At 46.2% G+C, this 246,076-nt stretch overlaps 4 protein-coding genes and 1 long non-coding RNA gene across 10 annotated transcripts; 1 reads left to right on the top strand and 4 right to left on the bottom strand.

The window, feature by feature from the left end:
* Positions 1–5,744: 5,744 nt before the first annotated feature.
* On the bottom strand, positions 5,745–23,597 carry MAP1A (microtubule associated protein 1A). The gene is made up of 3 exons (XM_044979195.1): positions 14,657–23,597; positions 10,483–10,715; positions 5,745–9,351 (listed from the first exon to the last, which is right to left on the bottom strand). The coding sequence occupies exons 1-3, from the start codon at positions 23,520–23,522 to the stop codon at positions 9,196–9,198; spliced, it is 9,255 nt and encodes a 3,084-aa protein (XP_044835130.1). The 5' UTR covers positions 23,523–23,597; the 3' UTR covers positions 5,745–9,195.
* Positions 23,598–26,016: 2,419 nt separating this feature from the next.
* Positions 26,017–108,577, bottom strand: LOC123344037 (electromotor neuron-associated protein 1-like). The gene is made up of 5 exons (XM_044979763.1): positions 108,412–108,577; positions 95,129–95,230; positions 50,985–51,038; positions 27,049–27,131; positions 26,017–26,187 (listed from the first exon to the last, which is right to left on the bottom strand). Exons 1-5 carry the CDS (start codon positions 108,569–108,571, stop codon positions 26,017–26,019), a joined length of 570 nt encoding a protein of 189 aa, XP_044835698.1. The 5' UTR covers positions 108,572–108,577.
* Positions 108,578–126,992: 18,415 nt separating this feature from the next.
* On the top strand, positions 126,993–203,550 carry TP53BP1 (tumor protein p53 binding protein 1). 5 transcript variants are annotated; one of them, XM_044979088.1, is made up of 28 exons: positions 126,993–127,135; positions 127,619–127,794; positions 127,926–128,061; positions 128,389–128,476; positions 128,853–128,935; positions 129,750–129,911; positions 130,513–130,594; positions 138,211–138,395; positions 140,425–140,551; positions 144,137–144,231; positions 149,317–149,519; positions 150,748–152,050; positions 168,961–169,080; positions 169,761–169,997; positions 170,606–170,663; positions 172,009–172,101; positions 173,390–173,882; positions 179,507–179,659; positions 193,049–193,338; positions 193,865–194,041; positions 194,317–194,747; positions 195,196–195,387; positions 195,984–196,187; positions 196,835–197,050; positions 197,896–197,984; positions 200,392–200,591; positions 202,426–202,571; positions 203,203–203,550. In XM_044979088.1, the coding sequence occupies exons 2-28, from the start codon at positions 127,627–127,629 to the stop codon at positions 203,388–203,390; spliced, it is 5,919 nt and encodes a 1,972-aa protein (XP_044835023.1). In that variant the 5' UTR covers positions 126,993–127,135; positions 127,619–127,626; the 3' UTR covers positions 203,391–203,550. The 5 variants fall into 5 exon arrangements, 4 of the variants coding, with proteins under 4 accessions (XP_044835023.1, XP_044835024.1, XP_044835025.1 ...); XM_044979089.1 differs by lacking the exon at positions 126,993–127,135 and having other exon boundaries at positions 127,977–128,061; XM_044979090.1 differs by lacking the exons at positions 126,993–127,135; positions 129,750–129,911.
* On the bottom strand, positions 127,964–133,383 carry LOC123343756. The gene is made up of 3 exons (XR_006572345.1): positions 132,968–133,383; positions 131,681–131,835; positions 127,964–129,050 (listed from the first exon to the last, which is right to left on the bottom strand). It is a non-coding gene; the product is annotated as an uncharacterized LOC123343756 (long non-coding RNA).
* Positions 203,551–206,945: 3,395 nt separating the features above from the next.
* On the bottom strand, positions 206,946–245,571 carry TUBGCP4 (tubulin gamma complex associated protein 4). Of its 2 annotated transcripts, none has more exons than XM_044981141.1 (18): positions 245,348–245,571; positions 245,149–245,277; positions 241,680–241,802; positions 241,017–241,070; positions 240,028–240,084; positions 235,919–235,998; positions 234,490–234,691; positions 225,531–225,696; positions 223,296–223,420; positions 222,076–222,126; positions 219,687–219,792; positions 218,825–218,932; positions 218,388–218,526; positions 215,954–216,131; positions 214,355–214,489; positions 209,444–209,554; positions 208,311–208,450; positions 206,946–207,914 (listed from the first exon to the last, which is right to left on the bottom strand). In XM_044981141.1, the coding sequence occupies exons 1-18, from the start codon at positions 245,423–245,425 to the stop codon at positions 207,902–207,904; spliced, it is 1,995 nt and encodes a 664-aa protein (XP_044837076.1). In that variant the 5' UTR covers positions 245,426–245,571; the 3' UTR covers positions 206,946–207,901. The 2 variants fall into 2 exon arrangements, with proteins under 2 accessions (XP_044837076.1, XP_044837075.1); XM_044981140.1 differs by having other exon boundaries at positions 209,438–209,554; positions 245,348–245,560.
* Between the last annotated feature and the right edge of the window lie 505 nt (positions 245,572–246,076).

Below are 246,076 nucleotides of genomic sequence, written 5' to 3'. Positions count from 1 at the left end.
CCGTCTGGGCTGTGCTCCAAATGGGGTGGTGGGAGCTGATCCCCACCCCTGCCAGGAATCAGCACTTCTGACCATTAGGCAGACTCTTCTGTGACCCTTTCTCCCAGATCAGCCCTTTCAGAAGCTGCTGCCTCAAGCAAAATATCCAGCTGACTGGTGAGGGTAGTCAGGGCCTCTTCCTATCGATCAGCTTTTGGACCTATAGGACCCACCGTGGCTGTCTGAACTGAGGCAGAATTAGAACCAGACTGCAACTGAGTTTGTAACTGATGCAGAGGACCTACGTCTGTTTGTTTGCCCGTGCTTATTGTTTTTCACAGATATAAAAGCAAGTGGATCCAAGGAGATCTGTAATTCCTAGAGAACCTGAATGCTCTACTCATATGCAATGGTCCGCTCTCGGGGTGAATGAAATAGCTGCTGCAGCTAGATTCAGACCAGAAGGGCATCTCAGCACCCTGTGATTGGATCCGTCTATGAGGGATCAGAGAACTCCTCCCTGGGGAAAAAACCCAGGGCCACCCTCTGGCACCACCTTTTTGGTCATGCAGATGTCAGGGTAAGAAATTCTGCACCTTGACTTTTTTTCCCCATTAGCCATTGCAGAGGAAGCCAAAGGATCTGGAGAAATGCTTTAAAGCAGAGGTCGGCAACCTACGGCACGCGTGCCAAACACGGCACGCAAGCCGAGTGGCACGCTGCTGCCTGCCGCGGTCCCGGCCCCCCGCCCCACTCAGCCCCCCCCCCGCTCTCTCCTGCGGGGGCAGGAGGCAGAAGCTTGGTCCTGCGGCAGCCAAGCTTCCCCCCTCCCCCGCTTCTTCCCCCAGCGTGGTGCTTTCCTGCCCCTCCCCCTCTCCTTCCCTGCCCCGATGGCCCTAGCGAGGGGGGTGGGGAAGAGAGGCAGCGTGCTCGCTGCTCCGTAGAGGAGGCAGAGAAGAGGCAGGGACAGGGCCTTGGGGAAGGGGGTAGAACAGGGCATATCCCTTCTAGACCCCTGCCATGAGCCGCTCAGGGCAGGGGGCTGGGAGCACCCCCCATGAGCTGAGCACCCCAGCCCTCTGCCCTGAACCCCCCCCACACACAGCCATCTGCCCTGCATCCCCACACTTCCCAGCCCTCTGCCCTGACCCTTGAACCCCCCACACCCAGCCTTCTGCCCTGCACCCCCCCACACGCCTAGCCCTCTGCCCTGACCTCCCCCACGCACCCAGCCCTCTGCCCTGACTCCTGAACCCCCCCCACACCCAGCCTTCTGCCCTGCACCCTCTACACACCCAGCCTTTGGGCCTGAACCCCACCCCCACCCCTCTGCCCTGACCCTTGAACACCCCCCCCACCAGGTCTGGGGTCCCGGCTGCCAGCCCCTTGCAAGCCGGCATCCCGGCCGCAGGCCCCACTCAGCCTGCTGCTGGCCTAGGTGAACAGAACCCTAGGCTGGCAGCGGGCTGAGCAGGCTGGCAGCATAAGATCAGCATTTTAATTTAATTTTAAATGAAGCTTCTTAAATATTTATAAAACCTTGTTTACTTTACATACAATAATAGTTTAGTTATATTATATAGACTTATAGAAAGAGACCTTCTAAAAATGTTAAAATGTATTACTGACATGCAAAACCTTAAATTAGAGTGACTAAATGACGACTCGGCACACCACTTCTGAAAGGTTACTGACCCCTGCTTTAAAGAATGCCAGCTTGCCAACTCTTCTAGCCCTGAACCCACCAGAGGGGAGAAATGGGTTTGGCAGGAAGAGGGGAAACTGATGGGCAGTTGGGGGTGAGCCTTTTATTGCTGGGAGTTTAGGATGGTTGAAGAGTGGGGCATTTGTAAAGCCCCCATTGGTAACTGATGGGGTCTGTTGCTGCAGGGCAGCTGTTAAGAAGGTGAGTAACAATTATTTAGTATGACAGACATGCAGAACCAGAGGCCAGACTGACAAAAGGCAAACAGGACTTCTGGGAAAGGACAGTGCTAGCTGTAATTCAGTACGAGTCTGTAGGCCCTGCCCTCACCTAGCAAAGCCACAATTGTATTTTGAACTAACAGACTCCCTGAGAGAGGTGAAAATGTCATTGCTCAAGGAACAGAGCAGCCACGTCAGAGCCAGCAGGTAGCCAAAGTCATCAAGGACAGAGCCTTAAAGATTAGTTAGGCCTCTCGTCCATTGACTTCAGTGTGGGTCAGACATACAAAGACCTTTTGAGGCTCTGGGCCCAAGTCCATGTAGTACCTGGTTGAGGCACAACATATTTGGCCTGGAGCCAGTCACATTAATGGACAGGTGCTAAGAGAGCCAGTCAGCTACAGATGGGACCTCAAAATATTTCAGGTGCCAGTTCTCTACTACATACATTTTTAAATTAAAAGTGGAATTAAATTAGCCAGAAAGGTGTTATGGGGAAGGGTAGCTAGTGACTGTGAATGGGGGACTGGTTATGTTAATTCCTTTATTAAGCCTGTGCACATGCACAGCATCAGTTAGCTGTTTCCAGAAGCCTGAGCAGACTCAGAGCAGCGTTCTCATGCAGGTAACTTAAATGCTGGGGCTTCCCTCTGGCCAGACATGACTCCCAAGTTCTAACTGACAGTAACTGGGATCGTCTTCTGGGGGGGGGGTGCTCCTCCTTTGCCTTCCACAAGCTGCTATTTCTTGATCACCCCATAGTTCTTCGAGCATTGGTCCCTCTATGTATTCCACATGTGGGCACGCATGAAGTTTGGACATTTTTCCCTGATTAGGCACCCTATGCTGTAAATCACCCTAGGGACCAAGAAGAAACCTGAGGAGGAAGTCAAGGCTCAGGAGGAAGAGGACTATTTCAACAAAATCCACAAAAGATCGCTCTTAACCCCTTCCAGCCATCTATGCATAAGGATCTATTGTCCTCATCGCATGACTTCTGCTGCAGTACCCTATCCTGATGACTTAAGTTCTGTCAGGAGTTGCTGGGAAGGACAGCGGACACTCTGGAATTACCTGTAGTGCAGGAGAAGCAGATATATTATTTAACATTTTTCATTCTGACCCTAGGCAGGTTGGCTATGCCAAGAATGGAAGACTCCCAAGGCAGATTGCAGCATCTCTAGCTCCAGTAAGCAAATGAGCAAAGCTGAAATACCAAGACCCTCAAAAATGATTTGAGTATTTTTCCTTGCTTCCTATTGCTATCTGTAGTACAGCGGAAATGCAAATATACAGAATAAAGAGCCTAAAAGACTTGATCTCTTAGGCAGAAAGACCTACTCCTCTGCCTCTCTACAACAATCAATTCCTATTCACTAAATATGTCAACCTGATCCACTCTCTTCCCTTCCTTCAGGTATCAGGGCCCACTCAGCTAGAGCCCATGAAATGTCTTCATCGTGGTTAAGAAACATTCCTGCATCAGACAGCTGCAGAGCAGCTCCACCCATACCACTCTAGATTTGGCAACTAGGTCAGGTGACAAGTTCTGCGATCCCTGTTTAGCCATTCAGATCTTTCTTCTACTAATTTGGGAATTATGAGGGGAGGGTGAGCGCCACACAAAGACTTGAAGACGAAAGGTTACCTTGCAGTAACTATGGTTCTTCTAGATGTTCTGTCCGTGTGGATCCCACAACTCACCAGCCATCCCTGCTCCTTTGAAGGCCATTGCTGCTGGGATTCTGAAGCAGCAAGGGAACCAGGCACAATGACATGCAGGGCACAAGTGTGGCCTCACAATGGACACTGAAGTGCACGCATGAAGCTCACAAGGCATGGAGGTCCACATAGACAAAACATCCTAACTACAGTTACTGTAAAGTAAATAATTTACTTCCTGGGCATAGGCAGCCCAGCGCTGGGAGAAGACAGTCCTGGCTTCCTGTGCTCTGATTACAAATTGGGCCTGGAAAGCTCTACCTGAAGGGCTAAAATACAGTTAAAAAGCTTTGCTTAAAAACCCTCTCTGCGACTTAATGGCGAGCAAGCAAAGGGCTCCAGGGGAGATGGGAGGCTGCCATAGTACATGGCCTTCCCTTTGGCTGCACACAGCTGCTATAAGCAATTTGCTGCCTGAAGGAGCTCCTGAATGGACCCACCTGCAGTTGCTTTCACACCCTGATTCGAGAACCAAGTCGCTTCCTCATTCTCTGCTAGTTTTTGTGCTTCCCATAGTATTCGGAAATGCCACCAGTTAGCCAAGGAATTTGAGTGATAAACTTCACATCTGACATTGGAGAGACAACATGTGTGTCTGGGTCTCCTGAGGCATGTGTGAACACGCTCTCCACAGAGGAGCACTGGGGAAGGTTGGGCTCATACAGCACTAGAATCTGTAGAGTCTTGTGTTGATGTGGGCAAGGAAGCGCCACAAACAGTGCAGTACCTGGGGGGAGAGTCTGGACACTCAGCTGGAGTGTCTGTCATCTGTGTTTGTGTGTGTGTGGGGGGGTGTCACTCGGCTTGTCACTGGAGGGAGGGAGGGGGAAGGTTTCAGCAGCTGGTACCATGAAGAATGTCTCCCAGAGGGGGAGGGCTGGGTCTGCAAAACTCATTTTTCATAGTGGGAAAGAGTTATAGATTCCAAAGCCAGCAGGGACCATTGTGATGTCTGCGCTCCTATCTAACACAGGCCAATAGACATCCCTAAAATCATCCCCAGCGCAGCGCTTTTAGAAAAACATCCAGCCTTGCTTTAAAAAAGGCCAATGATGAAGAATCCACCACAACCTTGGTAAATTGTTCCAACGGTTAATTACCCTCCCTGTTAAAAATGTATGTTTTATTTCCAGTCTGAATTTGTCTAGCTTCAATTTCCAGCCATTGGATCTTGTTATACCTTTCTCTGCTAGATGGATGAGCCCATTATCAAATCTTTGTTCCCCAGGTCGGTATGTATAAATTATTGTCAAGTTACCCCCTTAGCCGTCTCCTCTTTGTTATACTGAATGGATTGAGCTCCTTGAGTCCATGTCTATAGGGCACTTTTCTGATGCTTTAATCATTCTCATGGCTCGTCTCTGAACTCTAATTTATCAACATCCTTCCTGTCCTCTGGATACCAGAACTGAACACAGGATTCCTGCAACAGCCACACCAGTGCCAAATACAGAGGTAAAATAACCACTCTGCCCCTATTCATGATTCCCCTAGTTATGCATCCAGGGATCATATTAGCCCTTTTGGCCAGTGTCGCTCTGGGAATTCATGGTCCGCTTCTTAGCAACCATGACCCCATAGTCTTTTGTAGAACTACTGCTTCCAAGGATAGAGTCCCTCTGAGTATGGCCTACATTCTTTGTTTCATAGGAATGCTAGCTGTATTAAAACACATATTGTTTGCTTCTACCTAGCTTACCAAGTGAGCCAGATCACTCTGTATCAGTGATCTGGCTTCATCATTATTTACCCCAATTTTTGTGTCATCTGCAAACTTTGTCAGGGATGATTTCATGTTTTCTTCCTTATCGAAATGTTAAATAGCATAGGGCCAAGAACAATCCCTGCAGGACGCCACTAAAAAACACACCAGGTCCATAACTTCCTATTTACAATTACACTGTGAGACCTATAATTTAGCTAGTTTTAAATCCATTTAATGTGTGCTGAGTATATTTTCTGTAGGGGGCCAATGGTCAGGGAGGTCATGGGTGTATAATGGGAGGGAGGGGGCAGAACTTCACACAAGTTATGTCCCCCGTCTCCTGGTGCCCATATGCTTGAGATGTATGGAACTGCCCAGTTGGACAAACTCAAATGGAACAGTTTACAAAAGCCCAAGACATTATTTTTTGCATCTAATGTGGCTTTATTATTGTGTCAAGCTCCTCCCTTTACAGCAGTTAGTTACAGAGTGTTGCACATGAATGTGGGGAAAAGGAACTAAAATCAAGGAACTAAGGTCAAATAGTAACATGAGGCAGAAGGAAAGAACCTGGGCGCTCTGTTTTTACAACATTCAGCATAGAGAGAAGCTAGGAGCACAAACTGCCAGCTCAATGCAGTTAAAACATTCACTGTTTTATTATAATTTTAAAATAATATTTTGTACCTATTACATACGGGAATATTACACATTGTCGTCCACATGCAGAAACAAGCGAAAGCGGAGTTTAAATGTTTCTCTACTGTAGTGTCGTGGTACCTCTGGGTTGGCTAGTGTCCCATAGGCTAACAGCCTCAGGCCTGCAGCCATTTGCTGGGGAAGGCAGGGCTTGGCCCTGTTATAAAGATGGTGAGTTTTTTAAAAGGTGTTTTCCCATAAATTTTGAGAAAGGCGAGAGAAGCTGAAGACAGCGCACACTGCTACAAAACTCTTCAAAAAGGTGTGAAAGAGGCTCAGGGCAGGGAAGAGAGTGAGCACTGGGGTAAAGCTGCTGGAGGGCACAGCTGCAGCAACCAGGACTGTGGCCTGGGGTGGGCAGATATGTTCAACTGGAACATACTCTCCCAGCTGCTCTTCCTTCCTGGTGAATGCAGGCGCCCCTAAAGCCCCACTGTCTCTCTTATTAGTCAGAATTGCTTCAAGTTTAAGAATGAGACACATTCATATGCGGGTCTATCTAAAGTTAGTGCATTAACTTTTTCTGCCTAGACACTCTGCTGAGGAAATGGACTCAGTAGCTGAGCATGCATGAGTTGTTCCCTCTTAAAACCCAGCGCTGAGTGCGCTAGGCTTCCAGGCACCAGGAGTTGGCTGACAGCCAAGCACAGGTAAACTGGACTAACTGACTTCTTGAATGACCTAAAGTGAAAAGCCCAAAGAGAGAAAAGAGGCCAATGGAAAAACAGGTTGGATCCGTATCACTGCCTGCCTGTGATTGGCTGTCATAGCTGACATTCATACATAGTGACTCGATCAGTTTACAGAGAACAACAGTTATTCTCCTGGCAGGCACACTTTGGACCAACTAGTTTAAAAAAACCACAAGAAAATACAATGCAGGAATTTAATAAATCCCCAAACAAGAATCTAACACGCAAAACAAGGGCTGTAGCTAAAGGGCCAGCTGTGCCATTCGGCCTCAGCTCCTTTTCCCTGCAGGTGCTGGGCTTTAGAGACACCGACCCTGCTTTGCATCCTGGCTGGAGACCCCTGTGGCTGCCAGTGATACTTTGTTCATTTCTCTAAGGTCTTTCTGTTCTTTTAATTGTAACATCTGAGTATTCACAGTGAGATCCCAGAAAAGCACATGGCGCCATGATAACATGTATAAATTAAAATATTAACTCCATACAAAATGCAGCTTAACACCAAAAATAAATATATAAATTAGATGGCAAAATAAATCATTTCCATAGAAATCCCATTTTAGTCCTCTAGCAGCAGGTTTTTCAGACAGCATTTTCTCTACACCAGCTGCCCGGGAACTGCTAGTTAGCTAGTGGCACAGATTAGTGTGTCCCAGCCAAGCACAGCATACGGACCTGACCCCTCCCTCCCCCTCCGGGCTGGGCCCAATGCCAAGTACCGGCACCGACACTGACACGTGTTTTGGGCTGTAGGCCAAGATTTTCATCGCAGCCTTTTTATTTTATAGCCTCCCAACTGCCTCGTGTCTCTGTCTTGCTAAAAAAAAATCCTTCCTTGTGCCATGAGCAGCCTGCCTCCGCTCTGCAAAGACCGATCCGTGACACAGCAGCTGAGCACTAGTGCTTGAGCAGCCACTTCCACTGCCTCACGTTTATGGCCCTTCATGATCACAAACTGAGCCTGGAGCCTGAAAGGGCTTCTCCACCACTAGCTTATATAATGCTCTGATTTATTACTCAGCAGCAATGGGCATAAATCTGTTACGATGCTATGAGAGCACAAGAATGAGAGAGCAAGACCTGGACAATTGCTCGTCGTGGTGGCCCATTCTGTGCTCGAAAGGGCACGCTCATGTTCCTTTCACAGCAGCGGGGAAGTAACACTGGAGAAACCATTAAGATAATATTTCAAAAGGGTTTCTGGAGGGGTCGCTAACCCCCCCACCCCACCCCCTCAAGCAGTCTCCCCATTTCCCCAGCTTCTTGACACCCTCACTTGTGAGCAGCAAGCTGCCTGACTGTACCACTGAGGAGTCAGGGCTCCAACATGTAGGCAGGGAGATTACCATCCTGTCAGGCCACTGATAAGCTGTACAGTGATCAGACCAATGGCAACAAATTGCCTCTCCACTGCTGGCAGAACTGTCTACAATGTGCTTCCTTGCCTGCATCTCTGCTGCCTCAGGTCCATATCCTTCCTCTTCCCCCTCAAGAAAGCCTTTGGTTCATACGCAAATCCTGGACCAGCAGCGGCCAGCGTTATCTTGAGCCCGTCTGTTCAGGTGAGTTGGGGGTTGTGCGTTTGGATACCCTTCTGACTGGGGCTGTTCACGTGACAGTCCCTTGATGACGCCTGCAGTCACACTGCTGATGCTTATAAGTACAATGTTAATCACTTTACAAGTGCGAAGCTGAGGTTAGTAGATTAGGAATGTGCTCTTTGTAGCTAAGAATGACAAGCCAACGCTCCACCAAGCCAAATTATTCTTCATCACAGCTCCTCAACCATGGCAAAAAATATGAATGGGTAACCTAGCAATGGGTGTCCAACAACTCAGGGCAGAAGCCTCTGGAATTAGACAAACACAGCAATGCGTAGTTGGAGTCCAGCTCTCTTTTCCTAGCAAGCCTCATGTTCTGAGAGCTGGAGGAATGGCCTTCTCTTTTTGTCAGGTTTTTTCAGAATACTGACACCAGAATCCCTTCGCTCCTCTTTCACTCCCCGTTTCCTCTATTTCACAGTCCCTCTCCCACATCTGTGACAATCACGACTATCTTCATGCAGCAGCAGAGCTACAGGCCAAAGGAAACATTTCATGGTGCTACAAGCCAAGTGGCAGTGCAACCAGGGCAAGGGTAGGAGAGCAAGTGCTCGCAGCATCAAGGCAGCCAAATTATTCTACAGCGACTATACAGGCAGCAAAATAAACCAGGAAAAGAGAAGCTGGCCCTGGCCTGGTACTGCTCCTTGCATGACTTCTCAGTTCCGCACAGAATCTTAGAGACCCCCCCAGGCTCCTCTTTCAAAGCATCCAGTGTTGAGCTGGATGGGTCCTAGATCTCCTGGCAAATGGGAACGACATATAGACTAAACCAGAAGAGAAGAACTGGACTGTGATGAGATGGTATCTCTGTCTGAGTGCTGCATGGTGGTGGACAGCATCGAGGGATGAGAGCCAGGTGTGGCTGGGAGATTCAGAACTCAATTTTGCAGGCTGGGAAGGATTCATCCTGCATCACTACAGTGCTGCTGCTTGCTAGCACCATGATGTTCAGCTCCTGCTGTTTCTCATGGGTTTGTTGGTACCATTCTCGTGTCACCTCAGTGTCATGTGTTGGAATCAGTGTCACCTGGAAAAGACAAAAGAGAAAACTGACAGCACTGCTACTCTCTGGTTTAGTGCACCAACAAATCGTGCCCATACAAGCCTATAACCGTTACTCTGTCCTCATGGCCTCGCCTGCTTGTTTTTCCATCCACCTGTTACATAATTGTCTTTTAAATTATAATGGCCTCTGTACCATCTCTCTGTGCAGCATCCAGCCCAAGGGGGTCCCGGCCTTTTGAGGCATAGGCACTACCACAACATAAATAATATTAAGACAAAGGAGAATAGAAAGGTAAATGAAGGTGGAGAGAAGCTGTGCTGGAGAATGAGTTGGGCAATAGCAGCGAAAGTAGCAGCAAATCTGTGTTCGCAAGGGCTCCAGTAATGGTCGTGGAATGACCGGAAAGTGCCACATAGCCTTTGTGTCACCCTACCCAGGTGCAGAACATGTCCGCTCAAAAGCCCTGGCATTTGAGGACGCGGTATCTAGCAAAGCAGTTTGGACAAATGCATGCTCTGCTCTAGCCCTGCCTGTAGGAACAGGCACTACCCAGGCTCTCACTGAAACCTTGTAGGGAAAGGTGGGTATTATAAGGAATAGTAGTTGATGGTTTAAAGGAGCTAATAGGAAGTTATTATTGGAACAGCTTTAGAATTGTGATTTCAACACTGTCCCCACTGCCAGGGAGGGAAGTGGGGTGGGTGACCCTGTCCCTGATAGCAGAGTAGCCCACTAACTTGGTGTCTTAGGATTTACTTTCCAGCTGGTTTCTGCCAGAGGACAATTTCTGTTTCCTGCTGCAGAGGCAGGAGGAGTGAGTGATCTTTAAGTGCATGAATGTCATGATAGGGAAAGAGACTGTATCCCCCCCCCCCCCTTTTCTCCTCATTCCTCAGGCTACTTCGTCCTCCTGTCCCTAGGCTACTGACAAACAGGACCACAAATGGCAGGGAGAGAAGAGAGGCTCCTAAGATGTCAGTGACTGGCACCTAACACTGTACAGTGAGAAAGTCCCAGTCCCATTTGCTTCCCTCTAGTGCACATAATGTGAGATTTTTTCCACTGTGGATCAATATTGTAATAGGCTGAATTCTCCCTAGAATTCCATGATAGAGTGAACATCACACAATCCTGCAGATTTAAGTCACTTACCTGCAAGTTCTCACCCCACTGGGACTTTCCTTCCAGAAGTGCATCCAGTACCGCATGGCTGGGCTCCCCGTTGACTGGATCATTGCCACTCACAACATAGTATGAAGCTCGGACCCGCTTGAAGAACTCCAGGTCTGTGTTCTTCCCACTGCAGTGGTTGGGGATGTAGGCCAGGTCCACATAGACAGGGGGTCCATGGAGCACAGAGAGACTGCTTTTGGGGCTACTGGAAACTTTGGAAAAGAGAAATCAGGGGCTAACAAAATCCTGAAGCATCTGGAATGCAGGAAGATTTCCTGCAGCTGCAGAGACTAAGTTAAAGGGTCTAGGTTGGCTCCTTCTCTCTGCTACCGAGAGGAAACAAGAGTGAATGGTCTGTCCCAGCAGTAGCACAGAAACCGGGTGGGAAAGGGAAAGGTCTGCAATTCTTTAGTGCCTGACTGAGCAGCTTTGGGATCAGGTCCAGAATGGCCTTTGCTGCAGAAGGGAACCAAATTCCCCTTTATTAGCTTTGGCAGAGTCATTAGCCCAGTCACTATCTGGTTAAATAGCCCGTTTTGGTTTCTTAACCTATCTTGGCTATAGCAATATGTCCTGATGTCCTTTATCTGACAGCCTTTGGAATCTACAGTAACATCTCCAGGAACTCCTGCCTGGCTCTTAATGAGGCCTAGCAGTTCTTTCTGATGACTGTCTCACGTTCCTCATCAATATTTCTGCTCTTTCAGCATTTCCTGTCATCATTTCTGCATCCTTCAGTCATTGGGTAAGAGATGATCCCAAGCGCAGAGGCATAGAGTCATACACACATTTAGACAAGGACCTGAACATGGAGATATGTGAATACATGCATTCACACAGCCATGCCCATACTAGTACAGACACATAGCCAAATGCACATTGCCAATCATGTGCAAACACACATTGTAGACATATACACAGGCAGTATAATCTATGCAGACACTAGGAAATATGTGAGTACACACAAGTATGTGAATACAGCATGTCCATGTATTTACACCACCCCCTAAACATATTTTTTTGTCCAGATGTCTCTTAGGCCTTTAACTCTAAAGTTCCCGTGGTGTTTGGGCTGATACATGAACTGTTCTGTCAATTAAAAAAAAAGTCCAAAAGGGAAGAAAGAAATGAAGAGGCACAATAATAATAATAAAAAAAGCTCTGCCCCCATTTGCCCTCCTCACATACAGTATAATCTGTATGCCTCGTTTTCTTTCCATAGCCAATTCATGGCAGCAGCCAGGCTAAACACCAGCATTAACAAGAGACAAATAGCTCAGGGAATGTACAGTGGGTACAGAATCTGTCCCTTCTAGCCTGCACATGTGACGCTGGCTGACATCACTCTTCGATGGCCTGGTGGCGTATTACACTTTCTAGTGGGCAAGTGTCCATATCTCTAAAGCCACCTAATGACATAACCTTATCCCCTCCCCTTCGTTTGCCTTACCTTCCCCCGCCCCTCCTACAAGTCTTTCCTCCTTCTCCCCATCATGTTTCTCTCTTGTTCTCCTTGTCTAACCTCATTTGCCCCAGTGATTCCAGCCCATCTTAGCTCCTGATCCCCACACACCTTCCTCCCTTACGCGCTCCTCCTTAACTCTCCCCTGGCTCTTTTCCCCTCACAATACAAACATGCGTTCGTCTCTCCCACCTTGAAAAACAAAAACCCTAATCCTGACCCAACTGGCCTCTCTAGCTGGCACCCTATCTCCCTGCCCACCCCACCCTTCAGCTCATTGAACCTCTGACTGCCAGAAGCTGGGACTGGACGACAGGGAAGGATCACTCAATAAATTGCCCTGTTCTGTTTATTCTCATTGAAGCATTTGGCACTGGTCACTGTTGGAAGACAGGATATGGGGCTAGATGGACCATTGGGCTGACCCAAGATGGCTGTTTTTGTATTCTTACAAATGCACTGGTTATAGCGCCTCCCCTCCAATTCCAGCTCATGACGCTCTCCAATCCAGTTTCCACTCCCTGCACGCCACTAAAACACTTTTGGCAAAGTCTCTAATGCTCTCTGCCCAGTCACAGCTCAGAACCAGTTCTCTATCCTCATCCACCGTCATCTGTCAGCTGCCGTCAACACCACAACCAGGCTCTTCTTGACAGCCTGTCCTCCCTTGGCTTCTGTGACTCTGGCCTCTCCAAGTTCTCTAACTGCTCCTTGACCATGTCCTTCTGAGGCGCCACCTCAGCCCCCTCTCCAGTTTTCCATTGGTGTTCCACAGGGCTCTATGCTTGGTGCCCTTCCCTTCTCCCCCTATGCCTTAGCTCTGGATAATCTCATCTGCTTACAACTTCAACTCCGAGCCCTGTGTGGATGACTCAGAGCCAGCTCTACTGCTGACCTGTCTCTATTTGCCCACTCAAATCTTAGCCTGTCACCTGACATCTCTTGGGGATGTCTAGCCGTCAGTTCAAGCACAACATGGCTAAAACAGAGCTCCCAATCGTCCACCCCAAACCCTGCCTGCCACCTCCTCTCTCGATCACTGAGGACACCACCATGATCCTGCCTGTCACACATGTTCATAACCTGGGCAGCATGTTTGGATGTCATTGCTCCAGGACCTGACATTCAGGCTAGGTTTCAATTTTGCGGAGTCTTTCTCTATAACATCCCTGAGCTACAGCCTTATCTAGTCACACAGCTAACAACTGTCGTCCAGATGCTTATCTTCTGTTGCGATTACTGCACCCGCCCTCTCACTGGCGATGATTAAATAACTCTTGCCCCACTCACAGCCATTCAGGGTGCCACTGCAGAGACCTCTTCCTTAGTCTGTCACTTTGCCCGTGTCACCTCTCTCTTTGGATTCCTTCCATTGGCTTCCCTTCTCTACTGCATCCAATATAAGCTACTTATCTTCACTTTCAAGGCCCTTTATGGCATAGCCCCACCCTACCTAGCAGCGCTTATTTGCTAGCAAGATGTTGGCTCCTGCCTCCAACAGGCCCAGGCTGCCAGCCGCCATCATCCACTTGTTAAATTGTCAAGCATCTTTATGCTTCCTCCCATGCTGCCCCTCCTGCTTGGGAGGCACTAGCCATGAACAGCCATAAAATTACCCCATGAGCCACCTTCAAATGCCCCCTCAAAAACTCTCCTGTGCCAGGATTTCTACAAAAATCTAGACAGTGGTTTGGTCGCTGGTGTACTGAGACCACTGCCCATCATGGTGACCAATAATGTTTGTTTCACTGGCCCCTCCCCCCATCTGTTTGTATCCAGCTGATGTTGCTTGTTTTATAGTTAAATTATAAGTGCTTTGGGGCAGGGATCATCTACATGTTCTGTATTTGTACAGCGCCTAGTGTGCTGGGATCCTGGTCCATGATGGGGGCTCCTGGGCACTACCCTAATACAACGAACAACAACAGTTGGCCTCCATGATGGCACTCGTAGCAGAGTGCCCAAGGGCTGCATGGACCATGGAGACTGAACTTCCCTCTCAACTGGTTCCTCTGAGCAGGACTGAGACACTGTGGGGGGGGGAAGCTGGCCTCTACACTGCACCTCTTCTGGGGATACAGAGAGGATTTCAGTCTCCAAGACTATCAGTCAATCTGGCATCTTCCACTGTGGGAGGAGACGCCAGGATGACCAAGGTTCTATGCTACTCAGCTCCCCCCTGTGATTTCAGGAATTAATTGTGGAGGATACTCCAATCTAGTCTCTGTTCATAGTTACAGAGGGAAGGCAACATCTCTGCACCCAAATGAACTCCTAGTGTCATGATCAGTTCAACCCTGGAGAATGAAGCAACAGCCACCATAGTTAGGTGTCTTATCCCATGTTACTACAATATTAAGGTGGGTTCTGCTAGTCCCTCTGAGACCAGAGAATTCTAACTACTGATCACCCTGTGGGGAACATACTCCCTGTGTGTATAACAGAATCTAAACATAAAGGGTTTAAATTACCAGATGTTTGGCTTCATTGCTACTGACTTTCTCTGCATTTTTTTTAAATCACTGCCTATCACAATCCCTCAGCACTTGCAAACTCACTCTGACATGCTAGGAAGTGCCCATTAACTGCCACTCAGTGCCCTAAATAGTGCAGCAAATGCTTACATTTTAGTTAGTGCTTTGCTTATTGTTTAAGCAAAAGAGAATGCTCCTCTGGGGAGGGATTTCTTACCAGGGTTTGTTTTGATGCCATTAACAAGGGTCTTGCCCGGGTTGCTGTGACTGCTCCGGGATAACTCATCCTTCTCTTCTATGTGAGAGGGCTGCACTAATTGGGTACGTGGTTTTGACTGCTTCTCTCCTCCATCTCGCTCTTTTTTTGCAGTGGTAGATTTTGGAGACCTGTCTAATGGCTGTTTCAAAGGCGTGGGAGACCGCTTCCCTTTGACATCTAGTTTCCGGGCAGGTGATGATGATTTGGGTTTACTCAAAGGCTTCCTCATTCCTTTGCTCTTTTCTTTCAGATCCTTTTTGGATATTTTATCAGTTCTGCTCACATTTTGCTCATTTACCAGCATTTCAGGGTCCACCATGCAGACATCTGGATGAGGGGGATGAGGATGGGGATCGATCATTGGAACAGGTTGTGGATCATGGCTAGACCTTGTGCTGCCATGATGCGAAGTACCCACAGCTTTGTCTACTGGGAGGAAATCTGCATCTTCATCTGAGTCCATGGCAGCATCAGCTGTGATGGATGGACATTCCTCTGTCTCTGGAGGGACATCAGAGTCGGATTGGGAGGTTCCAGAGTCACTCACTGATGTGGGAGGGGTTTCCTCTATCATCGTGGCTTGTACATCACTACCAGTAGTGTGGTGTGGCCTCCCCTTCACTGAAGGATGACCTTCATCCTGAGAGAGGTCACTATCTTCAGAGAGGTCATGAGGACTTGGGTTGATGAATGATGGAGACAACTCACCCTTCCTCTGTTTATATTCGCAGGAAGAGAACTTCTGCCTATTGTCAGAGCTGGCTCCTAAACATGGCTCTCCCTCATGGGAAGCATCTCCATGGTCCTCAGTTCTTCCTCCCCTTTGTGCCTCTGGAAAAAAGGGCTGGAAGGTATGCTCAGGGGACATCAGTGAAGAAGGCCGGCTCTGCCTAGCCATATCCTCTCCCCCCAAGGATGGTGACACAGTCCAGTCAGAATCAGGAAGTGCTTTCTCATCTTTCACCTCTGCTGCACTCTGCACACTTCGGAAAGCTTGCGGACTTGTGCTCACTTCTGTTGGGCCATTGGCTGTGGCTGCTGCTTCTTGCTGATGAGGAGGAAATGATGTCAGTATATCAGGAAATGAGGTCATTGCCATAAGCGTTTCAGTGACAGATGAGTGTTGTTCTGGGCTGGATGCACAACTTTGCTTTTGTTTTTCTGTGGACAGTAGTGACATCAGTGTACTTTGGCACTCAATTCTGCATGGCAGTGTGTTATCCACATCACATGTGAATGCAGAACCACAGTTCTCAGCAGACACAAACCCTTCGGTTTCAGCTGGATATGTTTTGACAGAATCAGCTGGAATCAATGGAGACACATCCCACAGGCTCCTGGTGTCTGGCTCTGCTCCTGTGTATGCAGAAAGCATGTGGGAGTAGAAGCTTTCTGCTGTAGTGTGTATCACAGGGGTAGTGGCTTCAGGTGAGGCATCCTCTGAGAGTCTGGGACAATCATCTTTTGCCCGCTGTTGGGATGCAACTTCTCTTTCCACAGCCCCAGAGAACAACTTGTCTTCTTTATATGGGCTCAGTGGTGAAAAGCTAAGGGAAGATGAATCTACACTGGTATCTTTTTTAGAAACCTCCAGGTACTCATCTTTCTTCCCCTGGTCTGAGAGCAAGGCATCAGGAAATTTTAAAATAAGAGATTTGTCCCCTAAGTGGCCTGATGAGGATGTCTCATGTCTAAACACAATGGATGGTTCATGTTTTCCTAGAGAGGAAAATTCAAACCCAGTTGAAGATAAATCCATTTCTTTACTTTGCAGTGCCAGACCCTTTTGATGTTCCTCTTTCACATACTTAGCAGTAGACTTTAAGCAAATATCTTTGTCTTTGTCATAGCCCTCAGAAGCAATCTCTGCATGGTGATAATCTGTTACTAGAAAGTGTGCTTCCTTTGGGGACTTTTCAGCATCTTTTCCCTGTTGCAAAGAAATTTGGCTTGAATAGGACATTTCTGATGCCCAAACGTCTCTGCATGTATCTGTCAGGGTACTGTAGCCAGCAGTACCTGCCTCTATAACTGTTGCTGTTTCAGTTTTCTCAACTCCACGTTCCTCTTTCTGCACTGGATCACAAGGGGAGGAGGCAACTGATGTTGACAAATGAGACTCTTGGTGCTCGTCCTGGTGAAGCAGCTCTGATACCTGGGCCATCTCCATTACTGAAATGTCTGCATACACTTCCTCCTCACTGACTTTTTCTGGTGCTTGGGGAGGGCTGGGCAATTTGGACTCCTTTTCAGATTTCTCCTTTGCACCTTTTTCTAACTCTGAGTCACTGGTACTCTCTTCTCCTCGTCCTGCTTTTTCGTAGTATAACTCTTTGGGCTGAGGCTCCATTGGTGACAGAGATCTCTGCTCCTGGCTGATAGAAATTATGTTTTCATCTGGATGAGCAGCTTCAATGTAAGGAGCTCTTTTTTCTTGATAAAATGCATCTATGGTGTGTGTAGGAGGAGTGCACTCACTGCTTCCAGGAGAGGAAGGAGGCAGGGTCAAGTATGGTTCTTTTGGTGCGGCAGTTGATGAGCTCAGCCCATTCTGTCCTTCCTGCATTTCCTTGAATCTCAAGTCACTGGGAATCCCATGCTTATCTGACTCTGCCAGGGGTGAATATCTTTCATGGATGTCTGTGTACGCAAAGGAAGAATCCACTTTATCTTTGGGGGAAGTTGGGGATGACAGCTCCTTTTCAGCAGAGGTGTAGAGGCAAGACTCTTCTTCTTTTGCAGAGATGTGATAAAGTAGCTGTTTCTGAGACACAGATACTTTCTCTGTCCTAGAGGCCACAAATGTAGGCTCCAGCTTTTCCTTATCAGGGTGACCTAGGTTGTCCACATCCTTCAGGATAAGGCTTGGAAGCCCAACTCCAGACACAACTACCTGGTCATAGATGTCAGCATACTGGAAAGTCCTCTCATCAGGGTAGGGAGTTGGTTCCCTTTCTTCCTGCTCTAGCTGTTTAGCATGGTCATCTCCTTTGGATGCACAGACCTCTTTCTCAGAAGGACTGGAAGAGGTCCGAGTGCAAGACTCTGAATGATGTTCCACTTGGCTGAAAGAACCCATGTCCTCAGAATGGCCTATGATGTCACTGCTGCTTTTGGGATGATATGGTCCTGAAAAAGAGTGCATGCTGTTCTTTGACACTGCATCACTGTCTTTTTGGGAAGCTGCTACATATTCATATTCTGCTGGGCTTGTAGAGTACAGAAGATCAAATGCTGCTGAACTCTGCTCTTTGCTTCCTCTAGGTTCATCAGGAGCCTCAGTGGATTTGCTTTCAGCATTCTGCTCTATGTCTAGCATGTATTTAGAGTCTGATGTTTCTTGGTTCAAAGCATCAGCATCTGATATCTGCACTGTGGCCCCCTGCAGAACTTCAGCCTGCAAAACTGGTTTGCTTTGGTCTGTCATGAAATGTTTTTCTAGTTCTTGTGTACTTGTGTCCACCTCCTTTTCTAGAGCACTAGATGATGCAGGCAGAGGAGATACTGTCAGTGCTCGGTCTAATGATTTAGCATATAGATCCAGGACTGCTTTCTCCTCATGATCCAAGTAGGAGTAATCTTGTTTAGATGGGAACAATGACTCCTCCCTTCCTTTTGCTGCACTTGATGGTTTGACCTGTTTTTCTTCTATACAGACATGGTGAGAAGATGGGGTTGCTCTAACTACTTCTGATTTTTCAGAAGAGGTGATCTCAGTAGGGGCTATTTCCATTTTATTTGTTTCCAGTGAAAGTCCTTTGTCCTCCCACCATGCAAATTCTTGTGCTTCTGCTGAATCTACTTTGAAATGTCCAGCTTCTGTTTCTTGAGGTACAGGCTTGTCTTCGCCATAACAAAGATAATCTTCCTTCTTAGGCAGATAGCCTGCCTGCCTGGGGGCATCTTCTTCCTGGAAATATCCATATTCTGAGTCTGAAGTTTTCTTCTCTACTGTTTCCAAGGCATAACCTTCATATGCCATAGAATATATAATCTTTTCCTCTTCTGTTACGGTAAGAGAAGATTTTTTTTCATATTCCTGAACCTCATCCAAAAAAGTGCTCTCTCTTTCCTTATCATACTTCTGTTGGCTTTCCTTACTTCTTCTCTCTTCCATCTCCTCTGGAAACCACACTTTCTTCTCATAATTTAGATTTTTCATATAAATGTCTTCCATTTCTGGAGATTTTTCTTCTTTAGTTTGTGTCTCTTCCATGAAATCACAAGATTTGACATCTTCAGAGCAAACGTCTGAGGACTCTTTATCCTGAATTCGTCTGGATTCTGTGAAGTGTAAGAACTTCATATCTGGAATAGTTTCTTGAGAGCACATTTCTAAAGCTTTTCCCCTGGCCAGGCTCATTTCGGTTAAAGAAAACACTCTGGTATCTTCTGGAGATATTTCCGCAGAAGAAATTTCTGTGGGTAGCATATCTTTAATTGGGCTGTGTTCTGGGCAAAGAGGGGATTTTGGTTTTTCTTTAATGATATCTTTGGCAGCAGTTTCCTGTGATTTTTCACTTGTAGCTGGGCTCTGCTGCATGAAATGCAGGGGTATGACAGCTTCTGGGGAGAATTCATTAGTGGATGTGGCTAGAAATGTTTCTTTAGCAGGGCTCTTTTCTGTAAAAAGAAGAGACTTAGTGTCTTCTGGAGAAGTTCCTTTCATGAAAATGTCTGGAGATGTTTCCTTACCAGGACTCTCTTCAGTGAGAGAAATTGATTTGGTGTCTTCGGGAGAAATGTCTTTAATGAAAATGTGAGTAGATTTTTCTTTTTCTAAGGTATGGCCTGTGAAATATAATAGTGGTTTCGCTTCTTCTGGAGAAGCTTCTCTAATGGAAATATCTGAAGATTTTTCTTTACAAAGACTTTCTTCTCCAAAAGAAAGTGATTTGGAATCATCTGGAGATATTTCTTTAATGGAAATTTGTGAAGATTTATCACTTTCAAGTTGGCTTTGTTGTGGAACCTCAGCATTTTTGGGAGATATTTCTTTGGTAGAAACTGGCTCTTTAGCTGTGTATTTTGCAAATTCTAGTGAAACGTCTTGCATCATTTCAGTTTCTTTAAACTCCGCCTCCTTTTCTGGCTTTGAAATAATGTCTGTGCTGGGAATGTACAGTTCGGAATCATCCTTTTCACTAATTTCAATGGTTTCCTGTTTGTGATAAGAAATGTGTAGCAGCTGTTCCTTTCCAATGGGCAGTTCCTGCTTTTCATTTCTGGGAAACATGGACTCCATAGGCCGTAGCACTTTGCTAGCTAAGCCAGGCTTCTCCTGTATAACAGAAGGCAACTCTTTTTCAGGGATATCATTAGCCGCAGGTGCTTCAGCTTTTTTAAGTGGTTCAAATTCACTCTCAGCTCCTTTTTCTACACCAGAAGTTTGTCCTTCGCCTTTCTTTACAGAAGCATCTCTGTCATTTTCAAATAACTCCGCTTCCACAGTTTCCAGTTTCTCCTCCACAGGGGACTGATGGAAAGGTGTGTGTCCAGCACTAGTGGGGCCAGATTGTGTTGGAGATGCCATCTTGACTGTGCTATCATCAGGACTTATGCATCGTTCCTCAGCTTCTCCAGAACTGGAGTCTACCTGGGAAAGTTGTGTTTCCTCTGTGGATAATAGCAACATGGACGCTTCTGTGCAGGATTCAATTAAAACATCAGCCAGGTGCCCTTGCTGAGTAAACAGCTGGGCACCGTAATGCCCTCTGAGTTTCTCAGGCATCTCAATATTTGGAGTCTCATCTTCTTCTTCCTCTTCTTCCTCCTCTTCTTGCAGGCCCTTCTTCTGAGCTTTGAATTTTCTCTCTCCTTCTGCTAACGCCTGGAAGTCTTCAGAAGGTGGAGATTTAAAGCATTTGTCCTCCTCTAAGGAGGATGTTGGAGAGATTGTGCCAGCAGAGGGCACATAGTCTAGGCCTTGGGTGGCTTCAGTCCGAGAGGAGGGTATGCTGTTTACTGTGTCCAGAAGTAACGAGCTTTTTCCAGTCTCTTCTGTTTGTGGAGCTGTTATGGATGCAACAGACTGATCTTCTGCAACTGAAGTGGCAAAAGAGGAAAGCTTGTCACATTCTGTAACAGACGTGGCAGAGGACACGTGTTCCTCTTCAGCCAGTGGGGCTGCTACAATGCTTGTAGGATACACAAGGATTTCAGATTCTTGGCTGATGTAGCCCTTGGCAGCAATATCAGTAGTGGAGGTGGCTTGGATACCATGTACTGCCTCAAAAGAGCCTGGGTGATCAGGCACAGAAATATCATATGCACTAACATCATACTTCAAGTGTGGGATCCTCTCTTCCTGTTCGTCATGTATTTCCTCATCAGAAATGGTCTGTTCAGTCTCCGAGTAGCCAGGGATGGTTTCATCCTGGATGTATGAAATGTGTTCTGCTGTGGCTCCTGGGGGGACAGGTGCACTTCTCAGGTAGTACTCCTCCTTAGTTACCTCCTTTTCAAGTAACTTACTTTTCTCACCGATTTCCTCACTGAACTCTCTTTTCTTTTCTTTAGCAGTGAATTTTGTGCCCTTCTCTTCATCCTGGTGTAGCTGATAGAACTCTTTAGTCTTCACGTCCTTTTCCTCTGTGTATTGTTCTTCTGTTTCTTCCAGTTCTGCCTTTTCTATCACATCCTCTCTCTTTTCCTTCTCACCTTCCTCACCTGTATCCATCCCCTCAATGTACTTTTCACAAGTCTTAATTTCTCCTTCCCTCTGCTTTCTGTCCAAAGATATTTTCTGCTCTTCTTCCTTCTCTTTGAGTTCTGGGGTCTGAGCTTCTCTTGCTGCTGCTTCTGTGTGTGTTGGTACCTGCCCTCTCTTATCTTTGTGAACCTCTGGTAGTAGCTTGGCTTCCTCCTTTCTTTCAGCTTTTTCGGCAAACTCTCCCATCTCAAGAGGTTCCTCCAGGGCTGCTCTTTCATCCTCAGATGTTTCAGCCTGTCCTGCTCTCACCTCCAGCTGATGGACTGGCTTTTCCTCACATGGCAACTCTCTTTCCCTATCAAAGGAGATGATTCCCTCATCTGGGGAATCTAGAGGAGTCACCTTCATTATGATGTTCTCTTCCAAAATTAGAGCTTCATCAAGGTGACCCTGAGCAGTCATCTCAGGGACCCTCTTTCCTTCAGTTTCAGGTCCTCTCATGACTGCATCACTCGCTTCAATATCAGTCATTTCCTGAGCCACCTGCAGCTCCACCTTCTCTTCATGATTCAGCTCCTCAAAGTCCTTGGTCAGGTCCTCTGGTGAAGACAGGACTAATCTCTGCTCAGCCATGTCAGCCATTCCTGGCTTCTGCTGTACAGGTCTCTTCTGTGCTGGTGACATCTTCTGTTCCAAAGGTGCTTCCTTTTCAGCTTTGACTCGGGTTTTCTCAGTTTTGATTCTACCTGGAACTTTTGCCTTGTATAATGTTTTCCTCACTTCTGGGGTAAACGGTTTTAAGTCTGGTTTAGAAATTTTTTTCAGCTCTGGTTTGGCTTCTTTCTTTGAATCTTTTTTTTCTTCTTTCTTTCCATCATCTTTTTTAAAGTCCTTTCTCTCTTTCTTAATCTCTTTCTTTTCTTTGTCCTTCTTTTCATCCAGTTTAGACACTTTCTCTTTGAGGTGCTTCTTGCCAATCTTGTCTTTGGTTAGTTTCCTTTTCTCAGCTTTGAGGGCATCACTTGATTCTGTCTTTATCTTTTCAGGTTTTGCAGGTTTCTCAGGAATTTTCTCAGTATGTTCTTTCACTTTTTTCTCAGTTCTGGCCTCCTTTACTATCTCTGGTTTTATCTCCTTAGCCCCATCGTCACTTGCCTCTTCTTTTCTGGCCTGCTTTGTTGCAACTGGCTTGGGAGAAGATTTCAGACTCTCTTTGCTGTCAGTTCGCTGTTTAATCTTGGTCTGCTTCAGAGAAGGTGGAGGTAGGCCAGAAGACATATCCTTCTGAGTAGCTACTGGGTACCTCAGAAAATCCAGATGCTTGAGCTTCTCAAGACCTTCCAATATTTTATTTTGTGGAGCATTTCCAGGAAACAAAACTCTTACTATTTTTTCTGTTGGGCTTGCTGGCAGCCAAACCACCAGGGCTGTGATGGAGGTCAGATAGGGGACAGAAATCTCACCTTCTTTCCCATTTGCTAGAATGATGCCAGTCTTTGCTTTGCTATTCCCAGCCCATTTCTGCATTAGAAACTGCATCTCCTTACTGTCCTTGACAGGATTCAGGATGTACATGTCCAACTTACCAACCCCCATCTTGTGGAACAGAGTAATGGGCTCAATGGTGTTACTCACCACCCTGTAGAGGGGTTCTGATTTAATGCCGAGTTTATTCAGATACTGCAATGTCAGGCAAGCCTCTTCAATGCTTCTCTTGACTTTCATGGATGATTCAGGCATCTTAAGCTTTTCAGGAACATTAAAAAAAACAACCCCAAGTTCTGGAGAGATAAGGTTCTTCATCCAGTCACTGTAGTTGGTGGAGCCTTGAGATTGCTCCTCATCCTGCTCAGCAATCTTCCTCTGCAGAAGCCCATTAATGCCAGGTAGGTTGTCTGCCCCAATGTGGGTAAGGAGAATGGAGTCAATTCTGTCCAGATGCCTGACCAGCTTCCAAAAGCAGGATTTCCTCTCAGAGCCACCATCCACTAGGATGTTAAATCCATTGACAGCAAACAGAGCAGAGTCCCCTCTCCCACCGGGGAATATGTAGCAGCAGGGCTTGGACAGTTTCAGAAAGCCTCCAGAAGTGGGAGGTTCCAGAAGATCAAATGGAGTTGGCACATCCACAGTCTCAGAGACATACTCTGCAAACTCAGAGACCCCATCCATCTCAGGCAGAACTGGGTCAGGGTTCAGTTTCAGATTAATAAGCTGCTGGAACTGGGGATGTCCAAGGTTGCTCCAGTCTCCCTCTCCCAAACACGACACAGTGAGGGAGGCCTTGTTATCTGGATCAGTGTTGCTGAGAAGCTGGGCAACCTATTGAGACAGACAAGGACAATCACAGTCAGACACAGTAGTGAGACATTGCAGCATTTAATTTTTTTAAAGCAACAATTAATGTGGGACCATTAAGGACTCCAGTGACATATTACAAAAGAGGCCATGACAGAGGGCAATGCCAAGCTGCATCACTCCTTCAGACAGGCTCAATGCCTCTAGCAGGCCCCTGACAATGCAGCTGTTAGGCCAACGTGAGGTATGGGCCAGAGCCTGGCCTTGCTTTCTCTTTCAAAGCCTAATGCTACTGAGAGGGGGCCTAGCCAGGATGAGATCTTTTGCTTCCTTAATACCAGGACTGCAAGTGTGACTGGCTCTCATGCAGAAACTTTAGTTCCTTGACTCTGGGATTTTCTTTTCTACTCAGATTCATTGTCTCTTCTGACCCAGATTTTAAAAGTCTGGGACCGCATTGCTGATTTGGCAAGTGTGGGGATCTATCATCTGATTAAAAATATAGAGACGAGAGTTAATATCTGTTTCAGGAGTCCTTAGAACTATGCAGATATGCAAATATATTGACTAAAGTCATATTAAAAATTAAACAGCTTATATTTTATGAATGTTAGTGATAATATTTTGCATGGGGTGCTTTTGCCTAAAGAGACCCTACTAAGCTGATGTCTTGACAATCTGGCCCCATGAAGAAATGGAAGCAAATAGTCAAGTTGAGAAAACCCAGAGAATATATTGAGAAAAATAAACTCTGAAATCCAGATTTCCAGGCCTATATGTGCAGTTACAGTGATTGTGTCCAGGCGGTCACCCTACTCTCCTAGCCAGTTAGCTGAATGTCTCACTACCACAAATGCACATTCAAATCGTGTACATACAATTTTGAAAATGTGGGCCCTAGTGCTTAGTGAATATTGCAACCAGACCAGAGACAGCTGGAGCAGGGCTTGAAACCGTCAAAGACACAAGATAGTGTTTCTGAGTGGCAATGAGAATAAATAATAATACAGCTTTTTATAGAGAGGAACTAGAATACAGCTAAATAAATACTACATTGCATTTCTAATTATCCAAAGATCTCAAAGCTGTATACACACACTACTTAACTCTCCCAAACTGTAGAGTGAGTGTGTGTATATATATTACATTCACTGGATAAACAGTAAAACTAAGGAAGAGGGTGTGACGAGGTGGGAATGTTCTTGCTGTGTTCTGTGAATGCTGAGTGGGGAGCACTGACCTGGGAAGCTTGCAGGGGAGTTGTGCTGGGACGGCTGCCTTGGGGAAGGGAGCGTACCTGAGCATGTCACCTGAGAACCAAGATGGGGGTTGGAGGCCAGGTAACACCTCTGCCCGGGACACTGGACAAAGGACACAAAGGCTTGGGGAGAAGCCGGGGGGAGGCGGAGTGAGAGGCTGGGGGGGAGTTTTCAGTTTGGAGCTGGCTGGGGAATGGAGAGGGGCGCCCCGACGGGGCTTGGGCTTCCCAACGGGTCTGTGGCCTCCCTGGGGGCCCCAGATGGACCTAAGTAAAGGGGGTCCTGTCGTCTGTACTGGCAAGACCTGTTTTATCCGTGTTCCTGTCGTCTAAATAAACCTCTGTGTTACTGGCTGGCTGAGAGTCACATTTGACTGCGGAGTGTGTGGGGGGGCAGGACCCTCTGGCTTCCCCAGGACCCCGCCTGGGCGGACTCGCTGGGGGAAGCGCACGGAGGGGCATATGCTGAATGCTCCAAGGAGAGACCCAGGAGCTGAAGCCATGTGAGCTTCTTGCCCTGAAGACAGGCTGCTCCGAGGGAGAGAAGGCTCCCCAAAGTCCTGACTGGCTTTGTGTGGAGCAGTTCCAGAGCATCGCCTGGGGACTCCGTGTCAGAGGGCCACATTTTCCAAGGTGGCATATGATTGTGGTGGCTTCAATATTTGGGTGCCCAAGCTGAGATACCTTAAAGGGACCTGATTTTCAGAAAAGCCAGATCACCTGACTTCTGGAAATCTGGCAACCCTAAGCTGTCGCAAACTGGGCACCTAAAAATTAAAGCATCCCCAAATCACTAGTCACTTTGGAGAATTTTGACCAGTGACTTGCCCAAGGCCCTATAGTAATTTAGTTCAAGAACTAGGAGAATCGAGAGCCAGGCTTCTGACCAGCATGCCAGGGCATCTGTGCACTGGAAATGGAGCCCAGGCCCCCTGGTCTCTGCCAGCTGGAGGTGAATCCAGATTGTCATATCATAGAATATCAGGGTTGGAAGGGACCTCAGGAGGTGTCTAGTCCAACCCCCTGCTCAGAGCAGGACCAATCCCCAGACAGATTTTTGCCACAGATCCCTAAATGCCCCACTCAAGGACTGAACTCACAACCATGGGTTTAGCAGGCTAATGCCCTTTTCATACTCACCTCTGGATCTGCAATTATCTCAGCAAATTTCTGATAACTGAAGGTCCCAGTTTGCAGGATCAGGTCTCCTTCTTGGTCTGAGCTCTGACCACACAGGAGCAGTAGTTTGTGGGCAGATAAATCACACACCAGCGATCGGACCTGTTACCGTAAGACAGAAAGTTGTCAATGCTCAGGTTTGAGTTCTATGGTTCTCTGGGTTTCTCATGAGTTCCACAGTCTCAACCAGTGACAGGATCCAGATCATGAAAGTCTAGTCCCTGGTCTAGAGCAGTAAGATGGCTAAGTCATGCTAAGAGTTCAGGCCCAAGTAGCTGGTCAAAGCCGGGCTTTTCTACATAAAGGCTGGTTGCTTGTAGAGACAGAAGCACTCAAAGATGCCTCTGCTGCCTGCCTCACCCAGCTCCAAGCCAGACTGGGCTTTTCAAAAAAGCACAGGGAAGTACACAAGTTCCTGAAGCCCTTTTGCAAACCCCACCTCCAGAGCAGCTGCATACCCTCGCTCCCAATCCTCAGCCTCTCTTTGGGACAAGAATCAACAGAGGCCAGGGATAAGGAGAAGTTTCCAGCAGCAGGGTGTTGACAAAGCTTGCTCCATTCAGGAATCCCATCCAGCTCCGCCATCTCTCACAGGCTGAAGCCCTCCCTCCTTCCTGGTAGAAGAGCTTCACAAATGCTCTAGAAATTAGGCAGTTCCCAGGAATTACCATTCTCCCAGTGTTAATGTGTGACATGGCACTGGCATGTGTTCCTTTATCTAGAAATAACCTGGAACATATGGCAATGGGTGCAGCATGGATCTTCCTGCTGGGTAAGCACACCAGGCACACAGCCTGGAAATAATTCTGCTGGCTGCACATCAGGTCTGGGAAAACTGCTCATGAATGGTGCTCTATTAATGAGCTAATGCTTTGGCTGCGCTTGGGTCAGCATAGGCAGAACAGCTGATGTGGAGAAAATGCCGGTGTTGTCCCATTGCAAGAGGCCGTTCTTGGTCCTTACCTCAGAAACAATGCTGTCCACATTGGGATTTACCAGGATCACTGTCTCCAGAGTCTCACTCCGGTGATGAAGGGTCCTTTGGCCTAGGGAGAGACAAGGGGAATAGAAGGGAGGAAAAAGCCTGATGGGGTTTTGCCAACAGTTCTGCCCCCAGTGCTTCACTTTGCTGCAGACTTTCCCCTTCCCCTTGGTTCCAAGGCTTCATGTCATGTTCAAGGGTGTGGTTTAACTCTCGGCTTCTAACAGGCCAGGGTCATGCCCTTTCCACACAAAAACAAACCAGCCTTGGTCTGGCCCAGCACAGGTTGCCACCCCAGATCTCAACACTGTAGCCCGTGTGGGCTCTCCCCTATGCTCATAAAATGCCAGCAGGCACTGGGGCCTCACCTGCCCACTCATGTTGTTATCTCGTTTCAGTGCAGTTTCCAGGGAGATGTAGCTTGGGAAGGTAGCCAAGTTGTGGTTGCTATGGGGCTCTGAGAGCTAACTAATGGGAACTGACTCAACTCTGCTTGCCCTTCACTGGGGACAATGCAGTCCTGGAGGGGAATTTTTTGTCATTCTCGGGAAGTTTTCTGACTCACAGTCTGACTTAGAATCATAGAATGTAAGACGAGAAGGGAGCTTGATAGAGCAGTTAGTCCTGACCTACCACACTGAGGCAGGACTAAGTATTATCTAGCCCATCTCTGACAGGTATTTGTCTAACCTGCTCTTAACAACCTCCAATGACAGAGAACCCACAACCTCCCTAGCCAATTTGTTCCAGAGTGGGGCAGAGCACATGCTGAAGTTAGCAGGTGGGATTAATTTCCCTCATCCTCTGTAGCTCAGTGTGATTTACCAAGGTTAAATTAGGCATTATCTGGAGTTCTTTGAGATGTGTAGTCTCTAGCTACATGTGCTCCATCCACCTAAGACTGGAAGACTCTTGTTAGCAGTTCCATTGGTCTGTACTTGCACCCTACTACTCCTTGTGCTCCAAACCCAGGGCATAAGGGTCAGCATGGACCATACACCCCTCCAGTATCTTTAGACTGCTAATAACCCTTGGAAAGCCAGCAAAGGGGAAGGAGAGCAGGCACCCCCTCTGGCAGGCTGCGAAGGACACAAAATTTCAGAAAGGGCCCTTTGCAGGTAAAATACCAATCCTTGCACATCTAGAGAGAACAGCTTGCTATCCTCAGCAGAGGCATGCAGCTTTGTGAAGAAGACAAGTAAGCAAATAGTCTAATTTAGATGGAATTCCAAGATCACTGTGAGTGTGAATTTCAGGTATAATCACTAGGAATCCCTACGGAAGATCATATAAAGTAGATTAGTCATAAGAGCCTCCAAACTCACCTACTCTTCTGGCTGAAGTGATGGCCACTCCAAAGGGAAACTTCCAACTCCATGGGGAGTGCTGTTGGTACCCAGGATCTCGTGAGTGACTCTCCCTTCCCCCCATGTGCTGGACGGATGGTGTGGAGATCTCCCATGAGAGAATCAGGGATTCCAGGCCTGAGAAGCTAGCAGTGCCCTCAGAAGCAGTGTATCTATCCCCAGACGCAAGGGGAGGGCATGAACTTTTTTTTTTGGCAGCACCAATGACGATGGTCTTTGGTACCAACAACTCCTTACCATGGTGTGATGGTGCCATCAGTGTGGGAACTTCCACTTTCATTTCTCTCTCACTTGGGATAATCCCGCTCCTGCAGATAACACTGGTTTTGGGATGCCGTTGCTCTTCAGAGCCAGGAGATTAGTACCACGTTCTTTGTGAGCTCCTGACATGCGCTGTCTCACCTGACTTGGAAGGTGTCGGCAAAGAGGTCTTCTTCTTGGATGAGGACATGGAGAGGGATTTCTCTCACTTCTTGGAAGAGTGCTTCCTATCCACCTCTTGCCCCTTTTTTGAAGAAGTTCTTAGTTCTACTCCTATCAGCCCTGGAGCCAGAGATCACTATGCTTGGAGGGGTGCTACTCAGTTTCTCTGCAGAATGTACTGGGTGGGGGGAGGGTGGGTCTGATGGACCAGGGTCAGACTGGGGCCTCATAGCATGAGCTATTAAGAATTTCTGAAGCCTGTACTCACAGGCTTGACAGGTTTTGCTTGGGAAAGGACAGCAAATGCTGCACTTTGAGGGGCTGTGAGCTTCCCTGAGGCAGTAGAGGCATTTGACATGGTCTTCGTTGACTGGGAAGAGCCCAGGAAATTCAGCTCTTGAATCCTGGAATCTTGGCCCCCACTGCTAAAAACTATCTAAAACGATTATCTAAGAGCTATTTGTAGATATTTACAGTTTGACGCAGCGGAAGCAAGCAAACACTACAGACACTGAAGCGGTGCTGTCTCAGACCACGGCTGGCAGAAAGGAATGGGAGAGGCAGTCGGTACATGCTCTTGGTTTGGAACATGAGGAGGAGTGGGGCACAAGTATGGACCAGTGGACACTGCTAGCAAAAGTCTTCTGGACTCAGGCTGTCATAGGTTTGTTCCCCACTTTGAACTTTAACGTCCAAAAGATGGGGACCTGCATGGATCCTTCTAAGCTAAAATTCTAGCTTAGATCTGATAGCGCTGCCACCAACCAAAAATATAGTGTTTTGGTCACTTTCCATTCCCCCCAAACCTTTCCTGGGAAATCCAAGACCCAAACCCCTTGGGTCTTAACCCAAAGGAAAATAAACCATTCCCCCACCTTCCCCCTCCCTTAGTCGTCGGGAGAGATTACCTTGATTCAAACTCCTTGAATCAAAACAAAGAGGGATTCACCTTCCCCCCTCCTCTCTTCCCCCCACCTATCCCTGGTGAGTCAGACTAATCCCCTGGGGTTTCAAACAAGGGAAAAAAATCAACCAGGTTCTTAAAAAGAAAAACTTTTATTAAAAGAAAGAAAAGAAAGTAAACTCTATCTCTGTAACACCAGGATGAAAAATATTACAGGGTCTAGCTTAATAAAAACTCAAAGGGACTAGCCTAAAAACTAGAGGGACTCCCCCCCCCCTTCTAGTATGAACACAAGTAACAGCAAACAGAAATAAAATATTTCTCCAGCAAACACACATTTGCAAATACAGAAATCAATCAAAAGACTAATCCGCCTTTTCTAATACTCACTATATTGAATAGAAGAGAATATTTCAGGAAGCTTGGAGAGCCTGGATATATGTCTGGCCTCTCTTAATCCCAAGAGAAAACCACCCCCAAAACAAAGAACACAAAACAAAGACTTCCCTCCACCGAGATTTGAAAGTATCTTGTCCCCTTATTGGTCCTCTGGTCAGGTGTCAGACAGGTCTACTGAGCTTGTTAACCCTTTACAGGTAAAAGAGACATTAACCCTTAACTATCTGTTTATGACACAGGCCCATGGAGCGCATGCGCACCAAGTAGAATACACATAGGGACCATTACACGAAGAACACAGGGATTCTCAGATTGCATCAAACCAGTGGACTATCTAACCACATGTCCTGTTGCTGACTTTAGCCAAGCTCAGCTGCTTCAGAGGAAGAAATCCTGCAGCAGGCAGTTCTGGGATAGTCTGCCCTAGGGACAGTTTACTCCTACTGCTATTAGTTAGGTCAGCCTGTGGCCCAGAAGCAGGAGTAGTTACATCCCTTCCAAAGCTTTTTTAAAATCATTACTATTATAACTCTGATTATCCTTGTTATTCATATAACTGACCGAGCCTTCTTGGAGTCTTGTTAAGTTCTTGCCCTCAACAGCAGATTGACTCAAAAGGATAAGAATTGAGGGAACCAAGATTTCCATCTCATGGATTCATGGGTCATGATGTTGAATAAACACATTCACTGCCCCTTTAATATACTGTCTTGGAAAGGATGACAAGAGACAGACCCTCTGCACAGGCACATGGAAGCAAAGATGGCAGACAAGCGAATTTCCAATCCATCTAGGAGAAAGCAAATTTTAAAATGACTGGTAAAGGCACAAGAGACTGGAATAGTCTCTAGAGGCTCTTGAATGCTTACATCATTTCTATTTCACAGACACGATTCTACCAGTACAGAAGAGTCTTTCCCAGAGAAATACAAGGATCCCCTTTTAACAGCCCTGTCACCATGCTCTCAGATGAAGAGCTTTCTGCTCTGAGTGCAGAGGCAAGAGATCCAGGCTCAGGAGAAGCACCAAGTGCAAATGGGGCTAATAGAATTGCACCTGGTCAGCAACTGGAGCAACCAGAATCACTCTGCTGAGTTCCTGCCAAAAGTTCTGGAGAACTAGCAATAAGAAAGAGAGACATGGGGAATGACAGACATTATTCAAAAAAGAACTAGATAAGTTCATGGAGGACAGGTCCATCAATGGCTATTAGCTAGGATGGGCAGGGATGGTGTCCCTAGCCTCTGTTTGCCAGAAGCTGGGAATGGGCGACGGGTTGGATCACTAGATGATTACTTGGTCTGTTCATTCCCTCTGGGGCACCTGGCATTGGCCACGGTCTGAAGACAGGATACTGGGCTGGATGGACCTTTGATCTGATCTACTATGGCCATTGTTATGTTCTTATTCATATCCCCAGTGCAATATACTCACTTAACATCAAACTGGGAACCTAGAGTACAACATAGGAAATGTATTCTGACTCAGATCAAAGAGATCCAAGTCACTCCATTTGACCCAATAAACTAAAAATCCTTACAGGGTCCTTGTAGCCCGCTCATGTTGATTGCATCTTGTACTTCATATCTGCTGGGGTGTTATTCCCTCCAGCCAAAATGCAAGTTGAAAGCATTACCCTGTTATGGATGCACTAGTCCCAGAGATATGTTGCTTGTTGACAGAGAGAAGACTACGATCTCCCATTCTTTTCAGAGAAATCATCATCACAGAATGTTGTCCTATGAGAACTTCCACTGCCTTCCTTCGGATCAGAGGAAGAAGAGTATGAAACCAACCCAGACACCCCTCAGTCCCAATCAGTTCACAAATAGTGCAAGCTCCCTGTGCAATACAAGGTGAGCCTCTGCCTTGAGACATGGCCTTGGAGAGACTATCTGTTAGAATTCTAAACCACTTCTTCCAAGGGCAGGGTTGCCAGGCGTCCGGTTTTCATTAAAAGTCCGGTCGGCAGCACAGCAAGGGCCCGGGGCTAAGGCAGGCTCCCTGCCTGCCCTAGCTCCACGTGGCTCCTGGAAGCGGCCGCCAGGTCCCTGCGGCCCCCTAGACGCATAGGCAGCCATGGAGGCTCCGTGTGCTGCCCCCACCCGGAGGGCCAGCTCCATAGCTCCTATTGGACAGGAACCGCAACCAATGGGATCTGTGGGGGCAGCACCTGCAGGTGCGAGGGCAGCATGTGGAGCCTCCCTGGCCACCCATGCGTCTAGGGGCTGCAGGGATCTGGCAGCCGCTTCCTGGGAGCTGCGGTAAGCACTTCTAAGACACTGTACCCCAACCCCCTGTCCCAGCCTGGAGCCCTCTCCTGCACGCTAAACCCCTCATCCCTAGCCCCACCCCAAAGCCCGCACCCCCAGCCAGAGCCCTCACCCCCCCACACACACACACTCCAACCCTGCCCCAGCCCAGTGAAAGTGAGAGTGAGGGAGAGCAAGCAGGGGGCCTCAGAGAAGGAGGCCCTTCTATAGGCACTAAGATAAATTTTCCTACACTCACTCTAACCTAAGTGTGCTGAACAGAGAACAAATGATCTTTAGAACATGAATCATGTCCTGATACATTCAGGATCTTAGAAGCCAGTCGTCAAATACAATTACATCTGCAGGCCCTGATGATGAAGGTTGGTAGCTGCTACAGCCAGCTGTTCAGCAAATATGCCTGTGGCTGCTGCTAGCCTTAAGCACTGACTGAGAGAGTCCCCTCCATTCTTCCTGTGCTTCTGCCTCATGGAGATACGGAAGTATACATCCTGACAGGTGATAATCCTGACCCAATAATGAGAATTTAAGAGTGGACTACACTGCTCTGAGAGGCAGTAGGCTTCTAGCACCAGCACCAATTATATAGTCTCCATTTCCCAAAGAGATCGGACCTCTACCAATCTGTTATGAGAAGGATTCCTGTAGAGAAATAGAACCAGGTCAGTTTCAGCACTACCTCAAACTGAAGGGCAAACCTCAGTCAACTTCAGGAACAACGGTTCTAAAAGAAAAAATGTAGATAACACAAAACTAAAATTAAAACTGGGTCTAGATCCTCCAGCAAAACTGTGACATCACAGGACCAAGAGAAGAAACCTGTGTGTTTCAGGTCCTGAGGAAGACCTCGCTGTGGCTTGAAAGCTTGTCTCTCTGACCAACAGAAGAAGGCCCAACAAAATCTATTACCTCACCCACCTTGCATCCCTAACAGTGTCAAGAAACTCTGACTTCTCACCTTTGGGGTTATACTGTGACCAGGAGTTTGCTGTAGTCCAAGCAGAGCAGAAACCCACAACTGCCTGTAATTAGGAATTCTGCAAATAAAGGCCACAGAAGAGTATGTCATCGTCCCATGTTGGCCCTCTCAGAGGCTGCAGATCCTACCAAAATATCCAAGCCAGATGCTGACTGGTGAAGAAAGTCAGTCTGCCTGTTCTCTGAAGGCCCAGAGCCCAGGAGGTGATGGATCAAAACACCAAGGAGAGCAATATCCAAAGGGGGGAGCCTGGCCTAGAAAAGTGACACCCATATTGAGCAGCCATTGTAGAAAATGAGCCTCAGAAGCTGTAGACTGACGATACCTACTAAGATCCATAGCCTTTCCCTCTTGGTCTTTCCTGCGATCTACATCCCTGGTGGGTCCAAGGCCAAGGCAGCTCAGGGAAATATAGGTTACCCCAAAGACTCTTTGTGTGTCGGTCTGATCTCTGAAGAGCCCACTACAGAGAGCTCCCTCTGTAGAGTCTGTTCAGAAGAAGCCACTTCCACAGGCCTCTTCTGCACAGGCAAAGGGTTCAAATGCACAGGTGGGGGGTGGAGTTCTTTACTCTTACGGTCGGAAATTATTTAAATCAGAAATAGAGAATCGAGTAACTGAGGTTACAAAAAGAGTCATTTATACTAATGGAATGAATCCCACAGTACTTTGTCCCACAGGCATGCTCTGGTGAAGGGGAGAGACGCCTGAAAGATCGCACTGTGACTGCACTTGGCCCTTACTCTGCCTGGCTCCCACTGTCAAGAGTTTACAGTACACAGAACAACAGTCTCAGTCTGGTGAGAGCCATAACCTCAGTCACCCGGAGAATATTATTAATGAACCGATTATTAGAGTAGCATCACCATCGTGGCTTTGTGCTCTTTAAGCCCTGTCAAACGATACTCACAAACACTATAGATTAGATGCAAACCTCTCCCGTATTATGAAACATTAAGGTTAAAATTCCAATTGCATATGAGTCTTAATCTTAACTTTGCACCTTCCATGTATGTTCTGTATTACCATAATCATCACAGGATCTGTGCAGTCATACATAGGAATTGCCACACTGGGTTAGACCTTTGGTCCACCAAGTCCAATATCCTATCTCGGGCATCAGCCAGCACCACCAAGTGCCTCAAAGCAAGGTGCAAGAACCCTACAATAGCAGATATGGGACAGTCTACTTTCTGAAGGTCTCATTCTAAACCCTCATAGTGGAGACTGACTTTAGCCCTGAAACAGGAGGTTTCTCTCCTTCTCAATACTCTTGTTCTTTGCATTTATGACAACTCTGGACTGTCTTGTTATTAATAGAAATAATAATAATATCGCCTGGCTCTTATATAGCACTTTCCATCAATATATGTCAAAGCGTTTTACAAAGCAGATCAGTATCACTGTCCCTATTTCACAGATGGGAAAAGTCAGTCTCAGAGGTGAAGTGATTTGCCCATCACCCCGCAGGGGTGGAAGAGTTAGGAATAGACTGCAGGTCTCCTAAATCCCAGTCCAGCACTCTATTCCATAGGCTACACTGCCTAATTCATCCCCTCCTCGACTCTTGCTAAATTTTTGTCCTCAACAATGTCATGTGGCAGTGAGGTCCAATGTCTAATTAAACATTGTATGAAACTGCATTTCCTTTTAGTGGTTTTAAATTTCCCACCTTTCAATGTCAATGAGTGTCCCCTTGTCCTTGTGTTATGAGATCAGGAGGTGAGAAGCTCCTGATCTCCTTTCTCTAAACCATTCTTTATTTTAGATTTTTATCATGTCCCTTTTATTGGTGTCCTTGACAAAGTAAACAAATCCCAATCTTTTTAACCTCTCTTCATAAGTTTCTCCAGGCCCGTTATCATTCTTGTAGCCATTTTCTGAACCTCCTCAAATTCTGTTACATCCTTTTTGAGATGGTGTGACCAGAACTGAACTCAGTATCCAGGTGAGGCCAGTCCATAAAGGTACATAAGGGCATTATAAGATTCTCTGCATTATTCGCCATCTTGTTTCTTATGCATCCTAACATCTTGTTTGCTCTTCTGACTGCAGCTGCACACTTGGCAGGTCTTCATAGAGCTGTCTGCAGTGATGCCCAGGTCCCTCTCTTGAACTGCTACAGTAAATATAAAACTCTGTAAGGTGCGTGAGAAGTTCTTTTTCCCCCACCTCCCAATGTGAATTACTTCACATTTATTGATTTTTAACTTCATCTGTCACCATACTGCCCATTCCCCCGACTTGGCTAGGTCTCTCCGAAGTTCCTCACACCCTTCTCTGGATCTAAATAACATTGTGTCACCTGTAAATTTTGATAGCTCACTGTGCATGCCCTTTGCCAGAGCATTAATATATTAAACAACACTGTACCTAATGTTGAATCTTGAAGTCCCCACTGGTCATCTTTTGCCATGATGAAATTTGACCATTTATTTCTATTCTCCTTCCTATCTCTTAGATAGTTTTTGATTCATGACAACACTTTGCCTCCCACCCTATATAAAGGGCTATATATAATATGTGCAGACAAAGGTTTATGTATACAGGTACACAATTCTTCTGATTTAGTTTTGTTGGAGGAGCAGCACCAGAGAAGGGCAGTTTCTTTCCAGGAATTATGTGCTGAGTCACTCAGCTTTGAGTGACTGTACCAGAAGGTAATTCTAGTTGTAGCTTCAATCCTAAAGGGTCTCAAGGAGTTTTACAGATTCTCTGTAAAGGGATCCTTTCCCCTATAGTGCAGCAGCCTCTTGGGTTGAATTCAGCAGCCACTGGCACTACAAAACAGTGTATAGGCGGTAAAGTGAAGATGAACTTCTCCAGCTGACACTGCAGGGGAAAATTTGCTGCAGTTACTGCCATACCATGACCTCAATATCCTGACTCTCACAAAAGTGACACTGGATCTTTAATGACCACAAATGATGAGGATCTCAGCTTTGTTTTAGCTAAAACCCAGCAACTTCCAGCAGCACACCATCACCCAGCACCAGACTGGGGACCAGGGGTGAATACTGATTCAGAGGTGAACTCACCTCTACTAAATGACTCACACTGTTCCTGGCGCCACAAACTTCCCCGGTGCTGCACTGGAGACGGCAGCAACTCCATGGAAAGCGTGCCCCTACTGACATATCCATATCCCTTCCTGGAGCAGGGTACCCCTGGCACCAGGCTGGGTCACTGGGGTCAGCACTGACTGAGGGGAAAGCACCCCTTACTGAGTTATCACCACTCCCTGCAGCACAGGGTTCCCTAGTACCACACCAGAGAATAGTGCTGCATCAGAAGGGAGGGACCACCTTGTGAGTCACCCACACCACTCACTATAGTCTGGTGCCCCCTAGCATTGTGCTAGGGCATTAGGGTCAGTGCTGACTCAAATGGGAGAGTGCCTTCTACTGAGTCACCCACCTGCTCCCTGCAGCACAGCACCTTTTCACATGGCACTGGGCAAGCCAGAGACCACACGGCAGACTTGCTATAAGTATGATTTTATTTTGTCCCTGAAGGAAGAAAAGACAGTTAAGGTTTCCTAGTTACTTACTGGAGATTTTTCTTGCTCCCCTCACGCTGCCGGTTCAGTCCCCCCCATAGCACTTGAACGCTGCTGTTGTCTGCTGCTAGAAGGATTGTATTTATACCTTAGAAGCATCTGATCTTCTGTCTGCACCAAGCAAGTTCTTAGCATACGTGAAGACATAGCAGAGCTGAATTTTTAACGCCTGCTGCACAAAGCAGTTTAGGATGTAAGTAATGCTGGGACTGTCTGCTGTACACAAGCATGTAGTACATATATTTTTTATGGATGGTTAGATTTGAACTATTCTCCTCCTGCATGGTCAGAACCCATTCCTCTCCTTCTCAGCGCTAACACCCCCCTCCCCCCCACACACACACCTTGCTGTCACCCTACAGATATTTGGTCTCATTAGAACAGACTATCTCTTTAAAATTTAAAAACAAAAAAAACTTCTGTGACATACTGACTTGAGATTACAAAACATTTACATGCAGGTCACGTGACACCATGGGGACCTCCCAGACACACGATGCAAGGAAATGCAAATACACTCTTCCGCTGACTCCCCGATCTCTCACAAGATGGAGCCGCTGTGATAGCCTTCCCCACATCTGCTTCTTTCCTAGAGTTTTTCCTCAAGAAGCTCTTCCTGCAGTGAGGCCCTGAACCTCTGCGGCTGCTCAGCCTTCTCCCACACTTCAGCATGGATCTGAGCCACACATTACAGGACTCAAGGCCTTTCTGAATTTGTATAAACAAAAGGCCACCTTTGAAGACAGCCCCGGCTTTGCATGAGTGATCACTGGGTGCATATATTTGCATAATTTAGCATGGTCTTCTGCAAAATGAAAGGCTTCCATCTACTTCATTCTTAAATGACATCATCACTCCGAGATGGTAACTGGCTCTTTCATAAGGATGCTGAGAAATCTCCAACTAGTTTCTCAGTGCCAGAGAAAAAAAGATTTCAGTCCCAAAATGGGTCTGTTCAGAGAAAGAACAACATATTCATTCCCACTCTGGCACTGTAATGCAAACAGAAGGAAGCATCCCCGGGGGAGAGTCATTATAAAGGCCAAGAAAAAGGTTTTGCACAGAATATTGAGGAAGGCTCCTGTTTTTATCCCATATGTTACACATACCTTCTCCTCTCTTAATGCAAGGTGGATTCACTACTGGGAGCGTTAAAGAAAGCCCAAGGATCAGCTGTCAGCCACAGATGGGGTAGTACTGCCAGAAGGGATGTTGCAAACCTAGTATCAGGACAAGCTGTTCCCTAGCCCATTAGGGTGGCACTGTGCTGATGGAAATGGTTGCTCCACACTGGTGGCAGAGGACCCCACCCATGCTGGAGAGGTTGCTCCCTAACCTGGTATTATTTGGGACTCTGAATTTCTAGAGCTAAGAGGGAGGATGGCCTAGTGGCTAGGATACTAGCCTGATACTTGGGAGATCCAGGTTCAGTTGCCACGGACTGCCTATGTGACTTGGGCAAGTCACTCAGCTTGTCTGTGTTGGTTCCCATCTGTTCAATGGAGGAAGAGCCCTGCACTTCAGCAGAGGGGAAACTACATTAACAATTGTGGAGTGCTCAGATGATGCAGTAACGGGGGCCAGTCATGCACTCATGACAGAGCCATACTGCCAGGCATTAGGGGTGCTCAAAGTCACAAGTGAGGGGCATCAGCAGGCCTGTGAAAGGAACCCAGACAGGCGGGCCTACTCTGGGGGTTGTAATGGGTCTGAGAGAGGAGGTGCTGAGCACTGGGCCGGCTGTGGGGTTGTAGTGGGTCTGAAGGGAGGAGGTGCTGTGCCTCAGGCCTGATGTGGGGTTGTAGTGGGTCTGCGGGACAGAGGTGCTGGCCCTGAGGCCTGCTGGGGTGGTTGTAATGGGTCTGAGGGGAGGAGGGGCTGTGCCACAGGCCTGCTGTGGGCTTGTTGTGAGTCTGAGGGGAGGAAGGGCTGTGCCACAGGCCTGCTGAGGGGTTGTAGTGGAGTCCAGAAAGTAAAGCTCCTTGGCAGGCAAATTCAATTTTAAACAGAACTGTGCTATCTGTTTTTTGGCAGCGGGAGCTAGCTGGAGAGTGGCATGTCTGTGCGAGGCAGCCTGGCCCTGTGCAAGCAGCATAACTCTGCCACTGCTCAGACATCAGAGAGAAAACAAACAGTAACATCTGACTGCCATTTGACCTTTTGAAGAAAAATGGGAGTCTGCACAGTGCTGGCTTGAGCCCCAGCATTGGCTGCTATTCCATTCTCCAAATCCATCTCCTCGTGTGGAGATGGCTTATGCCCATATCCCAAGCTCTTGTCCCCACTCCCAAACTGGAAATCAGGCCAGTTTCCCAGTTTCTAGTTCCCTTAACTCTAGGAGATGGCGACCCACACTCCCCAAGGATACCAGCAACATAATGAATTCAGATTCCACGACAATGTAATGCCCGTATTGGCTGCACCATCAGCATTGGAGATAAATGTTCTAGCTCACTGACACTGGTGAAAGGCATGGTATAGATATAAGCAGTCATCAGGAAGAATCCCATATCATTCAGACCCCCACTGAGCTGCAGCTACTTCTCGGGGAGGGCACAGCAGCTGTTAAACAACCCCATCACAACACAACAAATTTTGGAACAGAAAGTGAAGAGGAACATGTGTGGTGGTTGCTCTCTTGCGCAGTATTCAGAACCTGTTGCTTTCTTCACCCTGTGGCTCTTGGAGAGGTTTGGAACAGCCTCCCCCATCTTTTCTCTTGAAGATGCTCAGTGCTCAGAGCCCACACAGGTTGAGGGATGAGAGAGAGGTGGAAGAGCACTATAAGGATACATCTAGCTCAACTCCTACTGGTGCAGGGCAGGATTGTTCACTACAGTTTGTTCTCCAAGCTTCAGTCCCAGTTTTTCAAGTGATGGGACTCTGTACTCTTCCCTGGGGACACGGACACAGGCACACCCTGCCCCAAATTGCTCACAGTCTAAATAGACAAAACAGACCAAGGGTGAGAGAAAGGAAGGGGTCTCTCATTTTTATACATAGGGAAATGTAAAATTTAATGGTCCTCCATCTGGATCCCTTTCACTGTCAGATGTATTTCTGGAAACCCTAAAGTTTCCTTTGATTAATTTCAACCCATTCCCAGAGTTTACATGTCTTGGACCGCCCCGAACAATTCTTCTTCCTGCTTGGGTTTCCCCTCCTCTCTAAACTTGAACATGTTTTTCACACTCTTCTCAGTGTCTGGCCAGATGCTGCATATCAGGAACTCTTTTAATCTTCCCTTTCAGTTTTGTTGCTGTTCTGGGATTGAGGTGGCTAGACCTACAGAGAAAGCGGCACATCACCTTTGTCCCAGGACTTTGTGCCCCAGCACGAGGCCCAAATGTACTGGGTTTTTTGGCAGCTGCAAGCAGTGGATGTGTTATTCCTTGACTTTAGCACAGCTTTTGATACTGTCTCCCACAGTATTCTTGACAGCAAGTTAAAGAAGTATGGTCTGGATGAATGGACTATAAGGTGATGCTGTTGCAAAAAAAGCAAACGTGATTCTGGGATGCATTAACAGGTGTGTTGTGAGCAAGACACGAGAAGTCATTCTTCCGCTCTGCTCTGCGCTGGTTAGGCCTCAACTGGAGTATTGTGTCCAGTTCTGGGCACCGCATTTCAAGAAAGATGTGGAGAAATTGGAGAGGGTGCAGAGAAGAGCAACAAGAATGATTAAAGGTCTTGAGAACATGACCTACGAAGGAAGGCTGAAAGAATTGGGTTTGTTTAGTTTGGAAAAAAGAAGACTGAGAGGGGACATGATAGCAGTTTTCAGGTATCTAAAAGGGTGTCATCAGGAGGAGGGAGAAAACTTGTTCACCTTAGCCTCTAATGATAGAACAAGAAGCAATGGGCTTAAACTGCAGCAAGGGAGGTTTAGGTTGGACATTAGGAAAAAGTTCCTAACTGTCAGGGTAGTTAAACACTGGAATAAACTGCCTAGGGAGGTTGTGGAATCTCCATCTCTGGAGATATTTAAGAGTAGGTTAGATAAATGTCTATCAGGGATGGTCTAGACAGTTTGGCCCTGCCATGAGGGCAGGGGACTGGACTCGATGACCTCTCGAGATCCCTTCCAGTCCTAGAGTCTATGAATCTATGAATAGAAAGCTGGCTAGATCATCGGGCTCAACAGGTAGTGATCAATGGCTCCATGTCTAGTTGGCAGCCGGTATCAAGTGGAGTGCCCCAAGGGTCAGTCCTGGGGCCGGTTTTGTTCAATATCTTCATTAATGATCTGGAGGATGGCGTGAACTGCACCCTCAGCAAGTTTGCAGATGACACTAAACTGGGAGGAGTGGTAGATATGCTGGAGGGTGGGGACAGGATACAGAGGAACCTAGACAAATTAGAGGATTGGGCCAAAAGAAATCTGAGGAGGTTCAACAAGGACAAGTGCAGAGTCCTGCACTTAGGATGGAAGAATCCCATGCACTGCTACAGACTAGGGACCGAGTGGCTAGGCAGCAGTTCTGCAGAAAAGGACCTAGGAGTTACAGTAGACAAGAAGCTGGATATGACTCAACAGTGTTCCCTTGTTGTCAAGAAGGCTAACATCATTTTGGGCTGTATAAGTAGGGGCATTGTCAGCAGATCGAGGGACGTGATCATTCCCCTCTATTCGGCAATGGTGAGGCCTCATCTGGAGTACTGTGCCCACTTTTGGGCCTCACACTATTAGAAGGTTATGGAAAAATTGAAAAGAGTCCAGCAGAGGGCAACAAAAATGGTTAGGGGGCTGGAGCACATGACTTATGAGGAGAGGCTGAGGGAACTGGGATTGTTTAGTCTGCAGAACAGACCTGAAAGGAGGTTCCAAAGAGGATGGATCTAGACTGTTCTCAGTGGTACCAGATGACAGAACAAGGAGTAATGGTCTCAAGTTGCAGTGGGGGAGGTTTAGCTTGGATATTAGGAAAAACTTTTTCACTAGGAGGGTGGTGAAGCACTGGAATGGGTTACCTAGGGAGGTGGTGGACTTTCCTTCCTTAGAGCTTTTTAAGGTCAGGCTTGACAACGCCCTGGTTGGGATGATTTAGTTGGGGATTGGTCCTGCCTTGAGCAGCGGGTTGGACTAGATGACCTCCTGAGGTCCCTTCCAACCCTGATATTCTATGATTCTATGATAAGAGTCAATGGGCAGGGCTCTCTAGAAAGGCTGTCATACTAACAGTGGCAGTATAGGCCAGAGGTCAATAACAACGTAAGAACAGCCATACTGGGTCAGACCAAAGGTCCATCTAGCCCAGTATCCTGTTTTCTGACAGTGGCCAATGCCAGGTGCCCCAGATGGAATGAACAGAACAGGGAATCATCAAGTGATCCATCCCCTGCCGCCCATTCCTAGCTTCTGGCAAACAGAGGCTAAGGACACCATCCCTGCCCATCCTGGCTGGTAGCCCTGATGGACCTAGCCTCCATGAATTTATCTAGTTCTTTTTTGAACTGTGTTATAGTCTTGGCCTTCACAACATACTCTGGCAAGGAGTTCCACAGGTGGACTGTGCATGGTGTGGAAAAAATACTTTCTTTTGTTTGTTTTAAACCTGCTGCCTATTCATTTCATTTGGTGATCCCTAGTTCTTGTGTTATGAGGAGTAAATAACACTTCCTAATTCACTTTCTCTACACCAGTCATGATTTTATAGAGCTCTATCATATCCCCCCTTAGTCATCTCTTTTCCAAGCTGAAAATTCCCAGTCTTATTAATCTCTCTAAAAATGGAAGTCGTTCCATACCCCTAGTCATTTTTGTTGCCCTTTTCTGAACCTTTTCCAATTCCAATACATCTTTCTTGAGATGGGGCGACCACATCTGCGTGCAGTATTCAAGATGTGGGTGTACCATGGATTTCTATAGAGGCAATATGATATTTTCTGTCTTATTACCGTATCTATCCATTTCCTAATGACTCCCAACCTTCTGTTCGCTTTTTTTGACAGACTGCACATTGAGTGGATATTTTCAGAACGATCCACAATGACTCCAAGATCTCTTTCTTGAGTGGTAACAGCTAATTTAGACCCCATCATTTTATATGTATAACTGGGATTATGTTTTCCAATGTGCATTACTTTGCATTTATCAACATTGAATTTCATCTGCCATTTTGTTGCCCAGTCACCCAGTTTTGTGAGATCCTTTTGTAACTCTTTGCAGTCTGCCTGGGACTTAATGCTAAATGAGGAACCGCAGCCAATGGGAGCTGCTGGGGGCGGTGCCTGAAGTAACATCAACACACACACACCCCTGTACCCCTCCTCCCCTAGGTTCCGGCCGCTTCCCGGAGCAGCGTGGGGCAGGGCAGGCAAGCAGGGACCCTGCCCTGCCCTCAGTGCATGTCGGGCCGGAGCCGGTCTAGGTAAACGCTGGGGGAGGGCAGGGAGGCCGCAAGGAACTCGTGGGCCACAGAAAATAACCTCACGGGCCGCATGCAGCCCATGGGCAGCGTGTTTGAGACCCCTGGTCTAGCCTGAACAAAACAACTTTGGTATATTCCCTTGTTTACACATAAACAAATCTAGTGTTCTCCCTTGAAGCATTGTTATTTCTCTACTAAAACTCCTACCTATGCTCAGGTAAGTGCTCTGATGTCTGGATCCAAAATCTGCATCAGTTCCACTGGGACTTCATCTTCTGACTGATCATGCTGGGAGCTCTGCTTGACTCCAGTACTCTGGACCCTTAGCTACCATCACCACCTGGGACCCCGGATTGATTCAAGCTTCATGGAGTGGTGAGACCCCATCTCTCTCTCTCTCTCTCTCTCTCTCTCTCAGCTCATGCTGTTTGACTAGTCTGTCTCACGTTTTTGTTACAGACCATTTTTAAAAAGCAATTCAGTGACTCAGCCATTTGAGAACAACTGTTTTAATCTCCCTTTTATTAATGAGCCAGCCTTTTGGCCTCATTCTCCACCCTTCTGGCGCTTGTTAAAACCCTCTCACACCCTTCCTCCCTGTGGTGTCATTAGCTGTGTCTGTTGCAACCTTCATCTTTTCCATGAGACTCTGCCTTGTCTGATTGCCTCCTACTCCTCCAGTCCCATGATAGGTGTTTACTGACCTTGAGGGGATCATGCTGGCCATTGCTAGCTCCTTATATTGTTCCTTTTCAGTGGAATTGTATCTATGATGTGTTGCCAATATCTTAACAAGGGGATCCCACAAAAATATCCCTCTTAATCCTGAGATAGACTCCATGTGCCAGGTTACAGTAGGCAAATGAAATAACTCATTGTTTTTGCATTTAAGCAATGACATTTTCTTATCAGCAGAACCAAGAAATGCTGCAACACAACTGTGCAACATTTCTTGATAAAGATGTACTTGGCTGGGAATATTACATTTTGCTCCTGAGTGTTTTGATGGTACAACCCAGGATCCATCTTGTTTCATCTGAAGTGTAAGGTGGGGTGAGAAGCTTGTAGAATGACCAATAAGTGTCCCTCCCCTAGGGATCTCTTTTTTAAAAAACAGGTACCTGTCACCTGATGAAATCTGATGCTTTACTGTGCTCTTCAACAGTATGTTTATGAGCCTCACATATAAGCTCTCTCTTACAGGAAGGATTTAGCTGTATCAATGGAGGGGATGATTATCAGAATCATAGAATCATAGAATCTCAGGGTTGGAAGGGGCCTCAGGAGGTCATCTAGTCCAACCCCCTGCTCAAAGCAGGACCAAACCCAACTAAATCATCCCAGCCAGGGCTTTGTCAAGCCTGACCTTAAAAACCTCTAAGGAAGGAGATTCCACTACCTCCCTAGGTAACCCATTCCAGTTCTTCACCACCCTACTAGTGAAAAAGTTTTTCCTAATGTCCAACCTAAACCTCCCCCTCTGCAACTTGAGACCATTACTCCTTGTTCTGTCGTCTTCTACCACTGAGAACAGTCTAGATCCATCCTCTTTGGAACCCCCTTTCAGGTAGTTGAAAGCAGCTATCAAATCCCCCCTCATTCTTCTCTTCTGCAGGCTAAACAATCCCAGTTCCCTCAGCCTCTCCTCATAAGTCATGTGCTCCAGCCCCCTAATCATTTTTGTTGCCCTCCGCTGGACTCTCTCCAATTTATCCACATCCTTCTTGAAGCAAGGAAATCACCCCAAGTTTCCCTCCAGTTTGTAAATTTCAGGTGGCATATCTTTGGCAAAGGCTCCCTAGGAACCCTCTCGTTGCTCACTGCATTTTGGAGTCTGTTCAGATCCCCAGGACTCATTCCCACTCATGGATGTTAATACTTCCTCATACTGCTCCCTCCACACTAGCTTTTCTTATCTCCAAGCCTCTCATCCTGTTGCATTCTGGGAACCCCCAATGCCTCACTATGCAGAATGTCCTCCACATCTAAAATGAAGCCAATAAACTAACCATGGCAGAAGGAAGCTGGGGAGAGTCACTGCTTTAGATAGCGGTACAGTATCATACTGCAGCCATACACTGTGACCTGAACTCCCAAACCTCATGGAATTGCTCCACCATCACCCTCCTCTTCTCTGAATGAAGATTCTGCCATCTAGGTGAATTTCCCTGGATACCTAACTCCATATTTCCTGACCCCAAAGTCATAATCCATTTGTGTGCACCCATTTCCCCAAACCTCTCCAAATCTTCATGCATGTGGTGAAGTCTCCATCTGAACTCTGTATTGCTTGTAAATATCCAGACCTCACAACTAGTTCTACTTTCAACGGCTCTTATATGTGTTATAAATTGCACATAGGTCCCAGACTTGGGCAAGGGGTCCCCACTTATTACTCCTCTGCATGAGGACTCACTGCCATTAGATTGTACTCTGCACTTCCTGCCTATCAACTCTCCAGCCATCTCATTGTCTTACTGCTTATGCCTATAGCTGTAATCTCATTTGATAGCCACCTATGTGTATCTTGCAAAGGGCTCCAGATGAACATAAGCCACTGATCCAGCTATCACCTATATTCTGTGTTCTTCCTCCAAAGAATGCAATCAGCTTTGTTTGAACTGATCTCTTTCTCATAAGCTCTGGGCAGAACTCCCATTTCTATCCAAAAGAATTTCTTATCCATAAGAAGCCATTTCAGGAGGCCTCCAGGAACACAGCTGACCAGGCTGTAATTATTGGCTTCTCTCCTGCTTCTCCTTTTAGAGATTGGTATCACAAGTGTCTTCTGAAAGGCTCAGACACCAGTCAAGCAACATACAAAAATAAAGATGCTAAGGGATAGTCTGTTCTAATTTTTAATCATCTAAGATTCTGTGTTGGATCCCATCTGATACAGGCAGGGATGAGGCACTTGGATCAAGCTGCATGAAAGAAAGTTCAGAAAGGGCAGGTGAAAAGGGAATTTAGGCAAAATCTTCTTAGGAATTATCAAGATCACTAGAAGAAGAAAATGACCTGGACTTGCCAAAATGCAAGGCAATATCTAATTGGTATGATCTATTTGTATGTATGGTACATTATGAAAAACAGGTATAAGCCTCCACAGACTGGATCTCCGCCTCGAAAAGAATAGCAAAAACTTCCCTGGGGGCACTAGTGCCTAGATACAGGAACCGGCTGCTCAAGGAAACGTACTAGAAACTGCAAACTCATTGTGCATCACTAATGGCAGCTTCGGAGAAACCTTACTGTCCTGAGATCAGAATTCAGCTTGTGAAGTGTGTGTTACTGCATGGGGTGAGGTGTCTCTTTATTTAACACTGTTAATGTTCACCCTAATGATGAACTGGAGCCCTCTCCTTCTCAGAAGAAAAGTGGTCATAAGACAGACTAGTTGTGCTAGATGAATATCTTCAATAAAAACAATTTGTTAAACCAAGACCTTGAAGCATTTAACTAACAAGAGCCCACATCTCAGGTAACTGGAGTTAGCAGACAGACTCAGGCTTCCCAAAAGCCCTTTACACTGGCTCGTCTTCTCCTCCAGCACTGGGCTTTATTCTGTACTCCAGTTAGTGCTGACAGAAAACAGCAGAAATGCCTCACGCTTTAGTAACAATAATCATCCCAGGACCTTCTCCAGCACCGTCCCTCAGAGGCACTCAAAGGCCAGAGACAGGCCTCTGATGTTAGTGGGTCACCAAAGTGAGCTAGGAGCACATGGCCCATTGAAAGTCAGAGGGACTTGTGCTCCCCTAAGTCACTTAGATGCTTTGGAAAATCCCCATTTGAGAGATGGGCCCAGCAAGATTTAAAGGCCAGTTTCAGAGGTACTAAGCATCTGCAGCTCCCACTCACTACAGAGGAGTTGGGGTACTCAGGCCCAGGATATACACAAAGGTTGTTGAAGAGCTGGGCTCAGAGAGCAAACGTTCTGACTTTAGTCTGGAGCCACAAGACACTTTGGGGGGAAATGAGGCATTCCCAGCAGGAGCACAGCCACTGTACATTAATGAGTTAAAGAAGGGGTATGTTTGAGAGGTTGTAGACTCCACTCAGAAGGAAAGCATGTGTGTTTGTGGGAGGAATCCCGAGAATTCAATCAGCAGCTCAAATGGGATGCAGAGAGAAACTGGACACAAACTGGGAATTAGAATAAAAATATCTTGGTCCCCTCCTTCCCCCCGCCCAGGGTTTCCTCCCAACAGCCACACAGCCTGTGCCGGAATTCAGGGCATGACAGAGGAAACAATTCAACTGCACATTTTTGTCTAATGAATTTTGAAACTATCTGTGGAAGAGAAAATAACCCTCCTTTCCGATCCCAACAAACCCTCCCCAGAAACACTTGCAGTGATTCAACTCGCTCTTTTCTCTCCCTCATCTGCTGAGTCCACACAAACTGCCCAGTGGCCACGGGGGTTCCCAACTGCTGCCCCACAGGCCATATTCCCCACAGACCATCCCCTGGCTCACAGGCCATCACACAACAGGTCCAATCCCCATGAGCATCCCCAGGCAGCCTCTCACCTTGCTACTCAGTCCTTATGAAATACCCACTGGCAGAGGAGGCCCCACAGACACGTCCCCACACTAATAACCCTATGGACCATTCAAAGGCAGGCACAGAGTAACACAGACTATCCACCAGCCAAGGGATGCAGGCAGATTCCCCTGTTGTTTTCATAATCTGTTTCCAGACAGACACATCACTTTTTTCTTTACTCAACAGTTTCCCCTTCCTTTTGTGAGGCACAGCGACCCTGGGCGGCCCACTAAGAGGAAGACTGTGCGCAAAGAACACAAGACTAACTCCTGTAGGAGACTATGTGCCTGAAAAACCCCTCAGCTGAATTCTGCATATGCCTCCCATGCACCCCCACTGTCCAGAGCCCTTAGGCCAATATCCACCATGCCCACTCCAACCCCACTAGACCAGCCACAGCTGCAGTCCTGGTGCACATCCCCTCCCTTGCTTTTACCTGCCTGTACTGGCCATTCACCACCCATAGCCCCTGTGCTTGAATTGTTATACATCCCCCATTCCCCCACACCTGCTAGGGATACATCTTCCTGGTCAGTGCTGTGCTCATGGCACTGACATGGGGAGGAGCAGCAAATGGGGCTGTGCTCTGCATGCTTCACCTCAGGAAATTCTTCTCATGGATGCTTTGGCCTGGGAAGGAACAACTCCAAACCCGTGGATCTTTCTGTACCCACACAGACTAAATGGGGCACAGGAGTGCCTACTCATCTCCCAAGGGGCAGCTGAAAGGACCTCTGCCTATCTGTAATAACGTCTATGTGAGAGGAGGAACATTCAGCTGAACTGCAACCATGGGGCAGTGGGGGGGGGGAAGGGGGCCAGCACCAGTCTCCTTGCAGCAAGAGGGACCCCCCCTAACCCATCAGCCCCTGCGGACAGAAGATGGGACCCTGGTCTGCCTGGAATGATGCCTGGCCTGGGGGGGCTCTTCCCAGTGGGATCAATGCTGTTTGGGAGTGGGATAAAGCCTGTCCCTGAGATCAGAGTGTTTGAACCAGAAAGCCTGTCTTTTCTGCAGTCAGAAGCCAGCAGGCACCAGCTGCAGAATTTGCCGCAGTATACGTGTGTATGCGTGTGAGTGAGTGTGCAGCAGCCAAGCTCCTCCCCTCCAGCCTCCTCGCTGTGTGATAAATGTGTCTAACTCCCTCCCTTCTTCCCCGCTCCACTCCCACTCCAAGTCCCAGCCCGATCAACCCCAGCCCCTCGCCCTGGCTCCCCTCCCCCACCTAATTAAGAAGTCTTTTGTTGGCTTCACCAGACTTTCAATTGCTCTATCACAGTTCAGCAGGGTTTGCATCTCCCTCTTTACACTAACCCCACAGCAGCAGCCTCTGGCCAGTGCTCATGGGGCCATGCCTGCCCCTGCCCTCTGGTTCTGTCTAGACTAGGGGGAACGCTTGTATTTAAAAATATTTTAACTGACACATTCTTAACAGTAGCGTTCACAGGGTTTAACACCTTAATAATATATTAGCTGGTGGTGGTCAGTCAGCTCTGGACGTGCCTTGTGAAACTAGAGCCCTCCACTTTGCTGATGGGACAGCGGGTCGCCCCCGCCCTGTAACCTTGGGAATCCAGGACAGGAGCTGCATGCAAAGGGAGGGGCTCACCCAGTGCAGGGTTTGTGCTAAAGGGAAGGCACAGCAGGGGCAGGGGACTAACAAGGACAAAGTCTGGGAGGACACAACTGCTTCACTCTCTTCTCATGTCCAAGGAACTGAAAATCTGAACACTGTCATTAGCCTGGATACAGAGCTGGCAGGACACGCATCCCCAGGACAGGAATGTCAACTCCACACGCCCAACCACTTCATTCCTCTCTCTGGTGCCCTGGAAAGGCTGCATCACTCATACGTTTCACAGGCAGCTTCCCCTTTGCCTCCCCCACAAACTGGAAGAGTTTGATGCTTTCTGGCTTCCTGTAGTGGAAGAATGAAGTGTTGAATAGCTCCAAGCCAGACTTTAGTTAATGCTGGGATACTGGGGTGTGTGTGTGTGTGTGTGTGTGTGTGTGTGTGTGTGTGTGTGTGTGTGTGTGTGTGTGTGTGTGTGTGTGTGTGTGTGTGTGTGAGAGAGAGAGAGAGAGAGAGAGAGAGAGAGAGAGAGAGAGAGAGAGAGAGAGTGTGTGTGTGCGGGCGAAGGGGGTCCAGTACCCCTTTCCAATCTATTAACAGCATTGCATTCCACCTTAACACCCCACCCCCTTCCTGATTAGCATTAGCCTCATTCCAGCATCAGCACCATACAGACACCTCAGTCACCAACTCTTGCCCAAGGGAGTGCCTGAGACGCCATGCCGCCCCCAGGCAGAGGGACCAGCACACTACCATCAGGCAAGGCAGTGCCAGCACAAGTTCTGATGCTGCAGCACACTCCAGGTTCCTGGCACTCAGTATTTTTCCCTGGCTCCTACCCTGTATTATCCATCCTGAGATATGTCTGAGCCAGAGAGACAAGTGCAGAGAACAGCTGAGCAGCCAGAGAATCCAGAGTCTCTCTGTCCCTGGGGCACTTGGGACAAGAGCAGCTGGCAAGGGGTGGGGTCCTCTTATAAAAACGAGCTCTGCCTGCAGCCACCTTACCCTCTTGTCACTGTCCTTTTCTGCCCAGACTCCATGCAGCATCCCCTGCCCTATTTCAGCAGATCGACTAGAGAAATTGTATTTGCCAGGAATCACTGCAAAGGTCCCCAGGAAGGGTGATGGCAGATCTCCCAATCACTCCTTAGCCACAGCAGGGTGAAACCCAGCCAATCCCATCCCTTTGAGATCAGACACAGCAGAGCTGGGGCAGCAGACAGGGGGGATCTCCATGTGCCACATATTATCCAGATTTCCTGTGAGCACCTCCAGATGGAAGGAACCCCTACCCCAAACTGATGAGTTGTTTTGGTACCTCCAACCCTTAAGCAATCCAGCTGGGAGATAAGCGGTGTCACCCCAAGAATGAGGCCAATTCTGTCTGTCTCGATCCTGCATGCCCACCCCCTCCCCACCCCACTGGCTGGAGGTCTCCATTAACTCTCAGTCGCCCTCGAACACCCATTCACACCAGGCTGAGGGCACAGGATGGGAAAGAGGAGTCTGCACGTACCATAGGGTCCTGGGATGAGCAGCCCTTGGAAGTAGCAGCCGCTGCTCAGGATGCCTGCAGAGTCACAGACACAAATGAGATGCAGAAGGCAGCTGCTATGTCAATGCAAATCTGGGGGAGGAGTTGGCCAGCCTCTCTCCGACACCCATTCAACAATGCGCCAGACAGACTTAACCCTCTCTGGGCCTGTCTTCTCCTGGAGAACACCCGGGACCAGAGCCTAGCCCTAGCCACACACCCCCCCCCCCACTGCTCCCAGATCATTAACCCTCAGGGCAGGCGCCAGAGCCCAGCCACCGCACGAGCTCCCTGTTAACCCCATGGGCGTCAGTGCCCAGCACCAGGCACCTCCATGTCTTCCACCTGAGCCCTCTGGGTACCAGAGCCTGGCCCCAGGCACCTCCACACCATCCTGTTAACCCCTTGGGTACCAGAGCCTGGCCCCAGGCACCTCCACACCATCCTGTTAACCCCTTGGGTACCAGAGCCTGGCCCCAGGCACCTCCACACCATCCTGTTAACCCCTTGGGTACCAGAGCCTGGCCCCAGGCACCTCCACACCATCCTGTTAACCCCTTGGGTACCAGAGCCTGGCCCCAGGCACCTCTACACCATCCTGATAACCCCTTGGGTACCAGAGCCTGGCCCCAGGCACCTCCACACCATCCTGTTAACCCCTTGGGTACCAGAATGTGGCCCCAGGCACCCCTACACCATCCTGTTAACCCCTTGGGTACCAGAACGTGGCCCCAGGCACCTCCACACCATCCTGTTAACCCCTTGGGTACCAGAACGTGGCCCCAGGCACCTCTACACCATCCTGTTAATTGCTTGGGTACCAAGCCTGGTCCCAGGCACCTCCACACCATCCTGTTAACCCCTTGGGTACCAGAACATGGCCCCAGGCACCTCCACACCATCCTGTTAACCCCTTGGGTACCAGAACGTGGCCCCAGGCACCTCCACACCATCCTGTTAACCCCTTGGGTACCAGAACGTGGCCCCAGGCACCTCTACACCATCCTGTTAACCCCTTGGGTACCAAGCCTGGCCCCAGGCACCTCCACACCATCCTGTTAACCCCCTGGGAACCAGAGCCTGGCCCCAGGCACCTCCACACCATCCTGTTAACTCCTTAGGTGACAAAGCCTGGAATCAGGCTCTAAATCCATTAACCCCTTGCGTGCTGGAGCCCAGCTCTACAAATGGCCACATATTCCTCGTTCATTAATGCCCTGGGTGCACCAACTCTCTGTGGCCCAAGAGAAGAGCTCTGATACTTCATTAGCAACATGCCTTGAAATCCATGCAATTGGGTAAGGCTCCTTGCCCAGACGCTTTCCCAGTTTATTGTTATAAACATGTTTCTGGCCCCCCTGCAGGCAAGTTGCTACCTTGTTCAATGGAGGAAAGTACCTGCCCCATGCTTGGAGGAGAGCCTGTATTTCAGTTTGATATGTATTTCAATTATTCCCAAGTTGGGCCGGGCCCTCATGTCATGCCCAAACTATACAGAAATCTCCTTAATTAGCATTTGAAATATTGGCCAATATTTTGGCCGCCAGGCACAATATCATCCATCCCAGTCAGATGGGGTTTATTAAAGTCCGACATGGTTCAGATAACTAAAGATAGTGAGTAGCTCTAATAATCGCACAGTATGAGGACCCTGACCCCTAAGAACTTCTGCCTTGGATGCAGAAGAGGCCTTTGATCACGTGAATGGGGAGTACATGCTATAGACCCTCCAGAGCCTGGTTTCAGGCCTGTTTTTAGATGATGGATTAAACTTCTATATAAGGACCCCACATCTCTAATCTTAACCAATGGCATAATTTCACGCTCATTTAACCTTCTCTGAGGTACCATATAGGGTTGTCCCTTCTTCTGTTTGATCTGGCCCTAGAGCCCAGGAAGATCACTACAGGCTCTCACCCAAACATTTGGGTATTAAGATTGGCCCACTGCAGTACCATTAGATGGTATATGCTGATTCTCTTCTGTTTATAATGAACCTTGAAATCACAATCCCTGCCCTTCTTGCGTTAATCTAATACTTTGGCTCACTTTCAGGCTGTAGCATTAACTGGGAAAAGTCAGAACTACTTTAGATTGCCTGGCTACCTTTTAGCAGGGCTTTCTCCCAGTGGAATTTTCATAGGCAGTCAGAGGCAGTTAAATACTTGGGGATACAAATAGCAAGAAACCTTAAAAAAACTGAAAAAATGAATTTAGACTCTAACCTTCTGCAGCTGGCAGAAAACACCAATCAATGGCAGGCACCTTCACTGAGCCCAGGGGTGGGGAAGGGGGATTAATCCAGTTCAGATTAATGTTTTACCTAGATCTTTATACATTTTGAGTGGGCTTCCTGTCATCATCTCACCATTCTATTTTTAAAGATTTAATAGGATTATCGAGACTTGTTTACAGGGCCTAGCACAACACCCCAGACTATCTTGGAGGAAGCTTCAGCTCCTTCCCATTGGCAGTAGCTTCAGACTCCCAGACCTTCATAACTATTACATTGTCTGTCTCATGTCCAGGTCTCTCACTATTTGCAACACATAAACAACAACATCCCTTATGGATGGGGATTAAAAGAAAATGAATTAAATCAATCCTCCTGTTGGAATCCTTATCCGACCCTACAGAGAAAAAGAAAATGGCCTCTGTAGTGGCGACCAGAAGAGTATGGACCATTTTGACCAACAGATTCCACTTTCACTCTTCACACCATATAAAAGCCACTACATGGGGTAATAGTGATTTACAGACTGGCAACCCACCAAACATATGGAGGGAATGAACAGAAAGAGTTAGAGTCCTCTCTCAATTGGTTGGTGATGGGGGAATGGTTCATTCGAGGTGTTACAGCAGTATAAGCTACTAGCTACAGCAATATGGCAATATATACTGCTAAAACCTTTCCTGACCTATCACGTTGGCCCAACACCCTGAGACTACCTGACAGCCCTGAAGTACAGAACAGTAAAGAAACTCCACACACTTCCCAGACCCATATATCTACATATATGTTTTTCTGATGGAAAAGGTCTCTGATTCCTGAAGTGATCACTAAATCCTCAGATCAGAGTCATAGAGTTTAAGGCCACCAGATCATCCTGTCTGACCTCCTGTATATCACAAACCATCAACACCACCCAGCACCCACACACTAAACTCAACACCTGAAATCAGACCAAAGCATTATAACCCCCAGGAGACTAGGCTGTTATCAGCCACAGGCAGAGAATCGGAGAGACTGAGGTGCACCAATGTTAAGAGTCCCCACAAAGACAGGGAGATGATTGAGATATACCAGATGATCTTGGCAAGTGACCCACAACCATACACTTCAGAGGAAGGTGGAAATCTCCCAAGGTCACTACCTATCTGATCCGAGATAAAATTCCTGCCTAGTCCAACTTATGGTGATCAGTTAGACCCTGAGCATACGAGAAAGAGCCAGCCAGCCAAGCACCTAAGAGAGAGACAATGCTTGGTACCACCTCAGAGCCCTGACCCTCCTTGACCAATGTCCCATCTTAGCCATGTTTATCCCTGATGCTTCAGAGGAATGAGATAAAAAAAGAGAGATAAAGTGCTAGATTGTCTTCTAAAAAGCTCCACAATGGTCAATTGTATTGCACAATGCAAAACTTGCTTCTATAGACGTATGTTAACATTTAATTCAACAACAACAGAAAGTATTTAGAATGTACTAGACACTGCAAAGGCTACATAAAATTAAAGCTCTTAACATAAGACCATAAGCTCTTCCTTCAGATAGAAGCTGACACTGTGGCAAAGATAAGGACACACTCCTGCAAATGTTGTAGAAATATCCTCCAGTTAAACAGCTGTGGAAAGCAGTTGACACTAGAATTAAAATGATTTGGGGCTTAGCAATCAAACATCAGTAGAGAACAACATTAGGATATTTACCTATGAAACGGGGCCTCTCATCAGCATAGTGTTAATGGTTCCTGAGAGAAGCCGTGATCATGAAGTGAATGATTTTACAGAGTTGGGAAAGTAAATCAATGCACAAAATAGAACAATGGTGTTCTGATCTCCCTGGCGTCGCAGCCAGCCATCGGAAGGGTCATTGTTCTCTCCAGGGATTAACTATGTGAGTTTAAAGATATCCAGGCTGCATTTTTACAAACATTAGACTAAGGAGTTCCAAAGGCCCACTGACAGGTCTAGATCTCCTACTGCTTCCCCTTCTCCCTCCTTGAATCTTCACCCGCTTCTTTTTCCTCCTGCTTTCACTCTTCCCTGCCCTGCCATGTCTGTGTTGTCCCCCCATTAATTGTAAAGTTTTGATTTATCTGATTTTATAGTTTAATATTATGATTGTTAAAAAGTTTTTTGCACATGTATGCTAACACTATGCTGTACGTCACAGATGGTCATTGTCATGGGGCAAGTACATCCCGGCCCCCTTTGGGGCGGGGGAAGGAGTGTTATAGCACCAAGGCTGAGTCCACCTGCACATCCTTGGCCTTGGGGTGGTACGGCCTAGTGGCCCGACTCAATACGGCTGCCCTCCTTAGCAGGACTGCGCAGCCCAACAGCTAGAGTCAATACGGCTGCCCTCATTAGTGGGGCGGTGTGGCCTAGTGGCCCATGTCAATGTCGCTGCCCTCTCTTGCAGGGCTGAGCAGTTTGATGATCAGAGGGTGGTGGCGACCAGGGTAGGGGGACCGGGCACTCTCTATTCCGCAGGGTCACAGCCTTAGCAGTGGTGAGTGTACTTGTCGCTAGATCAGCAGGGATCCAACCGAAACATGTTGACTTAGTTCCTGATCCAATGGTTAGTCCCCCAGGCAACTTCCTACTGTGTCTTCCAGGGGCATGGTCCAGAGGTCGTCCATGAAGCTCCAGGTGGTTCTGAGGTCTCCTGGGTATCTGTAGGAAGCTGACTATCTGCCTGGGTCTTCGAGGACTTGGCCTCCATGATCTTGGGCTTCAGCAGCTCCCAGGCAGGAACCTGCAATGTTTGTTCTCTCTTCGGCGGTCGGCCCTGACTGAGCTGGGCTATTCCCTTTTATACTGATGATCCAGTTGGAGCATGCCCAGCAGGGGTGAGGGGGCATCGCTTCCTCTGCCCAGAATACAGGGTTAATCCCTCCTTGTCCAGTGCGGGGCAAGTACACCTCATCACAGTCATTTTAAGTTAACAAGTTTCATTTTTTGTTTTCTTTTTGTATTGTGATGTTTGCATTGAAAAGTAAAAAATAATAAAACCTTAATAAAATACTAAACAAACCCTGGATGCCAGAGCTCAACCCCAGCACCTCCGCATGTTCCTCATTCGTTAACCCCGAGGGTGCCAGAGCTTGCCCCCAGCACCTCCACATGGTCCTCATTTGTTAACCCCCTGGGTGCCAGAACCCAACCCCAGCACCTCCACATGGTCCTCATTCGTTAATTCGCTCAGTGCCAGAGCCCGACCCCATCACCACCACATGTTCCTCATTCATTAACCCCCTAGGTGCCACAGTCCAACCCCAGCATCTCAACATGTTCCTCATTCACTAACCCCCTCAGAGCCAGAGCCCAATCCCAGCAGCACAACATGTTCCTCATTCGTTAGCCCCCTCGGTGCCAGAGCCCGATCCCAGAACCTCCACATGTTCTTCATTCAATAACTCACTCAGTGCCAGAGCCTGACCCCAGCAACACCACATGTTCCTCATTCATCAAACCCCAGGGTGCCACAGTCCAACCCCAGCATCTCCACTGGCTCCTCATTCGTTAACCCCCCAGGTACCAAAGCCCAAGGACATAGTGAGCTCATTCATTAACCTTCTTGGAGCCAGAGCCCAACCTTGAGTGCTTCTAAATGCTCCCTATTAACTCTGTTGGTGCCAAAGCCCAGTCTGAGAAACCTCCCATATGCTCCCTCTTACTCCCTGGGTGACGGACTATGGCTTCATGAGCCTCCTTGTACTCTCAACATCCTTCCCCACCAAGTGCCTCTGCACCCATTAACCTTGGTACTGTACCATTACCAGTACTGCCACCCCCAGGAAGCAAAAATCATTAGTCACACCCCCAAAATCATGAGATTGGACTGGAAAATCATGAGATTCATTCAAAGAATATATTGTGGGGTTTTTTATTTTTGAACTCCCCCTTACCAATTGTGTGAGTGTCAGTGTTCCCTCTAAATTTTAACATCCATGTGTGGAATGGATTTTATGTGCACCAATATGGATGTGATGTGTGACACATTACCTTCATATTGATGCACATAACAAAATTCATATGGCAGGGATGGGGTCAAGGGGTTCTCAGTGCGGGAGGAGGCTCAGGGCTGGGGCAGAGGGTATGGCAGGGATGAAGGCTCTAGCTGGGGTTGTGGGCTCTGGGATGGGGGTGGGGCTGGGGATGAGGGCTAATGGCTGAGGGAGGGGGCTCAAGACTGGGACAAAAGGTTGGATGCAGGGATGAGGGCTACGACTAGGGATGAGGGTTCTGGGGTGGGGTCAGGGATGAGAGGATTGGGGTGCAGGATGGGGCTCAGGGCTGGGGAAGAGGGTTGGGGTGCAGGGGTCTGCAGGATGAAGGGTTTGGGATGCAGGCTGCCCCCAGCTCTGTCTCGTCGCAGTAGCTCGGGGCTGGGGGACAGGCGCCTCCCCCCGGCCATGGCAGCTCCAGTGGGGCTATGCTGGATCAAGGGAGGGGCTCCTGTCACTGGCAGGTCCGGCAGACCTGGGCCGGGGTCCTCTCCCCCATCCACAGCAAGTCTGGGGTGGATCTGCGCTGGTGCGAGTGGGGAGGGGCGCCTCTCCTGGCCACAGCAGGTCCGTGCTGGGGCCGGCGGTTTTGGTCCCTGTTGCAGGAGCTCTCACCCTCACATCTGCCAGCCCCCTGCCCAGCAATTAATTCTGCCCCCCATCCACGGCCCCCCAACAACTGTTCAACCCTTACCCCCATCAATTCAGTAACCCTCAACTCGGTCCCCAGCCCCCCATCAGTTCAGCCCTCCCTCAGCGCACACCTCTGCTCTTACTGAGGTTCTTCACCCGCCTCTCCAAGGCTGGAGTGGGCAGCCCTTCCCCCTTCACCTGCCTCTCGCCAGGCCAAGTGCTGCAAGGAGAGGGGAGAAGCACTGTCCTAGCCTCATTGCTCCCCTCCATAGGGGAGGGGAGAATGGGGCAGAGCCCACCTGAGCTGCTAGGCTCTTTGCTCCCTCCTCCACTCCCCCCCCCACCCCGTGAGAATGGCTTTAGGTTGCTATGGGAAGGGGGAAGGCAACTCTGCCTGCCATAGTTCTGATTGGTGATTCTGCACAAAGAGGCAGGCAAGTGGGGTGGGAACTCAATCAGAGGGCTCGAATTTGCCAGAGGACTGGAGCTTCTTGTGTCAGTGGTCACCGCCAGAATGGCTTCAGCCCTGGCCAAAATCCCACCATCGCAAAAACATCATGAGAGCTGGCAGCATTGCATCACTCTGCCCCCGTACATTTCACCACAGCTGCCAAGTTTTGTTAAGCTCTATGTGAGATTTTATGCATGTTATATAATGACCCCATATTTGGCAAAGCTAAGTGAAGCCCTACACTCCATTTGATGGCATTTCTCTGACTGTCTGTCTGCCTGTTGGTCTGGATGTAACATAGTAACTTTGAACACAGCAGCCAATCACTTTCAAAACTTCAGGGAAAGTTCTAGGCATCAGTGGGCACAATTCTATTGATTTTGTTGAAAATTAGAAAATTGGAGAAGCCATTCGAGGGACCTTCAAAGACAGGCAGACAGACAAACAGTCAGAGAAATGCCATCAAATGGAGTGTAGGGCACACTCCTCTTTGAGTTTTGGCTTTCACCTTCCACTGCTCCCCACCCTCCATTCTGAGTACCTGGTTCCCCCCTTTCACTGCTCTCCCTCCTCCACTCCCTCCCTCCCTGCTCTGGGGTGCTGCTGCTGCTTATCCCATCCACATTCTCCCACACTCCTCTCTCGGGTCCCCACTTTCTCCCCTTGGTCCCTGCTTCCCCTCTAAAAACCTTCTTTCTAATGCTCTCTTAGTTGTGGGGGGAGGGGGAGAACCAGGGACCCAGAGCGGGGAGTGTGTGGGTGGAGAAGCAGGGACCTGGATGGGGGATGAGAGTGGAGTAGGAAGAAAGCAGGACCCCAGAGGGATGTGGGAGAGAAAAAGGGGATGGTGGTGGGGGTGTGGAAGCGGTGACCTAGGGAACTACAGCTCATCTTATATAAGCAACGAAGTGTGCGACCCTTTAGATTGTACAAAAAAGAGAGATACAGAACCTCTGGCATGGGGGAGGGGGAAATGGGAGGCTACACAGAGCTCTAGCATGCGGGAGGTGGTGGGGGGCTGCAGGGATTCCCTAAAATGAAGAGAGGGTAGCACACAGGGAGCTTGGGGGAGAATGGAGAGATTGGAGGTGCCCCAGTGTAAGCAATGAGCATAGCCTATAGAGCAACAAACCAAGTGATTCTCTAGTCATATTGGCAAATTATTTGTATATGACCCTAAACTTCAGCTTACCCTCAACACACCCTGCCCCAAGCAACGGCAGGGGCAGGATACAGAGCTGCACAGTTCATGGCAGGTGTGGTGGGGCCAGTAGGATGGAGTCCTGGGGAGATGCCAGGCTACATGTGTAGGTAAGTTCCAGAGGGCATCGGAAGTTGCGGTCGGGTGGGTGCTGGATGCTGTGAGGGGGTCTGGAGGTGGATGAGAGAGTCCTAGAAGGTATCTGAGGATGACAGAGACTGGAACTGCTGAAGTGTGCAGTGCTAGATTAGGTGGGTGCTGTTTGCGGGTAGCTGGGTGCAGAGGAAGCTGAGAGCTGGTGGCTGGTAGTTAGCTGTGGACGGAAGGCTGTCTGGGGGTAAGCTGGGGCTGGAAGGCTGTCTGGGAGGAAGGGAGGGTGCTAGGGAGACTGGCACCAGTACTGGACCCCTCACCTTTTCCCTTGTGGCTGTTGCCACTGCTACCATCTGGTCCTTCCTGCTGTGATCCGGGGAGGAGAGAAGTGAGGCCACATGGCTGCCTGGCAGAGCAGCTGCCACAACAACCTCTGGTGGTCCATAACAGCAACTGCAGCTGTCCCTGCAGCCCAGCTGGATGTGTGACAATGCATCTGGGCTGTGGAAACACAGGCAGGGCTGCCAGGTGCATACCTGGCAAGATGCATTACACAGGGAAGCCGTTTCACCATACGCAGATACTGCACAGGTCCCTTCTTTTCTTCCAGTAGGCTCTAGTCTCATACACTCCCTCCGTCTCTTATACTGAAAGAATTTCTTACTTGTTTTTATGTATTAGGCTCTTACAATCCCTCTTAGCTCCCCTAATCTCCATCTTACATTTTACCTTCTGTCATTTTTGCTCCATTTTATTGGCTTTATTCGGGTTTTCTGAAGGATACCTGTTTGTCTTGAATAACTTCCTGAACCTTTCCATTTAACCATTTTATTCCCCTCCACCATCACCCCCTTCTGTTCCCTTTCTTCTTTAGGGATACATACCCATATCTTCTGAGATCTTGTATGGTTGCTTAGGCATTCTCCATGTGGTCTAAGGATTTTAATTCCTTCACTTTTGAGGAGGTTCCCTGTTTTTTAAAACTTCTATCTAAAGTGTTGTGGCACTGTGCAAATTTTTGGGACATTTCTACCTCAAAGAACTGTTGAACTTAATCATATCATGCCATCTATTTCTTTGTGGCTCAGCTATAGTTAGGTGTTGAACCAGCTGTGACACAGAGGTCCATGGGTGTTTCACTACTCTGTCAGAAACTCTTGTCAGGCCTGACATACTACACTTAACACACTGATGTCATCATATATACCCAAATGGTGGAATGTAACATATCATTGGAAAACTAACTCACTGATCATTAATATTCTTGTGTGATGTATGCACGGGATGTGTACAGAGAGATAAAGTGGGTGAGGTAATATCTTTTATTGGACCAACTTCTGCTGGTGAGAGAGACAAGCTTTCAAGCTTACCCAAAGCTCTTTTTCAGGTCATGTGTACAGTTATGGATACGTGCTAGAATTATGTTCTGAAAATGTGTTTGGTAAGCAATCCATAGGTCCAGTTTGCCTTAAATACACATTTCTTAATCTGATTGTCTGACCAGCCTGGTCATCAGGAAGAGACAATGAAGGCATATTTGCATAAAAAGTAAACAAAGCCATCAACCTAGTGAGTGGGAGAGACAGCCTCTTGCAGTGGTCTGAACCTTAAATGATATGCAACTGAATCACCTGATTGTATATTATATTACTGCATTATAAATGTGTATCAATAACATCTTTTATGAAAGTCTGTGACACACTAATAATTAGTATCATTGTGAAAAGCATGCATTAACACTATCTGAGAAATTATGGATACTTATTGATATTATGCTTTCCTCTACGAAGGAAGAAACAGATTTTCTCCCAGATAAGAGAGAAAGGAGCATTGTTGAATCAAAATGATGGAAGCTTCATTTACATACAAATCAGCATGAGAGGAACAGCCCAAGGTCATACTGCCCCTTGAAACAAGGTCCACGAACCCTGAGAAATATAAGGGGAAACAGAGAGCCATTTTGGCATCTTTCACCTAGGAAGACAAGGGAAATCAGCACCTTGTAAATCTGTGGAAGGTCCTGACTGAGGGAAAGTCAGCCATAGCTGGAAAGACTGATAAGAAAGCTACCTTGAGCCAAGGCTGTAACTCGTTAAGCCTTAGCCATTAGAAAGCATATTTTTACTTTTATTTGCTTGAAACCATTTTTGTCTTTATCACCTGTAGCTGAACTCACTTAACACCTCACTCTTGTTGATTAAACTTGTTTTACTTTTAATCTAAACCAACCCAGTGCTGTGTTTGAATTGAAGTGATTGTTAACTCCAGATTAATTAATTAATTGTGCTTTTCTCTCTTTAAAGGAGCAATGCACCGTATTACTTCTCTGAGTTTCCAGGAGAGGCAGGACACTTCTCACAGCGGATGACTTTAGGGAAATTTGGGAGTGCGTATTGGAGTTAGCTTGCAAGCAGTAACCAAGAGTGATGGAGACCAGGATGGGGCTGTTATATTATAGGCAGGCTGTTGGAGTCAGAGAGTGGAACAAGCACTGCACAGCATACAGATGCTCGGGGAACTGCATGTTTGTCTGCTGGCTGTTGGTGTCCGGGCTGTGAGCCACAGCAGCAGAGCATTTAAGACATCCAGGGTTGTACAGCGCAGGGTGACACAACTTCTCTCACTGGACAGGGTTGAACCCCAAAATGTCATATGAATTCCTCTTACTTAGACTTAAACTGAGACTAGCCTCTCTTCATGGTTGCTCTGACACTAGCTGTCCCCAAGAAGCAACTGTTTAAACTGTTGAGAAATTGCTTGTAAACTTGGTCTCATTGTGACATCTGAGCCGTTTATATGTGGATAGCTGAAGTCATCCATTAGTATAATTATTTCAGACTTCGTTGTCTCTTTGACCTGCCTATCATCTGTCCTCTACAACCTATTCTGTCTTCTCCAAATAGTGCTCAGCCAGCTATTACAGTGTCCCACTGATTTGCCGTCCCATCACACCAAGCTCCTCCTTATAGCCAGGCATTCCAGTTTACCTATTTTGGCTTTTAAACTTCTCACATCAGTATGAAGATTCATAACATTTTAACTTTTAGCTATGTACCTACTTTTAAACTCCATAAATTGATACCCTCTTACTTTCTCCAGATTTACCAATGTGATCTCAAGTGGGCCCTACTCCAGCTGTAATTTCTGTTCTTATCTTTTCCCAGATAAAGAGTTACTAGAAGTGTCTTTGTCTGACCCATGTGATCATCAGCACCTGTCATTAACTTCCCTTCAGCTTCTATCTTAAATAATCCCCCAAACCCAATTTTCTGTGCCAATATGCTGGTCCAACTTTTGTCCCAGAACAGAAGGTTTTAAAAATGGTGATCCTAATTTAACTAAGGCCTGGTCTACACTGGGTGGGGGTGTCGATGTAAGATACGCAACTTCAGCTACGGGAATACCGTAGCTGAAGTCGACGTATCTTATTCCGACATACTTCCCATCCTCACAGTGTGCGATCGACGGCCATGGCTCCCCCGTCAACTCCACTACTGCCGCTTGCTCCGGTGGAGTTCCAGAGTCGACGGGGAGCATGTTTGGGGATCGATACATTGCGTCTCAACAAAATGCGATATATCGATCCCCGATAAATCAATTGCTACCCGCCAATATGGCGGGTAGTCTGGACGTACCCAAAGCAACTCATAAAAGCATAAAAACTCATAAAAACATGCGTCTGACGAAGTGGGTATTCACCCACGAAAGCTTAGGCTCCAATACTTCTGTTAGTGTATAAGGTGCCACAGGACTCTTTGTTGCTTTTTAGGGAAAATGAAGACAGATGATTCAAAGAAGTCTCAATGGAAGGGGATAAAGAGGATTATGAAGCAAAGCTGGAAAAGTGCAGCAAATATTAGCAATGAATGAAGAACAGGAAGGAACAAGAAAAGGGAAATTAAAGGAAAGCACCACATGGTGAGAATAGCAATAGGAACTTCACACCAGACAGCAGTACAGAACTCCATGGCATTATGGAGGGAAGTGATGCAGCAGAGAGATGGATGATGCAACACAAAGTGGGGAGGGATTAGTGATCACAGTGATTAGCGATCACCTGAGGCTTTTTAGTATCACTAAACCTTAAGAACCCTTTCTTCAAAATCCTGTTTGGAAGAGACACTCAACTACCACTGAAGAGAGACAGTGTGATCCCCGCAAGGATGTCCTTCCTGGTTCTGCTGCTTTGTCTGCTTCTGTCAGCATTAGTTACTCATGCACACAGGGACATCCTTCAGGAAGAGGAATATTAGATCTTTTATGTATCTCAGACAGACAGAGAGAAAGAGAGAAGAGGAAAAGCAGAAAGAGGGCCCAAGACAGACTAGAAATAGAAATAATAAAGAAATGGGACTGAGTCAGACAAAGTGAGCGACCCCGTGAAAACTGAAAGATGAGGTGTTATAATTCTGCCCCAACACAGAACAGCTCTCTTTTTCTTAGAAATGGTTTAACCTTCTCAGATGTCATCTCTTGCTCTGAAACCAGCTGGCCAAACTCTTGTAATAGTCATCAGCTGCCTTGGGAAGGATCAGATTCCTGGGACATGGTGCTTTCAGCTCTTTATATCCCCAGGGCTTGAACAACAGAGTCAAAAGGGCTGCTGACATCCTTATGAAGAGGAGTTTCATTCCAGTGCCCCTGATTTGAAAGACGCCATGTTATTTATTCAGATAACAAATGCCATGCTGCTCTTCAGGGAGACCACGAGGACAGTGCTGACAAAACCCCAACAGGGGACTATCAGACAGACAGACTGATAATAGGAAGCTAGCTAGGCAGAGTAAAGCTTGAAGAATGGTCTAAGGAACATTAACAATACTCTGAAGATACTGCTCTTTCTGCAGCTGAGTGGTCTAGGCAAATCATTTATATAAGGAGCAGGGTTTCACTTGTGTACAAAATGATCTGATTTTGACCAATATTTTGCTGTCTTTCTCCCATCCTCTCCTCAGTATAACAGTGCTTGAAACGGCCATGTCTGCAATGCCTGTGAGTTTCAGTCACTGTGGACACTTTCTCTTGTATTCTCAGAGTTGAATAGTTTATTGATGTCCTCTCAAACTGCAGAGCTCACATCACTGAACTTATCACACACAGTTTTCACATGGATCCTAGCAGCACCCTGCATTTTGTGAACACTGCTCTCAGAACAGACAGAAGTTTGAAGGTGATTAAAAGAACCTGTGAAAAAGAGAGTAACTACAGAGACCATTTGCAATAACTTCTATAGAAGTTATCAGCAGTCTCAGCCACATAAAGTGGCTGCAGGGAGGCAACCATAGCTCCCAGAGTGCTGTTCTTTCCAGGTACATTTCCATTATGGAAGGATAAAGTACAGGTCCCACAAATATGGGTCAGATAAATTGTAAATCATCTTAGTCAGTTACAGATCCATTCTCCCTAGCAGTGCCTACTGAGCTAGAACTGGCAAAGACATGAGTTCAACATAGATACATACATACATTTTCTGGATGCCAATGTTCATTGTCAGGGAGCCTGTTCCCTTCCCTAATTGTGCCCTGCAGTAACATTAGATCACTGCTGCAGCTCACACTTTCCTTGCAAAGATGGAGCTCAGATGAAATCAGGAACTAAGAACAAATGGACATAAAATCGATAACTTGTGCTGAATTATTTATCTCCATGAACTATGAATAAAACTGCAAGTAAACCTGAGTCCCATCTTTAGAACAGTCTTCTCAGGAGACTTCCCTGGATGGGAGTCGAACTGTCTGCTGCAGATTTACCTGCAGATTCTCATTAATACCAACATGAATCTCAGATGCTGAAATCAGATCTGCATATCTAGGCCATTCCCCCACCCACAGGCCAGTGAAAGCTCATTTTATGACTAGCAGCAACCAACTCTTACATCCCACTGCCCCATCTACAGGAGGCAACCAAAAACCAGAGATGAGGTCAGATTAGAACAATATAAGTGTGGCAGAGGGTAGGGCAGCTGGGAAGAGGCCATCTGAAGGGGGAGAAAAACTGGGTTTATGCCCTTTTTCCCTTCTTTATTACAGATACACTAGGCCTGAAAGGTATAAGACTTTTTTCCACTTTTATTTTTTAACATAAGAAATTCAGGGCTCATCTACTGTGTTTTTTCCTGGAAGAGTCTATTGACGACTGAAGCACAAGTAGGTTTATAACATCAGGGAAACCACTGAGGAGAAAAGCAGTGTGTTTTAGATTCAGAACACTCTGCCTCTTTAATAAAGAGCTGAGAAAGTTCTCAGTCAAAATCTCTGTGTCATCCAAAAGATCTTACATCAAGAAAAGGGCACATTAAACTTGATATTCCTGATAACTCCCAGGTAAAAAAAGCCCTGGTTTCTCAAACTCATGGTTCATTGACTTGAGTCCCACTGACTTGGGACTTACATTGCAGTGTAGACATACCCCAAGAGCACTTAGAATTGGATTCTGAAGCCTGGAGTCCTGTGGCTCTACGTTTATTGGACGTTAGCATTTGAATACATTTGTTTATAGTTAAAAAAAATACAAAGTGGGGAAAAAAGGTTTTGCCTGCTGCATTCTCCTTGACATCCCAGGAAGGATTCAAAGGCTGTTCTAGGTTGTTATTTAGTGCAAATCCACTTTGCCTTTGGATCCACAAATTTGTACTTCAAGATTCTGGGTCCCATAAACAGCCAGCAAAATGCAACCACATTTTGGTTTTAAAAATCCGAGTAATGGCTTTGCAGGGCAAAATTCTGACTGTAGCAATGCTACTGGTGAATTTACAGACGGCAATGATCACAAAGCAGGGAAGAACCTAATGGATTGGAGAGAAGCATGAATTTAGGATTCTCCAGGAAACTGCCAAACATGGAAAGCTACACTTGTCAGTGGAGTGGAAGCAAAAAGGCAACAAACTGATTAAGGACTAATTTATGCTGCACTTGGCTAAGACCTGGGCTACAGGAGGAAGTTTACCAACAAAACTATACTGGCATAACCCCCTATGTGGATTATTCCAAACTATGTATCCCCAAGGGGAGCTATACCAATATAATTATACTGGTGTAAGCAGAGTCAGGATGAGCTCTACCCTGACATCTGGTGGTGAAGTATGGGGAGTGTGGAAAGGAATTTCAGGTATTTGCATTGGCACACCCACCCCACCTAGCATTGTTCATGGCAGCCTGGGATGGTTATTTTGACAGCTCTGGGATCCCCAATTTCTTTGATTATTGGGGCAGGAGAAATAAAGTGTTGTCACCCTGATTATGTGAATGAGGAACTATGAGACTGCGTTATGACAGAGATGTCTCACTATCCATTAAGTAGCACTTGCTGGACAAGGGACATGGGTGCTAAAACCCAGTGAATTGAGAGAGGTTGGGGACTGGTGTGTATATTTGATGGTATGGGACTGGAACACCAACTGCACATGCTCCTCTCTCCACCGTTGAAGAGCAGAGCTAATTTTGAATCCTTTAGGAGTCTATCAAGAGGCTGCTGACCTGAATTCACGTTGGGCCAATGGTGCACCAGCACCGGGGCTCCCCTACTACAAACTGAAATCACTAAGAGCTGAAGTCACTAAAAGAGCTAAGCTTACTGAGCTGAGATCACTGAGTGCTGTGTTAACTAGTGGGGGAGCCTGAAGATCTATCGCTAAGCGGCTGGCAGAGCGGAGCAGTCTGCAGCATGTTGGAGCAGCCCATGGAACAGTGAGTGGAGCGGTTTGTGGGGATGGCTGAAGCGGTTCACGGGTCGGCTGGAGGGGCGGCACAGCTGGTGGAGTGGAGCCAGTCGTGGTGAAGGCTGCAGCAGAACTCCACGGAGAGGTGGAGCCGTTGGCCCCAGCCCAGGTAAGGTGCGCCTTAACACCCTGTGTGCGCCCCCCCCCATTTCCACACAGGCTGGGGGGGTAAAACTCTGCAGATAAACTTTTGAACTCTGGGGTGGCACTGACCAGAGACAGAGACTTTTGGGTTGTTGGACTTTGGGGTGATTGGACTTAAGACCCTAAGGGGGAAAGGACATTGCCAAACGTACTTGGAGGTGGGTTTTTTTTGCTTATGGTTTGTGTATAATCCTGTTTGTGGTGTCTCTCCAACGTGATGCCGCATTGTTTCCCGCCTTTATTAAAAGGATTTTGCTACACTCTGACTCTGTGCTTGCGAGTGGGGAAGTATTGCCTCCTAGAGGCACCCGGGGGGGTGGTATGTAATTGTCCCAGGTCACTGAGTGGGGGCTCGAGCCGGTTTTGCATTGTGTTATTGAAACGGAACCCCTGGATACTGAACCCGGCCCTTGTTGCTGCCAACTCAGAGGGGCAGAAGGGTTACACTGGTACAGTTCTGCTGGTAAATTTCCCCATGTTGACAAGCCCTAAGCACTGCCTAAGGAAAAGAGGGGGCTAGGACATGCTAATTATCAATAAGTATGTATTTCTAGAACAGGGGTTGGCAACCTTTGGCACACGGCTCGCCAGGGTAAGCACCCTGGCGGGCCAGGCCAGTTTGTTTACCTGCCGCATCCGCACGTTCAGCCAATTGCAGCTCCCACTGTCCACGGTTCGCTGCTCCAGGCCAATGGGGGCGGCGGGAAGTGGCACAGGCCGAGGGATGTGCTGGCTGCCGCTTCCCGCTGCCCCCATTGGCCCAAAGCGGCAAACCGCGGCCAGTGGGAGCCGCGATCAGCCAAACCTGAGGACGCGGCAGGTAAACAAACAGGCCCGGCCCGCCAGGGTGCTTACCCTGGCGAGCCGCGTGCCAAAGGTTGCCGACCCGTTCTAGAATATGCCAGACAGATATTTATACCACATTCCTCACAGTAGTATAAGTACCTTCCAGGAATGCACGAAACAACATGACTAGCACTTGTCCTGTACAGTTAATTCTCTCTCTCACCCTCTCCCCAGGAGGAAAGCTGTGTATACAATAAAATCTTTTGTTCATGTATTTTTTCTTTTCTTTTTTTTTTTTTTTTTTTTTGTAAATTATATGTCCATGCTGCTCTGTGTTTATATGACAGAAGACAGCTCAAAGAAATGCACTTGGACTTGGGATAAAAGGACTGAGGTTTCCGGTGATCCTTCGTTCCTGTAGGAGCTCATTCCACAGTCTTGGACAGGCCTCTGAGAAAGCTGTCTCCTCCATGGATTAGTTTATGCTTGTAGTGAGGGCTCTATTAGGCCAGAAGATCAGAATGTTGATCTCTGTCTTCATCCTGGAGCTTCAGGCTCTTTTACGTATGTTGAGTGCCTTTATGATAACAAGCAAGATTTCGACCATAACTCACTATTCTTTGGGAAGCTAATGCAGAGAGAGGACAGGTCTGATGCACTTGTGGTAGCCAGTGTTGCTGAGGAGATGTGCTGCAGAGTTCTGTACTAGAAGAAGTTTCACAAGGAGATGGCTTCATGTCCAGGTATATCACATTCTTGTAGTCCAGATGAGAGGGGATGAATGTGTGTATAAATCAGGCCAGGTCATTGTTCACCAGGATGGGACAGAGTGCCCTAGCCAACTAGAGACAGACAGTACAGAATGCTGCTGGCAGATGTTACTATGTAAGAGCTCAGCATTCTCTTAAATTACGGACTGAATTTACCAATTGTGGGTGTGTGCCTTCAACCAGAGGAGACTGCACTGCAGCAGCAAACTCCACACAGGGCTTTTCTCTGTAACCAGCATCACCCCCATCTGGCTCCATTTCAGCTTCAGCCAGCTGTTCTTCATCCATCGGCTGATCTTATCCAAGCAATGTAATATCCTGGACAAACCTTACGGAATTAAGATAAACTTTACTGAATAAAGGTTAATACTTTTGGGGTACATTGTATTGAAAATGCAATTGTTTAATGTTATTGTAGGACTGTACGTAACTTTTCTAGGAACTTCAAAGGACTTTGGGGACAGTGCATGTAAAGTCAATTTCCTTGGGGGTGAAGGGAATACAAATGACCCATTTCTGCTCCTGGAAACTCCAGATCAAAGACCCCTCAACTGTATAAAGGGTGGACTAAACATTGGTATGAGTGTTCTTTTCTGAGCTGAAGTTGTGATGAATTGTGACCACAAAGGAAACCCATTAGATGGGCTGCTGAATGACTGCTCCTGTCAGAGCCCATGTTAGGGTTGTGGGATTCTCTGGTAAGCTTATTAGCATGTGTATAGGTTCTTTTATTGTTTGAAGGTATTTTTTTCAGTAGTACTTTTACCTTAAGAATAAAATAGGCTTGCATAGGAAGTGCTGTGTGGCACCTAACAGCTGTAGCTATTACACTGTTAACTGTCTCTAAAGAAAAAGCAAGAAGGTATCCTTGGGCAACCTGCCTGTGGGGAATAACATTGTGACAGCAGGGAACTGTGCAGCCTGGAAATACCCCAATCAAAAGGAAGAGACACACAGATCTCCCATCCAGGAAAGGCAACAGCTGGGGAGTTGGAAGCCTGAGAGTGGGTGCCCTTTTTGATCCACACTGGGGAAATACAGGTGCAGTTGCCCTGAACTGACATCTTCAACCAGAGGAGACTGCACCACAGCTGCAAACTCCTCCCAGTGTTTTCCTCTGCCACCAGCATCACAAACTTGTGGCAAGGTTTCAGCTTCATCTGGCTGTTCTTCAGCCATGAGCTGATCTCATCCAAGCACTGGGCCATCTTGGTGATAGTGAACCATTTGCATGTAGTGAAGGATAAATAGAGCCATGTGGCATCTGCATATTGTTGGCTCTTTATTGCACAGCCTCTCACCAGTTTATCTGGTGGCTCCATGTGGATGCTGAATAAGACAGGAGAGAGAATGGCCCTTTTGGCTACATCCCTCCATGAATTAAAATGGTTTTAGTATGTTCCCCTGGACTCTGCCACCTCTCTCAGGCAAGACAGCAGTACCTCATAGTCAACAGCATTGCATACTGCAGAGCAGTCCATGAGAATGATAATAGATATCTGCCCTTCAGACACCAAGGAGGGAGACAAATTATTTAGGGAGGCACAAGAGAATAGAAGATAGGCATAAGGGTACGAAGTTCAGCAAAGCGCTAACTAGCTGTTTTAGACTTTGGTGCTTAGTTTCCCCTAGGGAAGTGGTGAAAGCTTTGTCATTTCAAAAACTCAGCACTGGACTGGACACAGCACTAGTGAATACCCTAAGGAGAATTCGGCCCAGCTAGAGTAGTAGGGATGGACAAGCGGCTGACCTAAATAATAAAGCTTTTCTGTCTCTAACGTCTATGAAACTGTCTGTGTCAGATTCCAGAAGTGTGCTGGGAGCTTTAATGAACGAACAGGCTCCCCTGAACTGCCGCAGGCTCCTCTGTCTTGTGCTGGTTAGCAGGGTTCCAGCCAGCAGGGAGGACGGCTCACCAGAGGCATGGAGGCCCCACTCACCAGGACCTCTGTGCTCCTCCAAACAGCTATAGCCATCTTTCCTCTCATAAACCCTACTCCAGATTGCTCATGATGGGCCAAGGAGGGAAGTGATGCAAAAGGGAAAGAGTTACAGCAATATAACCACAGAGTCAACTTAGCCATGAGCACAGCATTGTGTTTCTATTAAGAATTTTACTTTTCTTAAAAAATAAAGAAAAAATAATTAATTTTTGCTTCATCTCTGGCAGAACTGAGGAGGGATCTGACTGAGATGGAGGGTGGTGGTCTAGCAGATCAAATCTGGGAGAGCATTCACATGTAGGGGCAGTGTGACAAAAGACAATGTTATGGCAGAAGACAATAGACAGGGTATCAAAGCTTGCATCTTAATTAAAGATGACCGTAAAGGACAAAGAGGTTACGTAGTAGAAGCAGTGCTTGTTTTCTGCATGTCTTCCTTTCGCAGACCTCTACTGTAGGAGTTATCCAAGGTAGTGGTTCTCAAAGCTGGTCCGCCACTTGTTCAGGGAAAGCCCCTGGTGGACCAGGCCGGTTTGTTTACCTGCTGCGTCTGCAGGTTCAGCCAATCGCGGCTCTCACTGACTGCGGTTCACCGCTCCAGGCCAATGGGGGCTGTGGGAAGCGGCGCGGGCCGAGGGATGTGCTGGCCACCCTTCCCACAGTCCCCATTACCACAGTATTCAACCACCTCAATCTCAAATGTATTTGTGAAGGACGTGGAAGCTGCCTGTAATATTTTATGAATAACATATGTCCAGCATAATGTTGTAATCATGTGGGGAGTTAATTCCAACAGGAGCTAACTGCATGTAAGCCAGAAAGCTGACAATCTCAGATGACCCAATCAAATGCAGGCACAGACGCTGACTTTTCTTTTGCCCAGTGAGTGCTCCACCTCTTCCCACTCCTGCTCCAGCCCTCCTCCGAGGCCCTCCCCGCCCACTGCTCGCTTCTCTCCGACCCCCACCCCAAGAACCTCCCACCAGCCGTTCGCTGATTGGTGGCCAGCCCCAGAGCCCCATCGAACAGCTGATTGGTGGCCAGCCCCAGGGCCATAGAATCATAGACTATCAGGGTTGGAAGGGACCTAGTCCAACCCCCTGCTCAAAGCAGGACCAATCCCCAACTAAATCATCCCAGCCAGGGCTTTCTCAAGCCTGACCTTAAAAACCTCTAAGGAAGGAGATTCCACCACCTCCCTAGGTAACCCATTCCAGTACTTCACCACCCTCCTAGTGAAAAAGGTTTTTCCTAATATCCAACCTAAACCTCCCCCACTGCAACTTGAGACCATTACTCCTTTTTCTGTCATCTGGTACCACAGAGAGCAGTCTAGATCCATCCTCTTTGGAACCCCCTTTCAGGTAGTTGAAAGCAGCTATCAAATCCCCCTTCACTCTTCTCTTCTGCAGACTAAGCAATCCCAGTTCCCTCAGCCTCTCCTCATAAGTCATGTGCTCCAGCCCCCTAATCATTTTTGTGGCCCTCCATTGGACTCTTTCCAGTTTTTCCACATCCTCCTTGTAGTGTGGGGCCCAAAAGTGGACACAGTACTCCAGATGAGGTCTCACCAAAGCGAAATAGAGGGGAATGATCACGTCCCTCGATCTGCTGGCAATGCCCCTACTTATAGAGCCCAAAATACCGTTAGCCTCCTTGGTAACAAGGGCACAACTGTTGACTCATATCCAGCTTCTCGTCCACTGTCACCCCTAGGTCTTTTTCTGCAGAACTGCTCCCTAGCCACTTGGTCCCTAGTCTGTAGCAGTGCATGGGATTCTTCCATCCTAAGTGCAGGACTCTGAACTTGTCCTTGCTGAACCTCATCAGGTTTCTTTTGGCCCAATCCTCTAATTTGTCTAGGTCCCTCTGTATCCTATCCCTACCCTCCAGCATATCTACCACTCCTCTCAGTTTAGTGTCACCAGGCAATGCTCTGGAACTACTCCATTTGAAGCCAGTCAGGACTCTGGGGGAGCATGCCTCCTCTCTGTGAGCATACTCTCTCCAGGGCAAGAAGCTTACACAGCTTCAACCTTCCTGGGTGTGACCTCGGAGCATTCAGCATCCCCTTCCACACCATGCACTTCCTGCAGCGAGTCCGCACAGGTGGGGCTCCCGGGGAAGCCAGAAGGGCCTGCACCCCAACTCTGCAGTCAGATGTGACTATCAGCCAGGCAGTAAAACAGAAGGTTTATTAGATGACAGGAACAGGGTCTAAAACAGAGTTTGTTGGTACAGAGACCAGGACCCCTCAGCCAGATACATCTTGGGGGTAGGGAACCCAGACCCCAGTTCTGGGTCTCCCTCCATTTCCCCAGCCATCTCTAAACTGAGACTCCCTCCAGCCCCTTCTCGGGCCAGAGGCCACCTGATCTTTGTTCTCCAACACCTTCAACTTGCACCTTGCAGGGGGAGGGGCCCAGGCCATCAGTTGCCAAGAGACAGGGTGTCGGCCATTCTCTGTGCAGACAGAGCGCATTTCTCTCTCCCTGTCATGAAAGGAAGGACTCACATGGAGTCTGGCCTGTCAGCTTACTTTCTGTGAAAGGAAGCTATATATATTGACACAAGGAAAAATTATACATCTCTGGACTGTTTGGATTCTAACAGGGCAAAATAGCCAAACAAGAAGATGGAAATCCCCCAAGTTACTCTAGGTAGCCCACGAAGACTTTTGGGAAAACTGGCAGATTACTACATTTCTGCTACCTTTTGAAATTATAGACACTGACTAAACTGTACATATATACCGTATTTTACCAGCTTTAACCTCTCAATAACTCTCATTCCTTTTTCTTAGCTAATTAACCTTTTTTTAGTTTACTATAGAATTGGCTACCAGCATTATCTTGGTGTGAGATCTAGGATGCAAAACAACCTGGGTGAGTAACGGGGTGTAACCAGAATATTTCGTAATTTTTGGTATAAGTGACCATTTATCACATACTCCAGCTTGCCTGAGTGGCAAGATAGACTGAAGTGTCTAAGGCAGGCGTCTCAAAGTCCCGTCCCGTGGGCCATCTGTGGCACAAGAACCTCCTCACTGCAGCCCGCGGAGGAGAGATGCATGCAGACACGCTGCCGGCAATGTCTGCTGCAGGCGCCGCCCCCTGCAGCTCCCATGGCTGGGGGAGAGGGACAGAGATACCATCACTAGTAGCCAGGCAGAGTCAGCCATGGAGGCAGTGTCACTTTTTTTCCCCACAATGAATATAAACAAATCAAAATACCTAACAACTATCTGGTGCAATCCTGAAGGTTTCAACTGCTCAGTCACTGAGGACAAACATCAACAAACTGACAAAACTAAAACATTGCCAAATGTCTGGCAAACACTAAAAACTCTCTGGCAGGCGAAAAATTGTATAAAGTTGTATGACAGTTTTATTATTTCTAAGAAATTCAAAATAAAAAATACAATTTAAACATTTTCTTTTCTGAACATCATCTTCAGTGACATTATTGGCCTGCTGGAGGATTTGAGGACTGGCACTGGCCCTAAGGTAAACTGAGTTTGAGACCCCTGTGTAGTAAGAGGAGGCCCTGAGATATAAATCTTGGTATCAGAGGCCCGGTATGAGGCCTAAGGCCTGAACTAAAGGAATGGTCAAGACTTTGCTAATATAAAGCAAAGTGAAGCTGTGAGCCAGAGGCAGGCCCTGCTCACAGAAGCTGGCAAGGAAAGGGCTGATGCTGCAAAAAGAGACATATCTAAAAGGTACTGGACACCAGATATCAGAACATTCGCATACTTGTACACTCCACACAGGTAACAAGGAACAGGCTGACTCATCCCAATGACAGGTAGAAAAGGGTAATACGATGGATACGGTTGTTTTGTTCAAACCAACATGTACAAGGTGAGAGGTGGCACCTTACTACGTAGAGGGGTTGTACCTTGCTACGTAGAAGGGTTGCACCTCAATACGTCAGGAGTGATGTGTAACTTGTTTATACCTGTGTATAAGAATACATCCCTGGGGTGGTGTCTTTGTCCAGCCTAGGGGGCAGTGGAAATCCCGCCACTGACTGAGCTGAGTCCATTGTCAGGGAGCACATATGTACTAGCTAGACGCACCTTGGACTTCTATGCCAGGGAGCTGGAGACTGTGTTTCTCTTCAACAATAAACCTGGCCCAGGTGCCTTCGTACCTTACTAGAGTCTGTGGTCATTGGGGGTTCTCTTGGGGTCTGCTGTGTCAGCTATCTGCGCAGAGCTGGGGCAGCACACAGAGGGAACACGCATGCAGCTGACTGATATCAACATTGAACAGAGCAGAGCACCACACCGGGAGCGTCTGACGACACCCTGGTCTAAGGGAACTGTCTGAGACTACTGAAGTACTTTGGGAGTTCACATTTGTTACTGGGTTGGTGAAATCTAACTATAGAACATACCACCAATTGCAGTGTCTGTGCTGCTTTTTGACAGTGTGCCTTGAGATTGGCACTCTCAGTCATGAGCCACTCCAGTCAGCATGACAATATAGAGAGTTTTGGTTTTGTGGAACATTGGTCCACCTTCTGTGGAGAGTAGGCAGGGCCGGCTCCAGACCCCAGCGCGCCAAGCGTGCGCTTGGGGCGGCATTTTACCAGGAGGGCGGCAGGCGGCTCCGGCGGACCTTCCGCAGTCATGCCTGCGGGAGGTCCACCAGAGCCGCGGGACCAGCGGACCTCCCGCAGGCATGACTGCGGAGGGTTCGCTGAATCTGCGGCTCGGGTGGACCTCCCGCAGGCATGACTGCGGAGGGTTCGCTGATCCTGCGGCTCGGGTGGACCTCCCGCAGGCATGACTGCGGAAGGTCCGCCGGAGCCGCCTGCCGCCCTCCCAGCGCACCCTCCGATGGCACGTCTGCAAGAGGTCCACCGGAGCCGCGGGACCGGCAGCGCGCCCCCTGCGGCATGCCGCCGTGCTTGGGGCAGCCAAATTCCTAGAGCCGCCCCTGAGAGTAGGGGACTGTATAGTTTGGATGGCCTCCACCTCAGTAGAAAAGGGACTAATCTCCTCAGGGATTGGCTTGCTAGAGTAGTCAGGAGATGACTAAACTAACAGCAAAAGGGGAGAATAAAAAAAGAAGGAAGATATGAAAACTCAGCACAAAATCAAGATGTTGAGAACAAAGTTAACTAAAGAAACAAAGGACATCAGGAGAAGCAATTCCTGAATTGCCTACACACCAACGTAGGAGCCTGGGTAACCAACAAGGAACTGGAATTGCTAATTAATGAGCATAAACTCACTCTAGTTGGTATTACTGGAACCTGATGGGATGATTCACATAATTGGAATGTTAAAAATCAATTATTATAATCTATTTATGAAGGCTTGAGTAGGGAAAATTTAGATTTAGTTAGGGATTGCTTTGAGCAGGGGGTTGGACTAGATGACCTCCTGAGGTCCCTTCTAACCCTGATATTCTATGATTCTATTAAAAGGGGAGGGGAGTGGCACTCTATGTCAAAAGTGGAATTACCTGTTTCTGAGTCACTGATAGCTAAAAGAAAATGATCTTGAATGCTTACGGATCAATATCCTAACAGAAAAGGTACAAAATGGGGCGTTAGTTGGTTTCTGCAACATGCCACCAAATCACGATAGGGAACAGGATAGCTGTCTTTTATGCACATATTGATAATGTGTAGGGGCAAAAAACCTATATGATTATAGGGGACTTCAATCTGAGTGACATATACTAGAGGTCTTATGCTGCCAGTACTAAAACATCCTTGGAATTTCTAAACATTATTGATGACAATTTCCTAACTCTGTTGGTATGCATACTTCCACTTTTTCATGTTCTCTGTATGTATAAATATCTCCTGTCTGTGTGTTCCATTCTATGCATCCGAAGAAGTGAGCTGTAGCCCACGAAAGCTTATGCTGAAATAAATTTGTTAGTCTCTAAGGTGCCACAAGTACTCCTGTTCTTTTTGTGGATACAGACTAACACAGCTGCTACTCTGAAACCTGTCAAAAAGTATTGCAGCCAACACAGGGGAATTCTTTATTAGAGCTTGTCCTAACAGATAAAGAGGAACTGATTACAGAACTAAAATATCACCTGGTCACTGGTTCCCAGATAACACAATGTTAGAGTATGCTAAGTAGAACTTTGCCACTGACCCAATGACATTTGGATTCCATTGCAGCCCTACAGAAATGCTACTGATGAACAGGTCAGCAAGAAAGGGGTTCCTTGCTCAACATGCTGTGGAAATACAGTGACCACTAACCCTGATTTTCAAGTTACAGTCCCAAAATTGCAGACACTATCTTGTATCAGAGGGGTAGCCGTGTTAGTCTGGTTCTGTAGAAGCAGCAAAGAATCCTGTGGCACCTTATAGACTAACAGACGTTTTGCAGCATGAGCTTTCGTGGGTGAATACCCACTTCTTCAGATGCAAGACACTATCTTGCGTGCTGCAGGGTTGCAATGGAATCCAAATGTCATTGGGTCAGTGGCAAAGTTCTATTTAGCTGAGGTGAGATGAGGGGTCAGGCAGCTGTTGAGTGCTTGAGAGATGATGTGCCTGGGTGGTCCCATCTCCTCCCTGCTAAGACTGCAACTTTAGCACTGGCAGCCAGGGGTGGCTCTAGACGTTTCGCCGCACCAAGCACGGCGGCATGCCGCAGGGGGCACTCTGCCGGTCGCCGGTCCCGCGGCTCCGGTGGACCTCCTGCAGGTGTGCCTCCCGGCGACTGGCAGAGCGCCCCCCGCGGCATGCCGCCGCAAGCATGCGTTTGGCGTGCTGGGGCCTGGAGCCGCCCCTGCTGGCAGCTGCCCTTGGCCCATGGGTGAGAGAGGTTTGGGAGCCCTGGGCCAGATGGTTCTTCCACTTCTGACCCCAACTCCCATATAGCACCAGAGCCATCAGTTTGCACTGTTGTATGTGTCTGCCATAGCATATCTTCTCCTCGATGCAACCTGGCTGCCTGGGCCCAGTAGAGCAGAGCTGCAAGGATCTTCTCTGCATTTATACCTGGCTGCTGCTCCCCATCTCTCTTCTCCCTTCCCTTCTGCCGTTTCCAGACTCTTGTACCAGTGGCATTTCTCCAGAGGCCAGGAGGAAGGGAGATGGGAATAGAAGGAATAGAAAGATTGAGGAGGAAAAAATGGGGGGGGCAAGGGAAAGAGACTTTATTCATAAGGGCTGTTAAGACAATGCCTTCACCCGCACCATATCCACATACTTTAACTTGAAGTTTATTGATATATGCAAATTATTTGCTAATATACAAATTAGTTATTTTGCATGTTCATGCAGCAGTATGAAAGTGTCCCTAATTCCATCCTCCCTACCAAATGGTGGAAACCCTATTTGGGAGTGCCCAGACAGTGATGGGCTCTGAGATGGTGTGTGGGCTAAAATTAACCCTACTCTTTAGGATAAATAAAAAATTCAAAACGGAAAGCAAAGATAAGAAAATAAGAATAGCCAGTCAATGAAAGGAAGGGAAGAGCTATTCTGGGAAAGACTGAATGAAAAAATTAATAAAATAGGTTACATGCTAAAGGAAAGATGACAGGTGCCTGTCTGAAAACAGAAAATCTTATGTAAGGTGCTAAAACAGTGCCTGGAGTCCTTAAAACATGTGTGAAAGTAGAATGAATTATATTGTAAAAATAAGAATGGATTAAAGAAATGTTGTATGTACCTTTAAGCAGAAATAAGAAATGTTAAAATACAGGTGCCAGGAAAAGAAACATTAGGCAGAAACAAGGGTGCTAATGACGAAACAGTAACAGAAGATCGGTAATAGTTAGTAAGGAAATAAGATATGCATGTCTAGCCCAGGTAAACTTATCAGATTCTGCTTCCTTTGTTATCTTGTTATGTGCTCGCCCTTTTATCTGTATAAATAAGAGTTTGTGTCTTGCATGGTGCTCACATTATCTGGGTGTTATTAGCAGAGCGCTGTGCTAATAAAACAGAGTGGTCTGACAAACTGTGAGTCCTGAGTCTAACTTTGACACATGGCACCTGTGAGAATACTACAGCAGGTTATTTGCTAAGGTCAGAAAAGAGACACCCAGTGCAAGACTGCTGGGTGAGGAAAGCCAACTTAGCTTTCCAATGAATGGTCCTAGTTCCAAGGCCTCAAATCAGTAGTGCATTGACCCATTGACCTCACACCTACACTAAGACAACCAGTCAAAATCCAGAGGCTTCTGGAGCTCAAGAGTTCAGATAGGGCTATTTCCTATTGGGGTCACCTAAACCATACCTTGAGGATGCAAACTGGAACCATAGAATTCATTTCTGGATATTCAATGAGGTCAAAGAAGAATGGTATCCTAAGTAGTCCCCATACCTGCAGGAAGGTAAGTGTCATCAAATTCCAGAATATGTGCTTTTTCATCAGAGATGTAGAAACCGTCCCTTTCACCATCAGAAAGTGTCCTTCAGAACAAGAAAGACAAAGTGGGTGAAGTAATATCTTTTATTGGACCAACTTCTGTTGGTGAAAGACAAGCTTTCGAGCTACTCAAGTCAGAACGAAGAAGAGAAAAGAGACCGTCAAACAGTCTGCCAAATCACTGGGAACTCTGCTAACCCTGGCAATTGCTTTGCCTGTACAGTATCTCTGGTTCATAAGTGACAGACCTACTGGCCTGTCAGCTCCTTAAACAAAAGGGCACCTTTCAATTACATACTCTGTAAGGCAGCCATTGCATGGGCTTGCATGTTGTCTTTTTAAGGGAGGCCCTCGAACCCAGTCCTGAAGTGTCCACTTCCAGATAGTAAAAAGGAAGTCATGGTCAGATCAAAAAATGGATGTATGTGTGATGCCTAAGGCTGGTTTCTTGGTCATGACAAAAAAATATGTGAAATCATCATATCTTTGTCATATCAAAAAACTAAAAAATGCAAAGTCACACAGCATTAGCTATCAAAGTTAGAAGTGTCTCTGCACAGTTTTTCCAAATGCATGAAGTGGCTTTTATTTTAAGAATGCACTAAAACATTACATTAATTCAAATAGGATAAATCGAAAATGCTGATAAAAATGCTTATAAGATGATAGAAAGTCTTATTCTGATAAGAATGTAAAAACATGTCTTAAGTTACACAATTTTATAGCTCCCCTGCCATCTCTAAATACATTTTTATAAGGAACAAGGGAGGCTCTGACAAAGTACTATTGTTTAGCCAATCGCTAAGACAAACAAGTTTGCTTACATTTACAGGAGATAATGCTGCCCGCTTCTTATTTATGTCACCTGAAAGTGAGAACAGGCATTCACATGGCACTTTTGTAGCTGGCGTTGCAAGATATTTATGTGCCAGAGATGCTAAACATTTGTATGCCCCTTCATGCTTCAGCCACCATTCCAGAAGACATGCTTCCAGGCTGATGATGGGTTCTGCTCAATAAATAAGAAGCGGGCAGCATTATCTCCCGTCTATGTAAACAAACTTGTTTGTCTTAGGGCTAGTCCACACTTACCGTCCGGGTCGACGCGGTGAGTTCGACTTCTCGGAGTTCGAACTATCGCGTCTGATCTAGACGCGATAGTTCGAACTCCGGAAGCGCCGCGGTCGACTCCGGTACTCCACCACTGCAAACGGCGGTGGTGGAGTCGACGGGGGAGCCGCGGAGTTCGACCCCGCCGCGTCTGGACGGGTAAGTAGTGCGAATTAGGGTACTTCGAATTCAGCTACGCTATTCCCGTAGCTGAATTTGCGTACCCTAATTCGAACCCCCTTTTTAGTGTAGACCAGGCCTTAGAGATTGGCTAAACAAGAAGTAGGACTGAGTAGATTTGTAGGCTCTAAATCTACTCACTCTTTTGTTTTTTAATGCAGTTATAAAACAAAAAAAAAATCTACATTTGTAAGTTACACTTTGACGATAGAGATTGCACTACGGTACTTGTATGAAGTGAATTGAAAAATACTTTCTTTCATTTTTCATTTTTACAGTGCAAATATTTGTAATAAAAAATAATATAAAGTGAGCACTGTACCCTTTGCACTCTGTTGTAATTAAAATCAGTATTTTTGAAAATGTAGAAAAATATCCAAAATATTTACAATAAATTTCAATTGGTAGTCTATTATTGTTTAACAATGTAATTAATTTTTTTGAGTTAACTGTGATTAACTGGCAGCCCTAATGAAAACCTAACTGCAGTCTAAAGGGTAGACAATAAAATGATTTAATGTTTTCTAGTCTCATCTTCTATGATGACTGCACACCTCAGAGCTGGACTGATGCAACACACACATTCTATCCATGAGGTTGATTCAGAAGGCTATCCAAAAGCTTCAACTGGCTACACAGTGGACTGAAATAACTACATTATATTAGCAGCAAAGAATCCTGTGGCACCTTATAGACTAACAGACGTTTTGCAGCATGAGCTTTCGTGGGTGAATACCCACTTCTTCGGATGCAAGTGAAGAATTGCATCCGAAGAAGTGGGTATTCACCCACGAAAGCTCATGCTGCAAAACGTCTGTTAGTCTATAAGGTGCCACAGGATTCTTTGCTGCTTCTACAGAACCAGACTAACACGGCTACCCCTCTGATACTTTACATTATATTACAATACTCCATTGTTACTCACTTTATGTTGATTCCCAATACAATTCCAAATCCTCATTTTCAAATCCATAAGCAGACCAGTATTTGGCTGAAAGATTGCCCATGATTGTACCTTACTATAATAGCTTTGCTCAACTTTGCTCAACTGAAATCCTTCTGCTGACAGAGCCACAATTTGAACTCAGGAAGACTGGGGACAGAATGTGTTCAGCAGAGCACCTGCAGCCATAGAACCAACTCTGACAGCTGAGTCGGAATCCAACTCCATTTAAAACTTGCTTATTTACAGAGTCATTTTCCAATTACATTATGAATCACTCTATCAAACCTGTTGAGCAATGAGCACCCCCCAGCACATTAGAAAGTTGGCGCCTGTAGCTCCAGCTCCAGTGTCGGTGCCTATACAAGGAGCCGCATATTAACTTCTGAAGAGCTGCATGTGGCTCTGGAGCCACAGGCTGGCCACCCCTGCTCAGGCCCGAGCCTGGAAGTCTACACAGCAATGAAACAGCCTCATAACCCAAGCCCGAGTTGGCGGGCACGGGCCAGCCGCAGGTTTTTCTTTGCTGTGTAGCAATACCCTTAGGCAACATACATGCCTTGCTATGTCTTAAGGAAGTGTTAATTTCTAAAGAGAAACAGGCAAGGGGAGGAAAAAGACACTCCTAGGTGCACAGTTACATTTGAAAAAGCAGTCTGAACAATTTAATGAGAATCCATTTGTTTTGAGAAACTTTCATAAAACATATCAATTAGTTATTCCTTCAAGCTGATCTTACAATTTTTCATTTAAAACACATGAAAATAGAATAACTGATCCCTAATCGCATAACTGAAAAGAATTCATGATTGGCCATAAAAGGTATAATTGGGGGGGGGGGGGAGATAATTAGTAAGAGTTAATTTAGTTAGCCCTGTTAAGCAATTTCAAATCCTCTTTCTGTGGCGGGAACAAGTAGATACAAATATTCTTTTGGCAGTTTGGAAAATGGCTGAGGCTGATAAAAGCACACATTTCTGCTCATTCTAAGGGAAAAAAGTGCTTTTCTCTGAGCAGATTTGACTGTTGAATCTGAACCCCAATCAGAAAACTTGCTTTTTCCTTTTCCAGAACAGGATCGTGACTCAGCACACACTTTTCTATCCATCAGTTCCTAGCAGAAATAGACAAATCGCATTCCATTAAAGCCCTGCTAAAAATGTGGAGTGATAGCCGATGTGACAAGGCCTGGTCCATTACATCACTCCAAACTGTTCTTGCAATTAATACCACACCTCACTGGGTTAGCCAATCACAATGCAGGATTTTTAATCCTATTTTATAATGGGCTTTCACAAAATTCTTGTATATTGTCCACAAGCCACTGCACCTCCTTCCCTGTGGCCTCCCTAAGGAAAACAGTACATACACTCTTCAGTTCATCAAAATACATCCACTTTCTTGCTGAGTGCTCTCATCTGATCACCACCATCTCTCCCTCTTTCAAATGCTTCACTAGCTCTTAGTTTCATCACATCAAACACACTTCTTGTCCTCACCTTCAGGGCCTTTCACAACTCTGCCCTCTACAACCTGTTCTCTCCAATCTCTTATGTTGTGCTCCCTGCTACCAAAGCCTCTTTTTATTACCTTTGATCCGCTTCTCCTACAGCCTTTTTTGTGCTTGTTTTTGCACTGTACCTTATGCATGGACTGTCCCCCCATAATCCATAAGGCCACTACCCTATCTCCTCCAATTTCTCCCCAAGAGCCAGGTCTCCTCTGATGCTGACAAACAATCAGCTAGCTAGTGACAGTTCAGATGTTTGTCAGTCAGGGAGAGCCAATTTTATTTACAGTAAAAGATATGGTACTCTCAGGACCATCGATAGCTCTATGTAATGCCTCCCCTCCCCATTTCCCTCCTCTCTTTTGTCACTCACTTTTTCCAACTTGTCTCTGATTAGACTACATACTTGTTGGTGCAGCAACTGTCTCCTCTGTGTTTGCAGTGCATCCTGCACAGTTAGGTCCTGGTTTTAACTAGGGACACACTATAAATAAATATAAACAATAGTAATAATCTGAAGAAGAATAATAGCTCAAGGACATCCGTTTGTAATCTATTTTCACATTTGGGGTAATTCTTATAAGGAACTACATTTATTAACTTTCACCTCTGACAGACTGTATTTGTTACCTCTCAGATCAAACTTCTCAATTGGGATTCACTCTATTGATGGCTCCCCACTCAGCTGATCTCTTAGGAGTTTCTTACTCAGTTGCAGCAATAAGAACATTACACAGGTGCTCTCGTTCCTGAAGTAGTTATTCTATGTCCCAGCTAATTCTATTTATTTCTAGTGATGCCCTCATCACTGGATGGAATCAGTCATGCTCTGGGGTCTCTACCACCTCCTCACATTAAGATCTCTAATGTAGCCACTCTAAGCTGACGGGAGAGAACTCTCCTGTTGACTTAACTACTTCAGCCCCTGTGAGTGACAGTAGCTATGTTGGCAGAAGCTCTCCCGCCTACACAGCGCTATCCACACTGGCGCTTATGTCTGTGTAACTAACTGTGTAATTAAGTGTAACTAACTGTGTCAGGAACAGTATCCCTGATGATGACACAGCACAACTGGTTGCTGAGCTCCGTGCCTTTATCCTCACACACAACTATTTCAAATTTGATGACAATATATACCTCCAGACCAGTGGCACCGCTATGGGCACCCGCATGGCCCCACAATATGCCAACATTTTTATGGCTGACCTGGAACAACGCTTCCTCAGCTCTCGTCCACTCACACCCCTTCTCTACCTACGCTACACTGATGACATCATCATCTGGACCCATGGAAAGGAGACTCTGGAAAAATTCCACCACAATTTCAACAGCTTCCACCCCACCATCAAGCTCAGCCTGGACCAATCTACATGAGAGTTCCACTTCCTAGACACGATGGTGCAAATAAGTGATGGTCATGTTACCACCACCCTATACCGAAAACCCACCAACCGCTATGCCTACCTTCATGCCTCCAACTTCCATCCCAGACACACCACAAGATCCATTGTCTACAGCCAAACACTGAGGTACAACCGCATCTGCTCCAACCCCTCAGACAGAGACCAACACCTACAAAATCTTCACCAAGCATTCTCAAAACTATGATACCTGCTCGAGGAAATAAGGAAACAGATCAACAGAGCCAGACGTGTACCCAGAAGCCTCCTACTGCAAGACAAACCCAAGAAAGAAACCAACAGAACTCCACTGGCCATCACGTATAGTCCCCAGCTAAAACCCCTCCAACGCATCATCAGGGATCTATAACCCATCCTGGACAATGATCCCTCACTTTCACAGACCTTAGGTGACAGGCCAGTCCTGGCCCACAGACAACCCCCCAACCTGAAGCACATTCTCACCAGTAACTACACACCACACCATAGTAACTCTAACTCAGGAACAAATCCATGCAACAAACCTCAATGCCAACTCTGCCCACATATCTACACCAGCGACACCATCACAGGATCTAACCAGATCAGCCACACCATCACCGGTTCATTCACCTGCACGTCCACCAGTGTAATATATGCCATCATATGCCAGCAATGCCCCTCTGATATGTACATCAGCCAAACTGGACAGTCCCTACGTAAAAGGATAAATGGACACAAATCAGATATTAGGAATGGCAATATACAAAAACCTGTAGGAGAACACTTCAATCTCCCTGGACACACAATAGCAGATTTAAAGGTAACCATCCTGCAGGAAAAAAACTTCAGGACCAGACTTCAAAGAGAAACTGCTGAGCTTCAGTTCATCTACAAATTTGACATCATCAGCTCAGGATTAAACAGACTGTGAATGGCTAGCCAACTACAAAAGCAGTTTCTCCTCCCTTGGTGTTCACACCTCAACTGCTAGAAGAGGGCCTCATCCTCCCTGATTGAACTAACCTCGTTATCTCCAGCCTGATTCTTGCTTGCATATATATACCTGCCTCTGGAAATTTCCACTACATGCATCCGACAAAGTGAGTATTCACCCACGAAAGCTCATGCTCCAATACGTCTGTTAGTCTATAAGGTGCCACAGGACTCTTTGCTGCTTTTACAGATCCAGACTAACACGGTTACCTCTCTGATACTGTGTAACTTACGTCGCGGGGGGGGGGGGGTTCTCACACCCCTGAGCAACATAAGATATGCAGGCATAAACTGTAGTGTAGACATAGCCTGAGATTCTATAAACTCTTGGTGAGTCATCTGACAGCTAAAAAATTAAACAGACACTTTGGACATATCACACAAAGCAGTACTGCCTGCACCCCAACCTCAGCCAATAGATGGCCGCAAAACAAACCCTTTCTACCTGAGAAAGCCAAAGTGCCGCAGCAGGTCTGAGATCTCATGTAAGGCCTGGTCTACACTACATGTTTATACTGAATTTAGCAGCGTTAAACCGAATTAACCCTGCACCCGTTCACACAACGAAGCCCTTTATTTCGTTATAAAGGGCTCTTAATACCGGTATCTGTATCCCTCCCTGACGAGGGGAGTAGCGCTGAAATCGGTATTGCCATGTTGGATTAGGGTTAGTGTGGCCACAATTCGACGGTATTGGCCTCCGGGCGCGATCCCACAGTGCACCATTGTGACCGCTCTGGACAGCAATCTGAACTTGGATGCACTGGCCAGGTAGACAGGAAAAGCCCCGCGAACTTTTGAATTTCATTCCCTGTTTGCCCAGCGTGCAGGGCCGGCTCCAGGCACCAGCATTCCAAGCTGGTGTTTGAGGCGGCATTCTGCAAGGGGCGGCAGTCCCCCTTGTTTTGCCCACAAGCAGCGCACCGAATTGCTGCCGCGAGGGGGGGGGGCAGTCCCTGTGCCCTTAGGGCGGCAGGTGCGTTTCCGTGGCGGCAGCAATTCGGCGGCAGCTTCTATGTTTAGCTGTCCAGGGCGGCTTCAACTAAACATAGAAGCTGCCGCCGAAAACACACCTGCCACCCTAAGAGCACAGGGACTGCCCCCCCCCCGCCCGCAGCAGCAATTCGGCGCGCTCCTTGGGGCGGCGAAAACTGTAGAGCCGGCCCTGCCAGCGTGGAGCGCTGATCAGCATGGACTGTATGGGAGATACTGGATCTGATCGTTTTATGGGGAGACAAATCTGTTCTATCAGAGCTCCGTTCCAGAAGACGAAATGCCAAAGCATATGAAAAAATCTCCAGACAGAGGCCACAGCAGGGACTCAACACAGTGCTGCGTGATAAGCGTAACGGAAAGCCAAAGAATCAAATGGACGCTCATGGAGGGAGCGGGGGGGGGGACTGAGGACTCCAGCTATCCCACAGTCCCCGCAGTCTCCGAAAAGCATTTGCATTCTTGGCTGAGCTCCCAATGCCTGAAGGGTCAAAAACATTGTCCCGGGTGGTTCAGGGTATATGTCATCAATTTGCCCCCCTCCCACCCCCGGTGAAAGAAAAGGGAAAAAAATCGTTTCTCGCCTTTTTTCAATGTCACCGTATGTCTACTGCATGCTGCTGGTAGACGCGGTGCTGCGGCGCTGAACAGCAGCATCCCCTCCCCTTCCTTCCCTGATGGCAGATGGTACAAAAGGCTTGGAAACTGTCATCATCATCCCGTGAGTGCTCCTGGCTGGCCACGGTGAGGTCGGTGGGGGGTACCTGGGCAAAAATGGGAATGACTCCCAGTCATTCCCTTCTTTAAGCTTTGTCTCCTGGAGAGGCAGATGGTGCAAAAGGCTTGGTAACCGTCCTCATCATAGCAGCTGGAGGCTGAGCTCCTGCTCCTCCCCCCGCCTTTCATGTCTAATGAAGATTCTGTCCTGCCTGGACTATCATAGCAGCTGGAGGCTGCCTCCCCCTCATTTTATCTCACTAAAAAAGTCAGTGTTTCTTATTCCTGCATTCTTTATTACTTCATCACACAAATGGGGGGACACTGCCATGGTAGCCCAGGAGGGGTGTGGGAGGAAGGAAGCAATGGGTGGGGTTGTTGCAGGGGCACCCCCTAGAATGGCATGCAGCTCATCATTTCTGCGGGATATCTGGGGCTCTGACCCAGAGCGGCTGTGCTCTCTGGTTGTCTAGTAGACTTGCCCCATATTCTAGGCAGGACTGACTATTTTTAGACAAAACATAAAGAAGGGAATGACCTGGGGAGTCATTCCCATTTTTGTCCATGCGCCCCCGGCCGACCTCAGTGAGGCCAGCCAGGAGCACCCATGACAGCAGCAGACGGTACAAAAGGACTGGTAACCATCATCGCCAATTTCTAGCAGCAGACAGTACAAAAGGACTGGTAACCGTCATTGCCAATTTCCAAAGCAGCAGACGGTGCAATAGGGCTGATAACCGTCTCTGCTACCTTGCAAAGGCAAATCAATGCTGCTGTGTAGCACTGCAGTACCGCGTCTGTCAGCAGCATCCAGTACACATACGGTGACAGTGACAAAAGGCTAAACGGGCTCCATGGTTGCCATGCTATGGCGTCTGCCAGGGCAATCCAGGGAAAAAGGGCACTAAATGATTGTCTGCCGTTGCTTGCACGGAGGAAGGATTGACTGACGACATTTACCCAGAATCACCCGCTACACTGTTTTTGCCCCATCATGCATTGGGATCTCAACCCAGAATTCCAATGGGCGAGGGAGACTGCGGGAACTATGGGATAGCTACCCACAGTGCAACGCTCCGGAAATCGACGCTAGCCTTGGTACGCCGAATTAATGTGTGCTTAGTGTGGCCGCGTGCACTCAACTTTATACAATCTGTTTTAAAAAAACGGTTTCTGTAAAATTGGAATAATCCCTTAGTGTAAACATACCCTTAGAATGTCCAGGCAGGTGTGGGCAGGGACTCAGCTGGCCTTGTCTGGCTCTCATAGCACATCTATCCCAATGCCGGAAGCATGGCAACAAAGCTGAGGCAGGAAGAGAGCTCAATGTGCTGCAGCTTGGAAGTCTCAAATCCATTGTTTGAGCTTTGTATTATTTAAGCACTCACTATGAAGAGCAAGTTGCTGCCCTGAAGAGCTCAATCTAAATAGACTGAGACAGAGGATGGGAAAGAGGTTGCAAGGAAAAGCAGAGAGGCTGAGCAGGGAGTTAGACCCTATTGTTGTTAGTTCTCAGATTGTTTAGGATCAGGAGCAGAATTTTCAACAATTTAATGAGCTAATTCTTGTCTGCAAGGAGGATGAGGTAGAGAGACTGCTATAGCTCTGCTGCAGTTTCAGCCCTCCTTTTCCCTCCACTCAAAAAACCCATCACACTATCCATCCATTCCCCCTCTTCTTGCAGGCTGGGAGTGCCCAGAGGGCCTCTGACGCAGTTGCATGGTCAAAGGCACTGACTTTTTGTCTGAAGCTACACAAAATGCCTGCACAGGCTCCCAGACAATAAGTAAATCTGCAAAGTGAGAGACTTGTCAACAAAGTTACATAGTTGCCATTCCCCAGGCATGCAGGAGCCACACTTTCACCTGGCTCATGGGACAGTCAACCTGGAGTAACAGAGGGTGCTGCCGGACTTAAGTGGATTGGCAGAGCTGTGTAGGGGCCTCAGGGCTTGTCTACACAGCAAAGTTGTGCTGGTATATGCCAAAATGTGGATTTAAACTAGGGTGACCAGACAGCAAGTGTGAAAAATTGGAACAGGGGGTGGGGAGTTATCGGAGCCTATATAAGAAAAAGACCCAAAAATCAGGACTGTCCCTATAAAATTGGGACATCTGGTCACCCTAATTTAAACAGATATTGTTATTCCGGTAACACTCTATTGGGTAGACACTCTAATTCTGGTATAACAGTGACCTTTTTAGTTTACATTAAACACCTTCCAAAGCAACATTTTCTAAACCAAAAAAGGCCCTCTGAACATTGAAATAGAACGATCTACATGAGGGTTACACTGGTATAGATACATCAGTACATATGGGAAAGTTTAGCCATTTATACAAGGCGTTGAGCTGCAGCACCAGAATAGTACTCCACATCATATGTCCACATTACATTCCACTATACCCTGCATTAACAGATCCACCATTCATCTCTGACAGGACAGAGAACTGGACTGCATTACTGGCAGCAAAGGGATTGATGGTGCTGAAACAAGGAAACTTCACCCACCACAAATGATGAGGGATTCAACTTCTGAGTGGGCTGAATTCAGTGCCATAATGCATCTTGCTCACTCCAACAACAGCCTTATATGCATTTCAGACAGAGGAAGGGAAGAGGGACTCAGAGGACACGCAGAGTAAACAGTGAAGCCATGCTGGAGAGCGTAGGGGCTGGAGGGGAAGTTGGATTCATTGGGAGAAACAGAGCACACTGCTCTTAAGGTGGTACCATGACCACAGCTCAGCTGAGGCACTATGGCACAGGCACTTAGGAAATGGAAACTGTGGCCCTAAAAATGGAGGCAATACTCTGGCTAGCCTCAGCCCATCACATCTTCCCCACAATTTTAACAGAAAGACTCAAGCATCTTGAGTGAGAATTTCTGAATATTAAATTATCTCTAGCAGCATCTCTCCCATCATGATGAGGGGACAGGGAATCATAATGTAAGCTCCTCCAGCAGCCCAATACTACAGATCGTGCACATACATAGGGAGAAGCCAGAGTGGGGGTCTCTCAGTGACTTTAATCTAGATCCTATTTTAGGGCTGTGGACTGGCACAGTAGTGTAGGCTCCTGGAGATAATTACTATTCTATTCACAGAAGTGGGATTTCAGTTTCCAATATTACATTTTAAAATAATAAATCCCACCCATAACCACAAGCCAGTCTCTTGAGGAGACAGGCCTTTGTTCTCTGATGCTTGGTTTAAACCTCAAGCATCTGTCAAAGTAACAGCATAATTCAAACATAACACTTCATATTTATATGCAGGTGGAGAGACAAGATTCCTGCTACTGATCTGCTTGTTATACCAGTGAAGTGTGCACACTTAGTCTATGCAAAATAATATGTATTACTGATACCCCATCCTTCCCCAGCCTTCGTTTGTTTTACTGACCTGTTACATCTTGTCCTAAACTAAGACTGGGGAAGGGAGTGTCTTACACTATGTCTGTGCAGTGCCTATCAAATGAGGAGGGGGGACTCTAGGCAATAATACAAAACAAATAAAATCATCTTTCTTTAGTTCCCGTCAGAGGATCTCAAGTAGCTAATCCATTAGTTTATAAGAAGAGACCAGATATTTTACAGGTGGACAAATTGGAAGTATGGAGGAACTCAATTATTAATTCAAGAATGAGAGTTTCAGTGGCATAAGTGCAAAAAGGATACAGGAATCTATTTTAGGATTTTCTACAGTGCTCATCATTTTAGTGCCTAAGCACTTTCCAGGTAAATCAGGTCTCTGTGGAGAGGTCCATAGCAGACTCCATAGAATCTCCTGATCTTCTCCATTCCCTGGTTATGGGAAGCTTTACTTGGGACATATACAGATTTAAAAAAAAATGTGTTTAGAGAATGCTTTATCACATGCTGCATACACTATATTATTCCAGAAGAACAACTGTTTTTGCAGGTCATGAATGGAAATCTGATTGCTGGACTATGTTTTCCTACATTTTTGTATGCATTCAGTACAGCTGAGCCCCAATCCTACTTGGCACCTCATAGTACTACGGCAATACAAATAATAAATAAAAGAATTTAATACAGTAGCTGGGTCTTTACCATTTGATGGCTTTGTAGATTAGGACCAGGGACTTGAACTAGTAAGCGAAGTGGGAACCAGAGCCTTTACAGAGGTAATGATAATATACTCAAGGAGGCTCATCTCATTAAACTGGGCTGCTATAAACTACACAAGATGAAGCCTTGGTATTGCATCTACCTTCAGGCCCAGAAACAGTAAGTCACAGAAATCTAATCTGGAGGTGACAAACACATAGATCATTGTGGTCAAATCTTTATCCAGTCAAGATGGACGGGCATATTGAGTGGGGTCCCACAAGGTTCTCTACTTGGTCTGATTCTATTCACTGTCTTCATAAATTATGTGGATAATGGCATAGAGAGTACACTTATAAAGTTTGCGGACAATACCAAGCTGGAAGGGGTTTCAAGCACTTTGGAAGACATGATTAGAATTCAAAATGATCTTGACGAACTGGAGAAATGGTCTGAAATAAATAGGATAAAATTCAATAAAGGGCAAATGCAAAGGACTACACTTAGGAAGAAACAATCAATTGCACACATACAAAATGGGAAAAGACCGCCTAGGAAGAAGTACTACAGAAAAAGACCTGGGGGCTATAGTGGATCACAAACTAAATATGAGTCAATAATGTAACTCTTGTTACTAAAAAAGCGAACATAATTCTGGGATCTATTAGCAGGAGTGGTGTAAGCAAGACATGAGAAGTAATTCCTCCACTCTATTCAGTACCGATAAGGCCTCAGCTGGAATACTGTGTCCAGTTCTTGGCATCACACTTCAGGAGATAAATTAATCAAGTATGTACATAGTAACACACAGAGCTTTAACTCCACAGATATCCCACTGCTTTACAAAAATGCATCATTCTGACTATCCTCATTTCATAGGTAAAGAAACTGAGTCACAGGCTCACATAGTAAGTGAATGGCAGATCAAGAAATAGAACCTAGGTCTCTGCTTCCAGTTAAATATCCTGACCATTAAGAAAAAAAACACCTTCCTTCAAGTACACACACATGCCTAAAAAGAGGAATCTGACAAGGTGTAATATGTTGATATAAAACATCTTGCAGGCATAGCTCACAGTGACAGTCTGTGCCCATATGTCTGATATGACCTATATTTAATACATATATAAATTTTGAGGAATTTAACAGTGTGACAATTAGCCTGGGAACAGAGGCCAGTTCTACACGCCTGGTGATAAGGCACTGTTTCAAAGATGTCAATGGTATTTAATATCAGGTACCTATTCATCATCTTTCCTTTTAGGAAAGAAATGCCTATGAAATGCAAATTACTATTCAGGTAAACAAACATTTGATTAGTCTTCCTCAGCCCCCCACCCCCACAACAAGGTGATTACTTCTGGCAACACTCCCATGAGTGGCCATATCTCAAAATATGGGAATGCTGGCAAAGGTAACCCATCATCCTTATCCAAGACAGTACGTGATGAACTCATTGGTCTAATGAGTGACAAAGTTCATTCAGCTATTGTGGATGAAATAAGTACTGCTGGATACTTCAGTTTATCTGTCGACTCTACACCTGATCTTTCACATATTGATCATTTGAGTATTGTACTAAGATGTGTCTCCCACAGATGGAAAACCAGTTGAACGATTTATAACATTCCTCAATTTGAAAAGCCACTCTGGTGAAGAAATGGCAAATCAAGTACTGCATTATCTGTGCCAAGTTTTCAAAATAGATTTCTCAAAGTGCAGAGGTCAATCTTATGACAACACTGCCAACATGTCAGGGCGTTATCAAGGAATGCAGAAGAAGCTTTTAGAACAGAACAAATATGCCATATTCATATCATGTGCTGCACACTCTCTCAATCTTGTTGGCTGCAGTGCTGTTGATTGTTGTCCGGTGGCAGTAAGGTTTTTCTCAACAGTCCAGTTACTTTATACATTTTTCTCTGCCTCAACACACCGATGGGCAGTTCTTAAAACATATTTGGGCAATGATCGTGTGTTGAAAACTCTTTCTAATACTCGCTGGGAGGCATATGCAGTGGTAACGAGTGCAATTCTGGAGTCCTAATCAAAGATTGTGGATGCATTAGAAAGTATAGCTGAAGACCAATCACAAAAGGGAGAAACTATACGAGAGGCAGAAAACATTGCAAACAAGATGCAAGAACTAGAGTTTGTATTCATGTTGACCATGTGGAATGAAATTTTACAATACTTTTACCGCACAAGTCAAGCTCTCCAAGAAAAAGAATTGGATTTGAAAACATGTGCAGACCTCTGTCAATCATTTAGCAGACCACTTACACACTTTGGGGAATGATTTAGAAAGATTTGAAGACATGTCAAAAGATATCTTTCCTGACACTAACTACAAATAAGCCCAGTCCCGCAAGCGAATCAGGAAAAAACAAGCAAATGATAGCAGTGCAACAGAAACAGCATTGAATCCTAGAGACAAATTTCGCATATCTACTTACTATGCTATAATTGATACACTTGAAGCTCATATGAAGAGGAGAGGTGACGTGTACAAAGAAGTATCAAGTAGAATTTCTTTTCTAAACGATATGGACTTATCTGACAAACAATATTCACAAGGTTCCTAAAAACTAGTTGACTCATACCCTGTTGACTTGAACATGAATCTCTGTGGAGAAATACGGCAGTTCCACTGTTATATGCGCGCAAAGTTTAATGAAACAGGAAAAATGAAATTCAGTCACATTGATCTTCATGACACAATATTGAAAGATAGAATACAATGTGTATTTCCAAAGGTAGAGATCGCACTACGTATTTTTCTAACATTGATGATTACTAACTGCTCCGCAGAACGCTCTTTTTCTCAGTTGAAAAGAATAAAAAACCCTCAGAGAACATGTCAGCACAGACTTGATTGACTTTCCCTATTGTGTATGGAAGCGGACATGCTTCGTCGAGTCAGCTTTGATGAACTTATCCAGAATTTTGCAATCAGAAAATCTAGAAAGAAGCTATTTTAATTTCAGCAAACATGTAAGTTTTGTGTATAGTATTGTTTTTATTTTGAATTATATATGGGGGGACACCATAATCTTTTCAGTGCTTAGGGCCAGGGGCGGCTCTATGTATTTTGCCTCCCCATGCATGGCAGTTAGGCAGCCTTTGGCGGCATGCCTGCGGGAGGTCTGCCGGTCCTGCGCCTTCGGCGTATCCGGCACCGAATTGCCGCCGAAGCCACGGGATCGGCAGACCTCCCGCAAGCATGCTGCCGAAGGTGGCCCGACTGCCAACCTCACAGCAACTGGCAGGTGCCCCCCCGCAGCTTGCCGCCCCAGGCACATGCTTGGTGCACTGGTGCCTGGAACCACCTCTGCTTAGGGCCTCTAAAGGTCTTAATCCGGCCCTGAGTAGGGGGCAGGCTGTTTGGGGAGGCACAGCCTTCCCTACCTGGCCCTCCATGCCATTTTGCAACCCCGATGTGGCTCTTGGGCCAAAAAGTTTGCCCACCCCTGCTCTATAAAGAAATCTGAGAATAAGTAGTTTATATGAAATAAAGTAGTTTATATGAAACATTGTATTGTGCTGTAAGAAGGAACAAACAACAATGCCTTAAATTATTTATCTGGGCACTCTGTTTAAAAGCCTATTTGCATGTCTCTAGTCCCTCTACAAGCCCTCCACCACCAACAATTAGACCAGCAGTTTTAGATTAAATTCCTTTGCACTGATATATATTTATGTCTATTGTTTCCACCTTCAGTGTTCATGTTAATGTCTACTCAAACCTGGAGAAGCAACTCACAGGAAGAATATGGTTGTTTTCTAAGTGGTAAAATCTTTACCAATTTCATTTCCATCCTCTATTCACCAACTTCAAACTCCAACAGAAAAGCAAAAAAAAAAAAGAATATAGATAAAAGGAAACTGACCTTTGAACTCTGAAGAAAACTGAGCAAGATGCTGACTTACAAAGAGTCTCAGTTGCTGATTCAGGTCACAAGAGGGAAGATGAATGTTCCATGAGCGAATTCCTGCCAACAAGAAACGTAGAATTAAGGCCTTTTTCCATGAATTCCAAAACCAGGAATGGATAAGATGGAGGTGTCAATAAAAGTCAGCCAGGTGATTACCGTATATGAAACTAATGCCTATCTATGCTATTTCAGAAGCCCATATTTATGGCCCATGGTGAACATTTTAAACGACAAGGGATGGTTAGGCAGCCAATTCCCATTTGTTCCTTTACAAATCTGCCCCTAGGTTATGGGGCAGGACAAGGTAGTAAATGCGTTTTCATTTTAGTGAGGTTCCACAAACAGTGACTAAACCAAATACACCATTGCATAATCAGGCAAATGCACTGTGGGAGTTTTACATCTTCGGAAGTGTTCAGCATTGGCTGTTGGCAGAGATGGGATACTGGACTAGTTTGACTATTGATCTGTTCTGGTGTAACAGTTCTTATAACATGTGTACCCCTCTGAGTCACAGTACAGACCACCCCCCTCAACTTCCTTTACCAAATCACTCTTCCAAAGCCATGGATCACCTTCAGATCCATTGAGTTTGCTCTTTAATCTATGTAATCTTTGCAAAATAATCCCCTTCATATTCCAGCAGCAAGTAGACTCTCTTCCCAGACCAGATGGTGTCACACCATGCTGGGGAAATCACCTTCAGACCGTGGTGAGAAAGAGGTTCGCCTTCTGGGTTGCACCATACAGTGCTACAGGTAATTCATCTTCATGTTCCAACAAGGAGCAGCCACTCCCAGATGGCACCTTGCCATGCTAGGGTGTCATGATAATCAAATTGTTGGTACATATGATAACCAGGGCCGGCTCCTGGGTTTTTGCCGCCCCAAGCAGCAAAAAGGAAAGAAAAAAAAAAAAGCCGTGATCGCGATCTGCAGCTCTACCGCTGCCACTTCAGTCTTCGGCGGCAATTCCGCGGCTGGTCCTTTGCTCCAAGAGGGAGTGTCATAGGTTTATTCCCCACTTTGAACTTTAGCGTCCACAAGATGGGGACCTGCATGGACTCCTCTAAACTAAAATCCTAGTTTAGATCTGGTACGCTGCCACCAGCCAGTTTGTTAGTGTCTGGCACACTCCCTGTTCCCCCAAACTTTCCCTGGGGAACACAGATCCAAACTCCTTGAATCTCAACACAAAGGGAAATAACCTATTTCCCCCACCTCCTTCCCCCTCCCTTACCCTAGTCCTGGGGAGAGATACCTGGATTCAAATTCCTTGAAACAAACAAAGAGGGATTCACTTTTCCCCCCTCCCCTTCCCCTGAAAATCCAAACAAGGGAAGAAATCAATCAAGTTCTAAAAAGAAAAGATTTTATTAAAAGAAAGAAAGAAAGAAAGAACACTATCTCTATAACACCAAGATGGAAAATATACAGGGTCTAGCTATAAACCTGGAGAGGGTTCCCCCCCTCCCTTCTCAGAATAATCAAAGTAACAGCAAACAGAAATAAAGATATTTCTTCAGCAAACACACAATTGCAAATGTAGAAAGTAATTTTAAGACTAAACCGCCTTTCTAATACTCACTATACTGAATAGAAGAAAATACTTCAGGAAAACTTGGAGAACTTGAAGATATGTCTGGCCTCTCTTAGATCCAAAAAGAGAACGGCAACTTAAACAAAGAACACAGACAAAGACTTCCCTCCACAGAGATTTGAAATTATCTTGTCCCTTGATTGGTCCTCTGGTCAGGTGTTTCTCAGGTTACTGAGCTTGTTAACCCTTTACAGGTAAAAGAGACCTTAACCCTTAACTATCTGTTTATGACAGGGAGTGAGGGACCAGCCGCTGAATTGCCACTGAAGACCCAGACGTGCCGCCCCCCACCACTGGCCGCCCCAAGCAGCTGCTTGCTGGGCTGGTGCCTGGAGCCGGCCCTGATGATAACTCCTCCTCACATCTCATTCGCTGCTGCCTCCAGCAAGCCAGCAGCAGCTTAAAGCCAGTGGCAGGGTGTTACACAAGTCAAATATGTAATAACTAAACTAAGGTTCTAAACTTTATCAGTACTCATTATGTGTATCCTTCCTACATCTTTGCCACCATCTCAGGGAGAGAATTTCACTCTTGTGTGATGGTGCATTAAAGACAGAGGGGTCAAAAAAGCCAGAAAAAAACCTTAGCTCCACACTTATCCCCACCCTAAAAGGAGTCGATTGCCAATCCCTGGAGGAGCAGGGGTACCAATCCAGTTGACTGCAGCAATCAGTTCTTGTTCTCCAGCACTATATCTCGATTCAGGAGACAACAATCAACTGAATGTAACATAGTGGCCACTGAGGATGCAAACTCAAATATCAGAGCTGCTTCCAGAGTACAAGATGCAATTACAAAGCTCAGCCCCAGCTCTCAGCACATCACCAAAATGGGGTTAATAATTTGCCCCACCACACACACAAACGGCAAACATATTATTTCAAAGGCACGAATTGTTTAGAATAACTGGACACAAAGTTTTTCTTAATTTGTCTCTGGTCACAGCACACACTGCAAAGGAATGGTGCAGCAATCAGCTGACAGACCGCACTGCAGAATGTATGACAAACTAATGGTGCTCAGGATGCTCTCATAATATCAGAAAAACCCATCATCAATTTTAGCAGCAGCACAGGATATCAATTTTTCCTGCTTCTTTATGTCCCCATCCCCAAATAACAAACACAGGCCAAGAAATAAGAGATCTGCAATTTAGGAAGGGAACAGACTGAGGCAAAGCAGGGAAGATCTGTTCCCCTTTTTATAAAAATTGCCTTGAGAAGCAAGCCGTGATTTAATACATGTGCCCAACACAAGGGCTCTTTAATACCTCTGCAGTGTTGATGAGATGGAGCTGAACAGCAATCCAACCTGGAGGGGACAGAAGGTGGGTGAGGTGGCACTCTGCAGGACACATCATGTCCTAGCTGCAGCAACAAGAAGGGCTGTTCTGAGCACTGGTTTTACATTCTCCAAAATGCAAAGAATAGAGATCCTCTTTTAAAACCTGAGGGGAGAGGGGGCTTCTCATTCAGTATTTCAGCTAATTCACAAGTTTTTCCTCTGTGCAGTTTGGAAGTCATTCAGTTTAGTTTTTAAAATCATCCCTCGTCTTACCAATGACCATCACCTCAAATGCTCAGTCCACTGCAGAAGGACCAGACCATTGCTCTACCAGATTCCGGGCCCCCTTCTCCTTATGCAAGTGTGTGCAATGTACCATCTTGAAGTTTCCTAACTGGTCATATTCTCTGAGGATGTTGCTGTAGCATGTACAGCATGCGTACAATTCCATGTGACCTGTGGTACAGTTTCTCATATCCCATTCCTTATGCCCTTGCAAACTGTCTGACTTCCTGCTGGGTTAATTAGCTTATAAAATTTGACATTTCCTTTTAATACCAGCTTCACTCCCTTGAGATATTCCTTCAAAACTGGACGAATCAAACTAGAATAGAAACGTGACCTTCTGATCAGACTCTACTTCATAGCATGTCAAAATAGACCCTGTTCAAGTCTCCATGCTGCCATTGAAGCAGGGTAATGCTTAGTATCAAGAACAATATGTTTGTTCTTAATTCTAGTCTAACTTGTGTGTTCACCTGGACCACACTAAGGGAAAAGCATACGAGATTAGTAGTGACATTCTGTAAGTGACTCTGTGCACCTCTGAAGTCACACAGGGCAAGACTTTGGTGGTGTTCATGAGGAAAGTCCTCAAAGTCTTCCTCTCTGTATGACACCACCTCAGTTTAGGCATGCCCATAATTAAATAACAAAATAAAAATAAATATTTGTTAATTATTCTACCCTCAAAGAACATCCTACATCCCAATCACACTGTAGAGTAAACTACCACTTTGCACCAACCTAGCTTTCAGTCTGGTGCCTTTGAGAAATCCAAAGTCAATCTGGTTTGGATCTGCATTCTAAACTCCTTACTGTGTCAAACACACAAAAACTGTACAAAGGGCTTTCAGGGGACAACAACATTCTGTTGCCAATTAAAAGATGTTTTACTCAGTGTCTCCTAACTGATAAAATGCAATTCCTGATAAACATTCCTCTGCTCAGCAGACTGATTCACTATCACAAGGCACTCTGTACACTCTGACCTGGCAAGCTGTATCACCTTTCTCAATGTGTTACATCTATGTGACCATCAAGCTATGGGTAAGGCTGCAAGGCTGTCACAGAAAGTCACGGATTCCGTGACTTTCCGTGACCTCTGCAGCCGGTGCTGGCTCAGGGGCTGCCCGAGCCAGACAGCCCCTGGGCCAGCAGCAGCAGTTTGGGTTCGTGGGAGGGGGCTCAGAACTATAGGCAGGGGGTTGGTGGGTGCTGGGGGCGCTCCCATTGGCATGGCCCTGCAGCTCCTAGGCACAGAAGGGGCCAGGCACCAGGAGGCTCCACGCGTTGCCCGTACCTGCAGGCCCCACCCCCACAGCTCCCATTGGCTGCGGTTCCCAGCCAATGGGAGCTGCGCAGCCAGCACTTATGGCAGGACTGGGAGCAGCACGTGGCACTCCCTGGCTCCTTCGCTGCCTAGGAGCTGCAGGGACACGTAGAGCCAGGTAGGGAGCCCCTGCCAGCCCGCCAAACCCCACCCCCCAGCAGGGATCCAGGGCTGCATGCTGCGGCCCATCCCTCCCCCGCAGCACGAGTCCTGGGCCAAGCACCACAGCCCCCACCCCTTCCCCCAAGCACCTGCAGCCCCCTGCCTAAGTTTTAGTTGGGGTATATAGTAAAAGTCATGGACAGGTCACAGGATGTGAATTTCTTTGTGACTGCCCGTGCTCTATTACTATTCATAGAGATTCTATGGTATAGTTTGGTTCATTTAAGATTTTTACTTCATTTGATTCTATGCTTTCTTTCACATGTAGTGACACTCCCCCACCAGCACAACATGTTCTGTCCTTCTGATATATTTTGTACCTGGTATTACTGTGTCCCATTGATTATCCTCATTCCATCAAGTTTCTGTGATGCCTATTATGTCAATATCCTCATTTAATACAAGGCACTCTAGTTCACCCATCTTATTATTTAGACTTCTAGCATTTGTATATAAGCACTTTAAAAAATTGTCACTTTTTAACTGTCTGCCATTACATGATGTAAATGAATGGGACTCTCTTTCATTTGACTGTTTCTCATTAGATCTGAAGGAATTCAAGTGTGAAATTGCAGAACTACTAACTGTGGTTTGTAACCTAACATTTAAACCAGTTTCTGTACCAAATGACTGGAGGATAGCTAATGTGATGCCAATTTTTTAAAAGGGCTCCAGAGGTGATCCCGGCAGTTACAGGCCAGTAAGCCGGACTCCAGTACTGGGCAAACTTGTTGAAACTATAGAAAAGAACAGACTTATGAAACACATAGATGAACATAATTTGTTGGAGAAGAGTCAATATGCTTTTTGTAAAGGGCAATCATACCTCACCAATCTACTAGAATTCTTTGAGGGGGTCAACAAGCATGTGGACAAGGGGGATCCAGTGGATATAGTGTATTTAGATTTTCAGAAAGTCTTTGACAAGGTCCCTCACCAAAGGCTTTTAAGCAAAATAAGCTGTCATGGGATAAAAGGGAAGGTCCTCATTGGTTAAAAGATAGGAAACAAAGGGTAGGAATAAATGGTCAGCTTTCAGAATGGAGAGAGGTAAATAGTGGTGTCCCCCAGGGGTTTGTACTGGGCCCAGTCCTATTCAACATATTCATAAATGATCTGGAAAAAGGGGTAAACAGTGAGGTGGCAAAACTTGCAGATGATACAAAACTACTCAAAATAGTTAAGCCCAAAGCAGACTCTGAAGAATTACAAAGGGACCTCACAAAACTGGGTGACTGGGCAACAAAATGGCAGCTGAAATTCAATGTTGATAAATGCAAAGTAATGCACATTGGAAAACATAATCCCAACTATACATATAAAATGATGAGGTCTAAATTAGCTGTTACCACTGAAGAGAGAGATCTTGAAGTCATTGTGGATAGCTCTCTGAAAACGTCCACTCAATGTGCTGCGGCAGTCAAAAAAGCTAACAGAATGTTGGGAACGATTCAGAAAGGGATAAATAATAAGACAGAAAAATATCATATTACCACTATATAAATCTATGGTACGCCCACATCTTGAATATTGTGTGCAGATGTGGTCATCCCATCTCAAAAAAGATATATTGGAATTGGAAAAGGTTCAGACAAGGACAAAAAAAATTATTAGGAGTATGGAACAGCTTCCATATGAGGAGAGATTAATAAGACAGGGACTTTTCAGCTTGGAAAAGAGACAACTAAGGGGAGATGTGATGGAGGTCTGTAAAATCATGACTGGTGTGAAGAAAGTAAATAAGGAAGTATTATTTACTTCTTCTCATACCACAAGAACTAGGGGTCACCACATGAAATTAATAGGCAGCAGGTTTAAAACAAACAAAAGGAAGTATTTTTTCACACAACGCACAGTCAACCTGTGGAACTCCTTGCCAGAGGATGTTGTGAAGGTCAAGACTACAACTGGATAAGTTCATGGAGGATAGGTCCATCAATGGCTATTAGCCAGGATGGGCAGAGATAGTGTCCCTAGCCTCTGTTTGCCAGAAGCTCTCTATCACAACAATCTGCAATCCACTCTATTGAAAATGGAAGCCCCCCTCCACCTCCCTCCCCTCCAAAGGCAGCAGGTCAAGTCAGCATTAACCCATTCTGTTCTGATCACCCATCTGCAAGTATGCTATCAGAGAAGCCTCCTGGGTTTGCCATGGAGAGTGAACCAATAAAGCCTTTTGCAAAGTGAGCTGCTTCCTGGTAATGTGCAGGGTGGGCAGTAAAGTTTTCCCAGTGTACCATGTTCCTAGGGCTAGAGAGGCTACATTTCGGGCAGGGGTCAGGGGAGGGCACTAGGGACTCTGGGATATGGTTACTTTGACTTGGGTCTGCATACCATTGTGTGTACACCAGAGCCCTAGGTTCAAGAATGGGTCAGAAAATTCTTAACCTAGGGTTAAAATACAGTGTAGATGCTCAAGTCCAGGGCTCCCTAATATGGGTCAGCTGACTCGAGTCCCACTGACCCTGGGCTTACATTGCAGTAGAGACATACCCAGAGTGTCACAGCTAAATATAAGGTAGAACAGATTGTTTAGCAAAAGTAAACACATATTCCATCTAGCAAAGTTATGAATTTAAGCTCACAGACTCATCTTTTGAAAATGTGCACATTTAATTTGAGGATGACAACTAATAGGTCAGATATAGAGTGAACGCTTTGTGAATAATGTTCCACCACAGGACAGTGATAAGGTGTTTTTGTCTTTTATCATTTTCCTGTGAGTTCATTTGAGTATGTAGAGACTATCTGGTTTCACCCACATAGTTTTTATTGGAGGCATTTAAAGCACTGGATGAGGCACACCACATGTTGTGACAGGCATGTATAAGACCCATGGATCATGAAACGTGTGTTGTGGAGGTCACTGATCATTCTAGCAGTAGAGATATGTCCGTAGGAGCAACAGATGAAAAACCCACAGAACATCTGCAATATACCTTCACAAGGCAAACATGGGAGCTTAAATTCATAACTTTATTAGACACTAAAAATCATGGTCTTAAGACACTGGATTTATGGCCATTACAACAATCTGTAACCCAAAAACAACAATGAGTCCGGTGGCACTTTAAAGACTAACAGTTTATTTGGGCATAACCTTTCATGGGTAAAAAACCCACTTCTTCAGATGCATGGAGTGGAAAATTACAGATGCAGGCATTATATAATGACACTTGAAGAGAAAGGAGTTACCTCACAAGTGGAGAACCAGTGTTGACAGGTCCAATTCGATCAGAATGGATGTAGTCCACTCCCAATAATTGATGAGGATGTGTCAATTTGAGGAGAGGCAAAGCTGCTTTTGTAGTGAGCCAGCCACTCCCAGTCCCTATTCAAGCCCAAATTAATTATGTTAAATTTGCAAATGAATTTTAGTTCTGCAGTTTCTCTTTGAAGTCTGTTTCCTGAAGTTTTTTTGTTCAAGTATGGCTACTTTTAAATCTGTTACAGAATGTCCATGAAGATTGAAGTGTTCTCCTACTGGCTTTTGTATGTTACCATTCCTGATGTCCTATTTGTGTCCATTTATTATTTTATGTAGAGATCTGTAACCCACTAACCCCCATTTTTATCCTATAACTACAGGGGTGTTAATGGGCCACTTCACCTTGAATAGTCCCTTACATTATGTGTTAACTACTTATGCTAAACAATCTGTTCCACCTCTGAGTGCCTTTTCCAGACCTGAAGAAGAGCTCTGTATAGCTCAAAAGCTTGTCACTTTCTCCAAAAGAAGTTGGTCCAATAAAAGATATTACACCTCTACCCTGATATAATGTGACCTGATATAACACAAATTCAGATATAACATGGTAAAGCAGCACTCCGGGGGGCGGGGGCTGCATGCTCCGGCAGATCAAAGCAAGTTCAATATAACATGGTTTCACCTTTAATGTGGTAAGATTGTTTGGCTCCCGAGGACAGCGTTATATCGGGATAGAGGTGTACCTCACCCACCTTGTCTCACATATATACTTTGCCATTGTCAATAAGGCAATAAGGCAGAAAGGAGGGGTTGAAAAGCCCTAATGTATCTTCAGACTAATCATTGCCCCTTGCTGCTGATCAGATCAGGGACTGTGTGCCAGACACACAAGGCTGAGGGGAAATTTAATCAATCCAGGTTTCAGAGTAGCAGCCTTGTTAGTCTGTATCCGCAAAAAGAACAGGAGTACTTGTGGCACCTTAAAGACTATGGCTTTGGCTACACTTACACTTCAAAGCGCTGCCGCGGCAGCGCTTTGAAGCGCTAAGTGTAGTCAAAGCACCAGCGCTGGGAGAAAGCTCTCCCAGCGCTGGGGCTTTGACCACACTGGCGCTTTGCAGCGCCGCAATTTGCAGCGCTGGAGAGGGTGTGTTTTCACACCCTGCTGCAGCGCTGCAAATTTGTAAGTGTAGCCAAGCCCTAACAAATTTATTTTAGCATGAGCTTTCGTGAGCTGCAGCTCACTTCTTCGGATGCATAGAACGGAACACACAGACAGGGGATATTTATACATACAGAGAACATGAAAAGGTGGAAGTATGCATACCAACAGGCAGAGTCTAATCAATTGAGATGAGCTATCGTCAGCAGGAGGAAAAAAAACTTTTTGAAGTGATAATTAAGATGGCCCATAGAAGGTGTGAGGAGAACTTAACATAGGGAAATAGATTCAATTGGTGTAATGACCCAACCATTCCCAGTCTTTGTTTAGGCCATAGTTAATAGTGATCCCTCACTCTCACAGATCTTGGGAGACAGGCCAGTCCTCGCTTATAGATAGCCTCCCAACCTGAAGCAAATACTCACCAGCAACCGCACACCATACAACATAAACACTAACCCAGGAACCTATCCTTGCAACAAAGCCCGATGCCAGCTCTGTCCACATATCCATTCAAGTGACACCATCATAGGACCTAATCACATCAGACACGCCATCAGGGGCTCGTACACCTGCACATCTACCAACGTGATATATGCCATCATGAGCCAGCAATGCCCCTCTGCCATGTACATTGGCCAAACTGGACAGTCTCTACGCAAAAGAATAAATGGACACAAATCTGACATCAGGAATCATAACATTCAAAAACCAGTGGGAGAACACTTCAACCTCTCTAACCACTCAGTGACAGACTTGAAGGTGGCAATTTTGCAACAAAAAAACTTCAAAAACAGACTCCAAAGACAAACTGCTGAACTTGAATTAATATGCAAACTAGATACTATTAACTGTGGCCTAAACAAAGACTGGGAATGGTTGGGTCATTACACCAATTGAATCTATTTCCCTATGTTAAGTTCTCCTCACACCTTCTATGGGCCATCTTAATTATCACTTCAAAAAGTTTTTTTTCCTCCTGACGACGATAGCTCATCTCAATTGATTAGACTCTGCCTGTTGGTATGCATACTTCCACCTTTTCATGTTCTCTGTATGTATAAATATCCCGTCTGTGTGTTCCTTTCTATGCATCCAAAGAAGTGAGCTGCAGCTCACGAAAGCTCATGCTAAAATAAATTTGTTAGTCTTTAAGGTGCCACAAGTACTCCTGTTCTTTTTAATCAATCCAGTTGCTTTCATGCACAAAAGCAGAGAGGTTGCATTTGGCACTTGCTTGTGGCTGGCATTGCTACTGTTTTCCGTGGGATATGTTTCCTGTACACATTCCCCTCCAGGCCTAAGAGTTTCATGTTGTTATATGGTAAAGACCATAAGAAGCTTTATCTGATTAAGGAGCTGAAGTCTCTTATGTAAGGATGAGCATGAGTGAGTGGAGCTTCTCCTTCCCCTACATGACCCTACCAAAGCACTCACCTGGCACCACTCACCCCAAGCTGCTAACCTGTGCTTGGAGGTCAGTGAATACCACGTAGAGGGGGATGTGTGTCAGGCTCACAGAGCTCTTTACCCTAGATCCTGTTTACAGACACAGGTAAGTTTATTAGTAAATAGTGTCAGGGAACCAGGGCTGTCTGAGAATAACCCCAGGTCCAGCTAATTCCAGACTCCTTAGAGCAGGGGTGGGCAAACTACGGCAAACCACGTGGTTCAGCCCCGCTCCGGCTGGGGTGCAAGGTCTGGGGACACACCGCGGGGCTTGGCGCCGCTCCGGCTGGGTTGGGGGCCACACTACGCCGCTCGGCCCTGCTGCAGCTGGGGCACTGGGTTGGGGGCCAAACCACACGGCTTGGCCCTGCTCTGGCACTCCAGCTGGGGTGCAGGATCTGGGGCTGCACCACGCGGCTCCCAGAAACCACAACATGGACCCACTCCGACTCCTACGTGCTCCAATGGGAGCTGCAGGGGTAGTGCCTGAGAATGGAGAAGCATGCAGAGCTGCCTGGCCGCATCTCTGCGTAGGTGCCGGAGAAGGGACATGCCACTGCTTCCGGGAGCTGCTTGAGGTAAGCGCCGCTCGGAACCTGCACCTCTGAGCCTCTCCCCATGTCTCAACTCGCTGCCCCAGTCCTGATCCCCCTGCCACTCTCCAAACCCCTCAGTCCCAGCTCAGAGCACCCTCCTACACCCCAAACTCCTCAGCCCCAGCCCCACCACAGAGCCTGCACCCTCTCCCACACCACAACCCCAATTTTGCTAGCATTCATGGCCCTCCATACAATTTCTATCTCCCGATTTGGCCCTCGGGCCAAAATGTTTGCCTATCCTTGCCTTAAGTTGAGGTCCTTTACATGTCCCCACTCCACGCACCCATGATCCCCAGCTTGTTCCAGAAGCCCCAGATCAATGAACACAAACATTTTAACCATTTTTGCCAGTATACATAATCTGACACTGATGGATTTGTACCGCTCCCTACACCCCACCCAGGGCTGCGGTTGGTGGGGGTGAGAAGCCGGGGGAGGAAGCGGGGTTCAGGGCTGCGGTGTGAGGGGGGTGAGAAGCCGGGGGAGGAAGCGGGGTTCAGGGCTGCGGTGTGAGGGGGGTGAGAAGCCGGGGGAGGAAGCGGGGTTCAGGGCTGCGGTGGGGAGGAGGGAGTGAGAAGTCGGGGGAGGAAGCGGGGTTCAGGGCTGCGGTGGGGGGTGTGAGAAGCCGGGGGAGGAAGCGGGGTTCAGGGCTGCGGTGGGGGGGGTGAGAAGCCGGGGGAGGAAGCGGGGTTCAGGGCTGCGGAGAGGGGCCGGGGGGGTGAGAAGCCGGGGGAGGAAGCGGGGTTCAGGGCTGCGGTGGGGGGGGTGAGAAGCCGGGGGAGGAAGCGGGGTTCAGGGCTGCGGTGGGGGGGGGTGAGAAGCCGGGGGAGGAAGCGGGGTTCAGGGCTGCGGTGGGGGGGGGAGAAGCCGGGGGAGGAAGCGGGGTTCAGGGCTGCGGTGGGGGGAGAAGCCGGGGAGGAAGCGGGGTTCAGGGCTGCGGTGGGGGGGGTGAGAAGCCGGGGGAGGAAGCGGGGTTCAGGGCTGCGGGGGTCGCGGAGAGAAGCCGGGGGAGGAAGCGGGGTTCAGGGCTGCGGTGGGGGGGGGGTGAGAAGCCGGGGGAGGAAGCGGGGTTCAGGGCTGCGGTGGGGGGGGTGAGAAGCCGGGGGAGGAAGCGGGGTTCAGGGCTGCGGTGTGGGGGGGGGAGAGGCCGGGGGTGGACGCGGGGTTCAGGGCTGCAGTGGGGGGGGTGAGAAGCCGGGGGAGGAAGCGGGGTTCAGGGCTGTGGGGAGGGGCCGGGAGGATGAGAAACCGGGGGAGGAAGCGGGGTTCAGGGCTGGGGTGGGGGGGTGAGAAGCCGGGGGAGGAAGCGGGGTTCAGGGCTGCGGTGGGGGGGGTGAGAAGCCGGGGAAGGAAGTGGGGTTCAGGGCTGCGGTGGGGGGGGTGAGAAGCCGGGGAAGGAAGCGGGGTTCAGGGCTGCGGTGGGGGGGGTGAGAAGCCGGTGAAGGAAGCGGGGTTCAGGGCTGCAGTGGGGGGGGGCGAGAAGCTGGGGGAGGAAGCGGGTTCAGGGCTGCGGGGAGGGGCCGGGGGGGGTGAGAAGCCGGGGGAGGAAGCGGGGTTCAGGGCTGCGGGGAGGGGCCGGGGGTGTGAGAAGCCGGGGGAGGAAGCGGGGTTCAGGGCTGCGGTGTGGGGGGGTGAGAAGCCAGAGGAGGAAGCGGGGTTCAGGGCTGCGGGGAGGGGCCGGGGGGGGTGAGAAGCCGGAGGAGGAAGCGGGGTTCAGGGCTGCGGGGATGGGCCGGGGGTGTGAGAAGCCGGGGGAGGAAGCGGGGCTCAGGGCTGCGGTGGGGGGGTGAGAAGCCGGGGGAGGAAGCGGGGTTCAGGGCTGCGGTGGGGGGGTGAGAAGCCGGGGGAGGACGCGGGGTTCAGGGCTGCGGGGAGGGGCCGGGGGGGTGAGAAGCCGGGGGAGGACGCGGGGTTCAGGGCTAGCCTGAGGGACGCGGTAAGGAGCCGGGCAGGGCTGGCGCTCGAGCCCAGCCCCCGCACTCACGGCGTGACAGTGCGGCACGCTGACGCGCCCCGGGCGGGGCTGGACAGTCCCTGCCGCACCAGCCCCAGGCGGCCCCGCGCTTCTCTCCCGGAGCCGCCGGCACGGCGGGCGGGCGGGGGGGCGGGGGGGGAGTGCCTCCGGTTGCCGCCCCGCCGCGCGCTGCGGCGCCCACTGCTCACCCCGCTCCAGGGCGCCCCGCAGCGCCCCGCGCTCCGCCTCTGTCCCGATCTCCCCGATCACGATCAGCAGCGCGTGCCTCCGCAGCTCCCAGCCGCGGCGCCCACCAGACAGCCCGGGCGCCGCTGTAGCCATGGCAACCGCCCCGTCAATGATCTCCATGGAAACCTCCTGCCGCTACTGCAGCGCGAAGCAGCCGACTGGCGCGCGGCTCTTAAAGAGCCATCGGTCCCACGCTGATTGGCTGGGGTGGACACGTGAGCCAGAGATATTGCGGACGAGCTGTAGGGGGCGGGGTCTCGTGGTCTCGCAGACTCCACCGCAGCCTGCACCACCCCTGCGTGCCGCACTCCAGCCGCCCCGCCCCTCCTCTCCTCACGTGCTCAGAGCAGGAGGGGGGAGTCAAGAGAGGGGAGTTGCGCTGCCCCGCCCCCTCGCGCCTGGTGCTGCCCGGCGGGTCTCCACAGCGAGGCCGCGGCGGGGGCGGGGAGCCTTGGTCGGGGCATGGCAGCGCCGGGCGGCTCGTTGCCGGTGTGTGGGGCGGGCTCTGCGCCCCTCCCCCGCCAGGGCAGCCCAGAGGGAGGGTTCTGTGTGGGATGGGGCAGTGGCCCACGGCCACTGTTGGAAATGAGACACATCCGCCCTAATTGAATTGGCCTTGCTAGCACTGTTCTCCCATCATATGTTTTGATTGTAAAATCCTTTTTAGGGCAGGGATCATATTTCATTACATGTGTATAACAGTCCCTAGCATAGTGGGCCACTGATTCCTGACTGGGGCTTCTAAGTGCTACTGCAGTACAAATACATAATAATATAATAGCAATAAATATCATATAATAAAAAAATCTTTGGGGCAGATCCTCAGATAATTTAGATTGTCATAGCTTCTTTGAAGTAAAACATTTGGACAGCAATTGCTATGCAGATTCTATTATATATATACTCATACTAGAAAGCAAGAGATTATCAGTTATTCCATCTGTGTGCTGCTGACAGGGCAGAAAGGGCATTGTCCATTTTAAAGCAGTCTCATTTGTAAGCGTAAGCAATCTTTCCTAAAGGTTCTAGTCTCTGTGGAACGGCACCATGACTGGGCATTGTTTTTAGTCTTCACTCCAGTTTGTATGTCTCCTGTTCCTTTTTCCTCCTCTGGTAGAAAGCCAGCTGGAGGAGCCTCTCTGCACTGCAGTGAAAAGCTGCAGCTCTGGAGAGCTGAGATGTCAAAAAATAATCCTCAAGTATTAAGATGAATCATCTGAAAACAAAAGGTACTTGGATCATGTGTTCTGAAAATCTCTGAAAACCTTTGATCATAGTGACTCTCTTTAGTGATGTACAGTCCCACTTTCAAGGCAGAATCACTTACATTTGTCTATCTGCAAGTTTCTCTTTATTTACATATTTACTTGTCTCAGTGCAACCACTTGAGACAAGCTGAACTTGATGCAGTCTGGCAAATTACAGCACAGAAAAATAAATTCAATCCTTTGCTCCACTGACTCCTTTTGTTTACAAGGCTCATTTCCCATAAAGTGCATAGACTGTGGTTTCATAGAAATGTTTAGATAGAAAAGAACTATGACATCACGTTGAGTTCATCTCCTGGAGACTAATGCAGATTATTAAAGAGCTTAGTGTGGAAAATAACTAACCATTAACACCATCAGCAACTGCAACCTGAATCATTTGGAAACAGCAGAGAAAATTGTTCTGGTTTTTTGTTTGTTTGTTTTCAGATTATGTTGCTGATAGTGTTTCATGACACAATAGATAGCAAGACTCACATGCACTTGCCAAAATGCTGACTCTTCCTTCTAGGGTGACCAGATGTCCTGATTTTATAGGGACTGTCCCAATTTTTGGGTCTTTTTCTTATATAGGCTCCTATTACCCCCCATACCCTGTCCCGATTTTTCACACTTGCTGTCTGGTCACCCTACTTCCTTCCAAACTCTGAGTTTTCTCTTATGTCCTCTGTGTTGAGGTGGCAGATTGTAAGAAAAAATTCCCCTGACAGCAAAGATGTGGAGGGATAGCTCTGCTTTGAGCCTTGCCCTCCTAAACACAGGGTTGTGAGCTCAATTCTTGAGGGGGGCCACTTAGGGATTTGGGGCAAAATCAGTACTTGGTCCTGCTAGTGAAGGCAGGGAGCTAAACTCAATGACCTTCCCTTCCAGTTCTATGAGATAGGTATGTCTCCTTGTATTATATTACTTAAATTGGTTTTACAATCACTAGACTCAGACTCTTGTTTCACTAAGCTGCATTAACAGAGGCCAAATATCTGTTATTTTGTCAGGAGAGTACAAGTACGGTAAGCCTTTATAATCATCCATACACTCTGTATCCTAAAATGGCCATTGGTGGACTTTCCCTTACACAACATGCCAAGGGCTGATGCCCTGAGCTTGGGCTATTTGATGCATATAATGTATGAGAGAGATCAAGTACTCCATTGACATGGCTAGCTTGAATGCATTGTCTATCATATACATAGTTTCAGAGGAGTAACCGTGTAAGTCTGTATCAGCAAAAACGAGTCCTTGTGGCATCTTAGAGACTAAGATGTACTTGCATCTGAAGAAGTGGGTATTCACCCACGAAAGCTCATGCTGCAAAACGTCTGTTAGTCTATAAGGTGCCACAGGATTCTTTGCTGCTTAGAGACTAACAAATTTATTTGGGCATAAGCTTTCATGGGCTACAGCCCACTTCATCAGATGCATGGAGTGGACATAGAGACAGTTAGGGTGACGGAACAAGTGTGAAAAATCATGATGGGATGGGGGGTAATAGGAGCCTATATAAGAAAAAGACCCCACAATTGGGATTGTCCCTATAAAATCAGGACATGTGGTCCCCCTAAGAGGCAGGTATAAATTCACAGCCCAGAACACCCAGTGAGGAGGGGTCAGTGAGAAACACAAAACCCTAAACTCAGATCTCAGCGGTAAAACCCTTTGTTTACTCTTGAATGAATTTGTAACTTTAAAGCAAGTCCAGCACTCTGTAATGTTGTCAGATCTTACATGGTTTTTTGTATGCCCTGGAGAATTTGAATTGAAATGCTTTTCAAAATAACTTTAAAAAAGTGGTAGTTACTTATGGGTTATTCTTATTTGAATAAGAATAGAGCGGGCGGGAAAGTCATTCCCAGCCCCTGGAATACAGCATTCTCTGAGGAAAACACACTGACATCAGGGCACCCTCTAGGGGCCAGTATATACTCATACATGAATAATTTTCATTATTCTGGGAATAATCTAAAAAATATTGTGCCTGTGAATCAGAAATGGGCAGTGACAGACATAAGATAAAACCCCAAACACCATAATAGAGGCTCAAACTCAATAAAAATATAGGAGTACTTGTGGCACCCTAGAGACTAACAAATTTATTTGAGCATAAGGTTTCGTGGGCTACAGCCCACTTCTTCGGATGCATAGAATGGAACATATATTGAGGGCGCGCGCGCACACACACGCACTCGCGCTCTCTCTCTCTCTCTCTGAAAAGGCCAATTAAGTAAGAAAAAAATTGGCCTCTCAGAGTTGGTAAGACAACTCCCACCTTTTTCATGCTCTTTGTATGTGTGTGTGTATATACATCTCCTCAATATATGTTCCTTTCTATGCATCTGATGAAGTGGGCTGTAGCCCATGAAAGCTTATGCTCAAATAAATTTGTTAGTCTCTAAGGTGCCACAAGTACCCCTGTTCTTTTTGCAGATACAGACTAACACGGCTGCTACTCTGAAATAAAAATATATAAACCCTGTCAAAATATAGTAAACAGCCCAAAAAAATGACACCATGATTAAACAGCAGAGTTAGAGGCAAAAGGAATCCTTTAAAAATTGGAAATCCTATCCTAGTTAGGAAAACAGTATAAACACTGACAGATCAAGTGTAAAAGTATAATAAGGCAGGCCAACAAAGAATTTGAAGAGCAACCAGCTAAGCATGCCAAAAAATAGGTAAGTAATCAGAAGCAGCAAACTTGCCAGGGTGTGGGGCTACTGGGGAGGTACCCACACCCAAGCCTTTCTTTTTTGATGACAAATCTGTGGATTGGTCCCAAACTGAGGAGTCAATAGAGGAGGTAAATTAAATAGCAGCAAGTCACCAGGACTAGATGGTATTCACCCAAGAGTTTTGAAGGAACTTATATATGAAATTGCAGAACTACTAACTGTGGTATGTAACCTATCACTTAAATCAGCCTCTATACTTGGCATGCTGGTGCCTGGAGCCACCCCTGCTAGCTCTTCCATAAGTTGTCCTAGTTTCTCGTGGTGATCTTAGGCACTTCATTATAACCTAAGTGACATGCTGTCCCTCAGTGTCAGAATGATAAAGTTGTGGAGTCTGGATTCCTTTCTCCCCATTATAAAATTCCTAGAATTAGCCTCAATTTGGAGGAAGTTCAGAAAATCACCTGTCACCAGAAAATCACCTCTCAGAATATGGTTCCATGAGGAGGCTTATCAGGGAAGAATTGGACAAAATTCTGCATTATTGCTGAAAATACCTGTGAGGATTCTTTCCTTGTCTTGAAGAGATTTTTGGGCACATAACCCACTGCAAAAAGTGTATGCTGGTCACTGATATACTTCAACTTAGTTACTGATTTATATCAAGTTAGTGTAGTTATGCTATCCTATGGTCTTGTTTTCACTAGAAAAAAGATGTTAACACATAGTGCATAACATGTTAAAATCCTATTGTAGGTACATTAACCTGTAGTTATAACATATATTAGCTGCTTGAAGTAAACCCTCACTCTACCCCTATGGCTGACTCCTACCAGCCAACACACGTTGAAATACAAATTTCCATACCATGCTAAGGTTGTAACATAACACATGTTAGAAACATATATTTTTCCCTCATAAAGACAAGGTCTCTATGGCTTGGACACAGATATTGGTGATCGTGTTAGCTAAACCAGATTCAGCCCTTGCTCAACTGTAAGCACAGACAAGGACAAATTCTGCGTGTTCAGCTAACAATTGTTGCAACTGTTTGGACAGTTTAAATATGATAATGTCAGGCTTTAAGGAGCTGAACCTGTAAGAAGTTGAGCACTCTTAATTCCTATTGAAGTTGCTGGGAGTTGATGGAGTTCAGCACCTTGCAGGACTGACCTGTATAAAAGCAGAAGCAGGCACATTCATGCAAAAATCAACAAAGTAACTTCTACCTGGGGTTGTCATAACAATAGCATATGTAACAGTTGGTGTTTTTCATCTGAAGATCTTAAATACTCTAAGGTAATTTGTTCTTATTTGACAGATGGGGGCAAGAGCGAACTCAAACACAGAGAGGTGTGAAGTGATTTGTCCAAAGTCACAGTAGAAAATTTGGGAATAGAATCTAGGAGCCCTGATTCCCAGTCTCCTGTTCTAATAATTAGACCGTGCTCTCCCATCCCCATCCCAGTTTCTAATAACAAAAGGAGCTGTGGGCCCTTCTTCCATTGTGAATTATATAGAGGAAATACTGGGAAATCAAAGAGAACATTCCAAAGCTTGAGGCAAAGGGAACCTCCATATCTGTGAGGCTCTGTGATAAGCAAGTCTTGCACTGCAGTGCAAATAAGCAAAGATCATCTAAGAAAAGAGGACAAAAATAAAGCTGGCCAGATCCCACCCTAAATCTTTGGTGCAATTTCCACAGAAGTCCCTTTACAGACTGAGGGTGATATATTGACCAGTGTTTTGTGCATCGTCTTCTGCCGAATGTTTGTTTGTTTTTAATTTGAAATGTTATCACTATACAGCATGGACAGTGGCAGGGCCGGCTCTAACATTTTTGCCACCCCAAGCAAAAACAAAGAGCATCGCCCCGCCCCCCCCGAGTGTCGTGTCGCCCTGCCCCCCCCGAGTGTCGCGTCACCCAAGTCCCCGCCCCACGAGCATTGCATCGCCCCAGTCCCCCGAGCGTCGCATCACCCAAGTCCCCGCCCCCCTGAGCGCTGTGCTGCTGAAGCCCGCCCCGGCCAAGCACCGCGCCGTCCAAGTCCCTGCCCCCCACAGCACAGCGCCACGCCTCTCAAGCCCCGCCTCCCCCCAGTGCCGTCATCAAAAAAACCCAAAAACAAACCCCGAATGCTGCCCCGTCCCAAGGTGCCGCCCCAAGCACGTGCTTGGTAGGCTGGTGTCTGGGGCCGGCCCTGGACAGTGGTCCCTTGGAGACAAATAGAAAGGGGGAAAGCTGAGTATTGTTTGGCTGGAGACAGGCTTTAAGCTGAATCTTAGGGCAGCAGCTCATTAACTTCTATAGTGAAGAAATAAAACCATTTTCTTTATAACAGAAAAAACTAGAAAGTTAGCTTTTTAGAAAAATGAAATATTAGATTAAATAAAAAAGCTTGTTAATCCAACTTTAAGGTTCAGTTAACTTTCAGATTCACTAAATATGAGTGTTTAAGGTGAACTCTTAACTCTGCCCCCTTCACATATAAATTATTATATCTTTAATTACATACTCATGTACTGGTCCTCAGGAAGTGGCAGCCAGCACATCCCTTGGCCTGCACCATTTCCCGCAGCCCCTATTGGCCTGGGTTGGTGAACCACGGCCAGTGGGAGCCACGATCAGCTGAACCTGCGGACGTGGCAGGTAAACAAACTGGCCTGGCCCGCCAAGGTGCTTACCCTGGTGAGCTGCGTGCCAAAGATTGCTGATCCCTGGTATACTTAAAGGGGCAATGCGCATCTCTCTCTCTCTCTCACGCAGAGGGTGTGAGTCTCTATTTGCCATGCTGTCTCCCCTCCCTCCATTTATGCTGCCTTGTAGAGTGTGAGGCTCCATTAACAACGTGTTAACCCTTGAGGGCTCAGCTGTCCTAGTTCATTACTTATCAGCAAGGCATTCCCTGGGAAATATCCTACCCAATTCCTCCCTCTGACTGCACCACCTCAACCAAGCTTCAAAATCATCATTGCTGGTTACAGTATTAAATTGTTTGTTTAAAATGTATACTGTGTATATGTGTGTGTGTGTATAGAGAGAGAGAGTCTTTTGTCTAGTGAAAAAAAAAATCTGGAACCTAACACCCCATATTTACATTAATTCTTATGGGGAAATTGGATTTGCTTAACATCATTTAGCTTAAAGTCACATTTTTCAGGAACATAACTACAATGTTAAGCGAAGAGTTACTGTATTTAGCTTGTGATCCACTGCAACCCCCAGATCCCTTTCTGCAGTACTCCTTCCTAGTAATTTCCTATTTTGTATGCTGTGTCCAGCCCACAGACCGCAGGCTGCCCACCATTACTGAAGGGTGTGTGAAACCACTATCAGTATTGTTAATTCAATAAATTTGTTAGTCTTTAAGGTGCCACAAGTACTCCTGTTCTTTTCACTATCAGTAGTGTAAGCAGAGTCAGGATGAGCTCTACCCTGACATCTGGTGGTGAAGTATGGGGAGTGTGGAAAGGAATTTCAGGTGTTTGCATTTGCACACCCACCCTGCTTAGTATAGACCATGGCAGCCTGGGATGGTCACTTTGACAGCTCTGGGATCCCCAATTTCTTTGTTATTGGGGCAGGAGTGTTGTCATCCTGATTATGTGAATGAGGAACTATGAGACTGCTTTATGACAGAGAGTCTCACCATCAATTAAGTAGCACTTGCTAGACAAGGGACATGGGTGCCAAAACCCAGTGAACTGAGAGAGGTTGGGGATTGGTGTGTGTACCTGATGGTATGGGCCCCTTTTGAAGGTCTGGAACACCAATTGCACTTCCTTCTCTCTTAACTGTTAAAGAGCAGAGCTAATTTTGATTCCATTAGGTGTTCATCTAGAGACTGCTGAGCTGAATTCACTTTGGGTGCACTGGGGCTTCCCTACTACAAGCTGAAATCACTAAGAGCTGAGATCACTGAGGGCTGTGTTAACTAGTTGGGGAGCCTGAAGCTCTATCGCTAAGCGGCTGGCAGAGCAGAGCAGTTTGCAGCACGGTTGGAGTGGCCCACGGAACAGCGAGCAGAGCGGAGCGGTTTGTGGAACGGTTGGAGTGGCTCACGAGTCGGCAAGAGGAGTGGCACAGCTGGTGGAGTGGAGCTGGTTGTGGTGAAGGCTGCAGCAGAACTCCATGGAGAAGCGGAGCAGTTGGCCCTGGCCCATGTAAGGTGCCCATTAACACTCTGTGTGCCTCCCCCCCCCCGCCGTTTCCACCCAGGCTGGGGGTGGTGGTGAAACTCTGCAGATAAACTCTTGAACTCTGTGGCGGCACTGATCAGGGACAGAGACTTTTGAGTTGTTGGACTTTGTGGTGATCGGACTTAAGACCCTAAGGGGAAAATGACATTGCCAAAACTTATTTGGTGGGTCTTTTGCTTATGGTTTACATTATGAATCCTGTTTGTGGTGGTTCCCCAATATGATGCCACATTGTTTCACTCCTTTATTAAAAGGATTTTGCTACACTCAGACTCTGTGCTTGCGAGAGGGGAAGTATTGCCTCCTAGAGGCGCCCAGGGGGATGGTATGTAATTGTCCCAGGTCACTGGGTGGGGGCTCAAGCCGGTTTTGCATTGCGTTATTGAAACAGAACCCCTGGATACTGAACCCGTCCCTTGTTGCTGCCAACTCAGAGGGGCAGAAGGGTTACAGTAGGAATGTGTTACCTGTTGCAGGGAGAGGCAGTGAATTGTTACCATTAGCAGTTACTGATACATATTGTTGTTCTTATGTGCTGACTTGTCCTAATTTCTAAAACTTGACAGTGGTGTGGGATGGAAGCATAAGGTGTTCAGCTTCCAAACGACCCTGCCTGGATTCATGTTAGTGGGACACAGGACATGTGCAGGATAATTTAAACTCTTAATTTCCTTAGGGTTCACCTTCAATATACTTCTACACTGGTGCAATCTCTGACCCATTACAGTTCATCAGCTCAGCAGGCAGGCACAGGCCGCAATGCACTTGTCCTGTTGCCTTGACTGAGAAGGTTTCTGATCAAAGGGAGTGTATATTCCAGCAAGCTCCTGGGGTAATATCTCATTGGAGATGAAAGGGCTTGTTCAGAAAGAGATTTTGAAGTCTGTAGGGTAAAGATAAGCCAGATGGGTTTGTCTCCATGCAGGTGTATGTTATCCTCTGGGGGCTGGGTAGAAAGGAGAGGGAAGTATTTTGGATTTCCTATTTCCCTTACTGAGGGCCATCTATGCTTTCTTGAAATTTTTCCTGGCAGAAGCAGTTCCTATCTATTTATTACAGGGTCAAAATATGGCTGCCATCACACAGAGGCATTAGTGGTGGCGGAAGTGAGAAGAAGGCCAAAAAGTCCTTTCCTCCCCCAAACACTCCCATGCATGTGGAAGCCATAATGTTGCTGCTGCCTAAATACCCTGATGGCAAACAGATAGGGGCAGAAGGCACCCAGAGGAGCCATGCACTGTGTGGAGTGTATGCTGCTACACCTATTCTGTACTGACGAGGGCAACCCTCACTCCCCAGTGCAGGCGAGGGCAGCCATGGAGTCCTCTGTTCCCCTCTTCCCACCCCCCTCCCCGCCAGGGGCCACAGGGACATGGTGCCGGCCACTTCTGGGAGTGGTGTGGGGCCCGCGGCACCACGGGGTTGGCAATCCCCCGGGCCAAATCCAGCCCACAGGCCGTAGTTTGCCCACCCTTGCTTTAGAGCCATACTGAGCCTGCTGTTGGTAAAGTGCTCATGATCTCTATAAAACATGGCACAGGATGATTATAACTGTGGCTAGTGAGGATCTCAAACTCAGACAAACCTTAGTGGGGAGGCAAAGAGTTCTACTGGAAAATGGATGTGGGGTGTTTACTGAGGTGAATAGCTCTTTAGAGGTTCAGGCTTCTCCCATGAACAAATGAGCCAGCGAAGCAGCCTAGCAAAATAAACCAACCTACCCTGCTATTTACATTTGGAGGATAACTGATGCTGAATCTGCAGCTGACAGAATGTAATATAAACAAGTATCGCACAGAAAAAATATCTCACTGCCGTATTTTCCATAGAAATTTAGATTGGGGGGGGGGTGTTAAAAATATAGGGGGCAGGGGGAGGACCAATGAGGGGTGAGACTGTTAGGGCAAAGGTGGGATGTACGGCACCATAGTAAACATGGGAAAATGTTTCACAACCATTTTATTAGATTTAACTCATGGTTTTTAAATCATCACACAAATTAAAGTCGGCTATACAAGCCTACTATGAAGCACTATATCTACATCCTTCTTGGTTTCTTGTTGTAATTTTGCCATGCAAATTAACTTCTCAAATGCAGTGCATTCATTTTTGGTGGCTTCTCACGTGTCAGATGCTTCCAGTCCTTCATGATATGCTCATGATCAGGCAGAAGGCAACTTCTCTCAGAACACAAAATTCTATTCAATGAGGAAAAAGAATGGTCAACTGTAGCTGTTGTCACTGGAAGTAGAAAGAGATGAATTCCTACTTCTTTCATCACAGGAAACACAGCACAAAAATTGGGTCGAGCCATTAGTGATGATAAAGAAGAAGTTCAAATCAAATCTACATTCATTCATTGTATGATATTCCACTCTGTGTTCAAATTTTCTGTTCTGTCCTGATCACATGGCAGCCCCATTGCTGGTAATGCCTCACTCCATTCAATTGTTGGTGTTTTATAAGACAGGCATCTGTAAAAGCTACATAGAGGTTTGGAATCCAAAGTTGTTGTAGAGATGTAAGAATCAAGTCAGTGTACTTTACTTTTTCAGCTGTCTTAACAAACACTTCTTGTCTTCTTCATTTAAGGAGTTAATATAAGTGCCCTAATTAGTCAACTTCTGAACTGAAGTCTTTGCTTCTTCCAGTACGTTTTCAATGGATATCTCTCTGATTGATCTATATGTAGCTTCCATTGCTGGATAGAGATCTACTACTGTTGTAGCAGATGACTGGATGGCATTGTATAATGACCCAAGTGGTTTCAACAGTAGACTTACAAGAGAGAATGGTGATTGTGTTCTCTGAACTTAGTAGCAAAAGTAATCCATTAGCCTCACTACTTAGATCCATCCCAACTTGGTAGATACTTTCCAAAGCCAATAATAATGGTTGCAGTAATTTTAAGACAATAACCAAGAATTGCTCATGAGAAACCCAGTGGATTTTCCCAGGTTGGATTAATTTGAACTTCTGCCTCAATGTATCTTCTATGTTTTCCAAGACGTTCAGTCCTTTTGGACTCTCGCTGAAAAAGAGTATAATTAAGACATTAAATTTATAGCTTTTTAAATGCCTTTTGAAGATTCTGCAGCTTGTACTAGTGTTAGTTGGAGTAGATGGCCTCTACAGTGTGTATTGGCAAGATTAGAATTACACTTTTCTCTGAGCAAAACTTGTACTCCACTATGTCTTCCACAGAAGTTTTCTGCTCCATCAAATGCACAAGCAGCCATCTGTTTGGGGTTCAATTGACAAGCATATAACCAGGGGTGAGCTGCAGACGGTTCGCAACGGTTCGCGCGAACCGTTTGCTAAAATTAGACGCCGGACAGAGAACCGGATGCTAAAGTTCTCTGTCCGGCGTCTAATTTTAGCAAATGGTTCGCGCGAACCCTTGCGAATTCTGCCTCCACCTCCTGCCATGAAGCTCCTCCTTGCTTCTCCTCCCCCACGGCTTCCCGCGAATCAGCTGTTCGCGCGGGAAGCCTGGGAGGGCTGAGAAGCAAGCAGGCTTCCCCGGCCCAGGAAGACGACGCTGAGGTAGGAAACTAGGAGGGGGGGGCGTGTGCCCCGGCCGGTCCCTGGCCGCGGCCCGTCCCCGCCTCCCCAGCCGCGACCCTGCCCGGCCCCGGGTCCCCGCCCGACCCTCACCGGCTGCGGCACGGCCCCGCGTCCCCGACCCCCCCCGAACCCCTCCCCGGCCCCCCGGCTCCGGCCGCACCCTCCCCGGGTCCCCGCCCGCCCCTCCCTGGCCACGCCCCCCGCCCCCCCCGGCCCCGGGTCCCCGCCCGACCCTCACCGGCTGCGGCACGGCCCCGCGTCCCCGACCCCCCCCGACCCCCTCCCCGGCCGCCCGGCTCCGGCCGCAACCCCCCCCCGGCCCTGCCGTGCCCCCACCTACAGGGATGCTCAGCTCTGGACACGGCCCCCCACCTCCAGCCCGGCCTGGCCCCGTGGCTCCAGCCGCCCCTGCTGTTTTGCCAGGGGGCCGGGCTCCGGCAGCGCGGGTCTGGGCGTGGCGGCGGCCCCGGCTGCCCGGCTCCAGCTCTGGCCGCAGCCCTCCCTGGCTCCACCCAGCCAGCCACCTGGCTCCGGCCGCTGGGCTCCCGCCGCATCCTCCGGCTCCGGCCGCGCGACTCCTGTCCCGGCCCAGCCACGTCCAGGCAGTGTGGTAAGGGGGCAGGGAGGGGGTGGGTTGTGGGGGGGTGGATAGGGGTCAGGGCAGTCAGAGGGCAGGGAACAGGGGGATTGAATGGGGGCAAGGGTCCTGGGGAGCAGTCAGGAAAGAGCAGGGTTGGATGAGGTGGTGGGGGCACTCAGGGACAGAGAGAAGGGGTAGTTGTATGGGGTAGGGGTTCTGGGGGGCCATTGAGAATGAGAGGAGGGGTTGGGTGGGGCGGCAAGGGGCAGTCAGGGGACAGGGAAGGGGGGGATGGGTCAGGGGTCTCGGAGTGTGTGTGTCAAGGAACATGAGGGGTTGGATGGGACACGACCCCCCCCCCCGGAGGGGGGGGGAAGGAGGGAACCCGTTGTTAAAATTTTGGAGGGAGGAGGGAACCGGTTGTTAAAAATTTGGCAGCTCATCACTGCATATAACTCTTCTAAGATGTGGGTTTCAGACATGCAGCCAATGTGTCTTCTGTAACCTGAACATCTAGAAATTAATCTACTGACCTACCACTGATATCAAGATAACATAGGCAGTGACTTAATACTTGACACACATTTGCATCGGTGCATTCATCGGCCATGTTTGCACATTTTCTGAATGTGGTGAGAGAGTTCTTCACTTTTTCAACTGCTGAGTCTTGCACTGTTGCACTGCATGCTTCTAACCAGTCAGTTGAGTTTCTTGCAGAAAGATAGTGAGCATTTGCTGGTCTTGGTCAGAACCAGTGTCCAACTTCCGGATTAACAAATGGCAATGCACTTAACATTGGCCTCCAGTTTGTACAGTGTGGTATCTCTTGCTTAAAGAGAAAGTATGATGTGACAGCCATGTTTGTTCGCATAAGCTGTATTGTGTCTCCAGCATTCTTAACAACCTCATTAAGTATTCTAAAATTGGCTTTGACAATGATTGGCTTATAAGGCTTTCTGCATGTTGATGCAGTCCAGAGGATTGGTGTTTTGCAGCCATATAGTTTGTCAGCATTGTTTTTCAGCATTGGCTTTGCTGATCAGTCTGGCAAACCAAGGTCCTCCACTTTTACTATATAAATCCATGGTATGCTCACATCTTGAATACTGCATGCAGTACTGGTCGCCCCATCTCAAAAGATATATTGGAGTTGGAAAAAGGACAGAGAAGGCAATTAAAATGATTAGGCGTATGTAACAGCTTCCATATGAGGCAAAATTAAAAAGACGGGGGGACTTTCCAGCTTGGGCAAGAGACTACTAAGGTGTAGTAGATGACAGAGATCTATAAAATCTTGACTGGTGTGGAGAAAGTTAAAAGCTCCCTCACATAATGCAAGAACTAGGGGTCACCCAATGACATTAATAGGCAGCAGGTTTAAAACAAACAAAAGGAAGTACTTCTTCACACAAGATACAGCCAAGGGGGGTAGGGATAGCTCAGTTGTTTGAGCATTGGCCTGCTAAACCCAGGGTTATGAGTTCAATTCTTGAGGGGGCCCACTTAGGGATCTGGGGCAAAAATTGGTCCTGCTAGTGAAGGCAGGGGGCTGGACTCAATGACCTTTCAAGGTCCCTTCCAGTTCTAGGAGATTGGTATATCTCCAATTATTACCTTTTATTATTAACCTGTGGAACTTTTTGCCAGGGGCTGTTGTGAAGGCCAAAACTAGAACAGGATTCAAAAAAGAAGTAGATAAGTTCGTGGAGGATATGTCCATCAATGGCTATTAGCCAGGATGGGCAGGGATGCAACACCATGCTTTGAGAGCCTCTGTTTGCCCGAATCTGGGAGTGGACAACAGGGGTGGATCACTCAATAATTGCCCTGTTCTGTTAATTCCCTTTGAAGCACCTGGCATTAGCCACTGTCAGAATAGAGTACAGGCTAGAGGGACCATTCGTCTGACCCAATATGGCCATTCTTATGTAAAAATTAATTATAATAAAAATGTTTAGTACAGAAACTCCCAACACCAGCCAAAATTGATCACTTGGGCAACACCTGGACAATCTGATGAATACCTAGGCAGAATCGGTGAGTTCATGTAAATACAATCTGGTCCTGAAGCCTTCTCCCCACCCCTGGCTCATCACTAGCTGTCAGGGGAGAGCTCATTCAGACCTTCCTTACAAATCATAATTTTAAATTATAAGGTTGGCCAACATTGCCAAAACTAATGTGCCAACATTGTCAGAAAAAACAACAGCTGTGTGAGGAAGCTAATCTTTGTTCATACTTTTCAAACCTATTATACTTTTACAGGTACAAGTATTTTATCATATACTGTATATGCTTTTAATTTTAAAGTGTGTATTAATGTTTCAATTTCAATTAAAATTTCCAACCAATGACAAAATTGGCAACACCGTTGTAACTAGTTGACCACTGGGGGGGTGCTGGGGAAATTGGGTGGGGAAGCGGGGGATGTACAGCCCATTGGGGCGGGGGGGGGTGTAGGAAAGGCCTGGATTCACTGAATTAAGTCTCCTGATGCAGCACCTCAATAGGTTACATCAAAAAGGAGCTGCAGTGACTAGGCATTGGAATGCGTGTGCCTTTAAGAACCCAGCCCTGGGAAGCCCATGCTGAGAGGTGCTGTTGGTGGGAAGGGAAATAAAAAAGCCCCTCTGCTCCCCCCACCCTATTTTTTGCCAAACACTGGTGTCTCAGTCCACTGGAGTAACTGTTACCCCCGTGCCCCTCCCTGGATGGGGGTTTTGTCCCCGCACAGGGTCTGGCAGCATCTCCGCCTGGATTTAACCCCGGCTCCCCACCCCGATTTTTCCCTTCCAGCCCTTCTTCTGCTGCTACCTACAGTAGTTTGATCGCCCTGGCCATTTCTGCTCCCTGCTTAGACCCCAACACGCCCCCCCCTGCAATTTCCCCCCTTTGCCTCTTTTTAACCCCTCCAAAGAGCAGGCAGCAAAGTCTGACTCAAAGTAAGGGCAGAGTGAGGGCAGCTGCAACAGCGGATGTTACTGCGCCTGCTCAGTTCGAGTGCGCATGCTCAGTGGACCCACAGTAGGGAATTCTGAGAGGAAGCTTTTTGTGTTGTCACACCGGGGTTTTGCCCTCTGTCAGCGCCTCACCCCTGGGCTTAACTCCGTATCCTTCTCCCCTCATTCCTGATTTTGCCTTCAGCTAGGGCCAGTGCAAGGATATTTTGCGCCGTAGGCGAAACTTCCACCTTGGGATCCCCCCCCCCAATCGGTTCATTGAGGGGAAAATCCCAACAAGCTTTTATAGACCCCAGGGGCCAGCCGTGCCCAGGGGCTGCTCCCCAGACCAGGTTCCCCCCACCCACCCTCTGAACTCGCCTGGAGGGTGCACAGCCCCGCCACAAGCCCTCCCCTCCCCACCCCACTCCGGCGGCCCCCGCCCTGAGTCCACTCACTGTCTTTGGGGCTTGGGCTGCTGCAGCAGCTCGGCAGTGAGGAGCCGCCTTCTGGAGGCACCGGAGAGGGGCAGTGAGCCCCAGCCATGGAGGAGCCAGCACGGCGCAGGGGGGCAGCAGCCCTGCAAAGGCAGCGGCGGCACCGCTAGTGGGGAGCAGCCGTGCCCCCGCCCCTCCTGCCCAGGCTGCAGCCCGGCGACCCCCCCCTCCTGGGGACTCCTGCAGCAGATGCATGCAGGCACAGGCCCCCATGTGCCCCCCGGCTTCCCCCTCACCGTGCTCGGGCTCTGCGGCTCCTGGGATCGTGAGCTGCCGCCACCACTGCCCCTCCCGGAGCAGGCTCAGGGCCCTGGAGGCTCACATGCCCGGGAGCCGCAGAGCTCGAGTGCGGTGAGTGGGGAGCTGGGGGGTGCATGGGGAGCGGTGCGCGCATGCATGTGCTGCAGCCTGCAGGAGCCCCCGGGGGGCCGCTAGTGGCGCCGCTGCCTTTGCAGGGCTGCTGCCCCCCGTGCTGCGTCGGCTCCTCCATGGCTGGGGCTCGCCGCCCCCGCAAGCCAACGCTCTGGCTCTCTGGTGCCTCTGGAAGGCAGCTCGTCCCTGCTGAGCCAGGGCACCACTTTTTGGCGCTCCCAGGGCCGTCCTTAGGATTTATGGGGCCCTATGCAGTATTATTAAACTGGTGCCCCTATGCCCCATGGCAGCCTGAGCTGGCAGCCTGGCTGGGAGGGGCGGAGGGACAAGGCAGAAAGAATAACAAGATGCCTGGCCCGCCTCACGGTGGCGGAGAGTAACAGTTCCCTGCAGAGACCCCTGTACCCTCTCCCTCATGCAGAATGGACGTGCAGAAGGTACCTAATTAAAAGCACTAAACTTGAGAATAAAAAAAAAATGCCAGTCACAGGTTTTTTGATATGCCCTGAAGTTTGTCAGACATTTATTTTCAAAAACTTTGTCGTAAGGGTGAGTAAGCTGTCTTGCTGAATACAATATTAAATATTATGGAATACATGATGCAGCTCTTCTCTGTTTTACATTTTCTTAATCAGTATTTCTAAGCTTATTTTATATTTTAAATGTACTCTTAAGCCTTCATAAAGTAATCAGTCCAGATTATTACATATTTAACTCACTGAAACAGACATTATTTTAAATTAATCAGTCACAGTGGTTTAGTGTGTTCATAACAATGTTCATTGCTTTTAGAAAAAGGGAACACTAATTTACTGTGTGGGATCTCCATAACAATACACGTTTGTGAAATTCCACCAACTTTAACAAAATATGTTTCCAAAGATTTTAGGCATAACAAATGATTTTATATCTTACTAAGGTACTGATTTTGCTGGAGGGTTCTCTTAAAACTAGTTCATCAGATAGTCAGAAGTAAAGAAAGGGAAACTCTTTGTCCAGCTATCTGGAAGCAAAGGGCTGTTGTCCCTTTAAGGGCTCTCTTCAATGGGGGGGAGGGGAGACAGTGAAAGGAGAAATGGATGGACAGAAAGGACAGGAAGACTTTGGAAGTAAGTTTTTTTTTACTATAGTAATTAAAATGTGTATTTTAGATAAGGTCTTTTGAAGAATTTATTTAAAAACCCATATGTCTGAAGATCCAAGCATTTAAGGCTAAAGATGCTTGTGCATCTAAAAATCTATGCAAGGATTTTTTAGAGAGGTGATTTTATAATCTTCACCAACTCACTAATGACATATTTTTAAATCAAATTTTAAACTCAGGTCCTGTAGAGTAACATGTTCTGAGTAACATGCACAACTGTTTTTGTTAGTACATTCAGAAACTGACAGTAGATGCCCCCTGGGGGTTGGCAAATGCCTGTTAAATGGCTTCATTACCCCTTGAATGGCTCTTTAACAGTTTCAGTGTTGTGCTAATAGGTCTGGCAGGCTGGAGGCTTTTTCTCTTTTAACTACTAGATCTGGGGTCAGAACAGGGATAGGAAAGCAGAAGGATGGCCACTAAGACTCAGTGGCACCCCAAATTTTCAGGTGTCCTATCCAGCTGCCTATACCTAAGGACGGCCCTGGGCGCCCCCAACCACTTACCGCCCTAGGCGACCACCTAGTTTGCCTACTGGTTGCACTGGCCCTGCCTTCAGCCCCTCTCCTAACACTGCTTCCAGCTGCTCGACCCTCCCCCACCAGTCAATTTTCATCCCCTGCTCAGTTCCTGGCCACGCCCCTCCTCTGATCTGTCCCCTTTTAATCTCTGTAAAAAGCAGCCCGCAGACTCTTACCACTAACAAGGGCAGAGTGAAGGACAGGGGCTTCAGCAGATGTTACTGAGCACGCCCAGGTTGTGTGACCATGCAAAAAAAAAAACCCTCTGCTCCCCTGGCCTATTTTTTGCCCAACACCGGTGTCTCAGTCCAGCGGGGTCACTGTTACCCCCGTGCCCCTCCTCGTGCTGGGGTTTTACCCTCGGGCGGCGCCTCACCCCTGGGCTTAACTCCTCGCTGCCTCACCCTCCTCAGTCAGTGTCCGGCCCTGCTCAGGCCCTGGCCACCCCCCCACCCTCCGATCTGCCCCCTTTTAGCCCCTGTGAAAAGCGGCCCGCAGACTCTTACCGCTAACAAGGGCAGGGTGAAGGGCAGTGGCTTCAGCAGATGTTACTGAGCATGCTCAGTTCATGGGCGCATGCTCAGTACACTCTAAGTAGCCCGTTGCTACAGGGAGCAGTCTCCTGTACGACACCTGGCCCGGGGCTTGCGGGAGGCAGGGCCAAGCCGCTCCCTGGGAGCACGCACCGCGGGCGGCCTCGCCTCTCTTCCTCCGCAGCCGCCCCGGGCCTGTGCCCGTCCCGCCCGCCCGTAGCTCCTGCCGGCTGGGGCCTGGTCCGGTCTCTGCCTGTGGAGCCGGAGGGGGCGGGGAGGAAGCGCTGCGTTGCTGTGGTAACCACGCAGCCGTGCGTGGGGCGGGACGTGCTGCGGCGGCGGCGGCGGCGGCTCCCCCCATCAGCGAGGCTGAGGCATGAGCAGCCGCGGGAAGCAGGCAAGCGGGGGGGCCAAACGCGGCCCTACTTGGGGGGCTGTGGGGCGGGGCCCGGGGGGCAGGGTGACCAGCCGTCCCCATAGCGCGGGGGCCACCCCGCTCCTAGGGCTTTGTTTGACAGAGGACCCTGTTCCCCCTGCGGACCCGTCCCACTTGCTGTCTGGTCACCCTCCCTCCCGGGTGTGGGGCGAGCCGGGGCGAGGGGCCGCCGGGTGCGGCCCAAACCCGCGGCTTAGTCCCGCTCACCTCGCAGTTCCCGAGGGCAGGATGGCGCACAGGCTCGCGGGAGGCGTCAGCTGGGACGGGGGGGATGTGCCATGCGTGCAGGGAGTGTGATGCAGGATGGGAGGTGGGGGATTGGGCACCTTCCTATGCCAGTGGCCATCTCCTGCGTGCGCCTAGGCACCAGAGGGAGTCAGAATAACTTGCACAGGACCTGCAGCAAGTTCCAGCTGCACTGACCCCTTTGTCTTCTCTCTTTAGGGCCGTGGATGGACCCCAGCCAGAGCCAGCTGGATTTAGGCTTCTCTCAGCAGGACACTCCCTGCTTGATAGTTGAGGACTCCCAGCCAGAGAGTGCAGTGATAGAGGAGGACACTGCTCATGGCTGCCTCAGCCTGCTAGCCCTACCTCTTCCCAACTGCGAGAGCCCAGTACTGGTGAGTGAAAGTTCCTTTGAGGGAGATAGGAAGGAAGTGAAATACAAGTTTCTATGTATATGTGTGTTGATATGTAGTTTGCTTGGGCTGTCTGGGAGAAGTGAGTGCAATTTAGGCTGAATTCTCTCCAGGTACCTAATGAAGAACTGGAGATGCAGAAATCGGGTGCATGTGTTTTACAGGAGATAATGACCAGCCCTCAGGGTAGCAAACTGGCTGCTGGTGGAGGAGGAGAAGACAGAGGCCTTGAGGAAAAGCCGCTCGCAGGTGAGGGAGCACAAGTAACTTTACCTTTTATTTATCTCCGAGAAGTTAACATTCTCTGGTTGCAGGATAATGAGTTTTAGAGCAATACTTGTGTTGATGAGACATTTGGGGGTTGCTGGCTTTGGAGAGGATGGTACCAGGGCTTTGGGAATCATTGTGAAGAGCTCAGTATCAAGGCATGTGACCATGGAAGGGGTGAGTGGGCTAAGCAAGTATGACAGTGAGCTGTTGTTGTCAGAGCGCTGCTGACTTCCTCACTCCTCAGTGTTGGTCCCTATAGTCAGAAGTTTGCCTCTCTTCCATTCTAATGGCCTATTATGTTTTCAGAGCCCATGGACAGTTCTACCCATCTGGACACGACTGGTTCACTCAGCCAAGTTATTGATCGATTGCCTCAGCCTACCAAGAACAACAGGTGGATAGAATATTCCTTGCCCCCACTTCCATCTCTATTTCTGTTTGTCTTAGAGGGATTATTTTAGTGACGTTCCCCCTTATGTGGTGGCATAGGCTGGAATGCCAGTGCTGCTGGGGTTAACTGATGTGTAACAGTACAATAGTGAATCAATTCAGAATGCAGAAGAAAATCCTATTTGTGAAATTTAGCACATTTCCTGGAAATCTGTGAGCTCCTCTGGGATGGTTCAGATGTACTGAGGAACAGCGCTGAATTCAGGGGACAGCGATTTCTTTTTTTTAGTTGCTGAGAGACCCATGGGTGAACAAAAATAAACTTAAGAAAACAGCCTGGAAAAAAAACCAAAAAACATCATCTCTTCTCTCCACTGTAGGGTTCCTGGAATGGTAGCAGCTGCTGCTGAGGAGGCAGGTGAAGATGCCTCACACTTTACTACCCCCTTGCTGGGTGCTGAAGGTAATTTTGCTCTAGACTCTTCAGTGACTTCCTCAGAGCATTAAAATCTGCTTGGAGCTCCATTAGCATGTGTGCGCATTTATATAATTTTCCCCTTCAGCAGGTTCACTGTTTCCTATCAGATTAAGATAATATGAAGCAGCTGTTACGAAATCAACAATTCACTTAGAGAGCTCATCCCCAAGTACTTTGGGGCTTTAGAAATCAATACTGAGTGTGTGCCCTGTGTCTGAAAACCACCAGTTTTCTACCCACCCATACATCCTCTCAAATGTCAGTGGAGTAGTTCTTATCCTTGCACTGGCTAAGGTCTTCAGGACAGGAAGGGGCTTAGGAGGGCATGGAAGTAGCCAGATCATTAGAATATAGTTGTTTTTTTCCAAAAGTTTGTTATGCTAGCAATAAAGGATACTTGATGTGATAGTTGTCATTAAATGTTAGCGTTTACCGGCAAGTGCTACACTTGGAGGCTGAATTACCACAATTATTTCCTGGGATACAGTACGTTACCTGATACCATTGTTTGGTAACTTGTTGGCAAATGATGGCTTTTTAATGTCAACCTTGTACCTATTATATTAGTGGTTTATTTTAATTATTAAAGAGGGGCTGTACAGCTTTTGTAGACTGAGAGCAGCTGAGTTTTTCTGTCTCCATGGGTAGTAGCTCAGAGTTATAATAGGCACTTTCATGTGTCCTCTGTCCAGGAAGGTGTCTGTGAGCTAACTAACTTGGTTTCAGTGTACAGTGGGGGTCAATTCTAATGGCAATTTGTATATAAATTATTTTTTTCTTTATGGCTGTTTGCTGCTAGATTCTGGCACATCACAGTTGGGTTTTGGAGCTCTGGAACTCTCACAAAGCCAGGACATTGAGGGAGACTCAACATTAAGTGAAGAGGGCAGAGGGCACCAGCTTCAGCGAGCAGGCACTGTCCCTACCTGCTCTAATCCCATGAGCAATGACCCTAATGAGGGTATGTAAATAGTCATGTTCATAGAGACCTTTTCCTTAGATGCTTGCATCCGAAGAAGTGGGTATTCACCCACGAAAGCTCATGCTGCAAAACTTCTGTTAGTCTATAAGGTGCCACAGGATTCTTTGCTGCTTCTACAGAACCAGACTAACACGGCTACCCCTCTGATACTTTCCTTAGATGGTAAATTTCTCTGCAGCCTTTTGAGTTGTAGGTGGCATGTTTCCTCTGATAGGAAGTGCAAGAGTAGGAAGGATATTAAAGCTGCCCAAAGCTTGAGAAGGGGAATTCTGCCTTCCTGTTTCCTTTGGGCTTGTTCCTTCACTCTTGTGTTGTTGCCCCACTGTCAACATGTGTCTTTCTACGAGTACTTCTTTTCTTAGCTAGCTTCTAACAATCCAGAAAATCTGACACAATCTATTTTTTGCTACAGACCTCAGAATCCCTTTCTTGCTTTCTCTATCAGTGGACCTTCTAGATTGTAAATTCATTACAGGGTTGTGTGAGATCTGTGTAATGTGAAGTGCCAAGGACACTCTTGATACATGTCAGCACAGGTTATTTAAATTGAGTAACAAATGTTTTCTGTGTTTCCTGCTAGATCTGCACATAGTTAGGAGTGAAGCTCTGTCCACTGGAGAAAGTTACACTGGTGCACAGTGCCAGCAAGAGAAGTCTGGAAGGTAAAACTGCCCTCTCTGTAGGTACCTTGGGTGGGGGCATGCAGGAGGAGGAAGGCTGAGAAAAGAGCAAGTATTACTGCTTGTAACAAGGTGCTGCAGGGCCCTCTTGGCTCCTGCCCCTGTTGAGCTGCTAAAGACCAAGAGACCCTGTATTCAGTAACCACCTGTGCAGTTTATTTACAGGCTGTGGTCCCACCACCTTTTCACCATCTAAGTAGCCCTTTGTCTGCAGGCAGAAGGGAGGGGAGAGCTACCTCCCTGCTTCCACTACCTGCCTTTTCCCTTTCTTCCTGCCCCCCTGCTTTTATACAACCCCACCCTAATTAGGCAGCAGCTGTCTCTGCTTCCCAAATTAGGGCCAGATGGTCTAACCAGCTCTAATTCACCTCCCTTAATTGGAGCTGGAGTGACAGAGGGCTGGCTCAGCAGTTCCTGCTCAGTGCCCTGTCCCACATCTCCCCCCACCCCACCCCACCGAACCGCCAGGTTCGACCATCTGCATCCCTTTCTCTCCCTACCTGGTGGGGCCCTATGAGGGAGTCCTCCCTTGTCTTTCTGGTGACCCGCCGGGTCTTCCTTGCAGTGCTCAGCTATCCCCTACCTGCAGAAACCACATTGCGTCAGGGGTGGATGCCCCCATAGGTCTGCCACCACCCACAGATCCTTGCATCATTCACACTCCTGGGTTTTCCCCCTTCCTTTCCCCCCCTTCGCCTCTGACAGGGATTCAGCATTGGCCCCAGCTCTCCCCTGGACATCCAGGACTTTAGGTTCCCCAAACCCCGTCCAAGCAGGACCTGGGTCTTGTCTTCCAGGGGTTGACTTACAAGGAGTTCAGTGGGGCCCTTCGGCTCCGCTGAGGGCCTTGGGGCTGATACCTCCTCTACCTATTCCTTCTCCTGTCCTTCCTGGCTTGGGCTCTGTTGTCTAGGGTTTTCAGCTTCAGAGACCCCTTGCTCGGGGATCTCCCCCTTTCTCCTACCATGGGTTTCCTCCCCTAACCTCCTTTCCCTCTTGGACAGGGGTTCCAGTCAGTGTCCACCACTGGCACCACTGTGTTTATTAACTCTTAATTATAAAACTTACCTAATTTTACTGTTAACTGGCAAAGCATATTCTTTAGGTTCCATTTGCATTGTCCAATTTTCATGATTCATAGATTCTAGGACTGGAAGGGACCTCGAGAGGTCATCGAGTCCAGTCCCCTGCCCTGGCGGCTTCCTCTTCAATAAGTAATACTGCTGTCAAGTGATTAAACAAACTAATCGTGTGATTAAAAAGATTAATAAATTAATTGATTAAACAATAATAGAATACCATTTATATAAATATTTTTGGATGTTTCCACATTTTCAAATATATTGATTTCAATATATGGCAGGCCCTCCACTACCCTGACCCATTTCCAATGGAACCTGCCCTGGACCTCGAGGGGCACCTGGGCCAGGCACTGCCTCTTATCCCCGTGGATGCACTCCAAATTCACTTTGGCACCAGGAATCATCCATTGCGGCTTCACCAGCCCCCTCTTTACAAGAGAGCAGGCCAAGGCCGTATCCACCCGACTCCACTGGGGTCTCTTCCCCATCATCACAGGAATGGTAGACAGTTTCCACCCCGTCCCTGCCCTCCAGAGTTGGCCCACCTGCAAAATTCTGCAAAGCCACACTCCATGTCCAGGCAGTCCCCCTTTTCAGGTTCTGGTCACCTGCACTGCCAACAGACGAGCGGCCGGGTCCCAGTGGGAGCTCCCCAGTTGGTCTCCCATTTTTTCTCCGGACCTTTCCCAGTCAGGGATTCCCTGAATTTTCTCTTGGTTCCTCCTTCCTTATATGGATGTCCCTTGTTTCTGGAGAAGTCTGCCTCCATACTCCTCCGGCAGCTTTACCGCTGCCTCTACTGTATTGGTTGGTGCTGTCTCACCCATACCCCTATGTTCTTGGGGAGACCCTATACAAACTGTTCCAGGACGAGCTTGTCCATGAGCTCATTCACTGTCTGGGTGTCAGGTCTCAGCCGCCAGGTGGCTCAATCCATTAACTTTTGGTCAAATGCCCAGGGCCACAAACACTGTCCACCTCACTGCCTGGAGCCTCTGGCAGTACTTTTTGGCTAACAGCCCCACCTAGTATAGGACAGCTGCTTTACCACGATCTAGCTCCTGTCCTGTTCCTCATTCAGGGCCATATAGGCCATTTGGGCTTTACCAGCCAGGTAGGGAACCAGCTGCAGGGCCCAGGTTGCCCTATCCCATCCTGCTCCCATGGCGATCTGCTCAAAAGTGCCTAGGAAGGTATCAGGGTGATCTGCAGGGCCTATCTTACAAAGTCCCAAGCCCGGCACCCTCATGCTATCCCCAGCCATGGGACTCACCATCTTCTGGAGAAGCTGCTGTTGTATGCTGGCCTGCTCGCGTATAAAGTCCTGAAGGCTCTTCTACTGCTTGGCTTGCCAGTTGAGCAAGGCTTGCCTCTCCAGCTGGTGGGACTACTAAAAGGATTGCATAGCCTTTTGCACCTCTTCTTGCTGCTTTACCAACCACTGCAGGATCTCCTCCATCTCTAGGCTGCCAAACTCTTGCTCGGGCAAAGATATCCCTGACAAGCCCCCACATCTAACAAGGTGCTTCAGGGCCCTCTTGGCTCCTGCCCCTGTTGAGCTGATAAAGTTACATGGAGACCCTGGGTTCAGTAACCACTGGTGCAGTTTATTTACAGGTTGTTCTCCCACCACCTTTTCACCATACAAGTAGCCCTTTACCATCTGCAGACGGGAGCAGGGGAGAGCTACCTCCCTGCTGCTTCTTCCTGCACTCCTACCCTCCCTGAGGCTTTTATACAGCCCCAGCCTAATTAGGCAGCAGCTGTCTCTGCTTCCCCAATTAGGGCCAGGTGGTCTAACCAGCTCCAATTCATCTCCCTTAATTGGAGCTGGAGTGACAGAGGGCTGGCTCAGCAGCTCCTGCTCGGTGCCCTGTCACACTGCCTGAGAACCTCCTACAGTGTAAGTTGCTGAAGGGAATGGCCCAGTAATGGTGGCTGAGGAGAGCTCCCATCCTTTCCTGGCTGGGAAGGGGGTGGGGTGGAAATAGTGAAGGAGCATTCAAGGAAATATACCCGTATTGTTCCGAGTATAGGCCGCTCCTGATTATAAGCCGCACCCTTAAAGTTTGGTGCTATTTTAAAAAAATTAAATTTTTAACTTTTTTTAACAAAGAAAATATACACATTAGTAGAACAGTAAAACAGTATTTTATGTAATGAATAGGAAGACATGTACCAGTATTTTTAACACTTTTAACACTTTTGGTAGTCCTGCTTTTGACGGCATATGTTACATACTCAGAAATATTGAAAACTATTTTGTAGTTATACTGTAAATAAAGAAGGGAAAAGGAATGGATAACAAGGAGACTGATGGGAACAGTTCTCACCCTCTCCCCTACACAACAATCAATCAACATTAGCAAATGTTCTTAGGGTTAGGAATCATGCCCCCCCCCCCGAACTCCTGACCCATCCAACCCCCCGCGTTCCTTGACACCTCCCCCCACCCCAGGGACCCCTGCCCCATCCAACCACCCCTTCTCTCTGTCCCCTGACAGCCCCTAGAACCCTTGCCCCTGACTGCCTCCCACCGCCCCATCCATCCCCTGATCCTTTCTAACTGCCCCACCAGGACCCTTGCCCCTATTCAATCCCCCTGTTCCCTGCCCTCTGAGCCCCCCAACCCCTATCCACGCCCCACCCCGAACTCCCCTGCCCTCTCTCCAACACCCCCTCCCTGCCCCCTTACTGCGCTGCCTGGATGTGGCTGGCGGCACTACAGTCCGGCCGCGGCTGGAGCTAGGAGCCCCGGGATGCTGGGCCGGGGCAGGAGTCACGCGGCCGGAGCCCAGAGCTGGAGGATGTGGCGGGAGCCGGACGGCCAGAGCCAGGTAGCTGGCCGGCCAGAGTAGGGCGGCCGGGAAGGGATGCGGTGCCGGGTCCGGAGCCGGGCGGCAGGGGACGCAGGGACGGGGACGGGCGATGTGGTGCCGGGCGGCGGGGGACGCGCGGCCGGGGACGGCGCCGGGCGGCGGGGGACGCGCGGCCGGGCAGGGCCGCCCAGAGAATTCCGGGGGCCCAGGGTCTTCGGCGGGGGGGGGGCCCTTCCATTCTGGGACCTGCCACCGAAGTGTCCCGAAGACCCCCCCCGGGGCGCCCCCGCCGCCAAATTACCGCCAAAGCGGGACCCGCCGCTGAAGTGCTGCCGGGTCTTCGGCGGTAATTCGGCGGCGGGAGGCCCCGCCGCGGGTCTTCGGGGCACTTCGGCGGCGGGTCCTGGAACGGAAGGGCCCCCCGCCGTCGAATTACCACCGAAGACCGGGCTGCACTTCAGCGGCGGGTCCCGCTTGGGCGGTAACTCACCAGGTTACCCCCCCCCCCGCAGGCGAAGACCAGGAGCAGAAGAAGCTCCTGCGCCTGGCCCCGCAAGAATTTTCCGGGCCCCCTGGAGCGAGTGAAGGACACCGCTCCGGGGGCCCCGAAAAACTGTCGTGGGGGCCCCTGCTGGGCCCGGGGACAAATTGCCCCCTTCCCCCCCCCCCCCCCCCCCCCCCGGCGGCCCTGAGGCCGGGGCCGGCGGAGGCGGGTACACGGGGCTGGAGCCGGGCGGCAGGGGAGGCGGGGATGTGGCCGGGGTGGAGCCGGGTGGCATGGGAGGCGGGGACGTGGCCGGAGGAGGCGGGCCTGGGGCCGGGGTGGGGATGTGGTGGGGGCTGGAGCCGGGCGGCGCGAGGCCAGGGCCGGCGGAGGCGGGTACGCGGGGCCGGCGGTGGGGGTGGCGGGGATACGGCTGGGGCAGCCCAGAGCCCTCTGAGTCCCGGCCGCGGCTGGGATTTAAAGGGCTCTGGGCTTCCCGCCGCGGTGGGCAGCCCAGAGCGCTCTGATTCCCCGCCGCGGCTGGGATTTAAAGGGCTCTGGGCTCCCCGCCGCGGCGGGCAGCCCAGAGCGCTCTGATTCCCCGCCGCGGCTGAGATTTAAAGGGCTCTGGGCTCCCCGCCGCGGCGGGCAGCCCAGAGCCCTCTGATTCCCCGCCGCGGCTGGGATTTAAAGGGCTCTGGGCCCCCCGCCGCGGCGGGCAGCCCAGAGCCCTCTGAGTCCCGGCCGCGGCTGGGATTTAAAGGGCTCTGGGCTCCCCGCCGCGGCGGGCAGCCCAGAGCCCTCTGATTCCCCGCCGCGGCTGGGATTTAAAGAGCTCTGGGCTCCCCGCCGCGGCGGGCAGCCCAGAGCGCTCTGATTCCCGCCGCGGCTGGGATTTAAAGGGCTCTGGGCTCCCCGCCGCGGCGGGCAGCCCAGAGCCCTCTGAGTCCCGGCCGCGGCTGGGATTTAAAGGGCTCTGGGCTCCCCACCGCGGCGGGCAGCCCAGAGCCCTCTGATTCCCCGCCGCGGCTGGGATTTAAAGGGCTCTGGGCTCCCCGCCGCGGCGGGCAGCCCAGAGCGCTCTGAATCCCCGCCGTGGCTGGGATTTAAAGGGCTCTGGGCTCCCCGCCGCAGCGGGCAGCCCAGAGCCCTCTGATTCCCCGCCGCGGCTGGGATTTAAAAGGCTCTGGGCTCCCCGCCGCGGCGGGCAGCCCAGAGCGCTCTGATTCCCCGCCGCGGCTGGGATTTAAAGTATTTTTATTGTTTTTTTTTTCAAGATCCCGATTATAGGCCGCACCCCTAATTTAAAGACTTAAATTAGGGGAAAAAAGTGCGGCCTATACTCGGGACAATACGGTATAATTTTTTAATGTTGCAATGCAATAGGCTAGAAGAAAATGCTCGTGTTTCATTTTTAACTTTAGAAAGCAACACATTTAATAAAGGACATTTTGAAACCCATGTCACTGTCCCCGTTTTCAGGGAATGGGCTGTGGTCTCTCGGGTGTCTGATGATAGTCTGTTGGATATTGGAGAGTTTCACTGTTGGAAGTTTTATAATTAAGTTGTTTAACCAAAAAAGTTGTGTTTATTAACTCTTAATTATAAAACTTACCTAATTTTACTGTTAACTGGCAAAGCATATTCTTTAGGTTCCATTTGCATTGTCCAATTTTCATGATTCATAGATTCTAGGACTGGAAGGGACCTCGAGAGGTCATCGAGTCCAGTCCCCTGCCCTGGCGGCTTCCTCTTCAATAAGTAATACTGCTGTCAAGTGATTAAACAAACTAATCGTGTGATTAAAAAGATTAATAAATTAATTGATTAAACAATAATAGAATACCATTTATATAAATATTTTTGGATGTTTCCACATTTTCAAATATATTGATTTCAATTACAAAACAGAATACAAAGTGTACAGTGCTCACTTTATATTTATTTTTTATTATAAATATTTGCACTGTAAAAATAAAAGAAATAGTATTTTTCAATTCACCTAATACAAGTACCATAGTGCAATCTCTTTATTATGAAAGCGCAACTTACAAATGGAGATTTTTTTTGTTTGTTACATAACTGTTTTTTGTTTTTGAGTGCAATGTAAATCTTTAGAGCCTACAAGTCCACTCAGTCCTACTACTTGTTTATCTGAGTGATTGGCTGAACAAGATGCGCTTAAGATTCGTATGTCCTTTCATGCTTCAACCACCATTCCAGAGGACATGTGTCCATGCTGATGATGGGTTCTGTTCAATAACAATCCAAAGCAGTGCAGACTGATGCATGTTCATTTTTATCATCTGAATCAGCTGTCACCAGCAGAAGGTTGATTTTCTTTTTTGGTGGTTCAGGGTCTGTAGAGTCTGCACCGGAGTGTTGCCCTTTTAAGATTTTTGAAAGCATGCTCCACACCCTGTCCCTCTCAGATTTTGGATGGCACTTCAGATTCTTAAATCTTGGGTCAAGTGCTGTAGCTGTCTTTAGAAATCTCACATTGTTACCTTCTTTGTGTTTTGTCAAATCTGTAGTGAAAGTGTTTTTAAAACAAACAACATGGTGAGTCATCATCCGAAACGGCTATAACATGAAATATATGGCAGAATGCAGCTAAACACAGAGTAGGAGACATACAATTCTCTCCCAAGGAGTTCAGTCACAATTTTTTTAACAAGTGTCATCAGCATGGAAGCATGTCCTCTGGAATGGTGGCCACTTTGTATTGGTGTGGTGTAGTGGTGGTGTACGCTTTGTATTCTGTGTTGTAATTGATATCAATATTTTAGAAAAGGTGAAAAAAAATCCAAAATATTTAATAAATTTCAACTGGTATTCTGTTTAACAGCGCGATTAAAACTGTGATTAATCGCGATTAATTTTTTTGAGTTAATCACATAAGCTAACTGCAATTAGTCGACAGCCCTAATAAGTAACATTTTAAAATTCTATTTAAAACCTGTTTTTGCAACTTTGTAATGAGCTGAAATCAGAACCTTGAGTTTACCTTTTATTATAAAGTGTTTAACTCAGCTTTAAATTCTATTTACTCCCACCCCATAGTAGCGCTGGGCAGGTGTATTTTGACATGGGTAAAAATATTGTATTTGTTCCTGCTATCATTGTGGTGAGGACAAGTGAGTAGATTTTTGTACCTGGGCTGGTAAATAATCATGATAGTTCTGCAATACTATTATAAATTGAATTTCCCAGGTCAGAGGTTATGTCTAGCTCTCCCAGAATTCTACAGCAACACAAAGAGATCAGCAGGATACAATTGTCTGTCTGCGAGGTGCTTGAAAGTGAGTTGCCCGCTGAGAAGAGACCTGATCCTTGTCTGCAGGAGTCAGAGATTTTGTCAACTCAGGAAGATATGTTTTCCCAGAGCCACACAACAGGTAAAAACAGACCAACTAATGCCAAAGTATCCATCCCAAGGGAGCAGTCGTTCTGTTTTTTAGCTGGGGGCTATGCATCTGTCACAGGGTAACTGGCCTTTTTTAAGAGGAAGTGGGGTCCAGCGCAACTGGACTGATTATCTGTTGCCCAGCTGGACTTGAGGGAAGGCACCTGGGGCTTATAAGGTTGGTTATCTGCAGCTGCCTGCAGACACTGTAGGAGTAAGAAGGCTCTTGTGAGGCCCTGAGTCAGCAGGGAGAAGTCATCAGAGGAGAAGTCTGGTGGAGAATGCCAAATTCTAGGCACGAGGTGCTGGGAAAGCAAGAAGACAGTCCCCCGGTAGGAAGGGCTATGCCCAGCTTGGATTTGGGGCAAAAATATGGAACTGTAACGAGACAACAGATCCTCAGAGGAGGGGGTGGACCTAGCTGAAATTGGGATGAAGACTTCGTAGATTTAACTTCTGTTTTGAAAGACTTTATGCAGGATTTAAACTGGATCCCAGATGGCGAAATGTTTAAATATCTCAACTGTGTGGACTTTTTAAGGGATATTACTGCACAGTTGTGCCCTTTGACAGCATCTTACAGGGAAGCAGGTTGCAGTTGGCAGAATGCTTTGGGTGTGTTTGAATAAACTAAACTCATGTTTCTGTTCATGTGAAAGTACAGTACTTTGGAAAGCAAAACACAGCTTTCTCCTGTGTGAAGAGCATTCAAATGTTCTCTTACTGTTCTGAGGTGAATCATAATGCCATTAGAATGGGTTGTTGGAGCATTCCTCTCTTTTCCCTGCACTGTCTCTCTCCCCCTCCCCCCCCCGCCCCTGCAAAAATAAAAATGCACGGCAGTAAAACTGCTAATCCTTTTATGTGACACTAGAAAAAGCATGGGCACATATTTTAAGCCTTGTCCATGTTGGGGAAAGTTTTACCCCCAAAATTCCTATTAGTTTAGCTGAACTGGTATTATAATTGGTACAAGTGCTAGTGTAAAGGCTCTAGCAACCAGAATTATTTTTACCATATTTCAATTAAACTTGCATTTCAGTAAGTTTAGCAATACTTGGCTGTATGAGCAGGGGTATATAGAGGAGGAATAGGGAGGTTGTCTACATATAGCACTGGTGAGACCACTACTGGAATATTGTCCCCTTCTTGTATCCACATGACAAAAGGATATTGAAAAATTGGAGAGGTTTCAGAAAAGAGTCACAAAAATGAATTGCGGTCTGTAAAACATGCCTTACCATGAGAGACTTAAGACATTCTACTTAGCTTATTGAAAGGAAGGTTAAAAAGGTGACTTGATCATGGTTTAAAGGCCTGGTTAAAACAAAATTGCACTGGTGTAACTAAAAGGTGTGATTTTTAAACAGCTTTAGTTAAATTGGTATAACTTTGTTAAACCTTCTGGATGTAAAATCTACTTCTCTAACAAAAAGGGTAAAAGCAGTAAGTTTTCTTCTTCGTTGTTGCCAGAGCCTTGTCTACACTAGTGATCCCACAAGTTCTAACATTGATTTGGCTGAACTGGTATTGGAACCATTGAGAATTTTTTCCTACAGTTCTTTAGTGTAAATACTTGTAATCCAATATGAGAGAGCAGGCCACTTTTGCCAGCCAGTAACGAGCCTTTTACCTCTTAGCCATATGACGCTTGCATTTCATGTGCCTTGGGCCTGTGGTTCCAAAATCCCTTTTTGTCCCACTGAGAATATTGGTCTTTGTCAAACTGGGAGGTAACTTTGCAGAAGTGAGGGGGGAGGGATAGCTCAGTGGTTTGAGCATTGGCCTGCTAAACCCAGGATTGTGAGTTCAATCCTTGAGGGGGCCACTTAGGGATGCGGGGCAAAATCAGTACTTAGTCCTGCTAGTGAAGGTAGGGAGCTGGACTCAATGATCCTTTGGGGTCCGTTCCAGTTCTATGAGATAGGTATATCTCCATATATTATTATTATTTTTTTATTATTATTATTATTATTACTTGCTTTATAATAATCCAGTCTGTTTCCTCTTGCTCCAAATAGCTTCAGAGAGTGACTCCACCATAACCAGGGTGGAAGTGGGAGGTTCCATGGCATGCACCCCTGCTGGCACTCTGCACCTCCTGCATCTCTCTGGGCAGGGGTCCCTTGGCCAGGAGAGTCTTTCCACGTAAGCAAAAAAACAAAACAACACAACCCCACAACACATAACCAACACCTCTAATATGCACTTGTCCTGCTTGGGATGAGTCATTGAGACAAACAGCCCAGCACAGCAGGTGGGGTTAAATCTTCCAACATGGATTAAATTGTAATTGTGGTTTTCTGCAAACTGAAGTCTTTGAAGCATAATAGCTAATAAGGTATAATTCTGGCTTTTCACGCGGGTTTCTCTTGGGGGGAAGACACTGGGCTCATTAGTAACCTTTCAGCCTTCCTCAGGGAGAATAGGGGACCGTACATGGTTTTCTGTTAGATGAGTGGGGACTTCATGCTGCATGAGAGAGAATTATACTCCTTTTGGTTCTATTCAGGTTATGCCAAGTTGCAGGCTGTAGAGGAGTTGTAAAATCTGTTCGGTCTTAGCCTCCAAAGCGATAACTGAAAAATTAAGCTAATTTTTTTTACCTTGTATCAGTTCTTCTGAACTCCCAATAGCTTTCTTGGGGAAGGTGTCCCCAGCTTGATGCACACTTCAGGATCTCCTTGCTAGCTGTCTCTGAAATAAACTTCAGTGCAAAGCTGACTGAACGGGGATACTTAGGTGGACACTCTGATGGCTGAGAAGATGATGATGTAAAGAAGAGGGTTTAAAACTTGTTAGGCAGTGAGGAACTATTTGGGGAAAGGAGAACCTACACAAAAGGAAATGGCTCTGATGCAGAAACTTCTGATGCAGAAACACCTTGTTAATTTTCTGTGGCTAGGGTGGAGGTGTATTGTTTAAATTAGAAACTGGGGGGAAGTTGACTGGTACTAAGATGACTGTGGTCAGACAAAGTTCTCTGCTGATGATACAAACTAACTCTTCTGGTAAAGGATAGAACAGATCGTTTCTTTTGACCTGTGAACCTGGATCAACTCTCCCATTCCCTAGGATAGCCATTCACCTCTTCACCAAGCACTAATGTCTTCATCACTGAGTCCCCCACTCTGTCAGTCACCTGGTCTCTCTGAAGATAGGGTATCTGCCTCTTGCCTGCTGCCCACCATCTTATGCTTCTGAGACTTCCAGACCATCAGTGTTAGTGACTTCTCTTCCACTCTCAGCTTGCTCCTTCTTGTTGTCTCTTCCCATGACATGGTTGTCGATTCTCTGCATTCTACACTCCCCTCCACTCTTGAATCCTTTGCCCCTCTCTCCCATCAAAAGGCCCACTCTAGCTCATCTGCATCCTCCACTGCCACATTCACACAGCAGAACATCTGGCAGTAATTCTGTGACCATGTTCACTTTCTCCACTACAGTTCTCTCCTTCAATTCTGCTACCATCCTAGCCAAGCCCTCTGTTTCTCCACTCAGATTCCCGTGTGTGCAGTCCCATTCACCCGTTCACCACCTTTGACTCCTTTCTCAAACCTCCCCCAGGCCCACTTCACTCTCTACACTGGAGCTTACTGATTCTCTCACCCCCACCTCCCCCCGAAAAAACTGCCAGAATTAGATACGACTTCTCAGCCTTCCCTTCCTCCCCACCACTTTCCCCGTTGCCCCTGTCACTAATACAAGAGCTTTTGATACTCCGGTGTTTGTTCTCTAACCCTTCAACCTACCCTCATAACTCCACCCAGATCCCAGTCTCCCTTTCACCCATTCTTCTCTGCACCCTTTGTCCTTATTAACGTCTCTCTCTTCTCCTTCTACTGTACAAGCATGCTTTAGTCTCTCCCAGCTTTCAAACAAACAAAAAGCCCCTCCCCACCATTGACACCCCTCCCCCCATGTAGTTCTGCAGCTACTGCCCCATCTCTTTTCTCCCCTTCACGTCTAAATTCATTGAACAGACTGCTTACAGCTACTGACAGGAGTTGCTCTCTTCAAATTCCATCGCTAACTATCTCCAGTCTGGCTTTTTCCTTTCCCCTGCACACCACTATCACCTTTTCCTGGGCTACAGTTCAGAACTGGTACTCCATCCTCATGTGTTAGAAGGATACAAAACAATAAATGGTATGAACGATTCCCACTTATCTCGTCTCATAATAGAAAAAACACGGGGATATAGTTAAACTCAAAGACAGCAGTTTAAAGCTGTTGAGAAGAAATTTTTGTACAATGTATAACTAATCTGTGAAACTCTGACTTCTTCAGTGCTATTGTAAGGCAAGATCTTAGTAAAAATCAGACTGCACAGTAACATGAGGAGTAATGCACAGCTTCATTAGGTAGAATAAAAACAGGATACAATGGACTTGAGAGGCTTGCGTTCAAGTACCTGTCCCACCACAGACTTCCTGTATGGCCTTGGGCAATTTCACTTAGCCTGCCTGTCTGTACCCCATTATACAGATGGGGAACAAACAGCATTTCCCTACCACTGTGGGGTACTGTGAGGGTAAATTCATTAAACATTGTGAGGCATTCAGGTACTTTTATAATGGGGAGCATATAAGTACCTGAGATAATAAATAAGGTAACATGCTACAGAGCATAAGTCAACTACTAACTTCCTGCACTTAGGAAGAAACCTGCCCAGAGAGGAAGTTGCTGCATAACTTTTATCATGGAGTCCCTGGGTGATGCTCTGGAACTGCTCCCCACAAAGCCAGTCAGGATTTTGGGGAGCCTGCTCTCTCTTGGAGCAGACTGTCTTCAGCGCAAGAAGCTCACATGTCTTCACCTCCTGGGTCTGACTTTGGAGCATTCAGCATATGCCCTTCCATGTGCTTCGCACAGCGAGTCCGCCCAGGCTGGGTCCTGGGGAAGCCAGAGGGTCCTGCACCCACCCCCACTTTGCTTCGCAGTCAGACGTGACTCTTAGCCAGCCAGTAAAACAGAGGTTTATTAGATGACAGGAACACGGTCTAAAACAGAGCTTGTAGGTACAGAGAACGGCATCCCTCAGCCGGGTGCATTCTGGGGCCCAGCGAGCCAGACACCCACGTCTGCACTCACTCCTCGTCCCCAGCCAGCTCCAAACTGAAACCCTCTTTCCCAGGCCAGGAGATCACCTGATCTCTTTGTTCTCCCACACCTTTAGCATCCCTTTCCAGGGGGGGAAGGGCCAGGGCCATTAGTTGCCAAGGAGACAAAGCGTTGGCCAGAAACTAAGGCACCCACACAGTATTTAAAGGAAACATTAAGAACAGCCCCACTTCGTCACAGCTTTCTACCCCAGAATTCCTTGCACTTTCCTCAGAAGTATCCAATATTGGCAGTTATCTGAGACAAGATACTGAATTAGATGTCTCCTCCATTCTTGACAGTTTGTTTTTGTTTATGTCAGTACAATGCTTGTTTCCATATCTGTTGTCAAGTTATTTTAACTGCAGTCTGAATAAGTAGGATTCTCCCTGCTTTTGGGCTTTATGTTGTGATCTGTAGACTTGCTACATGGAAACTGAGCTGCAGGTCCCCTGCCTGTACTCCTTTATGGTCATTTGAGGGATTTAGGCTCATTGGCTTGGTTGTCTTAACTGGTGAACCAGGCTCCTGTTGTTAAAAGCTGGAGCTACTCTTGTGGAGTAAGAGAAATAACTAAAGCATTAACTGACCTGTGATTTGACTTTTTTTTAATTTTTTTTCTCTCTGCAGTTATTCTTCAGGCCTAATTACTCCTTCTCCTGGTGCCTTTGGATCCCATCCTCTTATCGTCCCCGGCAGTCCCACAGAACAGGAAGAGGCAAAAGGTAAAACTTCTGTGAATATTGATCTGGTTTTGGCTTTTCCTATACATACTCCTCCAGCCTGTGTGTGTAGCTTCCTCTAAACACTGCTTAGAATCATTTCCATATTGCAATCTGAGTAACAAGCACCTCTCCTTCTCCCCCTGCACAGCCCTTCCCCCAGTTTCTTCAAACTTGATTGATTTCTTAAGTGCACATGCAATGGGCCATTCCCGCAGTGGCTCTCCTTGTACCTTTGGAAGAAGGTAAATAGCACTCGAAGAGTATGGCATCATCAGCTAGTTTCCCCCTTCTCTTGATAAGGTGGGGATGCACTGAACATTGGATGCTGAGGGCCAGTTGCTGTTGTGCTCCCTTGGAGGCAAGGCATTCATGTTACAGGATAGGTACTGCAGGGCAGCAGGAATCCCTCTTCTATTATGTATAAATATATTGCATTGGACGGGTGGGGAGCCAACACCTACATTAAAGAATCACTATACCTTAATTCAGACTCCTTGTGCATTATAATACTGTCTTTAGTTTTATAATCACATACTACTGGTTTCTACAGGACCCCTTCCTCATTCAGTGCACGGAAAGGACAGTGCTCAATGAATGGGTAGCTGCTTGATATTTTTCTTATCCTTCTTGTTCAAAATGTGACTCCAGACCTTATTAAAACATACAGTATCCAAACCCTGCACTGAATAGAAAATTAATAATTTCCTTATAAGTGTTGCTATGGTGTATTCATTGTAGCATCTGAGGGCTTCAGACATTATTTTCAGATGATTCTCTTACCTGTACCCATGCTAGGTAAGGTGGTATTATCCCTATTTTACAGATGAAGAATCAAGAAAGTGACATTAAAGCCAAAGTTATCAAGTGTTCACTAATTCTGAGTGCCCAACTTGAGATGCCTAAAGCTTGATTTTATTTTATTTTTTTTAAATAGTACTTAACACTTTTTAGCAACTTTCATGTTAAAAGCACAGAACCCCTTGGACTTCACTTACAGTTGAAAAGCTTAGCACATCCTTAAACGTGGCCCTAGGTGTCTCAAGCTAGGCTCCCAGAAAATTAGAAACACTCTATTAGTGACTGCTGGTGAAAGGATTGATTTAAGTGATTTGCTCAGCATCTCATAGGAGCTTTGTGGAAAAGGCAGAGGTAGAATCCAGTTCTCTAGGATGACATTCAAATGCCTTAACCATTTGTGGTGGTCTTCACACATGGGGAGCATTGCCTAGTAGTCAGAGGCTTAGGCCCTTTGACCTGCAGAGGGGTTTTTGGTAGGGGAGCTGGGCCTTCCCACTCCAGTCCAGGGCTCTGTAAGGGCAACAAAAGGGTCTGATGCCCAGGAGTGCCTTAAGGCAGCCTTCCCATCATCCCTCTGTTGTCCACAGTTCACAGTCTGTACAGGAAAGCGTGAAGGGGGTAAGCTCACTGCCTGGCACCTCCTCATGTCCGGGCATGGCAGCTTTCTCCCTTTCGGGGCATCAGCTGCTTCCTCTCATGCCTTGGCCCTCTGGCCAGTTCAGTTCTAAGTCTCTCCCCTTCAGGGGCAGTCTATAAATAAAACACAGAATCAATACACACAAGCTGGGTTAGTATGTGAGAGGGGGAAATGCCTCCCTCTCAAAGTTTATGAAAAGTAGGTCCTCCCTTCCCTCAGGGAGGAACCTTCAAGCAGCTGTGCATGGGAGATATCCTGCCTTTCCTCAGGAGCTGCAAGGTGTAGGTCCTCTCTCTTCCCTGGCCTGCTCACAGGTGAGCTGCTCCTTTTAACATCTTCTCCAGTCTGTGCTGAGCTCAGAGCAGCTTCTGAACCCCTTGTTGCCCAGTGTATGGTTTGTATATGCCATCATACCATGCAACAGACTTTGTTCTTCCTGCAGTACCCTTTGTTCACCACACACCTTCCAAAGAAGCAGAGATCCTATATAGAAAATATCCTCATTGTTACACAACCCTGTTTCATTCCCTAAGCACCATCCTGCCTGTGCACTGAAGGAGACGGGTCCTATGGAAAAATAGTATGTGATTAAAGTCTGTATTATCATCATGAATCCACAGAAGGGGGCTGAATTAAGGTTGCAAAGGCAACCTTAAACTTACACTTACACTTCCTAACTTCTGAGTAGATGACTTTGCTGCCTTAGTGTTCTTTTAACATTTTTTTAGGGCCCTACCAAATCCACGGTCCATTTTGGTCAATTTCACGGTCATAGAATTTTAAAAATCATAAGTTTTATGAGTTCAGCTATTTAAATCTGAAATTTCACGGTGTTGTAATTGAAGGGGTTCTGACCCAAAAAGAAGTTTTGGGTGGGGGGCGTGTCACAAGGTTATTGTAGGGGAGGTTATGGTACTGCTACCCGTACTTCTGCGCTGCTGCTGCTGGCAGCGCTGCCTTCAGAGCTGAGCAGCTGGAGAGCAGCAGCTGCTGGTCAGTAGCCCAGCTCTGAAGGCAGAGCTGCCATCAGCAGCAGCGCAGAAGTAAGGGTGGCATGGTATGGTATTGCCACCCTTATTTCTGTGCTGCTGCTGGTGGGGCACTGCCTTCAGAGCTGGGCACCAGGCCAACAGCCGCTGCTTTCTGGCCACCCAGCTCTGAAGTCAACGCAGAAGTAAAGGTGGGAATACCCCGCCCCCAGTAACCTTGTGACCCTCCCCCTGCAACTCCCTTTTGGGTCCGGACCCCCAATTTGATAAACACTGGTCTTCCCCCATGAAATCTGTATAGTATAGGGTAAAAGACCAGATTTCACGGGGGGAGACCAGATTTCGTGGTCCGTGATGTGTTTTTCATGGCTGTGAATTTGGTAGGGCCCTAAACATTTTTAATGCAATTTCCCAAAGGATATATGTGTGTGTGTGTGTGGCTTTTTTTTTTTTTTTTGACAACTGAAAAATGCACAAATTCAGTCATATAGATCAATATTGATCCCCATATAGGTTGTCAGCAGGGTTGGGACCTTTAGCTCTCCAACACAGACCTCTACAACTTGAGCTAACTGAATAACTAACTGGTAGCAGCCGTAGGCTGTTATCCTCCATGTAGACAATCCACTGGAAGGGGGAAAAGACGTGTTTTGCCAGTGAGTTCATGGCTATTTGCTTGACAGCAGAAGAATGTCCTGACTCTGGAATCCTGGGTTCATTTCCAGGCCCTGGAAGGAAATGTTCTCTAATGGGTCTCTAATGGTTGGATCCATCTATCCCTGTTTCTTTGCCCCCCCTCCCTACTCCTTCTAATTTTTTCATTGCGTCCTGCTTTCTCCTCAGTACTGCCTAGATGCTAATAGAAGACACTGAAAAGAAGGATGATCTAATGGTCATGGTGCTAGCCTAGGACTTGGGGTATCTGGGTTTATTCTCTGCTCTGAGCAAGTCATCTTGGGTAAAATTAAAAAAAAATGCCTGTCACTTTTGAAAATGGCATAGGCATGCAGGAGCCTAAAGCCAGTTGACTCAGTAAGATTTAAACTTCTAAGTCCTTTTGAAAATGGCACTTAGAGATCTTTGAAAATTTTACCCGTAGTCTCTCTCTACCTCAGTTCTCCATATGTAACATGGGGATAACACTTCCTTACTGCACAACCGCTCTGTGGGAGAATAATGACATTAAAACTTTTAGGTGCTTTGGTGTTATGATAATGGGGACCATAAAAGACCTACAGTCGATCTTAAAATCCTGTGGCTGGAAACTGAAGCTAGATAAATTCAGATTTTTTTTTTTAATTTGTACTGTAATTAACCCTTGGAACAATTTCCCCAGGGCTGTGGTGAGTTCTCCTGCACTTGGAGTCTTTAGATCAAGATTGGATGTCTCTCCTTTCTAAAAGATCTGCTGCAGCCCAACCAGAAGTTGTGGGCTGGATGCAAGAATCACTGGGTGCAATTATCTGGCCTGTGTTATGCCAGAGATCAGAGTAGATGGTCATAACAGTGCCTTTTGTCTTGAAATCTGAGAGAACACTGAAGACACTTTTCCCCCCTGTCCTGTTTTGGTGCCCAATGCCACAGCAAACTCCAGTCACTGGGAGGAGCAATTGCAGGAAATATCCTGCACAGCCCTGAAATGGAGTGTGCTCAGTTGCTCTGTGGTATGGTGCATGCATAGTTCAATTGATATTTAGGAGCAGGGTGGGGATGGAGCATGCTCAGTGTGGGAGAATAATGCTGCCAGACTCTACAAACCTTTACTGAGCATGTGCAAACAGATTCTTCTCCTCCCCCCCCCGGGGGGGGTTATAACATGGGTACATTTAGGTTTATTTTCACAGGGATGAAAAAAGGCACATCCCTGACACCAGGGCAAACTCTCTGGCAAATTTCAAGTCCCTTATTCAAAACATAAATGTGCTAGAATTTCTCTAACAAAATGTATCAGAGGGGTAGTCGTGTTAGTCTCGATCTGTAAAAGCAGCAAAGAGTCCTGTGGCACCTTATAGACTAACAGACGTATTGGAGCATGAGCTTTTGTGGGTGAATACCCACTTTGTCGGATGCATGTAGTGGAAATTTCCAGAGGCAGGTGTATATATATGCAAGCAAGAATCAGGCTGGCGATAACTATTATGGCTAGCCAACTACAAAAGCAGTTTCACCTCCCTTGGTGTTCACACCTCAACTACTAGAACAGGGCCTCATCTTCCCTGACTGAACTAACCTCGTTATTGCCAGTTTGATTCTTGCTTGCATATATATACCTGTCTCTGGAAATTTCCACTACATGCATCTGACGAAGTGGGTATTCACCCACAAAAGCTCATGCTCCAATATGTCTGTTAGCCTATAAGGTGCCACAGGACTCTTTGCTGCTCTAACAAAATGGTTGCATGAATTTTTTTAACATGGGCAAAACATATTGTTTCCTAGCCTGGTCCTAGGAAATGGCTGAACCATTTTTGTTGATTCTTCCCAAAATAATTCAGCTTGAGGCAGATGCCTCATATGAAAAATGTCAACTCAAACTGTTAGTTTGGCAAAGCTATCAGTAACTAAAAACAGGATCTTTTAATGGGATATGTTAGGCAATCTTAATTTTAAGGTGTTGCTTGCAGTTATAATTAACGTTTTCATTTCCTTCTTTCAAATCAGATGAGCAGATGGATATATCTGCTCCAGCAGAAGGAGGAGACCTACAGGAGAAGCAGAGAGGAGATGAGCCAGTAGAAGTTGGCAATCCACCTGTCCCACCAGGACCTCATGTACTACCACAGGTTTCAACTCCTGTATCTCAGAATGCCCCAGCCTTTCTTCCTGGATCCTTCCCTATACCATCACAACCAGAGTTTTCCCATGTGGGTATTGAAGTAGAATTTCCCCCCTCAGTTTCTTCCTGTACCATGTTCCCTTAAGTTTTGGTACGTGGTTGATTGTAGGGGATTGGTTTCTGGCTCATTCTCTGTATCCTGATGTGTGGGGTTCTCCTGCTTAGTTGGCTGTAGAGATCTTCCTCATCCCTACTAGTCATTCTATGGTATTCTGTTACACCCACCATGTACCACTGTATTCTTAGAAGAAAACTGCCATGTGATTTAAGAGACTCTCTTATCTGTTTTATTCTTGGTGCCCATCTTTTAGTCTGTCCTAGGAAACACGTGACATTCTCTTTACAATGTCTTTGGAAGTCTCTTTCTGATTCTGATTTGCATATCCTATGTCTCAAACTACATCCTTAGGCTAGTCTTCTGCTGGGATATGTCAGTAAAATGGGGGCTATGAGAGACCCCAGCACCACTCTTTATTATGGAGAGAGAGTGAAGCACTGATATTTTTTAGTACTGCATTTAAAACGTAGTCTTTTAAGGGCTATAACTAATCATTGCAGTTTTCCTTTAAGAATTTCCTGTCTAATGTCATTTTGGTCTTTCTCTTGCACCTTTTGCTATAGGAAGTGAGCTACCCTTTTTGAATTGTGGATTCATCTGGGGCTTTTTTATGACTTTTAAGACTTATTTTCATCCACCTAAGAGCAAGTGATGGTGGGGGGTGGGGAGGGGTTAAGGTTCTATTGGGAGAATTTAACCGGGACACACCAGTTAATAACTTCTCTTCCTGAGGAAAAAGTGACTTTGGTGCTCTGATACTGTGGTTGGTTGATGCGGTAGAAAAACCTAATAGAGCATGTTGCATAGCTTCCTAGCGCCCAGCTGGCAACATAGCACCTTCCTTCCCTGTGTTTATGCTGGGGTGGGGGTGGGGATGTCATGTGAGATCAAAGAGGTATCAATGATCGCACCTCTGACTACACACTCATCTCTTTTGAGATGATAATGATGAATGATGGTCACTTCCCTTCACAGCAGGAGGGCAGTTATTGCTCAGATAAGTTGAAAATAGTCCCCTTAAAACTTGAGTTTCTGGATGAATTTTCTGTGTCCCTGAACCCACGTCCCTTACTAGGAGATAGGGCTGCTTGTGTGCTGTCTGGGTGCCTGATGGATGGATCAAATGCCAAGCCTGTAGGCTGGCTAGAAGAATGTGAACTATAGAGTTCTTAATTTTTCTTCTTTTTATCCTTTTTAGGATATTTTTATTTCAACTCAAAGTCTGGAGGAGAAGCCTAGTGGAGAAGAGAAGAGTGGAGTTTTACTGGGTTCATGTTTGCCAGCAGATGTCTCTGAAACCACAGAGGCTCTGCCAAAGATCCCCACAGGAGATCCTGAATTGTCCTGTAAGCTAGTACTCTCTGCAAGTGAATGCAGTCAGCCCACAAGGACAGAAGGCAACACAAGCTCTCTGAAAACCAACCAAGGCAGTGAAAACACACAGGTTGAGATGGATTCTACACTGCAAGCTTCAGAGGTGAAACCCTGTTCCACAGAAAGTTACAGCATGCAACTGAGGCTGAGTGAGGACAGCCAAGCCCTGCTCAGTGAGAACTGTGAAAAGCCAAAAAGGGAGGCTGTGTGGGCTACAGGAGAACCTACCATTTGTCCTGTTGCTGAAGGTGTAGCAGCAGAAGGGTCTGTAGCACAGATGGCTTGCATTGATATCACATGTGATTCTGGAAGCCAGACAGCTGCAACTCTGTCTGTTCAGTCTGAGACTTCATCACACACTCTGGGTCAAGAAGCATTGACTGAGATCAAGGAAAAGTTATCAGGAGAGGCATGTGAGTTTGAAGCAGTCCCTGAGACTCTATGTGAGGAACAAGGAGGAGAAAGGCAGGCAGAAGAGAAGCAGCTAAATGAAGAGGGATCCTCTGACCCTCTAACTCTGTCTCAGGGGCTGATTCTTCTAAGGGAAACACAGGAACATGAAGGCCAGGAAGTGATGGAAGTGGAATCCAGTGAGGCTTTTGGCAAAAACTCAGAAAAACTATGTGACCTGAGAGACAGGTTGGTACAGATGGATCTAGAGACCAGGAAAAAAGAAACATCTAAAGATTCTAATGTGGTCGCTGAAGTTAAAAGCATGAAGGATCTGTCCCTGAAGGCTGCCCCTGAAGATGTGCCAAAGCTCAGTGAAGTTCCTCCTCAGCCTTCTGTGGGAGAGTCGTTGCAACAGCAGGATGGCTCATGGCCCCAGGTAAAGGTGGATGTTGCCCCAGGATTAGCATCATGTGCCAAAACGTGTCCAGGCAGTCAAGGGAACAGGAGTCAAGCTGAAGGTGACCTGAAATTGAAGCAAGTTCAGAAGGATCAGCAGCCACCTCCAGCTCCTTTAGAGAGAGGGGATGAAGTGCCAGCAACACTGCAGGAGAGCCAGCAGCCACATCTGATGACCTTGGAGAAGGAAGCGGATATGCCTGAAAAACCATTTAAGACAAGTAATCTGGAGCAGGAAGAGGAGAGGGCAGCTGAGCAATCCCCCTGTCCATCCACTGGTAAGTGTATTTAATGTAGTAGTTCTGCTGTTTCTCCCTAATGTGTGTTTGTAATGCAGAAGAACATGTTTGTGTAATTCTCAAAGTTTCCTCAGTAGGGCTGATCCTATGCTATCTAAGGGGCATATTGTGTTGCAGTGGTATCTAAGTGCAGAGCTGCTCCAGGACTTGATACTGTTTGCATAACATGCATTTTTTTCTCTTTTTCCCCTTCTTGGTTCTGCTGATACCATCCTCAATACTAAGGTAACTTCTGCGGGTTCCCATTTCCTTCTTTCCTAACCACTCCCTCACGCCATTATTTTTGGATTCTGCTGCCACAGAACACTCTAACACTGGCAAATGCTCAAGGATTTTTAAGACTTAGCAATCAGTTAGACTTTGAGCTTGTGGGCAAGACCCACCAGGCAGATACCTGGGAAAGAATTCTCTGTAATAACTGAGCCCTCCCCATCCAGTGTCCCATCTCCAGCCTTTGGGGATTTTTGCTTCTGGCCGTCGCTGATGGGCCACATGCCATCGTAGGCAATCCCATCATACCATCCCCTCCATAAACTTATCAAATTCAGTCTTGAAGCCAGTTAGGGTTTTTACCCCCACTGCTACCCTTGAAAGGCTGTTTCAGAATTTGCCTCCTTGATGGTTAGAAACCTTCATCTGATTTTGAGCTTAAACTTGTTGATGGTCAGTTTATAGCCATTTGTTCTTGTGCCCACCTTGGTGTCTAACTTAAATAACTCCCTCTTCCTCCCTGGTATTTATCCCTCTGATGTATTTATAGAAAGCAATCATATCTCCAGGCCTCTCTTTATTGCTTTCATAATCGTCTCTTCTTTGCATTTTCATGTTGAGTTTCTTCTCTTGTTGGGAAGAAAGGAGTAACTTTGAAGTGGATGAGGCTCCCACTAAGACTAGGCACTGAGGGGGCTTGTAGGTGAGAGAGAATGGAATCACCATGGTTTGGAAAGGCTGTATTACCAATACCAACACTGCTCCTGGATCCTCCATCCGCAACTGTGTTCAGACAGAGAACCTGACCATGGATGCTTCTACCCAAGTCTTGGTGTGGATTTGCAGAGGCTGTGGCCTTTATTTCCCCATCATAGAAAGCTAGGCTGGCCAGAGCATGCAGTGTGGCAGGTGCCTAGTGGTAGAAATAACAAATGCACAAATACAGAATGGGGGACAACTGGTTTGGCAGCAGCACCGCTAAGAAGGATCTGGGAGTTATGGTGGATCACAACCTTGACATGAGTCAACAATACAATGCTGTTGCAAAAAAAAAAAAAGCAAATGCAATTTTGGGTTGCATTAACATAGACCTAGCATGCAAGTCACAGGAAATGATGCCACTCTACTTGATGCTGGTTAGGCCTCAGCTGGAGTACTGTGTCCAGTTATGGTCACCGATGTATAGAAAGGATGTAGAGAAACTGGAAAAGATCCAGACACGAGAGACAAAGATGGCCAAAGGGATGGAATGCAGGCCATATGAGCAAAGGCTGAAGGACCTGAGTATGTTTAATTTGGAAAAGAGGAGATTAAGGGCAGGACATGATAGCAGTCTTCAAATACTTGAAAGGCTGCCATAAACACAATGGAGAAACTGTTTTTCTCTTCCCACAGGCAGGACAAAAGGCAATGGGTTCAAACTGTTGATAGCAGTTTTAGATTAAATCTCAAGAAAAACTTCCTAACTGTAAGGCCAGTAGGAGAACAGAACAAACTGCCTAGAGAAGTTGTGGAAGCTCCTTTGTTGGAGGTTTTCAAAAAGAGGCTGAATAGCCATCTGTCTTGGGTGGTTTAGACACAACAAATCGTGTATCTTGGCTGGGGGTTAGACTAGATTCTTGCGGTCCCTTCTAGCCCTGTGGTTCTAAGATTCATCCATGTGGGCACTAATGATACTGCGAAGTATGACCTTGAGCAGATCAGAAGTGACTACAGGGGGCTGGGAGTGAGGGAGAAAGATTTGGGGGTTCAGGTGAAGATCTCATCAATTCTTCTGATCAAGGGTAGGGGTCTGGACACGTCCTGCAGGTGAATATGTGGATGGTGTTAGCAGGAGGGCTGCAGCTTCCTCAACCACAGGATTCTGTTCTGAGAAGGACTGCTGAGCAGAAACAGGGTCTACCTATTGTGATACAGCATGGCCAGAGGGCAGCAGGAGAGTGTTAGCAGGGAGCCTTATTCCCTGCAAGGGGTGGAAGGTTTGCTATAGATTAACTAGAGCACCTGAAGCCAGTTAGAGTACCAGCAGTGAGTCACATGATATAAACCCCTGCTTCAGGTCAGACAGTGTGGGGGTTGGAGCAGGAAGGTTTGGTTGGAGCAGAGAGCGGTTTGAAGGAGTTGAAGCAGAGAACAGTTTTGAAGAGAGACAAAAGGAAAGTTTGGAAGATTGCTGCGGTGGGCTGAGAAGTCCAAAAACCCTAGATAAGGGGCACCTGGCTTGTGTAGAAGGAAGGCAAGAAGCCCCTTCACAAGCTGAAGGGCAGGAGAGGGAAGTAACCCAGGGGAAGGAACCACCAGTACAAGTGGTTCACCACTAACCTCAGGGCCCCTGGGTTGGGACCTGGAGAAGAGGGCGGGCCCAGGTCCCTCCCTCTCCACTCCACTCCTCAAGGACACTAGTGGGGTAATTAAAAATACCGGTTCAGAGGCAAGCAATGGTGCCCTGAACCTTCCCCAAAGAAGAGAGAGCGCGAGACCCAGCATAACAGTACCAGCAGTTTGCTACACTATCAAGGAAGTGCAAGAGTATCTTTGGATACAGACTGGCTAACCAAGTGAGGCAGGCTTTAAAATAGGTTTGATGGAGGCAGGACACAAAAGCCCACAAGTAAGTCCAGAACACGGATACCTGGGAGAAGAGTCACAATCCCAGGAGAACGTAGGCAATCATAGCAGGAACAAATGCAAGACAAGGGAATATGGAAGGGAAATCTGATGAATGTCTTAGATGTCTATGCATTGAATAAACCAGGGGTCGGCAACCTTTCAGAAGTGGTGTGCCGAGTCTTCATTTATTCACTTTAATTTAAGGTTTCAGGTGCTGGTAATACATTGTAATGTTTTTTAGAAGGTCTCTCTATAAGTCTATATATTATATAACTAAACTATTATTGTATTGTAAAATAAACAAGGTTTTCAAAATGTTTAAGAAGCTTAATTTAAAAATAATTAAAATGTTGATCTTATGCCGACGTCTCGCTCAGCCTGCTGCTGGTCTGGGGTTCCGTTCACCTAGGCTGGCAGCGGGCTGAGCGAGGCCTGTGGCCGGGACCCCGGCTGGCAAGGGGCTGGCAGCAAGAACTCCAGACCGGCAGCAGGCTGTGCGGGGCCGGTGACCGGGACCCCAGACCAGCAGTGAGCTGAGCGGCTCAGCCCACTGCTGCTCAGGGGTTCCATCAGCCAGCTCCTGCCAGCCGGGATCCCGGCTGCCAGAGCTGCTCAGCCTGCTGCCGGTCTTGGGTCCCGTCCCTGCCCACATACAGTGGGTACCTACCTTCTCCCTGGTTCTGACTCTTTCTCTTCCTCTCTCTCTGCACTGAGCTGACGGTGGGAGTGCACTGAGCACAGGGCTTGGGGTGAAGGAGCAGGCTGGGGGTTGGGGTGTAGGGTCTGGCCAGGAGCTAGAATGAGGGAGGGGGCTTAGGGTTGGGGCAGGAGGTTTGGGTGTGAAGTGCTTACCTGGGCAGCTCCCATTTGGTGTGAGGGGTGCAGGTGGGAATGTGCGGGGGAGGGGTGCAGGAGCTCCTGTTTGATGTACAGGGTGGGAGTCAGGATGTGGGGGGTGCATGGGGTGTGGGGGGGGCTGGGGATGGGTGGGGGGGTGCAAGAATCAGGGCAGAGGGCTGGGGGCATGTGAGGGGGGTGCAGGTGTCAGGGCATGGGGTGTGGGGGGCCTGGGGATGGGTGGGGGTGCCAGAGTCAGGGCTGGGGCCTGGGGGGTGGTGAAGAAGTCAAGCAGAGGGCTGTGTGTGTATGTGGGTGTGTGTGTGCAGGGCTCAGGGCAGAGGGCTGGGTGTGTGTGTGGAGGGGGTCAGGGCTGGGGGTGTGGGCTGGGGTCGTGGGGTGCAGGGGCGGCTCCAGGCCCCAGCACGCCAAGCGCGTGCTTGGGGCGGCAAGCTGCGGGGGGCACTCTGCTGGCGCCGCGGGACCAGCGGACCGTCTGCCAGCAAGCCGCGGCTGGCAGCCTGCCTGCCGTGCTTGGGGCGGCAAAATTCCTAGAGCCGCCCCTGGTGGGGTGCTCACGGCAGGGGGCTGGAGGGAATGTGCCCCTGCCCCTGCCCGGAGCAGCGAGCATGCTGACTCTGCTCTTCTCCTATCCTTCCCTCGCAAGGGCCATCAGCTGATCAGCCGGCAGGGAGGGAGAGGAGGAGGAGGGGCAGGAACCCAGCACACTGCGGGAAGAGGCAGGGGAGCTGGCAGGACTAAGCTTCTGCCCTGGCGGAGGGCAGAGAAGAGTGGGCTGGACTGGGCCGGGCCGGGCAAGATTTTTAATGGCACATGCCATTAAAAATCGGCTCACGTGCCGTCTTTAGCACGTGTGTCATAGGTTGCCGACCCCTGGAATAAACATATAAATAATAAACAGGAAGAACTAGAAATACTTATGAATAATCACATTATAACATAATTGGCATCAAAGAGACTTTGACATAATTCACACGACTGGAATATTGACCAGATGTCCTGATTTTATAGGGATCGTTATAATATTTGGGGTTTTGTCTTATACAGGTGCCTGTTACTCCCCACCCTCGTCTCTATTTTTCACACTGGCTATCTACCTAGTCAAGATAGACATGGGAGGCAAACCTGTTGAATGTCTCTGGGTAAGGATAAAAGGGGTGTAAAAAAAAAAAAAAAAAGTCATAGGGGTTTACTGTAGACCACCTAACTAGGAAGAAGAATAGATGAGGGTTGTGGATTTTGTTTGTTTTTAAAACAACTAACACAGATATCTGTTGGGAAAATAATACAGCAGAGCACAGATTATCCAACAAGTTATTGGAAAACATTGGAGACAACTTTTTATTCCAGAACATGGAGAAAACAACTAGAGAAGAGGCTGTTCTTGATTTCATTCTGACATGTAGGGTCAAACTTGTTGAGAATTTGTAGGTGCAAGTCAGCTTGGGTGAAAGCGATCATTTCATGATTAAGTTCATGATTCTAAGGAACAGTAGGAGAGAAACCAGCAAAATAAAGACAATGGGACTTCAAATTAGACTTTAGCAAACTGAGAGATTTGGTAGGTAAGTTTCCGTGGGAAGCAAGTCTAAGGGGAAAAAAGAATTGGCATTTTAAAAAAGAGATATTATTGAGGGCACGAGCAAATTATCCCAATGCATCGGAAGGATAACAAGTATAGTAAGAGATCACCATGGCTAAACCAGGAGATCTTCAACAACCTGAAAGTTTTTTTTTTTAAAAAAGACACAAAAATGGAAACTCGGTCAAATTATGAAGGATGAATATGAAAAAAGCCCCACAAGTATGTAGGGACAAAATTAGAAAGACCAAAGCACAAAATGAGATTCAACTCCCTAGGGACATAAAGGATAACAAGAAAACATTTTACAAATACACCTCTACCCCGATATAACGTGACCTGATATAACATGAATTCGGATATAATGTGGTAAAGCAGTGCTCCGGGGGGATGGGGTTGTGCACTCCGGCGGATAAAAGCCAGTTTGATATAATGCAGTTTCACCTATAACACGGTAAGATTTTTTTGGCTCCCAAGGACAGCGTTATATTGGCGTAGAGGTGTACATTAGAAGCAAGAGGAAGACTAAGGACGTAGCAAGTGCATTACTCAATGAGACAGGAAAGATGGTAGCAGAAAATTCAGCAATGGCCAAAGTGTTAAATGCTTGTTTTGTTTCAGTTTTCACCAAAAAGATTAGCAGTTGATTGGACGACTAACATAGTGAACATTTAATGTAAATAGAGTAGGATCTGAGGCTAAAATAAGGTCAGTTAAGAATTATGCAATGTTGTGCTGTGTTGGTCCCAGGATATTAGAGACATAAGGTGAGTGAGGTAGTGTCTTTTATTGGATCAACTTCTGTTGGTGAAAGAGACAAGTTTTCAAGCTTATACAAGAGTTCTTCAGGTCTGGAAAACATACTTGGTCTTTCCCTATTGCAGGGAGTTGTTGGAGCTTTTCCCCATTGCCAGACCCTTTCTGTGTGGTGGGGGAATGCTCCAGCGGCTCCCCCCTAGTGGTGCCTTTCCTCGCTGCCAGAGCCTTTCTGGGCAAAGGGGGAAAGGCTTCAGCAGCGGGGAGGCTGCAGGGCACTACGCTGCTGAAAATAGCAACATAGATGGGGGAGACGCTCTTCGGGCATATAGAGAGCCATGTTGGGTACATAACCTAAGGGTTCAGGCATGTCCTTACTCAACTAAGCAGTGCCTCACCTTCTACACTGTTATTTATATACGTACTAGGGGGTATACAGTGTATGTACTCTACATGCCATAATAAAGTGTGTGTAGTGTAGACATAGCCTTAAATACGTGTGCGTCAACTCTTCAGATGCCGTTGACTGCTCATTCATATCACTTAGTACTACTTCACTTAGTGCACTGTTAGGTAATTAAACAAGAACTCTGGGGTGCTACCTCTAAATTCTGCAGGAAATCTGCCTTTTAAAAAAAAATTCATTTAAAATTCAAGAACAAACTTAGTAATTTCACTCATTTGAAAAGCTATAAAATCGAAGTTTCATTAGAAGTCGGTAGTGGTAATCTTGATATTTCAACCTTAAATCAGAAATGAGGTTTTTGGGGTTCTGGAGTTTCTTTGCAGGATGGACAGTCTGAGAGGTTGCCACACAAAAAAGTTGAGAGAAATGGATAGTAGTTGATTCAGAAATGGTGTAACTCTCTAATGATTCTCCCTTTTCCCCCTGCCCCAATATTTGTGCAGATTTTTCAAGATTTTGGCCATTTCACTGAGGGTAAAAGTGCCTTCTACAAAGAGGTGAAATTCCAATATCTTACAGCACCATTTTCCACTGACCCTAGCAATAAATTTCTTCAGTATGTATAGATGGAATTAAGCTTTAAACTGTATTCACAACAGTTCTGCCATTGTGAACTAAATACATTGTTTTTCCTTTCCTATTACTGCAGTAGAGGGATGCCTCTCGCTCTGAAGTTGGTGATCATGAAAGTGAGGAACTGGAAACATTGTCAATAGGTGACTGTGGATGTTGTCTTCATGCAGCTCTGCAAAGATTGTGTTATGCCAAGTTAACCATATCTAAACCTTCACAATGGTTTTCTGAGTATATGAGCCACTATATGCTTTGTAGGTTCATCCATTATAGCAATATATATATTGCTGTGATCGTCGCAGATCTTACAATGCTGCATAATTCTGTTGAGCTAAATTAACTGCTCGGCGGGAAGGTATATGTTTGTGAATCATCTGGCAGATTCAGATAAGGCAGTCTGGAACCTGGACCAATGAAACATATAAAAATATTGGACTAGATAAATTCCATCCCCTGGGGATGAGTGGCCCCTGCAGGATTGTCCCCTAAAGCTTGTTCTACATTGTTTGTTTAGGTGATTAGTTTTTTTAGGTCTGCTCTAAAAAAATAGACATAAAGTAATAGATCTCACTGTCAAATTTTCCTGTGTTGTAGCGATGGTGGTCCCAGGATATTAGAGAGACAATGCAGGTGAGGTTATAAGTTGGTCCAGTGAAAGATATTATCTCTCACCCACCTTGTGTCTTTTAAGACATTCAGCTTAAATTTCTCTTGCCTAACTTCAGCCCATAACTGCTTACAACTCTAAATCGTGTCACTCCCTCTTTGTTTTCCAAAGACTTCTTTCTCTTTTCCTCCATCAATCTTCAATTGGCCAAGATACACTAATTTCTTTGAATCTTTCCTGGTCAGTCTGTTTAGCCCCTTAATCAATTTTGTTGCTGTTCTCTAAATTACTTATGTACCTCTTCCTTCCTTTTTTTTTCTGGTTGCCTTTTATGGCATCTTTAACTTCTTCCTAAGAGCTTTTCCAACTTCTTTATATTTTTTGTCTCTCTCCCCTTTTCCTCATTTATTGTGACATGGAACACACTAACTACTAGGAATATGTGACCCTGGTTGGAAAGGTCAAGGAAAGGTATGCCTACACTGCAATTAAAAACATGCCTGGCCAGTGCCAACTGACTCAGGCTAGCAGGACTCTGGCCAAGGGGCTGTTTAATTGCGTTGTGGGCTCGGGCTGCAGCCCAGGCTCTAAGATCCTAGAAAGTGGTAGGGTCTCAGAGTTTGGACTGCAATCCGAGCCCAAACATCTACGCCACAGTTAAACATCCCCTTAGTCCAAGCCCTGCTAGCCCAAGTCAGCTGATATGCGCTAGCCACTGTTTTTTAATTGCAGTGTAGGCATCCCCGAAGTGGCAGACTTCCTTGTGCCTGAACAGAAGCTGTAAGTTCAAGTGTTCGAGGGAAGTTTGGATGAAATGAGATCACTGAACATTACGTGTGTGTGTGTCTTCAATCCCAAACTTCGTGAAAAGTTTGAAAAACATGACCATATAATAGGATGGAATGATCCAGTGAATGAGAAGAGACTTTTGGAGTTTGAAAGTATGATGAAGATCATAAGCATGTTATTTAGTGAGATGGAAGAGAGACATGGAGAAGTGTTATGTCTGTGGATATTCGATTGGGGGTGGTATATGGAAATTTATCGATTCCAAGGCTAGAAGGGACTGTTGTTATCCTCTAGTCTGACTACCTGGATAACACAGGCAACAGAACTTCCCCAAAATAATTCCTAGAACAGATCTTTTAGAAAAACATCCAGTCTTGATTTTGAAAATTGTCAGTGATGGAGAATCCCCCATGGCCCTTGGTAAACTGTTTGAATAGTTAACTACCTTCGTTGTTAAAAATGTACGTGTTATTTCTGGTCTGAATTTGTCTAGCTTCAATTTCCAGCACTGATTCATGTTATACCTTTCTCTGCTAGATTGAAGAGCTCATCACTAAATACCTGTTCCCAAATATAGACTGTAATCAAAGTCATCCCTTAATTTTCTCTTTAAGCTAAATAGCCTCAAGGAGTTCAGTCACTATAAGGCATGTTTCTAATCCTTTAATCAGTCTCGTGGCTCAGCTCTGAACCCTTTGTTTATCTACATCCTCTTGAATATTGGACACCAGAACTGGGCATAATATTCCAGCACCGGTCACATCAGTGCCAAATACAGAGGTAAAATAACCTCTCTACTCCTACTCAAGAGTCCCCTGTTCATGCATCCCTGATCTCATTAGTCCTTTTGGCCACAGCATTGTGCTGGGCGTTTAGTGTTCAGCTGATTATCTAGCATGACCCCAAATCTTTTTCAGTCGCTGTTTCCCAGGATAGCATCCCCCATCCTTTAAGTATGGCCTGCATTCTTTGTTCCTAAAGGGGTACTTTTACATTTAGCGGTGTTAAAACATATATTGTTTGCTTGCATCCAGTTTACTGAGTGATCCCTCTGCATCAGTGATCTGTCCTCCTTCCTTATTTACCATTCCTCCAATTTCTCTGTTGTCTGCAAACTTTATCAGTCTTTCTATGTTTTCTTCCAGGTCATTGATATGAACATACAAATGGTCATCTAGCCAAATATCCTGTCTTTTGACATTGGCCAGTGCCAGATGCTTCAGAGGGAGTGAACAAAACAGGGCAGATTTATCAAGTAATCTATCCCTGTCTCCAGTCCCAGCTTGTGGCAGTCAGCAGTTTAGAGAATCTCAGAGGATGTGGTTGCATTCTTAACTATCTTGGTTAATAGCAATTGATGGGCTTCTATTCTCCCATTAACTTATCTAATTCTTTTTGGGACCCAGTTATATTTTTGGCCTTCACAACATTTCCTGGCAATGAGTTCCACAGGTTGACTCTGCATTGTGTGAAGAAGTACTTCCTTAAGTTTGTTTTAAACTGGCTGCCTATTAATTTCATTGGATGACCCTGGTTCTTGTGTTGTATGATAAAATGTTAAATAGCATAGGACCAAGAACTGATCCTTATGTAACCTCACTAGAAACACACCTGTTTGATGATTCCCAGTTTGCAATTACATTTTGAGACATGATAAGGGGGGACATGATAGAGGTATATAAAATCATGAGTGATGTTGAGAAAGTGGATAAGGAAAAATTATTTACTTATTCCCATAATACAAGAACTAGGGGTCACCAAATGAAATTAATAGGCAGCAGGTTTAAAACAAATAAAAGGAAGTTCTTCTTCACGCAGCGCACAGTCAACTTGTGGAACTCCTTACCTGAGGAGGTTGTGAAGGCTAGGACTATAACAATGTTTAAAAGGGGACTGGATAAATTCATGGTGGCTAAGTCCATAAATGGCTATTAGCCAGGATGGGTAAGAATGGTGTCCCTAGCCTCTGTTCGTCATTGGATGGAGATGGATGGCAGGAGAGAGATCACTTGATCATTGCCTGTTAGGTTCACTTCCTCAGGGGCACCTGGCATTGGCCACTGTCGGTAGACAGATACTGGGCTAGATGGACCTTTGGTCTGACCCGGTACGGCCTTTCTTATGTTCTTATGAGACCTATCAGTTAGCCATCTTTTAATCAGTTTAAGGGGATAGAAGTGGATGAGGGGAGCAGTAGACATAATATATCTGGATTTTAGTAAGGCTTTTGATGCAGTCCCATGTGATGTTCTTATGAGCAAACTAGGGAAATATGGTTTAAATGAAATTACCATAAGGTGGGTTCACAGCTGGTTGGAAGACCATACTAAGAGTAGTTATCAATGGTTTACTGTCAGACTGGTTTCTCACTTCTCCATCAATCAGTAGCAAAATTACCAACTTCCTTTCCTAAGCCTCGGACTCATAAGAATGAGGAGAGACTAAACACTTAGGATATCAGGAGAGTGTTAGCTTTTCACTTGGACAGGACTAAATCATTTAGGTCATCTTCACAACACTTCGTGATAGTCACGGATAAGATCCAGTCTCATCTCAACGAAACTCACGTTAGATTTCCTCCTGCATATGTTTGTGCTACAACATTGCCAGTGTAACTACACTAACCAGAGTGAGACTGTCCTCAATGAGATCACAAGCATCTTCTGTAGCATTTCTAGCTCAAACACCTATACAGGATGTTTTTAGAGCTGCAACTTGGTCATCAGTATATTCTTTTGCAGCTCATTGTGCCATCTCTCAACAGGCTAGAGGCAATGCCAAATTTGGATGTCCTTCAATCATTATTTAGGTAGACTCCGATCCCACCTACAGATTGAACTGCTTTTGAGTCCCCTGAAATGGAATGGACATGTGCAATCAATTGTAGAGAAAAGGTTGCTAACTTGTCCTGTAACTGGTGTTCTTTGAGATGTGCTGTGCATGTTCATTCCATGACCCACCCTCCTTCCCCTCTATACTGGATCTGTCTGGTAAGAGGAAACTAAGCAGGGTTGGGGAAAGCTCTACCCTTTATACCATCGGGCAGCACTAGGAGGAAGCAGAGGGCTATGCACTGCCCTGATGGGTACTGCTAAAGGAAAAATCTCAGCTGACACATTGGGTGTGCACACCTTGAGTGGAATGAACTGGACATGTGCAACACATCTTGGAGAATAACATTACAGAACAGTATCAGAGGGGTAGCCATGTTAGTCTGGATCTGTAAAAAGCAACAAAGAGTCCTGTGGCATCTTATAGACTAACAAATGTATTGGAGCATAAGCTTTCGTGGATGAATACCCACTTCATCAGATGCATGTATTGGAAATTTCCAGAGGCAGGTATAAATATGCAGGCAAGAATCAGTCTAGAGATAAACGAGGTTAGTTCAATCAGGGAGAATGAGGCCCTCTTCTATCAGTTGAGGTGTGAACACCAAGGGAGGGGAAACTGCTTTTGTAGTTGGCAAGCCATTCACAGTCTTTGTTTAATCCTGAGCTGATGATGTAAAATTTGCAAATGAACTGAAGCTCAGCAGTTTCTCTTTGAAGTCTGGTCCTGACGTTTTTTTGCTGTAGGATGGCTACCTTTAAATCTACTATTGTGTGTCCAGGGAGGTTGAAGTGTTCTCCTACAGGTTTTTGTATATTGCCATTCCTAATATCTGACTTGTGTCCATTTATCCTTTTACGTAGGGACTGTCCAGTTTGGCCGATGTACATAGCAGAGGGGCATTGCTGGCACATGATGGTGTATATAAAATTGGTGGACGTGCAGGTGAATGAACCGGTGATGATGTAGCTGGTCTGGTTAGATCCTGTGATGGCGTCGCTGGTGTAGATATGTGGGCAGAGTTGGCATCGAGGTTTGTTGCATGGATTGGTTGCTGAGCTAGAGTTACTATGGTGCGGTGTGTGGTTGCTGGTGAGAATATGCTTAAGGTTGGCAGGTTGTCTGTGGGTGAGGACTGGCCTGCCTCCCAAGGTCTGTGAAAGAGAGGGATCATTGTCCAGGATGGGTTGTAGATCACTGATGCGTTGGAGAGATTTAAGCTGAGGACTGTAGGTGGTGGCCAGTGGAGTTCTGTTGGTTTCTTTCTTGGGCTTGTCTTGCAGCAGCAGGCTTCTGGGTAAACGTCTGGCTCTGTTGATTTGTTTCCTTATTTCCTCGTGCGGGTATCGCAGTTTTGAGAATGCTTGGTGAAGATCTTACAGGTGTTGGTCTCTGTCTGAGGGGTTGGAGCAAATGCAGTTGTACCTCAGTGCTTGGCTGTAGACGATGGATCGTGTGGTGTTGCCAGGATGGAAGCTGGAGGCATGAAGGTAAGCATAGTGGTCGGTGGGTTTTCGGTATAGGGTGATGTTAATATGACCGTCACTTATTTGTACCATGGTGTCTAGGAAGTGGACCTCCCGTGTGGATTGGTCCAGGCTGAGCTTGATGGTGGGGTGGAAGCTGTTGAAATCGTGGTGGAATTCTTCCAGAGTCTCCTTCCCATGGGTCCAGGTGATGATGTCATCAGCATAGCGTAGGTAGAGAAGGGGTGTGAGTGGACGAGAGCTGAGGAAGCGTTGTTCCAGGTCAGCCATAAAAATGTTGGCATATTGTGGGGCCATGCGGGTGCCCATAGCGGTGCCACTGGTTTGGAGGTATATATTGTCATCAGATTTGAAATAATTGTGCGTGAGGATAAAGGCACAGAGCTCAGCAACCAGTTGTGCTGTGTCATCATCTGGGATACTGTTCCTGGCAGCTTGTATTCCATCTGTGTGCGGGATTTTTATGTAGAGCGCCTCCACATCCATGGTGGCTAGTATGGTGTTTTCTGGAAGATCACCAATGCATTGTAGTTTTCTCTCAGTGGTGTCACGGAGATAGCTGGGAGTGCTGGTTGCGCAGGGTCTGAGTAGAGAGTCCACATATCTGGATAGTCCTTCAGTGAGAGTGCCAATTCCAGAGATGATGGGGCGTCCAGGATTTCCAGGTTTGTGGATCTTGGGTAGTAGAATAACCCCGGTCGGGGCTCTAAGGGTATGTTGATTTGTTCCTATGTTAGTGTAGAGAGTGTCCTGAGTAGATGGTGCAGTTTCTTGGTATATTCCTCAGTGGGATCTGAGGGAAGAGGCCTGTAGAATTTGGTATTGGAGAGTTGTCTGGCAGCCTCCTTTTGGTAGTCAGACCTGTTCATGATGACAACAGCACCTCCTTTATCAGCTTCTTTGATTATAATGTCAGGGTTGTTTCTGAGGCTGTGGATGGCATTGTGTTCTGCATGACTTAGGTTATGAGGCAAGTAGATGTTGTTGGTTTTTCTACAATATCTACCTGTGCACGTCGGCAGAAGCATTCTGTGTATAGGTCCAGACCGTCATTTCGACCCTCAGGAGGAGTCCATGTGGAGTTCTTCTTCTTGTGTTGTTGGTGGGAATGTATCAGTGCGCTGTTCGGTGTCATCTTGTGTCTGTGGAACACATCCGCACTAGCAGCTCTTGCATGAACACAGAGAGCAGTGCACCGTGGGTAGCTATCCCACTTTGCAACTGGCCACAGGGTGCTTTTGAGGGATTGCAATGCCTTACGGGGACCGGTACAGCGTCACATGATGAAGGTTGCTCAATTCCATCGTTCCATGGCCATCCTGCTAGGTTGCCTGCCGCTTTTCAATTGCCCTGGTAACCTGCGAGCCAGCCATCTCTGTCAGAAAGCCTGGATCCTGCACTGTGTTCAATATTGTGCTGTGCATTATGAACACAAGGCTATAAGGGGAGCCCAGTGGACGGGTGTTTGGCTGGGGGATGCCTTCAAGGAGCATATTAACACTGTGCCACAGTAACATCATGTTGTAGTGTGCTAAGCCTGGCATTGTTTTTTTTGCACCATGCTAGGAAACATGTCATGATTGCTGTGTGTGCCTGAAAAGTAACACATTGTAAATCACTTTTTAAAGTAGCACTCTGTAATATGATCAGCTGACGTTGTTGAACACTAACACACTTCTGTGGGCTTCCTGTGTTAGTGTGTGTGGGAGAGTGTGTCTCTGTGTGACAGAGACTGTGTGTGTTGCAGTAGAGGGTGTAGGGTGACCAGATGAGATGAAGAAAATATCGGGACATATTGGAGGGAGTCTGCCAGTGGAGCGCAAAAAAAAATAAAAAAAAGCTGAGTGCTGCCAGTGGAGGGGGGTGGGGGGGAGATCGGTTGGGACACGGGACAAGCACCCAAATATCGGGACGGTCCCAATTTTATCGGGATGTCTGGTCATTCTAAAAGTGTGGCACGCTCTCTTTAAGTTCAGACAGCAACCATGAGCAACCAATCCTGAGCCAGAAACTGGTGCACAGACAGCTGGTGTCCACCTGTCCTCCCACCCCAGCACGGGTGGGGTGGGGTGTGGATCACACCCTGACATCAGCCCCCACCTCCCTCCCTGGCTCTGTACAGCACATCAGGGGTCTCTTCTCCTGCCCCCTCCCGCTTGCAGCAATCTGTCCTGCCTGCCTGCCTGCCTCTGTGATCCTAGAGCAGGGGAGAGCAGGATTCCACGTTAATGTTTTGATTCCATGATTCCTTCAGAGTTCTCCCCCAGCCTCCTTTCCCCACAGACCCAGGAGATCCACCCCCTCCCCTGTAATATGGGCAGGAGTGCATTTGCTGCTGGGAGGCAGCATGCTCAGCTGGGCTGTAGCTATGTGAACTGTGCAGGCTGAGCAGTTTCAAAACTTCCCGAGGCTTTGAAAGGGGAGGGGTACATGCTTGTGTAGCTGGGTGCAGGGTAGCAGAGTTCAAAACAGTGAGCAGAGCAGTCAGTGTCGCATTGTGGGATACCTCCTGGAGGCCAGTTACAGCAGTGTAACGGATGCAGTGTCTGTACTGATACTTTGTCGATCTAAATTGGTTTTATTTTGTCGGCAAAGCAGGAGAGTTTTGTCGGCAGGAGGAGCATTGTAGTGTGTATACCTCCACTGTTTTATCAACAAAAGCTGCCTTTTGCTGACAAACCTGTGTCATGTAGACAAGGCCTTAATCAACCATCCTTAATTCTTCTCAAAGCATTTTAACAACTTTTTTTACAGTTGTTGAGTATAAAAGTCAAATATGAAGAACTCTTAGTAATGGAACAATAATTTTCTTGAATTTCTTATGCTCCATTAGCCTTGCTGCACTCAATTGTGTATTCTCTAAGATAGTTCAGTTTGAATAGCTTTTCTGAATCTAAATGTGACAAACATTATTTTAAAAAACTAAATAACTTTTATTTGAGAAAAGAGACTTACTGTTCAGGGGATTATCATGTCATTCTACTCATGAAAACCATGTCGTCAGGGCTCCATTTGTTCTGTGACATCAGATTCTATGGTATTCTTTTTTTTTTTCCTTTAATTGGAGATAGGTATATCTCCTAGAACTGGAAGGGACCTTGAAAGGTCATTGAGTCCAGCCCCCTGCCTTCACTAGCAGGACCAAGTACTGATTTTGCCCCAGATCCCTAAGTGGCCCCCTCAAGGATTGAATTCACAACCCTGGGTTTAGCAGGCCAGTGCTCAAACCACTGAGCTATCACTCCCCCTTATGCCATGATAGCCTTAAATTATTCAATTGCCATCAAATATGCATTGTTTCTGGTACTTCCCCATCCCTAGCAAGCTATGCCTCTTAATTGAAAAGCCTAAATAATATAAAATTAGTTGGTGGCCATTTTTCAACAATGTTTGTTTTTTTTCTCAGTTTATTTCCCTCAGATTTCTCTAACCAGGGAAACTTTTGTGGCTGTGCTCTCTAACTCTTTTAAATACTAAGCTGTCACTTCTCAGAAATGTGTTTTAGACCTGTGTAGAGGACAGCTAGCTGTTATGTTAGTTTAAGATTTGTAAAGCTTTCTGCACTTGTTCAAAATAGTGCTTTATCTTCAGAGTATTATTTCAAGCTTCTCCTTCCCTCCCACACAGCTCTTCCAATGCACTTCAGTCCTAACCTGCATTCCTGCCCTCTCTTCTTCCACCCTTTTTTCTGTTACAGTGCTGGGCATACCTTGAACATAACACTCCTTTCTACACATTACAAAACCACTACCCACATTTGCGTAATTAATCTCTCCGTTTGTTAGAGTGTGGAGGAAGATGTATGAAGCTATGGTAGTGGCCCAAATCTCCCACTGGGCAATTCTTTCTGGGATGACAGATTTATAGAGTAGAAAGATATGAGTTGTGAAGACCTTAAATTCAGAAAAGCTATTCAGTGGAGTGATTGGTTTGAGATCAGTAATTTATTTATTGGAGAGCACTCACTGAATCTATTCTTCAAACACCGCACTGGGATGTCCCAGTTCACTGCAGAAGGAGGGTGAACTCTTCCCCATCCCTAGTGAGCTTCAGTGCTCTCCACATATATTCAGGTACAGACCTCTCCTGCAGATCACTAATTCTTTGTCTCTCTTTAAGGAACGCTGTTTCATTTCACTTTGCCAAAGGAAGGTGATGTCATTCAGCCCTTGACCAGTGTGACCCCATCTCTTATTGGGCAGCTTAAAATGGGACCCAGAAGACACAGCACTCCTATTGGTGAGTTTGAATAGAATGTCCTCATTTTGAAATTGGAGCAGATTTGGAAGCTGACTTGAGTCTTGATACAGATCTTGATTAAAGCCTTAAACCTAATTTAGGAGCTGGCATTGGCTGGCCTTGTGCTGTGAGCAGAGCATGTTCACCTGTCACTATTTCCCATTGGTACTCTGACCCTGGTCACTCACTCATCCAACCAAACATTTCCACCTTTATATGTAGTCTCTATTGTACCACAGGGGGTGTGCCGGTCTTGTGTCTTCTTGCCATGAATTTGATATGCATGGTGCTGTGTCATCATAGGCTCCTGACAATAGGACTCAAAAGGCCCTCCCAGTCCAAATCTTTCCCTTTTGCTAAGGCAAGATCATCTCCTATATATACTGTTTTTGCCTCATCAGGCAGCATCCTATGCGATGTCTGACTTCTATAGTAGTGTCTGTAGTGGATGATGGAACTAGTTGGCCTTTGGCTAAGGCTGTTGTCACCACTACAGAACTGAATCTCTGAGACGTTCTTAAGGGCAGCCTGAAGGAATGTCCACTGCTATGCTATTTGCCACTGAAGCATACAATTGCACCACTCCTAGGCACTCATGTGGAGCTGAACCCAATGCAGCAAAGACTACACTGGCTATTTTCACTTTTGTATTTTGTGCCTTCTTTCCTTCCTCATTTTAGTGGATGGCAGCTGCCCAGATAGAACCATAGTAACCAGTGATGTCACAGCAGAGGGCAGTATTGGGACCAATGATGTCACTGTGGAGAGCGCTATGGCATCAGCAGATGTGTTAGAAGAGTGTGAAAAGGGGAATTCTGGTGCAGCTCCTGAGGCTGATGGAAAACTCTGTCTTCGAATGAACCTTGCTACCCCTGTGAGCGAGGAGAGTGAGGGGAGTCTGCCCTTCAGTCTGGAAAGTAAGGGAATGGAAGACTGGGGAATATGTAGGTTCTGACTGTCTCCTCACCCTGGGATACCCCACCCGATGCCAGTCACTTGACAAGGGCTTGGAAATAGCTTCATTTGGAGAGCTGCTGGCCTCCTCCCTCAGGAATCCTTTTTTAGTTCCCTTGCACAGTAACTTCTAAGAAGATAGTGTGTCCTGCAGCTGAGAGGGTTGTAGAGACCCACTTGGGTGAGGGAGGTGAGCTTGTGTCTCATTTCTATTGCAGTGAAGCAGAGACACTTCCAGGTGGAGGGAGACGTTCCTAGGGCAGGGAGCTAGGGTTGTGTATTTCAACAGAGTTGGGGGGCAATTAGGAAATGTGACCCCAGTCAGTTATCTTGAGAAAAGTGTAACTTCAGTGTCTGAATGCTGTTCTTATGCTCAATCTATGCAATATACTCAAGTATTTGTACAGGCTGGGGGTTGCATTGGGAAGCTGGTTGAGGGGGGATGGGATGGTTTCATAGCTATCTTCTCTCCTGTTGCTCAACCCCTCTAGCTACAGAGCTCATGGGGGCAGGGAGGCTGTTCAGGTGTGATGCTAACAGGATTCTTTCTCCCCTCCCCCATCTCCTTCAGAGCCTGCAGCCAGTGAAAGGAAAAATGGATCCTCTTCTGTTGCTGGGGCTGTTGCCAGGTAACTGATGCTTGTTGCCAAGCAAAGCGGTTGAACGCAAAGTTCTTGGTAATGAGAGAAATGATCATCTACCAACAGCAGGAAAAATAAATTTTAAATGAGACCCAGCAGCATGGAGCTGGCTCAGCCACTGTTTCTGCCTTAACCCTTTGGCACCTCCAGTGATGCTTCTGGTGCAGGGCTCTTGCCTTGGTTCAGGTGCCCCCAACTGCCATTTTATTCTGGCCTGGGTGCTTCCTGCTAACTTCCTGCCTTTCTTGGCCCCACGAGGCCCTGGCAAGAGTGGCAGGGCTAAAATGGTGGCCCACCAGGATTTGATTGTGACAGATTCAGATAATTTGGGGCAGGGGGAAATCCTGAAATAAGTGCTATTAAGAGACCTTTGCCACAGAACTGCATGCTTTGTGTGAGCATTGCCATCACTCATTTTTCTGAGAGTTGGGAAGCTTTCTAGCTGTGTGGTGAGTTTGACCTCTCAAGTGTGTTGCGAGCTTTTCATCTCGAGTATTTTTTGCTGTGTCATGAAAGCTGTTATCAGCTCTCACTGGAAAGAGAACAGGAGTACTTGTGGCACCTTGGAGACTAACAAATTTATTTGAGCATAAGCTTTCGTGGGCTACAGCCCACTTCATCGGATGCATGCAGTGGAAGATGTAGTAGGAAGATATATATACACACACACACACACACAGAGAACATAAACAATGAGTATTACCATATACACTCTAACGAGAGTGATCAGTTAAGGTGAGCTATTACCAGCAAGAGAGAGAGAAACTTTTTGTAGTACTAATCAAAATGGTCCATTTGCAGCAGTTGACAAGAAGGTGTGAGGAACAGTGTGGGGAGGAATAAACATGGGGAAATAGTTTTACTTTGTGTAATGACCCATCCACTCCCAGTCTTTATTAAAACCTAATTTAATGGTGTCCATTTTGCAAAGAGAAGAGGAGGATATTAAAATATAAGATGCAAATTATCTAATATCGCCACCTAGTGGCAGCGAGGAAGTACTGGACAGTGATACTGTAATTTCTCAAAAGCCAGTGTAATGCTGACATCATGCTTACTGCGCTGTCTCAAGCTACTGAGTTTCTCCTGGCTGGCAAGAAGGGGCCTGAGACAAAGGAAGTAGGAAACAACTTTTTACAATTGTGAGTTGTCTCTTGACCCTGGAGAGCTCTGACCAACTCCAACTGCTTTGCTGATTTATGGCACAACAAATTGAAAAGCCTAAAGGCCAGTCTCTTGTTGGTTCTAGTGATTTTAGACATTTCTCCTTTCCACTGACAGTACTTTCCTAGTTCCTGTGATTGTGACCTGTTTCTTTAATCTGTACAACTAGCTCACAGAAGACACTGTCTGTGTTTAGTCGTGTCTGTGAAGTCCGACGAGAGGATGAGACCAGAGGTCATGATCTTCCTGCTTCTCCATTTAGGTATAGAGCTTTGCATTTTATTCTTTTGGCCCTGTCGTGAGGTCCCATGTCCCTTTAGGAGCCCTGTGCTGTCACTGATTCTGGGGTGACCTCTAGAAAAAGATGGGGGGCACTGTGTGCATGTAATCAATAATATGGCTGATAGGTGCGTATCATGTAGTAACCAAGCTGTGCTCTCTAGCTTTGAAGTTTGACTTGAGGAGTGCTGCTGTTGCAGCTGGCTGAGATGCCCAGGATTATAGAGGTGCTTACAGGTACCTGTTAGAAGACAGTGCAATATAACTATGTAAGCTACTAGCATCCAGAAGCTTTTCACTCCTGCACCTTGACATCTGTTGATTGGGGAGTGAGATTACAGGGGTGTGGGCTCTCGCGTACAGCAGACATTGTGTACAGTATTATTAATCATGTTTGTTATGGTAGTGCCTATGGACTTACCAGGATTGAGGCCCCATAGAACTAGATGCTGTACAGACACAGAGCAGTGGGTAGTCCCTGCCCTGAGAAGATTGTCTGTCTGTCTAGACAATACAGACAAAAGGTGGGGGAAATAGATAAGAGATACTAGCAAATGCCATGCTTGTTTCACTACCCACCCCCCTTTTTGGTGGGGGTATAGCCAAATGGAAATACAAGGACAGGGAGTGGGGTGGCAGGGATAGAACAGGGGAAAAGAGGGAGAGAAGGAATGCATGAGGGGTATGTGTAGAGTGGGGCTGAGGTGAAGAGACTGAGAATCAGTGTGGGAGTAGGTTGGAGCAAATGGCCAGTCAGCAAAAGGTAGATAAAGTCTAGTCAAAACTTTAGAAAACATTAGTGTTTTCTGCTCTACAACATCTCCGTTACATTTCTTATTGTCATTAGCCACTGTAACACCAAAGGAATGGTACAGTAAAGTGTGATGGTTCCTGAAGATGGGATAACTACCAGTAGGGCTGTGTCTAATTGGTGTCGGATGCCTGGAGCAAAACACACTTTAGTTAATGCTTTAGTTTGTGCTAAGTGTCATCTTTCCACTGGTTGGGTCCCTTTGGAGGTGCTGACATTTCAAAGGAACATTGGCACTTATAGGAACACTGCTGTGTTTAGCTACAGGAAGGTTGTAGTAGAGTCACCAGTTAATCTGTTCCCAGTGCATAAAACTAAGTGATTCTTATGCACTCCCAACAGATTATTAAATGACCATCCCATTAAAAAGCCACGGGGAGTCCTGCTTGTGTGTGGTGGGTGCTTGGGCACCTATTGCTTTGAACATCTTAATATTGATCTGCATGTGATTGGTTTGCAGAGGGAACCTGTTCAGTTTCCCAAGCACACAGGAGGAGGAGGAGCTGCATGACAATCCTGAAGCTTGGCAACAGCGTCAGAAGCACATCCCTTGTGGGGAAATTAAAGTTTCTCAGCCTGCAGAGCAGGACTCCAAACATCAGCCATCCCATGCAAGAGAGGGAGAGGCTATGGAAGTTGATATTGAAAAGGAAGGGAAGAGCACACAGGAGAAGCTGAGTAAGGCTCTGGCAGCCCATGAGAGGGATAAAGGCCAGCAGTTGTGGGCTGGCACCAGTAACAAAGAGGTCCAAACTACAGGAGGTTCTGTTTTGGCCCCAGCAGCTGTGTCAGCAGCAACACAGACAATGACAGGAGTGAGCAGTCAGGTAGAAGTGGGAACAAGCATGGCTGGGCAAAGACCTGGCCAACAAGATGCCAAGGTCCAAACTGAGGAGAGTGGAGAGAAGCTTGTGAATGCCCCTGGAGATGACACTGAGTCTCTGCACAGCCAGGTGAGAATGAGCAAGAGCTCAAATTGCTTTTATGTAGTTTCAGCCCCTAGGTTCTGAAATTGAAGTCTTTACTGCTTTAGATATGAAAATAGTACTCCAGTCAGTACAGTGTCCTTATGGTGGTTTTACTTTGCATCCTCAGCCCTAAATTTTGAATGTACCAAAACTGCAGTGGAGAAGTAGTCTCAGTGGGTGGGGAGAGCTGTTTAGTGGAATGTTGGGCATCTGTCACCTGGGGAGGAGTATGGCAGGTGACTTGCTTTTTTGTACCCAGGATACAGGTAAGGTAATACATTTCCTCTTTCCCTCTCTCTGCTGGGCAGGGGTGGAAGTAACTTCTTGAGGGAAGGGGTTTGAACTCTTACTCTTCTGCACACAACCAGCCCTTATCACTGTGACTTCATCCAATAGCCATGGATAAGCATGTTCCTGGAGTGTTCCTGGAAAGAAATAATTTAATAGAACAATATTTTAAAGCTTTCCTCCTGAGATGAACCCAGTGAGAGGAATGGAATGGACTGACCAAAGCCTCAGAACTATTGTAAAGAAGTGTACAGACTTGAGAAGACCACCGCATTGGGGTCACATTCTGAAGGTTTCTTCACAAACATAAGCACTAGAAAATATGTGGTGGTTTTAAATGAAAGCAATTAGTGGATTCTCTGGCAAACTCCAAATCAGAAGGAGACACAGGGCCCTGGATATGACTATTAGGCAAGAAGGTTCCTTGATAAACTTATGCAGATTGAATTGACCCAATTGGGTATTTTCATAGTTTTCATCACATCCAGCTTTGGCTCCTTCCATTTACTGCAGTTCTGTGGCACCCTTGCCATTGGACTACCTCAAGGAGAAGCTGAATATGATCTGGATGTTCCCGTTTAATCATCTAGCTTCCTGGCCAAGGGGCAAGGGCTGTTACTGGACTGGAAACACTATGGGAAGAGAGCTCCTGTTTCCTAAGGCTTTTTACATATTCTGCTCTGTTTCCAGAGCACTGGTTGGTAATATTTTGATAAGGGGACATCTCATGTCCAACAAGTGTTAAGATGTTAAATCTTACTTTAACATTAAACAGTTTTGTGGTTTGGGATTTTGTATCAAGTTATCATTGGTTTCCTCTCATTATAACAATTGCCATTAAAAACCTTTTTATTAAACACACAGAAGAAGGAAAACAGCTGAAGAAATTGAAACATAAATAATTATGTAAGGCTTTCATTTTAACAATTGACAGTTCGGAGGAAAAGAAAAAGTTCATTTGGATGGTCTTGAGCTCTTGTTGCTGTTGAAGTCTGATCCTATTTCCTTGTAAAATGAAACAAGACAAACTCACACAAAAGGGAAAGATTAGCAAAGAAAGCACTTCTATCTGATGCTTTCTTCTGCTGTCACAGTCAAACTGCTGGGAAAGTATAGACTTGTCACACAGTTATATCTGCCTTTCCAAGACCGGGCAAACGTTTACCAGCATCAAGCTGTTTAAGGCATTGCTTTTTAGCTAGCCTTTCTGGTCATGGGACTTGCAGCAGTGTTGCAAGAGTAGATTTGTCTTGACTGTGTAAGCCAGAAAGAGAGGTAAGAGAGAAGAGAAATGAGGTGGAATGGGGAGATGACGTGACTGAGTGGGCCACAGCCGGAAACTCTGACTTGCATCCTAGATGTTTTATTAAGAAGGTAGCTGAAGCTGTTAGTGTCATGTAGGTTTTCCCCTTTCTGACTTGGTGTGGTCAGGACATCTTTCAGGATCTGGTGATTTAAGGTACTCATCTTGGGGATAGGAGATGAGGGTTCAGATCCCTCCTTTGACTCAGGCAAAGAAGAGTTGAATCCACATCTCCTGCCTCCCAGGTGAGTGCCTTACTCACCCGTCGTTCTCTATCTCTTTGGTCCCATGAATATTTAAGTATTTATACAAAGTGGAAAAGTTTCAATAGGAGCAATTGAGAGCAACCTATCTCCGAATAGGCAACAGCTTAGCTATTAGGATGCTCACCTGAGAAGAGGAAGATCTGAGTTCAAGTCCCTGCTCCAGAATGGGGATTCAGACCTGGGTCTCCCACATCCTAGGCAAGTGCCCTAACCACAGGGATAAAGGTGGAGGGGAGGGAAGATGCTCACTTTCTTTTCTGAAGCTGAATTTGTTCTGATTTTACTGAAAAATCAATTTATCCAACTCTACCAGCAAGTGGTGTGGGCAGCACCAGTAATGATGGTGGAGCTCGCTTCTTCCAGTCCCCCCAAACTGCTGTGCCCTTCAGTGATTTTCCCCCCACCCACACCCCAATAAGCAATGTCCAGAAACAGAAGAACTTCATTCCCAACTTTAACCAATAAACATATTTTGGTGATTTTAACTTCTTCCCGTTTCTAGAATCTTTCAGCCTGTGCCAAGCAGTCTAGTTAATACCAATATTTGTCTTCAACTTTGCTAACTTACACTATATAATAAGATTTCAGGGTTGTTCCTCTGTGGGTCACTCTGAACTGTAGAATGTCTGCTTCAGTATGAAACAAAGGAAACCGCTAGGAGCATGGCTGAGAGTTCTTTTTGTTCAGAATGTCACTAGGTTCAATTAGCACTGGGATTCACTTTGTGACCATTCTGTTTGTAAGTTTTCAACCATTTTGATTTTACAAATTACACCAGTGTGACACCACAGGCTTTCAGCTAAAGTAAGGCATGTATCTATGACTTCCCAAGCGTCTTAGACCAGCGTTTCTTGAACTGGGGTCTGCGAGGGTACACCAGGGGGTCCACGAGTCATGTCCAGGGCCACAGCCTGCTGATCAACAGGAGGCTCTGGGAGGGAGGGAGAGGAGCGGGGATGGGGAATGCTCAGGGGAGGGGGCAGAAAGAGGTGGGGTGGGGATGGGGTGGAGTGGGGGCGGGGCCTGGGGCTGAGCGGGGGTTGAGCGCTCCCCGGGAAAATTAGAAGCCGGCACCTGGGTGTTGAAGCTCACGTTCTTACCCTTGCTTTGTGGTGTCGTATTATACATGTGTTTTCTGGTTTTATACACTTTTTGGCATTATTATACGTGCCAATAATTAATTATGGTTCGCTGGTTAAAATGTAAAAATAATGGTGACTCAAGTGAAGGTGCATCATACTAGAGTGAAACTATTCAAACGTGAACTAAAATGCAAAATACGTAAGTACTGTGACGAATACTTATTTTTGGATTTACAAGTGCAGATTCTGAAGACTGGCAGAAAGCACAATGTGTTCTCTGCTATGAATTATTATCAAACGAATGCATGAAACCAGCCAAATTTAGAAACTAAATATAAGCAACACATGAACCAATCTTTCGAATTTTTCCAAAGCAAGCAGTGAAAACTATGTGCAAGCCAGAAATTGATAACAAAAAGGCTGTGTTTGCTTCTTATCAAGTATCCCTACTAATAGCAAAGGCAAGGAAACCTGACACTATTGCACAGGAACTAATTCTGTCAGCTGCAAAAGCAATGACCACTGAAATGCTGGGGATAAAGCTGCAAAAGATTTAAATTTGATCTCACTATCCAACAACACTGTCACCTGTAGAATAGAAGATATGTCTGAATATAAAAGAGCAGTTAATTACAAGGGTATGCAAAAGCCAATATTATTCACTGCAACTGGATGAAAGTCCAGATGTTTCTGGCAATGCTAATTTGCTGGCATTCATTTGATACAAATTTGACAGTAAAATTAACAAAGATTTCCTATTTTGCCATGCATTACCAACACATACTACCTCTGAAGCTGTGTTTAATAGTCTGGATGATTTCATAATAACAAATGAAATCAGGTGGTCAAAATGGGTAGGAATCCGTACTGATGAGGCTTGTGCAATGTCAGGAAAATACAGTGGACTCGTTGCACGTGTTAAGGATCTCATACCTGTAGTTACATGGAATCATTACTGTATACCCTGAGAATCATTAGCTGTCAGAAAAATGGCAGGAAAACTGAAGACAACACTGGATGAGGTGGTGAAAGTGATCAACTTTATTAAAGCTCATCCACTAAATTCCTGCATCTTTAATGTCCTTTGCGATGATATGGATAGTGATCAGAAACAGCTTCTTTTACTTTCAGAAGTGCGTTGGTTGTCTTGTGGGAAAGTACTCAACTGCTTGTTTGAGTTGTGTGATGAAATATGAATACTTTTTCAAAGAGACATTTCAACTGAGCGAGCATTTCAGTGATTTTTTCGTGGTTAGCTATGGTAGCGTACTTGGCCAATATTTTAACCTATTCGAATGGACTAAATTTGAGCCTTCCAGGGGTAGCTGTAACCTATATTTAAAGTTGAAGACAAAGCAGAAGCACTGATTAAAAAATGGGACTTTATGGTCAAATTGTCTTCAGAACTGTGTGTGAGAATCATTTCCAACACTGAACGATTTTCTTGAAACGTCAGAAGAAAAGCTCTGTGATGAAATACAAAACGTTCTCATTGAACATTTGCAGGCTTTGAAGAACAACTTCAGGGATTATCGTCCTCTTTCTGATTCCGGTAACAATTGGATCAGGGATCCATTCAGTTTTAGATGTCAACACCACCAAAAGTTTAACTTCATCTGAAGAAAATAGCCTTGTGGATCTTTCGTGTGACACCTCTTTGAAATTGATTTTTCAGTCAGTACAGTCTGACAGACTTTTGGTTATGTCTGAGACCTGATTATGCCAAACTGTCAACCAAAGCATTGAAGTATTTAATGCCATTTCCCACAACATATTTCTGTGAATGGGCATTCTCTGCACTTTTATATGTGAAATCAAACTACAGAAATCGACTGACGGTAGAACCAGATCTAAGAATACAACTTTCCACCAATGAGCCAAACATTTGTGATCTTGTTTCGGCAAAACAACAACATCCTTCACATTAATGTTTTGTTAGCTTGTGTGGGGTTTTTTGTGAAGTTTTCTAGCTGTTTAGATTTAATGATGATAAAAATAAAGAATAGTTCCTTACCCCCAGACACATTTATGTATCTCTGTCTAATAGTAAATAACAAAATAAATAATAATGTTAGTGGTACAATAGTTTATAAATAATTAATAGAGCTTTTCATGAACATGGAATTTTTTTCTTCAAATGTAAATAAACATCAGTAGGCTTGGGCATCCATGAAAATTTTTAAATAAAAGTGGAGGTCCTCTGGTTGCTAAAGTTTGAGAACCGATGTCCTAGACTATCATGATATCAGATGTAACTCAACCAATCATTACCTTTACTCTACAGCTAATTTGCATGCAACAGTTGCATTGGTTATATGAGGGACACTGCATGGATAATGGATTACTTGACCCACCTGCCTTACTTGTGCAACAGCACGGGCTTCCAGCTGCAAGTATTATGTAACAGGCTGAATTGGGCTTCTGTTACCTTGAACAATTTATGAAGGCTTTTGCACAACAGTCCTGAGGCAGCCCAGAATCAAGAATGTTGTGGAGAAGCCTGTGTGTGGAATCGTGGCAGAAATTTTCCATTTGATCAGAGTCTGGTGTTAAAACAGTTTGTTGAATGTTGTCTTCTGGTAACATGGTGTTCACAGAATTGCACAACAAAAATGTTTGTGCAGTGAGGTGGCTTGCTTTCATATTTATTAGTTCATTTTGTTGTTGCAGGGAGAGGAGGAGTTTAACTTGCCCCAGCCACCCCGAGGCCGCATCCAGCATCGCCACATGCGAACCATCCGTGAAGTGCGCACAGTTGTCACACGTATCATCACAGATGTTTACTATGTAGATGGTGCTGAGGTAGAGCGGAAGGTGATTGAGGTAAATCCAATTTCAGGGGTGAATGTAGTGATCTGTTTGCTGGAGGACAGATTAAATCCAAATGAGCAGGGACCTTAGCAGGCTCCCATGCTCTGGCACTGATCTTTTCTCACCCCTATCAGATTTGAACATCTTTCATTAAGAATCACACCATGTTTAAACGAAAAGCTGCTTCCTTGTGTTGATGCCACGTTTCTTGTGTGATAACCATGTTACACTACGCTAAAGTAATATCTGCTATTTCTCTCCTTCCTTTGACTAGGCCAGTAATAGACAGGTGTGAGGTGATGGAAGGTGCCTCACTTGCCTTCTGCAGAAAAAGATGGTTTAAGAACATAAAAACGGCCATACTGGGTCAGACCAATAGTCCATCTAGCCTAGTATTCTGTCTTCCAACAGTCACCAATGCCAGGTGCCCCAGAGGGAATGGACAGGACAGGGCAATTATTGAGTAATCCATCCCCTGTCATCTAATCCCAGTTTCTTGCAGTCAGACTAGGGACACTCAGAGCATGGGGTTGCATCCCTGATCAGCTTGGCTAATAGCCATTCCTGGACCTATCCTCCAGGAACATACGTAATTATTGTTTGAACCCAGTTGTAGTTTTGGCCTTCATAAAATTGAGAGTTTCAGAGGGGTAAAAATTCCAAGAGGGAACAACAATCTTTAGTGATATAACAAAACTGTGTAACTTAGTGTTGCATTATATTAATTTTGGAGCTAACTCCCCATCTGGGAGACGGAGGAATCAGTAGTAACCGGCTTGATCGCTTTGCCAGAGCAAGAGACTTCGGAGGGGTTTCCATTCCAAACCCTAATATCCTATCAGAAAAGTCTCAAAAACATTCCCTTCAATGTTCTCTAATTTTTCCCATCTATGTGCGGAATGAATTTTGTTATGTGCACCAATATGGAGGTGATGTGTGGCAGGGATGAGGCCAAGGAGTTTGGAATGTGGGAGGGGGCTCAGGGCTTGGGCATAGGGGGTGTGGGCTGTGGGGCTGGGATGAAGGGTTCAGGGTTTGGGAAGGGGCTCTGGACTGGGGCAAAGGGTTGGGGTGCAAGCTCTGTGGTAGGGCTGGGGATGTGGGGTTGGGGTGCAGGCTGCCCAGGGCTGCGACAGGGAGAGAGGACTCCCTCCAGCCCTTTCTTCCTGCAGCAGCACCTGAGCTGGGGGAGAGCGTTTCTCTCCTTGGCTGCAGCAGCCCTGGGACTGGGGGAGTCACTGCAGCCCTACATGCCCCAAGCTCCCCCATCATCACCCCCTATGTCACCCCATGCCCCTGAGTGCAGTGTGCACACCTGTGCGGCCCTTGGTGGCCTCCTGCGCAGGCACGCACCTTAGAGGGAACATAGCTTGGGGCATTAAAACATCTTATGCTTTCAGGCTGAGATCCATGTTCTTATATCTTACAAAATAAGATGAGCCCGTATACAGATATATGACCCTATATAAATGAGAGATTAATTACTACTACTGCTGTGTGAACATACACCTGCATTAAGAAATAGTGTGCCTTTTTGGTATTCAGACAACTGGCAGGTTAGATTTAAATTGCAACCATCCTTGGGACTCTGCTGTTGCTGAGAGTGAGGAACCTTCGGCCCATCTGAAGAACGGTGGTTTGGAAAGTGGCTGACTGAAAATTAGGACATGTCTAAATGGTGAGTTAATGCATGGTAAGCTGGGGTGTGAAATCTGCAGTGATCCAGTGTACCGTGCACTAACTGTCTGCATGCTGGGTGCATAACTGGTTGGAAAACCTTTCCCAGAGAGTAGTTATCAGTAGTTTGCAGTCAAGCTGGAAGGACATATCGAGCGGGGTCCCACGGGGATCAGTTCTGAGTCTGGGTCTGTTCAATATCTTCATCAGTTATTTAGATGATGGCATAGAGAGTACACGTATAAAGTTTATGGTGATACCAGGCAGGAAGGGGTTGTAATTGCTTTGGAGGATAGGATTAAAATTCAAAATTATCTGGAAAAATGGTCTGAAGTAAATAGGATCAAATTCAATAAGGACAAATGCAAAGTACTCCACTTAGGAAGGAAGAATTAGTTGCACACATACAAAATGGGAAATGACTGCCTAGGAAGGAGTACTGCAGAAAGGGCTCTGGGGGTCATAGTGGATAACAAGCTAAATATGAGTCAGCCGTGTCACACAGTTGCAAAAAAAAGCGAACATCATCATTCTGCGATGTACTAGTAGGAGTGTTGTAAGCAAGACACAAAAAGTAATTCTTCCACTCTGCTCTGTGCTGATTAGGCCTCAACTGAAGTATTTTTCCAGTTCTGGGAGCCACATTTCAAGAAAGTTGTGGACAAACTGGAGAAAATCCAGAGAAGAGCAACAAAAGTGATTAAAGGTCTAGAAAACATGGCTTGTGGGAAGATTGAAACAATGGGTTTAATCTGGAGAAGAGAAGACTAAGGGGTGGGGAGATAAGTTTTCAAGTACATAAAAGGTTGTCAAGTATCAGAGGGGTAGCCGTGTTAGTCTGGATCTGTAAAAGCAGCAAAGAATCCTGTGGCACCTTATAGACTAACAGACGTTTTGCAGCATGAGCTTTCGTGGGTGAATACCCACTTCTTCAGATGCAAGTGGTGGAAATTTCCAGGGGCAGGTTTATATATGCAAGCAAGAAGCAAGCTATCCTTTCTAAGGAAAAGGATAAATGGACACAAATCAGATATTAGGAATGGCAATATACAAAAACATGTAGGAGAACACTTCAACCTCCCTGGCCACACAATAGCAGATCTTAAGGTGGCCGTCCTGCAGCAAAAAAACTTCAGGACCAGACTTCAAAGAGAAACTGCTGAGCTCCAGTTCATCTGCAAATTTGACACCATCAGCTCAGGATTAAACAAAGACTGTGAATGGCTTGCCAACTACAGAACCAGTTTCTCCTCTCTTGGTTTTCACTCAACTGCTAGAACAGGGCCTCATCCTCCCTGATTGAACTAACCTCGTTATCTCTAGCTTGCTTCTTGCTTGCATATATAAACCTGCCCCTGGAAATTTCCACCACTTGCATCTGAAGAAGTGGGTATTCACCCACGAAAGCTCATGCTGCAAAACGTCTGTTAGTCTATAAGGTGCCACAGGATTCTTTGCTGCTTATAAAAGGTTGTTACAAGGATGAGGAAGAAAAAATGTTCTCCGTAACCAAGTTTTTAAAGTGTTTGTATACCAATGCTAGAAGTCTAAATAATAAAATGGGTGAACTAGAATGCCTCGTATTAAATGAGGATATTGATATAATAGGCATCACAGAAACTTGGTGGAATGAGGATAATCAATGGAATACAAGTAATACTAGAGTACAAAATACACTGGAAGGACAGAACAGGTTGTGCTGGTGGGGGAGTGGCATTATATGTGAAAGAAAGCGTAGAGTCAAATGAAGTAAAAATTGTAAATGAATCAAACTGTACCAGAGAATCTCTATGGATAGAAATTCCATGCTCGAATAATAAGGATATAGCGATAGGGATACATTACCGACCACCTGACCAGGATGGTGATAGTGACTGTGAAATGCTCAGGGAGATTAGAGAAGCTATTACAATAAAAAAACTCAGTAATAATAATAATGGGGGATTTCAATTATCCCCATATTGACTGGGTACATGTCACCTCAGGACGGGATGCAGGGATAGTTTATTGACACCTTAAATGACTGCTTCTTGGAGCAGCAGGTCCTGGAACCCACCAGAGGAGAGGCAATTCTTAATTTAGTCCTAATTGGAGCACAGGATCTTGTCCAAGAGGTGAATATAGCTGGACCTCTTGGTAATAGTGACCATAATATAATTAAATGTAATAGCTCTGTGGCAGGAAAAACACGACAGCGGCCCAACACTAGCATTTAATTTCAGAAAGGGGAATGACCCAAAAATGAGGAGGTTGGTTAAACAGAAATTAAAGGGTACAGTGCCAAAAGTGAAAGCTCTGCAAGCTGCATGGAAACTTTTTAAAGACACCATAATAGAAGCTCAACTTACTATGTTTTTTAATTTGGGGTATACATTTAAGAGAACTAAAAAAGAGCCACTGTGGCTAAACAACAAAGTAAAAGAAGCAGTGAGAGGCAAAAAGGCGTCCTTTAAAAAGTGGAAGTTAAATCCTGGTGAGGAAAATAGAAAGGAGCATAAATTCTGGCAAATGAAATGTAAAACTACAATTAGGAAGGCCAAAAAAGAATTTGAGAAAGTTAGCCAGACTCAAAAAGTAATAGCAATTTTTTTTTAAGTACATCAGAAGCAGGAAGCTTGATAATCAACCAGTGGGGCTACTGGACAATCAAGATGCTAAAGGACCACTCAAGGACGATAAGGCCATTGCAGAGAAACTAATTGAATTCTTTGCATCGATCTTCACAGCTGAGGATGTGAGGGAGATTCCCAAACCTGAGCCATTCTTTTTAGGTGACAGATCTGAGGAACTGTCCCAAATTGAAGTATCATTAGAGGAGGTTTGGGAACAAATTGATAAACAAAACAGTAATAAGTCACCAGGACTAGATGGTATTTACCCAAGAGTTCTGCAATTTTACATTTGAGTTCCTTCAGAACTACTAACTGTAGTCTGCAACCTATCATTTAAATCAGCTTCTGTACCAGATGACTGGAGGATAGCTAATGTTGACGCCAATTTTTAAGAAGGGCTCCAGAGGTGATCCCTGTAAGCCTGACTTCAGTTCCAGGCAAACTGGTTGAAATGATAATAAAGAAGAATATTGTCAGACACATAGATGAACATAATTTGTTGAGGAAAAGTCAACGTGTTTTTTGTAAAGGGAAATCATGCCTCACCATTGTACTAGAAATTCTTTGAAGGGGGTCAACAAGTATGTGGACCAAGGGGATCCAGTGGATATAGCGCACTTAGATTTTCAGAAAGCCTTTGACAAGGTCCCTCATCAAAGACTCTTATGCAAAGTAAGCTGCCATGGGATAAGAGGGAAGGTCCTCTCATGGATTGGTAACTGGTTAAAAGATAAGAAACAAAGGGTGGGTATAAATGGTCAGTTTTCAGAATGGAGAGAGGTAAATAGTGGTGTCCCCCAGGGGTCTGTTCTGGAACCAGTCCTATTCGACATTCATAAATGATCTGGAAAAGGGGGTAAACAGTGAGGTGGCAAAATGTGCAGATGATACAAAATTACTAAAGATAGTTAAGACCAAGGCAGACTGCAAAAAGTTACACAAAAGACTCTCAAAACTGGGTGACTGGTCAACAAAATGGCAGATTAAATTTAATGTTGATAAATGCAAAGTAATGCACATTGTAAAGCATAATCCCAACTATACATATAAAATTATGGGGTCTAAATTAGCTGTTACCACTCAAGAAAGAGATCTTGGAATCATTGTGGATGGTTCTCTGAAAACATCCACTCAATGTGCAGCGGCAGTCAAAATTAAGCAAAGAGAAAGCTGGGGATAATTAAGAAAGAGATAGTAGGACAGAAAATATCATGTTTGCCTCTATATAAATCCGTGGTATGCCCACATCTTGAATACTGTGTGCAGATGTGGTCGCCCCATCTCAAAAAAGATATATTGGAATTGGAAAAGGTTCAGAAAAGGGCAACAAAAATGATTACGGGTATGGAACAGCTTTTGTATGAGGAGAGATTAATAAGATGGGGACTTTTCAGCTTGGAAAAGAGATGGCTAAGGGGAGATATGGTTGAGGTCTATAAAATCATGACTGGTGTAGAGAAAGTAGATAAGGAAGTGTTTACTACTTCTCATAACACAAGAACTAGGGGTCACCAAATAAAATTAATAGGCAGCAGGTTTAAAACAAATAAAAGGAAGTATTTGTTCACACAGCGCACAGTCAACCTGTGGAACTCCTTGTAGGAGGAGGATGTGAAGGCCAGGACCATAACAGGGTTCAAAAAAGAACTAGATAAATTCATGGAGGATAGATCCATCAATGGCTATTAGCCAGGATGGGCAGGGATGGTGTCCCTAGCCTCTGTTTGCCAGAAGCTGGGAATGAGCGACGGGATGGATCACTTGTGATTACCTGTTCTGTTCATTTCCTCTGGGGCACCTAGCACTGGCCACTGTCGGAAGACAGGATGTTGGGCTAGATGGACCTTTGGTCTGACCCAGTAGGGCTATTCTTATATTCTTACGTTCTCTGAGAATAGGACAAGAAGCAATGGGCTTATATTGCAGCAAGGGCCATTTAGGTTGGACATTAGGAAAAACTTCCTGTCAAGGTGGTTAAGCACTGGAATAAATTGCCTTGGGAGGTTGAGGAATCTCCATCATTGGAGATTTTTAAGATCAGGTTAGACAAACACCTGTCAGGGATGGTCAAGATAATACTTAGTCCTGCCATGAGTGCAGGGGAATGGACTAGATGATCTCTCTATGTCCCTTCCAGAATCCACCCTCCATCAGGACCCTCCATTTCCAGGGAGCTTATATCTCCTGCAAGAGACCTTCCCTGAAGGACGGAGCCTATCTACACTCACACACAGTTTACACCTCTCCAACAGCACTGACAGTACCAACACTGGAACCCAAGTCTGCTTTTTCCTCCTCGGGAGACTCAGACCCATCAGAAGAACTACTCCTTCTGTACCGCCCTTATCCATTTCCCAGGAGAACCACACAGCCCTGGGACCAGCCACCACCTCACTTGACTCAGTCACTCAGACTCCTATTACCACTTGTTGACTCCTCCTACTGGCCATAGTGAGGGCCCTGGGATCAGTTTCCCCTCTTCGGAATCTATCCAACCTGGTAGGGAGTTGTCATGTGCCTCCCCCTCCCCCCCCAAGTAATTTACTAATTAACATGTATGCTAATAACCATCAAATCTACTACTGAATCTGATGAGGAGGAGTGTCTTCTGTGAGACTGCCCATTCCACTAGGCACAATCCACATCTGTTGCCCTGCTTTAGAACATGCCTATTGCAGACATTTGAAAAGCTGATGCCTGGTCATTTTGCACCCTTTTTCTCAGCACCATGCTATTGTGCATGCTTCCAAGGCAGGTGCAGCTGTTCTCCGATCTGTACCAGATCTCTCTTCAGCACCCACGTCCATTACTGGGACACTGCTCGGGAGCCACCTAATGTGGAGCATTGGCAGGGACAAATACTCGAAGGATGGCTACTTACCTGTAGAGTAACTGCTGCTGTTCTAGATGTTTTGTCTCAGTGGGCACTCCACTTTTCTCTCCTTTCCCTCTATTTTGGAGTCCTTGCCATGCCAAATTTTGTAATTGAGAGAGTTCCATATATGCCCTTGGATCAGAGCACGAGGATGTACAGGATGCAAGTCCAGACCCCATGGGCATTGGTACCAAAAATCTGATTGAAAGGAGATATGTGTACACACTTTAAGAACAAAACATGTTAAAGAATTTATTACTGTAAAGGTAAATAATATCTCGTTTTCCAAAAGCACCTCAAGAGGCTCACCAAGAGCTGGACATGCAGGAGAAACAACATAAACTGTTGAATACACAGCAACAACGGGCATGATAGCAGTGTCCATTAATGAGGGTCTCCTTGAGCCTTCTAAGGTGATCTGGCATATTCTGACTTCCATCCCACCTACCTCAAAGAAAGTGGACAGAAAATAGCAGGACCCTGCAAAGGGATTTGAGTAGTTCTTTCAATGCCTGACCTCTGGCTTCCTGGTAGTGCAGGTGATTCAGTAGAAATCTAAAGAGCTTCTAAAAATGCCCCTTGAGAGAAGGATTTGAAAAGATTAGATCTCTTTGGCAGCGAGATCTATTCCTCTACCTGCCTCCAAATGAGGGTGGCAGATTTATCAAGCTTTGCTCTCGAAGTATGACTTTCTTCTTTGGGGAGACAAAGATGGACCTCTTGCCACAGGACCAGCAGGAGGAACTGAGAACCTTGATGGTAGAAGGACCACTGATGGCCAGGACCTTCCTCCAAGCCACTCTGGATGCCTTAGATATGGTGGAAAGACCATGGCATCCACCGCTGTCATGAACCATGCTTCTTGCCTCCATGTGGTATCTTACAATAGGTGCAAACTGCCACAGAGGACCTCCTGTTCAAGTGGGCTTATCTGTTTGCCAGTATTATGGATGAAGCGCTCCACAGTCATAGGGACACTAGGGCGATTCTTCAGTCATTGGACCTCTTATATTCTCATGTTGCAGAGAAAGCAACCACAGAGACAGCAGCCTTATTGCAACTGCAAATGCCAGATATAGTAGCGCATGTCTGAGCCCCTGCACAGGAGAAGGAGATTCTACAGGCATCAATCATCAGCTCCGTCTTGCTCCATCTGACATGCATCAGAACTAGTTTTTGGAGGGAGGTACAGTGAGTGTCTGGAGCCCTATGGAACCTCCTACAGATCCTACTTTCCTCACCCTGTTTGGAACCTTTCTTCTTTTTTCTGGAAGACTGGATGGAATATCTTAAGGGACCCACTGGCCTGAGGTTATTAAGCCTGGGCATATTCCATTTGGTTCCAGTCTCTGCCTACCCCCTGCTTCCCTGTCCCTTTTCAGGGACTGCTCTCTTGAACACTCTCTGCTCTCTCTGCTCTCTTCTGGAACAGGAAGTGAACTCCTTAATACATCTTGGGGTTGAGGAGGAAGTAACCTCAGAATTCAAAGGAAGAGGCTTCTATCCCCTCTACTTTCTGGTTCCAAAGAAGAAAGGGTGTTGGGGGTTAATCCTCCACCTTTGAAGTCTCAGTATCTTCATTCAGTGTTTCAGATTTACTATGGTTACCCTATCTACTGCTATAATACCCTCCTTGGTTCTCTTAGACTCTCAGCTCTTGACCTTCAGGACATGTACTTTCACATCTCTATTCACCTGACTCACAGAAAGTACCTTAGATTTTTGTTTTGGATCCTTCACTGACTTGATGTAAGCATGAAAAGGAATACATTTTTATGAACTTGCCAAGGTGCCTCTTAGATTTAAAGCTGAAATCTAACAAACTAGGTTTGCCAATTGGATAAGTGTTTATAGCCAACGTAGAATGGAATATTTTAGGATAGTCCCTTTTTATTTAGTCTAAGGACTGTTAGCTTACTAATTTTTCTAATGCTGGGTTCTTTTCAAGTCAACTTTTAACTTGAAAAATATTTCTTAAATCAGGACACTTGCTTATTCTTCAACAAACAATTTATTAGTTCACCCAGAACCACGTTAGTATGCAATCAGCAGTTCAGTCCTCGGACCAATTCTATTCAACTTATTCATAAATGATCTGGAGAAAGGGGTAAACAGTGAGGTGGCAAAGTTTGCAGATGATACTAAACTGCTCAAGATAGTTAAGACCAAAGCAGACTATGACGAACTTCAAAAAGATCTCACAAAACTAAGTGATTGGGCAACAAAATGGCAAATGAAATTTAATGTGGATAAATTAAAGTAATGCACATTGGAAAAAATAACCCCAACTATACATACAATATGATGGGGGCTAATTTAGCTACAACGAGTCAGGAAAAAGATCTTGGAGTCATCGTGGATAGTTCTCTGAAGATGTCCACGCAGTGTGCAGAGGCGGTCAAAAAAGCAAACAGGATGTTAGGAATCATTAAAAAGGGGATAAAGAGTAAGACTGAGAATATATTATTGCCCTTGTATAAATTGATGGTACGCCCACTTCTCGAATACTGCGTACAGATGTGGTCTCCTCATCTCAAAAAAGATATACTGGCACTAGAAAAGGTTCAGAAAAGGGCAACTAAAATGATTAGGGGTTTGGAACGGGTCCCATCTGAGGAGAAATTAGAGGCTAGGACTCGTCAGCTTGGAAAAGAGGAGACTTGTGGGGGATATGATAGAGGTCTATAAAATCATGAGTGATGTGGAGAAAGTGGATAAGGAAAAGTTATTTACTTATTCCCATAATACAAGAACTAGGGGTCACCAAATGAAATTAATAGGCAGCAGGTTTAAAACAAATAAAAGGAAGTTCTTCTTCACGCAGCGTACAGTCAACTTGTGGAACTCCTTACCTGAGGAGGTTGTGAAGGCTAGGACTATAACAGCGTTTAAAAGAGAACTGGATAAATTCATGGTGGTTAAGTCCATAAATGGCTATTAGCCAGGATGGGTAAGGAATGGTGTCCCTAGCCTCTGTCCGTCAGAGGATGGAGATGGATGGCAGGAGAGAGATCACTTGATCATTGCCTGTTAGGTCTACTCCCTCTGGGGCACCTGGCATTGGCCACTGTCGGTAGACAGTATACTGGGCTAGATGAACCTTTGGTCTGACCTGGTATGGCCGTTCTTATGTTAGAACTCAAGTGTAGACATAGCTACTGTTCTGGGTGTGTGCTATACACACAGTAAAGTCTTTCAAGCCATTATCTCAGACTGTAGAGTTGAGGCTCAGCAATTACACCAAGAAACAATGGAGATTACCAATATTTCTTATTACATTAACTTACAATAATCAATTTAGTCCTTTAGTACCTAACACATTTATCACACTTCCAAGGATGCTCTTGTCTTTAAGGCATTTTTAAGAGTGTAGTTATTACTGTTTGGACAGATTTGTCCAAAAGGGGCAAGTTTAGAATATCAAAAGCAATTACTTATGTTCTTATAGCCTATAGGTATATGTATTTGCTAGGTGTAAGACATAGGTATAAGTTAAGACAGTAATGCAATGTGTCTACAAACCTCAAGGCCTGCAAAACAATAGTTTAGCTAAACTAATCAAGGCCTAAAAAGCCTTAGGATAAGCAGCTAACCAAGAGTAACTCTTGATCAGAAGCTGGGAATGGGTGACAGGGATGGATAACTCAATGATTACCTGTTCTGTTCATTCCCTATGAAGAACCTGGCATTGGTCACTCTTGAAAGACAGGATACTGGGCTAGATGGACCTTTTGTCTGACCCATTATGGCTGTTCTTGTCAGAAGATAGAATGCTGTAATGACTAAACTGCTGATTGGTAACCATAATATATACTTGTTGATGCTAGCTTGAGATATTTTAAGTTAGGAACATAAGCAGAAGTCCAACCGTAAGAATGCCATGGTAAATAAGTAAGATATATGCTAATAAGCTTGAGGTAAAAGGCCTAGTTACTTATGGGAAAAGGACACTCCAACATTTGCGGGGTGTGAACGTTCAAATAATGAAATGGATCTGAAACTTCTAATGAATATGCATCATGGGCATCAGCATAACCCGTTATAAACGCTATATCCTGGGCCTACGGGCCTTGGGAGACACCAGGATGACACCTGATGATGGTGATGAAGGAGATAATGACTAACAATGGGTTACTGCAAGGGATGGTGTGAGTAGATGGATGCTCAGATGTTCATTTTATATTATCTCTGGATTGAAGTGTTTGTGATTTTTCCGACCTGCTAATAAAACTATTGCAACCGCGAAAGGTTTTTCCTCAGTGTGTGATGCTCCTGTGGACGTTGGGCTTCCCAGATTGATAGTAATTCTAATAAATTTGGGCCTGATCTTGGAATGAAATCCTGCCAAACCACAAAGTGGTTAATTAGGGATTCTTAAATAATCAGTATAACTAATATACAATCAACAGATCAGGTAACATTGTTTTCAATCTCTCTAATATACTCTAAGTTAAGCACCAGTAAGCAATTTATTTTTCTTGTAACTTTTTTTACTTTTACGCCTTATTACTTGTACTCCTTTAAAATATCTCTTTGTAGTTAATAAACTGTTTTATTATTTTTGCTAATCTAGTGTGTTCAAGTTGAACTGTCTGGGGGACTCCATTTGGTGTAATAAGTTGTGTGCCTATTACTCCCATAAAGGAATAACAGATTTCACATATTTGTACTGTTCAGGAGAGGGCTGGGCAGTACAGGCCATACTTTTCTGGAAGAAAATCTGGGACTGGGAGTCACCCTGCAGCATAACCTAGGCTGGTAAGACTTCCATGCTGGAGGCTGTGAGCAGTCCAGGTTGGAGACTACAGCAGCAAAGCATTATAAAGGGCACGCAGGTTACAGGGCAAGGGTGACCCAGCTACTCATTAGTCTGGATTGTACCCTGGTATGCCAGGAGGTAACCCTCCTTAACCTGTTTCTTTCAATTCCTTCCTACTTCATCCTGGCACCTCAATTTCATGCTTACTGTGTTAAGTCTTCCTTTCAGACTCATGGGAACCTGTTTGTTCCTCCACCTGTCCTTCAAGACTTCTTTCCTCGTGGTAGTCACTTCAGCCAGGAGAGATGGGGAAGTAGATGCCCTCATGCCTAGCCTACTGCACAGTGTTCTATCCAAACAAAGTTACTTTGCATCCCCATTCTGTTTCATCGGAGTTCCAAATCCCTCAGGACATCCAACTACCAGTCTCTTACCCCGAGCCTCACTCTTTAAGGCAGGAGGCCAGTCTCCATACTTCAGATATAATTAAAGCTCTGTCCTTCTATCTACACAGGACTACACCCTCCAGGGTTTCCCCCAGGCTCTTCCTCTCCTTTGCTGAGAGGATGAGGGTTCACTCTTATTTCCACCCAGAGACTACCTAAATGAGTTTTGGGGTATATTCTGGCATGGTATGCATCCTCTGGTGTACACTTCCTCCTAAAGTCACTGCTCCTTCCAGAAGGGCTCAATCAACTTCCATAGCCCTCCTTAGGCAGGTATTCATCAAGGACATTTGTAAGGCAGCCCACTCATCCCCCATGAACATGTTCTTATAGTGTTATGCCTTAGTACAGGCCTCCAGAGCAGATGCAGCCTTTGGTGAGGCTGTTCTACCCTCTGAACTGAATCTATCTCCTCAGCACCCTCCTTTGCATTGTGATGTGGCTGAGGAATCTCCTCATGTGGAGTGCCCGTAGGATAGTAACTCCAAGAAGGAAGAGGTTACTTACCATGAACAGTAACTGGAGGCTTTGAGATGTTTTGTTGCTATAGATGCTCCGCTACCAACCCTCCTTTTCCTTCTGCTTTGAAAGTTTACCATGCTTTGAGGTTGAGAAGGAAGTGGAGTGGTGCGGTCTGCTCCTTCCCATATGCCCCCGTACTGGAGCACGAAGAGGCATACGGTGCAGATATGGACCTGCGGGTACTACTAATGAAAAAATCTCCAGGCAAGAGTGTGTGTGGGTGCACATATGCCCTCAGGTGGAACTTCCATAGGAAGCAAATATCTTAAAGAATTCCAGTTATTGTACAAGGGAACTAACCTCTCCTCGCTCACATGGAGCTCATCCAGCACCTTTCTGAGTTAGGGTTCCCTCTCTTGGATCTGTCCAGACTCTTGGGCTGGATTGATGTATTCAGGTTCATGTGATACGAACATGATCTCCTCTTCTCTCAGAGCTCTTATCTGACCACTAGTGACCCTCCATCGACATACAGCTTCTGTCTCACATAGACTGACCTCTCCTTTTCAGGAAACTGAAGAGCCCATAGTGGATTGCCAGGAGAGTGAGACAGACATCTCCCCCTCCCGAACAACAGGGGGCTCGTCACTGACCTCCGGGGACCTTGGTGACATCAGCTCCCTTTCATCCAAGGTCTCGAGTCTCCATCGTACATCTAGTGGAGCCAGTAGTGGCCTGTCAGCTACACATGGTGGCAGTAGCTCAGGGAGGGGAGCTGGATCTTTCAAAGGGAAAGTCAGCGGAATGGAAGCTGGAGAGTTTGCCTTACCCAGTGGTAGAGGAGTCCTAGGAAAATTGAGGTGCGTATAATGACTTGAGGACAGAAGGGCAGGTGCTTCCTTGAGGAGTGGGGCTAGGGTAGGGTTGCCAGTTTTGGTTGGATGTATTCTTGGAGATTTCATCACATGACATAATATTTAATGATTAATCATTAATTCCTGGATACTTCAGGCCAATCCTAGAGGGTTGGCAACCTTAGGTTGGGGAGAGGGTGAGCTGCTAAGTCTCATGAAGACAAGTGGACGGTGACTGTCCAAAGGGTGGGGTATTGCATACATTTCCTGGGAGGGATCTGATTTGATATATGGAAAAGGGAAAATCTTCTGTGTTCTTCTTTATTTTTCCCAACCCCTCCTTTCTTCCTGAAAGGACAGAATTTGCCTCCCCTTGATGCAGTGCTTCCTGTAGGCTTCATGAAACTCTGCCAGCAAGATGGCTGTCAGGCAAACTTCTCACCAGAAATCGGGGACACATAGAAATTTGGAGGGAGTGGATTTGCTGATGGTTTCTTCTAGGGCAGTGAAATAATCTCACTTAATTCCCTAGCCCTAGAAAAGGGGCTGGCCAGCCAGGGTCCCCTCTCAGGGCCGGTCAGACAGGAGCAACAGCATGTGAGGAGGATGAAGACGCAGCACTTGGCAGCCGACAGGGTGGGAAAGCACCTCTTACACCCCGTGGGCGAGGGAGAAGGGGCCGCCCGCCATCTCGAGCAACTGGAACAAGGTACCCTGGGAAAGTAGGATGGAACCGGGTCTCTGTTTTGAATGAGCAAATAGGGAACAGATGGCTGCATATGATGGGAGGAGTGGGTGAGAAGGGGCTCAGTAGGGAACTGCAGGGATGAGCAGAGAGGTGGCTGGTTCATGGTTGGTGGGGGAGAAAGGAGTGGTTGTGCAAGTACCCAGCTTGGGAAATCTTCCTTTGATACATAATAGTTGCTTTCTCTGCTCCCCATGGAGCTCACATCTTTTTTTTTTTTTTTTGTCTCCCTTTCCCAGAGATGCAGCTGGGAGTGGCCTGCTAGGGGTGGAAGATATCTCGACTACAGTGTCACCAGAGGAGAAGCCCTTTGTGCGCATTGTGGTTCACCCACCAGATGGTGGGGACAGATTTGATGCTGCTGGCCCTTGCACTTTGCGCCGAAGTGACTCTCCGGAAATTCCCTTGCAGGTGGTGGCAGGTCCCTCGGACAGTGCGGATTTATCCTCTGGGAGCAGCTTTGTGGGCCTGCGAGTTGTAGCCAAGTGGTCCTCAAATGCCTACTTCTATTCTGGGACAATCACCCAGGATGTTGGGGCAGGGAAGTACAAGCTGCTCTTTGACGATGGATACGAGTGTGATGTCTTAGGCAAAGATATTTTACTCTGCGATCCCATTCCACTGGAAACTGAGGTGACTGCCCTCTCTGAGGACGAGTATTTCAGTGCAGGTAACAACTGCTGTGCTCCTGCAGCTCAACTCCTCACTTCCTCTCTGGTCTGAAAAAGGCCAGTGGCCTTGGTCTAGGTCACTGAATCCAGCAGGAGCTGTCTGCTGGGAAGAGGGTGCCTGGCTGTGGGATAGGGTCAGGAGCATAACATAAGAATGGCCACACTAGGTCAGACCAAAGGTCCATCTAGCCCAGCATCCTGTCTGCCAACAGTGGTGAGTGCCAGGTGCCCCAGAGGGAATGAACAGAATGGGCAATCATCAGCTTCTGGCAAACACGCTAGGGACACCATCCTATCATCCATGAATTTATCTAGTTATTTTTTGAAATTTGTTATGGTCTTGGCCTTCACAACGTCCTCTGGCAAGGAGTTCCACAGGTTGACTGTGCGTTGTGTGAAGAGTCAAAGATCTTGTCAGTAAACAGTTCTAATTTGCTATCTTGTCAGGTGTGGTGAAGGGACACCGGAAGGAGTCTGGAGAGCTGTATTACTGTATTGAAAAGGAAGGCCAGAGGAAATGGTACAAGCGTATGGCAGTAATCCTGTCCTTGGAACAAGGAAACAAGCTTCGGGAGCAGTTTGGGCTGAGTCCGTATGAACCAATCACACCGCTGACCAAGGCAGCTGACATCAGCCTGGGTGAGAACTGTTGGGGGGCTTCCCGAACTGCATCCAAACCATGTGTTACTCCAGGTGTGAAGTCAGCTTATGATTCTACTGGCAACACACTGACTTTGCTAGTCATATTTTGTCTATTTGCAGCCTTGAGGCATTGCATGATATCTATAAGAATTCAGTTGGAACTGACCCTGGACAGGCCCTAATTAAGCATGGATCATGCTTCTGCTGCTTCTGCTTTCTAGTGGTGCTCCAACAGCACTGTGTGTGGTCACTGCACAGGTATGATTCACCTAGAAGGAACAGATGCCAAGAGGGGGAGGTGACTGGAAGAGAGGGAGCTGCAGAGGCATCTGTAGTACTTGCCTTAGCTCAATGAAGGGATGCCATGTCAGCTCTCGCTGAAGGCAGGTAAGGAAAAGTCAGTCTCATGGGGAGTGAACGAAAATACAAGATGTAGGAAAGCTGATTCTCTCCCGCTGGGCCAGGAGATGGTGTGTAAAGCTCTGTGTGCTCTGCGTATGAGGCTGTCTATCACTCTGGGATGGGTGATGCTTGTGGGTTTCGTGAGGGGAAGCGGGAGATGGTTGACTGGCCACTGGCTTACTGTGGTTTAGATAACCTGGTGGAGGGGAAGCGGAAGCGACGCAGTAACTTTGGCTCACCCGGCACTTCCAGCAGCAGCACTACACCCACTCGCAAAGGACTGGAGAGTCCACGTGTTGCCCTAGGCCTGCTGTCTGGGAAGAGGAAGCTAATTGCCTCTGAAGATGAGAGATCTCCAGCCAAACGAGGGCGCAAGTCTGCAGCAATGAAACCTGGTAAGAACCTTCCATTCTGCACTAAACAAACTCAGGGGCTGCAGGCTTCTGTCCTGGCATGTGAAAGTAGATTTTTTTCCCCCCCTTTCTCCTGAGTAAATGTGTGGAACCCACAGCCCCTGTGTTTGAGGCTATGCATCTCCCTGGACATGTAGAGGCTCTTTTACCTTGGGTGGAAGGATTAAAAATAAGCTGCAATGCTGTCCCAAGTTCTGCCCATCCAAGATGTGCTTTGCAGAGTATTGTTCAGATGTTAGGGATGTGATCATCCCTCCCCTTTCTTGTATGTTTTGATCAGCACTGAAATACCTAACAATATTGACATTATTAGACTTCAGAATTAACACTCATGGAAATGAATGGGACAGCTGTCAATTTTCTGAGCTATTGTTTCAGGCTGTCTGCCCACTCTAGGAGACATTATTGTGCTAGATACACTCCAGTTATCTTTTGAAGATTCTTTGCAACCATGAGGGCAAGTAACTTAGAAACTTTTTTTTTTTTTTAATTCTGGAGCACAAAGTGGCATCCACCAAGGAAAAGTACCAGCACGGTGAGCCATCTGGAACAGCCTGAATTTATCCCTGATGCCATTGCATTGGGTGACCCGATCCTGGGGCTTTCACAGCAGTTCCTTCTTTCCACAGGGGCAGTGAGGGCAGGTGAATTTGTGAGCCCTTGTGAAAGTGGAGATCACACAGGAGAGCCCTCGACGCTGGAGGAGCATCAAGGGCCATTGCCCCACAACAAGACCCTCTTTCTGGGCTATGCTTTCCTTCTCACTATGGCAACCTCCAGTGACAAACTGGCTATTCACCAGAAGCCATCAGATGGTCCTTCAGGCAGTAGTGAGGAAGAGGAAGGTGAGATGAATCTTCCCCATTGTATTTCCAGGTGGAATCCTGTAGGTTTAGGGAAAGGGGCTGGGTGGTATCTGCTCAGGCATATATGCAAATTCATGTTGTCCCCACTTCTTTACTATTTATCCCATTGTGTGTTAGGCTCTTCGCAGAAATGAGCACAGACCCAGTCTCTGCTTCAGGGAGTTTAGCCAACAGTGAAGGATATGTCATTAGGGAAGGGGAGGTATGGATAGCTCAGTGGCTTGAGCATTGGCCTGCTAAACCCAGGGTTGTGAGTTTAATCCTTGAGGGGGCCATTTAGGGATCTGAGGCAAAAATCTATCTGGGGATTAGTCTTGCCTTGAGCAGAGGGTTGGACTAGATGACCTCCTGAGGTCCCTTCCAACCATGATATTCAATGAGAATTATGGTAACAATCGCAGGCTCTTCAGTCAGTGAAGGAAATGAAGGTGGTGTTGCAGCTGGCATTACTGGCAGATTGCAGGAGGAGATATGGGAACAGAGTCTCTCTCAAATACAGGATGGGGCTGAGTGACTTAGGGCTTGAAAGCTGGAACAAGAGGCTTGAACTTGCCCTTGGCAGATACAGTGCTAATGTGCTTGAACTTGATGTTTTGATTTTAAAAGCAGCTGTTCAGATTCATGGGTTACCTAAGTGACCGGTTTGGCCAGCAGTGTACTTAGTTCTCTGCTGTATCTCCATGAGGTACTCTGTGTCCTCACCACATGTTCCTGATATTAGAATCTTTGTGGGGTCAGCCTGGCCCTCTCTGGTGGGCTGAGGGCATGGGCTGTGCATAGCTTAGGTAGCCAAGGCTTTTAGCTCTCTTCTCCTCCTGTTTTAGAATTCTCAATTCCTTACAACAAAGAGTACACAGCATTGCAGCTGCGAACTGGAGCCGGCTACATCCTGGAGGACTTCAATGAGACCCAGGTGAGGACATGCAGTCTGATTGCCCAAAATTTATTCCTACAGAAATGGTGAGAAGCTGAAACTATGTGAGAGGAGGGCACTACTCTGGAGAGTGGTTGGAGCAGTACAGAGCAGGGCAATTGGAACCATGTTGTGATGGGTGGTGTAAGTAATGTTTGTGTAATGCCTGGAAATCTTGTAGGGAGGGATGGGTTGGATGATAGAGTGGGGCCCTAGTCTGTGAATAAGGCCCATGCACCTTTCTCTTCCTCTTTTGGGCTTCTCACAGCATTTGATGCTCTTGATCAAAAGCAGATGAAAGTCACTGATGACAAGAGCAAGGTAATTCACATTGGAAGAAATCCTTTAAGCTGCTCTTGCACCTTACTGGGTTCTAAATTAACTATATCAACTTGGGGGAGACCTGTGCATTGTTGTGGACTGCTAAAAGACTGTTGTGAACAGAGATTGTCTTCTCTTTAAATAGTCTGAATTTTTTCAAAGAGGGGATGTGATGAGGAGCTCAAATTCACTGTCTGTCTCCTTGATGTCTGTATGACACCTAAGGAAATCGAAAGGCAGCAAATTTAAAACCAATAAAACAAATTATCATCATAATTGTCTGGTCTGGAGACTAACTAATTCAGTTAGCCATTCTCGCAGAGTGTTTTGCTTCTATGCCACCATCCATAGCGTCTCTAGCTAGCTCTGCCTCATGAAGGGAAATAGGCCACAACCTCGTAGGTGCAGTGGGCAGTCCTCCTCCTTTCTCTGCGCCTCCCTCCCCACCAGAGCTTAGAACCATCAGGAATGCCCTTAGACGCTTTTCCTCTTCCTTGACCTCTGCTGCCTTAGTACAGTCGGGCAACAGGCAGCAGTGGTCTATATCAACAAGCAAGACAGGACCTGCAGTTCCTCTGTATAGGCAGAAGCCACCAGAATCCTCCTTTCGGCAGAAAAGAAACCATTCTCTCTCGGGACAGCCTATGTCAAGGGCAAGTTCAACACCCAAGTCAATTGGCTCAGCTGCTGTACTCTTTCCCCAGGGGAATGGGAACTGAACAGGATTCTCCCTCTAGTGCTTCTCAAATGGGGCTCTCCCCAAATAAATTGGTTTGCTTCCAGCAAGAACAAAACATTGGATCTCTTCTGCTCCAGGCACTGGAATCAACAGCCTTGAGGACAGATGACTCCTCATTCAGCTGATCTGACTTTCATTCCTCTGCCTTTTCTCACCAGAGTTGCTAGGAAGATCATGTTGGAGATGGTCAGGGAATCCCCAGTAGCCCCCGGCTAGCCTTAAAACTCCTGGATCCCTTGAATCCGAAAGTGTCTGAACTCCTTGGGAGCTACCTCATTTGGAAGATCTCCTGATGAAAGGCCCAATGAAATACAAAGATCCAGACAGCTTCCAGCCTGAGGCTTTGAAACTTGAGGTTAAATCTCCAAATATTTGGATGCTCTGATGCCTCTCTGGACTTTCCGGAAAAGATTCCACCTTGAGTTTAGAATATCTTTAGGTCCTGTATCACAGCATGAGATGGTCCTTTAAGAGGGCTGAGGGCTCAGCTGCACCGGAGTTGGCCTTCCTCCCCATATGGAGCCAAAGAATCAGGTGACTAGGAGCAGGCCTGCTGAGGGTGTAAAGAGAGGAGTCCTGGGAAAGACACAGACTACTGGTGAACAGGTGTCTGCTCATACTGTTTCTGAAGAGGCCAAAAAGGGCTGCAGTATGGAGAAGGCATGCTGTTGCTAAAGGAGTACAGAGGCAGGGTGAAGAGACAACACCAGGAAGAGTGGTGATCTGTTGCTCCTGTTGAAGGAGGACCTGGTGGAAGCTGGGAGAGCCAAGCTGAGAGGGACTGCTAGGAATCAGTGTTCTTCGAAGGGTAGGAGGCCAGCTGGGAAGGCTGGTAGTGTAGGAAGAGGCCCTGGGAAAGAGTGCAAGTCCTTTTTTTGTTTGGTTACAGGGACAGGAAGTCCAACTCTTTAGGGAGTCCCAGGGTGGGGAATTATTGAATAAGTTGGGCCCTGGGTTCCCCCATACTGCCATCTTATGAGATGAAGCAGTGATATTAAGGAGAGGAGTGGTAGACTGACAAAAGCCCAGGAGGGCCATAGCTCACCTCAGAAGATTTCTTGGACTTTAGGACCCTGGAAGGGGTGGACTTTTCAGACTTAGCTAGATGACCAAGTCACCTTAACCACCTGACATCACAGAAGACTGAGGGAATATACTTCATGTGTGATGGCTAGTGGAGTGTAGTCCTGCAGGGAGCAGCTGCACACCTCTCCTCCTGCCCTCTGTGCCTCCTGAGGGCTCTTAGTTGCACTTCCCCCCCTCCCCCCCAAGAGTTTTTATGGAAGGATACTTCCTGCTGCCTCAGTAGTACCAGGCTCTGAAGCTGTTTCTTTGCCTCCCCCACAGTGTAACGCGGCATATCAGTGTCTCCTGATTGCAGATCAGCACTGCCGAACCCGGAAGTACTTCCTGTGCCTTGCCAGTGGAATTCCCTGTGTATCTCATGTCTGGGTCCGTGACAGTTGCCATGACAACCAGCTTCAAAAGTACTGTAATTATCTTCTCCCAGCTGGCTACAGCCTCCAAGAGCAAAGGCTGCTGGAGTGGTAAGCAATGAGTAATCAGGATCTGAAGGCATAGGTAGGGTTAAAGTAAGAGGGTTGTTGTGAGGATAAATACACTAGTGATCGGGAGGTGCTGCACTACGGTGATAATGGGAGTCGCAAGTAACTAGATAGAGGGGGGAACGTAACTCCCTGTTTTCTCCCTAATGTGTGGGAGCAATACTTTGTATTGATGGTCTGCTCAATACAGTGAGCAGACCATCTCCAGTGACAATCTGCCTTTAGCCCTGGACACAACAAGAAGCAAAACTGAAGTAAGGAAGAGACGAGCAGCTGGAGCTATCTAACAGAATTCTCTATTTGGGAAGGTCTGTGTCTATAGCAGACACTCCCCCCACCCATAGGACAGAAATTATTCTCTGCACCATGTGATCCTGGGCTCCATCAGGACAAGGGCTTTTGGGGAGCAAACAGGTTAAATATATGCAGTTGGGCAGAGGGAGCTGTATTCCTCACTCTAGTGTCTTGGGCAGATTCTAGAACCCCCCCAGCTTTCACCAGCCAACGTCTTTTGTCCCCTCTGCTTACCTCCTGTGCTTCCATATTCTGGGGCCAGTGTTTTCCAGGTACTAGAAAAAAGGGAATTCTGAGGAAGGTTGAACTCCAACAGCATGAGTGAAGGGAAATTAGTTAAAATCAAGGACAACTTGGGAGGGACCCATGGAAGAGACTTGAAGATGTCTGAAGCAAGTGATTTCATGAGTGAATGAAGAAAGGGAAGGGTGGACACAGGCCCAGATAGAGCCTTTTTTCAGTTCCCAGAACATTAGAATTACTTGGTTTGACAGGCCCCAGAGGGGTTACCCAGCCCATGAAAACTAGCAGATCTATTGTAAAATTTGAATTACAATTGTAGTCAATTAAGGAAAGCAGCAGATGTTGGCTATGGACTTGAGTAAAGCAGCTGATAGGTTATCATATTCCTTGAGATTGGCTGTGTAGTGGATGCAGCAGAGTTGCACAACAGTATCTATTATATTAAATATTAATGATCTGGTAAGGGAAAGGTTAACATGTTGGACTAGCAAATACATACTAAACTGAGAGGACAGAAGAATAGAGAGGGAACTAGAAAGAGACTGTTATTTCCTTCATATTTCCAAGGAGATTCTTTGGGGGAAAATGCAGCTAATACATCTGGGGCAGAAATAACACAACACTCCCAAATACTCAGTGGGCAGGAGAAATCTGGGGTGCAGGAATGTGGGCTTGCAATGAGATATGGCAGTAGGAGGCCTGCAATTTTGGCTTCATAAACAGTGGCATCTCTAATTTTAGTTATCCTCTTAATTGAACAGGGAAGTGACAATCCCTCTGTATGCAGCTCTGGTGAAAATGCACCCAGGATATTGGGTTCAGCTGCAGGCACCTTGCTACCAGAAAGATCTTAAAAAATTAGAAGAGACCACCACAAGTATACTTTTGTTCCAGCAATTCCCTCCAGCCATAGCTTTTCTCACCCCCACCCACCCCCTGTCCTCATTGAGAAGGGACAGTGGCATTGCAGCTAAGGCATGGCCTGGAACATGGGAGATCTAGGTTCATTTCTCAGCTCTGTCATAGATTCATCATGTGACTAAGCAAATCAGTGTCTGTGCCTTGGTTTCCCTATCTGTAAAAGGGGTTAATACTTCCTTACCTCAAAGGGCTATTGGGAGGATAAAGGTATTGATGTTTTGAGGCATTCAGATACAAGGGTGGTGAGGGGTCATTTAAGTAACCAGACAGGCTACCAGAGTAAGTGGCCCTAGAATTAAGTTACTGTTTTGAGTCTGTAGGATCTGCCACTTCCACCCTCCTCTTGTTCCTTTTCCAGGCACCCCCGAGAGAACCCCTTTGGTAACCTGAAGGTTCTTCTGGTATCAAACCAACAGCAGAACTTCCTGGAGCTCTGGTCAGAAATCCTTATGACAGGGGGAGCAGCATCAGTTAAACAACATTACTCGAATGCCCAGAACAAAGGTACCCACCAGACAGAGAGCTTCATGTGTGAATCTCATATCCAGTAGTTGGGATTTCAGTGCCTGTGCAGTCTTGTGTTGAGTTCAAATGATTTAGAATTGACTTGATCAGGGACTTAGGCTGCTGTAGGTGAGAGCAGGGATGGGGTAGCAGACATAGGGCAGGATAACTGGTAAGCCTCTGCCTGGATAAAATGGGTAAGTCTCCACTCTTCCACTGACATCATTTTGGGAGTGAACTTTTGCATGCTGCAATAGTTCAGGTGGTGGTCCAGTCTGTGCTTTTAGAAAGGGAAAGCTGGGTCAGCTGTCGGGCAGTGAATCTCCTCTCCCTCCAGTCCCTCTCCAGGAGAGGGAGTGAGGGTGACCTGTGAGCTATGGAGCTCATGTAGGATGTGGAACCAAGCAGATGCTAGTTCATCTGCCAAACAGCAGCCTTGTTTTTTTGATTTTCAGCACTTGAGGCTCCATCTGAGCTCAAGCCTCGATGTGGAGTATTTTTAACTTTACAAGACATAACATTTTCTGATTAGGGTTGCTGGACCAGTGAGACTGTGCATCTCTTTACTGCAGGGAGGAAGGAGTCTTTTTTCTTTTTCCCCTGACAATAGCCTGTGTCCTGCTCCTTGCAGATATTGCTTTGGGGGTGTTTGATGTGGTGGTGAGTGACTCGTCCTGCCCAGCTGCTGTCCTGAAGTGTGCAGAAGCATTACGTCTCCCTGTTGTGTCGCAGGAGTGGGTTATTCAGAGCCTCATTGCTGGGGAGAGAGTTGGCTACAACAAGCATCCAAAATATAAACATGACTATGGCCCCTGCTAATGCCACCCTGTGTCCTGCCCTCCCTGTTGGTGTGAAGACTGTGTTTTTAATCAGGTTTTAAATGTCTGTGTGTTACTGGCCACATGCATGGATCACTGTATATAGTTTTATTTGCTGGACTTTTATGATGGAAATAAATGTTGAATCTCTTGTGGTAACACTTTTTTTCCCCCCTCCTATGAGCCCGTGACTTGGCTCCTTTCGGGGGCGAATGCTGGATTTCAGCTGAATTTCCCCTTGTCACTCTCACACTTGCTTTAAAGGTGGCTACCAGGTCTAAAATATCAGCCCAAGTAAGTCCAGAACAATGAAATAAATACCCTAATTGACTGTGGGAGCATTTACCCCACAACCAAGTGCCAGGTCTAGTGGGGGGTACTGAGTACTACCTTGCTGTGTGTGCGCGCACGGGTTAGGATGTGCATGTCTCTTGCTGAGCAGCTTGGATTTGCTGATGCTGCTCTCTTTGCAGGATAGATTTGAGATGAAAGTAGGTGAAGGTGTGCTTGGCACTGCTGCGATCATGGAACTCTAGGGTAGAGCAAGTGCTATCTTGCCTGCCTTTCTGTGACCATTCTGGTTACTGTTTTCTAGCATGCATACTAGACTCTGTGCAGACTGGCATGGCTGATACCAGAGAAGGCACACAGACACGGGGGACTACATCTGTGTTGGGAGTGCAGGGCAGAGCAGAAATTTGGAACAGGCAGCAGTGTTTGAAGGGTTAAAGTTATCTTAAGTAGGGGTGGCAAGCAGTTAAAAAAATGAACTGTGATTAATCACTTTGAATTGCACTGTTAATAATAGAATACAATTTATTTAAATATTTTTGGATGTTTTCTATATTTTCAAATATAGGCTCTGGGCTGGGGGTGCAGGGCTCCATCTCCTCCTCCCCACCACGGCCAGGCTGGGGCTCCAGCCACCTCCTGTCCATGCCTCCCTTTCTGCATAGAGGTATGTGATTAACACATTAATTTTGTTTTCAGTTAATCACAGGCATTAAGTGCGAATGACAGCCCTACTTTTAAGATTCCAGGTATGAGGCAAGTCCTTTCCCCTGCAGGAACAGTACAGCATCTGGCCCCCATCACACAACCAAGCAGTTACCACACAGTGACACACAGGCCTTAGCCAGCTGCAGTGGGGGTACGTCTACACTACGGGATTATTCCGAATTTACAAAAACAGGTTTAGCAAAACAGATTGTATAAAATCAAGTGTGCGCGGCCACACTAAACACATTAAATCGGTGGTGTGCGTCCACGGTCCGAGGTTAGCGTCGATTTCTGGAGCGTTGCACTGTGGGTAGCTATCCCATAGTTCCCGCAGCCTCCCCGGCCCCTTGGAATTTCCGAGTTGAGATCCCAGTGCCTGATGGGGCAAAAATCATTGTTGCGGGTGGTTCTGGGTAAATGTCGTCAGTCACTCCTTCCTCTGGGAAAGCAACGGCAGACAAGCATTTTGCGCCTTTTTTCCCTGGATTGCCCTGGCAGATGCCATAGCATGGTAATCATGGAGCCTGTTTTGCCTTTTGTGACTGTCACCGTATGTGTACTAGATGCTGCTGACAGAGGCGATTCAGCAGCGCTACACAGCAGCATGCTTTTGCTTTTGCATGACAGCAGAGATGGTTACCAGCCATACTGTACCATCTACCATACCATAAATTGGTAATAAGATGATCATGGTTACCAGTCCTTTTGCACTGCACCATTTGCTGCTGTCATAAGCAAAAGCCAAAATTGGGAATGACTCCCTGAGTCAATCCCTCCTTTTTGGTATCTAAAAATAGAATCAGTCCTGCCTAGAATATGGGCAAGTGTACTAGAGAACCACTGTATCATAGACATAGGGAGAACAGCTGCTCTGTGTCAGATCCTGCAGAAATTATGAGCTGTATGCTATTCACAGGGGGTGCTCCTGCAACAACCCCACCTGTTGATTCCGTTCTTCCCCCAGCCTTCCTGGGCTACCGTAGCATTGCACCCCCACTTGTGTGATGAAGTAATAAAGAATGCAGGAATAAGACACAGTGACTTGTTAGTGAGAAATGAGTGGAAGGCAGCCTCCAGCTGCTATGATAGTCCAGACAGGACATTAAGCAGTGTGGAGAAGAGGAGCCCAGCATCCCACTGCTAGTCCAGGGGCAATTGAATCTTTTCTTTACACATGAAGGGTGGGGGCTGATGGAGCTCAGCCCCCTTTTGCTATGATGAAGACAGTTACCAGCCATACTGCACCATCTACCAGGAAAAATTAGGAGCAGGCGCCCTTGATCGACCTCACTGATGCTAGTCGGCATGGTTACCAGTCCTTTTGCACTGCCCCATGTGCCAATAGGCTGATGATGACGATGGATATCAGTCATATTGCACCATCAGCCACCCATGGCGGGGGGGGAGCAAGGATGTTGGTGTTGAGTGCTGCAGCATCCCGTCTATCTGCAGCATTCAGTAAAGATAGGGTGACATGTAAAAGAGTCAAGAGAGGATTGTTTTCCCTTTCACTTCTGGGGATGGGTGGGGGGGTGCGTAAATTGCCGAGCTATGTCCTGACCCACCACGGACACTGTGTTTGACTCATGAAGCATTTGGAGCTCAGCCAAGAATGCAAATGCTTTTCAGAGACTGCAGGAACTGTGGGATAGCTTGAGTCCTCCAGTCCATGAGCGTCCATTTGATTCTTTGGTTTTCCGTTACGCTTGTCACGCAGCAGTGCGCTGAGTCCCTGCTATGGCGTCTGTCTGGAGATTTTTTTTAAATGATTTTGAATTTCGTCTTCTGTAATGGAGCGCTGATAGAACAGATTTGCCTGCCCATACAACAATCACATCCGCATGGTCCATGCTGGAGCACTTTCTTTATTTTGATTTTTAACTGCATCGCCACACATGCTGATCGGAGCTCCACGCTGGGCAAACAGGAAATATTCAAAAGTTCGCGGGGCTTTTCCTGTCTACCTGGCCACTGCATCCGAGTTCAGATTGCTGTCCAGAGCGGTCAGTGGTGCACTGTGGGATACCACCCGGAGGTCAATACCGTCGATCTGCGGCCACACTAACCCTAATCCGATATGGTAATTCCGATACTAGCGCTACTCCTCTCATTAGGGAGGAGTCCAGAAATCGATTTAAAGAGCCCTTTATATCGATATAAAGGGCCTCTCAGTGTGGACAGGTGTGGCGTTAAATCGGTTTTACGCTCCTAAAACCGGTTTAAACGCTTAGTGTAGACCAGGCCTCAGATATCAAGACCTCATAGTCCATAGCTGGCAGAAGGCTGTAGGTACAAAAGAGGTTGAGTAAACGGTAGGGCTGTCAAGTGATTAAAAAAATTAATCTCGATTAATTGCACTGTTAAACAATAATAGAATACCACTTAATAAATATTTTTAGATGTTTTCTACATTTTCAAATAGTGATTTCAATTACAACACAATACAAAGTGTAGACTGATCACTATCATTTTTGATTAAATATTTGCACTGTAAAAAACAAATATTGTTCAATTCACCTAATACAAGTACTGTAGTGCAATTTCTTTATCATGAAAGTTGAACTTACAAATGTAGAATTATATACAAAAATCCCCTGCATTCAAAAATAACAATGTAAAACCTTAGCGCCTACAAGTCCACTCAGTCCTACTTCTTGTTCAGCCAATTGCTCAGACAAACAACTTTGTTCACATTTGCAGGAGAGAATACTGTCTGCTGCTTGTTCATGTCACCTGAAAGTGAGAACAGGGGTGCTTTTAGACCTAACCACACCACCACCTTTACCTCTCCTTGGGTTAAGATAAATTCTCTTTTCACAGAAAGAGCGAGCTTGCATACTTCTCTCTTGCTCAAACAAAGTCCACTGTGCATCTGCACAAACCTTAGGCTGCATAGACACTGTTAGCTGCCTAATCCAGCATTACAGCAATGTACACCTACAACTCAGTTCCTGTGATTTCTTCCTGCTGCATCAGACATACCTGCAGATTTGTTTGAATCTGAGATCATGGCAACTGTAAAACGATTTATTGTACAAACTGAACCCTATGCATACAGTTGGATCCTTTTACCATACACAGACATTTAGTAGGATACTTATCTCTCTGTGCTTCCCTAGTGGCAAAGGTTAACAGTTTGGCTAAAGAGGTAGGAGAAGCTCTGATCTTGCATTTCCTCCTCTTCAGAAAATGACACCAGGCATGAAGTACAGCAGGGATACAGAAATGCCACAGGAGCCTGTGCTCACTGCTGTGTTCAATGAGTAGAATGGCTCCCTGCAGTCACTAGGAGCACTGACTGCATGAGACATTCTCCCCATTAATTTTTTCCAGAAGATACTGATATCCTGGCAATGACTGAATATAAACAGCTATTGAGAAGGATTTGGCCAGGAAAATGCAAATTCCCTAGGAACAGGGCCAATGGCCATATACATTCACTGCAGCAGCAGCTGTTGTCCTTGCTGCATCTTGTGTGCACTAGTTCTCAGCCAGAAAAACGAGTCTCAGTGCTCAAACCCCAAAACTGCAAGAGAGGAGGAAAGAGACACCATTAATTACATACCCTAAGAAATTCCCTCCATGCAAGTGGGTAGATGGCTCCAGTGATCAGTGAACACCACATGGTGGGTAGCTTGCATTGATCCCAAAGTAAATGTACTTAGTGGTGAGTGGCACTAATTCAGACCCACTGGCCCCATCACATGGCAGCACTTTAGTCCATGTAATGCCCATTTGAGCCTTTTGATATAAATAATTTTGGGCCCAGATGGAAAATTACCAAGTCCTCCCACAACAGAACCTCTTAATAAAAGTCACCAAGAATTAGTTAATCCACTTTGTTTCAGTAACCTCAGAAAGCAGAGTTGCTGCTACCACCAAGCCTAATGCCCTTACGGGCTTCAGTGCTGCATATTCCTACCTGCCCAAGGTCCCGCCAGCCTGGGTGTAGTATTTGTTGTAGTCCAGGCGGAGCAGCAGCTGAGCCAAGTCAGAGTTTATCTGGTGGTTGCGAACGCTGGAGAGAATCTTGAAGAGGAGGGAGGACTGACGGCTGAAGCCCTGCAAGTTACAGAAGATCAGAACAAGAGGATGCTAAGGTTACTGTGGCTTTCTGACCCTCACTGCTGCCAAAACAATTTTTCAAGGACCTACAATGACGTTTCCTTCCAGATACAAGTGGCCTTTGACAGCAACGTGACACTGTGCCATCTCCACTGTAAGGTAAGCTAGCTATTCCCCCATGACATTCTAACAGGTTTCAGAGTAGCAGCGGTGTTAGTCTGTATCTGCAAAAAGAACAGGAGTACTTGTGGCACCTTAGAGACTAACAAATTTATTTGAGCATAAGCTTTCGTGGGCTACAGCCCACTTCTTCGGATGCATAGAATGGAACATATATTGAGGAGATATATATACACATACAAAGAGCATGAAAAGGTGGGAGTTGTCTTACGAACTCTGAGAGGCCAATTAAGTAAGAAAAAAACTTTTGAAGTGATAATCAAGATAGCCCAGTACAGACAGTTTGATAAGAAGTGTGAGAATACTTACAAGGGGAGATAGATTCAATGTTTGTAATGGCTCAGCCATTCCCAATCCCTATTCAAACCTAAGTTGATTGTATCTAGTTTGCATATCAATTCCAGCTCAGCAGTTTCTTGTTGGAGTCTGTTTTTGAAGCGTTTCTGTTGCAAAATTGCCACCCGCAGGTCTGTCATTGAATGACCAGACAAGTTAAAGTGTTCTCCTTCTGGTTTTTGAGTGTTATGATTCCTGATGTCAGATTTGTGTCCATTAATTCTTTTGCGGAGAGACTGTCCAGTTTGGCCAATGTACATGGCAGCAGGACATTGCTGGCACATGATGGCATATCACATTGGTAGATGTGCAGGTGAATGAGCCCCTGATGGTATGGCTGATGTGATTAGGTCCTATGATGATGATTAGGTCCATGACATTCTAGTGTTTGATACAACAGGGTGAAAGTACAGACCTTGAGACTCAAAAGCAGGAAGGAGGAGAGGACCTGGATGGACAAAGATTCACCTTTACCAGGATGCTCAGCTGTGCAGCTCCACGCTCATCCAATGGGCCCAAATTCTGACTGACCAGAGAACAGAAACTGTGACAGAGGTCCAGGATTTCATTCAGGCAATGGAAAACCTGCAGAGAGAGTAAGTCATAACAAAGCAATTTTAAAATTAGATGCCAAAAACAGAGCCAATGAGAGAGCATTTTCCCACATTGGTTCATTGGGTCTTGCTTGACCTGACTATTTAAAAACAGCAGGAATATCCTATGAGGAGGAGAAACGTAGCAGTGTCATTTGCTGCCCTCCCTCCAATACCTTTTATAAATTTCAACTTCTTCCACTTTCTCACCCCTTCCTTTCCTTAAAGCCATGAACAGGGAGCCCACTACTTCTACACATAACCTCTTTTAAAATTAGGACACTTCAGCACTGTAATATGGAATATTTTGAATCAAACTTTTCTTATTTAGAAAGCTGATAATCTAAAATCATACTAATAAAGTTGAAGGGACGCAGCTTAAATGTAGCCTAACATTTGAGGGTTTTGTACAAATGAGACATGCTGCCACAATTTAAAATGTGAGCGAAAACAATTTTTAAACAAACGATCCACTGCAGGTGTTTGAAACACAAACGTAGCAATAAAAGCCTGAAAGATTTTCATCCAAAGTGAGAGAAACACAAAAAGAAAACAGCATAAATAGGGTCACTGACTTTTAAAATTCACTTTTTACAATCTGTTAGGGAGTCTAACAGAAAAATATTAGGGAGATAGATATGATTCCCTGCTGAGTCACCTAGGAAGCACTAATGATCTGAAAAGGAGACAAAGGAAGACTAGAAACTTGGGCATGAATAAGCAAAATAAGAACCTAAAAACAGCCAGACTGTGTCGGACCAAAGGTCCATGTAGACCAGTGTCCTGTCTGCCGACAGTGGCCAATGCCAGGTGCTCCAGAGGGAATGAACAGAACAGGGAATCATCAAGTGATCCATCCCGTTGCCCATTCCCAACTTCTGGCAAACAGAGGCTAGGGACACCATCCCTGCCCATCCTGGCTAACAGTCATTGATGGACCTATCCTCAATTAACCTAGTTCTTTTTTGAACCCTGTTATAGTCTTGGCCTTCACAACATCCTCTGGCAAGGAGTTCCACAGGTTGATTGTGCATGGTGTGGAAAAATACTTCCTTTTGTTTGTTTTAAACCTGCTGCCTATTAATTTCATTTGGTGATTCCTAGTTCTTGTGCTCTGAGAAGGCGTAAACAACACTTCCTTATTTACTTTCTCCACACCAGTCATGATTTTATGGACTTCTATTCTATGCCCCCTTACCTGTTCCATTCCCCTAATCATTTTTGTTGCCCTTTTCTGAACCTTTTCCAATTCCAATATATCTTTTTTGAGATGGGGTGACCACATCTGCATGCAGTATTCAAGATGTGGGCGTACCATGGATTTATATAGAGGCAATATATTTTCTGTCTTACTATCTATCCCATTCTTGATTCCCAACATTCTGTTTGGATTTTTTGACTGCTGCTGCACACTGAGTGGATGTTTTCAGAGAACTATTCACAATGACTCAAAAAAAAAAAAAAGATCTTGGAGTGGTAACAGCTAATTTAGACCCAATCATTTTATATGTACAGTTGGGATTATGTTTTCCAATGTGTGTTACTTTGCATTTATCAACATTGAATTTCATCTGCCATTCTGTTGCCCCATCACCCAGTTTTGTAGAATTCAGCTTGGGACGAAAGCACAATTTTTTTAAACAATGATTGTCATTCTCTTGCTGTCTTTAGATCCAGCCTGGTGCTTTTCTGGAAAACTTGCTTTAGTCAAATAAGTTAGCAGGCTCAATGAAGGGTAACTGGGTGAAATATGTCAGAGGTTAGGGTAGATCTAAGGTCCCATCTGGCTATAATTGCTGTGGGGGGAAAAGCAGCTAATACCTCTACTGAAATACAATCAAACCAAGATACTCAAAGCCAGGGAGAAACCTAGAATACCATAATATAAAAGTGTGTGAAATAAAACACGGCAGCAAAACGGGCTATTACAATTTTGGGCTACCTACAAGGAAGCAACAGGTCCTAAGAAATAAGGTGCCAGTTTCCCTATATGAGGCTTTGGGGTGATCACATCTGGGATCTTACATAAGTCTTACATAAGACTCTTATGTTTTTATACTCTCAGAAAGGAAGTAATGGGGGCCCTATCATCATAGAGGTTTAAAACTGGACTATACAAGATACTAGAAAATGTACTTCCACTGTCCATTGCTAGCACCCTGGGTAATAAGAGGAATTGGAATTGTTCATTTATGAGCATAAATTAGACCTATGTAATATTACTGAAACCAAGAAGACTTGCGTGATGGGAATGTTAAAATCACTATTTAGGAAGGACAGCGTAGGGGAGAGGGCACTCTGTCAAAAATGGAAACACCTGTTTCCAAGTCACTGAAGCCAATGATATTGAATGCTTACAGATAAAACGTAAGATGGGGTATTAGTAGGTATATGATGCAGACCACCACATTACATTAAAGAGCAGGATGACCCTAGCTAGGACTTCAATCTGAGCAGCAGGATGGAAGTCTCATGCTACCGGTATTAAAATGTCCTTGACATTCCTAAAAAGTATAGATGACAATTTTCTATCTCATGCAATGATGCACCCAACAAAGGAGAATTCTATATTAGACCTCATGTTGACAGAGGAACTGATAAAGTTGCGTAAGTGCAAATGACAACTTGCTCATACTATTTGCACATAATAAATGAAGTCCAAACCGGTAAAATATAACTTGGCACTTTAAGAGAGCCAGTTTCACAAACCTGGGTACAATTATGAGACATATCAGTTGAGAGAATTTGCACAAAAAAGGGGGAATAAGTTGAACTTTACTAGATGCCCCAAAACCCACAATTGAGAAAATAAAGACTCCATTGATTAAAAAAACCAAAAACAACCACCACCAAAAACATGGCTTAGAAGGGAAGTGAAAGCAGTGATAAATTACAAATGGAAAAAAGGGGAAGTTGATAGAAATGAATATAAAGTAGAAGCTAGGAATTGTAGAAAATTGGTAAGGGGAGCAAAAGAACACAAGAAGAAATATATGGCCAGCAGTGTTAGGTTCCTTTTTATTGTCCTTAAAAGTATATTAGGAAGGACAAAAAATCCTAAATGTTCTTTTGGTCCATTATTAGATGGACATGGTAGAATTGTCCCTGAAGAAAAAGCAGAAGTGTTCAATATGGATATTTCTGTTCCATATTTGAGAACAAGCCAGATGTAATCATATCATATGGTGATGAAATCTTTTCCATTCTAACAGTAACTCAGGAGTATATTATCTGCTTTAAGTCGTTTTTAAATAAATGTCCAGATTATAAAACACACATAATTGCAAGTTAAGAGGGCTGAGGAGCTCTCTGGACCATTAATTTTGATTTTCATTAAGTCTTGGAACACTGGTGAGATTCCACAGGACAGGAAGAAAGTAAATGTGCCAGTATTTATAAAGAGTAAATGGGATGACTTGATATTGATCCTGGTCAAAATAATGGAATGGTTGTTATGGAACTCCTTTAATAAAAATAATTAAGAGGGTAATATAATTAGTGCCAATAAACATGGGCTCATGGGAAATAGATCCTGTCAAACTAATTTGGTATGTTTTTTGAGATAACAGGTTTGGTTGATTAAGTAGATTATATCAGCACTGTTACAGAAGTAAAAGGTAAGGCATTTGACTTGGTACTACACAACATTTTGATTAAAAAACTATAAAGATACAAATCAACATTGCACACATTAAATGGATTAAAAACTGGCTAACTGCAAGGTCTCAGAATGTAACTGAACAGGGAATAATAATCGAGCAGATGTGTTTCCAGTGGAGCTCTGCAGGAATCAGTTCTTAGCCCTACCCTGTTTAACAATTTTATGAGTGATTGTCCTAAAAGAAAAACTTAGTTTGTAGATGATAAAGACTGGGGGAGTGGTAAATAAGGAAGAGGACAGATCACTGATAGTGATCTGAACATCTTGGTAAGCTGGATGCAAGCAAATAATAAGCATTTCAATATGATGATATGCAAATGTAGACATCTAGGAACAAAGAACATAGGCCCTATTTACACAATGGGAGACTCTACCCTGGGAAGCTGTGATTCTGAAAAAGATTTGGGGAGCATCTTGGATAAGCAGCTGAACACAAGCTCTCTGTGCAACACTGGGGCCAAAACAGCTAATACAATCACTGAATGAATAAATGGGAATATTGAGTAGGAGTAGAGAGGTTGTGTTACCCTTGTGATTGGCACTGGTGCAACAGCTGCTGGAATACTGTGCCCAGTTCTGGTGTCTACAATTCAAGGAGATTGACAAATTGGAGAGGGTGCAGAGATGAGCCGTTAAAGGATTGAAAAATATGCCTTTATAGCGAAAGACTGAAGGAGCTTAATCTATTTAGCTCCTCAAACAGAAGGTTAGGGGGCAACTTGATTACAGTCTAAATATACAGGAGAACAAAACTTTGATAATGGCCTCTTCAATCTAGCAGACAAAGGTATAACAAGATCCAGTTGCAGGAAGCTGAAGCTAGATAAATTCAGACTAGAAATAAGGTAACTTAACAGTCAGGATCATTGACCACTAGAACAACATATCAAGGATTATGGTGGATTCTCCATCCCTGGAAATTTTTAAATCAAAATTGGATGTTTTTCTAAGAGATGCTTCAGTTCAAACAGGAATTAGTTATGCAGGAGGTCACAGATGATCACAGTGGTCCTTCTGACCTTATCTATATGAATATGGGAAATGTTATTGGTATATCAAATCTATTCACAATGGAATATAAAACCCCTAGGATATCTTGTGGAAAAGAACCAGAGAGCAAAATCTACTTACAGGTTTGAGCAGGATGAAGGATTGAGCCAACAGGTTACTTAAGAAGTGATCATGAGCCAATCGGATGCTCTCGAAATCCCGAGTGGAGTTTATCTGTAGCAGAAGCTGTGAGAACTGAGACTCCAGCACATCCACCTGATAGGCAGGTACAGAAATCTCATTAGTACCACTCTTCCTTACCTGCTGGGAGCAATTCCATCTCTACCTAGCCTGAAGAGCTAGAAAAATCTCAGGAGTGCCATACCTCAGATGACTTTGAACCTTAATCTAGGATCTGTGATTTACTGGTAGAGCTTGTCAAAAATGGACCATTTTCTGCCCTCCCCCTAATCCTCCCCTGCCCCAAAATTTCTAAAAAACAGTTTAAAGTTCTCACACCTTTCAAACTGTTAAATATTTTAATTCTCACCCACTTTTTCCCTACTGGCAAGCCATGAAATATTGGATTCTAAAGCAGGGTTAGCAATTTATTTTTTCAATCTTCTAGTTAATTATGTAACATTTAAAGAATTTCACAAAACAAAGTTAATTTGGCCCTTTGTAGCTCTCACCCAAATTCTGGAAGCCAACCTGCGTCCCATACTGTTGTCATTAGCAGTCCCTGTGTCCACATGCAAGAGGCACTGAGACTGCCCAATTAAGCTAATTGGAGAAAATATCAGCTACAAGGTTGGGGAAGTTAAATATTTTTTTCAGTTTAACTATCACTTGAAGGCAGAGTTTAATAGTCCATTTCTTTTAAGGTTTGTGACACTTTTTATAGAGTTAATATTCAACAAAAAACAACGTTTTTTGCCCTTCAGAATCAGTTTGCTTCTATCATTGTCTTGTTCACCCCTCATGCTTCCACTTTCGTTGCACAGCGCCAGTGTGATTTTAACAGCCAATAACCTCACAAATTTCTGGCAACTAGAAGTTAAATTTTTACCCTTTGAAAACTGCAGTTTCAAGCTCAGATGTTTAGAGCAGTGGTTTTCAACCTTTTATCCTTTGCAGACCCCTTAAAAATTTCAAATGGAGGTGCAGACTTTTGGAAAACTTAAACATAGTCTGTGGGTCCACACAGGTTGAAAATCACTGTTCTATGGTAAAGACACTTCTGCAGACTCCTCAGACAGAGTCTGCGGACCCCAGAGGTTCATGGACCACAGGCTGAAAACTAGGTTGACAGCATTGTTTCTAACAATGCTCAAAACAGCAACCACTGAACTCAGGCTGTGGCTGAATTTGAAGGCTAGAAAGGCAGGATGGTATCAACCACCACCTATGAACACTAGGTATCGCTGGAAAGCTGGAATTCCTGCATAGCATTCACTTACTGCTCTGCTGGCTCACGAGACCACAAGCTTTAAGATGGTCCCTGGTCCCTCAGCTCAGTAATTAATAGCTCTTGCTTTGCACTTTTAAGTCCTCGTTTGCCCAATCCTATCCACCATTCTCCCTACAACCTGCAGGCAAACTCCACAGGAAAAGATAGTGTGTGGTATAATCTGAGTTTTGCTGTAAAGGATTTAGACGCCTGCTCAGTGCCTCCCCTTCATTTCCCTCTTCCTGTTTATCTGCCTAAATGGCACACCACATCCTCTTCTGCACCCCGACCTGCAGATAGTACTGAAGATTATCCACAAGGAAGGCCATGTGATCCCTCAGACGCCACTTGATGGCATCAGTTCTGTTGGACTTCAGGTGCTTGCGCTGCATCTGGAGAGCCCAGCAGTGCTGCAGCTCAGCCTGGACCCGCCGCACACTCAGCAGGTATTTGAATACAACGTTGTATCTGCAGCCAAGACAAATATCAACCATTCAAGAAAAAGAAAGGCTTCCTTAGAGCCCAAGTCCCACACCAGACAAAGGTTGGAACATGGACATGAGACAAAGGAGGAGAGCTGAACAGCAACATGCAGAACAGGTGGGGGCATGTAAATAGAAATGTTTTGACGTCCTTAATGGTACTGAACTCAGGGTGTAGCCAATAATAAAAAAAAAAATCAGGAATATCGAGGATACAGAGGTGAAATGTAAGTCTTTATTAATGTTGTAACCCAGAGCCTACTGGCCTCAGGCCTGCAAGATATTTAGCTTAGTCAAACAAAGCCTCAGGCTTAGAAATAGACTGACATGAGTAAGGCTGCAGGTTTGTCACAGATTCTGTGACTTTCCATGACCTCCGTGACCTCTGCAGAGGCCCGTGCGCCTGGCTCAGGGGCAGCCCCTGCACTAGATGCACCAGTCGCTGCTGGGGCAGTCTCATGCCACTGCTCCCCCCCCACACCCTCCTGCAGCAGAGTTTGGGTGTGGGAGGGGGTGGGGGGCACAGGACAGGGTGAGGAGGGCTCTGGGTGGCACTTACCTGGGGGGCTCCCCGGAGGTGGCAACATCCCCCTCACTCAGCCGCTAGGCAGAGGCATGGCGCTGGCTTCACAGCTCCTATTGGCTGCGGTTCCCGGTCAATGGGAGCTGCAAGGGCAGTGCCTCCACCTGAGTAAGGGGGATGTCACCACCTCTGTGGAGCCCCCCAGGTAAGCGCCACCCAGAGCCCTCTTCACCCCATCCCCTGCGCCTTCCCACACCCAAACTCTGCTGCTGGGGGGGAAGGGGGGAGAAAGGCACGGAGCTAGGTAGGGAGCCTGCCATCCCTGCCAACCACTCCCCTCCAGCACCAGCGGGGGGGTCCCAGGCCACGTGCCCCTGCCCCACACCCTCCCCCTGCACCCATAGGGCCCCTGGGAAGGTGCCCCCCCCCCCAGTTTTATTCACTGGTATTTTTAGTAAAAGTCATGGACAGGTCAAGGGATGTGAATTTTTGTTTACTGTCCGTGACTTTTACTAAAAATATCAGTGACTAAAATGCAGCCTTACCCCTGAGTTACCCTGTCACAAGATGAAACACTCACAGGAACAGCAGTGTTAACTGCTGATATTTAGGAAATATATATTGCCATGTGCCAGTTAGAGTATTTGGGGGATTTTTGCAGACATAGGGTGTCAGTAAAGTGCTAACCACAAGTTGTTATAGTGATTGAGTAATGTAAATGTTAATGGGTATAAAAGGAACTAAAAAGTTAACCTATGGAAAATGGGCATCCCAAAAGGGGGGAGGGATAGCTCAGTGGTTTGAGCATTGGCCTGCTAAACCCAGGGTTGTGAGTTCAATCCTTGAGGAGGCCACTTAGGGATCTGGGGCAAAAATTGGTCCTGCTAGTGAAGGCAGGGGGCTGGACTAGATGACCTTTCAAGGTCCCTTCCAGTTCTAGGAGATTGGTATATCTCCAATTATTATCTTTATTACCTTTTTTAATGGGGTATGGAAACAGATAAAATATAGATGAAACCTTCATAAATGTATATGAACCCAAGTGGGCATCAGCGTTACACATTATAAAAGCTGTATCTCAGCCTGTGCTCCTTGGGAGATGCCAAAACAAGACCCACTGGTGGTGGTGATGACAATGAAGATGAAGAGGAGGAGGAGATCACGACTGACACTCTAGGGTTCCCCAGCAGGAGATCTGATGCCAGTTACAGGGTTAAACACTTCACTCAATCTGCTGTTGTATTTCAGTGTTTGTGGGACTATTTAGCTGCTTAGTGGATTTGTAAGAAAGGGATTTGTGATAAATTGCAATAGTTTCTCATGTGCGCCTCAGGTCTCACATTCTAATGATACTGGGGAATAACTTTCTTGATGCTGTAGCCACTCAGGAGACTGAACCTTTATCAACCAATGGATACACCTATTAGGCTACAGGGGTTTTCTGTTAGTGCTCAGCAGGAGTTTCACCATGAGGAGGAAGGAGTAGAGCTGTAGATGGACACATTTTTGAGGGAGAAGCAAATCTAGCAGTACCTTACCGCACTCACCATGACATCAGCAACAAGTAGCCATAATGTAAGTTATAACGAATAATTTGGAGAGCAGACAAAGGCAATGAAGCTTTTTTCCTTCATTCAGTGTGAAGGATAGAGAATCACAGCATGCCTGAAACTTCAGAGGTGGGATGCCTATGTGAACAGACAAGGATCGGGTACTCACTTCTCCAAGACAGCAGGAGTGAAGAGGATGTGCAATGGCCACTGCACTTTATAAGAGAGTCCCAGAGCTGCCCAACCAGACGTGGGGGCTTCACGGGGAGATAACTCCCGGGAAGGCCCTTCACGAGCTTGAGAAGCATCTGGAAAAGAATGGAGTTGCTGAACTATAACCCGTGTATAGATTTTTAGTGGGGGGAGACAAATCTGGAAAGAAACAAAGGAGGGAAGGACTGAATGAGGAGCGGCAGCAGTGGCAGGGCATCCAAAGGTACAATGTGGTGTGGGGAAGGAGAAACTTCTGAGTCATGAAGGCAAAAGAGGAGAGGGAGCTTACACAGTTAAGATTTCTTAATCCTAAAAGTCTGCAGTATGAATAGAGAGACTGAAGCAGGCCAGCACCACTGTCCCCACCCTTAGCAAGCAGGCACAAGTCAATACCTTTATGCTCCTTTCCATGATACTCAATGGTAAGGTGGAGCAAAGGAAGGAGGTTATCATCATCTAGCAACACCTTGTGAGCAGATTGCTGGAACGCAACATTGACATCTGATAGGGAAAGAGCATGAATGTCAAAGAGAGCATCAAGGTTCAACTGACAACCACAGAGTTGCTACAGGGCTAGAAGCTGAGAATTCTACTCAGTCCTTAGTAGCTCATGCTGGGACTCAAAGGCAATGTTCTAAATTGCAACTAGTTCCCATCCCTCTCAATGATTTCCTGCCTCAGCTTTGATACACTGACCTACCCTACCACATTGGATACTTGACAGAGTCACAAAGGGATGGCCAGTCTGTATGATATTCTACATTCTAGTTCAGCAACCGCATTACTTCTTAAAGATGATGACAAGGGGGTGCTTCTATATGCCAAGATGGCAGCTTCCTCTCCCTGTGCACTAATCCAAAGAAATGACCTGCTTGTGTTTGCAAAGTAATCTACCAAATGGCTAGGCAATTGTTTGGTAAATGACCAATATAAGAGAAGGAAAAGTCCTTTTAGATCCCATTTAGTTGATCTTACTCCTTGGACAGTGCAGGATTGTTCTCTTCAGCACACTGCCACCTATATCTGCTTAGCTCTGATGTCATGGAGACTATCCAGAGCAATGTTAAGACAGCTGCATGCTGCAGTGGGAAAATACAGGTTCATCCTTGGTGATTGCTTGAGTCTCACACTTGAGCACAAGCACTAGCACACAATTGAACGAGTCTCACACTTGCTGTGCTGGGCAGGGCTCGCTGTCCTCTTGCCACAGTGGGCAGAGTGAGCAGGTCTTGGCAACTGAATGATGATTACTCACCATGTTCAGTTACAGCTGTGGGTGGGGTTTTTAACATGTGCTGTGCAGTGTCTATGAAGGCCTGGAACAATTCTCCTCTCCCCAATAGATAAAAATCCTTAATAATCTGTGAAGAAAAACATTTAAATTCAAAACTCTAAAGAGATGAACAGAAATTATAAAATCCCCACTTACCTTTCCTGGTTTATAGTATCTGCTTTCATTACTGGACAAACTGCAGTTTGTACCATTTTCAAGAGCAGCTGTACAACCTGAATCTCCAGAGCAGGATTTCTGGTTTTGGGAAGAATCCATCTTATGTCCCAAAGGTCTGTGGTGTCTTGCCATCTCTCCAAGATGCAGATTGCAAAACACACACACGGGTGAATCCTAGAGAATGACTCATACGGAAATGTGGTCTAGATAAAATTACTATAAGGTGAGTGCGCAACTAGTTGAAAGACCATACTTAAAGTAGTTATCAATGGTTTGCTGTCAAACTGGAAGGACACATCTACTGGGGTTCCACAGGGTTCAGTCCTGGTTCTGGAACTCTTCCATATTTTCATTAATGACTTGGATAATGGAGTGGAGAGTATGGTTATAAAAGTTGCTGATGACACCAACCTGGGAGGAAGTGCAGACACTTTGGAGGACAGGATTAGAATCCAAAACAATGACAAATTAGAGAATTAGTCTCAAATTAACAAAATGAAATTCAATAAAGACAAGTGCGAAGTACTGCACTTAGGAAGGAAAAATCAAATGCACAACTATGAAATGGAGAATAACTGGCTAGGTGGTAGTATTGCTAAAAAGAATCTGGGGTTATAATGCATCACAAACTGAATATGAATCAATGTGATGCAGCTGTGAAAAAGGCTGATATTCTGGGGTGTATTAACAGGAGTGTTGTATGTGAAACATGGGAGATAATTGTCCTGCTCTTCTCAGCCCTGGTGAGGCCTCACCTGGAGCAGTGTGTCCAGTTCTGGGAGCCACACTTTAGGAAAGATGTGGAAAAATCGGAGAGAGGCTAGAGGATAGTAACAAAAATGATCAGGTTTTCTAAACCTTATCCGTGAGTAGAGCCCTACCAAATTCACAGTCATAGGATTTAAAAAAATCCAATTTCATTATTTCAGCTATTTAAATCTGAAATTTCACAGTATTCTAACTGTAGGGTTCCTTACCCCAGAAGGTGTGGGGGGAGGGGGGAGAAGAGGGGAGGGTTGCAGTACTGCTACCCTTACTTCTACACTGCTGCTGGTGGTGGCGCTGCCTTCAGAGATGGGCAGCTGGAGAGTGGCGGCTACTGGCCGGGAGCCCAGCTCTGAAGGCAGTGCAGAAGTAAGGGTGGCAATACCACAACCCCCCTAAAATAACCCTGTGACTCCCCTACAACTCCCTTTTGGGTCAGGAACCCAATTTGAAAAACGCTGGTTTTCCCCCATGAAATCCGTATAGCATAGGGTAAAAGTACACACAAGACCAGATTTCACGGTCCATGATGTGAGGAAAGGTTAAAAAGGTTAAAAAAAACTGGTCAAATTTAGTCTTGAGAAAAGAAGATTTGGTGTGGTGGGAAGTAGTCTTCAAATACACGAGGGGCTGTTTATAAAGAGGATGGTGATCAATTGTTCTTCATGTCCACTGAAGGTAGGACAAGTAGTAATGGCCTTAATCTGAACCAAGGGAGATTTAGGTTAAATATTAGGAAAATCCTTCTAAGCATAATGGTAGTTAAATACTGGAACAGGCTTCAAAGGGAAGTTGTGGAATTCCCATCATTGGAGATTTTTAAGAACAGGTTACCAGCAGTTCTCAAACTGTGGGTTGGGACTCCAAAGTGGGTCACGACCCTGTTTTAATGGGGTCATCAGGGCTGGCATTAGACTTGCTGTGGCCCACGACTAAAGCCGAAGCCTGAGCCCCACTGCTCTGGATGGTGGGCTCAGGTTACAGGTCCCCCCACACCTGAAGCCCTTGAGTTACAGCTTGGGCTCCCAGCCAGGGCCATGGGGCTTGGATGGGTGGCTCAGGCTTCAGTCCCCCACTCCTGGGGTCGTGTAGTAATTTTTGTTGTCAGAAGGGGATCACGGTGCAATGAAGTTTGAGAACTCCTGGGTTAGACAAATATCTGTCAGGAATGGTCTAGATTTACTCGGTCCTGCCTCAGTGCAGGGGACTAGGGTTGATGACTTTGAGCTCCCTCCCAGCCCTACATTTCTCTGATTCTATCATAGACCCTGAAAGATCATGCCATGTGCTCCCATTTTTAGGATACAGGAGGGGAGAACAGCTTTGTCCAATGGAGGCAAACACAGAAAATGAGTGCTGACACTGGATAGGAAAGAACTAATTTAAAAATCTCTCAATTTCAGCTTTTTCAGAGAAAGAGTTGTATTACCTTTAGTTGTCCTAGTAAATCTGATTCTTCTACCATCAGCTTCCATAGGTGCTAAGGAGAAACCAGAACATGCTCAGCAGAACCCAGCACTCCAAACTCAGTGTTCTTAACTGAACCCACTCAATCATAACATTAGCTACCACACTCAGGATACCACGATGATGAGCATAGTTTAAAAAAAAAAAGTCTACATATAACTGAATCCATCCAATACTAGGGCAGAATAGGAAGAGGGAGCATCTGTTTGCTGGCAGCCCATGTTACTAATTAATGAACCCTCTAACTCACACCAGCATGATTACTTCTGGCAGCGAACTGCAACCAGGATTTCTTAAATATCAGTCAAATACAAACAGCTATTATAATAAATTATAATGGAGTCAAACTCTGTTACCAAACCAACTCCATCCCTCCTTCTAGGAAATGCTTTATTCCAATTCACTTCCCTCAGGGGGATGGCTTGGGTAAATGGGCAGGACTAACATTATTCCTTTGAGGTTCCCATTGATATGGGCTCTGTTGACAAGTTTTATAATTAACAGACAAAACTTCATTAAAGTTGCTTCTTAGGGTGTTTTGGACTTTAGCTCTCCTTGATATGTATATTTTAACTAAGTATTTAAAAGTATGGAAATGAAAAAATAAAGGAGGGTAGGTAAATGTTCAAATACTCACTTTTCATATAATCTTGTAAATAAATGAGTACAGTATCATAATCTACATTCAACAAACATATCCTCCAGCATTATCCTCTCTCTCTCAGTACAGTTTTAGAAGTCAAAAACCTTTGAAGTCTGTGGACACTAACGCCTTTTTTCCTCCCACAGCAAATAAGCAATAGTTGTCCATTAATTTCCTTGTCTCACTAAAAATTGACACAACATGAAGCTCAGGAGCCCTGTAAAGTCTCCAGTTCCACTACCTGGTCTTTCCATGCCTGTTCACCTCATGAGCTCTGGTGTGTCCCACCTTCCCCAGAAGCTCACTTGCTCTGCAGGTTCTGACACACCCTGTCTTCTAGAACCAAGGAGCTCTCCAGAGGCTCATGCTTCTGTCCCTAGCTATCCTTGGGGTCTAGTCAGGATCCCCTCAAGCACATTCCCTCCCAAAAGACTTGGTCCATGTGGTGTTTCTAAGCTGCAAAGGGAGAGGCACAGGGTTCCAAGGTGTTTAAGCCCCTGGTAGGAGTTGTGGACCCAGGACCCCCGATGCTGGATTACCTCAGCAACGGTGCTCCGAATCCAGTCAACCACGGCCTCAAAGTCCACCAGACTAAAGAGTGGCTGCTGCTTGAGGCGGTGTAGCTCTGCAGCAAAAGTGTCTTCCTGGTTCTTCAAGATGGAGCCTACCCAGAAAAGAGAAGAGCATCTGAACTGAAGTAAAACAGCACGAAAAAGCAAGATACTTTCCAGGTAAGCTATTAACATCTGTTCAGCAGCCTTTGCCTGGGAAGGTTGTATGTGTGGATTGCTAGGAACATTGTCCCAGCCCTTCATGCCCAAAGTCGCTTACTCATTGGACAACAAATACTACTTACCTATAGCTCTAGGCCATCTGGTAAGTGGAATATTTCCAGACAGCCTACAGAGCTGCCTGTCACAATAGCAAAGCATCTGTCACTCTGCAAGCAATGACGTTTCCTGCTAGTTCCATCCCAATCCAGGACTCAGATCAGATTTTTTGACCAACTAAACTAAAACCCAAACCCCTCTCTTACTGTCTTTGGCCTTGTCTACACAAGAACACTGACTGAAGCACCAACAATCGAGTGCATTCTCACTAGTCACCCTCACCTGGTCTAAGGTTTGCCTTTGTGTCTACATTGCGCCCCCCACCCAAAACCAGATGCAGGCTCATCTTGGCTGGCTCAGCAATGACAACTGCCTCAGCTGGCAAACCTCCTTAGTTTGCTGGCTGCAAGTCCCATTCTGTTCCTCCCTCCACACCATGCCCTCTTTGGGAATGGCCCCCCACAGAATCTCCCTTACACAGGAATGGACTCTGATCCTACCACCCCTTCTCCCCCACCCATACTCTCGCACGTGCCCTGCCCCACCAATAATAAAACCCCCTGCTTCAGCTGCACCACACCTCAGCTGGCGAGACACTGATGGTTCACCAGCTAGTATTCACTCTGACGAACAGCAGGTGGATCATCAGAGCAGGAATGCCAGGTGGTGATCCATGGATGGACTGCTGGAGGGGTTGAGGGAGAGGTGGTAGCAGCACTCCTCATCACCCCTCAGCTACCAGCTCCACGCCACCTATTACTGTCCCTGCTAGTGGCAAACACTCTTGTGCTGGCAAACTAGTGTGTGTGTCAGCTGACTCACTGGCTGAGGAATAGTTCAGATGGAACAGAGGGGCATAAGCGAGGGAGATACTGTGCAGGGGTGTGGCAGTGTACACTCCCAGTGGAATCGCCACATAAAGACCTCTGAGCCCAAGGTGGGAGGCTCTCCAGGAAGGATGCTTGGTGGGGGTCCACTTCTGGTGAAGAGGAAATATTAAGGGAGGCTGAAGTGAGGTGGAGGGGCGGGAAGGAGGCATTCAGGAAGTTTGCCAGCAAAGGATCTGTTGATTTTGATAGTGTACAGATTTTACTGCATCCACAAAGTCAATTGTGCTACAAAGTTTCAGGGGTAACTATTGCCTCCCCAATTGTCTGAAAAACTTTTGCATGTGGTCCTAATAGCTTTGAAGTCGTTTGTCTGGGGGTGGGGGGATGGACACATGACCACTGCTGTCCCTCTACTGGCATCTGTGCACGACTCCAAAGCTGAGAGAGCAGGGCTGAGTGAAAATGTGAATGGAGCTCTGTGGCAGGTCTCAGAGAGGAAAGCATTCATCGCATCAACTCTGAGAGCTTGCCTCGTCTGATAGAATTGGTTTCTACACAATAAGGCACTAGAACAGAGTATATATCACTAACAAGATTGGATACGGATAGTTGCTCTAAGCCTCTTTATATCCAACTTGTGACATGTCGCTTCTGCTGGAAAGTTGTGAGATTTGGGGATGGGAAGGGAAGACGACTAGGGAACTGGATGAGATGGAATTTGGGCATTCTTTTGGCAGGATCTTTGGTCTGGATATAGACAAGCTTTTCTCTATGAAACACTGAAGGGTAGGTCAGCCAGAAATAGCTGAATACACATTCTTGGCTGCTGTGATAACCACGACTTTAAGAGCTAAATGGGAGGGAGTACAAACTTCCATGGCTTCAAAGCATGGTTTGTAAGTTCAAAGAAAGTGCTGGTTCTTGCACTGGAGTTGGACCAACTATTTAAAACTCTTCTCAGCTGGGTCCAGACAAACCAAAGATCATAGTATTGAGAGATGTATGACACAACTCTTTGGAAAGTTCTCTGCAGTTAAAATGAACAAAGACCATGGGGCAGCCAAGTTCTGGCAAGGAGCCAAGTAAACAAGCTGATGGGGCAGTTGTTTCCTACCTTTTCTGGTCAGGTTCACATTTTGATTCTCAAACATCTGTACTGATTCTCCCACAAAGAGGATTTTCTCAGCAACCCGCACAGGAATGTATGATGGTAACATTTCCACTCGCAAAGAAAACTGTTTCAGAGATGGTGCTAACATGTTCTCCTCCTCAATCAGGCGCTGTCACAACCCCCAAGGAGTTGAATGGGGAAGCAGTAGAAAACACAAGGCCAGGCAGAAAGAGGGATTGGGGAGAACAGACAGACAGAAAGGTGCATCGGACAAAAAAAACAGAGGAAAACCAATGTAAATAAAGTGGGAAAAAAAGGCAACCCCACCCTACATTATTCAGATACAGGTAAGTCTAACTGATTCCAGTGGTATTTTAGCCTGCTTCTAATCTATGCCAGCAGCCTCTCACCCCCTTCAGTAATTTGTTTCCTTGATAGTTGCATTTGAAAGGCTTTTTTGAAAATATAGTGCTATATTAACTCGTTCTATTTTATCCAGTATTCTGTTAACATATTCAGAAATTCTGTAAAGTAGAAATGCATGATTTTCCTTAACAGAGCAGTGCTACTTTTGTCCTTATGTTAATCTAGATATTTCATAGCTCTCTCTAATCAGTATTTCAACCTGTTGTCTTGGTACTGATGAGTAAGGTTCATTGGTCCATAATCCAAGGATCACCTCAGTACCATTTTTAAAGAGCTGAATTGTTAGTCTCTGGTTCTCCAATTTAATAGCTGATTTCAGGAAGTATTTACATATTTTTGTTAACAGTTCAGCCACTCTGTTCTCAAGTCCCTCCAGCACTCTTAGATGAAAACTGCTCAGTCCTGCTGACTTGTTCTTAATTTATCAGTTCATTCTAATACCTCCCTCCTCTGCTGATACCTCAATCTGAGGGTGCCTCATTTTTATTATTTGAAAAAAAGTAGCCCTCAGGCAGGAATCTCAATGTCTGTGGTGAAGACTGAGGGAAAGATATCATTAGGCTCCTCTGCAGTCTTTATTCTCCTTAACAGCCCTTTCACTGCCTCGGGATTGTGCAGATTTACCAATTCTCTCAGACTTCCTGTATAATATACTGAAATAATTTTTGTCTTTGGCTAAATCCCTCTTAGGTCCGTCCATCTGTGTGTAAGCTACGCTAAGTGTGGTTTGGTCCCGCTCTAGTCTCCCACTAGTGGCTGGATCAACTAGAACTTTGACTCTGCTACTGCTTCTAAGCAATCCCCATACACACCACACTTTGGTAACAATGCCCCAGTCAAGCCCTCTGAATGGAATCTGGGAATGCTGGATCTTAAAACAGAGGCCTCTACTGTTTGAGCTAAAGGACCAAGTTCATTACTTTGAATTCAGTACCACACTCAAACCTTGCCGGTCTAACTGCTAGAGAAGGACAAAGAGCCATACTGTGCTAGGCTGCATAACAGTACACTTTACTTGCTGTATTCAGTGTTGTGCACAAGTGAAGATGATGATGTGGAAAAATTCTATCAGGAGCTTGAGGAAACCCTCGCTCAAAAATCCATATATACGATTGTGAAGGCAGACTTCAATGCCACGGTCGGAAAGGGAAAGACGGCGACAAGTTCACTGGAAGTTATGACATCAGCGAATGGAATCCATGAGGAGAGCGCCTGGCAACTCTGGCGAAGACTGAAGAAATGTTCATTGATAACACCTGGGTTAAGAAGGCTAAGAGGAGGTGGACATGGATCGCACCCAATGCAAAGAATAAGAACGAGATCGACTATATTCTGATTGATCAGCCGCGCATCGTACAAGACATTTCAGTAGTGCCATCATTCAACACCGGTGGTGACCATCACTTGCTCAGAGCGAGGCTCAACTTCAACAAAAAAGGTGGAAAAAAAAAAGCGCTACAGATGGCAAATCAGAGACTGCAGCCGAAAATATTCAAGGCAATCCCGAAAGCAAACATTTCCAAAGAAGACTGGAGCCTCATAGATAGCAAAGTTTCTGTAGTCCTCATTGCAGTTGATAAGCTAAGGCAATGCATGAAATTAGCCTAGAAAGAAAGACCAAAAAGAGCAAAGGGAAGAATCTCAGAGGAAACAAGGAACTTGTTAGAGAAGAAAACTAAAGGAGGACTTTGAGAAGTACTGAAATGAAAGGCTCTTAAAGACTGCTAAAGATTGCAGAAGCCTCAAAAAATGCAAATGGGAATTGACGCTGAACAGTTGACAATAATGGTGCTGAAGAACAAGGACAGAAAAGCAGTAATTGACAGAACAGGGATGGAAACGGTCTCCAAAGATTTCTACACTGAACGGTTCGCGTCTCAAATAAATATCACGCTACCAACACTTCAAGAGACCAACGAGCGCATACTCCTCGTCCTCATCAGCAAAGTCTGGCATACTGTTTATCAAATGAAGGAAGGAAAAGCTCCAGGAAAAGACGACTTACAACTGAGATAAGAGCTAAAGGCCAAGACCTCTGGTAAACCCTTGCTCAACGGTTTAGTCTTACTTGGAAATGCAAAAATACTCTCTAGCTGGAAAAAGTCCAACATCATTTTGCTGTACAAGAAAGGTGATCGCGAAGATCTGAAGAACTATCGTCCAATATGCATCCGAGGGTGCTGAGGGAACTGGCTGATGTGATTGCAGAGCCATTGGCCATTATATTTGAAAACTCATGGCGATTGGGGGAAGTCCCGGACGACTGGAAAAAGGCAAATATAGTGCCCATTTTTAAAAAAGGGAAGAAGGAGAACCCATGGAACTACAGATCAGTCACAGCCTCACCTCAGTCCCTGGAAAAATCATGAAGCAGGTCCTCAAGAAAACCATTTTCAAGCACTTGGAGGAGAGGAAGTTGATCAGGAACAGTCAACATGGATTCACCAAGGGCAAGTCATACCTGACCAACCTGATTGGCTCTGTAGATAAGGGAAAAGCAATGGACGTGATATCTTGACTTTAGCAAAGCTTTTGATATGGTCTCCGACAGTATTCTTGACAGCAAGTTAAAGTATGGGCTGGATGAATGGACTATAAGGTGGATAGAATGCTGGCTAGATTGTCAGGCTCAGTGGGTAGTGATCAACAGCTCGATGTCTAGTTGGCAGCCGGTATCAAGCAGAGTACCCTGGGGACTGGTCCTGGGGCCGGTTTTGTTCAATATCTTTATTAATGATCTGGATAATGGGATGGATTGCACCCTCAGTAAGTTCGCAGATGACACTAAGCTGGGGGGAGAGGTAGCTACGCTGGAGGGTAGGGATACGGTCCAGAGTGACCTAAACAAATTGGAGAATTGGGCCAAAAGAAATCTGATGAGACTGAACAAGGACAAGTGCAGAGTCCTGCACTTAAGACAGAAGAATCTCATGCACCACTACAGGCTCGGGACCGACTGGCTAAGCAATTCTGCAGAAAAGGACCTAGGGATTGCAGTGGATGAGAATCTGGATATGAGCCAGCAGTGTGCCCTTGTTGCCAAGAAGGCTTACAGTATATTGGGCTGCATTAGTAGGAGTATTGCCAGCAGATCGAGGGATGGCTAACCTAGTGAGGAGGGCTTTAAACTAGGTTCGACGGGGACAGGTGAGCAAAGTCCACAGGTAAGTGGGGAACATGGAGACCTGGGAGATGGGTCGGAAACAAGAGGGAGCGTGGGTTATAATGGCAGAGAGAAAGGAGGGTCAGGGCAAAACTGGGAGGCAAGATCAAACCAGTATCTTAGATGCCTATATACAAATGCGAGAAGTATGGGTAATAAGCAGGAAGAACTGGAAGTGCTAATAAATAAATACAACTATGACATTGTTGGCATCACTGAAACTTGGTGGGATAATACACGATTGGAATGTTGGTGTGGATGGGTACAGCTTGCTCAGGAAGGACAGACAGGGAAAAAAGGGAGGAGGTGTTGCCTTATATATTAAAAATGTACACACTTGGACTGAGGTGGAGATGGACATAGGAGACGGAAGTGTTGAGAGTCTCTGGGTTAGGCTAAAAGGGGTAAAAACAAGGGCGACGTTGTGCTAGGAGTCTACTACAGCCACCTAACCAGGTGGAACAGGTGGATGAGGCTTTTTTTAAACAACTAACAAAATCATCCAAAGCCCAAGATTTGGTGGTGATGGGGGACTTCAACTATCCAGATAAATGTTGGAAAAATAACACCGCGGGGCACAGACTATCCAATAAGTTCTTGGACTGCATTGCAGACAACTTTTTATTTCAGAAGGTTGAAAAAGCTACTAGGGGAGAAGCTGTTCTAGACTTGATTTTAACAAATAGGGAGGAACTCGTTGAGAATTTGAAAGTAGAAGGCAGCTTGGGTGAAAGTGATCATGATTTATTTTATTTATTTATTTAAATCATAGAGTTTGCAATTCTAAGGAAGGGTAGAAGGGAGTACAGCAAATTAGAGACAATGGATTTCAGGAAGGCAGATTTTGGTAAGCTCAGAGAGCTGATAGGTAAGGTCCCATGGGAATCAAGACTGAGGGGGAAAACAACTGAGGAGAGTTGGCAGTTTTTCAAAGGGACACTATTAAGGGCCCAAAAGCAAGCTATTGCGCTGGGTAGGAAAGATAGAAAATGTGGCAAAAGACCACCTGGGCTTAACCATGAGATCTTGCATGATCTAAAAAATAAAAAGGAGTCATATAAAAAATGGAAACTAGGACAGATTACGAAGGATGAATATAGGCAAACAACACAGGAATGCAGGGGCAAGATTAGACAGGCAAAGGCACAAAATGAGCTCAAACTAGCTATGGGAATAAAGGGAAACAAGACGACTTTTTATCAATACATTAGAGGCAAGAGGAAGACCAAGGACAGGGTAGGCCACTGCTCAGTGAGGAGGGAGAAACAGTAACAGGAAACTTGGAAATGGCAGAGATGCTTAATGACTTTTTTGTTTTGGTCTTCACCGAGAAGTCTGAAGGCATGCCTAACATAGTGAATGCTTATGGGAAGGGTGTAGGTTTAGAAGATAAAATAAAAAAAAACAAGTTAAAAATTACTTAGAAAAGTTAGATGCCTGCAAGTCACCAGGGCCTGATGAAATGCATCCTAGAATACTCAAGGAGCTAATAGAGGAGGTATCTGAGCCTCTAGCTATTATCTTTGGAAAATCGTGGGAGACGGGAGAGATTCCAGAAGACTAGAAAAGGGCAAATATAGTGCCCATCTATAAAAAGGGAAATAAAAACAACCCAGGAAACTACAGACCAGTTAGTTTAACTTCTGTGCCAGGGAAGATAATGGAGTAAGTAATTAAGGAAATCATCTGCAAACACTTGAAAGGTGGTAAGGTGATAGGGAATAGCCAGCATGGATTTGTAAAGAACAAATCGTGTCAAACCAATCTGATAGCTTTCTTTGATAGGATAACGAGTCTTGTGGATAAGGGAGAAGCAGTGGATGTGGTATACCTAGACTTTAGTAAGGCATTTGATACGGTCTCGCATGATATTCTTATCGATAAACTAGGCAAATACAATTTAGACGGGGCTACTATAAGGTGAGTGCATAACTGGCTGGATAACCATACTCAGAGAGTAGTTATTCATGGTTCCCAATCCTGCTGGAAAGGTATAACAAGTGGGGTTCCGCAGGGGTCTGTTTTAGGACCGGCTCTGTTCAATATCTTCATCAACGACTTAGATATTGGCATAGAAAGTACACTTATTAAGTTTGCAGATGATACCAAACTGGGAGGGATTGCAACTGCTTTGGAGGACAGGGTGATAATTCAAAATGATCTGGACAAATTGGAGAAATGGTCTGAGGTAAACCGGATGAAGTTTAATAAAGACAAATGCAAAGTGCTCCACTTAGGAACAATCAGTTTTACACATACAGAATGGGAAGAGACTGTCTAGGAAGGAGTACGGCAGAAAGGGATCTAGGGGTTATAGTGGACCACAAGCTAAATATGAGTCAACAGTGTGATGCTGTTGCAAAAAAAGCAAACGTGATTCTGAGATGCATTAACAGGTGTGTTGTGAGCAAGACACGAGAAGTCATTCTTCCGCTCTACTCCACGCTGCTTAGGCCTCAATTGGGGTATTGTGTCCAGTTCTGGGCACCGCATTTCAAGAAAGATGTGGAGAAATTGGAGAGGGTCCAGAGAAGAGCAACAAGAATGATTAAAGGTCTTGAGAACATGACCTATGAAGGAAGGCTGAAAGAATTGGGTTTGTTTAGTTTGGAAAAGAGAAGACTGAGAGGGGCCATGAGAGCAGTTTTCAGGTATCTAAAAGGGTGTCATCAGGAGGAGGGAGAAAACTTGTTCACCTTAGTCTCTAAGGATAGAACAAGAAGCAATGGGCTTAAACTGCAGCAAGGGAGATTTAGGTTGGACATTAGGAAAAAGTTCCTAACTGTCAGGGTGGTTAAACACAGGAATAAATTGCCTAGGGAGATTGTGGAATCTCCATCTCTGGAGATATTTAAGAGTAGGTTAGATAAATGTCTATCAGGGATGGTCTAGACAGTATTTGGTCCTGCCATGAGGGCAGGGGACTGGACTCGATGACCTCTCAAGGACCCTTCCAGTCCTAGAGTCTATGAATCTATAAGTGATTATTCCCCTCTATTCGGCACTGGTGAGGCCACATCTGGAGTATTGCGTCCAGTTTTGGGCCCCACACTACAGAAAGGATGTGGATAAATTGGAGACAGTCCAGTGGAGAGCAACGAAAATGATCAGGGGGCTGGGGCACATGACTTATGAGGAGAGGCTGAGGGAACTGGGATTGTTTAATCTGCAGAAGAGAAGAATGAGGGGGGATTTGATAGCTGCTTTCAACTACCTGAAAGGGAGTTCTAAAAAGGATGGATCTAGGTTGTTCTCAGTGATGGCAGATAACAGAACAAGGGGCAATAGTCTCAAGTTGCAAGGGGCGGGGGGAGGTCTAGGTTGGATAATAGGAAACAATATTTCACTAGGACGGTGGTGAAGCACTGGAATGGGTTCCCTAGGGAGGTGGTGGACTCTCCTTCCTTAGAGGTTTTTAAGGCCCAGCTTGACGAAGCCCTGGCTGGGATGATTTAGTTGGCGTTGTTCCTGCTTTAAGCAGGGAGTTGGACTAGATGACCTCCTGAGGTCTCTTGCAACCCATATCTTTTATGATTCTAATATGCTTGCTCTCACATGTCTACAAGCTGTTCACCAAAGTCATAACAAACCAGCTCTCACAGAAATTGGACAAACAGCAGCCAACAGAGCAGGCAGATTTTCAGAGGAATTTTAGCACACTAGAACATATCTTCACTATAAACCAGCTATTGGAGTGCTCAAGGGAATATAAATTCCCTTTATGCATTGCCTTCAATGATTATGAAAAAGCGTTCAACAGCATACAGATCAGTGCTGAAAGCTCTTGTAGAGCAGGGCATTGACTCAAAGTACTAAAGGAAGCAAACTCTGACTGCACCCTGGATATAACTCTGTTCAACACTCCCCTTCGCATCCCAGTCAAAAGAGGTGTGAAGCAAGGAGACACGATTTCACCGAAACTCTTCACAGCCTGCCTCGAAATGGTAATGAGGGAGATGAATTGGAAGGGTGAAATTAGCATCAATGGAGAGCAGTTAAACCACCTCAGATTCATGGACGATATCATGTTAATTGCTGAAAACACCATCAAACTACAGAAAATGCTGCGAGAACTCAACACAAAAGGACCGCTCTAAAATGAAATTTATGTAGTCTGATCCCTTGCCAAAAGCCCAAATAGTCAAGGAGAATAAATAGAAGATGAGCTATATGTTTATTTGGGCCAAGAAATGAACATGTGCCATAATCAGAAAGGCAAACTCTCGCAAAGAAAGAAAACTGGTTGGCACACATTCAGTTCTATCAAGGATGTCCTCCAAGGAAAAATCAATAAGGCAACATGTTCTGTCCTCTTGAACTCAACAGTACTGCTGGCAATGTTGTACAGCAACAAAACCTGGGTACTGACAAAGATAGAGGAGCAACAACTGTCTATCATGGAGTGGGTGGTGGAAAGAATTTTGGGGATTTCAACCTGTGACCAAGTCCCCAATGAAGTGATCAGACAGCAGACTGGAGTGCAGGACGTCGTTGTTGAAAGCAGGTACAGTAAAATGTGATGGGCCGGACATATAGCGAGGCTCACTAGCAATTGATGGACTGCAGCTGTCACCGAGTGGTACCCACAGGAACTGAAACAACCACTCGGACGACCTCCAAAGAGATGGGAAGATTTTATTGTGAAAAGGCATGGCTGCACATAGAGAAGGCAGGCCAGGATAAGAGAAGAATGGAAGATGTGTTGTGATCAGCGCAATCTATATGAGGGCTGACGGACCGATCAAGATGATGCAGTGTTGGTCCCAGGATATTAAAGACACAAGGTGGGTGAAGTTATAACTTTTACTGGACCAACTTCTGTTGGTGAGACAAGCTTTTGAGCTTATAGAGAGCTCTTCTTCAAGTCTAAGAAAGGTGCTGAAGTGTCACAGCTAACTACCTTTCCCAGACCTGAAGAACTGTGTATAGCTTGAAGTTGGTCCAGTAAAAGATATTACCTCACCCACCTCCACACTTTACTTGCTGTAATTTGATCCTTTCTAATGGCTTCACTAGAATTGAATCTCCCTTTTCTGAAGGATATCTGCTTAGTCTGAACCTCATGGACTTAGCCATTTATCCATGCTAAACTTTTCTCCTTTTCTTACTTTCCTGCTTCCTTTCTTGTTTGATACATGTGTGCCTTGTGTGGCACAATGCTTAAAACATTCCATATCTCCCATCTCTGTGACCTCACCAGTCCTTTTTGCCTAGTTTGTAGCTGCATATTAGAGTATCTCATTGATTTGTCATCTTACCATGGCTCATTAATGCCTGTTAAGTCATGGCTCTTTCATTGAACCAGAAAAAGACAGATTTCTGACTACATTCTCTAATGTTCTGAGAATGCCATGCTTTGACCTGCAATCTCACCAGGTCCTGCAGCTCTCGCAGCTGTTTTCCTGTTAGTCCCCCAATTCCCAGGTCATCATCCTCTTCTTCAGGCTGGGCAGGGACATTCCCAGAAGATGGGCCCTGTTTAACAAAGAACTCTTCGTGTTGATCCAGGAGCAGTCCATGCAGCATCCAGGCAGAGAGCTGCTTATACATGACTCCATGACATACAGCCAGGATCCTGGGGACCAAGCATAATGGAAAGTGAAAGAGGGCAGTGTATATAACAATCAGAACGAAATACGCATGGTGAGAGCTGAAGTGCTAACAAGTGAAATTTGCTCATGGAGGAAAGTGAATGGCTTTGAGTGTGCCATTAAAATACTGTTTGTATACCTCCCTCACAGGAAGTAGGATCAAACTAAAGTATCCAATATATTAGCTTATCACTGCTCCTACTCACTTAGCTGCCATCTTAGGGGGGGGGAGGGATAGCTCAGTGGTTTGAGCATTGGCCTGCTAAACCCAGAGTTGTGAGTTCAATCCTTAAGGGGGCCAATTAGGGATCTGGGGCAAAAATCAGTACTTGGTCCTGCTAGCGGAGGACTCGATGACCTTTCAAGGTCCCTTACAGTTCTAGGAGATAGGATATCTCCATTAATTTAATTTAATTTAGCAGCGCCACGATCTGCACCTTGACAGTCAGTGCTCTAATTTCCTACTCCAAGGGAACCCATTTCTAGTAATATTCATCCAATCAAATCTCCCCATGTCTGAATCTCCAATCTATGTTCCAGGGGGTCAACTGACACAATGGAACTTCTTCCAGTGCAACTTCCATACAAATTGCATTAGGTAAGGGGAAAAGTGCGGGGGTGTGGGACAGAAAGACTTACAAAGCCATCCCTAAGCCAGTCAACTGGTCCCTCATTGGCAGTCTCAGCAGAGAGGCCAGGGAGCGTAAACCCCCATCTTCCGTAGGAAATGCCTCACAAGCTCAGCAGTGAGATTGAGTTGATCACAACACGTCTTCCATTCTTCTCTTATCCTGGCTTTCCTTCTCTGTGTGCGGCCATGCCTTTTCACAATGTGTAGGGTGCCCAGAGAGCAAATGTGAAAAATCGGGACGGGGTGGGGGGTAATAGGAGTCTATATAAGAAAAAGACCCAAAAATCAGGACTGTCTCTATAAAATTGGGACATCTGGTCACCCTAGATAAATAGCAGTTCAGTGTGTGAAGGAAGCTTGTAATGCAGCTGTCTATGTTGTACTTATCCTGTACATAAACAGAGGATTTGAGCCTTCAGGGCTGTCAGCGCAGCATTCCACTCCTGCCTTTCAGACTGCACAGGGCTCTTGTTAGACATATCTCTATTTGCTATAGCTAGAGAGAGAAGATATTTTGGCACTAACTCCAGCTGTTACAAGAGCATAATAGCCAAGCAGTAGTAGTAGTGAATCTCCTTACTTTTCCAGTGCACTACGCACAGGGGGCAGCCCCCCACAGCTGTGTTTATGGACAGTCTCCAAGAGCTGACAGCCATGAATCTGCAGAAGAAACAAAGTGGTCAAACTGGATTTGCAGTGAGAAATCTTCACTTGATTCTGTACCGAAGTTTCAGATGTTCAAATGCTACATTACAGCTGAATGTACAAAGAAGGCTTTACAATGATATGGGAAATGGTGCACGGTGCAAGGGAAATGGGTCCCAGTGAGAACTGGAAGGGAGGGGAAATATGGATAGTAATTCCATGCTCGAATAATAAGGATATTGCAGTAGGGATACATTACCGACCACCTGACCAGGATGGTGTTAGTGACTGTGAAATGCTCAGGGAGATGAGAGAGGCTCAATAATAATGGGGGATTTCAACTACCCCCATATTGACTGGGTACATATCACCTCAGGAAGGGGTGCAGAAATAAAGTTTCTTGACCCCTTAAATGACTGCTTCTTAGAGCAGCTGGTCCTGGAACCCACAAGGGGAGAGGCAATTCTTGATTTAGTCCTAAGTGGAGCACAGGATCAGGTCCGAGAGGTGAATATAGCTGAACGGCTTGGTAATAGTGACCATAATATAATTAAATTTAACATCCCTGTGGCGAGGAAAACACCACAGCGGCTCAACACTGTAGCATTTAATTTCAGAAAGGGGAACGACACACAAATGAGGCGGTTAACCAAACAGAAATTAAAAGGTACAACACCAAAAGTAAAATCCCTGAAATCTGCATGGAAACTTTTAAAGACACCATAATAGAGGCTCAACTTAAATGTATACTCCAAATTAAAAAACATAGTAAAAGAACCAAAGAAGAGCCACCGTGGCTAAACAAAGTAAGAGATGCAGTGAGAGGCTAAAAGGCATCCTTTAAAAAGTGGAAGTTAAATCCTAGTGAGGAAAATAGAAAGGAGCATAAATTTTGGCAAATAAAGTGTAAAAATATAATTAGGAAGGCCAAAAAAGAATTTGAAGAATAGCTAGCCAAAGACTCAAAAAGTAATAGCAAATTTTATTTAAGTACATCAGAAGCAGGAAGCCTGCAAAACAAACAGTGGAGCCACTGGATGATCAAGATGCTAAAGGTGCACTCAAGGACAATAAGCCCATTGCGGAGAAACTAAATGAATTCTTTGTATCGGTCGTCACGGTTGAGGATGTGAGGGTGATTCCCAAACCCGAGCCATTCTTTTTAGATAGCAAATCTGAGGAACTGTCCCAGACTGAGGTGTCAGAGGAGGTTTTGCAACAAATTGATAAACTAAACTTTAATAAGTCACCAGGACCAGATGGTATTCACCCAAAAGTTCTGAAGGAACTCAAATGTGAAATGGCAGGACTACTAACTGCAGTCTGTAACCCAGGGGTTCTCCAACTGGGGGTTGGGACCCCTCAGGGAGTCACACGGTTATTACATGGGGGGTCGTGAGCTGTCAGCCTCCACCCCAAAACTTTGCCTCCAGCATTTATAATGGGGTTAAATATGTAAAGAAGTGTTTTTAATTTAAAAGGGGGGGGGTCGCACAGTGGCTTGCTATGTGAAAGGGGTCACCAGTACAAATGTTTGAGAACCACTGCTGTAACCTATCATTTAAATCAGCTTCTGTAGCAAATGACTGGAGGATAGCTAATATGATGCCAATTTTTTAAAAGGGCTCTAGCGGTGACCCCGGCAATTACAGGCGGTGAGCCTGACTTCAGTACAAGGCAAACTGGTTGAAATACAGTAAAGAACAAAACTGTCAGACATATAGATGAACATAATTTGTTGGGGAAGCGTCAACATGGTTTTTGTAAAGGAAAATCATGCCTCGCCAACCTACTAGAATTCTTTGAGGGGGTCAACAAGCATATGGACAAAGGGGATCCAATAGATATAGTGTATTTAGATTTTCAAAAAGCCTTTGACAAGGTCCCTCACCAAAGGCTCTTAAGCAAAGTAAGCTGTCATGGGATAAGAGGGAAGGTCCTCTCATGGATTGGTAATTGGTTAAAAGATAGGAAACAAAGGATAGGAATATATGGTCAAGTTTTCAAAATGGAGAGTGGTAAAGAGTGGTGTCCCCAGAGATCTGTACTCGGGCCAGTCCTATTCAACATATTCATAAATGATCTGGAAAAAGAGGTAAACAGTGAGATAGCAAAATTTGCAGATGATACAAAACTACTCAAGATAGTTAAGTCCCAGGCAGACTGCAAAAAGTTACACAAAAGAATCTCTCCAAACTGGGTGACTGGGCAACAAAATGGCAGATGAAACTCAATGTTGATAAATGCAAAGTAATGCACATTGGAAAACATAATCCCAACTATACATATAAAATGATGAGGTCTAAATTAGCTGCTACCACTCAAGAAAGAGATCTTGGAGTCATTGTGGATAGTTCACTGAAAACATTCAATGTGCAGCGGCAGTCAAAAAAAGCAAACAATACTGGGAATCATTAAGAAAGGGATAGATAAGAAGACAGAAAATATCATATTGTCTTTATATAAATCCATGGTACGCCCACATCTTGAATACTGGGTGCAGATGTGGTCACCCCATCTCAAAAAAGATATATTGGAATTGGAAAAGGTTCAGAAAAGGACAAAAAAATGACTAGGGGAATGGAACAGCTCCCATATGAGGAGAGTGTAATAAGATTGGGACTTTTCGGCTTGGAAAAGAGACGACTAAGGGGGCATAGAATAGAGGTCCATAAAATCATGACTGGTGTGGAGACAGTAAATAAGGAAGTGTTATTTACTCCTTCTCATAACACAAGAACTAGGGGTCACCAAATGAAATTAATAGGCAGCAGGTTTAAAACAAACAAAAGGAAGTATTTTTTCCACACCATGCACAGTCAACCTGTGGAACTCCTTGCCAGAGGATGATGTGAAGGCCAAGACTATAACAGGGTTCAAAAAAGAACTAGATAAGTTCATTGAGGATAGGTCCATCAATAGCTATTAGCCAGGATGGGCAGGGATGGTGTCCCTAGCCTCTGTTTGCCAGAAGCTGGGAATGGGCGACAGGGGATGGATCACTTGATGATTACCTGTTCTGTTCATTACCTCTGGGGCCCTGGCATTGGCCACTGTTGAAAGACAGGATACTGGGCTAGATGGACCTTTGGTCTGACCCAGGATGGCCATTCTCATGTTCTTATATAAACCTTCCTCCCACACCCCACATAAGGGCCCAGCAGACTTGTGGACTCCAACACACAAGTTCTCCCATAACCCCGTTACTGGCTAGAGGACATTTCATGGATTGTGAAGTCAGAAATCCTGCTTCTCCTGCCTTGTCTTTGGGATTTGTAAGACTCAAGAAAAAGAAATCCCAGTCACCAATACACAATAAAGGTGGCAAATGTGCTCCATACTTTTCTACTGTGAATTAAATGTGATCAAAGACAAGGGCTCTCTGCAGTCCCACCCCCGCAAACTCATCTGCTTCCATCCTTGCTCCAAACTTTTCCCTCTGTTTCTCCATTCAAACCTGTCTCAGAATCTCTTTCCCCAACCACAGAAATGCACAACCTTCCATTCCCACCAGCTCCAATTACAGCCTTACCAGCTCACCCCCCTATACTCCGCCCCCATTTTCTGTAAATTACAAAGGGGAAAATAAGGGAATTTCATATCAGTGCACAAGCTTCATGCTGCTGGGCTACCTCCACCATACAATTTTTCCGCCTTAGTCTCTCCATCTATTTATGTAAGTGACACCAAATGAGCACTGTCCAAGGTGCCTCACTGACATCAGTGAAAAAAAACAATCCATAGCCAGTAATTATATAATCTGCCCCATACGCAGGGAGCACATATGGATGGTTCTGACCACCCCAGTGCCTCGTTCTTGCTGATCCTCAAAAACCTTCCCTGGCCTGAATCACGCAGTCTTCAGGAGGAAGATATAAACTCTGAAAAAGGAAAGCAAATGTTTCCTGAGGAGCCCCATCTATCTTCTCCTACAAGCTCTGTCAAACATCTAGTGTCATTTACACCATCATGCAATTTTAACTGAAGGGAATGGACGGGAACAACAGATTCTGCTACAGAGAAACCAGCTCCCATTTACTATACCTTCTGGGTCTTGATCTGCTCCACCACAACCATCACTGAGGGGAAGAGGAGTTGGAACTGCAAAGCAAGGACCAACATGTAAAAATAGGCTTCTAAGTAGCGATATGTAGGGATGGGGCATTTAGGGGCTAGTAGGGATGGCAGCTGGTTGTGGTGGTTTATCAGTCTATCACCTCACTGGCCCCACTTAGTGTTCTGGATGTCCCTGGAAGAGAGACCATGGCTTCTGCAGAGATGAGATGATGATTATACCAGGATACTGGTGATGTTACTCTACCTTAACGTTAGCAACTAGACTGAACAGTGGAGGTGATGCTTATCCGGAGATTCTCTGGTCACTTAGTAAGATTGTCATGGATGACATGAGTTGTGCCAGTGTGCTAGAAGTGCTGTCTAGGTGGGTACTGAAGTCTCTCAAGATGATAAATTTAGAGGACTCTAATTTGAAGATAGGAAGAGCTGCACTGGCTTCCCTCTATGTTGCAGCTAAACTCTAAATGGGACTTTTGAAGGTAGAGAGAAACTGTTGGATGGTTAAAGGGGGAGCTATTATATCCCTGACAAGGCAATGATGCGTGCCTCCCCAGCTGACATCTAGTCAAAAAGGTTCCATGGCCACATACGTAGGCACATGACCCCAACAGCTGCGCTCCGTGGTGAAAAGGTCATTAAAGAAAACAAATGGGTTTGTAATCTGAGAGCTAGAGCTGCTTAAAGTCAAGTGCAGACTGTAGCGTTCCTAACATTTCTGAAGTGTGATGCATGCTACCAGCTATTTCAATTTTGCATGAAGGTGGAAATTGGAAAGGAAAATTTTCTTACAAGTATAACTACACCATATTAAAAGCTAAAGATGACATAAACACAACTTTAAGGCTTGTAATTTAAGTGTACAAACATCAGAAATTGAAGTTTTAGTAACAAGGTAGCTCTGCAACATTTCACATGCTGTATATACCAGTAGTAAGATGACAACAAATGCAACATACCTGATCCAGGGAGTAGTTAATGTGGGAGATGGAGAGGTGAGGGTCAGCCAGGAACTGCAACCACAACAGAAAAGTTAGTACAAACCAAAATAAGCCTCTAATCGGTAGCACTAAACCTTGGTGGAAAAAGGTAAAGAGCAAAACTGTACCCTCAGAAGTCCTGATAACATAGATCTTTTCACAAAAACTTTTGAATCATATCCCCCTTCAGGCTGTTACTTATGATGAGAGTGAGCAGCCCATGCAATCACTGGGCATTGACTCAAAGTGAATCTACCCAAGAGATGGTGTGATGCCTACCAACTTGGCTGACACACCACAGATTTAACCTAGGACTTTCAGAGCTATAAGCGCGAGTCTCTACAGCTTGACCTAGAGAATGAGGATCTGAATCTGAGGACTCAAACACTTGCATTCTCTGTGGATCTGACATAGTGGACCAGACATAGAGGAGGATATGTAACATATTGACCAGTGGGTTACAGTGGAACCTCACAGCAGCAATTTGGAAGACACCCCTGCAGTGGAAATGAAAGATTCCATCCCATCTTTGGCTGCTTCTTGTTATCTTTTTTGTTACTGAAGAGACAAGTTCCCACTGCACAGTATTTCAGTTCATAACATTCACTAGAGCGCAGCTTCTTCCAGTTTTCTCCCCCTTACCTCCTGCTCCAGGTCAAGCAATGCCTGTCGGTAGGGCTGCAGCACTGAATCGAGCCCTGTACAGAAGGCCCGCAAGTAAATCCCATGTAACCCACACTGGTTCTGCTGGGAAGGGTGATGATCCTAAAATCAAACAGTAAGTTTTGAATTAGCCCCAGTACATTGGTGAGTGGACTGGGGACTAAGGCCCAGATCCCTGAGATATTTAGGCACTTAGCTCCCATTGATTTCAACCTTCAGCACCTAAATATCTTTGAGGAGCTAGGCCTAAGTGACTCAGTGGATAGAGGTGTTCACCACTAGGTCACAATCCAAATAAAAATAGTGAAGCCCATCTTAAACAACCACTTAAAGTACCAAAAAATCAGCTGTTAATCGGAGGTGGGTCAGCTGGCAAAGATGGAGCAGAATTGTATTCAGTCCATTTGGATATACAAGTAAGGAACTCTTGAGACAGAAGATTGCATAATACAATGGCGATCTGTACATTTCACTGTTACTTTATGCTGACATGTGTTCTGTTCACAAGTGGATCTGTTCACAAGTGGATCTCAAACTACTTTGCAAACTGTAACAAAGCCTTGCCATCCCTGTGGGATAAGTGAGCATTATCCTTATTTTACAAATCCAGCCAGTCTGTTAACGATTTCTTGTTACTATCTATTTTAAGGCTTCTTTTTTTTTTTTATAAACCAGAATAAGAGATGAGTCCAGTTTTGAATATGTAAGTATCCATATCATGCCATCATACATAGCCTCCTGCCTCTATCTATTTAAGGGGTTTCTATACAATCATCATGGTAATATTTAAGCACCTCTCAGATAAATTTACGTTTGCACTGTAAAGCCAGTAGTGGATTCGTGAGTCATTTGCTCTTCTCTCTTCCCTGCTAGAAAAGGCTACTTGGCATGCATATGTATGTTTCTCCCCCATCAGTCTCCTCCTCCCTCTCTCCCCCTCCCAATTAATTTGGCTAAGGTGGAAAGATGTGAAATTGTATTCTGGAAAGCAGTGTCTCTGAAAAATATGTGGAGGGTCATTGTAGATAACCAACTGCACATGACCTCTCTATGCAATGCTGTTGCAAAAAGGGCTAACAATACTTGGATGTATTAACACAGGAATGAGGCACAGAAGTAGGGAGGTAATATTGCCTCTTTACATGGCATTGGTGAGCCTACTACTGCAATACAGTGTCCTGTTATGGTATCCACTTTAAAAAAGGATGTGGTCTAGAAACCTTGGTTTAATATTAAAAGCTAGAGAGAAACTTGATACATGTAGCTTATCAAAGCGATATTTAAGAGACAACTCTATCAGTCTATAGTTACCTACACAGGAAGAAGGCAACTAATAATAGAGGGCTCTTTAAACTAGTGGACCAAGGCATTACATGATCCAGTGGCTAGAAGCTGAAGTCAGCAAAGTTCAAAAAGGAAAAGAAATGCACTTTTTTAATGAAAGGGTAATTCACCACTGAAACAGATTACCAAGGGACGTGGTGGATTCTTCATCACGGACTTCTAAAAAGATCTGCTCTAGATCAATGCAGAAATCACTGGGTTAAATTCTATAATCCATGTTATGTAAGTAATGAGATTAGAGACACAATGGTCTTTTCTGGCTTTAACACATATGAATTAGTTGAAAAGGAGTATCTTGATGACCTATTGACATTAAGACCGCATGGACCATGAAGACCAAAATCTTTTCTTAGCACTGTAGGTAGTTAATCCAGTTCAAGACTGAGATACACTGGTAAGGGAAAATATGGAGGAATGTTTGTACCACATTTTCTGGGCGGTACCTATTGTGTGGCTAAAGGACTGCCGTCTCCAAGACTGTCTGCCAGCTTTCTCCAGTAATTTTTTTTAGGACCTCAAAGGCTGAAACGGGACCCTGGTGTTTAGAATGAAAATGCAAGTTAATAAGCTTTATCAAGACAAAGTAATCCTACCCCTCTAATATTCATTCCCTTTGTTCTGACATTCTCATTTCTACACCCTGGTTGTTTGTTCCATTGCAGTGAAGGCTTCAATGAGCACAGAGGGCCTCTAATTAGATTTCTGCAGCTCTATCCAAATTTATGCTTGCAAATCTTTTAATCCATTTCATTAAACGAGACTGAGCTGCTCCATGCAGACAGCATCAGCCTTCAAGAGCAAGCTAGGTTGATGCACAAATGCAGAGAGAAGCAAGCTGAGTGACCTTGACTGAGGGGAAGAGAAAGTGTGCCTCAGAGGGACTTTACAGACTTCACAGTTCAACTGGTTATGGAAGAGTCATCCACTGCATAAGACAGAGAGCTACACGTCCCCTCACCTTGTATCTCCAACACACTCATCCTGTGGTTTCACATCTTTGCTCTTTCTACCTCCCCATTCTAGACACTGCCAAATAAGTTATTTAAACAGAGCAGTGAGGTATATAAACCATATTGGGGGGAGGGCTAGCTCAGTGGTTTGTGCATTGGCCTGCTAAACCCAGGGTTGTGAATTCAATCCTTGAGGGGGCCACTTAGGGATCTGGGGCAAAAATTGGTCCTGCTAGTGAAGGCAAGGGGGCTGGACTCAATGATCTTTCAAGGTCCCTTCCAGTTCAAGGAGATTGGTATATCTCCTATTATTATTTATTTTTTTATAGCAGGAAGGAACACATTTTTAAGATTACTACCTAAATGAGTTTTAATTGTTTACTGAAATTTCATTACTCTGAATGTACAAGTCTAACATACAACTAGAGAGGGTTTCACAATGCTATTTTTAGTGTGAACCTAACCTGGAAAGAGTAAAAAGGTAGTGGCATAAATTTCAGAGTGGGAGCTATTACTTCTTACAGAAAGTAGTTCTATAGTACAATCATGAGTTACTGAGTAAGTAAAGTTGGGAAAGCTTTTTCCATGGATAATTTTAAAGTCTTGCGGAGAGAAAGCCATTTTGTCCTTTCTGAAGTCTATTTTTTCATAGCAATATTGTCCCATCCTGAGGCAGCTTAGTTAATAGATTTTGCTTTGAAAAATTAGTTTAGCCATAAGTGTTTCTCTATCCTTTCATTTTGGAGGCTTAAGACCTAATTCAGCCCTGGTACAAGCACCACCCACTGACTTCAAATGAGAGGTGGGGGCTCTGGAGTGCTGAAGCGGGCTGTCTTTCTCATTGGGCAGATCTTTCTGGAAACACAATGTGATGGGTTTGTTTATTGCACATTAGCAAACTGAAGGACTATTTTCTAGTAGGGTAACAAGTTAATAAGCCTCTGGGGTAGGCCTCACATTGTATACACAATAATCAGTGTATTATGGAGTTTAATTACAGGCACATCCAGACCGGTGTGAGAGGTAGGGGCCACTCCCCCCCACACACCCCGCAGGGGGCCGAGTCCTGACGCCACTGAGGGCTCAGGGGATGGAGAAGGAGCGCGGCCTTCCCCGGAAGGGAGAACTCAGCCCCTCGGCCCGCCCGCCCGCACCTGCTGCTGCACGTGGCCCGTGTACTGCTCGATGAACTCGGTGAAGCGAAGGTAGTCGGTGCCGAGGCGGCAGAGCCGGTTCAGGACGCTGCTCTCGCTGGGGTGCAGGAACGGCAGCTCCTGGGACACCTGCGGAGAAGCGAAGCCGGGTGAGCGCGCGGTATGGGGGGGAGGCGGGGGGGCCCGGTCCGGGTGGTACCTGGAGGCCGCTCCTCTTGCTCCAGGTGAACGCGGCCCCGGGGTACCCGCTCAGCGCCAAGAGCAGCTCGTGAATCATCCTGCGAGTTGGAACCAGCGACCGCCCGGTTCCACGCGCCCAGCGAGCTCCGCAACCCCCTGGGAAGCGTAGTTCCGCTGCTCCCGCAAAGGCCACTGGGAAGTGTAGTTCCGCTCCTCTCACCGACCGAAGGGAAAGGCTGCTCCCGCAAAGGCCACTGGGAAGTGTAGTTCCGCTCCTCTCACCGACCGAAGGGAAAGGCTGCTCCCGCAAAGGCCACTGGGAAGTGTAGTTCCGCTCCTCTCACCGACCGAAGGGAAAGGCTGCTCCCGCAAAGGCCACTGGGAAGTGTAGTTCCAGACCAAGGCTCGTGCGAAACAGCCGTTCAGCTCCCGCTCGCCCTTCGAAGAACCCCGGGCTGTGGGCGATCTCCACAGTGACAGAGCCTGTGTGGGGACTGTCCTGACCGCCGCCATGGCCACCCCGCCGGTGAGAGGATCCTCTGGGGGAAAAGGACTTTATTTTTACTTAGCATGGGAACCAGGGACGGTGCAACCATGTAGGCGACTTAGGCGGTCGCCTAGGGCACTAGGATTTGGGGGGCGCCATTTTCTTTGGCAGCAACCGCGGCAGCCGGATATTCGGCCGCCCCGGTCGCCGCTGGCATTTAGGCGGACGGAGCTGGGGCTCGGGAGCGCTGGGAGGGCCGCC

Source organism: Mauremys mutica, chromosome 11, assembly GCF_020497125.1.
Source record: "Mauremys mutica isolate MM-2020 ecotype Southern chromosome 11, ASM2049712v1, whole genome shotgun sequence".
NCBI classification, from domain to species: domain Eukaryota; kingdom Metazoa; phylum Chordata; order Testudines; family Geoemydidae; genus Mauremys; species Mauremys mutica.
This window is presented reverse-complemented; position numbering and strand designations above follow the sequence as displayed.

Excerpts from the sequence above, each read along its gene's own strand:
- TUBGCP4 (XM_044981140.1), bottom strand. The coding sequence starts at position 245,425 with ATGATTCACGAGCTGCTCTTGGCGCTGAGCGGGTACCCCGGGGCCGCG. Across the intron at positions 241,803-245,148 it reads CGGGCCACGTGCAGCAGCAG|GATCATCACCCTTCCCAGCA; the intron begins GTGCGGGCGGGC and ends GTTTGATTTTAG. Across the intron at positions 222,127-223,295 it reads TTCGGAGCACCGTTGCTGAG|CACCTATGGAAGCTGATGGT; the intron begins GTAATCCAGCAT and ends GTTTCTCCTTAG.
- TP53BP1 (XM_044979088.1), top strand. The coding sequence starts at position 127,627 with ATGGACCCCAGCCAGAGCCAGCTGGATTTAGGCTTCTCTCAGCAGGAC. Across the intron at positions 169,998-170,605 it reads TCTGCCCTTCAGTCTGGAAA|AGCCTGCAGCCAGTGAAAGG; the intron begins GTAAGGGAATGG and ends CATCTCCTTCAG. Across the intron at positions 196,188-196,834 it reads GTCTGCAGCAATGAAACCTG|GGGCAGTGAGGGCAGGTGAA; the intron begins GTAAGAACCTTC and ends TTCTTTCCACAG.
- MAP1A (XM_044979195.1), bottom strand. The coding sequence starts at position 23,522 with ATGGATGGGGTCTCTGAGTTTGCAGAGTATGTCTCTGAGACTGTGGAT. Across the intron at positions 10,716-14,656 it reads TGGCATCAAAACAAACCCTG|TTTCCAGTAGCCCCAAAAGC; the intron begins GTAAGAAATCCC and ends TCTTTTCCAAAG. Across the intron at positions 9,352-10,482 it reads AGTGGGGTGAGAACTTGCAG|GTGACACTGATTCCAACACA; the intron begins GTAAGTGACTTA and ends TGTCTTTTCCAG.
- LOC123344037 (XM_044979763.1), bottom strand. The coding sequence starts at position 108,571 with ATGGAGATCATTGACGGGGCGGTTGCCATGGCTACAGCGGCGCCCGGG. Across the intron at positions 51,039-95,128 it reads GTTTTCTTCAGAGTTCAAAG|GCATCCTGAGCAGCGGCTGC; the intron begins GTCAGTTTCCTT and ends GTGACTCTGCAG. Across the intron at positions 27,132-50,984 it reads GCTCATCCCAGGACCCTATG|GCCAAAGGACCCTTCATCAC; the intron begins GTACGTGCAGAC and ends GTCTCTCCCTAG.